This window comes from Doryrhamphus excisus, chromosome 1, assembly GCF_030265055.1.
Source record: "Doryrhamphus excisus isolate RoL2022-K1 chromosome 1, RoL_Dexc_1.0, whole genome shotgun sequence".
NCBI classification, from domain to species: Eukaryota; Metazoa; Chordata; class Actinopteri; order Syngnathiformes; family Syngnathidae; genus Doryrhamphus; species Doryrhamphus excisus.
The window spans coordinates 6,608,617-6,896,974 of record NC_080466.1 but is presented as its reverse complement, the minus strand read 5'-3'; the positions used below and the strand labels follow the sequence as shown (position 1 = coordinate 6,896,974).

Genomic DNA, 288,358 nt, shown 5'->3' with positions numbered 1-288,358 from the left:
ACTGCTTCTTAGCAGGCTTGGCAGCAATGTCAGAAGCTGCTAAACCCTGATTTAGGCTGCTGATCCCATCGAACCTGACCTGAATGTCTTTACAGGTGAATTTGAGCACACATGTCAGTTGTTTGTATGAGAGATAGCACTGAAATATTACTTTGTCTTGCACCCATGGTATATCTTACATTCCAGGCCTATACATCTGGTAGCCCCAAAACTTTTCATTTGGTTTGCCAAATATAACCCTAGACACTGAAAAGTGGACTTGGACTTCATTGCAGCTCTGCAATAACATTGTTGGTTTGTGTCATGAGTTCAGCATTGGTAATCTTACAATAATGTAATAGAACACATCAAAACACAACCCAACAACTCAACAATTTATGCCTAAAACACATATGATAATACATAATTTCTATATTCTATATTACATATTGTCCATGCAATAGAAAGAAACCGGTTCTTTTCTGTGGGAGCTGAAGCCTGACTTCTCAACTTCAATCCACCTGTAAACACATTCTGGTCATGTTCAACGGGATCAACAGTGTAAATCAGGATTTATCACTTCTGACATTGCCGGCAGCCCGCTAACAGTAGGGTCGCCGACTTTTCCCAGCCAGTGATTTACGTGATTCTGTGATAACAGCTGAAGGCCAAGGAGGGTTCTTCAGCCACACTGGGGAATAAAGAAATGTGTGCATGTTGTAATCTGCAAGTTCCCCCCTAGATGTCACTAAATTGGGCGCTGTGGTACTGCAAGAAGAAATGTTGCAGGGAGGCGTTAAGGGAGGTGAGATAATAAAAATAAAAAAGATCATCATAACAAAAACTGTTATAAAACAACAATACTACTACTACAACTAATAATAATAATAATAATAATAATAACAAAAAATATTATTAGGGCGAGTGATTAGCATGTAGGCTACACAGTCAGGAAATTGGGAAGACCTGGGTCGAATCGCCACATGGACATCTCTGTATGGAGTTTGCATGTTCTTCCCGTGTGTGAATCACACGGTTTTCTCCGGGTACGCCGGTTTCTCCCTTAATTGGGGACTCCAAATTGTCCATAGGTATGAATGTGAGTGTGAATGGTTGTTTGTCTATGTGCCCTGTGATTGGCTGGCGACCAGTCCACCCAAAGACAGCTGGGATAGGCTCCAGCATAACCGCTACCCAAGTGAGGATAAGCAGCATAGAAAATGGATGGATGGATGGATGATTAGTGCCCGGGCACTCTTGTAATTATTGTTATTATTACATTCTCAAAATTTTGCTATGATTATCCCTGTGAAATAGTACTTCAAATATTATTAATACAGAAGGAGGCTTTGTTTTAGGTTTTCTATCAACCAGGTGTGGATTTATACAATACACACTGTATAAATAAGGCAGAGGTTGCATGCTTAATCATGTGACTATACATATGGACTCCAGTCAGAAGGCAGCCCAGGGGGTGGGGTGGGGATGGAGTGGGGGGGCTGAGCTGTTGTTTCACCTATTGAAAAGTAGGTAAGCCCTTTGAGCTGTGGGAATTTGAAGAAGTCAGGGGGGAGAGGCAGGACAAAGACAAGTAGATGCACCAGGGGAGAGGGGGCTCAGTGAGCGATGAGAAGGAAAAGAAAGACAATAAATAGACATGAAACCCAGATGGACTTAAGGAGGAGGGAGGGGCAGGGGCAGAAAAGACTGTTGCTGGGAAGATGGACAGTGATGTATAGGCCTGCTGGGCAGGCCCGTGCAAAGACGCCACACTGGGTTACCCTCTCGTGCGCCGTGGATAGAATTAGAGAGAACAATGCGGTGTCGAACATCACAGGAGATTCTCGGGGAAGAAACACCTTTATACCCAGTCAATTCAATGCAGTCCAGCAAGTAAAAATGCAGTTTCCCCTCCCATTGCATTAGGGGTGTATGCCACCCTCCCAAGAAGGTCAAATTAGTAGAATTGTATTTTATTTTAACGTTTAAAGAACAAGCCACACGGTGAAGAGTAGATATGGTGTGCCCACCGTGCCCCAAAGCTGTCAATAGGGGAAACCATCCATCCATCTATCTTCTTTACCACTTGTCTACACTTGGGTCGCAGGCATGTAACCTGTCCTATCTTCGGCAGTCAGGCGGAGTACACCCTGGACTAGTTGACAGCCAATCACAGCCTAGGTAAACACAATAATGCTATTGATAATCAAGGGATACATGTAGTAGCTTTGTATTTTGGTCATTCATCTATCTTCTACTGATCCAAGGTCAGGTCGCGAGGGCAGTACCCTCAGCAGAGAAACCCAGACTTCCCTCTCCCCGACTGCTTCTTCCTGCTCTTCCTCAGGTACATGTAGAGTACATAACATGATGCAGTGCAGTTCTACAACCAAAATAACGGACATATTGGTGAATTAATTGACAATTAATCTCTTTTAGATTACAAATATCGTACCAAATGAAATGCAGGGAAGTGTGGTGTTTCTTTTCAATATGCTTTTAAATGTGCATTTTAAGTGTGTGTGGAAAAAAAATGAAGCCTTGAGTGTTTAATCACACCCATCTGAGTGTTGTATGGGGACTGTGAGAAGCTTTCATGTAGTCTCTCTCTCTCACACACACACACACACACATATACACATACATACACATATATATAATATATATATTTATATACACGCACAAAGCATCCCCTCATGCCTTCAGTTCTAAATTTACACCAATTTACACCACAAGAACAGTAAAATGGGGGAGGAGGCAAGACAGAAGAAGAGAGGCGAGGTAAGGAAACAAGGAAGGACCAGTAAAAAAGGGCAAAAAAAGGCAGAAGCGAAGGACAGAAGATGGTCGGTGGAGGTGTCAGGGGACGAGTGGGGGTGGGGGGGTAGTACATCAGGCAGAAGCAAGCAAGATGGGGCAAGAAGTGCGAATGGGAAGTCCAATTTATGAAGAGAGGAGCCAAATTTGATTTGGGCAGACCTATATGGTGAGGGAGAGTTGTTTTGGGGGAGGAGGGAGGATGACAGCGGTATATTAGTCAAGGTGTCCAGTCTATGTATTGCCTGCTGTGCAATACTACGCCTCTGATTTACTCTGCCGAGTGACTGATGAGTGCGAGGACGAAAAGGAGGGATGCAGAGATGAAGAGAGGAGGGAGGTCTAGCAACAAGCGTTTAAGCCAAATTAACAGCGCCTCATAAATTAAACTAACAGCCGAAGTGGCGGGGTTGTAAAAATGGGTGTATATACCCCGCTAGTGAAGATGTGTACACATGTGCATGTATGTGAATGATTACACGTCAAGAGGCGAGCCATTTGGGCCAGCGTCAACAGTTTACTGTCTGATAAAGTAGCGATATCCTACCGCTCGGATGGACAAACACAATCTCGACTTGATTGTCGCATGCGTACGAGCCGTTTTCGGCCTGCAGTGTAAGTGGAAGCAGCGGGGACACCCCATGCTTCGAAGATGTTGTATGTCAGCTGTCGTGTTTTTTTTTTCTCTATTTGTGATTTTTCATTTTGCCCACTGGTAGGAAAAGTATATTTTCACTGTCAAAGCTGTCAGCATAAACAATGATAATGTTTACCATGACCAAGGAGGCTTTCAGGTATGTTGCATTCCTGAGGAATCAGGAGTGATCCAGTAAGTGGAACCTTTGCTACAGAAGCACTTTATTGTATTAATTGGAGTACAAAGCAGTGTTTCTGACCGTTTAGACAGTGACATGAATGTGTATCCTCAACTCTGAACACATAAATACAAAGCATTATTCCAGTAAAAAAATAATTGTGATTTTAGGCTCCACTTGAAGTTTAATTACAAGTCAGTACGTCCATACATTTATGTTTGTGAAGGCTTCCCATGCATTCACATGTACTTAATGAACGTCAATCGAAGCACACCTTACACTTACACCTTAAAGTTTGTTTAATTACTGAGACCCAAGAATAACCATGCAAGAGGTTGCTAGAAAAGGTCATGTATGAGACATTTAGAAAAAAAGTACAGTTCTCCCTTGCACATTGTGGATCGAATTTTGCAGCTTCACTAGCTCATGGTTTATCAAAAATAGACTCAAAATTTTAAGACTAGTTGAAAAATTGCACTTTAAGCGCAAACAGTGCAAAGTGTAAAGGAAAACTGGAATTTTGCTCATCATCATGTGGAACATGAAGACATATTTGTTTCCCTTTTTTGTGCATTCTAAAGACGACAAGTTAGCATGAGGGAACAATGCACGCAATGGGACCTATTTACACAATAAAGCCCCCCACCAAAAAAAAATGGCAACAATGTTCCATTTACATAAATGATCTACAGTATATATTAAGCAAGCTACAGCAATAGTTTTTTTTCTGGAAGGCACAGTACAAGCAAACTTTGGTATTGAAAAAGCTCCATCAGGGTTTGAACTAGGCCCCGTCTACTATTTAATCAAGTTTTTGAGCTTCCAAAGGCACTTTAATGTTGCTGTTAACAACTGCGGCTGGAGACAACCTCCTGATATGTATTATTTATTCACTCCATAAGATGGTAGTACTAACATTCTAAGTGCCATGAGTCTGCAAAAGATTTGTCTACCTCTGCATGCGCTTTGCAATGTGGGTTGCGCTACTCAGCTGGTGCTCAGGTCAGGTGTGTTACTTGTCGTACTGTGCTGCTGTGTTTTGTACTAGACTGATACGGATGCCACAACACTCTTGGCTCCTGAGACAAGACCACACTATTAAATTAATGAGAACAAGATGAAACATGACATTTTAAGAAAACTACAATGAGAATTGAAATGCAGGTACATTTTTAAATATCTTACAAGTTTGCATGCATGACCCAAGTACGTTGGATTGCAAGGTTTATAGTATGCATAAAGCATTTCATATGTGATTCCATTTCTGCCAAGCGCACTACCAGTTGTATTTCATGCCATGGTCCAGGTGGCTTCAAACTGTAAGGAGATCGAACCTGAGATGTTTTCTACCTGGCACAGTGGAGGGGGGTCCATCCTGATCTGGGGTGCTTTTTCATACAGTGGAACACTGATACTTCTGGTGGTGCAAGGTCATCAAACGGTGGCCGGTTATGTGCAGATGTTGCAACGGGTATCCCCCATGACCGAGGGCCCTCTTCTGTGGGGTAACTGCTGGGTTTTTCAACAGAACGCCGCTCCAGTTCACAATGCTCGCTTGACCAAGGACTTCTTCTGGTGGAATAACATCACTCTTTTGGACCATCCCGCCTGTTCCCCTAATTTAAATCCCATAGAGAACATTCGGGGATGGACGGCAAGGGAAGTTTATAAAAATGGCCATCAGTTCCAGAAAGTTGATGCCCCTCGTGAAGTCATCTTCAGCACTTTGCATTATTTTTCAAATGGTCTTATGATTTTGATCAGGTCTGTATAAAGGTGTAAATCATATTGCATGTGTGTGTAGTGACAAATTTTCAGAAAAAAAACAGCCTCTCTCCAGTTATCACCTGCTTCCAATTAACGCCCTCTTTGTTTAGCTATGGTAAATAAACTTCTTGTAGATGACTACATATCAGAATACTTTGACCCTTCCTTCTGCACAATACTTATGGTAGGTATTTAATGGACAGAAAAGTCAACTCAAAAGTAAAATGTGTGTGCACTTCCTGTTCACATCACTCAGCTGACTGAGCGAGATACTGTAAAGAAACACGCACGCACGCACGCACGAATCTCGACAGTATAGAGTTGATGCTTAGAGTGATTAAAATGGGCTCGCTTGGAAGTGTGTCACCTGGGTACTGCTGTATCTTAAATCAGGACAGTGGGGCTCAGATTGGGTATTGAGTAGCCCGCAGAAGTCTCCATCCATCATGCTGAGAAATGATTGTAGGGACGCCGCTCTGAGGTAGCCGCCATATATATACTCTGACATATATATCCTCCTTGGCTGTTTGAGGTGGCTTAAGGTTGGATTATGTCATGAAGCACTATGTAAATTGCAAGGGAGAGGGTGGTGGCGTTGCAGGTTTTGGTGGGATGTTTGTTATCAAATGACAAAGTTGAGAAGACAACACAAAGACAACAGTTCCATATGCTTGAGTTCGCAGTGTTTAGTGTATCAGAAAACAACACACTTGCGTTTCTGTTATTGTTCTGTTGCGTCTCACTTGAAGAGATGCATTCTTGTCTTGAGGGGCTGAGCAGCATCTTTTGACTGTGTGCCTAATGATAATAAATGAGCCATCATGGGTGGGAAGGGAGGCACTAAGTCATCCTCTTCATCGACAGGATGAAGACAGGGAGCCCCAAGGTCACCCCACTGTCAGCATCACTCTCCCTAACGACTCCTCTTGCTCCCTCACATGCATATATGTACGCATACATACGCACGAAAAACAACACAAAAAAGCACCATGGCCCAGGCAGTGACCACCAGGGGGATGAACGCCTGAACGCACCACGCTAGATTTACCTTTAGGCATGAAAATCTGACACTTTCCTGGTGTCTTGAAGCCACGCGGCGAAAGACTTCATTTCCTTGCATTTTGCCTTTGAAAGCCTCTCTATAAAACAAAGTGCTGTCTACTTGTTTCCCCTTGCCGCGGGCTGCATGCTTCCATGAGTTTTGCACACTTCCCTTCCTCAAGATTCTGAGACTTTTTAGAGGTCTGGAGACTTGCAACTATCCACTGTTTCACAGGCAGAAATAAAGAAATAATTTTTAAAAATAAGGGAAAAGATGAGACAAGAGTCAACAAACTGAATGCGTGCTGTGCACAAGCCCTTAGGGTGTCTCCACGCTCAGATTTAGAAACCATGTTCTACTTTCACTGTCATTTTTAAGTTCCATAAAAGAAGACATGATTCACTTTAAACCATCGATTGGCTATGATATGCTTGTTTTACCATAAATGGGAAGTTAATTAATATGTCAAAGGCGTTGTGTCTGTTTCAGCTCTGTTGTCACACCAATTAGTTTGTATTCTTTTGGAGGCAACATTACCTCCTGCAGGGAGGTTTTCATCAGGGATTGCTTTTATTGGCTACAACTTCTCATGTACAGTTTATGATATACCAACAGTTTAGCATTTTTTTGCCGTTTCTGCGGTTCCATCCAACAACATGCATGCTCGGTTAATTGGCGACTTCAAATTGTCCATAGGTATGAAGTGAGTGAGTGTGAATGTTTTTTTGTCTATATGTGCCCTGTGATTGCCTGGCGACCAGTCCAGGGTGTCCCCACACAGCTGGGATAGGCTCCCTAGGATAAGCGGCATAGAAAAGGGATGGATGGAAGTTCACACATTTGGCAGCAATTCAAATTTAACACAACAAAATGAAATTGAAAAAATGAACCATAACTTATAAACTTATTTGAAAAGTAAATATGGATCTGCATTCAAATGTACTTGTTTGTGTGTGAAATAATTTTTACTGTATTTCATGACGAGAAGGATAAATAATGGGGCAGGATTGTCTATATCTGTATGCATTTACAGCTCCAAATGAACGATTCCAATGAAAGATGCCACAAAATCCAAAAATGTCTTTTGTCTAACACTAGTCTACTAGTAGTAGAGCATTTAAATCACACTTGAAAGCGTGTTACTATGACCAATTTTTTGACATTCCCGCTAACACACCATAGCGTTGATTCGACCACCTGTGCTATACGCACCATACATTGTCTTTTAGGAAAAAGAACAGGAATCCTCTGGCATGTCACCCTCCTGCGACCTCGAAGATGGTAACAACTTTACGCTCAAAGATTTTAGCAACCGTGAGCTTCCATGAAGCGGCAACTCAAACTCACTAAACTCCTTAAAAGTTAGGCAGTGAGTGATAAGAATATCCAATGCATGTTTATCTTCATGTATATTTATACAAACACACACGCATTAGGACATTTTTGCGATGTTCGGATTGTGTGAGGACACACCTGAGGCATGCTTGCTCCGGTGTGCATGCTTTAATTACACTAAAACACTTAACATAATTAAGTTTTTGACAGCGCTAACTAACATACATATATGATGCATTCAAAGAATTAATGTAGGATTCTACACTGGTCATGAGGTGTCAGTAATGTTACACTGTATACACCGTAAATGCATCATGGCAAGATACGCCTCTCTGTTATGACAGAAGACGGAGGCACAGTATTATATTAATATAGCAGTGCAATTCTAATCACTTTCTAACTCTAATCACTCACTTGCTCCAATCTTTCTGTTTATAAAAATCAGTAAAAATTGCAGAAATAAATGCAAATTGGTAGTAATCATGATTGATTAATTTCAAAACTGAAAAATCTCATGAGAAATTGTAATCATTTGACAGTTTTTGTGATGCTAATACAAAAATGTATCAGTAATGGCGTGGAAGAATATAATATATAAAAATGTGACAATGACATACGTATTGTGAGGTATGAAAAACACACCATTTTGGTTGCTCAGTACAATACAGCTGAAGTGACAATAATAAAACAAGAACAATATAAACAATAGAGATGTCGATGTGAAGACATTTACCTTACCATCTCCCTCTGCACATTTGTCATCAAAGGAGTGAGTACACAATTTATTGTATTTACAGTACATGTCAATACTTACTACATCTGTTTACATTTGTATGACAGGTAATAAAGTTGTTATTGTCATTGTCAGTTAGACAACAACTTCATTTTACTTCATTTTATATGGGAATTGTAACAAAATCCAAACAACTCAGGCTGACCATCTTCTGAAAAAGATTATGTTCACAGGGTTCAACTTTAGACGTATCCCTGTAATTTCCTACCCTTCACTTTCCTAATAAGCTGCCCGACCGTATGTTTTCATATCTTTCATAAGCTTAAATGGAAGGTGAGATGACACAATTGGATTATTTCTGCAAGCAAATGCCCTCAAAACCAGCAAGTGTTGTAAATGTGGAACTAAAAATACACTGTTGTGGGACAGGAGACACACTGGAGATGTAAACAGCTAAGGTAGTGCATTCACTTTCAACTGTGGGAATTCTTTTTCACAAATGTGTATATTACACACACACGCACACATGCAGGTTGAGACTAGAGCTGTAGAAAGCTAATTTGCACCACATTGGAATGCATCTCAATTAAAAGAGAAACACGTTGAGGTGCCAGGGGAGGTGAGAAGAGAAAGATGTGAGAGAACAGGGGGAGGAACAGGGTGTGAAACAGATAGTGTGCCAGAGAGTATGAGAGCAATAGAAGAAGGTGGTTAGAGCTTAACTGTATTTGGCAAGAGACGGAGAAGGAGCAGGAGAGGGAGAGAAAAGGGACTGTGTGTTTTCAGCCCCCTCTTTTGGAAGCCATCACTTTTTGGGATAAATCAGAATGTGGAAAAAAAAAGGGGGGGGGGGTGTTAGGAGCTTGACGAGCGAGCTAAAATCATCTCTAACTTCAACCTCATTATCACCAACTCTTTGGTTAAGTGCCAGCGCACCAGGGCTGTCCTAGCGTAAATTGTGTGATGCGTGTGTGTGCTTTACCTAAGTGTGTAGGCAGATGTGAGTACACGTCTGCATCGATGTGTTTACACAGATTGTTTATGGGACAAAAGTATGTGGACAGACCTCTTAATTGATTGATTAATTAATTGAAGGATGGATCATTTAATCATCAATTAAATAAACCGGGTGTCCTGTGATTGCCTGGAATCCAGGAATCCAGGGTGTACCTCTTGCCTGAAGACAGCTGTGATAGGCTCCAGCATGCCCGTGTGAGGATACGGTACAGAAAATGGATGGATGGATGGATAAATGACCCTAAACCTTAATTCTTTATCATACCAAGACATTTTAACCTCATTTTCCAAGTGCGTGGGAACGGTTTGTAGAATCTGTCTTTATGTTTTCAGCTATGGAAGAACATGGAAGCCGTGACCTTAACCTCATCAAACTCAAACAAGAATGGCAATGGGAACCCTTATTTTCTAACAGGCTTAACAAAGAAAGAAACATGTTTACACTTGAAAAAAAATAAGCAGTTTTAATATTAGCCTTTTCTTCACTTCCTGGGTTATACAATTTCAAAAGTCGGTGAAGAGGTGAAAGAGGTGAAACTGTTATACTCAAATAGAGAAATTTCTTGTAGATGTAATGCCCAAGCGTCCCAAAACTGCTAGGCTATATAGAATGCTGCTAAGTGAGAATGGGTGTGATGGAGTACGTATGCATCGTACAGAACAAACAGCAACTGGAGGAAAGCGGGAACACACACGCACACAATCTGTCACATGAAAAAAAAAAAACATTTAGCTTTGTATGCCAAGCATTCTGCATGGACTGTCATGTTCTTCAGGCTGTGATGATTCTGCCAGCCCGCCATCTTCACAGCAACACCAAAAACAAGCGGACCATTCTTTCTTTCTTTCATGCTGCCATTTGCACAATTTGGCACTTGCCGCGTTAACCCCATGTTGGCCTCCGCCGCTCGGAAATAACGTCACTCGGATATTATTCATGACATTTCCACAGTTCTCATCATGATGTAATGAACACGCCTGACGGTATCGATGCTAATCAGATCATCAACACATTGGCGACACTGCGTCAGCGCATCAGCGTAAAATACATCATCTCATTTTCACCTGACAAATCAAAAAAAAGGATGAGGGTGTCATTTCGGTTCAGTTCACAAAAAAAATAGATCATCAGTGTGAATTTTAGCCAGAAACACAAGGTGAGCTGATATAGTACTGTATATAGATTTACACTGCATGTAGACATACAGTAGAATGGGAGCACACACCGGGGAAAGACCTCCACTAGTGAACAAGGTCACTGTCAATATAAATGTTGTTCCACTGAACCCACACATTCATTCATTTTCTATGGCTTTTTCCTCACGAGGGTCGCGGGAGTGCTGGAGCCTATCCCAGCTGTCTTCGGGCGAGAGGCGGGGTACAACCTGGACTGGTCGCCAGCCAATCACAGGGCACTTATAGACATACAACCACTCACACTCACATTCATACCTATGGACAATTTGGAGTCGCCAATTAACCTAGCATGTTTTTGGAATGTGGGAGGAAACAGGAGTACCCGGAGAAAACCCACGCCTGCACGGGGAGAACATGCAAACTCCACACAGAGATGGCCGAGGGTGGAATTGAACCCTGGTCTGTGCGCTAACCACACGACCGCCGTGCCGCCTGAACCCACACATTCAAAGACAAATCCACAAAAGTATTGGAACATGTGGGCGTTACACCTATACATCCATCCATTCATCCATCATTTATCTTGGATATCCTGACTACAAGGCAGATTTTCTAAACTACACAGAAGAACTGTGGAACCCCCAATAAGAATCTTGAACTTGTGCTCAATGCTTATTCGCCTACCAGGTCAGGATATCTGAGTCGGATGGGCGCCCCCCACAGACGGGACACTGGCGCCGCCATATTACTCACATGAAGTGGCTAAAACCAAACAGAGTTGAGACGGTGGTTTGTTTATGCCTGGGCCTCAGCAAAGAACATAAGAAAGTACTGCAGAAATTGCTTAAAAATATGTAATATTGTTAAAAAAATATTATTAAAAACATGATCTAACTTAATTAATGGATTAGGGCTGCACGGCGGACGAGTGGTTAGCGCGCAGACCTAGGAGACCCGAGTTCAATCCCACCCCCTCGGTGATGTCATACATGACAGTGGTTTGACCTCTGAAATTTTTAATTTTTAATTAACCCTTTTAATTTTATCTACTGTTTAGGGGACCTATTATGCTTTTTCCAATATTCTTACCTATAAATATAGTTTGAATGTTGTATTCTCCTCCTCCTCCAGTTTCAGATAATGAGGTTTGCACATTTGGAAGTGAGCCCTGAAAGAAGTTTGGGATGTCTCAAAATGCTCTGTTTTAAAAGGCGTGGTAAAACTGCCCCTTCGTGATGTCACAGAGGGGCGGACATCCCGATATGGTTCATAGTGTGGGCGTGTGACCAATCACAGCGGAGTGGGCATGCATGGAGGCGGTCAGTGAGTGGAATAAATGAAAAGAGACCGCTTTGGCAGGAAGCACAAATCAAAGGAAATATAGCTGGATTAGGTGCAGATTCAACAAAATCTAAAAGGTTTTCTGTGCGGGTTATTGTGTCGAACTGCTCTATCGGAGACCACAACTCAATACAAAGGGTAAAAAAAATGAGTATAATAGGTCCCCTTCAAGTTTACCCACATTTTCTACACGATTTTGGTAAAATCCCAAATATACAAACTCAGGGGCATTTGGCTTTTGGGTTTCAACTGTATGTGGTTACTCCCCCTGCCTCCCACTCCTAGTTTCATTGGCTTTGACTTTGACTTTAAGGAACACGGTTGAGAATGTCTGTGGGGATATTTTTGTTCTTTCATGGAAAATAACATTTTGGAGGTCAAGGGTCACTGAAACTAGACCTAACTCAACCAATCAGAGTTCATCCCAAAGATGTTTAACAGGGTTGAAGTCATAGCTAAGAAGATCTTCTCCACTAAATTGTATTACAGACTACAATAATTATAGATTATGGATCTTGCTTTGACAACACTACAGCTGGAAGCACATTGATTCTGGCAGGTCGAGACAACAGTGTCATTTGCAAAGTAAAACATTTTTGAGGTAGCCTTCGTATAAACACTTGCAGAATTATTGTCTGAGTAAGGTGAATATTCTCAGTATGTGTGTCAATACTTAAGTCCATGCCGTATTTCTGCCTGTTCCAGGCTAAAATAACTCGTTGCCCTTCTTACACGCAAAGCTCAAGCTGGTGACAATGTTCCAGACCGAGGATCCCAACACGCTAAGGCCCTGACAGCTAAATAAAAATATTAAGGAAAAACTGCTTACATGGGTATTCCACTTCCTGCCATACTTTTGAGTTTGCATAATCTCTTTCTTTTTGGGCTCTACTTTTTCCTGCCTTGCATATACACATGAGTGAGCAAGATCCTTCACACACACACACACATAGACACATTTCTCAAGTACATGCTTCAATGATGGCCCTCACACTGTACATGCACCATAAAATGCATCAGCAAACTACTTAGACCATCTCGTTTGCCATGCCCTCTGTGTCTTTATGACCTCCATCTTCACTTGATGACTCCGCTCATGAGCCTTTATGCCCACCCCGCCGGCATGACAAGAACCAAAAGTCACCATTAAAGTTAAGCAGGACCCCCCATCCTCCTTATTAGTGCAAATGGTGGCACATCACCAACTAATCGGCTGTGGACAGCAAGTGTGGCTGTGTGGGAGGTGCGATGCTAGCGGATGGTGTGTGGGTAGAGGAATGTTTTAGCTTGGAGGAAGTGTGAGATCTACATAATAGACAAGCTTAATTGATAAACAGCAGATGAGTGACCCCCCTCCATCCAAATCCTACAATGTTACACTACACATACAAACAAGGAGTGTTTTAGAGTGTAGCCTTTCCAACAATATCATCATTGTGGAGCCAATTAAAATGGGCACTGTCCCTGAGGGATCCCTAAAATGTTTCCTCATATCCCTCTCCCACTCTCATAACCATGTCCTCCATCTTTTGTACGATAAACGACCACTTTAATTCAGCTACATTATTTCATTTTTACTGTTTTCTGCAACTCAATAAATCACCTGATTTGTGATGATGTATTGACAGATTTAAATCCAACATGTCCAATGTATGCGCAAAAGAATCACAAAGCACATGTATAACTTTTGCATTAAAATAAATCCATCACCTCAATTACTAATATATATGTATTTTTTGAAGTGAGCTCACCAGAGAGTGTGAATGCCTGCTCGATGCACGGAGAATCCCGAGGAGTTTTCCTTCGTCTTTTTTCGCCCTCAAGTTGAAGACAAGCATCCAGACTCGGACGCGCTCCCACAGTTCCGAAGCAACTGCAAAAAAGAGAGAAAGACGGGATGGTGGTGGGTGTGTGGGGGGGAAGGTGAGCAGAAAAAATATATCGCATCCTGGGCGGCAAGTACAAAACATTTTTTTTAAACAGAGTAAGAAATGCATCCATAATTACACACGTTTAGCTTCTTGACTGATATCCGGTGGGGGGGTGGATGATACGCGGCAGCGGAGAAGGCGGCAAGTGGACCCGGCCAGGCGGCAGCTGTCAGGATTGACTTCAGACTGGAGCTGACGATGTGCACCGAGATAAGAGCGGCGAGGGGAGAGAAAGTGAGAGAGCGACAGAGAAGGAGGGAGAGAGGATGAACAGTGAGGTGCATCAAGCGTATACAACGTATAATAGGTGATAAGTTGATAAAATATAGGAAAAAATAAGCACTTGTATGTAAATGATCTAGTCTGGTCTATTCACTCCCGGGCCAAATCATTAGGTGCACCTGCATCCCTGAATGTAGTCGGGGTGGATATTAAAAGTATTTACTTTCGAATTTCTAATTCTATGTGTCGTTAAATCCAGTTTATGAGCAGCAAAATGTGATGAAAACTCCCTCATTTGTTCGCTCCACTTTTGAGAGAAGAAGGGCTCAGGGTGGTTGTTAAAGTTCCGGGTTTTCATGACGTAATGGCAGATGACACACACACATTCACCACTTTGTAAAAAAAAAAAAAAAAAAAAAAACAGTTTCACAGCACATGTCGTTTAGTTTTGTGTAACTGGCGTTCATTGTAGAAAGCATCGATCTTATAGTTCAGTCAGCTACCGAGTTGTCAATTTGCTCATTTAGTTTTTTAGAATGCAATGTCGTTCACACAGCTAGCATTGCTAACATTTGTGTCCTCTTGTCCCACTGCTTGACGGAATGTCAATGTTTAAATGTTTAAATCGTTTCACACAGACATATTTCACACATATTTAAATTTCATTCTTTCTTTAATTTCATTCTTGTTTAGGTACTAAGTTCTGTCATGCAATGGCACTCATGCCACTCGTTTTCAATAAGAAAAATAGCTATTGGCTGTCCTATAAGTCACTATAACTCGATGGGTGACGTCAACATTTGCATATCATTTGCATATAATGTAAAATGCTGGAGGAAAAAAAAGCATAGGAGAGACTCCACACAGAGACCATTAGACCACCATGCGGCCCTAACTCATAATCTATCAGCTAAATGAGGCTCCTCACATTCGTGGAACATAACTGATGATGTATAGACTAATTTGTTTCTGACTGATTGAATCATTTATTAATACATTAACACAAAATGTTAAAAGAAAAATATTTTCATTTGTGGTCCTGAATGTTCTAAATGATCATATTAAATGATTCAGGTATCAAACTGTGGCCATCCTATTAAGTGTACAGACAATGTTTTAAGTGACATAAATAGAAGTTAACCAACCATTAATTATAATTTAAATAATTTCTTCCTGGGTCAAACCGTGACCATCCTAAAGGCTTTTTTTTTTAGTTTAAAATGTTTTAAGTCATTGTTCCCCGTCATGCAAGTGTAAAAAGAAAGTGTATGAAGATAACAAGCAGTGTTATTTATGGTATTTGAACTAAGTTGTGTGACATTCCTATCAGCAGAGTAGTGCATCAACACTGACTTTTCCCCCACTGTGAACCGAGTTCTGGTCGGTTTTTGGTGTTGAGGAAAGTAGCTCTGGTTTGTCATTTCAGTAAAGCTTTTTGCTTCTCAAAACAATATGCGTTCAAAAGAGTAATACTGTATGTTTGCAACCGTTTTCGCTAAAGTCAGACCTCACAAATGTTCACTGTTGTTTTGTTGGGAACATTTTCTCAACGCTTTCACAATGTTTACTACTGACATACAGTTAACATATATACTGTGACTAAGAATAGAAACAGTCATATAATGTTATGTTACATAGTGGCTTCACTGGTCAGATGACATTTGGTGATTTGTTTCACAACATTACTAACCGATTCTTGATAGCCTGTTCCGAGTGTAATGCTGTTTGTAAACGCACCATCTGATTAGCTAGTAGCTAGTTCCTGCTTTTCTACGTACTGTATGTGACTGTAATGTGAATAATCTGCAACACACATTCAGAACGTGCCCTGTATAAAAAAAAAGTGAAGGAGAAGATAAAAATCGCTAGGTTGGACAAGAGGCTTGAGGTGGGAAGATGACTGCTACGAGTAACAAAAGGTCAAAGTTCAGGGTGAGATCCAGCTGTAACTCTGTTGTCCATAGATAGAAGGAGTAGGAGGAGGAATCCAAGCAAGCTCTTTCCAAGCATGGGATATTTTCATATCTCTATCCTGAGTCACTGAATGTTCTGTCCACCTTTCCTGCCTCTGCTTCTCTCTCTCTGTCTTCATTCACTAGGTTGCTCACCCTTTCAGGTTTAGGACTCCTTGATGGCTTTCTGTGCGTCGCTCTCTCTCTCTCTCTCTCATTCTTGGAGAATCTCATTTGTTCAAGCACACAAATGTCCACAACATCCTGCTCTCTATTTACAGAGCATGTGGGATGTGTGTGTGTTGGTATGTGTGCATCCCCTTTTGCACTTTGTGTTGGATGTACCCTCACTGGCCACATTATTAGGTACATCTGCACAATCTAATGATATCCAAAACAAAGATCAGAGAGATATTCTTTGAGCAATAGTTATTTATTGTGGATAGGACTATATTGCATCATACTAAGAGCTACCTGTATACACGTATAAGTTCTACCCACTGCACAACATAGTTAAATAAATCCATCTCAGACCACGTCAAGTAAATCTGTACATTGTTTACCTCCGATCACAATGTAACCATAAGACACTCCACTTAGGTAGCCATGTCACCTTGGAGGTCTGTGCTCCACTCAGTGTTATTCTCGCAGTGTTAGCAGAGTGCCTGCCTGGTTTGTTTGTTGTGGTTAGCACAGTGTTTTGCACAAACGTGCAGTTCTCACATAATAAATCGAGGACTTAGGATGCCATGTGACATTTCCTGTGGTGCCCGCCATGTGGGGCGCATTTTCTGACTTTGCATTTGTATGTGATGCCATGAAATCTGGATTCAAGTCCCTATCAGAATTAACAGTAATCTTGCTTGGGTTTACAGTAATACAGACATCTGGGCAACGCGTCCAGCACTAAACAAAGCACCAGGCGCTTCTCTATTCAGGAGCAGGATTCAGAGCTACACAGAGCCTTTATAGCACGGCTCATTAAATTATGTCTATATGGAAAAAGACATACAATGATTGAGAGCAATGTTAAAAAGACACGTCCTTGTACATGAATCAATGAGTCAACTGGTCAGTTACACAGCTTTTTAACTCAATCAGATCATTCTTACTTCTGCAAGCAGCAAGGGCAGACAGAGGGACTGTCAGTACTTCTTAAACACTATATTGTGTTAACATTTTTTCTTATTATGAAAATTTTATTCCGTTTATTCGGTCAGTTTCGGTTAGAGTCAGAGCTTCTGGAACAAATCAATGACACCAAGGTTCCACTGCATTAGTCAAATTGTGATGTGATACAGTAGAGTGTTTTTTTCCTCATTTTTCTGCTTTTACATACATTAGACAAAATACAGTGGAGGTGCTAAAGTTGAGCACACTGAAGCTGTACAATTCTGGTTTCAGCCAACAATTTGGTGGAAAATATTCTCCTGAAGTTGCTAAAAAGACATCTTACAAAACCGTGGCTCAAAGAGTGTGACTCACACATATTTTCCTATGATATGACATAATAAAAAGAGCAAAGAAAGAAGATGCACGCAACAAAAATCACGTGTGACATATCAAGATGATAATAAGATACACCACAGGCATGCCTTAGGCTAGCCACAATAAAAGGCCAATGTGTATTGGGGAGGGGGTCAGCATATGGTATGGTCAATGTTTGCCACGGTTGTGTGAAGATGAAGTGAAGATGCTGGATATTGGTAGGAACCGGAATATCCAGAGCATCCCAAACATGCTCAATGGGTGACATGTCCAGTAGGTATGCTGATCATGCATGCATTGGGTTTTCACCTTCCAGGAATTCTGCACAGATCCTTGTAACATTGTTGCCCATACCATAACCCCACTGCCACCATGAGCCAACTGCTCACCCACACAACGCCATATATGCTGTCTGCCACCTGCCCTGAACAGTGAAAACAGTTATTCATTCGTGAAGGGAACACCTCTCCAAAAGTGCCAGATGCCATCAAATGTGCCATGAGCATTTGCCCACTCAACTTGGTTAAGCCGACAAACTGCAGTCAGGTTGAGAGCCCAATGAGGATGCAGATGAGCTTCTGGTTTTGGTTTGTGACAGTTTGTATCTGTTAGATGTGGTTTGTGGGTATGAGGCATGTTGGATGTGTTGCCAAATTCCCTGAAACACCTTTGGAGATGGCTTATAATCGAGGAAAAAACAAACATTCCAGCAGTCAGCATACCTATTGCACCTATCCTCGACATCTGTGGCATTGTGCTATGTGATAAAACTGCACATTTTGGTGTGGCTTTTATTGTGGCCAGCCTATGGCACACTTGTGCAATAATCATGCTATCTCATCATAGACAGAGTTTCTTTATTGTCATTGCACAATAACACAGCAGTGAAATTGCCAACAAAATGTCGTCTGGCTCCTGTGTAATAATAAATAATAAATATGAACAATGTACAGCGTAAACAGTAATTTGTACAAATAATTTAAATAATTTAGAATAAATAATAATTTAAAGTTTTGTTTGGTCAGCATCTTGTTAAAGGGGAATTAATTGCCAATTGCTAAATTACTCGCACATTTAGAAAGACGTTTGAAAGAAATTGCCTTTTTTTTTTTATACATCGAAAAAGTTATTGAGTTCAACTCAAGAGCTCAGCCACGGTGATGGAACTGTCCCCTCAAAGTATTCCTTCCACCGTCCAACTGTATCCACAGTGGCGGTCAGCAGGCATTCGTCCCCACTGTAAATAATGTGGACCTGTATTAAAATAAGTTTTCAAGTTGTGGCAGCTTTTATTTTACTGCAGCGGTGCGCCACGATCAGTTATATGTAACACAAACCCTGACATTACAACGTTCATTGGAAATCAAAAAGGGAAAGGAGCAAATTGGAAAGCAGTGTTTGTATGTTTATCAGCTGGACACCGCCTAATAAACGTTTGATTTATAAATAAAGTACATTAAATACAGGAATTATTTCACTTTTCAGACTGGAATTTACTGCTATACCTTCAAAGGTGATTGGCTGCTGAGCTCAGCAAAGCATCCATATTGCAGTCACCAGTAAATAACACAGCCATTGGAAAACAATTAATGTTGTAGTGAGGCTGGTTCCTCTTCCCTTTGTCTTAATTATCCATCCCTTGGGCTGTCATCATTAAGGCTCGCCAGTGGAACATGTTTGGCGCTATATTTTAACGCTGCAACAAGCCAGCTCAGCAGAAAAGCAGTGAATATTATTCACAGTGTGTCTTGGCTCCCTGCCATACACTGTGACATATTATCCTTTAGGGCCTCCATTTTTTTTTAAACAATCTTTCTTGTCTCCAGTTTTCATCATTCCCCTTTTCCCTTCCGTCATCCTTACTTTGCCTATTTTTTGTACTCAATAAGATGTGATGGGAGGAAAGTCTCCATTCACTTTTGCTGTGCTTACAGGGTTGGCATTCTATGTATTTTTGTGCTTGTGTGTGTTTGTGTGAGTTGGGCTGACGGTGCATTGTGCATGTGTTGCTTGTTTGTGTGCAGCAGGAAATAAAAAACTAGGCCATATCGACCACCCAGGGGTTTCAAGGCTCAGGGGGTACAGCAACAACATAGTTTAAATAAGGGATAAAAGGTGCTAGAACCGCATTTAGCTTGAAAATAGACAACAAACAAGCACAAAAATATGTATCACATCTGACCCCCCCCCCAAAAAAAACAATTTTATCACACACACATAATACATACTTTCCATCCACATTTAATGTACATGATGCTGTCCCAGCTTGTGCTGGTGCTCATTTTCTTCTGGCTCACGGATCGCCTCACTGACGGGCCCAGAGCGATGAGTCCCACACCTTCTGGCCATTGATCCATTTCAAAGCATAATGGATACGAATGGGATCGGCTCGGGTTGCCGTTAATTTGATCACAGAGAGGACAGTTGCACTCACACTGTCAAACGGGAGTTCAAACTTATTTAATCAGTTTTGGTGCCGACTGAACATCGTAGATGAATGATGTGCCTATAAATTTGAAATAAAATGCTTGTCTCTTCTTTCAATACAAATATACAGTCCATACATACAAATTGTGGTGTGAAAATACAGTTCTAAACTTGGAGAGTAGGCCTCTACGCCTCTCAAGGATTAAATTACCATGTGTTTTGCTTTTTTTTGTATATGACATCCATAGAACCACAAATGGACACAGGTCTCTATCCTGGCTGCTCAGTCAACAACGTCCCTAACGCGGAAGGACCCTGATAAGCGGAGTTAAATGGATAAATAGATGGAATAACCATCAATAGTGACCTACGTTTAGTCATCACATGTTTGCACACCCTACACAGAAGCGGAGCTCTACATGAAAATAAACACAAATTTCTGTATGATTTATATTTTTATGTTTTATTTGATCATTTAATCAACCAATTAACTATTTTTTGTACAACTTGTCCTCACTAGGGTAACGCCTCCTCCAGAGCCTATCCCAGCTGTCTTTGGGTGAGAGAGGTGGGGTACGCCCTGGACTGGTCGCCTGCCAATCACAGGGCACATATAGACAAACAACCATACACACTCACATTCATACCTATGGACAATTTTGAGTCTATTTAAATCGTTAAACACAAATCTTTTATCCTGTATGAAAAATTAACTGAAAACCAACGCACGTACTGAACCTTGATTACAGCGTACAGTTAGACCCCTAGTTATAGTGCATTTTAGGTTCATTCTGAAATTACACCCAATAAAATTGTGCAATTAAATTGTTGAGTGGATAAGCTGGATTTCATTAGCTTGAGCTGGTGCACCTAATGATGGGTCACACGAGGGTTTCTTTGCTGAATATTTTCTTAGAGTTTAACATGCAATGTATTAGAGCACAAGGTTGGCAGACCACGGTCCAAGTCAGAACCCAGACGGCGTCCTATACAGACCCGGACCTTTTGTCAAGAAATTATTTGCAGGGCCTGCTTGCAACCGGCTCAGGATTACATTGTTTTCCAACCATTCCATTACATTGTGGTAGCATGTTACCAATGGTGCTTTAAAAGAACAGTCAACAAAACAATGTCAAAAATTTCATGACCACTTTAATTTGCGCTGAATAAGATGACTGGTATTCATGGCTGTCACAGCTGCCTAGTAGACACGTACATGTCTGCAGCACGTGCACACACAAAAGCAATCTCACAGAAGCAACCAGCAATTTGCAGTCATTCAATTGTTATGACAGACTGTACGTTTAATGATAGCTCATGAGCTGACACAACATAACTCATGCTCGTGCATGTTTTACATAAAGGGGGGGTGCCTTATGTGCTTGGAAAATGAAGACAGCACCATATCATGCTTGAAGCACGTTCGAAAATTAGTGCCTCTAACGGTTGCAAATACTCAATTTTAGGGACTAATTGGGATTTAAAGGGGCAGTTTTATTTTGACCAACAACTTTTTAAAACTTAATACTGGTTTCTACTGACCAATTGCATACGAGTTAAGCCATCCCATATCATGCTACCAATCAAATCTGTGCATTCTAAGTATCAGTAAAAAGTTAGTTATTAGCTTTTTATCCTCTACTACGCCTCATCTCCGCCCTCCCCAAACATTTTTCTATTCTCACATTGATTGTATATATTTTTTTTCCTGTTGACCTCAGGACCTTAGGGCCCGACGCAGCAGAAAATAGAAACATAACGTAACCTCACACAATGAGGTCAGGCCACCCTGTTGGATATTGTTGATGTAAGAGAATATTTTGTCGTCAATCAAGGAAGAGAGGGCAGGAAGTCAATGAGCTGAGTCACATATATTGTTTTTGTATACGACACCTCACAGCCCACATATCCACTTTTACTGCTTTTGTTTTTCATGATGACAAACAATTCACAACGTTTTAAACATTCACTGTTTATTTGTGCACCTCAAAACTTTGAGGACAATGTGGCTGTGATTGAAATGAACACCACTGTGAAGTGTTGCTATAGCATTGACTGACTTGCTCTTTCTTACCGACGACTCTGCATTTCAAAGATAAGACCATTTTTCTTTTCTCGCTAAACATTTAGGAAGCAAAATGCCTCTGGCGTCATTTTGAAAACGATCATTTCACTGAAAATAAATCAACAGTGTTTTGTACCTAACTAATTGTTTTTGTGGTACTAAAATTTTGCGCTTTACTTTTTAGTCATTCTGCACCTGCATGAGCATCACAACAAATAGACATTTATCATACTTTATGACATTAAATTGTCTTGCGAGAGTGCTTTTTGTATAAAATCCAAATTTATTTTGTATGAACTTTTGTGATATGGCACATACAGTAAATTCATTCATAAAAGGATGAATTTCACTGCAATGCAGTTTAATCAGTTGAAGCATTCTGCATCCCCATCCATTTTCTATATTGCCTGTACGTATTAGGGACACTGGTGAGCTGAAACTTATCCCAGCAGATTTAAAACTACATATGTAAAGTTCAAATCAATGCATTTACCTTCACACCTCGCCACTGGCTACATATTTATATTATTTGGTAGTTAATAATTTGTGTCAGTGCAAGAATTCTCTCCTAATGACTTCTAGTATGGTCAAAGATCCGAAATAATGTGCTTTGGCAGGCCCAAATTCAGCCACAACTTCAATGGTCATCTGCCACGCTTTCACTTTAATTATATGAGACACAATAAAGTCAAAAGGTCTAATCAATGTTATCTCTTACATCTCTACTGACCACAAGGTTCAAACTTGTGGATTTTTTATCTGCGTCATACTGAAAATGACGCATAAATGTTATTATCTGAGGTAAGATTGCCAAGGTAACCAAGGTCAAAGGTTAAACAAGGACTCCTGGCCATTCTTTCAAGAAATTATTCTTTAAAAAAATACTGTATGTCAAAGTAAGACATCTGGTTGGATGATATAAAACTTATTGCACATTTGGTTGTCAAAAAGTCAACATTATTTTGTGTTGAGTGCAGTTATGGCCCGAGGACAGAAACTATGTTTTCGTCTGTTTGTTTTGATTTCCAGTAGCTTGTATCGTCTGCCTGAAGGCAGAAGTTTAAAGATGGTATGTCCTGGGTGTGATAGGTCCTTGAGAATGCTCTGTGCTTTATTGAAGCACCGTGATTTGAACACTAGAGAGGGCAGCCGACAATTTTCTGGGCGGTGATGATGACCCTCTGGAGCGTACCTCCTCTTGGCAGTGTGTCTTTCAACGACCTGAGTCCTACTAACAAGTTGTTTTGCTACCGGAAAGGCCAATGACCTATTGTAATGCAGGACAGTTGTTCAGACCACAATAACAACAACCCTATTGTAACCACCCCTTGGGGACACACCCACCAGAGACACAGACAAGGGAAACTCCACACCTAAAATTTAATGAAGAAGCCTTTTGGAAGAAAACAAGAAGAGTCCAATTGCATCGAAAAAAATCTTTGCAGATTACCATGACCAGTACGGCTGACAGTCTACATAGATCGACGATGACAGCGACTTATTAAAGATTTGGGTGAAAACACCAGACATCTGCTCTGCGCCCTGTTAGAAAGCCCACATTTGCGAAAGCCTCTGTTTTTTTCCACTTCAGTAGCTCCACCAGTGTTCCAGTGGTAGTATATAAATGTTTATAGCAGCCATGGTCAAAGATCACATCAAGTAATTGCTCCTGCTTGATGGGCTTAATTAGAGCAAGAGAAAAGGAATTCCTTTATTTATAATCACAGAAAAATTTGACTGGTTCTTTGCCTCCACAGATTTCATGAACCTTGCTGACTCTCAAGAGAACACTCACGTTTCAGCCACAATTCAGCATTCCTGCCCCGCAAATTACCTGAGTTTTGGTTAAAAAAAAAAAAGGCAGGTTTTTTTTTATTTATTTGTTATTAATTCATTCACAATCCTTATATGAAACATGAAGACATATTTCCCTTTTGTCTGCGTTCTAGCGAGAGAAAGTTATTTTGAGCTAGCCAACAACAGACGTCATGGGTACCTATTTTGACGTGAAAGCCCTACAAAAAAATGGAAAACACCCACAGTGGACGAGCATGTTGGCCACACAGTCAGGAGAAATTCTGTGCTTGGATATTCTCCCCGTGCGTGTGTGGGTTTTCTTTGGGTACCTCGGTTCCCTCCCACATTCCAAAAACATGTTACGTTAAATGGAGACTCCAAATTTTCCATAGGTATGAATGTGAGTGTGAATGGTTGTTTGTCTATATGTGCCCTATGATTGGCTGGCTGTCTAGGGTGTACCCTGCCTCTCGCCCAAAGTCAGCTGGGATAGGCTCTAATGAGGACCCTAATGAGGATAAGCGGCATAAAAATTGGATGGACTTGTATATTAACCAAATTACAGCAATATTTTTATTGTAGCTAACATTAAAAAACATATCTGGTAAATTAACACGTCGTCTTGTTATCCACTCGATTCAGAGTCACTCACAGATGGAACAGACAGGAGAGTGGATACCCAACGCTTAAATTTCGTGATGAAGACTCAACAAGATGCTCATTTGCTGTCAGCATTTTTTACTGGAAGACTGGAGCAAAAGTCTTGTGCTGGAAGACACAGCCAACCCAATGAGAGTGGACACAGTAAGTGCTTTTTGACGTTTCTATGCTGCTGCTGTTGGAAGTCGAGTGAGTTCCTGGGCTAAATCAATGCACCCAGGAAAGAAGTTTATGTAATGTTTTGAATCATCAAAATACTGCAAGATACAATAATACTGCAGTATTGCATGTTATCATCAATGTACTTGTTAATCACAGTATGTATATTAAAACGTTAAAGATTTTTGTAGAGGGCTTCGTAGTCAAAGTAGGTTGGTCCAATTGTTAGCCAGCTCATATTAACTACTTTTCTCTCCATAGAATACACAGAAAAGGAAAATAAATGTGTGTTCATGTTTCATCTAAGGATTGTGGATGATAGGCAAAATTTCAAAATAAGTGCAATTTGCCTTTAAAAAAATTGTGTCAATAAAACAAGCCTAAAAGTAGACGCTGATTTTTTCAAATTTCAACCGAGGAAAATGGTTTCCAACTCCGAACAGAAAATTGTGTTCCACAGTAGACGTTCTCCTGTATTTACTTATATCAGCACACAGTTTTGACCCATTTTTACTTGGAGTCTTCTGGGGTCAAAAGCCATTTCAACACTTGTCACTGTACTTGTCAATGCTCTGCTTTTTGCAATTTAAATTGACATTGTCCTCACTGCTAACCTGTAATGCTGCACATTACAGACCGTCATCTGCTATTCATTTTTTCTTGGTTCATGTTTGTTTGTTTTTCATACAGCGATGCCCAGCACAAATCTCTGGGTCATTACCACAGTCAAATCTCTGTGGCTGCCATGCTGCCAAGAGACCACATAGTGGAATATGTGTACAGTGGCTCGCCAACCCCTGCCAAATTATAGAAAAAAAAACCACACTCTCTGCTCCTGCATAAATAGCAAGTGGCGCAAACACAAGAGGTTTCACCGACAATGAATCATTCCACCCGATGCTGAGGCACAACACCGTCTAAGAAAACTGGGAGCAATTGTGGCTTTGGAGGTTGTGCATAAAATTTGTGAAATCTCAAAGGGCTTGGTGATCCTAGTTCCGCCTGTTAATTGATAGCCCAATTAAAAAAGAAAAGTAGACTCCAGGAAGAAAGACTGTGTTGAAGAGCAGAAAAGTTGCTGCAGGTTGTGGTCCTGGAAAAAAAAAAAAAAGGATAAAATGTGGGCCAAAGACTTAAAAAACAGGCTCCAGAGTCGGCCACTGAGGGCTGACATCTTGTTTGAGCCCGAACTTAGGGTATGATTGCATTCATGGAGTAAATAAATTGAGGATTGTGTAACGCACACAACATTACTTTGAGAAGGAAAGTGTGCATGCTCATTGGTCCACAGAGATTCTCTCACCTAGTTGGAGATGAGTCACAGTTCACAGGCGTTAATTAAGCTGATGGCTGAATCAAAACTTGGGAGAATGAGAGCAGCTGTCTGCACATTTACATTTCACACATCTTACATGTGGAGGGAGGGAGAAAGGGCAGAGGAGACGGCAAAGATAGGGAGAAAGTCGACAGCAAAGGATGGAGATAAAGGGGAAATTTCCACAAGAATGAAGATGGGAAGGCGAGGTGGAGATGGAATTGAATGTTTCAAGGGGAAGGAATGGGTGGCGAGAGGAATCAGGTCTTGGCTGTAGCTGAAGAGGTGGTAGAGTGATGCATCAGTTCATCTGCAGCTACAGTTGTTGGATTCCATCATTTTTCATGTCCAAATAAAAAAAAAAATTGAGGGCATGTAAATCCCAGGGAATTGATTTCAGGTGGAAAAACAAAACCATATGGCTTTGCTCAATCAAGTGCACACAAAATGCCAACACAGAAGCCAGAGGGTTAAGCATTAAAGGGGCCAGCTTTGCTAATATTTGTCACTGGGAAACTACAATGGTATACATGGAAAGTAATATTCCAATTTCTGGTGTACATGCGCCGCTATAATATAAACAATAGTCAATGAGGCATGCGCAGTAAACCGTAAACATCACATGATACCAGCTATCGGTTTCTTTCACTTGTTGGAATAACTCCGTATTGCAAATTTATAGCGGCGCATGTAGACCAGAGATTGGAATATTCCTTTCCATGTACACCTTTGTTTTCGGAAAAGTCATTCAGAAAGATTAAAAACTCATGTAAATGTGGCTAATGTGGCAGAGACCAACAAGACCTTGAATTCAATAGCGTTTCTCACCTTGGTAAACCAAAAAGGGCGCTAAAGAAAGTTGCAAGTGCCAGCAATTTCATAAAGAAGGTGAGGAAAAACTACTGAATTCAAGAAATAATTCCTAACAAAACTGGAAAATGATAGCAAAGAGGAAGATGTTGATATTGTCTTTAACGAATGCAAAAGTAACTTTCAGTGGAAAAATAAACTGTGTTAATAACACAACCAAATGTGCGCCATTGGTGTACGCTAAAAGCAAAATGTATGCAAACCAAGGGAAAATTCGATGCTCATTTTCGACAAACCGAAAAAACATGGACACTAATCAAAGATCCACAGTTGGATACTTAAGATGGCCACCAATCAGGAAGTAGTGACAGTGACAAAAAACACAGGTAGAGTAGCACTTATCTGAGTTTCATACACTTCCATGCAGGCAGGTAAGAGCTTCCAAGCAGGTCCAAATAATCAATAAGTTTCAACAAGACATCATTTTGTGTAGCTGACAAGTATGTCACCCTTATCTACTTCCCCGCTTCCGGTTTCTGTCTTTTAATTTCTGGGTTGCCGTCAGCCAAAAAGCCTCCTATTTTTGTCTCTGCTCCCTTCTTATCCCTTTAGCCTTTCACCTGTCTGACACAAGCTAGCTAAGGGAGTGTGGATAACTTAATTAGCAACGGCTTTGCAGAAGTGATAAACAGATGTTTTTCCTCATTCTTTGAGTTTTAGACTGAAACAGTATATTTAGAAACAGGATTGCAAGTCTAAATACAGATTCATGTTTGTGTAATAGAAAGTAATGAACTCCAAAGTTAAATCCAGCTTTCACCGTTAGCATAATGATGTAAACGTCTGTCTCACATCTGCAGTAACCCATGTTTTTGATACAGGTTCATCCATGTACAAACTCTAGATACGTATTTGGAATTTTGCCCATTCTTCGCAAACCTTTTGTCAAACATGCATACATATTTATTTCCTTTTGTGCATTATAACAAGATAAAAGGAGTTAATATGAGCTAGCTAACAATGCACACCATTGGGACACACCTACTTTGTCAATGTTTTGCTCGTTTCTTTTGGCTTTTTCCTGATTTGAAGCCCTCTAAAAAACCCTTCTAACAACGTTGCATCACTTGATATACATGCTGTGATCATGCATTAACGTGTACACCAAAGATAACATAAAATAATTGCAGTATCTTGATGATTTTAAACACTACAGAAGCTTCTTTTCAAGGCACACTGATACACATACTTACCGTCATACTACCCGTCAACAACAACAGCAGCGACAACACTTATGTCCGCTCTCCTTGGGATGGCTGTGTCTTCCAGCACAAGATCGCTCCAGTCCTCAGGTAAAAAATGCTGACGGCAAACGAGTCTTTGCAGTGAAATTGAGAGCTAGGTATCCACTCTTCCATCTGTGAATGATGCTGAGACGAGCACTTAGGAAGCATCGTGTTAGTCCGCCCGAAAATGTTTTCATGTTAGCTGCTACAATAATATGGCTGTAGCTTGGTTACTATACAAGTCAGTTATGTAAATGGACACTGCGGGCGTTTTTTTTTTTCTCCATGATGTCCGTTGTTAGCTGGCTCATATACCAACTCACGCTAGAATGCACAGAAAAGGAAAATAAATATACGTATGTCCATGTTTCACATAAGGATTGTAAATGATGGGTAAATTCCAAAAAGTGCATTTCCCCTTTAAGCCTTCATGAGCATTGAATGTTTTTTTTTTTTAGCTCTGTTGACCCTGTTACTGTACATATGGATCAGACTGTATGTGTGATTGTGACAACTCACTTAGAAGTGAGACAGTAGTCCAATGGAGGGTGGGTGTTCTGATTTCATCTCATTGCACAGATGCTTACGCTATGCTGTGATAGCTTGAGAAAGATTTTTACTGTACCCTTTACCATTTTGACCAAAAAGCCAAGTTTAGATGACAAGATGAGAAAACACCATCAAATTCCAGAATTATATATACACACACACACATATATACATACACACACATACAGCTATGTATCCAAGATTAAACCAGTGTCTGGAAGCACTCTAAAATCAACTTTATGATTTGTTCGCCATCAAATAGACTGGGTCATTGCCTTTTTTTTTTGCCATGGTGGTCGCTGAGCGTGAGAGGAAGGCCGATGAGGTTGTGATGTCAATCACAAAGACGTCATTCATAGCAAGCAGGTGGCTGCGCGGGTGGCGGGATCGGGGGTGTGTGCAGGGTCATAATGAACGGTCTCCTTTAGTTTTGGCCATCACAGAACTTGCTGTCAGCGATGTGAAAAGATACCAGGATATGACCTCATGTTAGGCTGGAATACTCTTTTTACACTACTTGTTCTACTACACTATTAGTAATATTTCCAGGAAGCATTGCAGCCACTTGATGTTAGAACAGAACATAATGGAAGGACTAGTCATTTAACGATCGTTCATCCTCATTTTAAAAAAAAAGGTTTCATTTGTTCGTAACTCGTTTTTCTCTCCCTATTTTGATGTGAGACAAAAAAGTGACATGTACTTTTGTGTATTTAAGATTTTGTATAGCTGCCTTTTACAAATTATTTTGAAATAAATGCCAATGCAACAACCATTGTCTGAGATATGAGATTCATATGCTATTTTGCATGACTCTTAGGGTGACTGAACCTGCAGGGTTTTTGAGTTCTCCAGCATTTTAAAACCATTGTCTACATCCAGTCAAATTGTACAAATGTTATCCTTATTCTCCACCCACAACATACAGATCAGATTTGCACAATATCTGGTAGTTTATATGATAGGTGGTGAAGTTTTAACAAGCGAGGTAGTCTATTTTCTTTATTATTGTTCAGTGAGGTTTTTTCCCCCCTCAAGCAAAAACACATTTTTTTTTAACAAAAAAGAAACATTGGATGGCAACATGAATCCTTTGTTTAGGTATGAATCATCCCACACATCATGCGGTTTTAAGTCAGATTTAGCTTGAGAAGTGTCTCAGCTTGACTTCACACGGTATTGTTTCAGTTTGTTCAAACCTGAGAATGTGTCTAATTTTAAAGCCACCATGTGGCTCCAAAAAGGTTTTCATTCATTGCCTGGGTGTAATTATAGAGACATAATGTTTTCAGTTTGGCCTTTTCAAAGTGTGGTCTTTAGGATTTGCCTATTCAAATGTTGACTTATGAGTTGAAACAACCTCACAGTAGCAATGACAAATGAAATTCCGTCCTTGAGAAAGACAAAGCACACTCGCGGTCGTACACTCATTAAATAGGAAAACGGTCTTATGGTGGAGTTGTGATACTTTGTCAGTTCTATGTATGCTGTAGACCAGGGGTGTTCACAGTGCGGTGTACACTTAAATAAAACAATGTAAAGGAAAAAGCTGAAACTGATGCCTTTTTTTTTAGTCTTTTTATAAAATAGAAATAGCAGACCTCTATGGAAAAAGTATGGACACAAAATACAAACTGGAAAGGTCAATTAACAGGCCACAGTAATTACATATGAGTTGACCTTGGAACTTCTACTAACACTATAATGACATATCAACTAAGACTTCATGGATTTACCCAAGCAACAGCTGAATGAAATAAAATAATGGAGTGCGCATAGACGTGGTATCACTATAAAAAAAAACAACTATTAGCAAGTAACATTCTATAGCATGAGAGTCCTAAAGTCCACTCTTGCTTTCGCTGTACAGTACATTAAAACCAATGAGGAATGATGCAAATGTCTTAGCAAATAATATGCAAATTCACTTTTTTGGTAGCAGAACTCAAATGTAGCTCTTACAGTCATTACATAAGGTACACCTATTTCACTCTTCACTCACGGCAAACAATAGCCACAATCACATAAAACATTTTAATAATATTTGTAATTGCATGATTTCGATATCATATTGCATAATGGATTGCAGTTACACATTACTTTGATTTTTTTGTGCAACAAAGAAAGCAATTCTTAAATGCACCACAACGTATGAGGAACATCATTGCCTGTACAAACCCTGACATGGCAGTCGCGGTGTAGAATACACTGAAAAGGTGAACATAATAATCATATTTGATGGCATTCTCAAAAGTGACAATAGTAGCCAACGGGATATAGACCAGCAGGACTGATAGAGTGGTGACCAGTATTATTTTAAATGCTTTAAGCTTCATGCTGTCCATCTCTTCTTTTTGCCCAAGCTTGTCCCCCAACACTGGTTGTTTCAACACCAGGAGAGTGGAAACACACAAATAAAGCTGCACCCAAGAACACATGCAGATCTGAATGACAAAGAAGAAGTCTAACCTGCTGTAAAGTACAACTACCAAACAGGTGAAAAGTGAGCACAGCCAAAAAAGTCCGGACAAGGCCAGTTTGATCTTCACTGACTTCAACCTCATGTACAGCAATGGTCTCACAACTGCAATATAGCGTTCTGTACAATTTAAGAGCAGAAAAGATGGCTGAATGAGACTGAAAGCCTGTAAAAACTGTGTGCATTTCAGCAAAATGCAGACTGGAAAGAAGAAAACCAGTATGGCTAAAACATCGTAGAGGCAGGTGAGGATCTCGCAGATTGTCTCGTTCAGTTGGAACATTTTAGATGTGACCCATTGTCTCCATATGAGCACAAGCAGGACATAGCTATGGATGGGCAGCCTCAAGATCAGACTGATAATATTGGGGCTTAGCATGGAGGACATTTGGTCATAGATGGATGTCAAAATGCAGTCTTCCAAAATGGTGGTGTTCATCCTGAGAGGAAAAACTGGATGTCGTCATTTACTTTCGTCATAATGTTGCATATCTGAACTAATTCTACAACTCCCTCTCATAAAACCAAGAAACCACAAGATCAAAACTAACACTTTCTAGCATTGTTAACTAGGAAATAGGAACGAAAGACAAACCTGTTGTTGTGGGGCACACCTCACTGTAGTTGATTACCAACATTTGACACTGTGATACTCCTTACACCCTCCCTGAAAGCCACATTGCTAAAGCTATGCAAATACCAAAGTGTATTCAGTAATGCAACAGCATGGCAATGGATGAACCAGGAGTGGTAATAGCTTCAACAATTTCATAGGTCATCTTTCACCGCAGCAACAATGGACATAACGTGGAGCCAATCATCACTGATCTCAACAAACATTGACAGACACCAGCCATATGCATTGTAAATTGTTATCAAATGTGTTCTAATAAGGGGAAAGTGAAAATGACAAGCAGAAGACAAACTTTTTTTCAATTTTTTTAAAAATGGAAACCTCTGGTTTCATCAATGGTAAGGTTAAACATTTTGAACAACATCATTTTTAATGAATGAATATAACCTTTAAGGATGTTGACTTTTAGAGGCGCCATTCTTCACAATGATAAAAATCTCCAAATGTTTGTTGAAGAGCCGCAAAAGAATGTATGTCTTGTCTGATGATGAAGCGGCTTTGCAGATGCACTTTTAACAGCGCGTATCCAAATGCCAGGAAAATGACTGGTATGGGTAAGCTGGACTTTGAATAAGAGATGAGGTACATCATACAAACATAAAATGTAATAATAATAAAGGATAACATTTTTTAATAGTGCTTTTCCCATTATTCATTCACTCCTCAAATACACAGGTGGTACGGAACATGATGTAAACATGGCTGTCAGTTCACACCTACAGCCTCTCCGACCACCACCAAACATTCATATACCAGCGTGGGCAGCACTGGAGGCAAGTGTGAAGAACCGTGACTGGGCAGAGGAAACGTCAAGTTTCTGGACAACCTGCTCTACCTCCTGAGCCACTGCCTCCCAATCTATGCCCATTCTAATATTCGGCAAATCCCAGAGTCATGGTTCAAACTGTGACATGAGGTCTGGAGAGGCAGTGGTCATAATGGGGGGACAACAACAGGGATTCATTTCTTTCAGTCAAAACTAGTGTTTTGTGTTAACATTTTGGGATGTCCATAACAGATTAATTGTATTTATATTATTTATGGGAAACAATGATTGGTTTGGGGCTGCGCGGTATTCAAGTGGTTTGCGTGCAGGCCACAAAGCTAGGAGACAACTTTGATTGCACCCAGTGGAGTTTGCATGTGCGTGGGTTCCAAAAACATGCTAGACTCCAAATTGTCCATAGGTATGAATGTGAGTGTGAATAGTTGTTTGTCTATATGTGCCCTGTGATTGGTGTACCCCGCCTCTCACCTGAAGTCAGCTGGGATAAGCTCTAATGAGGACCCTAATGAGGATAAGCGGTAGAAAATGAATGAATGATACGTTTCTGTGTGAGTGACATTATGGAATGGATTAATGATGCTTCATTTTGAAACCAAAAAAGTATATTAACTTTGATCATTAGGATAACAAAACAATCAGTATTTCACTGCTTTCAACATTACTGAGTTACTCCAACTGCATTGACTCTCCCCCGGAATAGGAAAGTATGTGAAAAGTGCATTCAGCATGTCATGAGTCAACTGAAACATTTATTGATAACAAACAGTGCTTTTTGTGTATTCCATGAATTGTATAGAACACAAAAAAAAAAACATATCAGCAAATTTGATGTGTGCATGAAACTTTTGTAGGTTGATCCTCTCACCACACAGCATTGGCCCAGAACTGTCTCATCTGTGTGCCCGACTGTTTTTACAAAGGGAGACCAAAAACACATCCATTAGATTAGTGTTCCTGTTATGAGTTTGTAAAGAGTACGATGTAGATCCAACAATCAGTAAACCAATAGTGACACACACCTCATTTCAGTCGAAAGGCACTATTGCAGAAAAACGTAAAAGGGGTGAAATGTTACTGCATGCGTCATCCATCCATCCATTTTCTAGACCACTTATCCTCACAAGGGTCGCGGGCATGCTGGAGCCTATCCCAGCTGTCTTGGAGTGAGAGGCGGGATACACCCTAGACTGGTCGCCAGCCAATCACAGGCCACATACAGACGAACAACCATTCACACAATTTTACAGAAATAATGATAAACGTACGATATAAAATGTAATTTTCCAATGGGACATGTCATGAGAAACAAGTCTTATTTTGTGTAGCTTTTGTGTTCACCTATACACTATGTCACCTCTTTCGATGCAGCCGAATTGGCTTGAAATTTTGAAAAAGGCGTTTATCGCTTGAAGGTTAAATGCTTCCCAATATATGACATTCGATAGAAAGTGATTAAAATAAGCAACACCATGTAATGTGTGTAACAAGTAAACAAGACAATGCAACGTTGTGTGGGAAGACCGAGGAACCGTATCTTGCGTGGGTAGCAATTTTCACAGTTATTATGAACATTGTTTACATGAGCATCATTCTGTTCTGATCTGTAATTTTGCAGCGATAATACCATTTACCTCTTTCACATATGACAATATGCTGTCACTGGTATTTAGCAAACATTGTTAAAAGGTGCCATCCCTCCTTGGCTCTGAATTACACTTTTTTCACCCAAAAAAACACCACCACCGACTAGCATATGTTACAGTAGTTTCAGGGACCCGATTGTACAAAAAACTTTTTATTCTTCACAGTTATGAGTTAAACTGACTGACAATCCAGCCCTGAAAGAAAGTGTGCTCGCGACTCATGTACATCCACGTATACTCAGAAGCTCACATCATATTTGTTTATGTTATATAGGGGTGTGGCTTGCATGCTCCCAGCAGGAAGAGAACGGAATGGAGCGCTTTTTTTCCATTGCAGTACTTAACTATGACAGACAACTTTAAGCATCATCTCAGAAAGGACCCAAAATAAGGTATTGACATCTCACTTTGTGGTATAGAGTAGCTCAAAAAGAGACCAATAGTTGTTCCAATGATGTGATGAACTCGCTTGGATGTAGTATGTAGCGCTCCAGGACAGTTTCAAAGTGGGAGAAATCACAGCCATTTTGCCTGAAGAAAAGCTAGTTTCGGTAACAATTAAAATCTTTCTACGGTTCTCCAATTGTTAGATCTACGGGGCTTCTTGAGGCAAGATAGAACGTTAGAACTCAATACTCCAGGCAAGACAACAAGCTGAAAGTGGTGCAATTAAGATGAATCCCATTATATTTGAATGTGTTGCACTGATTGGGTGGGATGTTGGGATTACTAGCATGTTTCTTCTTTTGTGACAGTGAAGTATTCGACATTCATTGATTCATTTATTTTCATTGAAGATTAATCCTCACTAGCAGGCGTATGAAGGAGCTTAACCCAGCTCACTGGTCACCATTCCATTGCAGGTTTCATATAGCAAACAACCAGTGTGAATGGTTGTTTGTCTATATGTGCCCTGTGATTGGCTGGCGACCAGTCCAGGGTGTACCCCGCCTCTCGCCTAAAGACAGCTGGGATAGGCTCCAGCAAGCATTTTAACTTTCCCAGCATTCGCTGACCAAAACAACCCCAAAAACGTTAGTGACTAATTATTATTCCGTTTCCTTTGTCAAATAAACCTATTGTTCCTTGTTTGCATCAGTGCTCATGCTAAACAACATTTCTTCCAAACATGTATTTGTATGTTTACAAAGAAATGATGTGCCTTTGATACACTGAAGCTGTCACCTGCCGATGACTGCAGATCAACTGGTTTTTCTACTTCTTATATTTAGATATAAAGAACGAAAGTCAAACACACAGTTTCAGTGACAGCGAGACACAGCCAATCACGCGTGAACACACTGGTGTCAGTGTTCCATAAGGATGAATGCCAAAGCTGAATGTAAACTGACTGACTGCTTAATTTCTTCAGAGGAATGTTAGCGGGAGAGCAAGCGGGAGGCGAGAAAGATGTCATCCCTCTGCTGGCGATGGGTTATAAATAGGAAATAGGTTCTCTTAAAAGTGGAGATGAAACACGCTTTGTTTTCGCCCGTTGCTGCTCTAATGCAGCCTTGAAAGCCGCAGCGAGCACAAGAAGTTCCTTCACGCCTCCCTCAGCCCTCAAATAAGGAACAACATGGAGCCTCCTCTGAAAAGTCTGAACTAATATTTGACAGCAAATCAAGACATGCAGGACCAAAGCACAGATTTATGGCAAATATGATTTCATTTATAAATTTGTGGGTTTTCTAAGAGACTGGGTTTCCTTTCTTCATATCATCTGTGTGAAGGAAATTCAACTTAATATTGCCACAAGGCTACACAAGATCCGACTACCAAGGTTTCTTGTACACAGGTTGCTATGGTGGTCAAAAGGGACAAAGGGCAAAGGGCAAAAACAGTACTGGATATTGCTTTCCACCAAACAGTGCCAGCTTGGCTCAGCTTTGAAGGATTTGGTTTGGTACAATTTAAAAGAGTACCAAGGAAACCGCATTGAACGCATGAGTCAGAAGAAGACAGGCTAACATGTCCAGAACCAAAAGAGCCAAACTGAGACCATCTGAGGGATCCATATCAGCCCACCTGCCAGCAAACTCCAGGTCTGAGTGAGGCAAGTGTGAACACAGATTGTCAAAGCATCACTGAGCTCTGCCTCACAAATTCATACCATGCTGCTTAGCAGGCTAGCTCTAATGCCTTTCCTGCTGTTGAAGAGCCTCCACTATCCTTCACATCTGGTGTTAGGGACCACTTTTGATTTCATGTGAAGTGTGACATGAAAAAAAAAATACTATGTTGTGTGTCTGGAAAAAGAACAAACATGACAATGCATTTACGTAGACATCACCGCCATGTGCAAACAAGTGGAAATAGACAAAAAAAAAAAGGAGCACACATGCTGCAAACTTTACCCGCGTCTTTACCCGGGACAGCCATCAGCACATGATAAATATGAGCATATATGTTTTACCTGTATATCAGGGGTTCACACTTTTTCAGCATACAATTACAAGTCAGCATAATCCACCTCTTTCTATAAAACATATCAAATCTAACCAAAAAACTTTTACTATACTAAATTAATAATCTGGATTTCACATTCACAGTTTAAAGTTTCCAGGTAATCTAAGTAGCTGATGTAAACACTTATATTCAACATGGCAATAAAGACAATTACACATAATTCCTACATAACATGAGTAATATGTCAGTCAAAATAGCTATGTAGCGTTCATTGGGACATTGTGTATTATGTCCATTTAGCATTACTATCAGAAAAATGGAAAATGATTATGCAAAAGACAATACAACAGAAGTCAAGGCAAGGGAGCTTCATATCATGAAGATGACTGATGTCATGACATCTACAAAGTGACATTTGTGCGATCGAAACTAATTTAGTAATCCATCGGTAGCCCGCAATCAACATATTTTATATTTCAGCTTCATGCTATTATGACTTTATTCTTCTAAAATTACTGTTTTTTTTTACTGTTTCTATTTTGTACGATACAATTAATTTTTACAATGTGGCAAGGGGCTGAGGTCATGTGTTTATGTGACCACTTCATGTTGAACTCATCTGTAAGCAGTGAAGACAACAGTTATGTTCTGTATTTGTGAATAATTGCATCACTTTAGATGAAAATGCCAAAACATCCTTGCCTTGTGATGCTTTATAACATGACATAATTTAATAATTGTTCCAAATATGCATCATGACTGCGACAAACCGTTTCCTCATTTGTTCAAAGTAGCTTGCATGATTGACACTTGCCAAGGAACACTTTGTGATGTATACGATGTGCTCTAAATAGAGGAAGCCCCCTTTGAAAAGAGGGAGTTACGCGACATAATGAGGCATTATATTCATGAGCTCCATAAGGGTTTTCTTATCATCTTGTGCATAGCGGGCTAATAAACATCATCCAGTGTACACAGTCTTTGTTCTCTGCCTAATGCATTCTGATGGGTTCAAAGGCCTGGGAAACATGGAATGAGAACGTGAGATGAGCGGGGGAATGCATGCATGTGTGTGTGTGTGTGTGTCTTTGAGCGACTGCATGTGTCAGGAGACCAATTACATCTCCAAGTTTCTCTTCAAATGAGGCACAGCGAATCAGTGCCCTTCCCTGATTTAGCATCTGCAAGAATGAAAACAAACCTTGGCCATGTGTGCGTGCAAGCACAGCACATACGTTTACAAGGCAGTTTTTTTTTCTTGCACAATAAGTCAGGGGCTCATTTGGGCGGGTTCCGTTGTATAAGCTGTTTTTTTTTTCTTCCTGCAACCGCAGCTGTTTTGCTTAACAGGTGAGGATGTAACAAAAATATTGATTTTGGACAAACAAATAGCTGCCAACTCACTGGCTGGACGGATGGTGCTGGTAAACAGAATAAAAATATCAATATTGATCGGACAAAACAAATAGCCACCAACTGACTGACATTGGCGCAACTTGTGTGTAAACAACGCGGCCTGCATGTAAAGCAGAGGCAAGTGTAGTGTAACATTTCACGTGTCTTTATACAGTGGTGTATCTTTATCTTTGGGCTTCAGGGGTCGCCACAACAAACCAATCTCCTCCATCCAACCCTGTCTCACACCAACTACCCTCCTTTTACTACATCCATAAACCTCCTCTTTGGTCTTCCTCTACGCCTCCTACCTGGCAGCTCTAAACGCAGCCAATATATTCACTATCTCTCCCCTGGACATGTCCGAACCATCTCAGTCTGGCCTCTCTGACTTTATCGCCAAGGTCTCTAACATGTAATGTCCCTCTGATGTATTCTTTCCTGATCCTATCCATCCTGGTCACTCCCAATGAGAACCTCAGCATCCTGTCTTCTCCTCAATGGCATGGTTTCTAGACCAAACAACATGGCTGGTCTCACCACAGTTTTGTATACATTTCCTTTCATTTTGAGTATTTGATTATTTGAGTATTTAATTTAGATGCACCACGGTCTTTATACAGTGGTGCATCTAAATTCAAGTTGTATGAAATTAACCAAAATATTGGGGAAAACTACAGACACTATTATGCAATTTCACCCCATGGATCAGTTTCTAGGCGTCTTAACACATCTGTGACATGATTTGGTCAAAATATCCCAAAGATCAAACAGTACAGCACACACTCTCACAGCCTCTCCAAACAATGTTTAATAATAAAATGAATACACCTTACCATGGTGTCCTTCTTGTCCGAAAAGTGACGTGGGACAATCTGCATCCAATAACACTGCAGCTCTACAAAGCTTTTGGCCTAGTGAGGACAAGCAGTACAGAAAATGGATGTATTAAAAGTCAGTCAAAAAAGGTTTAAAAAACAATTCAGAGGTCACCCAATGCCCGAAGGTGAGGTTTCACTGTATTTAAAGTTGCTCATCTTCATCCAGTCAATTTCCATATGTTGGAACAGTAAGTTGAGCGTGAGTAATCTTTAAGAGGATTGCTTTGTAAAGCATATATAACTCTATAAATATACATGCTCCAGTAACATAATCCAACATTTCATGCATCCATTAATCCTTGGTAGTGTGTTTATCTCCTTCTCCTTCGCTAAGGGACTCAGGACGATGCTCCCACTCGCAGGTAATCTTCATTCCCACACCTCGGCCGTGGCCGCTAATCCCGCATCCCAATACAGATTAGCAATGAAGTAGGAATTGGAGAGAGCGAAAGAGGTTGGAAGGTTTTTTTTTTTATTTTGTTTGGGCCTGGTGTTTATATGACGCCTCCATAAAACACTGAGTAAATTCAGAGCCTTCAGTCAGGAGGGCATAATTCTGGTGGTGATAACTCAAGTCTAAACACACTTGTGGTTGCTTGTCCTGTCTAAAAGGTAAATCACATGTTTAGGAACATGACCAAAAGAGAACTACATTACAAAAAATTAAAGTTTGCCTTTGAGTCCTGCTAGTTCTGTTAATTCTGTTAATTATGCATCCTCTCTATGTGCTCTCATGGGACGACATTATCCATAGGTGTGAATTCAAATTGTTTTGTCTAAAGGCGATTGACAGGTAACCAGTCCAGATGCACCAGGCTCATGCCCAAATGTCAGCCCAAATGTCGGGACAGATTCCAGCAGTGGAAGAAAATTAATGAATAAGCATCAGTTTGTGTACCCATCCTACTCAAGGCTCTGCCATCATTTTTTGGGGCAAAACTAGTCAGGGTAGCTCCCCCCATATCCATTTCTAAATCTGGGAAGAGCGCCCAGGGTTTCATAGCCATGGCAGCAAGCGTAAAAGAGAGCTGCACATTGTTTATTTGTCCTGCCAACACTTGTTCTGCACTCTGCTGTAATGGAGCAGAGAGTCCACCTGCTCCCGCGGTGCCAATGATGTGTGCTTGCATCGGCTGCTTTGGAAAACAATATGGAGGAAATCCCCCTTTTCTATATCCCTGTGGTGTCATTGTGAAGACCTACAGTGCCATATTTATCATGCACCTTACTGCCAGATTGTCTGCTCTCATGGCAAATGAACAAGATCCACTGATTTGCGGTGTATAGATTCAGCAGGACAATGGCTCCGACTCCCTCTTTCTCATTGTACATCGGAGCTTTATGAAATAAAACCACAGGAGGTTTGTAAATGAGGCTGCAAGCTAGAAGGTTTTCGTGCACCTGCACCCGGTGTCTGGTAGGCTTTATCGCTGTTCTTTAGCGGCAGACATATGGCAGGCTGATATGCAGGAGGAGGAGAAAGGAGAAGACAAAGGACGCACAAATGGTACACCCCAATAAGAAAGGCATATGCACCTGGAACTTGAAAGGTTTTTTTGCCTTATAAACATGACTAAAAGGCCAGAAGAAGAACATCTATCCCTCCATTTACAAGCCCATTTGCACAAAAATGAATACACCCCTTGTTTTTATTGCATAAGCATGATTAAAAACATATTTCCGCTTCTGTAGCTTTAGATTGTTCATTATTGGTATTTCTATACAAAATCTATGTTCTCTATGAAAACACAGTTTGTTATGTTTTGCTATTATCTGTTGTAGCGCCACGCCACACGCCAAAAAGGTGTTTAATGTCCAGAAACTGAGCTCCCCAAGAGTGAAAAGGCCCACCAAGACTGACACAACAAAATCTAAAAACACAAAAGTCCAAAAGCAAAGTACAAGTCAAAGTCGGCTTAAACTCACCATTGAAATCACCTGTAACAACATAATGGCAAAGCAATGTGCCATTGACAATGCTGTGCTTAAGAAACCTGCTAATTACTAACAAGGAGCAGCTGCGCTGCCTCAGAACAAGGTCAAGAGAACGTAAAACTATGCAAAACAGGAAATGGATATAACAAAATAAGAGCACAAGTGGAACATGACAGAGATAACCAAACTGTGTGGCCAACATGCTAACCACAAGTGCACCGTGCAGGTCATTTTAATAGACATTGTAAAAACAACAATGAAAATAAAGTACAAATTACATTACATAAAATATACATTATCTTTTTTTATATTTATAAAATAAAAAATATTTATATATTATATTTATTATTTATTTTATATTTTATATTTAAGTCATACTCAGTCATACTACTGAGAAACTTTTTTTTTAATTTGGTTGGGCAAAAAGTTATAATATTATGGGAATTAAAATATAAGAATAACATCATAATATTACGAAAGGGACATTTAAGGATATTATTTAAGAAGAAAGTTGAAATATTTAGAAAATATAAAAAAAAAAATAACAGCAAAAATGGGTGAAAAAACTGCTGAGACCCATGTTTGTCACATACAGTATATCACAAAATTGAGATGCAGTTATTTTCTTGTAATGTATATAGCATAGCTTCACAGCATAGCTACATGTCAAAGTGGTCCTGGTCCCACACTACTGGTGAAAACAACGCCCCTCCCACTGGCTTTGTCTTTTCTGCGGTGAATTTAATGTTGTTAGGAGCGCACTTAATTTGTCACATGCCAAGGAGGAATACCATAATTAATTCAACATTGGGGGGCTGGCTATACCATCACATTATTTACAGAGTTAATGCATGTGTCATCATTCTGCTTGCAAACCATGCAGAACGGGGGTTTAAACGAACGTGACGTTATAGATTGTGCAGGTGTTCTCAAAAGAAGTGACCGCTGAGTGTACATAACACAATTTTGTAGCAATGCTACATATTTGCATACCAAAAGCAAAAACAAAGCAGAGGACCAGCTGACTCCATGGAGACTCTGAGGCTCTCTGACCCAATTTTGGCCGGGAGTTGCTGCTTCATCACAGACACCACCCACTACACCTGGATGATGCATGAGTATGTACACTAGTATGTACGGGGGGGGGGGCTTTGTGCATGCTCACGCTTTTTGTTGTGTACACACACTTAGTCCTCATCCTTCTGCACATTTCCACTCTCATGTCCATTGTTGCTGCATGTGCGTTCACAGCATGCCGTGCACACATGCGTACCATCGCACAAACCCACACACAGGCCCACACAGATCCTGTTCCACTAAATGTGTTCACAGCAGGCTCAACCTGATTCAAAGAGCAAGGGAGAAAAGTCTAATGATTGATGATGAGGCCGTGATATTCGCAGCTGCAGCAGAAATGGCCCAAACAGGTTATCTGGGACCTGCAGGCACTGAGCTACTTTTCATGTAGTGGAGAAAGAGTGCTCGGGACCATTAAGGCCCACACACACACACATATATATATATATCGGCCTGAGCTGAATATTCACAATTTCCCATGAGCAACCCCCCCCCCAAAAAAAATAAAAACCTCTTGTGCACTGCTTCCTTCTCTTGTGTACTTTCTGACAAGTTTGTGCTGAGGAGGCAGGCAGGTAAGTAGACACATCAGCATCAGAGGGGCAGAGGTGCTGTTAGCGTGATGAGCAGTAAAGCAGTACAGTAGGTATGAGGAGCATTGCGTCTCTCAGCATTTATGCTTGACACAAGCGTGAACCGGGATGTAATGTGGTCCAAGTCTGATTGTAGCCAAATAATGTGTTATACATCTTGCACTGAGGCTCAACGGTGCAGGACTGTGTTTGTTGATGCACGAAGTCTTGCTTCTCTCACTTGGAGTCTCTTCTACTGACGTAAGCCCTATAAGGAGGATTCTACCAAGAGAGGGTGATGTAATGGTTTGTGAAGGTACAAGTCAGGCTCTTTATTTGTGTTCCTTCCTCCTCCCTTTTTTTTTCCTCCCTTGTTGCTGTTTCACTCTGGCTTCCTCCTTTGTCATCCCTGTTTCTCTTTTTGTCTTTGGCAGTCTCCCTCCCTCAAGTCCTTTGGGAGTACTGGAATGAAACGCAACAACGCCCTCGCATGGCCAAACCGGAGAGCTACATACTGTGGGGGAAAAAAAAGGAACACTTAAATTATTCATCTTAGATCTGGATTTCCAGTTGAATATTTCTTGTGCTTACAGAGCAAAATTCAGGTCAAAATTACTTCAGGTTGATCTACGGCTACCCAAATCATAACCACATTCAAATCAATGTGGGAAAAAAATATTAAGGCACATTGAGGCCAAGCTACTGAGCCACATATTGTATGGCCTCCAACTTTCCTGATGACACAATGAATAGTCTAGTCTGGGATTTCTTCCCAGAATAAGAGCAGGTCATCGATGTCCCCTATTATGCAAAATCAACTTTCTAATGGGGTGGCACGGTGGTCTAGTGGTTAGTGCGCAGACCTCACAGCAAGGAGACCAGGGTTCAATTCCACCCGCGGCCATCTCTGTGTGGAGTTTGCATGTTCTCCCGGGGAAACTTGGGTTTTCTCCAGGTACTCCTTTTTCCTCCCACATTCCAAAAGCCAACTCCAAATTGTCCATAGGTATGAATGTGAGTGTGAATGGTTGTTTGTCTATAAGTGCCCTGTGATTGTCTGGCGACCAGTCCAGGGTGTACCCCGCCTCTCGCCTGAAGACAACTTGGATAGGCTCCAGCAACCCTCGTGAGGAAAAGCAGTAGAAAATGAATGAATGAATGAACTTTATAATGATGTTCTAACATCTTTTGATTGTCCTGAGCCCCAAAAGAGAGACTTCAACAGCCGCCATTGAAGTCCAGAGTTTTTATGACGTCATGATAGAAAAACCTCCTTCCTTATGGAGAGTCCACTCCACATTCCCCTGGTGCACTGGCCTGTCTCATGGTATCCCCCTCAAGGTTCTTTGCACTGCTTGGTAGAGCATGAGAAGGGTGATGATCATGTGTTCACGCTGCTCTGTAGAATCCCATCAGTCAGGTTTTTGTCAAGTTACTTTGGAGACAGTTGTTTTGTCACAACAACCAGACACGTGAAACATTTATTAGGCTTCTCGCTTAGGGTTTCCCCACTAAGGAGTTCCAAAGCAGTGTTACTCCTTCTTCCTTTCTTCCTTGGTTCTCCAGCTTCATCAAAGCACCATCAGTTCCACACGCCCCTGGGAAACAACACAACTAGACAGACCTTCAAACTCTCTCCTTACGTATCTGACATCCACATGGCGTCCTCGACAAACAAAGTCCTCCAAATTGCAAATGGAGACATTGTATGCGTGAATGCATCCTGACACATGCTAAAAATATAAAATGAGCCGTACATCCTGGACATAGGCTACATGCCCAACTCGTTGAATGAAGACAGGAAGCCCACAACATAAATATCCAATTAGAGACACATCAAATGCACAGAGGATGAAATATTGATAACTTCGAGACATTTATGTAATCCGCAGTGGTGCCTTTATATAAGTGTTCCATTTACAAGGAGAGGCAAGGAGGTATTGTTGCCTTTTTTCTGAGTTCACATTACAAGAGCATTTTTTTTGTATGTTGGCAAATCATAGCATGAAAACACAAGAGTCTGTGTTGAACAAATGCGCTCCTCCTGTTATCCCCCCCCCCCCCCCCCCATTTGTTTCCTGCACAAAATACACTACAAGCTGTGCACATACAGACTAATAATATAAAACAAATAATAAAAAATATAATGACATGACAGGGGAAGTATTTAATTCCGTGTTTAAGCTTCTATCCTTGCAGCTCTGCTTTGAGCTACTGATCAGAGCTTTTCCAGAAGCATAATCATGCCTGAAAATTGGAATTCTTCCTAATTAATTGTAAATTGTCAAGACGTGATGCGCTGGTGTATGAATTCATGTTTTCTTCCACAAGAGAAAATGAGGAGAAGACTGAATAATTCGACCTAACTTCCACGCCTTACCAACACGCCACTTTTCCTTTGAAAAGCCTGTTCCCCCACTAAGGCCGCATAAATTAGATGTCTAAATAGGAATAATAATGAGAGCATACATTATTTCTGCTGTTTGCTACTGGTTGATGTTGTTGTTGTTTGTGTCAACAGAAAGTCTCAGATCTCCATGTAGGAAAATAAATAGGTAACTTCACTACAAGTTTTAACTGTGACCTAAAAAGATGGCCCAGATATTTTGGGAACATCCTATTTGAATATACTTGAAACTACAGATGCAAAAATGTGACACACAAAAGGAAAGTGAATAAGATCAGGATTTTCTAATCTAATTGTTAATTCAATTGCTTTGTGTTTTTTAAATATTGCTGCACTTTGTCTCATGATAAGATGTTTTTTATATTTATATTAGCAACTGCAGGGTGATTAGGTCACACCATTCTAATAGTGATTGGATCATTATATCAATGGCTGATCCCATGACCAGGATGATGGCCTATACATCAACACTAATAGCGATTTAGAGGGGATAGCCCCCTCTGGTGGTGTGTCTTCATGACCTTGTGTGTCTTAACAACCTTTAAGCCACTTAGCTTCAGTGGTTTCCAACATTAAGCCACAGCTGAATTCCAATCAGTTTTCCCCCTCTGGAGAAATCCCTGTTCTATTATTCCGAAAACCCAGGTGGCCTTTTGTATGATTGACCCCTGACTGTTTGAGTGAGTGAATAAACAGTGACTGATTTGTCTCGAGAGGCGGTCATCATCCCGAGAATGTACAGTGACTTTAATATATGCACAGTGTGGCGGATGCTTTCATAGTAGGCGTGTTAGTGCACCACTACAGGGATGCTCCAATCAGGGTTTTATGCTGCTGATTCCCATTCCAATCACCCGGGATTAAAATGGGTGAATACCGATACTGATCACATGGATTAGTTATACATTTTTCAATATTCAATATGTGCCGTACAAAGGGAAAATGATAATGATGATTCCAAGGTCCCTTTGTGGCTGCCCAACATGACTTCTTCATGGGACCCAGAATTCCTAGCTGCACCCCTGCTATAGGCTATATAATATGAAAAAAGGAACCATAAAATCACAGCAATTTAGACAAAAAACATATTTGACTTATTTACGAGTCATGAAACTTACAGAGAATGAGGCACCTTATTTAAGTAGACTTTGGATGTGGGACTACATTGATGGAACTCAATGAACTCAAAACTCAATTCTGACTATCACGCACGTATGAAGAAGTCTTGTTCACATGGTTGGTTTAGCTGTCGTTTGACTGATGATTAGCATTATTCAAACTCCTGGCAGGGATCACTGCAGACTGCAATAGTACCAGCCACAGGCGATCGGCGTTGAAAGGTATTTATTGGCCGATCCCAATCCTGTGATTTTTTGGCCGATACTTATAGATGGCTGATTGATCGGCGCATCCCCAGTTACCACATGAACCCCACCGCCCTCTGTTCACTGAGCACACATCTGAAATTCCAACATTGAGGTGTGACATACAGGCAGCAACTCCTATGGACTTTACTGTTATGTTATACTACATAGGCAATTACGTCTGTTCACTCCAAACACTGCGCAAAACTTACTTTGCCTTTTTAAAATAATAACTATGGTGATTCAATTCAAGGAAACCCACATTTCAAAGAAGAAAACCAATAAAAAATAAAACCATGCAGTGGTTTTATGCAGAAGCTCGTGGTGCCAACCACTTACAGTAAGTAGGCTACATACTGTAATAGGAAAACCACATTATGTCACAATCTGTTGTGGTTTATTATGCTTTTTTCCCCCACGAAGACAATGTTGTGAATTGCACCAACAACACAAATAATCATTATTAATCACAGTATATTACGAAAATGCGGCTGCATGGCGGGGAGTGGTTAGCACACTGGCCTCGCAGCTAGGAGACCTAAGCTCAATTCCACCCTCTGCAGTCTCTGTGTGGAGTTTGCATGTCCTGCCCGTGCATGCGTGGGTTTTCTCAGAGGACTCCGCTTTCCTCCCACATTCCAAAAACATGCTAGGTTAATTGACGACTCTAAATTGTTCATAGGTATGAATGTGAGTGTGAATGGTTGTTTGTCTATATGTGCCCTGTGATTGGCTGGCGACCAGTCCAGGGTGTACACCGCGTCTTGCCCGAAGACACATGGGATAGGCTCTAGCACCCCCGCAACCCTGGTGAGGATAAGCGGTAGAAAATGAATGAATGAATGATGAAAATGCATTTTTTTAAATACTGAGTCTACTTTCTACTGAGGTACAAATGTATGTAGGAGGGTTGTAATTATACTTTGTTGAGTTAGTGTTCGGGTAGTTGAAATAATGATGAGTGGTCATGTCGTCACTGTTTGTTACCCATGCAGGGCTCGGCAATAACGTTGTACCGATGGCCCGGGGCAAGTTAAAACAAAATTCGGGCAAGTAAATCCAATCATTAATATTCCCGTCGGGCAAGTGCACTTTGGCATGCCGTACTGCCAAGAGTTTTTTTTAAAGCGGTTCTTGTTGGGTGTTGGTAAAACACGGACTGCGTAATTCCGATGGTAATTTGCAAACCAATCCTTGCAAATCTTGAAATGTACCAATCAGAATCGTTTATTTAGACCGCGGTCCGTAATCCACAATCCGCGTTTTACCCACACCCGTTTTTGTTCGCGATCAACCAATCAGCGATCGTTTTACTAGGAAAACATCTATCACGGCGTCCCTGCCAACATCGTCTAATTCTTCAACAACTTCTGAAGGAAAACAGCAAAAAGTGATGAAACAGTGCCTCCTAAACAAGTATTTTATTAGCGGCAGCAAATCAAATGATGGCAAAGGTGAGTGAATCACTTTGCTGTGACAATTTGAAGTGGTCACAATGAAACACCACCCATTAGATCCAATACCAAGTGCTGATTTTGCACAAGCTACAAAATCTAGCGGTTCAATTTCTCTGTGTATTTTTCTCACCTTTGCTTCACAAATTATTGTTTGACCATTGAGCTTTTTTCTGGATTAAAAACACTTTAGTAGTACACAAATGTGTCTATTCAATAATGTTTAATTGTGGTGCACAACTTATAAATATCACTGCTTACTACGACTACGATGTGTAAGGTAGCATGTCTGAAAATTTGTGGAGATGTATGTTAAATACATCTCCACAAATTTTCAGACATTCCTCCAAATACAATGCATCAGTACTATTATCTGATGATTTATCAGCATATATTGATGTATGATATCATTATGGCACTTTTCATTTTACATGGGGCAAGTTCGGGCAAGTAGTTCTCACCTTAAGGATTCCCCATGGGCAAGTCATTTTTGTTTTTAACGTAGAGCCCTGCCCATGGGTCGGTCCCTGCAAAAGTGGACCAAATACACATTGCGCAATACTGTGGACTGTTCCCAGCCTACAATCAGAAACCTGCATGAACGCAACAACACGACAAGCTTTGTTGATGATAGGCCGTGTCCAGGTTGCAATCATCTGGTTGCAAAAACTGTTTGGATTTTAAATTATTCTAGAAACGTGAGATTGTTGTTTTTGTAAGACAATATCCTAAACAAGTGATTCATTTGAGGAGCCCTGGATTAGGGCTTCAAAATAAAAATGATGTCAAACCTAAAAATGCAATTAGGTACATTTAGTTTTAAATCCACACTATATAATCTCAGTGCATATCCAGATATGTGTGAGGTATGTGGCTGTGCACAATAAGCTTCATTGTGATAATCCTGCGTGCCAACCTAGTCACAAGCTTTGTATGAAGTGCTACTGCCTGGTAGCACAAAGCGCAATGTGAAGCTCATGTGACTGTATTAGCCTTTCGGACCTAATCCTCAGCAGTCACGAATGAGAGCGAGCGAGAAGGATCAGTCGTCATCAAACACATTTGCAAACATGAATTCTCAAGACAAGAGCGGATAAAAAAACATGTTTCAGTTGTATTTTGTTAATGGCCTCATTGATATTTGGGGTGGAATTATGAAGGATCCAAGTGAAAAGCTGGGTTCATTGTTCAGCAGCCATGATTAAACAAGCTAAAACAACTTAGGACAATGTCCTCTCTTTGTCTGTTAACCATTGAACTGCAAGAAGTTAGTCAGCATTCCTACCAGCAAACCTGCTGTTAAGGCAAGAAGCTGCCTAGTTGTGCAAAACACTGTACTTGTATTGTTTTATCACTCTGGTCTCCTGACATGGGAATAAATGGAGCCTTTGCTTATAAACAGCTGCTTTTTTAGTAAAAAGCCCCCCACCCCCGGAAAAGTCGATCACAGGGCAATGATGACAGCAGTTAAATGCCAACAATCTCAAAGGAAAAAAAATCCAATTTTTGGTAAAGATGGACCATTGTGATTTGGCTAAATGCTAATATGTTTATGCTAGCTCATTCATGCCAGCATTGAATAACCTCTTGTTGTGTCTCTGTGTCTCAAGTTGCTATTAACCTAATTCATACTGTAAATTGATGGTATTTTCTAAATGTATGAAATAGAACAGATTGGAATAAGACCCTGAAACGTGACCTGGACTTACCTGTGAGAGGGAGTAGTGTGCCACAGGGCATCCAGACTGTCTTAAAATAAAAAGAAGACGCTATTTGCTAACAACACTGCCCTTTGCTAACAAGTTAGCCCTGTCTTGCTAACTTTACTATGGTAGGATTGGTATTAACAAAACAGCTCAACTATTTGGACTTACCTCTCTGCCGCCATGTTTGTTATACTTCTGCCTACTTTAACATTTACACTTTACTCTTACCACAACTACGCCACGGAATATGTGGCCTTTGCCGTGTTTGGTTGGAAGAAGTAAATTTTGCTCAATGCCTGTATTCACAATCACCCTGTGACTGGCTGGCAACCAGTACACGGTGTAGTCCCCTGTGATTTCATTAAAGCTATCATTTCAAAATCACAAGTTTTCTACTGTCGCACATTTATCTACCTATGAATTGGCAAGGCCATTGGAATAGTTTCTCTTGAGATAAATCCAAAACATCCTTTATTATTATGTACACTCAGAGCAGTCTCTGTGATGCTAACCTGGATCGGAATATAAATAAACAGCTCTACTTCAGTAAAACTCAGCTGGGGATTTTTGGGAGCCTCTGGCAATACACGTACTGGAGTGGACACTGGATTTCCAAAAACATCCTAATGTTTTCACATGTGTTTCCACGGTAAACACAACATGAAAAGACGCTCATCTTTGCAAAATGAGCATCTTCTGCAATACATAACACAGACAACAGTGGATTAAAGATACATGTTTGAGTTTTAATAATTATAAATTATAAAATCACCCAATTAAATAGAAAATCATTCTAAAACCATTAAAAACAAATTTCTGTACCGCTTATTCTCACGAGGGTCAGCGCATGCTGGATTCTATCCCATCTATCTTTGGGCAAGGGGCGGGGTACACCCTGAACTGGTCGCCAGCCAATCACAGGGCACATATAGACAAACAACCATTCACACTCACATTCATATCTATGGACAATTTGGAGTTGCCAATTACCCTAACATGCATGTTTTTTGGAATGTGGGAGGAAACTGGAGTACCTGGAGAAAACCCACACTCCTAGCTGTGTGGCCTGTGCGCTAACCACTTGATCACCGTGCAGCCAATTCCATAAATCATTCAATAAAAAAAATAAAAATAAATTTTAATGAAGAGAAAACTAAAATCATTTAAAGGGGACCTATTATGTTCATTTTTCGACCCTATGTATTGAGTTATAGAGCTGTAGAGCAGCTACACAAAACAACCCACACTTTCTAGATTTCCAGAATCTGCACCTATTCCAGCTGTATTTCTTTAAATTTGAAAAGTGTTTAGGAGGTACTGACAGCTCGTGATCTACTGGCTGGAGACCCCTGACTTACCGTCAGGGTACTGTGACAACCTTGCTTGCCCGAGGAGGAACACTAATTGTCAGAGACACTTTGTCAGAGGCACCGTTAGTGCAGTGGAGGGCGTCGCATGGACGCATAGTATTAATATATATATATATATAGTATTAATGCACCTTTCCTGGCGAGAGTTTCTCAGAACCAAAGACTGTTCATGAGATGCCAAAGATGTACTGTACTTTGGCGGAAGAACATGAAAAAACTTTTAACAGCAGAACTGTTTTAAAGTATACACTTTGAGCAATAAGAGGCCAGTGCAGAGACCTGAGTACTGGACTTAAATGGTCACATTTCCTGGTTCTAGTCAAGACTATGACATATTCTAAACACCCCTGCTCAAATCCTAAATAACACTTTAGTCTAAATCTCAGCACGTATGGTAATACATAGTGTTTTTTTTCTGTATTACACCCAGACCTACTTTACTTTACTTAGCTCTACGTCAAGCCATGGCAGCATCACTCCCAATTCAAACTCACAGCCCACCTATAATTGCTTCTGCAGAGTTCACTGTGCGTGCGACATGCCGCCAGGGCCTCACCACAGCCCTTGTAAGGGTCCCAAATACACTTAACAATGAGGTGCAACTTTACTCTACCCCGTCCTGCCAAACCTCGTCTCTGATGGAAACACCTGCGAGCGCGAGGGCAGCCAGAGGTGGCAATATTTAACATGGCGCTGCTTGTTTCTTCACCTACCCTCCTTTCAGTATTACCTGCTAACATTGCCCTCCCTGCAAACAATTTGCTATCCAACCATCGAGAGCTAACACACTTGGTGCATGTCTTGCGGTGGGTGCACACACTTGACATTTGGCCGGAACCATAGGGAGTCAACAGGGTTTTCCTGGAAGATTGGGATTGTATTTTATGCCTCGAAGATTGTTTTCCTGAAACCATGGAGTACATATTTTTAAAAGGATTTCTCGTGCTTTTCTTGATACACTACTGCACATCTGATGGTAGGGTAACATTATTCTGCCTCGCAGCTCCATCACAAGATGAGCTATATTACATGTAGACCATACAGTTGCTGCGTTATGTGCAGCTAGCATGGGTTTGGTTCCTGGCCGGCGCCCCAACACCCATCTACTGGACAGCAGGGATAAATGAGTCAAGTCCAAAGGATAGAAGATAAATTAATGCATTAACATCATCAATAATTACTGTATATTGATTTAAGGCCTTACCAAAGTGTTTCATTATGTTCGTAGATTTGCCTACCTCAATCCAGCCCACAGCTCCTCTTGAAGATGCATTCACCTCTCCTCCAGAACCAGAGCAGCTTCCAGATGAGGTAGTGCCCGTGGTTGCGCCACCAAGCCTGGAAGAGGTGCATCAAGCAGTACAGGAAGCCTCCGAGAAGGCAGAGGGCGGTGCGGCTGAGGAACTCCTGAAGGAGCTTCTGGAAAGGGTGGTGGAAGCAGCTCTGGGACAAGTGGAAGGGAAACGAGGTGATCCTGCAGACAATGCAGCAGATGCTGAAGAAGGAGGCGAGACTGACGCTGAGTTGTCAGAGCAGGTTGTGGTCGGGATGGATGTTGGTGGGGAAGAAGAAAGTGAAACCAAGGAGGAAGATTGGGAAAAGGTGGCTGATATTAAGGAGAAGATGCCAGCATCTGTAGAAACTACAGGGACAGAGGCAGGTGTATCCATAGGTGCCCAAGTTGGTCAGGGACATTTCACAGAAGCATTAAAAGAGACAGGAGCAGATTTAGCATTTGATGGAAAGACAGATGACAGCAACAAGCAGGTTGTAATATTAGAAGGCAAAGTACAAACAGAAACAACTCCATCTATCCAAGAGATAGAAGAAGGTGTTGAACCAAAGCACATTTCAGCTTCTGACCTGAGCCTGGGGGCTGACACCAAGCAGATAGAGACTGTATGGGAGGGAGAAGATTCACTGGAGGAAGAAGCTCAGGTAGATGGCTTGGAAAGTGAAGTGAGAACACTCACATCTGATAATCATCATACGGAGGCAACACAAACCGCGATGGAAGAGTCATTTATGGCGGAAGAGAATAAGACAGTGAACGAGTCAGACAATGATCATGTGGAGGAAGAAGCTATAGATGATATTGGGATTGTGGGTGCAGAAACCAATTTCGAGCGAGGAGAGATTGAAGAAGACACTATCATGGAGACGGAATCAGAACTGTTGCTGAACGGTGGGGCTGACCAACAGGCTGCAGAAGAAGATAACACATCACAGACCTCAAATTATAGTCAAACAGAAGATTTAGGTAAGACATAAAATATAGTAGAGTGAATGATGGCATGAATGCTGCAATATGACAACTATAAATGTGCTGGTCTTATCTCAAGGTACAAGGTACAAATACTCTCCAATTGTTAGTATTGTCATCTTAATTGGTACCTTGCTCAAGCTGACATTGATGAATAACCTACACATCGAGTGATCCTAGTCATACCAAGAGCAGTATGTGCACCGCAGACTTGTCTTTAAGGCCTGCAAACCACAATCTAACAACCTCCTACTCATCTCTACATTCCGTATGTCAACTCGACAAACCCTACACCTTGGCCTCTGGTTTCATTTTCATTTGTGTGTCACATACCAACCCCCCACTTCTAGAAACGCTGCTGATGTCTACCCCAGAAGCTGAACACGATGCTGAAGCCGCCATAGAGCAAAGCTCAGAGAACCAAACTGCAAACCTGAGCCCATTCATCAGTGAAGATGGCGAAAACGTCTTTACAGTGGAGGAATCGGACCACATCAATGAGATCCTCACACCGACTAATGACCTTCTGGCACAGGACTCCAACGTGGCTCATCCGACACTGGATTATTTTGTAAGGGATGATCTGGTGATCCACCCTCAAGCAAGAGGAGAAGAATCTGGAGAGGCTAATGATCTTGAAGAAGATAGCGCTGGAAAGAAGGGTAAATATAGAACGGTCATTGGGCTCATTTTGTCTATGATCCTTGTACATACAGATGATGAATAATAAGTTTCAAGCATCAAATTTGATTTCTGCTTCCTAAAAATAATAGGTTTGCATCGGTAGACCCAACCAAGGAATCCAAAGGTCCACTGGTCATATCAGTCACTCTCTCTAGAACATTAAAATTAAAATGCTTCTTATATTCTTTGTATATGCCAATGCTTATCCAAAGGTATTTGCAAGGTAGACCATGTATGTTAAAAAAAATCACTGACCCTGTCATTTTTTCTTTTTTGTCTTTCACTGTATGTGACAACACACAAGAGATGGGCCTGGAAGCATGGAAGATCTGTGCCATTATCACTGCAGTCTTCCTGGTTTTGGAAACAGCCATTATCGCCATCTATATTCTTAAATGTCGGAACAAAAACAGGTAGCACGTATCTTCTTTGCACTACTGGAGACAGTCTGACTGATGTGTATGTTTGGTAATAATAATAAATAACGATAAAGGCTTTACATTCACATTAACACCAAATACATCAAAGTACTTTGTATGCTTGTAACAGTTGTAGCAATGTAACACAAGTGTGCCTCAGTTGTGTGCAGCAGTGCTATGTGACTGCATCTGTAGCTGAATATCACAATTACACATTGTGTAAAGATGACATAAACAAAGGATTAAAAATGCACAGTAACATTATGCAGGATTAAGTAAGTGCAGGGTATGTGCTAAAGAATACCTTAATTAAATAAAACAAATGAAAAAAATAATAACAGGAGTACAACTGACAAATATTGTATAATGAATAGATAAGTATATTGGAATGGAATGGCCTTTATTGTCATTATACAAGATGTATAAAAAAAAGTACATAAAAGTAGAGTAAAAAAGACAATTTAACAAGATATATACAAGATATCCAAAATATACACATAGTATTGCACAGGAGCATATGCAGGAGCAGACATATTGCAGATATATGAATTTTAGTGCAATGGTAAATGGGTCGTATAGTGCAAAATAAAAATATTGAGGGTATATTGTTGATAAAACTAACAGAAAGATTGATATACTACAATATTTTGCTGTTACTTTATTGTGTTAACAATATTTTGTGAATGTATTTGCATGTAGCAGCCTGGCTCGACAACGCTCATGTGAGGAAGGCTCTGTGGAACCAGAGGCCACAACTGCCGGCGACTGCAGCGATGATACACTTCCTGCTGTCAATGGGGGCACCCAGCAGTATGTTCAAATATAAACATTACATAATTGTGCATTGAAGAAATTTATATTGTAGTAGATTTGTGTGTGCTTTTGTGGATAAATATATATATGTGTGTATGTGTATACAGTATATATGGAGGGAGCAATTTCTTCAAGGCTGGCAGGTCTGCCTCTATCATGCTGTTGGTAAATCCTAATTAATCATGTAAATTGGCCATTACATTCATTACAGTGCAGTGATGCGGATACCAGGTTAGGTTACTTTGTTGTGTTTCGACCCCCCCCCCCCCCTCCCCCTTGAGTGCACTGAGCTGTGCACATATGGTTCACAGAAAAAGCAGTTACCTCTCAGCTGATTCCCGTGTAACTGTTTTATAAGCTCACATACACTCCAGGGGCAACCCACTGCTGTTCCACACGAGAGTCACATGTGATGCCTTCAGGCCTTGCATGAATAGGTTAAAGATATGAGCGCTTGGAAAAAAAACAAAGGAAAAACACATTTTCCACAGGAAGTTGGGTGGACAGCATAAATGTAGGACTTAGCTTCGTGCAAGGTATGAAAAAAAATTGGGCAAAAATTGGGTCTCAAACTCAATTTACTTGGGGGCCACTAGAGCTCGGGTCTGGGTGAGACTGGGCCGCATCAGGTTTTCCAATTTTCTACAAGAAAAGCTCTGATAAAACATTCCACTGTTCTCAAATATCTTACTTTTTATTTTTCTACACAAAATAAGATGAAAAATAAATAAACAAATCAAGAATAAAGAAAATCAATCAATCAGTAATAAATAAATAAATATAATAATAATAATAAAAACTTAAGAAATCACATATAGTTGGTGGGTAGACAAATTATTTTTTGCAGATTAAAATGAACAAAGCATTATTAGAGCCCTGTAGACATGACAAAACACGACTATAGTCACATTTATACTCTTTTTATTTACAACATATTGCGCAACTGCAGGTTCTTGAGACACATGCTAACTCGCAAACTAGAGAGCTAGCGACCTAAACGGTAGCCTTCAAGTTATTTCCTTTAAACTTAAATAGCCAAAAACTTACCACTTCCACACGGATAGGGAGGATAATTTAACAGTTATTTAACCTTTAACATGAACATTAATCAAACGTAATAATTTTTTCTGGGTACATGATACCATACAGCATCCATATCAAACTTGTGCGGGCCGCACTAACATTAAACTTTCATATCAAGGCGGGGGCCTCAAACTAGTGTCCTGCGGGTCACATTTGGCCCGCGGGCCGCGTGTTTGAGACCCCTGCTCTAGGGTGTTCCACTCTAATGCGTTTTTCCTCTTCTGCTGTGTTATGTACACGCCATAAAACCTTTTGCTTTTTTCCTTGACAGGATTTTGGCAATAAACCAATGTGATGTGGCAACGACCGTGGCACAAAACACTGAATTGCACAAAGGGGAGCATGTGATGAACATGTCAAACCTCCCAGACAGCTCCACGGAGGAATCAGCCAATATTGGACCAGGACCAGATTCCTTACTTAGGACTTCCATGCTCTAAGATGGTCTTATTGTTTTTGCATTGTTTTGTAGCATGAAACCCCCCAAATAGCCACTTTGCCCCCAGACACCCAATTAATTGTCTTCGAAAATTGTCTAGAATGACTCCAGTTTGTGTGTGATGTGTAAGAGTGATGGTTGTGTGTGTATGAGTGCACATTGACACGTTTTGCACGTGTGATTGTGTTGTGAATCTGACACTTTCACCTTTGTTTCAACTATTCATTTATTGTGTGCAAACCAAAACCAAAAACAAAAAAAAAATAGTTTTAAAGTTTCAAACTTGGAATTTGTATCTCTTGGCTTTTGCTTCAACTTGACTTGTAAGATTTGCCCAGTATAGATTTTAAAGAACAACGCTGTCTGTGTCTTCATTCACTGACCACTTAAAATCCAAATGTTTCTTTGTCATACTGTTTATATGACAATCATTACATTTTTTGGAAAAGCAAATCTTTCAACACTAGATTAGTGATGCATGTGGTTTAAGTTATTCATTCATTCATTCATTTTCTACTGCTTATCCTCACAAGCGTCGCAGGGGGTGCTGGAGCCTATCCCAACTGTCTTCGGGCGAGAGGCGGGGTACACCCTGGACTGGTCGTCAATCACAGCGCACATATAGACAAACAACCATTCACACTCACATTCATACCTATGGACAATTTGGAGTCGCCAATTAACCTAGCATGCATGTTTTTAGATGAACTCTTAAAATGAAAAAGCTCACATTAATTGAAATGTAAAGCAATTTTATATTACTACAAATGATAACAAATACGTTTCCCACTGCCATTTTTTTGTAGATAGTTTTGCATCGAGTTGTATCTAGGTATTTCACATAGCATTCGTATATACTGTAGTTATTTCGTTTTTATATATAGTTATTGCATAGTGTAAATGGAGCTTTTATACAGTTATTGCATGCAAACTGTGTGGCTACCTTATGGTGTTGTAGTATTTATTCACTTCAATCGGATATGTATTTTGTGATGATGTTATTTATATTGTAGTACATATTTTTATTTATTTATTTGTAATTTGTTAACCATGTCTATAGGGTAACTTGGTATCGTAGAAATTAACAAAAGTAAAACTATTTTTTTTGTATGTGGGAGGAAACCGGAGTACCCGGAGAAAACCCACGCATGCACGGGGAGAACATGCAAACTCCACACAGAGATGGCCGAGGGTGGAATTGAACCCGGGTCTCCTAGCTGTGAGGTCTGCGCTGGACTGGTCGCCAGCCAATCACAGGGCACATATAGACAAACAACCATTCACACTCACAAGCATACCTATGTCATCAATCATGGGTTGACTATGTGAGAGGCTGGCCTCAGTCATAGCTGTAAAATACATGTATTCTATTGTATGAGTGAAAAGACAACAGTATCATAGAGAACAAAGTCGTATATTGTTACAAGAGCAGGACACTGCAGCTGTGACTATAGTTTTGGAAAAAACAACACCATTAGAATCCGAGAGATTTCAAATGAAACCAACATTGATGCGGTGTGTCTTTCAACAATACATCATATCCTCCAAAGGAATCCAAATAACATATTTCCTCAAATAGTGGCCCAAAACATGATGGGAGTCACAAAAACACATTTTAAAAAATAATTCTTATTATTTGAATCATGTATCATTATTAATTGGTGACTCCAAATTGTCCATTGGTATGAATGTGAGTGTGAATGGTTGTTTGTCTATATGTGCCCTGTGATTGGCTGGCCACCAGTCCAGGGTGTACCCCGCCTCTCGCCCGAAGACAGCTGGGATAGGCTACAGCACCCCCGCGACCCTCGTGAGGAAAAGCGGTAGAAAATGAATGAATGCAATTGTCCATTGGTATGAATGTGAGTGTGAATGGTTGTTTGTCTATATGTGCCCTGTGATTGGCTGCCGACCAGTCCAGGGTGTACCCCGCCTCTCGCCCGAAGACAGCTGGGATTGGCTCCAGCACCCCCGCGACCCTCGTGAGGAAAAGCGGTAGAAAATGAATGAATGAATGAATTCTGGCGATATATTATTTGAATCATGTATCATTATTAAACCAACATTGATGCGGTGTGTCTTTCAACAATACATCATATCCTCCAAAGGAATCGGGTCTGAATGAAGCAACTGTACAAGGTCCTATTAGAGATGAACTGTGACAGAGTCAAGAACCTATGACATGGATATGTAGAAAAAGGAAGACAGATTAAGATTGAGAAAAACCGATAGAGCTTTGCGATTATGTGTAAGCAATTGAAAAAAAAATCTGTATTATTAATGTGCAGTCAGGCACTGCAATGGCCCACTGATTTATTTATCAGATGCATTTGTGTTTAAGTTGTCATTGCGTCCCACTTTTGCTGTGTGTGCGGTAATTTTGAATACAAAATTCAAATTTAGTCACATGTCTGCCTGTGCATTGTATCCAAATGAAAATAGGATGAATAAACTCCACAGTTATGATAGTTTTGATCACAAGGTGCGGGCCCTCCAAACTTTCTGATAGTCCATCAGTACTGTGTGTGTGTGCAGTGTGTGTGTGTGTGTGTGTGTGAGTAGGGGTGTGTGCAAATACATGCGCCAAGAAGGTCTTGGTCATGCGCTCCGTGGCTATTTAAGCCAGACGAGCTGGATGAACTGACTCTTGGGGCTCTACAGTTGGCATACCAAAAGGAGCGAGATGCACACTAACAGGTAGGGAAAAATGTAGTTATGTTATTGGAAAATATTTTTTAGAATAATCTATAAATCTGACTTCATTCATTTTCCTCAATGTTTTTACATCTCTTATATACTGATTTTGACAAATCCAAAATTCTCCAAAAAAATATCTAAAAGTACATCTGATCTTGTGATCACTTCCAAAGTATGCAAAAAAAAAAAAAAATCGGAATAATTACGACAATAAACCATCACAGGAGAACATATGGAGTAGAATTTGTTGCATCCTTCAGTAGGTTTCAGCATCCCTGACTTTCTGAAATTTTTAATGTGGCATACTGTAAATAACTAAAGAAAGATTAAATATTGCTATGCTAGAGTTTTTTGGAATTTTGTGCAGTAATATTTTTCTTAGCTTCTTGCCACAAGTAACCATTGTTGTGGAAGTCTATTCTCGTTTTACATTCACTTTTCCCATCAAAGTCATATAATTTCTTCCTCACCTTTTTCCCACGACAGCCTTTGGAGAGCGGGTCTCCTGGTGGCGACGCTTTGTGTCACCCTAACACTGGCCCAGTTCCCTCGGGAGTGCGTCACCCCTGAGGGCCTGCGTAGTGGCCAGTGCTGCCCCTCTCTGTCAGGCCAAGCTGGGGATGAATGCGGCTCCAGCACGGGACGGGGGCAGTGTGTGTCCATTGCTGCAGATAATCGGCGCCATGGACCCCAGTACCCATACGCTGGGAGGGATGACCGGGAGAGGTGGCCCTTGCGATTCTTCAACCGTACTTGTCAGTGTAACGGGAACTTCAGTGGCTACAATTGTGGGCGGTGTAGACATGGGCTGACTGGGCCCAACTGTGACCAGAGGATATCTGTTGGTAAGAGAGAAGATATCGCCTTAAATAACATATTTCCTCAAATAGTGGACAAAAACATGATGGGAGTCACAAAAATACATAAAAAAAATAATTCTGGCTATATATTATTTGAATCATGTATCATTATTAATTGGTGACTCCAAATTGTCCATAGGTATGAATGTGAGTGTGAATGGTTGTTTGTCTATATGTGCTCTGTGATTGGCTGGCGACCAGTCCAGGGTGTACCCCGCCTCTCGCCCGAAGACTGCTGGGATAGGCTCCAGCACCCCTGCGACCCTCGTGAGGAAAAGCGGTAGAAAATGAATGAATGAATGAATTCTGGCGATATATTATTTGAATCATGTATCATTATTAATTGGTGAATCAATGCCTGATAGCATATTAACACCCCCCAATATTTTAATTTGTCACTTCTGCCTTCATTGTCATTGCTCCAGTGAGGAGGAATTTAATGCAAATGAGTACAGCTGACAAGCAAGCGTTCATCAGTGCTTTGGACCAAGCAAAAAGGACAATCCACCCCGACCTTGTCATCTGTACACGAAGGTAATTATGTACATGTTTAACATAGTCGGAGTCATTGTGTGAAGCATTCGTTATACATGAAGTCATCATTGGACGTGATTGTTTTGAAAGGATGTGTCTGTGCTAGGTGGAAGTAGGTGAAAAATAATTCGGGGAGTAACAGTGCATGAATGTTTTAAGCTATTCTCAACTGCAGCCCCACTGACTTCTCTGTGTAGTGAATTTCTGCTGCACACCCAGACATCCCAGTCCCGGTCCCAGTCCCAAATGTACCATTGGCAGCTACATTGGAGGTTAAATGTGTTGCTAAAAATCACATAACCAAACCAAGATGCACAGGGGTAACAATAACGGAGGGCACTATTGCAGAGACAAAATTCATTTTCTTTTGCATCCTGCTGGTTTTTAGGTACCAGGAGATATTGGGACCAGATGGCAACACACCTCAATTTGAGAACATTACCATTTACAACTACTTTGTTTGGAGCCATTACTACTCTGTCAGTAAGACCTTCCTGGGGCCCGGCCAGGCCAGCTTTGGAGGAGTTGACTTTTCCCACGAGGGCCCCGGTTTTGTTACCTGGCACCGCTTTCACCTGCTGCAACTGGAAAGAGACATGCAAGTGAGTGAAATGCATGAGAATGGGGAATATTTGATGAGGAAATGGATGAAGAAGACCACATTAGGTGCTGCTGCAAAATCTAATAAGAATACATGGAATGCATGGTCATAGACCTATAATTTCTTTTTATACAGTTCTTATATTGGATGTAGTGTACCTTAAATCTACATAAAAAATTCATATTACACTAATTATACTTAGGACATGCTGGGCGACGCCTCCTTTGCACTGCCCTATTGGAACTTTGCCATCGGAGGCAGCGAATGCGACATTTGCACAGACGACCTCTTGGGAGCCAGGAGCTCTTTCGACCTGAATTCCATCAGTGCCAACTCGGTGTTCTCCCAGTGGAGAGTGGTCTGTGAGAGTGTGGAAGACTACGACACTCTGGGCACCGTCTGCAACAGTAAGGACCATCCCATGCTCACTTTGCTTTACCACAGCATGTTCGGGAGTTGTGTTGATGCTAGCAAAAAAAGAGGGCATCCAACTCATAAATAGAGCATGTAGAACATAAGTTGCTATAAATATTACCCCCTTGCTGCTGCGCTGGATTGGAAATTGCTCCACTGTTGCTACAGTCTGTCAGAAACTCCATTTGTTCAAGTTTAAGACTTATTCCACACCCGGGGTTCCCAAACTTTTTCAGTTAGAAAGTTAGAAATGTGGTTCCTTCCCCGGCAGCCAAATACATCATTAGTTTCCTGCTACGGGTCCAGGTCTGAGAAGGACTGCCCATACTCCCCTAGTTACACTGATCCCAGTTCCACTGGGAGAGTTGTGAGACTTAGTCTTTCCAGGTTCAGTCCAACGATTTTCCACCTGGTTGGATGTACTGCATGTGGAACACCTTTCTAGGGAGGCGTCCAGATCAGCTCTACTAGCATGACCGTATCTCTTAGGGTTATCCTACACACCCTGCAAAGGAAACTCATCTCAATTTAGTAATGAGGTGGCTCTGGGTTCGAATCTCAGCTTAGGCCTCTCCTTGTAAAATTAGCATGTTCTCCCTGTACTTGTGTTCATGCATGTTCGGTGAATTGGAGACTCTTAATTGTCCATTGGTGTGAATATGCATGTCAATGGTTGTGCTCTGTGATGGTCCAAGATGTACTCTGCCTCCCCCCCAAAGTCAGCTAGGATAGGCTCCATCTGATTGTAATTCTAAGTGGTAAAAATGAATCAGAATCAGAAATCAGAATCAGAATCAGAATCAGAAAAGGGTTTATTGCACACATACTAGGAATTTGTTTTGGTGTAGTAGGTGCAGACACATCTATTAAAAAAGAATGAAAAATACAAAATATACAGAATAACAGTATAAATATATGTACACAGTCTGTTTTTTGGTTGTTATTCCGGAAGTGCAGTCAGATGAATGAAAGTTTTTAGCCTACTATTAGGTTTAGTAGAACCACCCTTGTCACAATATACAAACATTGAGTAAAAGTCAAAATATTTAGACTTATTTTTGGCATTAATTTCAGTGTAGAAAACAGCATTTTACCATACCAAGGTTTTTTTTTCTTCTGTTCAGTTTGTTCAATTAAAGCTTAATTTGAGTGTACTTGTGCACAAAGTACTGAACCGAGGTGTACCCCAATGACAACTGGGATACATCCAAAGCTGATTGGATCAAAGGTGAAGCCTTGATTTGATTTTCACATTTTATATGACATGATGGACATTGTATTGTGCTTGCAAGAGGCCATTGCAAATAGTTTCCAGATTTAAGACGAGAATAAAGGGAATTGTGTGACCCACTGTAATGAGTCAGATTTAGTTGATCAGATTTTCAGGGATTGGTGCTCGCGTGACACTGGTACCAGATTTCCAACCCCCTCCAAATCACTGCCAAGCCACTTTTAACATATTCTCTTTTCAAGTTGTATTGTAGGACAATCCCGAATATCAATCCTCTTTGAATGTAACAATAATTGGGTCTTTTGGAACAATTGCCAACATGCAAGAAAACCCAAAGGATTTGCAAGCAGGTCAAACATGTGGGACGTGAGCGGCCAAGGTGTGACTGATGTGTCTGGTTAATCCCCCTCGGAGAACCACGACAGGCTCGGTATTTCCTGCGTCAACAAGCAACATCTCCTTAACTGGGTTACAAGGGGTTGTCTCGTTTGCGCATACACTTGTCAGAGACAGGAATCTGGCATTCTTTGATCTGAATCATCATCAGACCAAAAACTTTGCGTCGGAGCTGACTGATTGCACCCGTGTGAGTGTGTGTGTGATGGAGGGGAAGAACAGGGGCAAAAAGGAAACAAGAAGGAGGTCATACTTGCAGCGAGACTTCACAGAGCTCCCACTCAATGTTGTTGAGATTTAGTGAACAATTACCATGCTGTCATGTTAAAGGCTGATCAAACTAGTCTAGTCTCCCACATAGAATTAGAAAGTTGTTGAATAATACAACATAACTCATCTCATCCCATTTCGGTCCAATTCCAAGGGGACCACTGGCCTGGATCTGAACTGCAGCTTGAGTGTCTCTCTTTCGAAAAATCCTTGAACACAACCGTTGCTTCCAGCGAGATGGTTTTCTTTTGTGTAGTGCTTGTTAGAAAACACTGACCTTGTACTTTCAACTTCCAGACACAGAGACCAGTCCCATCAGGAGGAACCCGGCGGGCAATGTGGCACGGCCCATGGTGCAGAGGCTGCCCGAGCCGCAAGACGTGTTGGATTGTCTGCAACTCAATACCTTTGACACGCCCCCTTACTACTCCACCTCCTCGGAGAGCTTCAGAAACTCCATTGAAGGTGAGCATTGATACATGATGATTCCTTCTCATCAAAGCACGGTGACAGGCTGCTTGCATAAAGTCAGGAGCAGGACGGAGTGAACTTCATTTGCATTGCACCTTTCACATAAATAAAACATCATCCACAAAAGTAATATTAAAAGGCAAAAGTCGTATATTTATTGAGAGTAAAGGTCAAAAGTATAATACTAAGCATAGATAAAAAGGTCTTCTGTCTGGACCTTAGAAATCTCTAAAAGGAGCAAGCTGAGTTGGCGTCACTAGGCGAAATGTTATGTGGCACCCTGCCTCCATCAGCAGTTTACAAAAGAAATAGTATTACTGTTGTTAATTTCTACGATACCAAGTCACCCTATAGGCATGGTTAACAAATTATGAATAAATATGTACTACAATATAAATAACATCATCACAAAATACATATCCTATTGAAGTGAATAAATACTACAACACCATAAGGTAGCCACACAGTTTGCATGCAATAACTGTATAAAAGCTACATTTACACTATGCAATAACTATGTATAAAAATGAAATAACTACAGTATATACGAATGCTATGTGCTATGCAAAACTATCTACAAAAAAATGGCCGTTAGAAACGTATTTGTAGTAATATAAATTGCTTTACATTTGAATTAATGTGAGCTTTTTCATTTTAAGAGTTCATCTAAAAACATGAATGTTAGGTTAATTGGCGACTCTAAATTGTCCATAGTTAAGAATGTGAGTGTGAATGGTTGTTTGTCTATATGTGCCCTGTGATTGGCTGGCGACCAGTCCAGCGTGTACCTCGCCCAAAGACAGCTGGGTTAGGCTCCAGCACCCCCACAACCCTAGTGAGGATAAGCGGTAGAAAATGAATGAATGAATGAATAGTAATAACTACTTTTACAATAATATTGAAGGTGACTCTTTTCCTGATTTTTGGTGCCACCTGGACGCCACTGCACCCTTACCATCTTCCTATTTGCCTAATGGACCAGCTGGCTCTGGGAGCAAGGGTAGAAAATAATATTGCTTGAAGAATTGTATGCATGTCTGCATAATGAAAAATTACAAATATGTGCTTTTTTCATAATGAGTGAAGACAGATGTCTAGATGTTTTGGGTGATGCAGGAAACTGTTCACCAGCAGCCTCCGAGTCAGGGGTGTCAAACTCATGCAAAAAAGAGCCAAGACACTAAAGCAGGTGACTGGACTTATCAACACCTCCTTCAATTTGAGGGAAGGAACTCATGAATTAAATCACCCGCAGGAGAAACTGATTGGAGAGAAAACGTGGAGTGTTTCCATGAATGTGACCCAAGTACAAAATTAAAATCAGCAATTGTTGTTTCGGTAAATAAGGTGTGCTTGTGCTCTGCAATTGAGAAAACAGTGGGCAAAGTACTGAACCAAGGGATACACCACTGTGCACAATGACTGTCCAGAAGGTGTGTAAAACTAATAAGTCTAAATTATATTTATTTTCAAAGTGTACTACCTTACAATATACACTTTTATTTGGTTCTGTTGTCCAGTGTACTGTAAAACGGGGTGGCAGGGTAATAAGGGACAATTTTCGGGAAAATGTTTTTTGAACAATTTGTTCAGGAATATATTGTTCTTTGAAAAAAACAACACAAAGCAGCTTCCTGTTTAACATGAAAAGGCAGAATTACATTGAAAACATTTTCCCAAAAATTGTCCCTTATTACCCCACCGTCTTTTATAACCCCGTTTTAACATATAGCAAGATGAGATGTGTAGCTGAATAAGTTTTTGTACAAAAACAATAAATATGACCAACATCAACTATTGTTTTTGCAGATTAGACATCATTTGGCAGAGAGTAAACAGTGGGCAAAGTACTGAACCGAGGGGTACACCACTGAACACAGAAGCCAGTAACAAAACTAAGGCTTGTATTAGGTTTATATTGTCCAAGCAAAAGCAGAAAATGATAATGGTGCATTTAGGTTCACCCATTTAGTCCTGTTTCAATATCACTTTTGTTCATTGGATTGAACATCAAAGCTCCAAAGTTCCAAGCCTACTGGGCACCAGTGGCGGGTTACATGTCATGTGACTAACTCCCAAAACAACAATGCAAAGAGTCTAATATTCTTATTCCATTTTTAAGGTTACAGTGCTCCTCAGGGGATGTACGATCCAGTCATCCGCAGCCTCCACAACCTAGCCCACCTCTTCCTAAACGGCACAGGCGGACAGACTCACCTCTCTCCGAATGATCCCATTTTCGTCCTGCTGCACACCTTCACTGACGCCATTTTCGACGAATGGCTGAGCAGACACCAGCCGGGTAAGATTAAAATCTCAAGAGTCATCCCAGAAACAAAAGCAGTCAGATGAATAAACATAAACTTCATTTTTTCCAGGGGAGATAGTCTACCCTGAGGAGAACGCTCCTATTGGACACAACCGCCTGTTCAACATGGTTCCTTTTTGGCCTCCTGTCACTAATGCAGAGATGTTTGTCCCTGCTCCTCAAAACTTGGGCTACTCCTATGAGGTCCAATGGCCAGGTGAGAAACATACAGTACAGGTGATCCTCAGGTTCTGTTCCAACACTGAGACCACCACACTTAGTTGCTACTGTCACTTTCATAGGAGTAGATGCTTTAACATTCTGAAGGATACGATCTTGATCCTTAAAGATGGTCAGTGACACACTTGGGAGACATGAAGTGCAAAAAGTTAATGACTAGTAACTAGTTCCATAGTTTTAATGAATTTATGGCAACGAGTACATAACCACAAGGACCACCTGTATAGTACATACTGTACATAAAACAAAGACCCCTTTACTGACCTCTTCCTCCTACTCAGTTCGTGCCTACACCGTATCTGAGATCATCACTATCGCCGTCGTAGCGGCTGTCCTGGTCGTGGCTATGGTGGGTGGAGTCATCGCCTGTGCCGTACGCGCCCGGTCATACCGCTCCGCTGAGGCCTTGGAGCCTCTGTTGGGGGAAACCTTCCGGCGATACTCAGAGGATGACCGGAGGTTGGATAAATCACAGTCTGTTGTTTAAATCAATGCCTTGCTAAAAGAGGCCTTCACATCTTCATGCATTTTTTAAGAAAGCTCCACATCATCTTTTAATAAAGAGTCACTGGTTTAAAACCAACATTCTGACCTGCATCTCTTTTCTCTTATTTTCAGTTGTGTTCAAAATGTATCTTTCATTTACTGTGCAAGACAACCATATCTAAATAATAACAAACACTTGATTAATGTGCTGTATTATATATGACAGGACAGGCCTTATGGATTAAGAAGTACACTAATGCTGCTTTAATAGATCATATGTGCAAAAGAGTACACACACTGCCATCATGTGGCCAAAGGTTATTATTGCCCTTAATGAATGATACTGTATGTACTTGACTTGATAAACAGTACATGCCAAAGGTGTGGACACACGCAACCACGCCATTCATGAGGCAAGAAATTCCACTACGTAATCCTGACAAGACTTCCATGCATCCATCCATCTTTTCTATACCTCTTATCCACACTAGTGTCGCGGGTGTGCTGGAGCCTATCCCAGCTGTCTTCGGGTGAGAGGCAGGGTACACCCTGGACTGGTCGCCAGCCAATCACAGGGCACATATAGACAAACAACCATTCACACTCACATTCATACATTCATATTGGAATGTGGGAGGAAACCCACACATGCACAGGGAGAACATGCAAACTCCACACAGAGATACCCGGGGGTGGAATCGAACTCGGGTCTCCTCCTCACGCTAACCACTTGACCACTGTGCAGCCCAGAGATGAAGCATTCATTCATTCATTCATTCATTTTCTATCGCTTTTTCCTCACGAGGGTCGTGGGGGTGCTGAAGCCTATCCCAGCTGTCTTCGGGCTAGAGTACACCTTGGACTGGTCGCCAGCCAATCACAGGGCACATATAGACAAACAACCATTCACACTCACATTCATACATTCATATTGGAATGTGGGAGGAAACCCACACATGCACGGGGAGAACATGCAAACTCCACACAGAGATGTCCGGGGGTGGAATCGAACTTGGGTCTGCTAACCACTCGACCACTGTGCAGCCCAGAGATGAAACATATCAGTTTTATTTATACAACTATATAACAACATTTCATTGTATTTGAAAAGTAGATCCCTGCTAAAATAGTACGACCATTCTGATTTTGTACTATTTTGTGGTAATTTGTCATGAAAAAAGAGGCATCTTGTATTTATTCAACACCTCTAAAAACACAGTTTGTGCACATATCCTATCACACTTTGGTGATCTAGTCAAAATCAGCTCTCTATTGACTCCTGTAATAGGCCCTGTTTACTTTTCTCTTCTTAAGGAACTATTTTATTAGGATGCTTAATAATAATAATACTATAAATCTGGCATTATAGTGCCCTTTAATAAAGACGATACATACACACATTGGGGAAGAATGTACTTTATATACTGAATGAATTGACACAACTCATTGCTATCAGCACTGGGGAATAAAGGAATAATCCCACCAGATTCTATTTTGAATGGCATCATGTGTAGATTGTATTGCTGTAACCACATGACTTTGTCTAAATGTCACTGGCTTCAGGTTATTACTCCAACAATTTTTCATGGCACATGACAAGCATGCTTCTCTGAGGATCCATTTTCCCACAACACACCCAACAGAACCTTAAAATGAGCATCCAGAAGTCATAACTTTAAGTGTGTAACACTATATTATATATAATATACGTATTATTATAGTGATTGTAGTTTGCACTTCTGACGCATGATGCACAATTCGTGTCAATAGCTGGACGTGAAGCTATTTTCTCTTTTGATCAGATGGTGGCTGCAGTTTGTGCACGAGCATATTTTGCACACGCAGCTACAAACACTTCTGATGTTTTATTTTATTATTTACATCCCGGGATGTGACAGATGTGACAGTCGCATCCGGTGACAGTCAATCGTCCGACGCCTGGCACCCTCCTGAGCGAGGATCATTACTGCCTTCTATGTCAAATGAGTTCTTATGATGGGAAGAAAAATAGCTGCAGCTGTGACAGCAGGATGGCAGACATTTTTTTCAAGACAAAAGAAGAGGCGTTGAATCATAAGGGATTGTGTGATAAGTGAGTGTCCCGCCTCAATTTTTTCCCCCCCTAAATTTGTTGCCTAATGATTGAGTAGAAAGACTTCTAGAGTTGGATGGACGTGATAGCACTAAATCAAAAGTGCACGCATTGCTTCCAACACACACACACACACGGCATTCTTTTCCAATTTTGACTTCAGAAAAGTGATTCAAATGCAGAAAACACCACATTTAAATGCATAAAGCATGTTGGCATTTATCCATGTTAAAAGGCTCTCCACAGTTGATTGTTCATCTGGAGAGGGATGAAGCAGACTGTCATGGCTGCCTCTCAATAAAGCTTGCCATGCGAACAGATGGCATTGATTAAATGCAGGGAGCTCTTAAAGGAGACCATTTGTGTGCAAATGTACTGTATTGCACCGCGTCATCTTGTCACCAGAAACTCTACTAATTAATCACACACACAAAGTTCACTGTTTATCTGTGCCTTTCTCTGACATTCAGTCATTCATTCATTTTCTACACCCCTTATCCTTGGGCGCTGTACAGGTGCCAGCCAATCACAGGGCACATATAGACAAACAACCATTCACACTCACATTCATACCTATGGACAATTTGGAGTCATTTTAATTAACTAATTAATTCAATTAACCTAGCATGTTTTTGGAATGTGGGAGGAAACCGGAGTACCCGGAGAAAACCCACACACGCACGGGGAGAACATGCAAACTCCACACAGAGATGCCCGAGCAGGGAATCGAACCTTGGTCTCCTGTGCTCTCACCACTCACCTCCCATGCAGCCCCTTTCATTCATTTTCTACCACTTATCCTCACAAGGGTCACAGGGTTGACTCTCCACAGAGAAGGCCAAGGGTGGAATTGAACCCGGGTCTCCTAGCTGTGAGGTCTGTGCGCTAACCACTCGACTGCCAGGCAGCCCTTTCTCTAACATTCATTCATTTTCTACCGCTTTTTCCTCACGAGGGTCGCGGGGGTGCTGGAGCCTATCCCAGCTTTCTTTGGCGAGAGGCAGGGTACACCCTGGACTGGTCGCCAGCCAATCACAGGGCACATATAGACAAACAACCATTCACACTCACATTCATACCTATGGACAATTTGGAGTCACCAATTAACCTAGCATGTTTTTGGAATGTGGGAGGAAACCGGGGGAGAACATGCAAACTCTACACAGAGATGCCCGAGCAGGGAATCGAACCTTGGTCTCCTGTGCTCTAACCACTCACCTCCCATGCGGCCCCTTTCTCTAACATTCATTCATTTTCTACCACTTATCCTCACTTGACTCTCCACACAGATGGCCGAGGGTGGAATTGAACCCGGGTCTCCTAACTGTGAGGTCTGCGCGCTAACCACTCGACCGCCATGCAGCCCTTTCTCTAACATATTGTTGTGAAATTTAAACTTGAGGCGAACTTCAGCTTCAGTAAATTATCAGATATTATTGTGTCAGTCAAAGAAAAAAAAGAAGCGAAATTCATCCAGTGATATAATCCAATTGTCACCACAACAATTTCATCCACATTTTTACACGCAAAAATTGTGCAAATGAATACCATTTACAAACAAATGTTCATTTTAATAAGAACACTTACAGAAACTTTTGTTGTAACATGAATCCAACCTGTGTGTATGACATACATTAAATGCAATACAATACAGAAAAGAATATATAAATAATTAGAAAACACGCTCCCAATAGTATACTTCCTAAGCAATGCCTGCACATGACACAATAACCGCATGGATCAACACTAGCAACACAATACTATCCACACACTGTAGCTGCACAACGTTGGAGTTGTCATCAAACACGACACAACAACACACTTCCTGTCCTTCCACCTTAATGCCATATAAAAGATTGGCAGTAACACTTGGCATGTTGCAGCTTTAAGGAACACACACCTTTTCATTAACATGGCATCAGTGGCAACTTAAAGCCAAGCGGTTTTCCATATCACACATTGATTTGGAAAAAATGACAGCAATCATCTAGTGTTGCAACATATGCAACACTGAGAAAAAAGCAATGAGCACAGCTACCACAGACATCTTCAACTGGAGTAATCCTGCATTTATTACAGTTAATTCATTCTAGACTTGACCGTCAAGCAGGATTCCTTGTCTATAAATGTCATATTTTTGTAGTTAGAGCAATGAAAACTTGTTTACGACCTTCTAAATGTGGTTTTAACATTACTACCCTCTAGACATGAAACAACACCCTTATATCCGCCTCTACACTCAGTTACCAAACATAATAAGCCAAAATAAGCCATTTAAGGCATAAATAACACTAGTGATGGTGTTTGTTGCTTTAAATGTGTTCCGGTGCCAGGAGAGCAGAGTGCTCGTCAGACAGGAAGTGACATCAGGGTTCAGAGTTGAGTTTTAGCTTGGTGTGGGCTACGGCCGCAAAAGTCTTCTGAATGCCTTATATTATTTTAGGTAATTTAGCCATTTTCATGTTTGAAAATGCTTAATTTAGGCAAAAAAATATATGAATGTATATATATATAATAATATATAATATGAAATGTTCTAGACCAGCTGTCTCAAACACGCAGCCTGTGGGCCAAATGTGGCCCGCAGGACACTAGTTTGAGGCCCCCGCCTTGATATGAAAGTTTAATGTTAGTGCGTCCCGCGCAAGTTTGATATGGATGCTGTATGGTATCATGTACCCAGAAAAAATTATTACGTTTGATTAATGTTCATATTAAAGGTTAAATAACTGTTAATAGTTATCCTCCCTATCCGTGTGGAAGTGGTAAGTTTTTGGCTATTTAAGTTTAAAGGAAATAACTTGAAGGCTACCGTTTAGGTCGCTAGCTCTCTAGTTTGCGAGTTAGCATGTGTCTCAAGACCCTGCAGTTGCGCAATATGTTGTAAATAAAAAAGAGTATAAATGTGACTATAGTCGTGTTTTGTCATGTCTACAGGGCTCTAATAATGCTTTGTTAATTTTAATCTGAAAAAATAATTTGTCTAACCACCAACTATATGTGGTTTCTTAAGTTTTTATTATTTGCCATTTTATTATTATTATAATATTTATGTATTTATTACTGATTGATTGGTTTTCTTTATTCTTGATTTGTTTATTTATTTTTCATCTTATTTTGTGTAAAAAAATAAAAAGTAAGATATTTGACAACAGTGGAATGTTTTATCAGAGCTTTTCTTGTAGAAAATCGAAACCAAAGCAAAGTTCATTAATTTTTCTGTTTTTAATAAATGCGTTTTTTGTTTTTTGGAAAACCTGATGCGGCCCAGTCTCACCCAGACCCTAGCTCCAGTGGCCCCTAAGTACATTGAGTTTGCGACCCCTGTTCTAGACCCTATTTAACCATGAAAGAGCATGACTTATGAATATATTCTTGAAAAACCATGATGTAAGTGTGGATGAGTGTACATGTAAAAACCTATAAAAGGTACTAGATCTGTAGAATCAAATCCTGGAATTATGCAAAAAAAAAAACATGCACCAACCCACCCGAACTTTGACCTTTGCTCCTTCAGCCACATTGGCATCAGACATCATCATCTGCCTTGAACAGTAACTCCTAGAAATTTCAAGAAGATAGTTTGAGTACAAACAAGAAATATGTACCATACATACCATAGGTAGGCCATCTTGTGTTGGATATCATTCAAAACCAGAAAGATTTGTTCTTAGCCATTTAAGCATTGTCGTTACGGAGTGCTACTCGATGTAACAGTGATAATTTGGAGAACATGTACTGGATATGTATCCATGCTATATTAGCAGTTAGAGGTAGCTGACACATTAAATTAAAACAGTACAAAAGTTCTCTCTACAAGATTGTATTCCAAAGTATTTTGGTCCGTGTGAGGCAGTTCTGCTATGAATTTTGTGCTAAAATGGTAGAAAATCTCATGAGAGAACAGTAAGGACCACAGTCCCTTTGGTCTTCTTAAGGATGTCCACAGCTTCAGCGTGTGTAACCCCCTCCAGACAATGGCCGTTCACAGCAATGATCTGATCGCCTCGTTTCAGTCGACCATCCTCAATGGCTGCCCCCTGCATATGATAACGTAAAGTTACATTCAGGTCATACATTATAAACTGTGTCCATGACTATGATGGCGCAGTGGACTATGGTTCCTTGTGTTATGTTGTTGTTTATGTTCTAGTTTTTGCTATCTGTGTTCAATGTGGCCTTGTCTGCTCCAGGATAGTTCCTATTTTCTGTTTCGGACGTCCCGGCTGAATTACACTTGGGGTCCACCACACCTTACCCCCATATCTCAACCATCATACTTTGTGAGGTGTATATCTGTAGATAAGAAATAATCCTTTTAGATATCTAACTTTAACATTGAGCCCAGCCACCCTGGTGAGGACAAGTCACATAAAAAAATGGATGGATGGACTTTAGGTGGTTTTATAGGCATAATGCACAAAACAATCCACTCACCCGCCACCCCCATCCCAAACACACACACACACACCAGATGGCTTAAAAAGGAGCAACAGCAGCTTCAAACATTTCTGAAACTGCTAAGTTAACATATGTTAAGTGAAAGGCAAAATTGGTCAATTTAAATGTTCTGCACTGAAAAGGAGAATGCTGACACTGTGCCATGACAGGTGAGGCACTGACACTAAAGACATTGGACCAGCCAGGACAGCTTTCATGTTGTTCATTCATTCATTCATTTTTTACCGCTTTTTCCTCACGAGGGTCACGGGGGGTGCTGGAGCCTATCCCAGCTGTCATTGGGCGAGAGGCGGGGTACCAGCCAATCACAGGGCACATATAGACAAACAACCATTCACACTCACATTCATACCTATGGACAATTTGGAGTCACCAATTAACCTAGCATGTTTTTGGAATGTGGGAGGAAACCCGGAGAAAAACCATGCATGCACGGGGAGAACATGCAAACTCAACACAGAGATGGCCGAGGGTGGAATTGAACCCTGGTCTCCTAGCTGTGAGGTCTGCGTGCTAACCACTAGACCACCATGCCGCCCCTTTCATGTTGTATTAGTGCTAATCTTAAAATCGGTGCATATTGCATTTGAAAAATGTCCAAAGTCTGGACCTTCTTTAAAGTGCAAAACAATCTAAAAAGAAAATAATGAAAACTAATAACTAATTCCCACAAGCATTATTTCTGACCTTGTCGAAAATAGTTTTGATATAGATGGGCAGGTCTCCATGAGGGCTCCCGTAACCTCCCACGATGCTGAAGCCCAGGCCTGAGGAGCTTCTCTCTAGACTCACTGTCTTGTACATTCGAGCGCTGTCGGCATACAATGTCACTTCATATTCTGTAGGTGTACCCAATCTCCGCACACGAACTCAAGGAACAAAAACGTGAGGCCACCACAAGGCTAAATGACTCCTACCAGAGGTTATTGTGAAAGCATGGCAGACTGCTGGGCTGGCCTGATGATCGCTCATGTACACCTCTGGGATCATGAGGGCTGCGTCCTGATGACACCTATGCACACATAAAATAAATAGAAAATATAAATAGAGTTTTTAACATTATTAGAGCCTTGTAGACATGAAAAAAACACCCCATATTCATCTTTAGGCTTCTATTGTTCTTTGTTTACACCACATTGCACTAATACACAGGCTACGGGGTAACAGTAGGGACATAAGACGCTATTTTCATATAGCAGGCGACTGAGGTAATTATTTAGATGGACAATTTGGAGTCGCCAAATTAACCTAGCATGCATGTGTTTTTGGAGTGAGGGAGTTAATCGGAGTACCTGGAGAAAACCCACGCATGCACAGGGAGAACATGCAAACTCCACACAGAGATGCCTGAGGTGGGAATCAAACCCAGGTCTCCTAGCTGTGTGGCCTGTGCGCTAACCACTCAGTTTATGAGTTGTTTCATTCATTCATTTATTCATTTTGGACCGCTTTTCCTCACGAGGGTCGCGGGGGTGCTGGAGCCTATCCCAGCTGTCTTGGGGCGAGAGGCGGGGTACACCCTGGACTGGTCGCCAGCCAATCACAGGGCACATATAGACAAACAACCATTCACACTCACATTCATACCTATGGACAATTTGGAGTCGCCAATTAACCTAGCATGTTTTTGGAATGAGGGAGTTAATCGGAGTACCCAGAGAAAACCCACGCATGCACGGGGAGAACATGCAAACTCCACACAGAGATGGCCGAGGGTGGAATTGAACACTCGGTTCATGAGTTGTCTAAAAAATGTAAAAAAACCTCTTAGCTTGTTCTGAATTATAGCTTCTGTAGGCTACGTTAAGACGTTATGTGTGTACACTAACAGCGTGTACCTGCAAGGTGACAGAACCGATGGCGTTCTTGAGCAAGGCCGTGGCCTGGATGTGAGACATTCCCTCCATGGATACGTCGTTTATACTCAGGATCCGGTCTCCTGGCTGATGGGAAAACAGCATACAAACATGTAATGTATTGAATTACAACAATGGCGTAGAAATAGTTTTCATCTCCAAACTCTGTCATGAATATAATAAATATGCATGTGCGGCACCTCCTTGTGTGAAATCAAAAGTGTGAGTCACTACAATTTGACATCAATAAACAGATGTCTGTCCCTACTAGATCATTTACACACCGACGCACACACACACACACACACCTTTAATTGCTGTGTTTTGGCAGCTGATCCACTGGTATCCATGGTAGCAATAAAAAGAGGTACGTTGCCATGGGGACTGCCCACTCCTCCTGCTAAACTGATGCCGAGGGAGTCATGTGGACCCTGTGATGATGCCACACAAAGAATATGGTCATTATGCTGAATGTTTCAACACATTATCCTCCCACTAAAGTCAGAAAATCCAAAATATGATATAAGAATTAAGCATAAATGCAGCACCTTAAAAATATGAATTAATTAGTTATGTCGCTCACCTTTTTTATGACTACTTTTCTGTAGTCAGGGTAGTCTTCGTAAGCTGTGGGAACACACAGAGCTAAGTTAACCTAACCCAGTGGTTCTCAATTATTTCTGTCATGCCCCCACCAGGGGACAGAAATGTATTAGAAATGTAGTAGAAATGTATCTATTTGTTTCATTTATTCATCTGAACTATACAGACTGAGCTTGAAAATGAAACAAGAAAAATGTCACAAAATGGAGAGATGAAACACTGAAACACAGAAAGTACTCCATGCCTCTCACGACCCCCCCAGGTATGTAAATTATGTAATTTTTATGATGCACAGCAAATCTAAACACAAGTAAAACTCACTGTGACCGCCTTTTTTGTTCTCTGTCTTCCTCTGCTGGTTGACAGAAGTATTGCATCCACTTGAAGGTGTCAGTGTGGAGGAGTCAGAGTCTTCGCTCTGAATAAAACACAACTTAAAGTACTCCTACATTCACAAAGTACCATTGTTAAAAGAGTACATGATGGTAATAGTTCAACAATAGACATATTGTTATTCGTAAATTATCCTATTATTTTAGAAGTTTGTCTTTTAAAAGAGGCAAGTTGGCAAGGCAAACAGTTTACCTGATTCCGGTCTGGGTACTGCAGTCCAGCTTTAAAACGAGCCATTTCCAGGTGGAAAACTCCACTGCAATTCTGTCATATACAGTACAGTAAATGACAATTGGTTATTTCCACTAAAAGTAGGTTTACTGACGGTGCACAGAATACAACATGTGTGCAAGTTAAAAGACCTGCAGAAGCCGCTCTGCATGTTCTTGTGATTCTCCACGGACGTCCTCCCCGTTGATGGACAGAATCTGGTCACCCAGCAACAACCTGCCATCCGAATCCGCTACGCCTCCTTTGATGATATCTGACACAAAGATGCCGGTGTCATTACTGTTGGAGGAAAACAGAGGTCAAAGCTGTGTCAGTTCCACGCACAGATAATAAATCATGGGCTGTTTTGCATAACGTGCAAATATGTGAAACACTGTAGAAAATCTGCACTAAAACAATTTGCCCCATGCCACCGCGGCAGTGTGTCATGTATTGCCTCCTTTAGTGTTACGGTTATTACAGGACGCTGAAACTGTATGTGATTAAATTATATCTTTGTGCATATATTATGTACATAACCTAGTAATACATTTACCAGTTGTAACATTACGGTGAATTGCAGTCTCCAGATCCAATTCAAGATACAGATAAAAATTCAGGTTTGACTGATACTATCAAAGAAGTATTAGTGTAACAATAATTTAAAAAAATGTTGTAATTATTGTAATAATAGTTATACTTGTCGTCATAGTTTTCAGTGTGTTCAGCACAAGGAATTTCCAAGTCATTGATGTGTGTGAGTGAAAGGAAGAAAAACTCTGAATCACTTTAGGAGTACGGTTGTGGTTGGGTGCTACCTATTTGTTTATATGTACTAATTTCGAGACAACTATAAGACAATTAATCCTTTTCAGAATTTACTTTAGTAAAAAAAAAATTATCATGTTCATTCACTGCTCAGGGTCATGTACAAGCTACTCCCTGCTAACTTTGGGCAAGACATTTCAATCAAAAGGCAGATCTCAAATATATTGGGCCATAGCCCAACTAAATAAAATGATTAGAAATAGAAGTATTGAAGCCTGCTGTTAGAAAGAAGGGTAAAGGAAGGTGTTGGCTCCATGTTGAATGAATCTGAAACCTGAATCTGTTCCTTATGAAGACACCTTCATTAATAATGTTCTATTGAGTTTTTGGGTCAGAGCCATTATTCATCAGATCACAGATGACACAGCTGGGAAACCCATAAATACAAGAAAAACAATCCATCACCCAGCCACATGAGGACATCCTACCACCTGTCTGCGTGGATCCATAAATTCACTGTCAAATGCGAAGACACAAGATAAGACAAATATTCTATTGTATAAGAGTAATATAATTTCATCAACAAAAAATCAGGTTATGAGGAACCATAAATGCTCCAATTGGCCGCCGCCTCCTATGATTGCTGGGTGCATGGGCTACAAAAACAAACAAACCAAAATCTCCAGATTGTAAGCAACCTTCTTATGTAGTTGTTATTAAATCCACAAGATGGCAGTAGTGTGAAGCATCATGAGTGGGCAGCATCAAGCTGCTTTATCTAGCTCTGCGTGCACTTTAAAATGTTGGTTGCCCTTGGAAATTTTATTCATGTATGTCTACTGACATAAAATTTAGTATCAGAAATATAATTAAAAACAATGCTAACTCAGCTGTTGTTGTATTATTGTAGTTTCCAATGACAACATTGGTTCTGTTGCTGCTGTGTTGTGCAATATACTTGTTAATAAATGGCCATGTGGTCACAAGTACATTTTCCTTTTCACGTTTTGCATTATTAATAGGTAAAGAATAAAAAAGTTGCTTTATATACTATGGACGACCCATCCACTTTGCAGTTTAGGTAAATAAACGTCCCAGCTATAATTACAGCATTTATGGTAGTTTCTAGAATAGGTCTCTATTTACTGAGGGAGCATATTACTGATATCCATACCTTTTCCCCACAGTGGTGAAGCCAAGGCCCTTGACGGGATGAGGTCTCAGCACCAGACTGAAGACGTCCCACAGATCTTCCTCCCTGTAGGCCTCCTGGTGCCTGAATACACGCAGGTCAACGCATTGGGTGGTCAGTCGCAGTACTGCAATCGCCTCATCGTGAGTGGCCTGTCTCAGGTCGATACCGTTGACCTAGACCAAAGAGACATATTTCCTTGAGCCATGCCCCCACAAAAAATGAAAATTATGATATTTCGTTAAAGAAAGGGGTCTGTTTTGGAGTTATGTTATCCTTATTTCAGCCCCTTAGCGGTATACATATACTGTACTTCTATAGGATGTGTAAATTAAATTTAATATTGAGAAGGTCTGCACTTTTCAGCTAAAAGAGTTTTTCCACTCAATTCTTTCACTACCAAAGATATATTTATGCATTTTTTTTTCAATCCGAATGCCCAATCCCAAATTTATTATGTTGTCTATGTTGTGGCATAGTGGTTTAGATATAGACACATTATCTACATGGATTATGCTATGATTATGATAAAATGTCAAAGCAAACTAAATATCACTATTAAAAAACATACAATAAGGATCATCACAAATTAGTTTAACTTTAGTTTATTTACTATTGTTTTTAATATATTTTGTACCTGTAATATCTGGTCTCCAGCCTGCAGCCTGCCATCTCTCTGTGCTGCTCCTCCATCATTCACCTCGTGGATAATTATTGCCCCCTAGTGGAAAATATTAGGAATACATTTAAGCCTGTAGTGCAATTCTTTGTGTCCTGATGACGTTATTTAAATGGCAGTTTTAAAGGGGAGAAGGGCAAGGGAAGGGAATGCCTGAACAGCTAACAACATTTCAACACTTTCTGAGGAAAAATCCAACAAATAATTTTAAAATGTGACAAATCATGGCTAAAATGTCTCTTATCGCTCTCACCAACAGAGTGTCACATCCTCCAACAATGCTGAGACCGAGTCCCACATTTCCTTTACAAATCTCGATGGTGGTTTCCCTGCCGGGTACAACAGGGCAGTTGAGAGGGTCAGATGCTGAAGTGGATGCCAGCCAATCAGAACACTCCTTGGCAGACGCCTGCTTCGCACTGAGGGGTGAGTCAGAGGAGCAGCAAGAGTCAGGGCAGGGTAAAGTTGTGTTGTGAGGCTTTGATGTGAAGGATGAGGAGGCAGCCTCGGGGTGGATGATAGACAGCTTGACAGAGATCTGGTGTTTGAGAGAAAGAGTGAGCTGTCAATAATCAAATAAACTTGATGAAATTCTCCAGTGGCAAGAGTCTTTGCACCTTCTCCGCAGACAGTCGGGTCACAGGCTCGTCAAGAACTGCTTTTAATCTTTCTCCAACCTTCATTCTGTCATCCTGCAACAGAATAAGCAATTAAAGACACAATATGAATGAACATGTGACACACTACAGCATTTGACAAAGGGCCGGAATTTGCCCTGGCAAACACTGTGAGGGCCAGATGGTATCCAATGAATGGTTTCATTATTTGGTTGTTGTTTGGAGGGGCAAATGAAAGTCTTTGGTGGGCTGAATGTGGTCCGCATGCTGCCGGTTGAGGACCACTGCACTAGACTGAGATTAAAATTCAAACACCCTCTGGTTAAAAACAGTCGCCTGGGGCTCAATATGAAAGCTTATTAGTGCATGATGACATCATGAGTAGTGCAAGGCAACCGCAACTTCAAGGTCAATCTGGTGGAATTACTGCAGGAAATAACAAGGGAGTGGGCTCATCATTTCAACCTTTACAGCTGCATGCATTATACTGTAACATGGCCTTCATTTGCACTATAAACAAAAGTACTTAGACCCCACATACATTTTCCACAACAGATTTTTGTTAAGAACTATTATGATTCAGGTGGGTGGATAAGCGGCATAGAAAACTGATGCATAGATGGGAGATTCAGGTGCAACGAAGGGTTCTATCAATCCCAATGTGCAATTATGCTTTTCCACTTTTCTGACTTGTAAATGTATTTCAAATGTTGCATTCTCTTGTTAAACTATGCCAAAGCATCAGATAATGACTTTTGCACATTTGGAAGTGAGCCCTGAAGGTTTTAGATGGTTCTCCACACTCTACAGTTCTGAAGATCTGAAAACAATCTTCCTTATATGGGATGCAGATTGCCTGCACTCAGTAAACACAGATGGACGTATCCGTAAGTCCTCTGGAGCACTTGGGAGTGTGACCAATCACGGTGGCACTAAGGCACTGTTTGGGTGGGAAGTAGGAAATACATAGAAATGACACTGAAAGAGATGCAGAATCTGGAAGCTCTAGAAGACTGGGAGTCCACAAATCAACACAAAGGGTCGACAATGAGCATAATAGGTCCCCTTTAATTGATTGATATGTTTGTCTCATTACTTTTATCCATATTAGGTCATTAAGGAGAGGCGGAGTGCACCCTGGACTGGTCGCCAGCCAATCACAGGGCACATATAGACAAACAACCATTCACACTCACATTCATACCTATGGACAATTTGGAGTCACCAATTAACCTAGCATGTTTTTAGAATGTGGGACAAAAACGGAGTACCTGGAGAAAATCTGAACCTGACCAGTCACTCAAAAAGATGTTTTTTTTATGCGACAAGCACATAGAGGTAATGATGCAACTCCACAATAGAACACAGCACGTTTGATGCGGTTTTAATATGAAAAAACAAAGTTGCAGAAGAGCATTTTATAAGACCGTGGCCTACATCTTTCCCATTGAATCCTCTGCAGCAACCAGGAAGTGAAAAGCATCAAAAAGAAACACGTGCACACACACACAGTTCAGTTTCAAATGTGAAAATTGTAAATAGTTTATAGTGTTATAAAAAAATAATAATTTCTTATCACTGTACCACTGTTCCCAAAGTGGGGTACATCAATTACCATAGTGTGTATGAGAATAAAAATGAAAAACAATTAGCGCCAAACACTCAAAATTACAAGTAGACATGAATGCCTCACAGTGCGACCACAGCAGGAAGGAGACAGGGTGGCAAGTTGTCCCTTACTCTGCGTGCATCATATCAACAAATAAGTAACTTTGAATGATTACTACGTGCATTAAGAGTGTTGTTAAGCCCTTTGAGGCTCTTTTGTGATTAATGGCTAAATAAATAAACGTGACTTGACTGTCACTGTCAGTGGATATTTCCAAATGATTCTTTTTTGTTGGTTGCATGTATTTTTGTATTTCAGATACTATTAAGAATGGTGTAGTTGTTCTAGTAGACAGTGGCTGCTAATACTTACTGTACATAAATGCACCCTAAACCAAGTAATTTTTGTTTCATTTCTGCTTTCATGTCCGTTATTTTTTTCAGCACACACATCAATTAGTTTCCAGTACACAGGGAGGCAGCTCCACTGAAGGATGGCCATTTATGGCTTTTTAAACATTTTAGGTGAGTTGAGTAAATTGGCTGTTAACAACATGGAGTCCTAATGTGGCAATACCTGTAGTGAGATGACATTCTGGTCTCTGTAGAATTCTCTCCAATCTCCAAAGTCTGTCTTGCTGCTGACAGTGTTATTAACCTCTGTTTCGCCTAGAGCCACATTATTTCTGTGGAAACAATGATCTATGATCACACCTGGTCATAAAGATCAATATGTGACTGTGAAAATGCCTGTGGAGGTGTGTCACCTGATGAGAATGATCTTGACTTTGGACGGAGCGTTGTCGATGATGGTGGAAGCATTCTCATGACTGCGGCCATACAAGATCTGACCGTTGATCTATGAATGAAAACAATCATTTATTTGACTCCTAGTCTGATATGTCATCCAGTTTTCTTGTCAATTCCTTGTCATCGATTTTCCTCGACTGCTCACCCGGTACCAACCATACTAGTACCGCCATGTTTTCAACATTTTTATATGCTGTATAGTGAACCTTTAAAGTGGAATGGCCGTGTGTTTGTATAAATGGGAGTTTGAACTCAAAATGTCAGCATATTGTGCATAAATTTTGCACAAACTCAGTTGACAGGGACTCTTTTGTGTTTACGTTTGACTGTGGAAAGCGACTCTTCTGACACCGCAGTCATTCCTGAGTGTTTTATTGCTTTCACATCTTAATATTAACAGTGGTGGTCTTTAAAATGGCCTGTTCTGTAGGTTAATAAAGTTTTATGATGGTGACAGTTTGACCCCGGACCGGATTATTTCTATATCCCTTATTTCCTAAGTGAATAGCAACGGTTTGTTCTCTACCCACTTTAATTTTACCCCCTTTTTTATTTGTTCTTCTTACCTCTAGTAGCTCATCCCCCACTCGTATCCTCCCATCTAAACCAGCAGGTCCTTGAGGGTCTACATCTGCCACGTACACACTCATGCGGGCCCTGGAGCCGTCCTTATTGCTTGCCAGGCGTATCCCCAAACCATGTTCTGCAGGGTGCTTCTCCAGCTCAATCATATGAAGCTTCCCTGACAGGCTGCCATAACGCTGAAGCATCTTTTCTGAAAGGTTGGAGAGACAGCGTTACCAAAAAAAAGAGATTGTTAGGAGAAAGGGTAGATGATGGTTAAGCTTAAAAACGCATGGCATGCTGGAGGTAATGAGTGACACTTCATGTGGAGAGGAAGCAAGCAGCACTCCAGAGGTACTTGCGTGGGTGTGTGTTGCAGCAATTTGTCTGGAGGGGATGATGTCAGATGAGCTGTCGGAATGCTAAAGGATGACTGTGTTCGATGCAGAATGCACATATAAAGGATGACAAATGTCGGCGTGTCCTGGTGCGTGTATGCACTTCATCATTGTAATCAAACTGGACCGTGTGAGAGTGTACAGTCATTTATCTGTGGATATATTGTGGCGCTACGATGTTTTCATGAATAAAATTTACAAATTCATTGCTACATATAATGCAAGTGATGGCATGATTTGCTGCTTGGGAAAAATAAGTTGGAATTATTCAAAAGGAGATCTATTTGAATTCATGATAGTGCTTAAAAACACACAACAAAAGTCACAATACTTGGTCAACAATTTTTACATATATTACTGGACCAATGTATGAGGCATATTTAAATATGTTTTTATGATGGAACAATGACAGTATAGGAGTAAATTGCCTAACAACAGGCAAAAGTACAAAAGTAAACAAACAAACAAAAAAACTAGTTGTTATTTATTCAGGGGTGTCCAGAGCCGATATTGATATTGGATATCAGATATCGGACGTAATCTAAAATCTCCGATATCAGCACTCCGATACGAGCAGTCTATTCTAGACTATGCTCCAGAACGGCTCAACTGGCATTAATATCTATGATGAGTTCATTGTAAACAGCACATTCATAGGTTTTACAAAATGGGGTATGCTGGAGCCTATCCCAGCTGTCTTCAGGTGAGAGGGCAGTGTACACCCTGGACTGGTCGCCAGCCAATCACAGGGCACATATAGACAAACAACCATTCACACTCACATTCATACCTATGGACAATTTGGAGTCGCCAATTAACCTAGCATGTGTTTGCAATGTATGCATGGGGAGAACATGCAAACTCCATACAGAGATGCCCAGGCGGAGATTTGAACCCAGGTCTTCCTGATCTCCTGACTGTGTGGCCTACATGCTAACCACTCGGCCACCGAAAATGGCTGAATCACACAATCAATATTTTATAAGAAACTCGGTGGTTAATCAAACACGGGTGTTAATTGGAGCATTTACTAAGTAGCATTTACTACTCGTGTATGTTGATGGTTTTAGCAATGCTTGCTTACTTCTGCCAGTGTCGTTCTCGTCATCAATGGCCGCCAAGTTTAGTGCCTTGACAGTCACGCGGCTTCGTTGAGTCTGCTGAGGTACCTTGGGAGATGTTTTTGCATTATAGAACAGTCTGTTGGAGAAGCCTCAGGGGGTCCTTGAGGCTCGAGTTGGACTACCCCTGAGGCCCGTTCAGTTTTCTTGTGGGAGTAAAACTGACGCCCAGGATGAATTAATGCATGCTATTTTAACATGGGTTATAAATAACATGAAAGATGACCAGAATCATGCATCACTTTTTGAACAGCATTTACAAATGCATGCAAACTTACTTCAAAAGAGCGCACTGTTTATTTTAGCGAGTTATGCATCTCCATCAAAGAGCAAAAACAAAAGGTTCCAGCAAACAAGGTGTATGAGGTACTTTGAACAGCAAGGGCTCGATCCACAAATATGTGCATGAATTAAATTTTGGGGGGAATTAGCTTGGTGCAAATGCTAATGCATGACTGCTTTTATTTAGTATCCATGATGATGCACACACACACAAACACAACTAGGTACCAACCTTAAAAGGAGTAGGAATGAAGTGGTTTGTAGGGGAAATACTAAGGAGGATACCATTGAGAGGCTGTGCCGCCTAGGACCATAAGGGGAGACACATAGACACCACCTCTAAAAATGCATCATCACCAGCAACGGGGAAAAAAAAGCCTCCACAGCATCTTCATTTGTCAGGAATACCATGTAGGAGTGAATGACTCATCACGATATTGACAGCAGTGCTTTGGTACACCACAGTCCAACACAAACGTGGGTGGGAGAAACATTACATCACTACCTGTCTTCTAAAGGAATGAACTTTAAAATATTTAAAAATATTTTACAATAAAAGAAAATATCAGAGCACTGGTATTTACCTGGATGATGTCTGAGTTGGCCTGCGGGGTTGGGGTAAGTCTCTCGTGGTTAGTAAGCAAAAAAGACTTTGGGAAAAGTGGAATTATGATACAATTATGACAAAATATGGGTGAATATGGGCCAAATATGTTAATGCACTTTCAAACCTGGGCTCCGTGCTGTCTGGACTGAACCAACAGGTCCACTGAGTCTCCTGCTCTGCGGATGGCCTCCACCGCCTGCTCGTGGCTGGCATCACTCAGGTCCATACCACACACCTTTGAGCCATGACACATTACAAAGACATCAGTTTTACCTACAATCCTTAGTAGGATGATATGCAATCAATAGATTAGAATCTTGAGGAGGATAATCATGGATTAGTTTTTGTTAAATATGTCCTTTGTGTGAGCTAACTGTTCTCTGCTGCATACAGGAGCATTTAGCAAATACTGTGTTGTGTGTGGACCCATGTTCGATTCCCCCCCAGGCATGTATGTGTGGAGTTTCCATGTTTCCTCCCACATTCCAAAAACATGCTAGGTTAATTGGCGACTCCAAATTGTCCATAGGTATGAATGTGAGTGTGAATGGTTGTTTGTCTATATGTGCCCTCTGATTGGCTGGTGACGAGTACAGGATGTACCCAACCTCTCGCTCAAAGACATCTAGGATAGGCTCCAGCATGGCCGCAACCCTCGTGAGGATAATCGGTCCAGAAAATGGATGGATGGATGGATGCGTTGTGTGTGTTATTTTTTTGACTATTTTACCACATGGTGGCGCTGTTATTAAACCTCAAATTGAAGTGTTTAGGCCAGTGGTGTACAAATTGCGGACCACTGGCCATTTGTGGTCCACAGCTTGTTGGCACATTGTAGAAAAAAACAAAACAAAAAATACAGCAAAGGAAAAATGTAAAGAGATGAAGATGAAATGTTGATACTAATAACAAATGATAAAACTAAACTTTGTCTTTAAATAATAAATATATATATTTACCAACTTAAAAAAAATACATTAAAATATCAAAGTGGCCCCCAGCATCCTTTGATTTTTAGTATGCAGCTCTACCAGATTTGGTACACACTGTCATGGGACTGACAAGCCCATGGCTGGAAAAATTAGCAAGAATTAGCAAAACATCAGCATACATATCCTTCTTTATTATTTCTGCTACTTTATACTAGTATTGGTGCAGATTTATCTCGGTCATGTTGAATAACAGGAAATAAACCTTGTACTTTGAACAAACTAAAATACCTTTTTCTTTGCAGACTGCCTTTGTCATATTCATTATTGGTATATCATATTATTACCATTGTAATATTTCCTTGTGAAAGTTCAGATATGACCTAAGAACCAACATAATGGCCTGGTAAATTCCATTTACTGGTAAAAGAAAGTGGCCTTGTGAAGATAAAAGAAAAAGACGACCAACCATAAAAAGTACCATAGGAATAATATGTGTCAACATAGTATATGTGCACATACTGTCTATAGAATGTGTCTCATTCTCTGTCACTGTGACACACACCCACAGGCACCTACCTCCAGTATCCTGTCTCCGACCTGGAGGGTGTCGTTATGTGCTCCCGGGCTATCAGAGCTGATGTGCTTGATGAAGATGCCCCTCATCATCTCGCCACCACTCAGCCTCTGGCCCATGCCTTTGCCTCCCATGATGCTAATACCAAGAGACTGGCCTGGAGCTCGAGTGAGACGCACTCTACAACACAGCAGTAAACACATAGATATTGCATTGTGGATAACAAATCCAGCAGGAGTTGTAGTGCAATGAAGATGATGAATGCAGCATCTACAGTAGGGGTCTCAAACACGCGGCCCGCGGGCCAAATGTGGCCCGCAGGACACTAGTTTGAGGCCTCCGTCTTGATATGAAAGTTTAATGTTAGTGCGGCCTGCGCAAGTTTGATATGGATGCTGTATGGTATCATGTACCCAGAAAAAATTATTACGTTTGATTAATGTTCATGTTAAAGGTTAAATAACTGTTAATAGTTATCCTCCCTATCCGTGTGGAAGTGGTAAGTTTTTGGCTTTTTAAGTTTAAAGGAAATAACTTGGAGGCTCCCGTTTAGGTCGCTAGCTCTCGAGTTTGCGAGTTAGCATGTGTCTCGAGACCCTGCAGTTGCGCAATATGTTGTAGATAAAAAGAGTATAAATGTGACTATAGTCGTGTTTTGTCATGTCTACAGGGCTCTAATAATGCTTTGTTCATTTTAATCTAAAAAAATAATTTGTCTACCCACCAACTATATGTGGTTTCTTAAGTTTTTATTATTTGCCGTTTTATTATTATTATATTTATTTATTTATTACTGATTGATTGAGTTTCTTAATTCTCGATTTGTTTATTTATTTTTCATCTTATTTTGTGTAGAAAAATAAAAAGTAAGATATTTGAGAACAGTGGAATGTTTCATCAGAGCTTTTATTGTAGAAAATTGGAACCAAAGCGAAGTTTTTTTTTACATTTTTTTGTTTTTAATAAATGCATTATTTTTTTTTTTTTGAAAACCTGATGCGGCCCAGTCTCACCCACACCCGAGCTCCAGTGGCCCCCAAGTAAATTGAGTTTGAAACCCCTGATCTACATTATATACACCTTTTCTGAGGTCAAATTCAAGCACTTTAAACCCTTCACAATCCACTTTTTCACCTTTTCCTGCACTGTGCAACTGTGGTAAATTACATGTACAGACTTTTTATTTGTTTGAATGTACAGTTTTTGTATATGCATTTTATTTGTATTCATATTCAACTGATTTACATTATGGCAAAGATAGTTTCAAAATTCATGAAAATCACGATTCGACTGGCATTACTAGTATCTTTACATATAAACCCTCTTTCACACAGAAATACTGCAAAATTGGTGCAATTGGCAAAGCCCATGCCAATGTCTAGTGTGACCACAAGAATTGCCTGTCTGACATGCTGTCAGGCAGGTATTTTACAAAGCAATTCCTGCCATTAGTCACAGCAACAATTACTTTCAACATCAGCAGGGAGGAAGAAATGAGTCTCTGGCCTTGGCATTTCGGGTGAATACGCTTTCAGACGCCTAGGCTATGCCTGAGATACCACTATACATCAGTGGCCCGCTTCAAAAAACAGAAAGAAAAGCAGCTTTTAAGGCCAATGTGAAAGAAGCCATATTATAACCATATGTTCTATTTTATTACCTAATCTAAAAAGAGCATTAAAAGAGCATAAAATTGCATTAGACAGCTAATTACTGTGAAATGAATGGTTAGCATATCATCGTCAGCACTTTTCAAACCTTGAAACGACAACAATGAAATTGAATAATTCAAGAATTGTGAATGCATTTCTCTTGTCTGCCTGATGGAGGCCCACGAGGCCTGAAACTTTAACAGCAAGGAGCATTTTTTTTCTTCCCCTTCTTTCAGTCTCCCCTTGAATTCGTTGCCTTGGGCTGAGGATGGAGTCTGAGAGATTAAGTCAAAAACAATAGCATATCATACGTACCGAGGAGAGATGCACAAAAGGAGTGCTTTGAACACAGTGCAGCTTATGTGATTTATCCAAGTGGGATGCAGTCATAAATACCATAAGAACAGCTTGGTGTGGGTGTTATGAATGTGTTTAGTTTGTGCTGTGCTGCGAACATATAACCTCAACACAGTGGGAGTGTGCGGGATATACAGACGACACCATCATGGGAAAATGTAAAGGAATGTGAGAAAAAAGGGAGAAAAATGAATAAATATTAATGAAAGAGGACATTAAGCAGCATCACAGATTCACTGACCTTCTAGGGTGATCCCAAGACAACGGGGGGTGAGGACGGAGATCTCCTTCTCCCTCTTCATTTCCATCCACCCTTTTCACCACTTTACCATCCAAACAGTTCTCCTTTTTCTTCTCCTGCACCATCCTTCCATCTTCCTTTTTCTCCTTCTTGTGAGGTAAGCATTTTGGATTCCGACCACTGAGGAGAACAATACTTGATTAGTTGAAAAAACAATAACATGCATGTTGGCAAACGTAACGTTGACCCTTCTTTGTCAGAGATTCTGTAACTTTAACTTTCGATGTAATAGGAATTCCAAACACAAAGCAAAATAGTATGAGACACATTTTTGATGGTAAATTAATGTGTCCTTTTTTCTGTCCAGTAAAATACTGAATACAACTCCCTTGATTTTGGAAAACTATGCTTTACACCAACATGGATTACCATTATCTCAGAAGTAGCACCTCAGTTATTTATCATGACTGCATCTCTACAGGTTACCTGTATGTGTGAGTGACAGGAAGAAATGCACTGACTCGGCTGTTGATTGGCATGTACTGTACAGTCGTTCCTTGCCATTTTGCGGTACAAATTTCACAGCTTCAGTCTATCAGGGTTTAAATTAAACAGTTTCAAGCATAAAATGGCTAAATGAACTAAAATACAAATATTAGGCATTCTGAAATCGCATTAAAAGACACTGAATGATATGTAGTATTCTACACTTGTCACTAGGTGACTTTAAATGTGTAACTTTACTATAATGTATGTATAATATAAGCCATTAAACTTTGGTGTGGATTTACTCTCGTTTTGGTCATAATTATGAGATTTTTCAAACTATTTAGAAAAATAATCGAAGGCTGCAAGGTGCATGAGTGGTTAGCATGTTGGTCACACAATCATGAGATGGAAAGACCTGGGTTCAAGTCTCCACTCGGGCACCTCTGTGTGGAGTTTGCATGTTCTCCCTGTGCATGCATGTGTTTTCTCCGAGTACTCCGGTTTCCTCCCACATTCCAAAAACATGTTAGGTTAATTGGCGACTGTGAGTGTCAATGATGGTTTGTCTATGCGATTGGCTGGCGACCAGTCTTGCTCAAAGTCTGCTGGGATAGGCTCCAGCATACCCCCACGACCCTCGTGAGGATAAGCGATATAGAAAATGGATGGACAAATCATTGACGCTTATAGGCACAGTTGTGAGTTGGTAATCTACATATTTAATTTAGTTTTGAACCTTGTCAGAAATGTAAAACAGAAGCTCTAAATCTGTGCAATCCTCTAAGACTAGCATTGGAGGATACTGTGCATTCTGTTGCAAACAGCCAAAAAACATGTAATTTTCAACCAGTGAGGTCACTGCGAGTAGTTTCTTTGTGTGCGTGAGACAGAATAAGCCAGCAAGTGTATTTTTTCATGAATATATTTAACAGTGGAGGGCTGTATTAAGCCTGTGGAGGTGAGTGATAGTGTTGCTATCTGCACATAGTGAGCCTATAGCTAGCTAACGTATACAGATGAAGGAAGAACAAATAGTTCCAAAGGGAGGGAGGCATTTCGAAGAGAGAGAGAGAGAGAGAGAGAGAGCAGAGAAGGCAAGAAGCAGAGACGACAGGGAGAGACAATGTATTGAAAGACAGGAGTGAAGAAAAGGCTGCTGAGAAAAATGGGATCTAGGCGGGGGAGGATGTTGGATGGAGAGAAAGAGGACGGGAGGCAGGGAGACGGAGTGAAAGCAGGGACAGACAGAAGCGAAACAATTCATTTTCGCTGACAGTCAGCAATGAGATCCATAAGCGAACAGCTAAATATAACTCAAGAGATTCAACATGCAGGAGTGAGAGAGAGAGAGAGAGAGAGAGAGAGAGAGAGAGGGCGAGGATGCTTTGCACAAAGGATGGAAAGGAGAAAATATGGACTCGAGACTCACAGTGAGCATACTCATGGATAGGGCTAATTAAAGTGTCAGATAATAACTCAGAGCATTAGCACAAGTGAAAGTGAAGCTCCAAGATGTGTTACACTCATAAATTCCTAAGGTGAACACATTAAAGAATTTACATTGGCCGTAATGTATTGCCGCACATTTCATAGTCTCTCTGCAGCAAACATATCAATATGTGATACAACAGCAGCCTTGCAGTCCAATAAAGTAATAAAGCCGAGACAGGTTTATCTTGCGCTAGGCTGGGATTATGTGACCATGAATAATAGGCTGCGAGGTCTGGGAGCTTACATTACCTCGAGTCTGGAGCTGCGGGGCTCACTCCAGGGACTACGGCTGTGTCTTCTAATGGGACTTTTAAGAAGGTTTTGTCTGGGACTGGACCTGAACCCACGGTTTTGCACTGGACTGAAGTGGAGGAGGGTTTGACTGGACTGGGGGATCTGGCCAACAATGGTTCTGGGGATGGAGGAAACGGGATGGGGGAGGAAGGCTCGTCTTCTGGGATGGAGGCCAGCGGGGGCAAACACAGGCGGCTACGATGGTCATCCACACGATGTGCTGGTACATAGGTTATACTAAGGGTTGGGGGGGGGGGAATGAAAACATTGAAAACATTGTACTCACAAAAACACATGCATTACTCACATTGGAATAGAAATTGGATATGCTTTAGATTAGTCACTGCACAGCTTGTATAGCAGTATAGATTTACTATTTGACATAAATAAGTCAACACAGCCAACTAAAATACGAGTAGTCATAAACCAGTAGTTCTTAACCTATTTTTAAATGACATTTTAAGTATGAGCACTTTAAGTTGGAAATTCAAATACATCAAACAACATTGGCACTACCTACCATGGAGATGTCCGTGTGGCTTGAAGAGACGCAATGTATTAATGACAACATGTGTTAAGCAAGAACTTATTAAATTGTGGTGTTTAAATTGTGGTGATTAATTTTGCCTATTGATTACAATGGAAGCTTCCCCCATCCCAGAATACAAGCGGTAGAGACAATTCCCGAAAATGTGACACATCATTAATTGAAAATTCATTTTCTCTTTTGGCGATTTCAGGCCATATCAAACTCTAAAAATCACCTTACGATGTGTACCACATGTTATTATTGTGACTCATGTTGACTTATTTTGTTTTTGCACTAATCAATGTTATGTTGCAAACCAAGCAGGGCAGATATTCAAGCCTTTTGTGTCTGGCTTTACAAAAAAAAAAAAACATTCATTGAGATCTCATCCCTCTTACTATGTACAACAAACACACTAAATTGCAAAAAGCAACGCACAAAACGACTAGGAAATGCTTTACATGTCTTATTTTGAAACCCTGCAGCCATCCAAGTGTCCTTTCATTTAACATGAGTGTGAAGGACATCATTAAAAACGCCCTCTCACTTTCCTTCCTGTTGCCAGTGGACATGCTGTTTGAATCGGCTGAACGGGCCAATTTCCCGGTTCCACTTCATGACAGCAGATTGAATGTGTGGCTACTAAACTGTTGTGGCTGAGCCATGTGGACCGTCTGGCTTGTCTCAGCAGAGGCACTTTTTATAGTGACATGCCCTCACCTCTTCAAGTCTGTCTTCTATCGAGATGCTTTTGTCTGCAGTTCAGTCAGCAGGAGGCAGTGTGAGCATTTGTATGCAGGCATATGTGTGTTAAACTTGCGTGCATCTATGGGCAACTCTTTAAAACGTTCCTTTAGTCAGAAGCGTAGTTTTCCAAGGTGAGATGAGGAATGAATTATTCAGAGATATTTCCCATAGCTGGAAAAAAAGGTGTTTTGGGAGGTTAGACCATTGAAAGGCTGTGCATGGGTGAGTGTGTGTACAAGCAAGTATGAGCAGGTAAAAGTGAATGAGTGGGTGTTTTGCAGAGCAGCAGTGTGACGGAGGTGAGGGCCATCTTCAATCAGCATAATGACAACTGCCAGTGCTAGAAATAATTAGTAAGTGCTCTTGAAAATGTCCAGCAAACTCAATTTGATTGTTGTGGCAGGCTTGAAAAGAAATACGTAACATGGACCTTTTTTTTAGTTACATTATATGGGCGATATATCAATGTCTACATATAGTAGCATACTATAATAGCTATGAACATATTTAAATCAACTTTCAGTATGAAGCAGTTCTGCACCAATGTAAAGGTGCAGGTAGGATTTTTAATGGTTTAATGGTTTTGTTAAACCATTATCATGCCAATGAGAATTCAGCTCAGTGAAAAGCTCAAATATTAATGCAACTTTTTCGTGATATCACTACAGAAGGACACCAGTGATGGCACAGAGCAAAAATTCTGACAATAACTATAGAATCGGAACTTTAATTTGGGTGAAGAGTTTTGCTTTATTCTATATGCATTTAATTTTGCTATGGACTAGTTCTATTTTACAACAGTTAGTGAGAACTGAGCATAAAGCTTATTATTTTCACCTTGTTAAAACCCATGTAATCAAACTCTTAATTGACCAGTATATACAGTATATGGCCATTTTATTGTGACCAAACATACTGTATTTCGCAGCAATTCAACATACCTACTGTATAGGTTTATCAACCCTACCATAGCTGAATAAGATGGCCAAGTCTTGTATAGTACTTAATATTATTGGATTGTAAAGTCAACCAATCAACACACTTCACAGTGTCCTGCTCCACCCTGATGGGGGTGTACCACTAGGGTTGGTACATTAAAAGAAAGGTGCCAGAATATGGTGCAAAAAAAGATTTTGGACCTTTTGGAAACATTTGATTCATGGAAATGTGGAAAATTGTTTGAAATATACTGAAATATAATGTCATGTCAGACAGTGACTGGCGCCTCACCTGACCTCTGGCCCAATGACAGACTGTCTACGTAGCATTGACCTGGCCATGGTGTTGGTCAGATTGGACGTAGACTCATTGTTGATTGCCAAGATAGCATCACCCACCCCAAGTCTGCCATCCTGACTGACAGAGCCCCCAGGGGCCACGCTGCGCACCAGCATGCCTGAGCCGTCCTTGATAGCGCTCACCGACATCCCTGCCAATATGCATGCACACACACACAGCCACACACACACACATACAAACACCCAGGTGAGTGGAGGGTTGGCTAAGGCTGCTTTGAAAACATGCCAAACAAACAGACAGACAGTTGCCCAAACAGACACCTGACAGTGGCATAATCAGCATAATCGAGAAAGACACTAGGCAGATTAGCACACAAACATGGGGACACATGCTTGACATTCACACAGCATCACCCCTCACACTGGTACACACACACACGGGGTTCATAGGTCACAGGTGAGCAGAGGGGTAACACATGCTCGTTTCCACAAACACTTGTGTGCTATAGGCTGATTACAGAAGTGGGTAAATCTCTCTCTCTCTCTCTCACACACACACACGGACACACAAACACAGCTGTCTAATGTAAGACACATCCACCACACTATGGTCGTACATAATTTGAAGCTGGTCAAAGAAATGGACCAAATATTTATTTTTGATCAAATAAATATTTTATTATATATATTTTTTAATATTGCATTCAAATTACAATACAATCATAGTGCATGGAAATTACAATCAACAACCAGTAAAGCGGACAGAACAAAACAGATTGCAAACATGAAAAATGAAAGACTCAGTGATAAATGAGTTGAAATGCTACGACACAAATTGTATAATTCTGCAAATAAATACCGTTGTTACTATTGCTAAAAAAAAGAACGCTTATAGACTTATTTTTTAAAGAGCAAGGCAAAACAAAGCAAATTAAAATCCACCAAAGCATTAATTTTAACCATCTGCTCAAAGCAACCATATAATAACCAAACATAAATGTCTCATCTCCAACATTCAAACACAGACATTGCTAAATAATTTCAATGGCACCACATACATCACAAAAAAGTACTATATTGTAGTATTATAGGAGCCACCATACTGAAGCCATGCAATTTTATAAAGATTACATTTACATGTATTATTTATAAAGACACATTGAGCTTTACATACGTACATAGTATGTATAGTGGAACCACTAAAGCTGGTTGCCCTGGTAGTCATTTTGCATACAGAAAAAAGTACTGGGTGGACAAGATCTCCAAATATCGCATGAGACAACAAGCAGTGGCGCTCAAATGATTTGGCTGATTCCACCACAGAAGGGTACCAGTGATGAAATATGATGATGACCATAGAACAGAAAATGGTGTTTATAATGACATTTGAAAGCGCTAAATGCTGTCCAGGCTGCTCAGTACAAGTGCAGTTTTGGAAAAGACTCCCCCTGCGCCATGCATTTTAAAGCGTGAGTACACAATTTTACTCTTAACATGGTTAACTTGTTTTTTACATGCATATGATTGACATGCATATTAATTTGTTACAGGATTACTTATGATATTGACTTTTTGATGATGACAGTTTGACAACAGACTAGATTAATTCTATTTCCATTATTTGACAAATTTGACACAATCAGAGGACAACTAGCCTTCTGCATTCAGATTGTCTATGACATTAGAGATTCCACTAAAACGCCAAACTTGCAGTAACATAATATCTGTGACCAGAACATTCTATGGTGCCGTTATTTTGGTGGGGAGTTTATCTGCGCCATGACAATACTAAAAATATACTGAACTTGCTTGTGCATCAGGACAACATCCTCTCAACCATGCAAAAACAGATATATTAACATTAAAACTAATATTGCTCTCTTCCATCTGTGGTTTAATATTGCTTCTTCATATCGTGTAATATTACTTTGAATGCGCTGGTCTCGTGCGAATATATACAAACACAAACACGAGCACAGTGCAGTGGATAATGTCCTCTCTGATATGACAACTGAATAATTTCACCATTCCTCTTCAGGGTGGTCATCATCACCACCACCACCTATTATGGCCATTATTGCCATGCCTGCGATGTACACACACCAAGACACCATCACCATGAGTAAGACAGAGGACATACCAAGGCTACGGTTGCCCCGGACAACAGTGATTGTCTTCTCAAAGTTTGTGCGAGGGGGTAGGGGAGGGGCTGGCTGCGTGTCGTTGTCATCCATGGTGCCAAAACGCTGATGCGGCTGGATTTCCTGAATGGGTCGAACACAAAGAGCGTATAAATGAATCACCAAACTGATTAAAAATAAACAAAAAAGTCTGTGCCAAGACATCACCGACTTGCAGTGAAGTACTGTAATTGTAACTGTCCCGCTCATGGGCTAAAAATAATTGTTGGATTAATTATTAGATTTGCATTATTTTTTATGTGAAAAATGTATTCGGTTAGCATCCATTTTGGTCGGACCTTCTAGAACAAATTAACAACGCTAACCAAGGTTCCACTGTATTTGTTCTTTTAACTATTGGTAACATAGGCTAGCTGGTGGTGGTGTTCTTACATCTTTTGGTTGGAAAAATGTAACTTTTATCCAGTCCCTTTAATCCCCGTATGAGAATTGCACCCTAGAGAGGGCTTACAAGGGATGTCGAAGGATTCTTTCTCTAGCTTTCCTGCCTGGTCAGGAATTATCAAGGTCTAAAGAGAACCAACGGCATAGAAAATAGAGCAAGCATTGAGCTGTTCCTATGGATAAACATTCTAGCTTTTAGAGCTCCACTCCTACAATACCAGCATCAGAAGCACTGGAAACCTGGCATGACACCAAAAAAATAATTTAGAAAGTAATAACTTTACTGGGCGCAGACCTAGGGAGCGCTTCCAGGATGCAGCACACCAACAAAGGTAGACTACTCAGGTCCCGGTGGAGACTTCCATCAAGAGAAAGGTTCAGTGAGGAGAAGTTTTTGAACCTTCACAGAGAGCAGAGGCAGCACTAAAGTTCTGATACTACCTTTGCAACATCTTTGATGAGAAACCTCACTGCTCACTGCGTGTGCAGTGAGCTACATGTGAGACAAGGGTAGATCATGTTCTCGTGCTGCACCAGGTGCCATCAGCGTGTACACTATTACAGCAAGAGACAATTGCGGGCAATTAAGTAAAGTCCTGCATAAAAGGCTGCTACAACAGAGACACAAGTCTTTCACATGGAGCACTTTCTCCACACCTGACCCAATGATAGCGACACAGCTCCTCTGAGCTTGCTCTATAGAACAGACCTTACGATCTGATTACTGTAAAGAAGGTGTGCATGGTAATTTGGACTGCTCATGGATCACACACCCTTAACGGTCACAGCAATAGGTACAGAGAGCAACATTTAGTTTTAAGGTTAATGTGCTTGTAGTTTGTAGTACCTGTAACGTGCAATTCTTCATCAGTATACTGGGAGACAAGAGACAAGACAATACACAAGATTGGGTCCACGAGATGGACCTTTACTCTTAAGAAAAATATCAAACAATATTTGATGATATTTTGTCATAATTTAATTTCTACTGCGTTACACTCTTCAGCACTATATGTGTATGCTACCGGCCCCTGACTCACAAAGTGACTTTATGACTGACAAAAGGGCTCACTCAAATTCATACACCAAGGTGCTGAAACCAATGCACAGAGTGAACTCTCATCCTGCCTGTTTGTAGGTGGAAGACTAGGAAAACAGTCTGCCACATGGCAATAAATTGAGGACTGTGATTGGCTGGCGACCAGTCCAGGGTGTAACCCGCCTCTCGCCCCGAAAATAGCTGGGATAGGCTCCAGCACGCCCGGACCCTTGTGAGGATAAGCGGTAGAAAATGAATGAATGAATGAATGAATAAATTAAGATCTCTCTTAGTGGCATACTATTATATGCCACTGCTACTAATTATCCCGAAGGACATTTTTTGATACAAGTCTTGCATTACTTCTCATTGCACAGTGCAGTGACTGCAGCATTTATAAAATATATAGCATTGCATATAAGGTGTTTTGCATGTATAATATAAGCATATTAGGCGCTATTTTTACTGAGCAGTCAGTGTCTTAGAACATACCGTGTTGTTGTAATATGGCCGGATGATGTTGTTGTCGCCCAAGTTGCAAGGGCCAGCCTCGGCTGCCTCAGCTAGCAGGCTGACCTGAGTGTGGCTCTCGTTGTCATCGCAGGACGCTCGCGTGCTCCTCTCTGAGATGGGAGTCAAGCCACCGCAAAGTTCCAGCTGACAACACACAAAATCCCAATGTAGAATTCACAATCTTGTTAAAAAATCTATAAATTCCTCAGGCTAAAAGTGACAGAATTATACAGCAAGAGGCAAGTAGGGTGAAGAAGGTGGCAGTAAATTAGACACCCATCGCTCCTCCTCCTCTTTTTTGCCTCTCCATTTCTAGTGTGTGGCCTATGAGCGGCATTAAATATTCAGATGGCCTGTAACTGGACCCCGCACTCCTTGTTTCTAGGCCACAGTCCACAACAAAAGAGTATTCTCGAGAGTGCACTTATTAAAGTAATTGGTTTACCTCTGATAATTAAAAATAATAAGAAGAATTTGAATGTACAGTAACAAGTATGTTATTCATGATATCCCGAAGCTGACTGTGATGTGATGTGATGTGAAGACATCACTGAATTTCCATGTCACTTACACTTTTTCACTGCACCATAACACTGCATATAGACACTGTGAGAGTGTCACAAAACGTGACAAAAAGGTTTGTATTACAGTGAATACGTTGATAGTCTGGTAGCCTTGAGACTAAGCATTGTTAGCATCTGGCCTATATCCTCTTTAAATATACATAAAATAGATCTTTCTCAACATACCGGCAGTGGTTTGGCAACACCAATGTGCACAGGGCCGTAACCAGTTGACTTCAGCACATGCACAGCGTAATCCAGACTGGAGCCTTCCAAATCGGTCTCATTGACAAACATGAGTCTATCTCCAGGGAGCAGGCGGCCATCTCGGTCAGCAACACCTCCTGGTACCAAGGAGCGAATGACCAGAACTGTTTTGGTGGCATCCTCCGGATCCTGCAAGACATAGAATAGAATAAAATAGGCTTCATTGTCATTGCACAGTTGTGCAGTTTACTGTACTGTATATGTATATGCATATGTATATGGATGACACACTCACATACAAGCTACAGTATGCATGAAGGATTTACAAACAGGAGGCCTAGGTTTTTATTTACAATTTAAGGCACCTGATCTCCGGGATTTCTTCGACTTTGGCTTTTTTTTCCAAGAAGAATTTAAATTTATTTGTAATTATCTGTGAGAGCTGGGTTGTTTTGATTATGACATTTTTAAATTCTTAACTGTGCAACTGTGGTTTCATTAAAAAGTTTTAGCCCATTTTTGCAGATGAGCTCTCTTTTGGAGTTTCACATACACGAGCTTGCCTTTTCTTATTACCTTCACAGAAGCCACCGTGATGTTCTAAGACTACAGCTTATTCGTGTCTGATCTATTTTTAGAAAGGCTCAGGGGCATGTCTATTACCTGGTAGTCCAGGATACTGAAGCCCAATCCCGTCTCGCCTTTCTCCAGCTCTACCACCTGCGCCTCTCTCTCCCACATGGCCAAAGGAGGCGACATAGGGGGCACACCACGCTTTGTGATGTCCTCCGCTGTAGGACAGGGAATAACACAGCCCTGGTCCAACTGGGACAACACAAGGAGAACATACACATTATCCCGCAGTCGTAAAAAGGATGAAAAGCAAAGCCCTTCATTGTCATCCTTCCCTACCACACATCTACCCGTTCAGATATTTCACCTTGTCATTGAACTCAGCCAGCAGCTCTTTTAGGGTGAGCTGGGCTTCATCCTCCTCTTCCTCGTCACTGTCAGGAATGGCAGGGGGTAGAATACGAGAGCACACCAGGTAAACAAACATAGGCAGCTCCTTTAGGATGTTGACCACTTCTTTGTGTGTCTCTCCAATGAGTGGGATCCCATTCACCTGAAAAAGAAGATATACTCAGTGTGTCATATTAAGGACACATTTAAAAAAAACAAGCAGTAGAAAATGGATGGATGGACTCCCATTTCGTTATTTCATTATTTCATGATTAATTGGAAAACTTACCTATTGCTGAAACCTTTTTAATACGTTGTTTCACCTGATCTTTTGCATAATCTTTCTGGAAATACTAGCTGGACGTAATAGATGAACTGTGTGTCACAGACTACAGTGTCTCCTTTCAGAAAGCAAGTACACAGGCACATTGTGGGCCTGATTTTAGAAATGGAGAGGAGAATCAGCTTTGCCATGGTGAAATTGTGAGGCACAGATCAAAGTGTTGCACTGTGACACAGATTTGGACTAAAGGAGGACAGTAGAGTTCCGCGCCAATCTCTTACAGCTTTGGATACAAGGAATTGTTCATGGAACACTTTTTGCAGCGATCGATAGGCATGGGTTGATGAACTTACACAATGCAGCAGTGCAAACTCTACCCTCTTAAAGGAAAAATGCACTTTTTAAAATCTTGCCCATCCTGCAGCACAGTGCTATAGTGGTTAGCATGTTGGCCATACAGTCAGGAGTTTAGAAAGATCTGGGTTAGAATCTCCGCTTGGCCATCTCTGTGTGGCGTGTTGAATGTTCTCCCTGTGTGTGGGTTTTCTCTGGTTACTCCGGTTTCCTCCCACATTCCAAAAATACGTTAAGTTAATTGGCAACTCCAAATTGTCCATAGGTATGAATGTGAGTGTGAATGGTTGTTTGTCTATATGCGCCCTGGCGACCAGTCCAGGATGTACCCCACCTCTCGCCCAAAGTCAGCTGGGATAGGCTTCAGCATATCCCCGTGACTCTAGTGAGGATAAGCGGTATAGGAAATGGATGGAGTTTAGAGAAGTTAAAGCGAGGAGTAGCATTCGTTTCTATGTTGCTATGTGAAATCACTGTGCGGAGGAAGGAAGCACTGGTCATGCTTATAAGGACAAAAATGCAGAAATATACTGTAATCACTACGTTATCATGAATGTCAAACTCAAACCATGGAGGGTCGAGACCCTGTAGGTTTTCTTTCTATCCAGTCAGCATAGCAGGTCATTTTAATGATCAACACCACCTTCGATTTGAGGGAAAGAGCTCATCAATTAAACCACCTGCTAGAGAAAGTGGTTTGGAGAGAAAACCTGCAGTGCTTCGGCCCTCCATTGACACATGTGCACTAAGGCAATAAAGTCAACTACTACCAGTCACGCTACTTTGGTCAAACACACCATCAAAAGAAACCGAAAAGTTAAGCATTACTGATATTTATGTGTGCGTTTCTTACCTCTAGTATTTGATCTCCAGTTATGATTTTGCCACTTTGCCCAACAGGACCCTCAGGTAAAACGGAGCACAGGTAATGATGACCGGCCCGAGCCTCTAGACTGATGCCCAGACCACTTGTCTCACTGAAACGCTCCAGTTGACAAACCTAATGTATGCATAGTGGAGATGTAAACATTCCCACATTCAAACTGTGCATGTTTGTAACATTACTTGGCATCTGAACATGGGCAGAAATTGTATCTCACTATTCAGTTTTGATGGTTATGACATTTCGACATGTTTTACTTTTTTGAGGCTCATTGTTGTTGCTTTTCAGTATACTGCTTGAGGTGATGAAACAATAGTCCCACAGTAGGTAATCAAATGTTTTGCAGATTAAATTCTATTGTAGTAGCAAGGAGCAAGTATAAACACCCAAATACGCAACATCATAAAATATGACTTAGTGTAGTATGGCAAAAACAAACTTGGGTGGGATAATATTTGCACAAATCACCTGCATTTACTCATATAGTACTGATCAAATGAAAACAACACCGATGCACACCATAACAATATTAACATCTTTACATAAGGACATACTATAACTTCATATCTTGGTCCAACTGCATGCTGCCACCTCATCCTTAGGTCTTTTTCCTCTGCTGGTGTCAGTTTCACTCCTGTGATCACAAGACACATTTAGCACAATTAATTAACTAAAGGACACACATCATAATCAGGTTTTCAGAACAGACACTATAACTGTCTTTGTGGCAATGCAAGATGTCCACAGACATGAAAGACCCTCAAGTGCTGTATCACACCCACCATCCGATTTCTTGGCAAGCAAATATTTTATCTTTAATGCATGACAGCAATCAAGGCTTATTTAACAGAGCTCCCCAATCAAGCCAAAAGATCAGTGTCTAAATAAAACCATGTATGCAGGCAGGCTGGCTGAGAGGCAAAATCATCTGGAAGGAGCTGAATGAGTTGGATAAACACATGATTGCACAACACTATAAATAGACTTTCATCAAAGAGCACGCTTCGCCGCTACATTGCTTTTCCCTGAGCCTACTTAAGAGTATCAGAGCGAGTCTCATCATCCACTTCCAGACTGCAGTGTAGCAGAGCTAAAGAGGAGTTTACCGTTTCTGGAATCATGGCGGGGTCTTCTGTTGGCGTATGCTGCACGACGAGAAATTTCACGCAGCGAACATATTCCTGAGAGGAGAGGAGGCATGAAATACATAACGGTGCACACTAAATATACAGTTGAGGTCCAGTAGAATTGTTTGAAAATATTTGTCTGATGGTGTGTGCCAAAACAGAGCATTATTATCTTGGTAAAGGTTCTATGTATAGTGTTTGTTCATCAGCTAAAAAAGAAGCCCCAGATACTTTTCTACCTGTCTCATGGATCTTGTTCAGGCCCACTCTGTAGGGATTGCCCTCGTGGAAGCTATGCGAGTGTCGGAGGGGATGTAGGGGAGGTACTGGGGGCAAGATATGACTCAGACGGACGGCCTTCCTCAGGAGTCTCAGTCTGACCACAGGGCCTGTCCTCCTCAGCACCTCCATTGCACGCTGCTCACTGCAGCCCTGCAGGCTCACCCCATCCACCTGGGTGAAGGATGACCACACAAGTGACAAAACAGATGAAGCACTGAAATGCTACAAAATGTTGCACTAAAAAGTTCAAAGAGGCAACAAAGTAACCTTAGTTTTATTTTCACACCAAGGTAGTTTGTTAAGTGGTATGAGACTGTAAAAAGTTTGGGAACCACAACTCTAAGCCCTATAGCAATTTAAGCCTCACAAGACTGAGACACACAGATGTCAAAACATCATGTGGTGAAGCACTCCTCTCAAGCTGGCTTACAGTATGTACTGCAATGAACCGCCAGCAGATCTCTTTAAGGCTTTAGCTTAACCATACTGCTGCTACCCCAGTTGTAATAAAGACCAACCTGATTTTGTGACATTGTGCGAACCGAGCTACGGCTCTACCAGGACGTCAAACTAAACAAGCTGACTTGGTCTTGGATGCTAGTCAAATGTGGGACCAAATGCCAGGAGAACTATTTGTTTGCGTTTGAATATTTATTTTTGTTCTTTGTTCCCAGTCCTTTCCTGTCTCTTCTCTGTGTATGCAAAAAGCACTTTAGGGTAGCTTGCGGTACAAAATGTGCTCGACAAATAGATCTCGAGAAGCAACATGCAAGAAGATGTAGGCTAACAATGCTATGCTATAGTCCGTCTTTTTAAAAATTATACTAATTATTATATTAATTAGCAATTTGAAAGTGGGTGAGTGTAATAAGGGTTAATTCCTTATTACACTTGGATTGTATGAAAACCATTCCTTTATTCCTTAGGAAAAAATTGTTAACTTTAGAAGGTTCGAGTGCAGATGAAATTATTTGATTTTGTTTTACTACTTACAGATAATATGACATCGCCAATATGGATTTGTCCATCTTGGTCAACACTACTGCCTTTCACAATGCTCTTCACTGTCACACCAGCACTGTATACTGAAGAGGAAAGGAACAAGCTCAACACAACACCTCATATTTTTAGCTGTGCTCATTTTCTCGAGTAGCTATTAATATTACCTGAGTTTAGGTCGCCTATGTAGCTGGAGATAGTGAATCCAAGCCCCCTGCTGTTTTTAGTGAACTGCACACTGTACTCATAGTCATCAATCGAGTTACTGGGCTGCACAGAAAGAGAAAGACAATATTGTTTACATTGATGTGTAAGTGTATTAGTAACAATTTGCTAATTTTCAAAGTGATTTGACAATATGTTGAAATGAATTCAACTATTTAGGTTGGCGTTGTTAACACACATTGCCATCAAGTGACTCCTGGTTGAGGACAGGAGACGACAGGTTGTCCTTGGTGATATCCCTGGCAATGAGTAGTTTCACCTTGCTACCAGCGTTCCGCAGCACCTAGTCCAAGTGCAAAGACAAGAAATAAATACTTTCTAGATAAATAATGAGAAAACAATAATTTGGCTTTGTAATGAGTAAAGTATCTATCTAATCTAATTTACGAGAAAAAAAAAACATATCTTAACAAAAGTAGAACTCACCTGCGCCACCTGCTCGCTGTTCATACCAGCCAAATCTGTGTCACCAATGCGTAAGATTTGATCTCCACTGCGCAGACGTTTATCCTGGGGTGACAACATTTAATCAGAACACATTTTTCTGTAATGAATTCATTAAAGGTGAGACATTGAACTTGGTTTCTCATGAACATTAAACAGGAAAACATCTGTATTCAAAGAGAAGCAGGAGGCAGCAAATGTGAGCTTAAATTAGAAACAAACATCATACCAAACTCCATTTAAACCTGAAATTAACATTTGTCAGGTGTTCATTGATGAGTGTTAGAGGGTTTTTCATTTTTTCAACGGGCTGAGTGGAACATTTGTTCGCGCTTGAATGTAAAAGTCACCATTTATCTGCCTTTTTCAGGGTGGATGCTCTCTATAAACAGCACCAGCAGGGCATGGGTGGAATGAAGTTGATCCTGCAATTTTCAGATATGCAACTTTGAGGTAGTATCAGAAGCTGGAAAATGTCTCTTTAACCTTGGTTGTTATCATTAAACCATTCCAAAAAGTCAGAGAAAAAAAAACGAAACATCCAAAACCACAATACATTTTTCTCATAAGAAATTATGTAAATACAATTCATCCATTCCAGACACCCAAAAATATTAACACAAAACAATAACAAAAAGAACCACCATCCATTCTTCCTAGGCACTGACTCACCAATGCTTGTATGCTATGTTTGGGCACAGTTTGGTCATACGATAAGATAATTAGCAGGATTCCCTATTTATAATGCAAATATTTTCAAAGTCACATAAAAAACCTAAATTTGTTTTTGTTTTTTTTAAACATTATTAGAGCCCTCTAGACGTCAACTAACATCCCTATAGTCATCTTTACACTTGCATGACCCAACATAGTAGACATAATACCAGGAACAAAACCGTTTACGACAAAAATAAGACTTGTGTATGTTGCTATAAATATGTTCCCTGGGGGAGCAGAGTGAGTGGCGGACAGAACGGGGCTCAGAGTTGAGTTTTTTGTGAATTGAAACCTACAATAAAAGCCTGTTGTTCTGACCATGAAGTTTGTCGTTTGTGTGTCTCACCAAACATTACAGCAGTGGTTCCCATATTCAACCAGAAAACAGTGATACAGTGAACTGCGATACAGTGGTGAGGGACGATTGTATACACTATCTACAGACAGATTCACCATGAAAGTAGCACCTGATACAGGAAGAATTACCTGTCCAGCTGCTCCTCCAGGCAAAATGGTCTTCACCATGACCCCTGTGCTCCGACCTCCTATGATACCAAAGCCAAGTCCCTTCCCATCATTGGTCAGTTCTATAATCTCCAAGTGACGCCTCTACAAGAATAACAAGATGAATGCTGTTTTACACATCAAACTACATTATTTTGAACATTATTTTTTTTGTTTACCTCATGAGCAATTGCAGACAAATTTCTCCCCATTGACATGGTCCGGGATATTCGAGGGGGTGTGCAGTACTAACAAACAAACAGACAAACCTGAAGTGACATCAAGGAAGCCGAGCAGAATCACACACACAATTTAATACCCAGCAGAGCTGATGCCGTTTCAAGTAATATTCTCTAACAAATTGACATTTTGAAAAGCGATGTGTTGCATCATCTCATGGAGTGAGCACCATGGGAGAAGATTGCTTCCCATTACTATGAATAAGTGTGTGCTCATGACTCATATTTGAAGTACCTGTGATTCCATGTGAATGCAGTTGTCTGGGTAGATGTCTGAAAAGGACAGATCCTGCGAGTCCAGAGAGGAGACGCTTCCGTCCCTGTGGAGCGACCTGCTGGGCCTTCGGTTCTCCATGGCCCACGTGTAGGAGTCGCTGTGACTGAGCTTCGTGTCCATCCACATGCCCTGGCACTTGCCACAGTTCATGGACACTGACTTGGAAAGGCCCTTCCCCTGGTAGTAAGAAAACCATGGAGGATTGAAAAACAGATGAGTGTGCCATGGTGATGATTCAGGTAGGAAAGACAGATTGGGTGTGATAGGAAAAGCACAGATAAACGAGAAAGGGATTGATCGATGCAATGGTGGGGTGGGAAGATCGAGAGTGGAATGGATGGGGGTGATAAGGAGATAGTGGAGGTGGAGACATTAATTGTAGAGGGGATATATGGAGACAGAGAGAAATAAGATGAGTGTGACATGTAATTGAAGGATGGAAATAGTAAAGCTAAAGCATCAGAAGAGACATTTCCGACATGAGAGAGTGCTTATGTGTGAACTAAAAGAAAGCAAAAAGGAAGGTCACTCTGCACTTGCAGTAATAGTAATTCCATTGTAAGTTGGAAACACACTGGATGGTTTGTTTTGCAAAAGATCACATAGACTGTTGGGTGAAAAGCACGAACGTTCTGTCTACCATCAGTATTAAGTTAAAGCCAGTTGCCAGCCAATAGTAAAACTAGGGATGTGCATGAGAAGAAATGTAAGAATTCGATATTCTCCAGGCCTACTGACCTAAAGCATGGTGAAAACTGAAAAGAAAATCATTCACTACCATTATTTACTCTCTTATATGTCATGGAACACCTATAGTCAGCCAATTTATCACTGCGCAGGGTGCGCTTCGCCTGCACCGAGAATAGACCAGGTTGGAGCTGGCGGTCTTTTTCACTGCGCCAAGATGAAAATGTGGACAACTCCCCTGGAGAACAGCCATGCCCATCTCGGCGCAGCCCAGTCTACCAAATTGGCTGCACAAAGTGGTACGCTCCCTGCGCTGCGCCATGAAATTAGAGACAATATCTTCTTGCTTTGAGGTTAAAAAATATATTAGTAGTATACCATCGTATTGACTTGAATGTAAGACAACAACTAAATATAAGATGAGCTCTCTTTTCAAAGACATGACAAAACCACAAAATTAATCATTGTTTTAAAATTATGTTTTGAATATCAGAAAATGAACTAAAATTGTTAGACTGTCATTTAAAAAAAGACCATATTTCATACTTCATTCTGGAGAGTCATTTAACAACTCTGCTCACCGTTATCCTCAAATGAGCATCAACTCTATTGTTTGCTGACTTGCCCAATGTTTGGAACACTTATCCAGTCGGTATCTGTGTTGAAACTGTATCTCTCCAAATCAATCGTTTGACCACCTTCTGGTTTGCAAGGTCCTCAATATGAGACAACTGGTCTTTTTCAGACTTTTTTGTAGGGAAAAACTACTTGTTATTATGATCTCATATTTGTGTCAATGCAATAATTGGGGCAGAGTAGATCAATCAGTAACAACTGGGATTAGGAAAGAACAGTGCAAAGGTGAGACCAAAGACCATATGAGATGTTCAAGTCTCCAAAGCAGTAAACAGCTAACAGAATCATGCTCCCTTTCAAACGTAGTAATGCCTGTGTTTGTCTCACAGTGTTAACCTATTAAGGGTTAATCACACTTACTAAGCCAATGGTGAGCTGCCAAGCAACATAAGTTAAAGACCTTCACTGCATCCTGATCGATTCCATGCAAAAGGACACTGTATACGGTACAATGCTAATGACTGTCAATAATTATTTGTAAGCACACCCACCAGGACCAAATCCCACACACAAAAACTTGTTTGTAAAATGTTACGTATGTCTCTTGAAAACTCCTTGACATGACATACACTATAGCCACTTCTTCCTTCACCCCTCCTTCTCACTCCTTCTCTATGTCTTCAGGCTTTAGTGGTAAGCCAAGGTAAGCTGATTACTCATCCGGTTTGCTTCCTGCATTCAGTATTTTGGGAGTGATTCCAGCACCTTCTACACTATTCAATGTTCAGCAAACATTCACCCCACACACACAGTACACTTCCGCTCATGTCGTACCTTGGCTGGGGGCTTCCGTTGGGCCTTCTGTAAGCTGAGTATATGAAGGAAGAGGGGGCTCCGCAGAACGGTCTTCAGCAGGCTGAGTTTCTCCTGCGCGGGGGCTTCACCACGCTCCTTTAGTTTGGCTTGAAGTCGCTCCACAGCCTCCAAGGCACGCTGAGTATCTGCACAGAAATTGTGTTGAAATGTTTTTTGTATGCATATTATTTAGCAACATGGCTTCTCCTGAATGACTTTGCATTCATCCCTAGAGTTGGCTGTGTGTCCTTAATACCCATGTGTAGCATGGTCTGGTATTATAAATGAAAACATGATCAGTCAAGTGGCAAAATTTGCAACATGTATTGTCTCACAGGCCATTTGTACTATCTGTCAAATGTTTGCAGCATTTCTTCAAATGCTGGCTTTTCAATAGTGGTGTAGTTGAACAATTCCAGCTCACTATTTTGTCTTATCTACTTGTCTTTGTCTATTTAGTATATCAGGGCTGTCCAGTTGTCCTCTGATATGTATTTCTAATTATGAAAATATATATATTTAAAAACATGTCTTTGTGGTTTTCTTGGTTACTCGTATCTACATTTTAGCTTTTTCTAGTTACTTTATGCCTTTTTATTCTTTTGGTGGGTTTTTATTTCTCCAATGACAGCCAAAGTGCTGCCAGGTGGGCAATGGAGGAGTGTGCCTTCTTGGCTCTGTTGTTGGTCACGGACTGAGTTGCATTGTGGAGAGATTTATGCAGCTTTCAGACCTACACTGCACATTGGTATTTCTCCTACTCGCCTCTACTTCACACTTGTTGACTGCTTGACCAAATAAATGCATAACACAATAAACACTTCCTATCTTTCACTTTTGATGTATATATACTCTCTAAGTATAGCGACCATGCCGCTAAACTGTCAAACAGATCTCTTCTATGCATGAGGTATGTTATGAAGAGAGGTGGTCGCCACAGTAGCAACAGAAGCAAGACACTCACTTAATCCTTTATCTTAGAATGCATTGTCATAGACAAGATCTCACAACACCGATGTATACATACTACTTGTATGGTCATTAAGACTGTTACGTTACTTAAAACATTGCCTCTGCAGTTAACAAAGGACAACAGTTTGACTGGAACAGGTTCTACTGTATTTGTGAACGTCAACATTAAACAACAGCTGGGGAGGAGACACGCTGACCTGAAATGTTATATCGGGTCACGCTGCCCTGGTGTATTTAGTGGTGCCGCAGCTAATGAGCATGTGTCACAACTGCAGTAATTGCATGTGGCAGAGGGATAAGATGCTCTTCACCAGAAAGTTGTGAGCGTCGCGACACGGAGACACCTGCGTAGTCTTTACTATGGCAACCATGCCTGACACCTTTAATATCCATCCATTCTCTATACTGCTTATCCTCACTAGAGTTGCAGGAGTATGCTGGATGTTGTTACACCCTGGACTGGTCACCAGCCAATCTCAGAGCACATATTGACAAACAACCATTCACACTCACATTCACACCTATGAATAATTCCAAGTCACCAATTAATCTAACATGCATATTTTTGGAATGTGGAAGGAAGCCGAAACACCCACGCATGCAAGGAGAGAACATGCAAACTCCACACTGCCTAAACCTAACCAGGATATTCCGATCTCCTGACTGTGTGGTCCACATGCTTAGCACCAGCCATTCATTGTGCGGCCACACACACCTCTAATAGAAAATTCTAAACATGGCAGCGTCATATCATACAGGGAACTCTACAGTCTACTTACCCATGATCTCCATCACAGATTTGCTCAGATGACCTCTTCCTTTATGACTTTATGTCTCAGTTAAATGTCATCGTCTGTCTGGCACCGACATCATGAACACCTCAAAAAAGAAAATAAAATAATAATTTTGTCATTTATTGTGTGGAAGTTAACAGCATCCTTGTAATCATCTATCTTATAAGCAACTATTGCCACTGCACACAAGAATAATCTTCTCCTGATAATTAAACAAATACAGTATATTCAATCCAAATGGATTTCACATCTTTTCTGCAAGACGCTTCATTATCTTGACATCATTATTTTTTCCATTCTTTCAGAGGCAAATGGATTGTCAACTAATGCTCTTTAGCAGGATTTAAATCACCAAAAGGCTTTACCAGGCCCTGATGGTAATTAATGTTGACACACTGACTCCAAATCACTCCTGTATAGAATAATACACTCACTCAACTGGCCACAGCATTAGGTACACCTGCACATTGTAGCAATAAATCTAACAATAAAGCTCTGTTTTGATTGAACAATATGGTTATATGGTGGTTGCTGTTTGCAGTGGTGTTGACCTGTACTGAATCTGTTGTCATATATTGAAAATTATTTACAAAGAGAAACAAGGTCATTTGTTGTCATATATTGAAAATTATTTACAAAGAGAAACAAGGTCATGAGAAACAAGAATAAAAAAAACAATACAAACAAAACAATACCATATATTAGATCTAATGATAACTAGTAAACATAGTATTTTCTCTCTATCAGCATGTAATTAGCCAAATTAAAATTCATGATATTATATGCACCAGCTTGTATGGGATACCATGAGCAACATATCCATAATCCCACATTATTGCTTAAATAAGCTCTGCTTCTTCTTGCTCCTTTTCGGGCATGATGATTTGTACAAGTGAAATGAAAACATACAACTTTGTTGTGAATGTTCGAATTAAACTACACTGTTACCATAAATGGTGACAGGGGTGGGGGGGTCATAATAATGTTTAGTTTCGATTGACACTGTCATAATGTATTAATTTAACGATGTCTATCTCTAATATGGATATAGTCTGCAGTCATGTACAACTGATACTGATATCTGTTTGTGATATTATGGTAATTTTCTAAAAGCAGTTACCTCAAACAATATAAATAACTGTGTTGAAAAAAACGTCAAGTTGTCCATCGAAAACGTGCAATATTCTCAGTACCAGTTTATACTGGGACGTCATGATATGGCACAGGTGTACCTAATGAAGTGTCCAAGGACAACGACTCATTGAAAAGCTAATTAAGGACCACAGATAGGTGAGTAAAGCCCTACATGTCCTTCATGCCTTATATTTTACTTATTTTCTGACGGGACGACATCAATATGAACATGATTAAAATCAATTAAACAGGCGCGGTAGCTATTTAATTTGGCATGCAGCGTCTACAGCTATAGCATCTTGTTGCGTCCATTACCGTGACGAACAGACGGTCATCGTTGGATGGTCCATCAGTAGACTTAAGCAACAGGTCCACGACGCGACATATTGGACGGTCGCACTCCCCCCTAGTTTATCGCTAGATGCAGGAAAAAACACACCAAAACAGAGAGTTTCTAGGGGTAACAAGTCATTAGAAGGCATTGTCTGGCATTTGAGAGAGCAGTTGAGAGGTTGCCAGTGCGACTGCGCATGTCCACCTCTGATCCTCTCTGCCCTGACTGGACACAACATTAGGCACAGCCGTTTTTCAGAGCGAATACTTTACTTGTTGGGCAATTGCAGACATAATAATTCTAGGTTTTCACTCTGTCAGTGATAAATTCGTCTAATAATTATATTTGGGGTTTTGTTGTGGTTTCTTTTCTCTTCTATCTATAATCTGGCTATAAATTGACCAAAAAAACAAACAAAAAAATCTTTACCGCTTGTTCACAAAATGCATGGGTGGGCAAACTATATCCTGCGGGCCATATAGAATAATCCGAATGATTATTTGAAGACCTTTAACACTGAAGCCGTAACCACCAATAGGATTTGCAATGCAATTTCAAATGACTATAAATCTAATTTAAATTTTAATTGGTTTTCTGGCAAGGTTTTGCAGAAAAATGATATTTTATTGACATTTACTTATTTTTTTACCCTTTGCTTTGATACTTGCCGTGTTTGTTGCATTTTTGCTGCGCTTTGCTTGATTGCAAAACATGCCATGCATGCATATTCATGACTGCCAAAAAATGAGCGTGTTAACGATACACTTTCATGCAAAGTGTGTTAATTACACTTAGCAAACTAACACGAATGCAAAGAAATGAAAACTTTTAAACAAAGTTATTTTTTCTTCCAAAGTTTCAGAACCCCCCTCCTTCCTTGTGTGCGTTTGTTTGCGTGCACACGGTAGGTGGAGCCCTAACTCCAGACATCTCGGAGTGTAATCCAGTTCCACGTTTTCCACCAGATACCCTACTTGCTCAAGCCCTTCTCCTCTCTCTTTTTTTTCCCAGTGCATCCCCTTGGCAGGCAGAAATCATCACCACCACCTCCCAGCCCCTCCAAAACAGCCACCCACCCATCGTCAAGCTCACCCCGCCCGCCTGTGCCAACCTTCCTTGCAACAGTGCGCTCTCATCAAGCGAACGTCCACTTAGTGTCTGCGTAAAAAAATGGTTTGTCATCGCTGACCCTTCACAGGAGAGTTCTCTCATTCGCGGCTTGTGGAGTCAGAAAGAAGAGAGAAAAGCAGGGGAGGAAGATAACGATATAAAGAGAGAGAGAGAGAGAGAGAGGACGGGAGGAGACAGGCGGAAAGAAATACGCCTCTATCCTCCTCCTTCTTCTCCTGCACACTCCAGTGGACTTCCATCCCTCCATCCCCTTGCGTGGATCGGGATACCAAACACGCTGAAGATTACCGATCGTTTTCTTCTTTTTGCCAAAGAAAACCAGGACTCAGTGCAATCATTTCTCACCTATTCGCTCCAAGGACTGTATGAGAGACTTTATTCTCCGAGTGTGCTTCGGAAGTGACTGCACGGTAAGGCTTTTATTTAATCAATTGGCTATAACGATGCTGCTGTTCTTATCAACCTGTGTGCAATGCGAGAGGCATGGTAACCCTGACTTTCTCATGGGAATGTGGCCTGTAAGGCAACACTTGACTGGCCCCCATGGACGCAGAGGAGGAGGAGGAGGAGAAGAAGGGGGGTTTGGGATGTAATGTGATGTAAAGGAGCATTGGTATATGTGGGATACAGTGGTTTGTGGCTGCATGGGCGTCACACGGATGATGCGAGATGCTGATAAAAAAAAAGAAGCAGTGTAATCACATTATTCCAGGTTGAGGATGGAGCCTGCACATTATTATTCTGTTCTGCATGTGTCTGCCTCACTGCAGGGTGCACTGCTCTGTGGCGTAGTGATGGATGACAGGCAGTCTTCATCTTCTTCAACGTTTCTCCCATGTTAGCGAGCTGTCATTTGAACATACTGTATTGGGATGCAATATGTCTTGCCTTTTTGGTGGAGCGAGAAAGTCTTAAATTCCAGAGCAAATCCAGTCACTCTGTAATCAAAGCGGCATCCAGCAGGCCAGCGCACCCCGGGATATGTCAATCATGCGGATTCATGAGTGAAAGCTATGAGTCTTATTTACTGAGGAGGCGCCCTAGGTTGTAAATGACCTTGATGTGTTGCTGAAAACTACTAAAGGTGGCAGCATCTTTGGAGGTGCAGCACAGCAAGAAACATGAACAAGCTTTAAGCTGCATTGTTGATGCTTTATTCAGAACACTTCTTGACTGAAAAAATGTGGATTGGAGAGCAAAAACGTCCATGCTTATTTCACCCTCACTTGGAAATTGTCGTTGGTATCTTCATCATGTTTTTGTGTTTTTTTTTCTTCTTTTCGCACTGACACGAGTGAATCACTGGCGATCTGCACTCAGCATCCAAATGGCTCTCATCTTGGATGTAGTGTGCACATTCTTTGTGTGTGTTACAAAGGCGGCATGGATGCAGGCGCTAAGGCTGGAGTGGGTGACAATGTGTTGACTCATCTGTCAATGCTGCAGCTAAAAAGGAAGAAAAGTGTCAGGTGTGGAAAGCCAACGGGGAAATGGTCAGTGTAGGCACTTGTCTGGATGTCTTTGCCAGAGTTTTGCCTTTTTTTATCGCCAAAGATTCGCTTGACTGCCATTTTGGCGGCATCTGTTGAAGCGCATACCCGTCTCTGAGGATATCATTATGTTTGCGGATGAGATAAATATCGCTAAAACATCTGTCATCAGCACATCTGGTAACGCAAAAGCAATCCTACAGTTCAGGGGCTTAATTTGTCAATTTTTTTAGTAATTGCAGTGAACTCATTTTTTCTATGAAATCCTACTAAATTGGCAAAGTTCGGTCTACATAACCACTCAGGCAAACACACCATTGCACAAGCTCACATCTGCTGAGGTCAATCGCCTGGTCCATTTTCTACTAATTGCAGTCAACTAATTTTTGTATGAAATCTTACTAAATTTACAGAAGAAAAGGCGCACCATGCCAACAAGATACCATGCCTCAGCTAAGTCTAATTTTATATAAATCAACTCAAATAAACACATCTTTGGGTCCTTCCAAACCAAATATAATACACATACAAAATCAGAGTAACATCACTAAATTGCATTGCTGTCATTGCATAATGACAATTACTATAATAATGCACTTAATATATATGGCACATAATGCCAACATGTCATGTCGGTCATGAAACCTTAATTAATTCTTTTGAGAGGCGGCTGTTACTAACTAATTTCGAAGAATCAGAAAAAAATAGCACTAAAACATGTCGCCTGCCTCGTGATTAGCATCTCAGCCTCATCGATGGAGGGCTCAAATCTCCGTTGGAGCATCTCTGTGTGTAGTTTGCATGTTGTGCTCATGTATGGGTATTCTGGCTTCCTCTCACATGCCAAAACATACATGATAGGATAACTGGAGACTCTAAAGTGGCCATTGTTGCCCTGTGATTGACTGGCAATCAGTTCAGGTTGCACCCCACCTCTCAACTGAAGTCAGATGGGAGAAGGCATAGATCATAGATGGATGGATTCAAAGATGCTCACCTTGTGTATGTGGCTTTAATAGGCATGCATTATTCATTCAGAAATTAAATACAATTATGAACAATAATGAAGTGGGTGAAGGTAACTTTAACATATGAGTGAATGTTGGATTTGTACTTGCATGTACAATGACGGTGGATGTCCTTTACAATCGCATTTAAATAATTAGGTGACCCATTGCCCTAATGTTGTAAAAAAAATCTTATCACAATCACAAACCCGACTCCTTGAAGCGGCTGCCTTACGCACCCACAAAAGTTTATGAAAACCCTTGGAAACTCCTCTCTTGCAAAGTGTGAATGAAAGCTTGCGGGATAGTTTAGTTTAGCAAAGCATGCTAGGGCGGCTGTGTGTGTGTGACTCAGAGTGGATGAGTCTTGACACCGTGTTGTTTTACCGCTTTAATGTAAAGGAGCATTTTATTGAGATCGCTGACGTCGTGCAGGTTTATTCTCATGCCTAGCTCTTCTTAACCGTCAACAGACATTCTCAACACACACAAAAGCACTGGTTGCAAATTCTATAAAAATATTATCCATTAATAATGCCATTGGAATCGCATTGGTGACTACATCTTCCTAAACCTTCAACTTGAATAGTTCTGTGGTGAATTACTGTACGTATGTACGAACCCCCTAGCACTACACAGTCTACAAAAAAAAAAAAAATGGCAACGGAAGCAAAACAGTGAATTTAGTTGAACTTTATTCTACTATTTAACAATACACTCACCATATTTTTTAATAATTCAACTCTATCCCCGGTCTCCCATATTGCATCAATGCATCAATTAATGGACATTTTATTCACAAAACCATAAAACACACACTATATGCTGGTAAAATATATAGTATAAAAGGTAATAAATGGAATAAAAAAAAATTATGGAAAAAAAAATTGAATAGAATTTGGAAAAAATGAAATGGAAGGCCCTACGTTTGAAAGGAATCGCGGAATTGGCCAATAAAAACGGTAATGAAATGCTGTCCTTTTGAGAAGGAACGTTTTTGTCAGGAAATATTTCCCTAGCGGACTGCTCATTCAGAAGCTGCAGAAACTCTTTGCTGCTCTTACTCTGGGTAGCTAGCTGGGTTAGCATAGTTTAGCAGACCATGCATGTGCAACTCAGGAAGTTTACACCGTGTTGTGTTTTACCACTCATAAAGCAATTGGAATTGCATCAGCGACTATGCATTCTCTAACCACAAGCCTGGGCATTACAGTTTGTTGAGAATTTTCACAATGTGTGCAGAGGCTGACACCCCATTAGAAAAGTCGGCGAAGCTTCACCGGTTTATGAAACACTGAGCCAAATTGTCCAATAATGTGTTGCATCAATAAATGTCAGGATTTTTGCATTTAATTCATGGACATTTTATTCACTGACATAAAAATCACACACTATATGGTGGTAAAATAAGCATATAAGGTAAAAAAAAAAAGGAATTTCCAAAAAATGATAACTAAAAAGGGCCCTACAAACAAAACTATGGCTATGACATATTTGACACAATTCTTAACAGTCAGTTTGTTATTCCATTAAAAGAGATCCTTTCATTTGTCTACCTATTATAGTGGATGTTTTGTTAAATACAAAATCCAACACAATTTTACTTTGTAACTATCCATACATCTCTATTATCCCATACAATCCATTCTCTGTAGAACCTCTTCAAGCAAAAACATCTTTGAGCCTTAAAAATTCATCTGATTGAATAAATGTCACTAAAGCCTTGTATTCTTTTGTTCACACACTTATTTTGCATTTCCATTTCCATTCTTTGTTACAGATCTTCGAGAGGCTACTTTAATCTTTTTACTGTTTTGTTCGTATTTGTGGTTGCCATGCCCACTATCCTTGCAGGAGTTTAACATTGCTGACAGCCCTGACAAGCCTCTGTGCGGCACCACACCTTGCAGGTGTTGTCAGCCAGCATCTTGGGGGTCACAGTCCACAGCAACAAGCATTACATTATAGCGGATGTATAGGAAGCACTTTCAGTATAATGCAGTGTACTGTAGAGGAATGTGTGTGAGCAAAGCACTCTTCCTCCTGTTTTTCTGTCCATGCTTCTTTAATTAGGTCACTGATTCATTTCACTTGTAATGATTCACAGCGCAGACGGAGCTGCTTGTTGGGGGAAACAGGGTGCAAATTATGATGGTTGTGCACATTCGCATTGTTCTGCTTCATTGACTAATAGCTTTGTTTGTTTCCGAGCTGTTAATGCGGCACAATATTTGGTTGACATTGTGGTGAGTGATCTAACAATATTAACCCTGTACTGAAAGCATCCTGTGATTTGAATAAGAGATCCACCGTCATTTGTTGTCTTGTGGTCTGAATGAAACCTCCAGATAATGAAAGTAAAAATTTGACAACTTTAACACACAAATACACACACGATTGGATATCATGGCAAGCTGCTGGCATGCATTCAGCTTGTGTGTGGCAATGTCGGACTGTTCAACAGACAAGGAAAATGTGGAACCTGTGCAAAATTTGTGGAAATGGACATCATTAGCATGTTCATTGCAGATGATAGCTAAATCGTGCACAAATTTTCCATAATGATGTGGATAGTAGCGAGTAGCAAGTCTAAACATTAGGGGATGTTTTTTGCACAGATCGGTCCTTGGGACAAATGATAAAACCTTGCTTGAATTTTGTAGTACTTGTAGTACACAATTCCACGAACATAGAAGACATGCTGTTTTGAATTTGTAGTAAGGTTTGTATTGTCATAGTTTTAATTAATTAATTAATTCATTCATTTTCTACCTTTCGTATCCTCACCAGGGTCGTGGGGTGTGCTTGAGCTTATCCCAGCTGTCTTCGGGCGAGAGGCGGGGTACACCCTGGACTGGTCACCAGCCAATCACAGGGCACAAACAACCATTCACACTCACATTCATACTTATGGACAATTTGGAGCTAACCACTTGTCCGCCGTGCAGCCGCATAGTTTTAATGTTAAAATATTTGTATTCATTATAGTCACAGAAACTAATGGGAATGTAGGATAGACTCAAGGCAGCTTAGAGGCATCCTTTTCTGGAGGATTTTGGTTGAATTGTGAATTGTGTGCAGAGGATCCACTCGACATAAGGTGTGGGCATAATAATTGATTAATTGAGTAAGTGCTCGTTAGTTACTTTGCTCTGTTATGTAGAATTGATTAGTCATTGATTAATGGTGTCTTGAAGCAACTGAGGGAAAATGGAGCACACTACTTGCTTGCAACAAGCAAAGGTGCTGCTGATTCAGTATGATGGCTGCTGTTGGAAATGTTACGTTTGTGGAGAACTCCGCTATTGCATCTGTCTATATGGCACTGGTACAGACACAGTAGCCCTTTAAAATACATTTGAATTTAGGGCATGTCATTATTGAGTTTTTTAAAATAAGCATGAGTTCACTTCTGTGAATGTGAGCGTGAATGGTTCTTTGTTTTCATGTGTCCTGCAATTGTCCGCTGACCAGACCAGCCTCTTTCCCTAAAATCAACTACTGTAGGCTACATCTTCACACAACCTTCACCAGGATAGACAATAGATGGATGGTCCGGATGTCATGATTAAAAAACATCTTAAACAAACTCTATAGGGATGTTGATATGCATTGAACAACAATGCATTCATTTCTACACAAACCTCCATTTGTCTTTCTTGGGTTGTCTTGTGTCTAAAAAACACTGTTGGGTGGAGCCTGACCCTGAAACACAATCTCTCACATGACGCAATGATCTTTGCGACAGCTTTCAACCTCGACTCACATTGTGAAGACGTCATAGCAGCAACTCAATATTAACTTGGTGGGAAGTGAGAGCGTTGCTGCAGTGCAGTTTGTCACGCTCCATTTTCCTCTTCTCCTTCTGCTTCTCTTCTTCGCTCTACATTGTTGTCACATTACTGAGCTTGGAATTTAGGACGTACTCGATGCTGTTGCTAACATCACAGCAGCGGTGTGGGATTTGTGTACATTATGGAAGCAGAAATACTGTGCTGATTAGAGAGGACTCCTTGCAAACATTTACATCACCTGGCAAGCTCTCGAGTTTGTCTCTAGATGGTAGATGGTGACAAAAAGCGGAAGTGACAAGAGCGCTGAGCGATTGTGTGGAGTGGAAACTCAAAATGAGCTAATGGCATCAGAGAATGGGAATAAGATTGTGACGGAAGACATAAACTGGGTATTGGCAATGATGAAGGGGTCTAAAGATCAGACAGTGTGGATGGGCTTTCATTTTGAGAATTTACTGGGAAATTGTACAAAAAACTTGTGCAGTGTCACTGTGCCTGTGCAAGATTCAAGTGCAACAAATGGCAAATCCTGTCAGAAAAGAAATATCACAAAGCCGGCAGACGTGCTGTTATACTGCAATATTATCCAATGCATTTGAGGGTTGTCAAGATTTGTCCTACAAGTTCCGAAGTTGCCCAAAACCTTGGTTTTCAAACCGAATATTTTGAGGAATAAGCAACATATTGCAGTGAGCAACATTCATTCCGAACAGAAGCACCAACAAGAGGAGGTGTCAGGAGGAGAATAAATTTACATTTACATTAAAGATTTGAATTACGTAAACAAAGCAGTAAGTCCATGCATCCCCTCGTTGTTAAAATAAAGGTGTGTTTTACTATTGAGAGAAAAAGTAATTGATCATAAACTTATTTTTACTCAGAAACTGCACACCGTCATCGGACATTGTAAAACATTTATGTTAAAGCTGTTAAACACAACAGGGTGAAAATATACTTGAGTTGCACATAGAGTGGGCAAAACTAAGCGAACCCTTGCTCGCTTCCATTCACACTCTTTTAGAGGAGACTGTGCCAACTTTCGCCAGCATTTGACAGCATTTGATTCGCCACAGTGCCCAGTCATCAACTTGGCTTGTTTACGTTTATCATTTATACCGGAATGAGTCATTTTCTTATTGGAAGAATCTATCGTCCCTCCTTAGAACAAACTACAACTTGATCAGCATTATTTTGTGTTTACTCTTAGAAGTATTTTGACAGTAATTCAATGACGACGGGATGCAAAGCAATGGGATGGTTTGGGTTATGGCATATTATTCTTATTAAACTCAGCAAGTTAAAAAAAGAAACACAAGGGATTGGCCGCTTTGAAAGACAGTTGCAAAAGGAAGAAAAAAAAAAAAAAACCTTAGCCCTATCTCAACTTCTGCCAAGCGTTATTTTATTAGCCAAGGGTTACTGGAGATGCTAAGTCCAAAGAACCTTAAGGGCTGATTTCCACAAAAAAACACTTTTATCAAGAATCTCTTTAAAGATTTCTGTACTTTGCTGGCTCCTGTGCTTTTTTCATGTAAATTGCGCACGTCAAGATAAATGTTTGAGCCTTGGAGATAAACAGAGGCTCATGGAGACAACAAACCTTTCCTGTATGAATAAATAGTCACCCTTGGCTTAAGCCGTGAAACAAAACTGCCTTGCTGTGATTATAGTAGACTGTCAATGAGAAAAAAGCGAGGCCGGGTTTCAGCGCTTTACCTCGTAATGTGATGATGGTTCACATTCACAGTCTCAGCAGCCTCACTTTAACCTAATTCAAAAGCTGCCTTTTCAAGAGCTAGGACGACATCTTTATGCTGTATTGAATTAATGAGGCCAAATCCTTGACGGTCTTCTTCACCCAGCGAAAGCACTCGGTCATGTGTTAACACATCCTTCCTTCGAGCATCTATTACCCCTCAAAGAATAACTGCGTCTCCCTGCATTTCAACTCACTTCACTTCTCCGATGGTGTGAAGCTCGCCACGTCTATAATTCAACCCTATTAGAGGTTCACTCAGCGTGAGAGGACAACGTCATTACTTTGTAACCTGATTAGACGTTTGCTTGGCTAAAAGCGGTTGAGGGTGAAGCTTGGACTCTCTCCCCGGACTCCGTGGCTGGCTTTCCAATCTCAGGGCTCGGAATGACTCATTGCACCGTTGGCCTCGACAAGAACGACCCCTCAGTGAAAACTATCTTAGTCAGCTCAAACTGTTGGGGAGCCTGGAAAAGCACTTCACCTTTCTGTCTCAGCTTTGGTACGTTTAGAGGGAACGTTAACTGTTGGCCAGACTCTTGCTGTCTCCTGTGTGTGTATACAAGTGTGTGTGTGTTTGTGTTTGTGCACTACAGCGAGTGATACACGCCGTAATCCTGCTCAATGATTGTATTGTTCAGCAGGAAACTGTAATCACACTGTTAAACAACATCTGCAGGGATGCATTGCCCAATCAACGGTTTGTCTTTTGTTTGGCCATCAAAACATTATTACCGTCTTTGACTTTAATTATGCCAAATAATTGAGGCGTGTATTACTCTGTCATTGAATAAAATAGACAAATTAAAGAATAAATGTGTAAAGGTCTAATTTTCATTAACTCATTCAAACCCAGACATTTTTTTCAAAAGACAACCCCTTCAGTACTGACCATTTTAGACCATTATGACTGATGGCACACAGAATTAAAAAATGAAATTTGTTTCTACCTTTTCATGTTCCTTAATAGTCAACAGTAGAACATCGGTAAGTTTCAGGAAAATATCACTTCCTGACTGTATATCGGTTTTCCAACTCCAAGGCGCTCATAGCGCTTTGACACAGTTAGCACATTTACCCACTGATGACGCAGCATCAACACATAAAGGGTTGTTTTGCATCAAAATAACTATTTATTTACAAATATACATTAATTCATTCATTTTCTACTGCTTATCCTCAAGAGGGTCGCGGGGGTGCTGGAGTCCCAGCTGACTTCGGGCGAGACTGGTCGCCAGTCAATCACAAGCCACATTTAGACAAACAACCATTCACACTCACATTCATACTTATGGACAATTTGGAGTCAACAATTAACCTAACACCTTTTTGGAATGTGGGAGGAAACCGGAGCATTTTTTGCTGAGTTGTGTTGTCATTGACTGATATTTAAATGTGTTTGATGATCTGAAACGTACAAATAAGAAATCAGTGAGGGGGCTAACACTTTTTCACACCACTGTAAGCATCTGCGTATGCAAAACTGCAAGTATTACTCTCCCATAGTATATGGCACTGCGGTACAACAATTAATTGATCCCTCTTCTGAAGTTAATGCATATAGAAACATATTTTAAAGCCCCTCAGTATGTTATATACTGTATATATAAATGTGTGTGTACAGTTCTGTAGTGTCATTTGAATCAATTAACCTGGTATTCTATTTGTTCCTTACTGAGCCCTGAATTGATTTAATGTCTAGCTTTTACAGTGACAGCATTGATTCCCATTCATAGGTGAGTAAACATATAACAATGGTGCCCCATACAGTGAAAAAAAGCTGGACTAGTCTTTCGCCACTTCAAGTTTCGAACTTCACAGTTTTAGTCGTTTACATTTTTTCAGAAATACATGTTTTTGTGTTTGAATACAGCCTAGTATGAGTAAAAAACTATGCATATTTAACCAAATGTTACTTATTTTTCAAGCATAAAAATGTCTAAATGAACTAAAATACAAATAGAAGATATTTAAAAGGTTCAAAGATGTGATGCTATGTAGTATTCTACACTGGTCACTCGGTGTCAGTAGTATGAATGTAATATTCACTGAGACACACAAGGATTAGACTCGATCGCTGGTAGAACAGGCTTTTAATGGTTGCAAGAGAAAGACTGGCCAGTGCTACAATAGTCAGCCCGCAGCTTAAAGATAATTTTAGGGGTGCACGTCAATGGAATTGAAATTATATTTCATATTAATATATTATATTAATTGGAATTATATCTGTGCCTTAATTTTGAGGTAGCAAATGCAGATATTAATGAGCTATATTAATGTGCAAAAACTACTCGTGTGTGCTCAGGCGTGACCCGGTGTTTTTGGGCGGGTTTTGGAAACTTATGGGCTTGTTCAGTGGTCAAAATGCGTGCACTGATGTAATATTTATTTTTTTCTACTATTTTTGCGACCGACTGGCAAAGTCACAAAGATCGACTAGTAGCTTGCGATCGACTGGTTGGTGACCCCTGCTCTAACACACATAATTTCTGACAACCCTATGTAGAAGTGGCGACCAGCTGTTAATACAGTATAGTACAGTGATGCACGCGCACACACACACACACACATACAGTACATATGTGCTATGTGGCAGCTGACTGCAGGATGAGTGTCGGCCATGAGTGTCCAAGAAGCTCACCTGATTATTTTGGTCTCTGCAGGAAATCATTTAAAAGAGCACTTACCCTCTCCTCCCCGCTTCCCAGTTCAGTCAATTTAAACTGAATGTGTGTGTTTTGCACCCATGCATGTCTTGTCTAGTCCTTGGCCACATTATTGATGGGGGGGATTCCGGTTGCCTATCGCATGCTTAGGAGGCCTCCCTTGTTTAGCTTGGAAATGAGTCATCCACAATGTGATGCAACACAGCAGAGCAGATTTGAATTATGGGGAAATGAACAATGAGGTCACGGCAGGGCTGGGGGCATAAATCTCTTGATGCCGTGTTATAAAACAGCGTCTCCCATCAATGGAGGAAACAAGAGTCGGAAAATGCTGCATTGTTTGGCTGTGCTGCTGCTGCATATAAACTTATGCTGTTTGACTTCAGACAATAGATGTTGAATGATCACGTCTTTTTGCACAGATTGCATTATGTTGGAACGGCGAACAAAATATTGATTATTGATTTTCAGATCAAGTAATTGTACCACCAGTTAGATTACTTTATGGGTTAATACTACACTGTTCCTCAAGGTTGTATTATGATATAGCACCCCCCAACTATAAGTAAGTAAGTCATTATGTATACATTTTTTTTATAATATTTACTGTTTAAACTCAATGTTTCACTTTTGTGTCTCAAAGCAACTATGGTTCATTGAAAGAGGCCGAACAAAGTTTGACAAATCAACATAAACAAAGTGTGCTTGGATACCTAAATACTGTATAAATACATACAGTTATATACATTACTTATTTATATACATTACTGTGTGGAGTTTGCATGTTCTCCCCGTGCATGCTTGGGTTTTTCTTAGCTGTTACACAACTGTTTGATGACTGTTTTCATTAATCACGGTTATGTTAGAATTCTTTGTGTCATAACTGCATGTCTCCGGGTCGCTGGTTTGTGTGTGGGTGACAGAAAGAAAAGCTCTGACTTAGGGCTTGGCGATATGGACCAAATGAAAGTCAAAGCCAATATGAAAGTCAAAGTATGTGTGCAAAGTTTTATTAAAATGTAAACAATCTTGTAGAAAAATAACGACTGAAATAAAATTGTGTATTCTGTTTTTTAAATAAACATAGAAAAAGTTGAATATACTCACGATAGTCTCCTTAGCCGGGTTAACGCCATTAGAGCTTCCATCTCACGTTACCCATGACAACAGGTAAACATAGTTGATGGCGTTTATATACAGCAACCTTTATACCGTCTTTTCCGATATTCACTCCCGCCATCCACCTCCATATCCGAGGGATCGCCGATCCCTCTGTGTAGCGAAGGGATGCTTAAAGCTAACAGTGACTTCCGAGTGTCAACAATGGCGCAGGCGGCAAGCTACAAACGTAATAAGATGAACACGCATAGCTGCAAACTTGCCTAAGGAGTCGGTATGGCACAAAAACAATCAGGAAGTAATAAATAAAGCACTTTTAAACACTAAAAACAAAGCAGGTGGCATTCGGGTGGTGCCATTTTGAAACATGAGCCCTCCGTATCAAATCCAGTCTATATAGATATCAATGATATTCTTAATTTTGATATCATGATTAAAAGAAATACAGATTGAGTGTATTTTGAACAAGGAAGACTCCTTCCATTTAGATAGGTATTGATTGATGCCAATCAACTTCATCAGCTCATGTCATGTTATGCTTTACAGCAAACTCTTTAAGATTAATCAGCAGCGCCTCTGCTGGTTGCAGCCAAATAGTGCATCCAATTTGACTTCATTTTCTTTAACACCCTGTTCAATTTAAATTATTAATGATTAATTGATATTAGAAACTGTTGTAGCGCTTCAACTTCCTCCTATTCCATGCGTTTTCTTGCCTTTTGGGTATCCATTCAACTGCAACCTCGGACATTTTCCACATCTTTTTCCTTCTTCAGCAAAGAGTCCACAATCAGCGTCTGATGTAATACCATCATCCCCAGGCTCCTCTTAAATTTCCTGCTTACTGGGCTTTTATTTTAACTGCATTACATACATCTTCCTCACTCTGTACATCTGTTTTTTTTCAGTGAAAACAAGCTGATATGTCAAACTTATGTTGATGTAATTTGAAGATGAATTGAAAAGAAAAAAAAAACCTAATTTATTTGTTGGTGGATGGTGGCACCGCTGAGATAGTGATAGAAATCGACGGGGTGGTGTTTTCATTCCCAGCCTTTTTGAGAAAGAATATGTGCCAGGGAGTATTGATCTGAAGCTTAGTGGATGGCGTAGTGTTATTGGTTGAGGTGGATGAGAATGAGGAGGAGCAGGCGGTCATGCTTGATGGCGCAAAATATAATATCAGACCAGTGATCAATGCTTTGATGATCATTTGTGTTGTTTTGGCCCCTTCGGGCTACCGTGCTTATGTGGAGTGTAAATATAGCACCTTGTTGGGCCTAAGGTTAAATCTCCCTTGACTATCTGGTGAATAATTGTGTGCAGAGATCTGTGTTTAAATCTGCCAGGTTACTTTTAGCAGGTGACTTTAAAATAAGCACAGTGGTCGGTCGTCCGTTGAGGACAGCACAAGTCATTTGAGATAAAAATCAGAGCACGGCCCTCTACATGGGATGCACCAGAGCCCGTCACGTTGTTTCAGACGTATCTTCTTTTTCGTAAAAGGAGCCTGATAGTGTCACACCAAGACAGATGAGCACCACTGTGGCCTGCGGGCCTGTGGCAGTACCTCGCAAGGACCATGTGTTTTCTAACCATGTGAGAAATTGCATGCGTGTTTATCCAGGAGAGCGCTCGCACTGTGAGCCTCCTGACTGGCTCGTTGCTCAGTGTGCATATGCATGATAGATGACACGGCATCCATTGCATGTATCAAGAGGGAAGTGGACCAGGACCTTTCCTGTAGAGCAAATGAAGCTAGTCTTTGACAAATTACATTTGGTATTTTAAAACCAACCTTTGGGTATGGAAAGGTAAAATACAATATATATTGTATAATGTTGGTGGTACATTTTGGAATTCATTTCTTTATTCATTTAAAAGAACATTTATAATGTTGAAAGCCACATATGTATGTTGGAGCTGAGAAAGGGTCTGATTTCCTTAATAGGTTTTGGCATGATAATTAATTCAAGAGGAGCTATTATGCTAATTGTTTGACCTTTTGTATTGAATTGTGACCTTTTGTATTGAATAGAGCAGCTACACACAATAACCTGCTCAGAAAACTTTCTAGATCTTCCAGAATCTGCACCTATTCCAGCTATATTTCATAGCGGCCTGTTTTAATTTGTTATACCCATGGCCCGCATCCAGACACCCCCACCGATGTGATTGGTCACACGCCCAAAATTCTTCCTAACTACGAACGGACCGATCTTTTAATATTGCGGATATATAGGCGTTGATAATGAATGAATAAAGTCTTTGGAGAGCTAATTGTGGTACTGACTGGAAACCTCCTGACTTATCGTGTATGAACTCGAAGAATAGGCACCGCAGATGCTCCTCCAACATTTTTTCCATTTTTCTCCATTTTTCTCTTGCTCCAATAAGTTCTGAGAAGCAGTGAGAAGCAGAGCCCTCTGTGACATCACAACGCCCTCTGACACCAAGCGTTCAGAGCCATCCGAAACTTCTTTCTTGGCTCACTTCCAAATGCGCAAACCTCATTATGTGAAACTTTGACATTTAACATGATAATACAACATTCTAATTGCATTATTAGGACAGAAAAGTGGAAAATGCATAATAAGTCCCCTTCAAAAATATAGTATTTAGACATTTTATTGTGCTGTAATACTTTGTCGCTTGGTTTCAGCTCCTTTGTGATCTGAAGAACAACAGGACGTCAGCTATGGGAAGTTGAGACACCACACTATGGCATCCGTGCAGCCTCATTCTGCTTAATAAAACATTGGCATGAAAACTGAAGGACACTCAGATTGTCACATCACATTAAAAATAACACAGAACTTTATCCAAGCTTGGGGTCATAGTCATGCTAGACTAACTCTCCAAATAGCCCCCAAATTTACCTCCCGTTATAGAGGTCATTTGTCCCCAACCATGTCTAGCAAGTATCAATGTTCAAAGAAAACTGCAAATATAGTTAAAGACATTGAAGATGAATAAAGCTGATCATTCTGCTTTTTTAAAATCATTATCCCACAGACATACTGTTAGCACAATAAAAAATGGGTCTTTAAGTAATATATTATCATTATGAAATATAAAATGTAAAATAAAATTCACCACTGCTATTGAATGTCAGAAATATTGCACCCGAGAGAGGACCTTCACTTATAGTGCATCCTGAACAGGGATTATAGCATAATAGTCCATTAAAAATATTGTTAGTGTTTGGTTGCATCTTATCGGAAAAGAGTGAAAATGGAGGGCACTACTTGACTGCAACCAGCAGAGGCACTGCTGCTTCAGTTTCAACATATTTTTAGTCCAAAGCAGTGATTCTCCACTGGTGGTCTTAATCTTGTATTTTTATTCAGATTTTTTTTATGCAGCAGGGTATCATCTATTAATACTTCTAGGTGTCAGTAGTGTGATATGAAACCTGCTGCCATTGAAGAAGACCAACAGCAATTTATGTCTGCATGTTGAATGTATCGGTACAGTCTCTTGTTGAGCTTTAGTCTCTAAGTATTTTATGGCTATTGCATATCAGCAGTTGAATGTGCACCTCCGGCTACACTCACACTGCAGGGTATGATGGCCAGTTCTGATTTTTTTTTAACATCAGATTTTTATGTGGTCGTTCACATTACCAAAAATTGTGACCTGGTAATGTGAACGCAAAGCATGCAGGAAGTGACTTGCTTGTGCAACAGCACGCCAAACACATTTTTGTGTGTTTATCAAAGTAAAGAGTACTGCAGTGTGTGTGCAATTTCGAGGATTTTGTGCGATGGGAGTCAATATTAGATTCTGCGTAGGAGACTAAGAAGAAAGAGACATTTTTGGTTATGACAGTTTGCGAGGAACTTTCTGCGACATATGTTCCCAAGGAGAGTGTGGGTGGCAGGAGTAGTAGGACATTGCCTTCAGTGACACTTTTTAAAAATCATTTTTGAATGACAAGAAAATTTGCCTACATCGGCGAGTACCTTTATCCAAGTCTTGCATGGAAAGATGTGTTCAGAACATTCCAAGATACATTTTTCACCAAAGTCATCCAAGCATGCCTTAATGGAGCTTTCTTTGTTCACTGGGCCATAGTCATGTTGGAACAGACCAACTCCCCAAAGAGGCCCCAAATGTAATTCTCTGGTCAGATGGCACATTGTGGCATCTGACTGTGTCGAGTGAGCATCCGGTTTGACAAACTGTTCCCACTCAGTTGGAAGCATAGATTATTCCAAAATGTCTATAAGATACATAATTAGGGTTTAGGTCTAGCCTGACCACGAAATGATTCAGTAATTGATTTTAGAGGTGTGTCTCAATACTGTTGTCTATATAGTTTATAGCCAGAGTGGGATTGATTTGATTGTGTGTGGGCGTTTATTGAAAAGTCTCATTGTACTGATGCCTGAGTGCTGTTGATTACAGTTCACTGACTCACAATCGCTGGACAAATTTTGTTTAATCACTGTCTACCTCGCTCTTTGTCTCTTTCACAGATTTATGTGGAACACAGGGACAAGAGTCTTTAATTTTACGCTCGGCTAGGCCATATATACACACACACACACACAGTTTGTCCATTTTGCTTATCCTTAGTGCATATTGAATCTTTCCAAGTGTAGGGGTAAAAGTTGTGGCTTTACAATGAACCGGGACCACACCCTATAAAGGAACGCGCCGCATAAATCTGCTAATCGGCATCCAGGCCATTTCGGGTGTCTTGTGGTGCAATCTGTTGTGTAAGGCATAATTACAAAGGGTGTTGTGCATAGAACAGCGTCATGAAAGCATGCTGTAGCATCATCCTAATTACACACAGACAGCTTGCGAGAAATGGGGGTGACATGCAGGACATCAATGCAACCACTAGCTCTAGTAATGGAGAAGAAAATTCTTTTACTAAAAGAAAAGAGTCATGTAAGAAGAACACACTGAGACGCCAATGCGATGGAAGCTAAGTTTCCCATTGATGAGCTGTCATCGCCATTAAATGTTTTCCATACATTCTAGCATTCTTAACTCTCCTCCGAATGTAAAAGTTAACCACCACTTTGAATAGGGTGTAAAAAACAAGACTTCTTCATGTCAACATGTATGTCATTTTCATTCTTGTCATGCATTTTGGCCCTTGAATATACTTAAGAAGACGCTTTGTTGTTAAGTTTCAAGTTCAGTCTTCTGTGTTGAGACACCAGCTTAGATTCTTCCCTCTAAAAAAATCTCTTGCATAGTGCAATACAAGAGCCTTCTCTGATTTCAGATCAACATTTGCGAGTGACTGTTGAAGAGCATCAATTATTTCCAGCTGAAATAACACTCCCTCCTCTCTTTAATCACCATTGTTGGCTCATGATACGGGAAGCTAAAAAGCTAAATCGTCGACAAGAGTTGTGGTTGCTCACAAAGTTGACATCACATCCCACAGCGCTAACCCTTATAAAGAGCTATAAAAGCAGGTGTGTCTAAAGTGTGGCCCAGGGGTCATTTTTGGCCTGTGGCTTGTATTTTATTGGCTCATGCAGCACTTTGTAGAAATAAAACAAAGGAAAAAAAACAAAAAAAAACAAACAAACAAACATTGTGCTGTTATTAAACCTCAAAGTCTGGCGCCACAGGTCAGATTGTCAGATTTCTCACACGGCTTCTGTAAGTTTAAACAAGATTGGTTGGTTGAAAAAAATGGTTTGATATCAAGGAAAACATTTGCAGGGGCATTGTCGGATCTTGGTAATGGATCCATAAATATTTGACCATCTAATGATTATAAAACCTGGAGGATATTGGTACATGTCTTCCACAACCTGTAGTGACACCTCAAATTTATTTTAATTATTTTCACATGCATGACTATGTTTTTCATTGTCTGTACTCCAAAAACTTTTTCGGGCCAAATGCTGAAGAATTTACCCCCCTTGTCACAATTTATTTGGGATTTCTGCTGATAAAAAAAAAAAAAGTTCTTGCTTCAAAGAGGTGGTGTTGCCTGTTTAAGATGAAGTTATTTATATTTTTAGACACTTTGTTGTCTTTCTTTTCCAACTAGCCAACTGGCCAGTAATCGAATAACATGTTCAACCCTGTGATTTCTTGTTTACCATTTCTGGGCTGCAAGACTTTGACCTTTGGGAAGGCAAATGGGACAAATGGGAAAATTGAGACGATGTATCATCCTCACATTGGTTTGATTAAAGAAAACTGACCTTTAGATTTATTATTGAAAAACCCTGGAAAGTCAGTGGAGACATATATTTTTTTCGACAGTAACTGTGCATGCAGGTTAAGGTTAGGGCAAGGTGGTGGTTATGGAAAAATAAATTGTTTTTAAAGTTGTGGTATATTGAGTGCGGGCGGGCAGTGCAACAAATAGACAGACTACAAGCCCATCTGCCATGTGTTGGCCGCATAGAGGACACACTCACAGTGCATTGGCCTTAAACATCGGCGGTGTATGTGGCTGCAACATGAGAGACCACAAGACCGCTATTGACCTATGCCTTCTGTCTGCAGAAAGTGTCCAAATTCTGTTTATGTTTTGAAGCAAGCAATAGTACACAATTATTGTATGCATGAACATTTGCAATGCCTGCAGCTTTAATTTACTCTTTTAGCTTTTTCACTCCTTCACGGAAACAAATCCTAATAAAAAATCTTATTCTGTAACGTGTACCAACCTGCTCCTTTCACACCTACGCATTTAGATCAGTTTCCACCTCTGTTCCTCCATTTGTCTTTCATTGATCTCCCACCATTGTTGACCAGCTCAGTGTGAATAATGTATTCTATGTTCTGAGAGAGGCCAGACACAAATTAAGGTGCCGTATGGGCAGTGACGGGAGGGGTTTGTGTGTGTGTATGTGCTTCACGCCTTCTTTAGTTCTTTTGCTGATCTGTTGCTTCTGGCACTCTCTCCTTGTCAAAGTGCATGCATACACTCATGGGGCATACATAAGCACATTCACATGCATACTCACACGACATGCATGTGCACAAACACAGTACACAGCCAAGGCATCCTTTGTTGTAGTCTCTGGCCACCCAACCATAAAGGTATTGCTCATGGCCTCTTGTACTGCCTAATAGAACCAATTACTGCATAGCCCTGCTGGAAAGCTCCATGGAGGTCGTGGCACTGACACGGGTCCACCGCGCGGATATGCACATGTGCACTATAGCGTGTGAATACTGAAAGACAAGCATTCACAAAATATTTGTCGTTTTTGATAAAATATGATAATGATATAATGTTTAGTGTTGTTTCTCACATACAGTTTGAATTTAGAGTCAATACACTTTAATATTTCAACATCAGATATTGAAACTGAAACACAATTAACATAAAGTCGACCCTCAGTTGTTGTGAATTTGTAAAATATTCATAAAAAACACATTTAGAGAATATGTATAGATAAACAATAAATGAACATTGGGCATCATTTGTACTTTGGACTTGTTGCCAGCAAGGGAGCAGCGGTAAGGAGTGCAGAGGGAGGAAGAGAAAAGATGCCCAAACTTAACTTAACTTGACTTGAAACATAACAACAACTTCTCATTGTCAATTGGCCAATAACGGAATCAACTGTTAGCAGAGAAAGCTAGTGTGACTCTGGCTGTATGAGTGTGTTTACAACTTTTTTTGCCGCTTGTTAAAAGGTGATTGGAATTACATATTTATTATGTCTTCCTTAATCACAAACACAGGCATTACAATTTGTTCAGGATATTGTAGGGCATCCCAAATTCATCCCAAGTTAGCCAAACTGCATCTGTTTCTGAATTACTGGGGAAAATTGTCCAGTGATGTATTGCATCAATAAATGTAAGGATATGTAAATTTTCTTCACTCACACAAAAAGCACACTCCCTGTGGTAATATACCTGTATATTTCATATGCATGGAGATGCTTCTTTGAGGCCGGATCAGTGGGCAGAATTACTCCCCTTCCACCAGGCAAACGCTCAAGCGTAGTGTGCCGAGTCCGGGCACAAGCTGGTAGGTACCATTACATTGTTAGCCTGGCTTCCAGCTAATTAGCTGAGCTAATGTTTTGCATCATAGTTGTTGCTTTAGTAGTACAGTAAACCTCGGATATATCGGAAATTCACTCACAACGGACAAATAAAAAAGAACCGATTTTTCTGTAATGCATTTCCAATAAAAATTCATTGCATATATCGGATTTTTTATAACGGATTTCGCCTATTTCGGACAAAATCTCCAGTCCCGTTCCAATGCATTTCCATTAAATTTCCCTTGCATATATCGGATGGCCGCATCGTTATGCTAATCTTGTTGATGTCACTGGCTATTGTCTTTCTCCTGGCTCCAGATTTAGGACAAATATAAAAGTGAGTGACGTCAATAATACTAGCACAGCAGTGAATGAGATCTTAACCTCACTATTGGAAATAACGTAGGCCTGACGGGCGTAACAGGGCCTAGCTTAATTAACAATTTGTTATGCTCAGAGTCCAATAAAGTTAAATTCTCATTACCTTACGTCTCTTTTCATTGCCCAGTCCAGGTACATTGGAAAAAATAGTCAAGGAAGTGCCTTTTTATAACGGCTAAAATCCGATTTACGCATATACCGGATATAAATCCGATATATGCGTAAAACGGACATTTTCCGGTATACGCATATAACGGATTTCGCTCATATCGGACAAAACCAGTGGGAACAATTGAATCCGATATATCCGAGGTTTACTGTAGTAGCAGTGACACTGGCAGTGCAGAACATTGACAAGTAGGGCTGGAAATCTCAGGGTACTTTACGATTTAACACAATTTGTGATACATGGCTCGATATCACCATAACTTGATATGACCAAAAACAATGAATTTCATAGTTTATATTTTGCAGCCTTGAGCGAATACAACTGTGTGTTTTTTCTCCAATGTTCTCAAATGTACCGTGACATATATCTAGGTGACGTGCTCATCTAGAAAATTCGTAAGAAAGTCACTATTGAGTATTGGGTTTGCTATGTTATGCTGTGATGCACCAACCTGGATCAACCTGTCCCGAATTAATTTCTTCCCTCCATTCATGATCGGCAACAGAATTTCTGAAAGAGTTCCAATTCCTAGACTTTTGCACATTTGTCAAAATCTGGAATAGAACGTTGGCAAAGGTTGTTAAGCGTGTGAGTCCAAGGCTAAAGACATTTTTCTGCTGTCGTGGTAAACAACGCTATACAACTGCCAACGCGAGTGCACACTGTGTCATTCCCATTAAGACACATTCACTTCCAGGCTGACCTTGTAGAAATGAGTTTACATAGCTTTAGCTCAAGACAAGTAAGCTGGGGAACAGGGTTCCACTGTCATTTAGAAACCAATAAAAGATGGACATAGTGATCGACAACAGAGCAATATGGCGCAGAGTACAAGGCATAAATAGAAAAGATAAAATAGACCAACTCAATAAATGCTACACTGTACAGCAGGACTAGAGCCGACAAGTGGACTCTGGCGTTTGTCAGTGAAATGGCGCCCTTTTAAACCTGGCATGAGATAAAGACTCAGCATGGTGATAGACCATTATGTCATTATGGACTTTGATACCATGCCACTTAAGGAGTCATTACATGGCAGAGAACACACAGCTGTACAAGTTCGTGCACACACATCCCTGCAAACACTAAAACAAGCAATCAGGAGCCAAAATGGCCTCATGGTTCTTGTCTGTGAGTGGGTTATGGGTATTCAAACAATCTGGAGGGTGCCATTATTCTCGCAGTGCACCCCATATTCACTTCACATTATGGCTTTCTGTCTCTGGTGTGAAAAATGCCTTGAGCTTAAGTTCAGTGAGCTCCAACAACCTCCCACTATTTCCTTACTTTATCTTCTTTTTCTTGCTCTATCTTCAGGACTTGGATGTCCAGGTGCCAGTGAGATGTGATTCCCTGGGGTTTCATTTCACTTTGACAAAGCAAAGTGCGCTGTAACAGGTAAGAATGTGACTCTGTGCATTCTCTCAAGGTTTGTGCAGCACACAGCCTTCTTTTGCAGCAAAATGATTTTCAGATGCTCTCTAAAAAAGGGCCAGAATCTACCACAGCACTCACTAGGAATTTGTCAGAAATGCCGCACTGAAAAGACAAAACATTGTTACAAAACTATGGGCACCCTGGACTGGTGGCCAGCCAATCACAGGGCACATATAGACAAACGACCATTCACACTCACATTCAAACCTATGGAAAATTTGGCGTCGCCATTTAACCTAGCACGCATGTTTTTGGAATGTGGGAGGAATGGGGAGAACATGCAAACTCCACACAGAGATGCCCGAGCGGGGAATCGAACCCGGCTCTCTTGGCTGTGTGCCGCGCTAACCACTGGCTGTACATATAAAAAAACACTGTACATATATGGTGTTGGAATTGCACTGTTGTTGATGTTTTCAGGTCAAATTGATGTTATAAAAGAGCCTTAGACTCTCTGCACTGTGCTTCAGTCTGCCATCATAACACAGAGGATGCCATCATGTGCATGCATTAATTAAGGCAAAAATGTTAACATAAAAAATTAAATAAATTGCTGCAAATGCATTATTTTTGACAGCCCTACTAATTACAATGCATTACATTGTGTAAAATCTTCCAAATTTTTGTGAAAGCTCTGCACTTACTGTATCATCTCAACCGAGATGATAAGCCACAATGCTCTCCCATGTACAGCGTAGGCCCGAGGCATAGTCACGAGAATATACCCACGCACCTGGTGTACTTATTTTTTGCAAAACCCACTGTATGCATGATGATGATTTTTTTAAGGACCTAAATTTGACCCATTGTTCTCTCTGGGGATTTCTGGGTTCCATCTGTGCCGGAAAGTGCCCTAATTGGCACGACAAATGTGTCCTCTCAGACTGGTAATGCAATCAGATGTGACGGTGTGACACAAAATAGCGTGCGATGTACAGTGGTTGTTCCTGACTTACGTACATACAATAGAAGCATCTAAATAAGCAGATGATGGAAAAATGATAGCATGTTAGGGCTCGTTTACTGTAGGTGAATCAACCAAAGTTATTTTATTCTAATATAAGAATACAGGTTAGGTTCAATAAAGGCAATGTCTGACACACAGAAGCTACACCATGTGGAGCTCAGACAGCCAGGCAATAAATGTTCATTAGTTGTTAACTCTTGGAAGTAACTCAACCTATTTGATAATTGGTCACAGATGTTTTAGGCGCCTGCTTGCAGATGTTGAAATGACCATGTTCATCATGTAAGGGCTGCATTCTAAATATGACCTGGAGGCGGGTAATGGGGCAACATCAGGATGTAAACATGTCAAGTCAGGTCCAGGACCAACATTACATGCATAACACACAAACAACAATATTGGTTTCATTTCAGTCAGTCACTGATGTGGCTTGAAGGCATCAAAAGGAGTTATAGTACGAACACAGACCTTCATCTGCCCATGAAGCCACTCAGTGCAACTTATTTACACTGTATTTACCAGCTGAGCGAGGCCTGTAAAGTGTCAAATTTACGAGGGCCTTTTTAATTAGAAATACCGTCTTCGGGAGTTGGGCCTGATGAACTGCACAGTCAATTTATTGACGACGGAGGAAGATACAGTTCTTTGAATATATGGTCAGACGGCCTTCAAATCCTTGTTGACATGATTTTTTTTAATACATACATGCATTTGTGTATATATCTTTTGTATTTGTTGGTGAAGGTCATTAATGCATGTAAATGTGTACATCTTCTTGTTGAAATGTCTTATTTAGACTGCACGGTGGACGAGTGGTTAGCGCGCAGGCCACACATTTGCAAACATGCAGTACATGAATGCTTGTTTCCTCATGTGGACTTGATGCAACCTTTACCCAGCCGTAGATAGATGAGCCCGCCCTATGCATATGGCCACTACTTCCTGGAGGCCAGCTATGACAAAAAGCAGGCTTCACTACATATCTTAAAATACAGTCTGTCAGCGATAGATTGGGCAGCTGTTAGTTAGATCATTTTGCTTTTAATAAAATGATGTCATGTTTGCATTGCATGTTACATGCAAATGCTATGCTTGTGTTGATAATATTTGTGTCCGGTAATGTTTCTGTAAGTATTGCATATAATGGTACATGGATGTACCTGTTAGTGCATGATCACATCATGTATATAATATGGTAAAACAAGATTTCTATTTCAATTTCAATTTTTTTCACACAAGGATTATGGATGATCGGTAAATTTCCCAAAATGTGCATTTTTCCTTTAATACATTTCCTGTTCGCCCTGTCACTCCTCCCGTTTCCCTTTCTAGCTCTCACATGAGTCGGAATGGCTCTCTTTTGAAATCTAATCCAGTGATATCAAGGTTTCATTTCACCAAGACAATGAGGCAAAGAAAGAACAACAGGAAGGGGGACATATCAGTCGTCGTGTGGGGATATGTGGCAGGCAGGTGTTTCCCGCTCTGTGTACACAATTACACAAACGTCTTTTTGGCACATTACCAGCGAGAGAGCACACTTAAATGCTATCCGTTTCTTTGGTGAAAGGAATCATTGCATCTTATCAGATCTTTTTCTGAATCTAAATGTGACCTTGCGGAGAAGAAATGTAAGTTACTAATGAGGCCCAGTACAAGAGTAGCATTAAAAGGTCAGCCTTCACTTTGATTGACACATTCCCATGTATTCATTTAGCAATGTGTTTTATTATTGTGGTTTACAATGGCGTTAACTGCTTCATGCTGAGAGCACTTTCTAATTAACCAAATGTGGTGGCCAGTGAGTGTATATTAGCATTGGCATGATATTATTATAATTCAAAATGCCAGCTCTTGCAGTCTTTACACATATTTTATTGGATATCTCTCTCTCACACACATGCGTTACATGCTGGTTTGCTCCCCTGCCAGCAGCCCCTAATAACACAAGCTTATTGTTCAGTAATGTGACCTTTGCCATGAGTAGAGAGGCCTTTGTCCTAAAACAATAGGGTCCATATTGCAAATCCTGCCAGTCAATGCCGTCCCTCCAGCTGCTGGAGGAAGGGGTACAGATTGTGCAGGGTCTAAGTTGAAGGCTTTGAGGCAAGAACTTGTGGTGTGTGTGTGTGCGTGCGTGCGTGAGTGTGTGTATGTATTGTCTGCATTCTTTGTTTCTGTATGATGCAAGCCTGTTCTCAAGAATTAGCAGATGGGCCAGTGCAATTAAAAACAGCCATTCCCCGAGTGTGCACATATGCACACACATGCACACACACTCAGGATTCTCATACAGAAATATGCACAGAAACACTTAGAGCAGGACGCATAGCAGATGTTACTGAAAAATGACACCTGACAGATACTGTGATGGGGGTGGAAACTTGGGAGTGAGTTACAGTTAAGTAAGCGTTTGAGTAAGTCAATCAATCAATCAAGTTTGTCTGGCTATGCATGTGTCTACAAATAGGAACACGTGGATATCTAGTCTATACTCACTACAAGGCTCACAGGGTTGCTTTTTGAATAACGTTTTTAGAGTAGGTCTGAATAATAACCGCGCTGCAGTCATGTTATACAGATGATCTTTGGCCAGCATTTTTGTAGAAGACCCTTAAAAAGATGAGTGGGCTGCCGGATATTTGACTAGCATTTTTTTTCCCAGTTTATTCTTTAAAAATAGCACAGATATCCTCTTATATAGATTATATTTCACTAGTGTTTTTGCAGTTGAAAACTAGCTTTAGGCTGTATCCACCAGAGGGAGGCATATTTGGCTACAATATAGCATTTTATGACATGGACATGTAGAGCTTTAGTCTGGTGTGGCACATATATGTCCAAAAGGTAGGTGCATCTTAGATTATTGATGTTTTTTTTCTTCATGCTATTACCGTGTTAGTCTAATATGTGTGTTTAAAACTCAAAAAATTAAAATGTGTAATCTTTGATGACTGTTTTGACTGATCCCCCATCCAATCTCATGCAATGGACTATTCAATATTACTGTGCATTCCGAAAAATAGGAGGGTCAGAAGACATTGAGAGAAAAAAGGGATTTAAAGGACTTGATTTAGTTCAGGAAATATGACATTTTTTCATATTCACACTTGTTAGTAGACAATCAACAATCACATTTTGTGAGGGGGTGGGGTAAGATAACATGGCAATTTATTTAGCCTGACATATATCTTTAATAGATTTCAAAAGCAGGAGGAAATGGCTTAAAAAAACAACAAAAACAAACTTTTGCCATTCCATTACATGGACAATAACTAGGTTTGCTTTGGCCCCCAAATGACTAAATGCACCCTTGCAGCTAGGACATCTACAGTAAGTCCTCTATCTCCACATTAGCTCTCACTGGGCTTGTATTGACCTGCAGTAACAGATAGGCTCGCAGGAAATGAGCTTGGAACCGAAAGGTCATGCTTTGGAATCCTCCTTGTACGGGCGGCTGTGAAAATCTTGGCACTTGAAATCCCTCAACAGCTACAATCAGGGCTTCGACCTCACCGCACTTAACCTTTCGTCGTTCCAGCGGAACATCTCGGTGGCCAATAGCGTGGGGGAGCGGCAGCTTTTCCTGAGCAGTTCCCACGTGCAACTGTGGTAAAAAAAAATGTGTGAGCGCCAGCCAACCTTTTCATTCCTCTCAAAACCTACTCCCCCTCAGACATTCATGCAACAAATCTTGGTCAATAAGCTGGCTTCAATGAGGTTCATGACTTAGGAGCTTATAATCATGCGTTGTTTTGGCTTTTAAGTCCAACAGTGTGAAATGAAGTGAAAACAGAAGGTGGTACACAGAAATCTCATTTGGGATACTGGACAATTCAAAACATTCATTCATTCATTTTCTACCGCTTTTCCTCACGAGGGTCGCTGGAGGGGTGCTGGAGCCTATCCCAGTTGTCTTCGGGCGAGAGGCGCAGTACACCCTGGACTGGTCGCCAGCCAATCACAGGGAACATATAGACAAACAACCATTCACACTCACATTCATACCTATGGACAATTTGGAGTCGCCCATTAACCTAGCATGTTTTTGGAATGTGGGAGGAAACCGGAGTACCCAGAGAAAACCCACGCATGCACGGGGAGAACATGCAAACTCCACACAGAGATGGCCGAGGGTGGGATTGAACCCAATTCTCCAAGCTGTGAGGTCTGCGCGCTAACCACTTGACCGCTTTGCAGCCCTAATTCGAAACAATACAGTATTTATTAGGGATTCTCCCATCGATCGGCCTTTGTGGTCGATATCAGTGAAAAAGCAGAGCCCCTCCGCCGATCATTGCAGCATTCAGAACAACCATGTCTGCCATGTGTTCAACTTCCTGTCTTTGATATATATTTTTTTTGCACCCTGCAAAACGTGCCTCAAAAATGTCTCACCATGGTGGCGCTTTAAAAAGCTTTAGATTGGTGTGGCATTTGGGGGTGAGCACTTGGCAGGGTGTGGTGAGTTTGAGTCTCATAATGTGATCATCCATCAGGCAGTGGCTAAAGCCCCGGTCTTAACCTGCAAGGCAAAATCCAGGGATGAGTACTGCCTCAGTATGGTTTTGGGAGCATGCAGACACTATATAACACTTTTAGTGATTTTTAGCAACCACTTCTGACTCCATAAGCATGCATGTGGTGGGCGCATGGCAGTCGCGGCTCTTCCCCAGTTCGACTCTCCAATGAGCACGCACAGCTTGCGTGGACATTGACGTGCTCACTGATTTCAGCAGTGGTGCCAAGCTGACGGATGAGTGCCGGCATTTTGTCTCCTCTCCGGGATGCTAAGGCGAGGGAGTCGGCTGCATCTGCGGTTCACAAGGCAGCGGATGCTGCTTTTTATTCGAGTTTTCAATTAATGATGTTATAAATGAAATACAAAACCTGAGTTGTGGATACCATTATTTTGATAATGTTGTGGTAAAACAAACATATTCACTTTGTTTGGCTTGAAATAAGCTATGAAAATAAATGGTCCTAAAAGGAGTAGCTCTTGGCCATTTTCATTTTGTAAAAGTAGCTCTCACAAGAAAAAACCTTGGTGACCCCCTAATATAGCCAGTAGTACATACACTGCATACATGTGATTGGTATTGTTATTCACGGATTTCATGTGATAACAGTAATAGTACTGTAAAAATAAGTAATATACTGTACTGTAAAGCACTGTAAAAAATGTACACACACACACACACTCACAATCGTTCTGACTTTTTGGGTTTCAAGAAATTACAGTCAAACGTTGGACCTCACACATAATGGCAATTCCAGCAACTTTAAAATGTGGTCCTACTCCACACTACCTCAGGTAAAAGTTCTGCTGTTGTCAATACTTGAGTCATGGCAGGAAGACCGACTAGTGTTGATCCTATTTGCTTTGTTCATTGTTGTTCAATGTGATGATCCCCTCAATGTGTCTGAGTATCCTGTTGACTGTGCCAAAGATACCAGCCTGTCCCCCATGGAGCCTTAATTTCCCTCTAAGGATCGTGACAATGCACCAGCGGAGCAAACACACATCAATGCCTTATTGAACATGAATACACTGCCACCTGGGTGAGGCACACAGTGCTCCATCACACACACACACACACTCACACACATGCAAACATACACTTGACAATAGGGAAATGGCCTTCAGAGAGGCCTTTTGTCAACAACTTGGAAGAGAGCATCTATTTAGCGCTCACTGTATTCCTTGAAGGATGCGCCATCTTATTTGTGAAGTGCCTGTGAGAAACAAAACAAGCGAGTTCAGTTTCACTCACTCCTCCCCGCTGTTTGTCCTCCTTTTGTGTTTCACCGCTTTCACATCTGATGCTCTTTAATGACGATGATTTCAGTCCCTGCATGATCGGTATCAGAATTGCCAGCATAAAACCCTGATCGGAGCATCCCTTGTTTAAAAAGTAGGATTGAGTGATATGGGCCTTACATTTATCACAATATTTTTGGGATGTATGACAATATAATTTCATTCGGCGGAGTCTTGTATAAAAAGCTACAACCCTTAACCCGAATCATTATAATAATGAATTAGAATTATATAATTATAATAGTAATCATAATTATAATTATGCCATAAGTGCCATTCATGGAGAAACTCCTTCAACTCACTTGCAGTGTGTTCCTCCGAAAAAACTTATGTTCTCCACATACCTGTACTACCTGTACTACCTGTACTACCGAAACCAAACCACTTCCATATTACATTGATACCTACACGTTTACCAATAATTTCTTTGCCTTCACAAATGTTCATTTTCTCTTTATCTCTTTTGGTTGATTTGTTGTTTGCTCTGCTTTCTCCGCCATCGTTGGACCATACTAGTGGTAGATACAAAGCACCAATGCGTCAATACACTGTGCTGTGTTGTGCAGTCGCAGGAAAAACACGTCATCAATTGGTTCTTTCTGTTTATCATTTCTATCAGTATACACAATTTTCTTATCACAATGTGTTTTTTGATCAGATCAAGTCAGTATGCACTCAATTCACTGTCTAGAATTACTCCCGACTGGGAATGAACATCGAAGACCTCAAGCCGCTCACGGCATAGATGATGTGAGGAGCACAGCTATTAAATTTTGATCACATATTTCTTGCACAATTAAACATTGATAAACATGCAGTGTACATACTATTACACAGCAATTCTCTTTCATTGTGGGTTCAACACAATGAAAAGATTTTTTCATGATATGTACTCCTGGTGAAATATTAAAACACTCAATAAATGAAGTAGCTACATTCTGCTTTATTTTTGTGATTATTTTCTTATTTTCTAGTGCATGTCGGTTGAACATATCAGACTGTTTTCCATAAAAAGGCAAGGGCAACATAATGATGCCAGAAGGGACGTATTTGCATTGTGTATGGGGATTTCGATAGCAGTTTGTGATTTAGAATCATGACAAAGTGCAGTGAAAAAATTAGGACAATAATACCCTTATGTGTTCACATAACTGTGTGTTGTGATGCATTAACTGTGTTATAGTCATCAAGTCGACTCTTACTTCTGTATTACAAGAGAACACAAATGCACAATTTTTGATAAGGAATGATCTTTGATGATATAAGGAAATACTAACGTACTGTGTATGTAAAGTATTATGTACTACGCATATAGCCTAATATAAAGCAGACAATATACATGATATAGATGATATGGGTAGGATATAGGCGGTCCGAACAGTTGCTCTCAATCCGCTGCCTCTTTGAATTACTGTAATTTCAATGCCGCCTCTCTTTTCCTGATTGGAATATATCAGCACACCAGGGATATGGGACTGCAATAGGATCCAGACCTCTTTTCAGCGTGATTTGAATATGAAATGATTCAATTATTGATTTCGGTTATTTGGGTCCCGTGCCCTGAGGTGATATTGTAGCAGTGCAATCTCCGCGGCTGACATTTAGCGTCCGTGTTTACCTTTACTGTCTCCGTTGATTGCTTCCAAATGGCTCGCCGTATGTCCTGCCGGAGCTCATTGTACCATCGGTTTTGTGCTATTTGAGGAAAAGTGATGGATGCAGCTTATCAAAAATGCAACAGTTTGTGCGGTCGGTGCTCATGCAGACAATAATAACATGGTCCTGCAATCATGAAAGGGTGATTGGTACAGGCATGCATTTGAAGAATATTGAATAATATTATCTAAAAATAAAATCTTTTAACATCTTTCCGCTCTCGCCTTAACGGTTATGAAGATCTGAACTTCAATTTGAGAATATGTCTGCAAGTTGCACACACAACAGCTTAGACTCAGCTCTGTGGGGACAAAAGGCGATTTTTATCTGATAATATTCCAGGTACACTTCTGAATAACCACCGCTGCGTCGCTCCACTCCCAGTATACTTTGAAGAAAGTCTATTCTCCGATTTCCATTTGTTTGCGCAAATAGAAGTGAAAATGTAATATCTGATGACCGCGTTTGCTGACAAATATTCCCAATATCACCGCAGATATCTGTCATGAGGCATTTTTTGCACACCGTTGCAACACAACTGTCAAAATGACTCCAAAATATGTTTTAATGCGATTCCACCAAATAGAATGTTTTTTTTTTGCACCCACTGGTGAATTTCTTACTTCTGAGTCAAGTCAACAATGTTCAAAATGAATGCACTCTTCTCTTCTCGGAGCTGGATTCTTCCATATTTCTGATGCAGTTTTTTTTGCAGTTAGACTTTCCAGCGATAAGTGGATGTTTTATGCCAGCGTTGGTGTTCATGCATTATTGAATTATGAACAGGGCCCAGTCTGGAAAGAGCCTTCTGGAATAAATATTTCAACACCCTGATATACACAGTTCCTACCTGCTCTGTAACGCAAGGAGCAAGGGACGGGGCTGTAACATCTCATCCAAAAACACATTTTCACAATTGAATCAGAGGAATTTCCATCCACACCACTTTAATTTAAAATCTTTGACAGTATTCGTGGGAAAATAAAAACACAGTTATTTTATTGAGGCCATCTGAATCTTCAGATGTTTCAATTTATCAGGAAAGGGAAACCAATAGATGAAAGGAGCCTGCGGATGGCTAACATTTTTAATCTTGTTTTGTGGCGTTCCAAGGGTGAGGTGCATGGATTGTAAAACGGTGTATACAAAGGATGGGATTAAAAAAAAGGCTGAAAGTCAGGATTGAGATTAATGTGACGTTTGCAAAGCAAAGCCTTTTTTTTAGTTGTTGCTTTAGATGACCATATTTGGGATGTGAACACGTTGCATAACTCACTTAGTATGAAAGTTTGCAATAATAGACTGATAAGCTATGGAAAACAAATTTGATAAGAATGATCTTACAGGGGGCGGCACGGCGGTCTGGTGGTTAGTGCGCAGACCTCACAGCTAGGAGACCAGGGTTCAATTCCCACCCTCGGCCATCTCTGTGTGGAGTTTGCATGTTCTCCCCGTGCATGCGTGGGTTTTCTCCGGGTACTCCGGTTTCCTCCCACATTCCAAAAACATGCTAGGTTAATTGGCCACTCCAAATTGTCCATAGGTATGAATGTGAGTGTGAATGGTTGTTTGTCTATATGTGCCCTGTGATTGGCTGGCGACCAGTCCAGGGTGTACCCCGCCTCTCGCCCGAAGACAGCTGGGATAGGCTCCAGCACCCCCCGCGACCCTTGTGAGGAAAAGCGGTAGAAAATGAATGAATGAATGAATGATCTTACAGGGGCTTGTTGCATGAAAACAAGACACACCATTCATCCATCTGTTTCCTATACCGCTTATCCTCACTAGGGTTGCAGGCATGCTGGAGCCTATCCCAGCTGTCTTTGGGCGAGAGGCAGGGACTGGTTGCCAGCCAATCACAGGGCACATATAGACAAACAACCATTCACACTCACGTTCATACCTATGGACAATTTGGAGTCGCAAATTAACCTAGCATGTTTTTGGAATGTGGGAGGAAACCGGAGTACCCGGAGAAAACCCACGCATGCACGGGGAGAACATGCAAACTCCGAGGGTGGAATTGAACCCTTTATCCTTTATTATATTATATTATGCACAAGTAGTAATGGATCAAACGTGATATAACACAATGATCTTTGAATGATAATCTTAATTATAATAGTTTGTGATCAGATATCGTTAGATTATTAATAGCACAATTGTCGACCAGCAAAATGTGTTATCGTGACAGGCCTAGATGAGGTAGCTGTCTGGATCCCTGCATATGAAAAGCTACCTAAACCATCAAAAAGCTGACTACTTGTAAGTCATGTTACCAGCTGGTATGTTAAAAGTTTAAATTAAATACTGTACTTTTGAAGCAACTGGTGGGCCGGATTCAAACGCTTGGCGGGCCTTAAATTTATATTGTAATTCTCCAAAGACTCCAAGAATGCCATCTCCTGATAAGCGACATAGAAGGAAAGGAAGCTAACAGAAATGCTTGATAATGTGGACAAAGCACGAGTCCATTCACTCGCTTCCCAAGGCCTAGGCCTTTCCTGAGGGTGTAAATCTAGGCCACGAGTGCCTGGTTTTGGTCTCCCTCCACTTCAGTGCGGCATCAGTCATTGCTGAGGTGGCTGTTCTCTACTGTACAGGACAACTTTCATCCACAAACACCCACACACACACACACACACACACACACAAAAGTTCGCCTCTGCCCGCCGCTGGCTTTAAGGCAGGGCTTTGATGGATCCACTGTGACAGTACTGGGTTTGGAGCGCAGTGACAGAGGAAAGGAGGAAGATGGCGATGTTGTGGGGGTGAGCAAGCGAGTGTGATTCAGAATGCAGATGGATCAAAGGGAGGAAAACTATGGCAGTGGCATTGGGATCACGATTGCTGCGTTTCTAGTTGACATAATTGATTGTATCAGAAGCAATTTTGTCAACCATTAACTCTCGGCTCACGGCAGCCAAAGATTACGCCGTAGATGACTGGGTGCTCCTGTATGCAAACAATAGTGGATTCAATTTACCGCCTTCTCGAAGGAATTACTTACTTACATGCATTTTTCTTGTATCATAGTCCCAAAACACTCAATATTTTAGAGTACATTCTGACAAGACAATAGTTAATCAAAATATATTCTACAGCGTAATCCCGAATTAAAATAGCATTACCTGTAAATGTTTATGTTCAGTAAAATGTTCATAAATACATAATGATACAGATTTGTAGTCACTGTTAACATGTTCCAACTTAGAACATTTTTTTCACTTGTAAATAAAAAAAAAAAGTATACCAAATTTAGACTTTTTGGTAAAATGTCCACTTCTGAATATAAAACTGAACATAATCTATATACCGGCGGTCTCTGTTACAACGCACTCCCACAAATTATTGATACTGTACAAAAACAGAACTAATTACGTACGTGCGGGGGATAAATACGTAGGCGAAGTAATATGTACAATATGTATGTTAGTTGCACTTGGCAACACTGAAGAAGCATAACATCACTTTTCTTCTTTTTAGCTAACTTTTAAACTTTAATCTCCATTATGACTCCTCTCTGTGAGGTAGACTCTTATGGGGAAGCACATCAAAGAAAAGGACAGTGAAAGTGAAAAGCAAAGCAAACCGTTCAAATGCTGAGACTATAATCAATGATAAAGATGGTAAAGATGGTCTTGGACATGTTAAATGATCTTATAATATAAAATGGACAGTAATAACTAAGACGCGTACAATAAGGCTCGTTATTGACACTTCTTCTCTACCTCCTTCCATTAAGTTTGTCTCTCCCTTTTTTGCAACACCCCTTACAGAATAAAAGTAAAGAGTTTATCAATGTTTAGGACATTCAGCACAATATTTTACTATGCCTAAATAATTATTTTGCATTTGATGAATAGCCATTATTTGATCATTGATAAACAGGTTTATTTTCCATCCTCATTATCTTCATTCAGCTTTTGCATTGGACCTCGTCATTTGTTTGTGCTGGTGCACCTAATGTTGTGGCCAGCAAGGTTTTAAGGTGTTACCCTACATATCAGTGTCCGGATATGTGAGAGTACAGAAGTATAGCGATGCAAAGGTTTAGCTTTAAGATTCTATGTTGATTCTGATCGCGTCTGGCACCCCCCTCTCCGACTGACTCCCTTTTTCCTATCAGCCTCCATCCCTCTGTCACTCCTTCTTTATCCCGCACTTCCATCTCAATTTTCCTCAGCCTATTTCCTTCCTAACCTCTTTATCTCCTTCATTTCTCTCCCACTCCCATATATGTTATCTTCTTCTTTTATCCTCCTTGTCCCCTTCTCCCATGACCATCTGGTCAAGAGGGATGGGGTAGAGTTGATTAGGTGGGATCATTAGAAAGTTCGCATTGGAGCAGAACATTGTGTGTCGCTGCAGAGCGATCCAAATGCACAGTGCCTTACAGATAAGGTCGACAGTGGATTTACAGGGTGGTTTTGGGTCCATCGGATTTCTGGGGAGCATCCTCGGGAGCAGTCACAGGCAGCCATGCAGAAACCGCAATGGTCCGGTCAATGCCGAAACCCTCCCAGATGCAATTTTCTGACGGCAATAGAATGTTTAACAAGGAATGAGAGGAGGAGGAGGGTGTGCTGAGGCCATAGCTTTGAACTATTTCAGAGGTGGAAATGAGTTTTATAGGGACAGATCTACTTTTTTTTGCAAGATGTTACAGTTGCCCTAGAAAACGCATGCTGAGAGGTTCTGTCATCAGGCAAAAATTCCACACAGAAATGAATTGAGAACAAATGTACTGGTTAATCTGCACTAGTGGATATCATGGGATGTTATAGGCGCCGACTGAGAAAATACGCTGAGAAAATGCTTTGAGGTGATGGAATCGCAGGACAAGGAAATGGATGGATGGATGATGGAATCAAACCGTTCCTTTTTGCCTCATGAGCTTGACTGTGTAGTCTTGACTACGTGACCCACATTTTCACATCAGACTTTTAATTTTGAAATAAACATTTCAACATTTCACATATAGTATCTGTATACAAAGAGTAAGATACCTATCAGAAACCTTCTTAGACATAAATATACATATAGCAATTGCTTTCCAATTTGGATCACATGCTAATGAGCATGATAACTGCATGTATAAAAACAGTTGAGAAATGAACACTGTATTTTTCTTAGGACAAGTTGTTACATATCCCTAAGTGTATCTCAGCACATTGTGTCACTCAATATACTGTAACAGTCTGACTCAGTGTTACTAACAACACTAAACTCATGACACAGCAGCTTAACATTCAACATTTGTATCTAAGAAATATACAAACAAGTACCAACACAATTTTAAAGTGGAAAAAAATACAACTATTTAAAAACTTTGCCATAATGCATTGCATCTGGGCAATGATGTCGCCTCCCTCTGTGCTCTGGGCTTTTCTGGCTCCCTCTGTTGGACACCTTTACTCGTATTGGTACTTGTATGTATATTTCTTAGGTACACCTTTTGAGTGTTAGGTTGGACTGTTACATTGAGTAACGACCTCCTGCTACCTGGTCGTCACAGACTCGTGTGCACCACAGTTTGTTCCTCTCGGCTTTTTCCCGATTTTTCGGAGTTGCCACAGTGGATCTTTTGATCCGCATACTGATTTTGGCTCGAGCACTTTATATCCCTGATGCCCTTCCTGACGAATACCAATAATATGCCATTTTATGATGTAGACATATAGGGCGTATAGCCTGCTTGGGCTTCTGTACAATCTGTTTTTCCTCTAAATTTATTGGGTCCAGATTATACACCGGTGTTGATGATACACTGGAATTTACATTACTTACAAAAGTCTTTATTCACATGTAACATGTATGATACAAAGGCTAAGGCAGGATGATGATTAGTGTGCATGCAGGTACAAGCAATTACTGGCCGGGCATGCATATTGTTCAGTTGCAGAAATGGAGACACATTGCCAAAAAAATATTGAAATGTACCCAAATATTTCTGCAAACACAGAGGATTCATAATGAAGTTTCACTTTACTTTAGCATTTAACAATTTATTGCTACAGAATTTAATTAGTATGACTGCTCATGCTTTCCAAGCTGTAATATCCTTTGCACTGTGTGTTTTTGCGAAAATTAAATGCAAAATAGCAAATATGTAAATGTTTAGTAAAAACGTAGTAACAGTAACATTAGTATAATGTTAGTATAAGTGCTTGTCTGCACTCAGATGAGGCATCAAAAATATACATCAAAAAGACATGGGCATATTTAGGACATGGGATTACACTGTGGCACTACCACAGAGGACTTTAAACTGACCAAAGCATGTCAGACAGACTGATGTAGGGGTGACCTATTGCTGTAAGGCTACAAAGTCCTGCACTTCTTTGCTGGACAGCCGCACAAAGGATTTACAAGCAGCACTGTATGTTATAAATTGCCAGCTCGGTTAGTTGTCTTCAGGGCACGATGACAATTGTGTGCATTCCTACAGTGAAACAGCCCCCTCACCCACCTACTCGTATGTGTGTGTGCGTGCGCGTGTGTGTGTGTATGTGCATGAGTGCGGGCCTTTATGCTTTAGGGTGCAGACATACTGCAGCAGGCTGCATCCCGCCAATGTGCGGAGTGGAACACAATCCTTTTTAAATGCTGGTCGACCTCTGCTATGTTTTTTTTCCATAAGATATAACACAAATATAAATACCTTAGTTTGTTCCAGGAATGTCTAATCACATTAGAAATAATTAATTTGTGTTTTTTCTCACAAAACAGATGCTTAATTAAGCAATGATGATTTGAATGTTGACTATAGCTTGTGCAATACATTTGTGGCATTAAGCGTAATTTCATATGATATTATAACATCAGCTGCATTCAGACCAAAGTGAACATTGTCTAGAACAGGGGTGTCCAAAGTGCATTTGTTGCACTTGGCTTGTTTATCATTGGCCACAGGAACAATGTATAAGTAAAATGAAACACAAAAAGACCCAACAGAAATCGAAAAATGTGGCAAAAGATCAGAATGTGAAGACAAAAACTGAAATGTTGATAATAATAACTAATAATCACACAAATCTTTGCTCTGAAATATGTGGAGACAACATTTTTCCTTTTTTACAAAATTAAAATGTGGTCCACTGTGTATTTTTATTTATTTTTTTGATCGGCCTTCAGTGAAAAACGTTTGGAAACCCCTGGTCTGGTAATACATTGTCATACGCATACATGTGTAAAATACCCTAATTTCCAGTGTATAAGACACACCAATGTGTAAGCCGCACCCACTGATTTTGGAGAGAACTACACATTTGTACACATATAAGCCGTATCAGACTATAAGATGCACATGTCCCCATCATTAAATGACTTATTGTGGCGTGCACAAGTCTGTGAGGACCAGGCAGCTCTATATTTGACAGGAGACAATCATGAGCTAATCATGAACCTCCTGCCTCCACCTCCTCTGGCCCTTCCTGGTGGAAGAATCATCTTTGAAATACTTTGTATGGAAGGCTATATTTAAATCGTATTGGTACTCATATTTCCTTTTGAGTGTTAAGTTGCTGTGTTATGAATATAACATTATCACTGTGAATCAGATGGTTATACTGAGTAATGACCTCCTGTGATTTCCAATGGGTTGACAATCTCGTTGTGAGTTCACTTATAGCGTGAAATAGCTCTTGCAACAGAAAAAGCTACCGTTTCCTCACTGTCTCGTGAGCAGCACCGTATTTAAACGATTAGTAGTCATTCTGAAGTAACCACTGTATAAAGGCTAAAATATTAACTATTAAAAAAATAACTGCATTCAATGCATTGAATGCATTCAGAATTGTTTTCGCTCAAGTGATCATGTGATCCAAATTATACAACGTTACGGTTATCAGGCTGCATATTCAAAAATGAACCTCCCTGCTGACGTGCCTTGTTTGTCACTTTGAGTAAAGTGACAGGATGAAAAACATATAACCTAATTAATTGTGATTTTAATTTGTCATGAGGGTGTACTACACCCAGACACATGCAACAGTATGGATACATGTTGTGTCCGTCACGTCAAGACATTCATGTCACCAGGAGCTGACAGTTTGCGCTCTCCGTCTTTCAGAGCCTCCAGTCCCTCTCAGGGGCTCCTCACTGTTAATCATTATCTCTGGCTTCATCATCACAAAGCCGTTACAATGGATGGGGAGTCGGGGTCTCCATTCTACATCACTCATGGTGGTTCAAATGTGCACAAGGTGTATTTACACAGTGTCCATCTGTGCTGTGTGTGCCAGCGCCTCATCTCCCTCATTACAGGCCATTATAGGCCAGGTGACGCCCACCCACCCGTCCTGATGATTCCTTTCAGCTACCTGTGTGAGTGTGTGAGTCACTCTAATCAAATGTCTGCTGTTCTACCTGTCTGGCGCTCAGGATAATGTGCATCACTGCCCTCTCACTTTGTGTTATTCGCATTACCTCATTACGATCCTTTTCTGTCACACACACACACACACACACAGTAATAGTCCATAGTGATTTAACCCACCCTAGCAAGGCAACTGGAGGTAATTTACCATAGCTTGGCAGACACATGCCATTTTACTGAACACAGCGCACGGCCCCCTGAGCTTTGGCCCGCATAGACTTTTCTCTCCATCGGAGCACAAATGAGCGACAGTCTAAAGGAAGACAGGAAGTGGCGATAGAAGAGGGAAGGAGGGGGAAATAAAATATGCGTTTCTTGTCAAATGTCACTTTACAGAGTTAGAAGGCATTACGGTATGGAAGTAAACACACACCCTCAACAATTCATGTAATCTGAATCCAATACACTTCCCTCTTTAGAAAGATAATAATGCTCAGTTTTGATTAATGATCGTTGTTTTGTGTTTGACTATGGCCTATAATTCATCATGTAATGTTACATTGTTACAGTGATGTTAAATTGATGAGATATGATGTTATATTACATTACCTTCACACTGCATCAAATAAGTCAATTAAAAACAGGGGCCCTCAAAATCAGGATGCATCAAATCAAAGGAAGACAATACATGAATGGATATTGGATATTGGATGGATATTGACACAGTGGAAGAACATGGGCGGTCCATCCATAACAGTTTCCACCACAATTTTATCATAGTGTTATGTGGATTCTCTAATTGTGTTCTGAATATATTGCATAAGTCAATCTGTATTGGTATTGTATTTTTTTTTTAATCTGAATAATTAATGACGCTAACCAAGGTTCCACTGTATTGATAAATGAATGCGTCTCTGACATACTGAGCATAAGGCGGGTCTCATAGATCGTGCAGGTTTACGTACTGCTGTGGCCATGCTGCTCTTACAGTTTTTCTGTTATAGGCTTTAATTATATGCAGTGTGACTAAGTATTTTTGGCATTCATTTCAGAAACTTGTTCATTGCTAATTATACACCCCCCCAACACACATGCACCCCAACATCGCTGCCCGCTCCCCCCTTTGCATCTGTCACGACTCACTTCCGCCTTGTTTGATTTAATTCTCATTAAAAACTTGCAAATACAGTTACAGATGAGCAACTAAATAATGGAATTTGTTTTAGCTTTTGATCATTTTATATTATGAGACATTGACACACACTGGGACATACACACACACGAACACAGATGCTATTATTTCATGGTTCATGGCTGCAGGGTATGCTGCAAAACAGCATGAGCACATATGAGAATCTCTGCCTTAAGGCTGATTGGGGAGGTAGGGTATCTGATCTCCTATTGATAAGCATGTGTGTAAAAACTTGTATGTGTGTATGCATGCACATGACTTACAGTATGTTGACAAGATAGCCTAGTCTGGTCAACGCTCATTAGTAGAAGAGAGAATCCCCTAATGAGGAGTGCTGCGACAGACAGGACTCTCTCGTTAGGGGATAGGATGCACACGCGCAGCCACTCGCACACACATACACACACACACATGCGCGCATACATGTGCTCCTGGGGTCAGACTGCTTTGGTGCAGGAAATAAGCACAACATCAATTAGTTCATATATGCTTGCAATCTATGCTGTCAGTGTTGTGGCCTTGGCAACAGCCTGCAAGTTATTATTCAGGGCCAGAACATGTACGGGACATACCATAAATACTAATTCTCTAAGGCATGCAATTTATCGGGGATCAGATTATGTAGTGTCAGCTCAGAGCGTGAATTGTTTTTTTTTTTCTTATGCATCCAGCAGATGTGTGTTACACAGGCAGGACCTCCAAAGTTGAACACCATAATTTCTGTGATATTGAATCGTTATCGTTAAGCTATTATCTATGTTTCATATTTCCTACAACAAACTCGACTATTACTCTCATCGAGTTCTGGAACATACTCACTCAGGGTTGAAATGTTACTCATTGCAAATATACACCTCATTTATTTCATCAATTTAACACGAGGTATAGCTTCAGATGAGGCATACCATGTTTGTTAAAGCGTACGTGTACGTGCACCATAAACCTAGGGTGTAAACACATTACATATTTTGTGCATGATTAGGACCATTACTGTCTGTGTTCATCGTAACATACTGACCAATCAACGCATTAGGATGATGAAATTATGAAAAAAAAATGCTTTGGGCCATCTAGAATGCAACATGGACAATGTACCTTTAATATAATTAGCCAAGCATATGGAAGAATGTGAGTATTTATGAATTATAAACTTGAATGATTTAAAGTCAGATTAGCTCCAGGCTGTCACGCAACTGTTTCTGTCTGCAAAGTCAAGCGTGAGCATGGTGGAAATGTAGAGGGTTAATTAACCGATGGGGGGGAGTGATTGTTGGTGGCGCGGCATACGGAGTGATAGAATAGCTTTTGAATTATGGAACAGTGGAATGCTGTGGCTGGTGGCGTCCGGCCATATGTCAGTGTATACCGCCTGTGTCTAACTGGGGGACAGCTGGTCAGATTGCTCATGTTCAAGCCAGTTAGGGAGCAATCAATCAAAATGGGGCAGCTTGTTGAGTTGTTTAAATGAGCCTGGAATAAAGCGCGCTTGTCTATTGTTGGTGCCATTAGGGATTTGTCAGGTACTGAAGATATGAAATGAGCCGACAATGAAAACATCACCTTTAATAAGTCATAGAGTCGACAGAGCCTTTGAGGTCATGTCTAAGATAATTTAACATAAGCCCAAGCTGATTAGACATGAATAACTCCAATATTACATGAAGGTTACAGAATTTTGAAAAATAATAACAATTTTGAAGCACCATCGCCATTCAACCGATAGATGTTTAAGGCATGAAAAGAAGTGCTTGCCGTACTTTCCCTTCCTCTCTTTTAGGTTCTGTTGGCAAGCCTTTAAGAAGTTGTAGAATGGACCTTGATAGATTTGCATCAATATTTAAGAGACTCTATTTTCAGCATCTCTTCAGTGTGTTCCAATGCCTCTTTCAATAACTTAATTTGATGTTTGAATGAAATGAAAATAAAGACAATATCTCTCACTACTGTGTAATGTTTCATGACTGCAATGAGTATTCAAAAACCGCCTAGTTCTTCCAAAACCTGTTTTTCCCAAGACCACATATATTAAGATGTATTTCCGTGAGAACCATATTAATAACATTATACTGAAGCTAATCAATAATGAATTAAAATACTTCTGAGTATTAATTTGCATGACTTTGCCATCGTGATGATGCGATTGCGGCTGCACGGGTACTGAGTGGTTAGCGCACAGGCCATACAGCTAGGAGACCTCAGTTTGATTCTCTACTCGGGCATCTCTGTATGGAGTTGGCATGTTTTCCCCTTGCGTGGGTTTTCTCTGGGTACTCCGGTTTCCTCCCACATTCCAAAAACATGCTAGGTTAATTGTCCACTCCAAATTGTCCATAGGTATGAATGTGAGTGTGAATGGTTGTTTGTCTATATGTGCCTTGTGATTGGCTGGCGACCAGTCCAGGGTGTACCCCACCTCCCAGCTGTCTTCGAGCTGGGATAGGCTCCAGCATATCCGTGACCCTAATGAGGATAAGCAGGATATAAAATGTATGCATGGATGGATGATGCAATTGCTGACAGACATATCATAGTCTATGTTCACACTGCAGGTACATACTCATTTGTATGTAGATATAAATCGAATATGTATGCGATACGACTGCAGTATGAACAGGCAGGTTGCATATATTTGCCTATACATCATTGAAAGGCGTGTATTGTCATGCTTACCAAGATTTTAAAGATAATCACCGATGTAGGCAAAATACTTTTTAAAAGTGTTTTAAAAAGTGTCAGTGAAGTGGTTCACGGTTACCGCCAACTGCATGCTTTTCGGAACAGACGTCACAGTCTCTCCAAAATTCTTGCCCTTTTTCTTCTTTATCTGCTTTGCAGGATCATTTGGTTAAGTAAATATTGTGCTTTTGCTTGACTTTCCAATTTTTTTTATGTATTTGGACCTTCTTGAAAGAACAATGTCAGTGCCATCAATGCCAGATGACCGTCCTGGTTGTGTCTTATGTGTGCTGTCACTGATCCACAACCTCTAGTGTGCACATGTGTCCCTGATATGTCTCCAGCGTGACGCTTTTTGTCATTGTAGATTCTCAGAGGATGCATTATGCATATGCAAAATGTTCCTTGTTTTTACAGGTCAGTGTGTAACCCTGACAGTTTAAATATATAAAATGAAAATGTGGTATCCATAAGATACCAGCAGATGTAATGCAGCTATTTGGCTGCACTGCATGACATGATGGAGATGCACTCACAGTCTCTTCGTCTCTGCTGGGATCCAAACTGTATGGTCACTATGATCAATAGTCTCTGTTACACATGATACATTTCCCATGGCTCTGGCTCGCCGCTTTGCTCTATTGGTCCCACCCGCCTGGCTGTACTTATCTCAGCCTCATTTGGCCTCCCTTACGAGAGCTTTGAGGCATGTTAGCACAAACATTTTAGCCACTGTTACTGTTAAATGACTCCCATAAATGGTAGTATTGATGGACACAACTTGGAAACTCTCTGGAATGAGGGAGCAATTACGGTATGTTGAATTTATTGATGCAGAGACAACTTGGTGGAATTATATTAGTTAGAAAGTTGGCATTCAGAAGTGCAGGAAGGAAAATGTTGCATTGATGGTTTGCAGAGTTTCCTGAACAAATCCAAGCAATTTAACCACTTTAGAAAATGATGCTATACAGTCCGCTTTAACACATTTTTGCAACCATTCTCTTATAAATTTTGTATTGTTGTTAGACCATGAAATGGACAATGAGATGCAGCATCAATACATTTCACGCATTAAGGCTAACTAGGACCACCGATTGAAATGCATCCCAGTGGATATTTTAACTGAAATCAGCACTTCCGAAGACAGATTTTTTTGTTTTTTGCCTCTTGGTGTGTGTGCATTCTCATTAGTGTTTCAGCAAATGTTTTCCAGCCAGATTTTAGCTGCAAATGCAACAATGTCAGAGTATTTCTCCGTGCAAAGACAGAATGAGTTTATTTGCCATCAATGATAGATAAGCTATTACACCCCCTAGCAGTAACCGATGAGTCAATCGGATTATCTTTTCATAGATTTGTATCCCTTGAAACACCCTCTGCTGCCCAGGTACTGTAGATATTCAACATATTGCACACTATTATTAGGTTATAAAACAGCAAATTCCTTTAGGAGAGGGAGGCAGCTGTAAGCAAACACACTAAGCGGAACAGGCTGTTAAGTGTTTCTGTGTTTGTACAGTTCAGTGCAGAAATATTAATAAGTATTTGCTTTTTTCTCTTTACCGATGCATTAAAAAATCCTAAATGCGTTCTGTGGATTAGAAGTGCATGGAAGGTAATGTTTTACTAGCAAGCAAAAATAATTAGAAATCCTCAAAGCTTGCAATTGCTTGGATCAAACTTTTATTTTTCCTGGAGAGGTACATCAACATAATTATAAATACTCATGCCATTGGACACCATTGCCAATAATGATAAACATATGACCTCATCCAACAGTTGTAATTGATTGTACTCTTATTAGATTTTTAGATTTGCAATGTTTTAAGCAATATGTTTCTTTTTATTTCAATTTCCAGGCCTGTGTGCTGATAAGTCGTGAGAAGCAGGAAGTACATTACCCGCTACTTCCGGGTCAACTGAACGTCATGTGGACCAGATGCCTTCTCTTCCTGTCAACCTTGTTTGCTCCCATTGCCATCGGTAAGACACATCATCAACATCAGTGGTCTTCATGATCAATCATATTCATTCTGATTCAACACCAATGGTCTTATAGTTTTGTTGAAAATTGTGGTAGAACTCTTAACTGTGTGACTTTAGCTATTGCACTATGAAGTGTTCTTGAGGGAGCTATGGCCTGCTTGGACCTAATCCTATTAATGGTTTCTGTCAATCACACAGTCGTGAGGAAACGCTACCGTGCACGTGCACACATGCACATATCTCTCCAGGTGCTGACAGTAAAGACGCTGATGTTCTTGAAATGATGAAAAGTGCTCCACCAAAAGAGACTTATAGGTCCTTTACAAACACTGAATGTGCACAGACAGGTACTCAGGCGTTTTGGGGTTTTCTTTTTAGATTTAACACCAAGAGATGAGGTTCAGTCAAAGGTATTTGCATCAATGTCTGAAAGAATACAGTATGTGGAGTTATGCAAATGCTGGTGTTTGTACTTGGGCGGGATTCGTTGAAACAAAGACTGTTCAGCTTGAGGAGACATGCATCCGCGCTTCCTTCACTGAGTGCATGGCGTGTCATCGGCCTTAGGATGCATACATATTGTACATACTTATGGCACATGCCAACTCCTGTAATACTCCAACTATTGACTAGTTCCATCCATGCATCCATTTTCTGTACCGCATATCCTCACGAGGGTTCCGGGCATGCTGGAGCCTATCCCAGCTGTCTTCGGGTGAGAGGCGGGGCATACTCTGAACTAAAGGGGAAGCAGATAAACATTGTGATTGGCATTTCCGGCAAGGGAAGTAATCATTTTGGGACAGCACTACTGCATTAAAATTGACAACATCAATGCACTATACATAGTATACATATTGAAGATGAAGTATCAGCAAAGAGTGAGTCATCCTGTGTCTATAAGGCTTCCATTTGGAATCACATTTCTCCACAGTGAACTCCCTTAACAAAAGGTCATTATTCCCTTAACTCCAACAACAGGTTTATTACTGCAAACATGACACTGAAGGTTGTACAACTTTAACAACCTTCACAAAAGTGTTGTTTATTTTACTTAAACCTTGACCTTCCTCTGTGTTTTAACTACTGCTTTGACATGTCATAAATCATTGTGTGTGTGTGTTTTTTTTTTAAGTGAGCAGTTTGAGTCAAACCATGTTTTATCATTATGATGAGAGCACAATGTGCAATTTTTGGCCAAAGCTAAGAACTTGACAGGGGTGATTTGCTAAATTAGCATGAGGATGGAGCGTGCATCAGTAGTGTCGCTGCTGTGACCACCAAATGACACTGTGGGTGTTTCTGGGGGGGTAGCTGATTTATGTGATTTTAGCAGTTTTTTGACAATGTAAGGAAAAGCATCTGTACTTTCCTGCCTTGGACCAAGGCAATGTTTCAGTCACTTGGGACTACTGAAGAGAAATGTCTCGCCTCTATAAAAGTGCACATACAGAGAATGCAGGAATGGTTTTTCTATAATATGTTGAACCACAGCTCCAAACTATTCTTCTTTTATAGCTGTATAGTTTGCAGCACACATAAATTGTCTGGTCCATGACATAGACGAACAGACTAGCTCTTGTTAGACAGTTCACTCCCTACCGTTTTTTTTTTCTCCCCCGTCCCTTGACAATAAAATGAAACTAGAACTAGAAAATGCAATTCCATCAGAAAATGAGTGCAAATGTTGTGATGTGAAGAATTTGACTAGCCTCTGCCAGATAGCAAGGACATTCAACTCAGACCTCTGTGTGTGGAGTTTGCACGGTTATTTTGGGATAAAACGTAGTTTGCGTGTGACCCTGAACAAGATAAGCAGAAGACAATGGATGCTGGGAAGCTGCCAATTCACTTGAATGCATAACATATAAACCTTCAGGTACCATTCAAGTATCCCCACAAGGGTCTCTGAGGATAACAGATCAATCTGATTGGATGTTAAGTAGGCTTCCGATTCGATTATTTTTATAGTCTTGCCGATCCCATCCGATCAAGTACTAATCTTTAAAAAATAATAATTTTATAATTATGATATAATTATACATATAATTTATATTGTTTGTGGAATTGAACATGGTTATTGCTGAATTGACTTCTTTATTACACACAGCATGACAAATAATATTGTTTGGCTTTTGTAACAAACCTCTGTGTCAGGTCTCTAATCCAATAAAAGATCCAATAAATGTCCATCCATTAATTTGTGGTATGATGTACAATATATAGACATTGTGTGTAGACATATTTGTTTTTAACAAACTCACTTCAAAGCAATAGTCATTTATTGACAGTCCCGATTACTGATGGGGAACTACCTCTGTAGCTACGGAGCCGATCAGCCAATGTCCAAAGTGAAACTAACTTCACCATGGTACACAATGTACGTACATGTCTGCATGGTGGTGTTTTTTTTCTTCTTGAGAGTGTCATGAATCAAGTAGCAACCATCTTTGAGGCGCATTACCTCACCTATGACGTTGCAGCCTGAACCAGAGTTGCGAACATTACAAGGCAACCAAATGAGCCAATTTTTTTTTTGAGCCCAAAAAATATTATCCGACCTTCAAAGTACAGCGGATAGGAAGGTCGGGCAATGAGCTTTCTTTGATGATGTGACATACTTGATTTCTCTTCATAATTTTACCTTGAAGTAGACATTTTACAAAAGGTGATGATATGTTAATATTGGATTGGATTGAGGCAGAATTTGAGATACAGAGTAAATTTTGCATAAAACTCAAGAATGAGACATTTTTTGTAAATCATTCTTGAATCATGCCCTAAGCTTCTTGCAAGAACAGGAAAAAAAAGTCAAATGAAAAGCAAAACAAGTCAGTCCTTTGAGTTTCGCTGAACTGGAGTTTTCTAATCAGATTTTTAAAGGCATATTTTTACCTAACTAACTTAAATGCGGCTCTGTATTAATTATACAAAAATATCCACCCATCCATTTTCAATGCCGCTTATCCTCTCTACGGTCGTAGGGGTATGCTGGAGGCTATCACAGCTGATTTAGGGTGAGAGGTGCGGTACACCGTGGACTGGTCGCCAGCCAATCACAGGGTACATATAGACAAACAACCATTCACACTCACATTCATACCTATGGACAATTTGGAGTCACCAATTAACCTAGCATGTTTTTGGAATGTGGGAGGAAACCGGAGTACCTGGAGAAAATCCACACACACACTGGGAGAGCATATGAACTTCACACAGAAATTATAGTAAAATATAATAAAATACATACTATAATGATTGAACAGCCCCCTATGTGAATAACCACTGAGAATAACATCCACGCAATTGCTTCACTCCTTCAGTATTCACACACTATCACCTCATTTATCCTCTAAAATATCTTTCACAGTGTTTGCATCTATTGTTCAGACACTAACACCGGCCAAAACACTTTGGCAGTTGAAGCAAGCGAATCACCTTTTCAGTCTATCTCCTCCTCTCTCTCACCTTCGCCTTCTCCCTTCCATCTCTTCACCCCTTCCGCCACTCTCTTGTTCTTGGCCCAAATGTTTAAATCGATATCCTTTTGTTTCAGTCCCCCGAGGCGACGGGAGCGTCCGAATAAGATTGTCTGTGCCGTCTGTGGCTGCCAAGTTTGTGTCACCACTTACACTGGTGCAGACACATTAACATGCACTCACACCTTGCTGCATGTGTGCTTCCACACACACAGATAAATATTGGCTAGAAGTGTGATGTGTTTTCAATCTCTGACAAAAATATGCAACCACCGAATCCTTGAGAGGCAGGTTAAACACCAAGTACTTTTATAGGCTAGACTGCTAATAAAAAAAATGTGTCTAATAGACAGTGTTTACTGCTTCAAGATTAATTGCAAGACCTCGTATTTGAAATGTGTGCGTAAGTTTTGTGTGTTTGTGTTATAATGTGGCCTTTGTGCCCTGTGGAGACCCTGCAAGGCAACACTGTAAGACATCTGAGGCAGAGCCAGTCTAGACAGCAGCCTCACAATACATAGTATTGATCCCTGCACGCTTCAATTAACCCCTCCCTTGAAAATTGACATTCATTCTCACAAAGACATGATAGAGCCATTGAAGGAAACGCACATTAACGCGGTAATGACCCACTGGCCCACTATGTCGCTCTCACACACAAACACAATGCTTCCGACACCGTTAAAATACACATCTTTTCAGGGTTTTTACTTAAGGTTGCTTTAGAGCCTGTGGCTTTATATGGATGTGTGTGCACAAGCGTGTTCATTAGAAGAGGACCTTTTCAGTAAATGTCATTTATATATCAGTCATATCTCTAAGCCATCGAATGCCATTATCACTGCAGTGCCCTCAAGAACTATGCAGATAACAGTGCAATGGGGGGGAATGAATTTACGTCTATATATGCCAGCACTGAAATGTGTGCGTATGTACGTACATTATGTGTGTATGAAGGGCAGCATTAACCAGAGCCGGGGCAGCGTGTCATTGAGCTCATTCAGATTCGTCGCTGCATCCGTGTAACCATGACACTCGTCCACCCATTGGCAGAGCCGAGAGAGGGAGGGACGACAGGGTTGCTATGGTTACAAGAGTAGGGAGAGCAAAAAAGTTGCCTCTGTGTCTTGCTTTTTAGGGATGCTGTTGTCAGCCTCTTTTTTTTAATGCAAAGCCTTAATTGCTGATCACTATACATGCATATTTGTATATGTATAAGCAATGCATACGTACATAGGTACATGTATGAGATGCATTTGATGGTGGCAAAAAGGAAGTGTGACGATCAGCAATATAAGTTATGACACTGGGAAAGATCTCAGTAGAATGTGAGCAATACAATAAATTAATGTCAGTGAAAAGCAGCTATAAAAAGAGGATCTGGGGCAGATCAGTCATTTTCAATCTCACTGGGATTGATTACATTTTTCCTGTTGGGTAAATGCTTGCATTGCATCCACAGCCACACAGAATAATTTGGCATCAGAACTGTAAAACTGACAACAATATGTATGTCTACGATTATTTTTTTTTCTTCTATTTCCAATACAAGAGTGCGTATGTAGCCAAATATAAAATGTACTGCTATAAATGTGTGTTGCAGCCTCCAGCCGCGCTCCCATCCCCATGGCAGTGGTGCGCCGGGAGCTCTCGTGTGAGTCCTACCCCATCGAACTCCGCTGCCCTGGAACTGACGTCATCATGATTGAGAGCGCCAACTACGGCCGCACCGACGACAAGATCTGTGACTCGGACCCTGCCCAAATGGAGAACACTCGGTGCTATTTGCCCGATGCCTACAAGATTATGTCGCTCAGGTCAGTGGGAGTCTGTCTGATGAATGCTTGGATGTGGATCATTGGCCCCGTTTGTTGTCTTACATTTCTGCTCTTTCACATTAACAGTCATCATAACGGCTCACTGTGTTGAAGTTTCCTCCTATGACAATCCGATCATAACAGATGCTGTTTATGAGCTTTGCTATGACTTCCTTCTTCTTCGCTTGTTCTTTATCTAAGCTCTATTACTGTTCTGTTACTAGGATTTTGCAGCTGCATTCAATTAAAAAAACACACACAGATTGATCTAACACTCAGTGCTCCTGAACGCGTCACCACTGTATACGGTATACACGTAATGAAAATGATCAAATGATTATTATCTATATAGAGTCCCAGCTCTAAAGGAACCACATTCCATTCTTCTGACTCAGTCACAAACATGTGGATGCTTTGTTTAGGCCCTAGATTTCACAGACTAGTTTGTCAGGCACAATGTTTGGCCATAGGATAATCGACATTGTAGGAAAACATACAAAAGCATCCCCTATAGGAAATTAAAGGTTCCCCTCTATAGTACATAAAAGTAACAATACATGGTGATACTCTTCCATCCTTAGCCTCCAGTGAAGAAAGCCTCCACAAAGGCTTATTTTTACTGGCATAAAAATGGCTGAAATTTGTAGAAATTATTTTCATATACAGAATTCCGGTGTTCATGCAGAAAAGGACTGAACTTTTAATTTAATCTCTTTGGCGTTAAAGTCCTTGAAATTTAAGTGTTCACAGTGTTAAAAAATATATATTTCTTGAATTAAATTTCAATTGCCTGAAAAGCAAAAGGTTTGTCCCTGGGCCACATTGCGTCTTTACGAAAGGGTTCATTTGGATTGGTCCAGCAAAAAAAAAAAAAAAAAAAACTCTACATGTGATAAAAACATAGCATCCTTGGTGAAAGTGAATGTGCAAAGTGCTCTGCAGAAATCAAATATTCTGTATCAAACGACGAGCCACAACATTAGGTAAGACCTGCATAATGTTCACAATATGTCAATAGAAAAGCATTTTTATTTACTTCTTGTGTTAGATCATTAGATTATGCAGGTGCAATTTATGTTGTGGCTGGTGAGTGCAAGTATATGTCATTTTATTCTGTTTAGACATGTTTAAATGATATGTTTTCATGATCAGAGATGCATGGCCGCACGGTGGACTAGTGGTTAGCATGTTGGCCACACAGTTGGCGGGACCTTGGAACCTCACTAGCATGGTTCGCTTGGTTTAGAATACTAGTGTTACTCAGGATGGGATGAGTATATCTTCACCGCTTTAATGTAAGATGCGTTTTCAATGGCCGAGGATGACTTGCAGGTTCTGTTTGAAGACGGGAAGAGAGTGTCAAGTGTCATTTGCCATTTAACTGTTTTTTCCAAGAGTCATAACAATATTGACGTATGCAGTTGGAATTGCATGGGTGACTACATCTTCCCTAATCACAAGTACATAAACATGACAGTTTGTGGAAGATTTTGTAGCAGTGTTTGCTGATTATATCGTTACCAATACATGTGTTTTACAATTTGAGATATTATATGGCTTAAGTTTTTTAACTTTTTATGTTCGATTTTGAATTTTAATTGTATATTGTTTTATATCATCCCACAGCTCAAAAATATTGAGATATATTTCAAGGAAAACTACAGTATACTTAGGTTGTATGTGTTCTCTAACATAACGGGGTGTAACTAATTAATTGGTAGTAATATCATAAAATGTAATTTTGCAATTTGATTTTCCCATCACATCTTTCTATATCTTGGAAGTTTGACCTACTGAATATTGTACTGGATCCACATCACATATAATGTTAGCATGTTGTGTTCTCATTTGAAGGGTTCATGTTTTTTTATGTAGAGGTTTGAAATCGTTTTGTTACCTGATCTGGGTCCAGGCCGCACAGTGGAGTAGTGGTTAGCATGTTGGCCACACAGTCAGGAGATCTGGAACATCTGGGTTCAAATCTCTGTTGTTCTCTGTGCGGAGTTTGTGCAGAGTTTCTCCATGTGCTGCCAACCAGTCCAGGATGTACCCCGCCTTTCGCTTCAAGTCAGCTGGGATAGGCTCCAGCATACCCACGACCCTAGTGAGGATAAGCAGCATATAAGATGGACGGATGGATTTGAGCGCCCATGTTTTGCTGCTCATTTCTCATCTCAGTCAGTCAGATTTTATGTTTCTGTCAATAAATACCAACTTATGTTACAAAATCCAAACTATGTCTGTTAGTGTGCAAAGTATTGGTCTGTTGATTTCTCCAAGGATGCGCTCTTCATACCCTCCGTCTTGCTGGCACAGCCTGGTTGCATAACATGCGCATTAACAGAGCAGCAGTCTTCACTTTTTCAGAGGAAGATGAGCAGTTAAATTAACCATGTCAAAATCAAATGCAAAAATAAAAACACTCATGAAATAGATGACTTGCTGAACAGTATCATTTTTTTAGTTGCATTCTTCTGGAGTATAAATAAAGATAAGTTTTGTTAATAGCAGGGGTTCTTGTTTGTATGTAGCAACACATCAGGAAAACGTTTCTTCAGGAGTTTGTCACTGTTAATATATATATTATTGTATTTTACTGTAATTCATCACATTAACATACTCTTGAAAGCCTGTGCTGTGTTGCTTCACATTGACCGGCCCACAATGCATTGCAAACAACAGTACAAAACCGTATTGCATTAATACAGTATATTACTGTTGGAAATTGGCCATAAATTAATAGCAATTGCTTACAGTGTAGGCTGACAACTTATTGTATGTTACTGTCTGTGGGTATACAAGCTTACTTAAATGTTTTTTATTTTGACAAAACAGGGGGAGTTTAAATGTCTTTTCTGATATGTACGCCATAAAAAAACAGACAAATGTGTCTCATTGAGAGAGAGAGAGTGGTGAGTGCGTTGTCAACTGCTCATTTTGTATTCATCCTCTTCAAGTCTCAGTGTCAAATACTGCACTTCCCACATGCTAACTAACTGTTCTGAAGGTGACGGCAAACAAACAGCATAAAAAAATGTCACAACACGGTAATAGTCCTGTCACCCCTGCCGAAATGGCATGCAAGGAAAAAAAAAAAAGGCAAATCTGATTTGGAAACGAATGTAAATCGTGCCTTAGAGCGCCCTTATCTATTTGTGATGTTTGAAAAATAATAGCCACTTTTCTTGCAAGCAGATCTCTGCATTGCTTTTTGGCACTTCACACTGTTTTGGTTGTCCATCAGTGAGTCAGTGGTGGATAAGAGTGCATGGGGGAGCATAAACAGCAGCGCTCATCTGAACCCATTATCATCTTTCCCCCTGAACTAAGGCAAGTGTTTACACTCAAAACAATTGTGACTGCATGATAAATGCAACAAAAAACACATCCTTGAGGACACTGGAACTTTCACTTAACGCTTTCTGCAATCAAACTACTCAAGTGGTCGAACATTCAGCTATTATGTTCCGCCAAGGAGCTGATTTTTATTGGAGGCAATTTTAGTGCTGAAAACTGAAAACAACTGACCATGTTTGTCTTTCTTCAATTCATTAGATGCTTGAAAATGTCTATTACTGCCACCTATTGGTTTGGAGTAAAACATCATTGCACTGAATGTTTTTTGTGTTAGCAATGTGGTGTAAACAAGAATAATACAAGTGTAAAGATGACTATTGGGGTGTTATTTCATGTCTACAGGGCTCTAATAATGGTGCAAAATATATTTATAAAATCACAAACTGGATTTATATGCTCTAACTATGAAAGTATTCAATTTATTAATATTGAATCCTACTTTGAGGAAATTCACTTATTGCGGCGGGGTCTGAAACCAACAAGGGACGGCTGTAATACAATAAAAACATTGTTGGTCGGCCAATCAATAACAAAATTAGCAGGTTATAATTAATAAGTGATGATACTGCAAATACTGCTATACTTTCAATAACAACAACATTAATTTGAATAATAAGGGCAGCCAAAAGATTAATTGCTATTGATATTAATCACAGTTTTCTAATTATTTAATCATGATTAATCACATTTGCCACTATGCCATTTTCATGAAATTTTATTAACAGAAAGATAAATGAAAAGAACTGAACTTATTATAACTATGTTCTTATGAGTGATGAGGGGCTGTGTTCAAAGACATCACATCATGTAAGTAGACGTCACATGTTTTGAGTGTATTTTGGGGGATTTTTGAGTACACTTAAATGCTGATAACAATATCCTTCCTGTTTATTGAGACCACACATACAGGCATAATAAAGATGTTGCTGTGATGTTCACTGTTCCGAGTGTCCATAAATGCACAGTGAAAAAGTGGAAGTGTTGTTAACAGAGAGACGGAATTGCACTACTGTTATTAATACGTTCAAAGTCATATAAAAGAGTGTCAGAGTCCGTGTGACTCTGGGGGGCACACTAGACTGTGCCTCTTTCTGACATCATAACATTTTAACACGATTAATGGAGTTAATTAGTTACCGCCATTAACGCCGTAGCCCTTCGTATCGTATGTGGATGAACATCTGATCTAAAATCTGACTGCAATGTAAGCTGACAGAAAGGAAACGCTCTGTCCTTGCGAGCTGGACGCCCTTGAAATTGAGTAGTGCAATGCTGAGGTTAACTGGTGGGAAGAGTCAGTGTTGACGCTGCATAATGCCACTTCCACTTATCTACATACATAAAATGTAAGCAAAGTGATATTGAATCCGAGTCACTTGAAAGCAGATGTAAATAGGCAGTCAAAAACAAATTGGATCGTGGCACTGAATCATAATTGGGAATTAAAACCCGCAGTGTAAATCCATCACAAGAGTCCTGATGTGAAGTAACTGCAACATTATAGCCGAAACAAAAAGCAATGCCGTGTGTAATGAGGATGTCCAAACAGAACTAATTCATTATGGCACCATGAATAACTTCATTTCCTCACATCACATCCCGCCCTCCTATTATTTTTTTCACTTGTGCTACTTTCCAATCCTCGCCCCACCCCTGCATGATATCTCTATCTAGCCACCTGTCTTTGTCACGTGACGCCACCCTGATTGGGGTTGCTTCCTCTCAGCGCGCGCTCTCGCAGCTGCAGCTTGTGTGGCCACTTTTCCTACAGCACTTGCCATCCATAATTTATATACATGCTCGCATACACACACATTCATGTTGTGTCACACACAGCTTTCACTGCCCAGGGGCTACGCCAGACTTTAAGCTCCAATTAGCAGAGCCAGAGGCCAAACATAATCTTGAGGGAACCTCTGTTAGGAGGTGACTCAGACCAGAAACAGTTCTTGCTTCCTGTGTGTGTGTATTTATCATGAATATGTTGTCACAATCAATGATATAATTTCCGGGGTGGAAACTGCTACTTTTTTTCCCCTAAACTTTGAACCCTGTGGTTTATACAGAAATGCATCTAATTTATGACTAATTTACAATCTTTTGACATCTGTAATATTTCAGAACTACTATTAATTGTTTAGTGCTGCACGGTGATTAGCGCACAGGCCACACAGCTAGGAGACCTAGGTTTGATTCCCCCTCGGGCATCTTTGTGTGGAGTTTGCATGTTCTCCCCGTGTGTGCGTGGGTTTTCTCCGGGGACTCCGGTTTCCTCCCACATTCCAAAAACATGCTAGGTTAATTGGTGACTCCAAATTGTCCATAGGTATGAATGTGAGTGTGAATGGTTGTAAAAACTAAATGTAACTTTTTGATTTTTTTTTTTTTTTATTTCTATTTTCCAAAATATCCCTGGTTGAGTTCCATTTGGTCCATTTTTTTTTCTTCTCTCGTTCTACATCTGTATCGTCTTTGGCTTTCAACTCAACCGCCTGATAAAATCTGAGCATGTTCTGCCTGCCCAGTGCTTCCTCGCTATCACATCCTCGCTTTGTTTCCTCCTCCATGGCTGGCCAAGGCCAAATAGCCTCTTTGTGTGTGTGCGTGTGTGTGTGTGTGTGTGTGTGTGTGTGTGAGAGCATGTGTTGTATTTGTGTGTGTGTGTGCGCCCATACCACATAATTGGTCTTGATATCAAAGCCTCATATCGCCAGAGGGTCTCACAAGGCTTCTCAGGCAACCCAGGGAGGACCTGATATCGCTGCATTTCCCAGATGATCTCCCCTTTGGGATACGCTGGGTTGAAGGTTGAAACAAAACGGCAGTCATGAAAGTTATCTTCTTAAAGGCAGGATATAGGCGTCACTTGAGTGAGTCACTGACAACTCTTTCAAAATGCCTATTGAGGTTTTTATGTTGTTTTTTTTTTTTTTTTGGTTCCCTCCACGACACACTCATTTCCTGTAATTCAAGATCCTAGTGTGTTTCAAGGAAGCCCTGATGGCGTAAATTGGTTTGGTGCACATTAAATCGTCCCTGGGGGCAGTTGTATGGAGGTGGCAGAGATGTGTGGCGCTTGCTGCAGTTCAGCGGCAAACTATAGCAGGAATGCTCCAAGCAGAAATGGTGCAATGCCTTCAAGTGATGCTCTTGTGTTGACATAAAACTAGCTTGATGGCTTCTAAGGATACGCTTCACAATGCACGACTTGTCCCTTACCAATTCTTGAGTGCTACATGGCCACCTTTCAGCATGCTCCCTCTCTCAAGATGGACCACTTGAGGCGCAAATTGTGGACATGATGGTGAATGTGAAGTCATACTCACATACACACACACTCAAAACACCACTTGGCTGCCTCCCTCACAGCTAGTAGGTTTTAGGAAATTACTTGCAGACTTCAAACAGACTTTTCCTCTCGACAGCCCCGTGTTGCCTCTCCCACCTTCTGTCACCTTCAGGTCTCCTCCTCGCGCTCTTCCTCCCTTCCCTGTCCTTTCACACTTGTCTGCTTGCTCCCTCTGCAAACAATTCCTGAAAATGCTGCAAACTACAAAAAAGACACTTTTTAATAAGCTGTCAAATAGTCCAGTTCAGGTTTTTAGCAGGGTACCAGTCACAAAATTAGATGAAAGGAATGCCATGGCCACGTTTGCCCCATTTGATCGATTAATTAAAACATATCAGCCATACTCAAACGAATGCTTGACTGACAGGTATCATTTGTAAATGGTAATACTTCTACCAAATCATTCATTCATTCATTTTCTACAGCTTTTCCTCACGAGGGTCGCGGGGTGCTGGAGCCTTCGGGCGAGAGGCGGGGTACACCCTGGACTGGTCGCCAGCCAATCACAGGGCACATATAGACAAACAACCATTCACACTCACATTCATACCTATGGACAATTTGGAGTCACCAATTAACCTAGCATGTTTTTGGAATGTGGGAGTACCCGGAGAAAACCCATGCATGCACGGGGAGAACATGCAAACATGCACACAGAGATGGCCGAGGGTGGAATTGAACCCTGGTCTCCTAGCTGTGAGGTCTGTGTGCTAACCACTAGGCCACCGTGGTGGCCACTAGGCCATCAAATCATCTGTATTAAATATATATTGGATTGAAAACCACCCTGTCCTCAATGCTATTAAATAAAGCAATTAACATTTTTAGTAAATAGGGAATAGTTTAGATATTAAATTGAGTTGAACTTTTCACAGACATAGTGGAAGTTTTTGATTGGGAAAAAAAGCAATTTTCATTTTCAAGTTGTTTAATCCTCCTGAATGGTCATAATAGGATCTCTGGTTACTTTATGTTTGTCATGTTCCACATGACAGTTTGGTGTTTCAGACGTGTTATCACTTTTTCTGTGACAATATCCTGTGTGTTGCTTTTTATTTGTCTTACCTCTATTTCCAATTGGACTGAATGCAGTACATTTACTCAGGTGAGAAGGAATTGAGGGGTACAATTGTCTTGGATTTGTAATTAGGGTTCTGTTCAGTTCAGTAGGGGCTTCGGCTATTTGCCGGTTCATTAGTTTTCCATGGCCTATTGTTACCTGTGTGTTGGATGCATTCAGTTGCATATCTTTTAGCTGTGTTTTCCATTTACTCGTAGAGTTCATTTTTGGGGGGTTGCATTCATGTGTCCAGGTCCCATGGTGAGTTTTATGCTGGCTGTGGCGGTGCTTCCTAGCGCTCTTTGTTATTTTGGTACGTTGCCTTTTTGTGTGCCATGCCGCTCTTTGTGAGCTGACCTTTTTTGTTAATTCAAGAATTTATTGAAAGCAGCCTGCCATCATGTCCTTGCATCCTGACGATTAATTAGACACATTTTCTTATTTAAAGCAATAAATTCTGACAATGGGTAAGCAAAATTTGCCTTTTTTATTTCCTTGAAATTTGTATTTGTCAATTTTTTAAAATTATTTTCTATGTCAACTATTCTTAGAATTTCCAGTTGTTCATGCTCTTTTCCCCGTCTGCTTAGAGGTAACGTGAGGCTGATGTTGAAGTGTATTGCCTTATTATGGGGTGTTTCACATGGAATATATCTTATATACAAAATGTAAAAGTCACACATGACCCCACACCAAATAGGGCGCTTCAAAACCACATAACTTGTGTGTGTGTACACACACCAGTGAGCAAGTACATGCATGCATGGACATGCCTGCTTTTTTTAACACATGCATGCACACACACATTATTTCTCTAACATAAAAGCACATACACACTGAATATGGAATATGAAGAGGTGTGCATCATTTCCAGAACCTGGTCATCTTGATGTACTGTATTTTGCACCCTTGCTCTATGCACATTTGAAACAGATCACTATTTATACACATAAACTCAAGAATAGCGGACGATCCAACACTTCATTTTTACATAGAATGTATGATTTTTAATCTAATATTGGTTTAACATCTTACACTTGAGTATATCTTTTGGATGTCTTCGACCTTGGGATTCATATTTGAGTAGAACACCTCTCCAAAGTACAAAATGCAATTGAATAGGAATATTTTTCCACTCAAATCGGTGACATCCAGGAACTGCAGTCATACCTCAACACTTGAGGACATCTGAGGCATTGTTATCTCAGCAAAAGTGCTCGCTAACACAGATTGAGGCAGATCTGTGAACAATATTTGACAGAAATAGGCCTATTATATACGCGGAAAAAGTGTTAGATTGTTCAGTTCAACTCATGAAAGATCGGAGCAAAAACAAAAGTATTGCATGTGTATTTTTCGTGTTCTTCGTAGTCTCCTCTCTCCATTAACCGTCATGCCGAACACAGAATATGTTCTGTATTTCAAATAGTCTTTTATGTGTGTGTGTATTGCCACCACCCTCACAGCAAATGACCTGGAGCATCCTAGGGGGTCCCACTGTCACCATTGCTCACTGTGGTAATTAGAGACCATATATACAATACAGACACACACGCCTGTGTATTTTCACTTGTCAGTGTGTGTGCGTGTGACCACTTCCTCCCCTCACGGTGTAATGTCAGCTTCACCTATTATGTTGTTGAACTATATTTAATCATTTTCTCCTTTTTTCTTCCTGAAATGCCTTTCAATAATTTTTTTTTTAAATTCATACCAGTTCACGACACACGGCAGAAAACAGGCTATGGAGTTAACATCCCGATGTTGCTTTAAAAGCTCTTAAGAACAAGTCAGGAATATGGAATAGTGCTGTCTGCATATTTTTTTATACTCAAACATGCATGCTTTTTTGAGTTAAAAAGTGCTCGGCAGGATGCAAAACTTATATCACTCTCACAAAGACAAGGCTGTCTGCCGTGTGACTGGCGTTTTAAAGCAAGAATCAGCTGATACCAATTCTGTGCTTTTTCACTTATAGCGGCCGATACCGATTGGTGGCTGAATTGATCAGAGCACCTCTAATATCCAGTATATACTTGTACATCAATATGTCATTGTGTTAAGTAGATAGCATTCATCCTTTTCATCAACGTGTACGAACATCCATCCATCCATTTTCAATGCCGATTATCCGAATTAGGATTGCGGGTATGCTGGAGCCTATCCCAGCTGTTTTTGAACGAGAGGCGGGGTACACCCTGGACTGGTCGCCAGCCAATCACAGGGCACATATAGACAAACAACCATTCACACTCACATTCATACCTATGGACAATTTGGAGTCGCCAATTAACATGTTTTTGGAATGTGGGAGGAACGGGGAGAACATGCAAACTCCACATGGTTAATGCCCGATGGAGATTCAAACCCAAGTTTTCCCGATTTCCTGACTGTGTGGACAACATACTAACCACTCAGCCGCCATGCGGCATGTACGAAGAGCATCTAACAATAAATTATTTTAAAGGGCGTTCTCAATATGAATGAAAGTTAGTATGCCTGTGGTGCATCTCCTACTTGACCACTTGAACATCTTCACCTTCAGTTTCCTTGTCATCTTAGTGATGTGTTTGGGCTTGTTATCAAACTGCAAAATGGCCATGTGTGTGCCATTAATATCTCACTTGTTGCTGTGAGCCATTTTCAGTGGATAGTGAATTCACTGCTTATGCTGTACACTGACTACTCTAAATGATATCCAAGATTCAGCCCTTGAGAAGATATTCTGTATATACTGTAAATGTAAATCTAAGGGGTATTCTAACTTTATGACAATGTTTGTATGAAGAAATATACCTTTTAATTGACTAATACACAGTCTGCAAAAAGTAAATTTATATATTGGATCATGTGGCTGTAGGTGTAGTCTGACACATCCAGTCAGAGAAGCTGGCGTGCAGACGGCGATGGACTTGACACCTTTGACGCTGACATGACCTGAACAATTAGGCCACGGCGTAAAATTGGGAAGACGCAGCCATGTATCAGGTTGACAAAAATTCCTAAAGACACTGTTATATAACTCACACTGGTTTTCTACTCGCCTCCCAGTCTGACATGTTAGCGGTATTTGAGCATTGGGAGTGGGTTTAGAGTTTGTGCAAGCAGGTGGTCTCTGATCCAACTGTGGAGAAGGAGGGTGAAATATGCACAGACACACCGTTATAAGGAGAAGACACCGTGATGTCAACTGAGTTGTTGGAAGGAGAAGGAAAACTATCTATGCCCTGATTCAGACTAGGTGGAGGTTGCCATGGTTACCAGTGGAGGAGGAGAAATGGTGGAGCTCAAAAACTATACTTGGCTATAAGCCCACTTGTTAATCATTTTGCATCCCTGTATTAGTTACTGCATTGGAAAAACAATCTGTTGGAGATTGCCTACAAATGATCTTAATTAGAGTGCATCTCTTACAAATTGAATTAGATGCTGACACCCTTATTGATATACGTTTGGCATATTTTTTCGCATTCACAAGCTTTATGCATGGCTGCAAAAAGGTCATGTATTTTGCACTAGCACCACATGGGATACAACAACATACCCGCTTTACTAAATCTATAATGCATTGCATGTTGTATGTCAAAAACAACATGCTCAGAAATAAGTTAGGTACAACTTGTGAGAGTGACATTCTCCAGCCAAATATTAATAATGGAACACATTTCAAAGCTGTTTCCCAGTGTGGAAAACAACATTATTTTACCTGTGGCTTGTCTGACAGGCTGTTCTAAAGCTGACAGAAATACATTCTGGGACCACACAGTTGTGTGTGTGTGTGTGTTTCTGAATGTGTGAGAGATCTGTCATTTCTTTATAAGTAGAGCTCGGTGGTGCTGGCACAGGATGTGACGTTAGCCCCTGCCAGACAGGCACCAACAACACATACTTTCCTTTTCTTACACCTGACAATCACAATACCCGTACCTCTTGCTCCGCTGTGTATTCCACCTGTTTGGCATGCATTACTCTATTTGTCGATCTTCAAATGACATGACATCAGGACGTTAATAAAGCAGACACCAGGGTAATAGCATTGCAGGTGTGTGTGAGTGTGTGTGTAACAGAGAGAACAAGTGTATGGTCATCCTAACTGCACTGTTATTCCGAAGCTGGATACAGTAAATATCTACTGTCTGCTGTCAAATGGCTTTCCTGGAGTCCCAAAGGGCCCGGAGATCTCGAGGATAATCACACTGTTCCCTTCCATTTGTTATTTTTCACCAACTGCACTGTGCTTTATGTTTTTTCCAACAGCTCTGTCCTTCCACTTTAATGTTTCCCAGTGTGAAGATTGTGGCTTAATTTGTTTCCCGAATGTGCTACACTATGGGCTTGATTTTAACCTTGGGAAATGTTTGAAGGCTTCACAAAAGAGTGATTTGTCAATAGTGCGTTTGTTGCATTTTATGGACATTGAGAACTATCTGTGTAACATTATGTTCTCGCAACTGAAAAGAAAAAAAAAACAAAGTAAATATGCGGTAGAATGTGGCAGCTAAATGCTAAAGATCGGACATGACTGCAGCTACAATAAACAACAAACAGCATTTTTAACATTGAAGTTGGAAACAATTTCAAGGAGGGCCAAAACCATATGACAGACAACAGCATCAGTGCATAGTGACAAGTCTATAAAATAGAAGCATATGAAGCTCTGAGTAATTTCACCAGTGGATGGAAGTAATGGGTGTCTTCTTGTATTACACACCCCCCGCCTAACAATCTTATACATAATGTGATGCATCTCATATTGTCACCCAAGTCATTAAAAACACTATTGAACACCCAGGATCAGTCAGCAGGCGATTGTATGTGTGTTCTTGTTTTTCTGTATTGGTATGCATGGATGTAGCTCAACTTCCCATGTTTTTATTTAAATTGTTTATGAACAGTGTGCACTGAATTATTCATATAGAATCAATGGGTGCATCGCATTTTGCATTTCTGTCTTTTGGACACATGCTAGTTGGGTGGCTCTACTGGTTGCAGCAAAGTAAAGCAGGCTTTGCTGCACATGTAAAAAATATATATATTGGTTTAACTGTACTTTGTGCACACTTAGAGGTAAGACAACGACTCAGACAAAGTTGAATTTGTCAATTTTCAAGTACAAACTGAGCTGCTATCTTCAATTTCAAACTCCACTGCAATAGGAACTCGTAGCGATGCTGTCGTTTCAGGTAGTTGACGAAAGACATCGCAGAACATTTGCAGAGCATTTGTGGAAATGTCTACTTCTGGAAGTCCCATGTGATCAATGTCATGTTTGTTTGCACATGAGCTCAGGGGAAGTTACAACAGGTTGAAATAAAAGAAGCGATTCATTTGCTCATGCAAACCCACCCACCCATTTTTATGTGTTATCTGAGCTATTTTTTTTTAATGTTGTCAAAATTTTTGGCACAACCAGCGCCACACACTCTGTTGGAGACGTGCAAAGAGAACTCTAATATACATACATACATATATGTATATATACATACATGATGTTTGTTGCTATTCTATTGGTCCTGTCCTTGACTGTCTGATTTTTCTTTGTTTCTGTGTTTCCTTCATTTTCTGAATTATTTTCTTTTTTTTTTTTTTTGATTGGACTGACTGACACAGTGTGCTGCTCCACTTCTGCATGGCATGAGTACGCACAGGCGGAAGGAAAAATAGTTCCCACCAATCATTTACTTCATCAACAAGGTCTCAATAATAATTGAGACCTTGAATAATAATTCAGTTAGTTTCCAGTGTATTTCTGTTAATGATATACATTACATCAAAGCACACAAGTAGAGAAAATGTCAATATTTTTATTAGAGCACGAATGGCCAGTTTCAGAAGTATCGATATTGCAGTATGGATTCGCACATCACTAGTCACAACACTATAGCAACTTTGCCTTCATCCACATCTTGAAAGTATGTTCTCCTCAACCTTCCGTAGTAGTTATGAAATCACTCTTTTAATCTGCAGTTTCAGAAAAAGCCCAGTGCTTGTTTTGAAAATGTCTTCCAACACTACGTTTTCTGTTATTTGCTAATTTCTGTTCTTTGTTAATTACCACATGTCAAGTAATATGGACATATTACTCTCTCAGATGTCTTTTTTCGTGTCTCACTGAGTTGCCTCCCCCTTCCCTCGTCAGCATGTAGATGCATTAACCGACATGCAGTGAGTCAGATATTTTTAACTCTTTATAAAAATGTACATTTTCTCCACTTAGGTGTTAAAAAAAAACACAGAGATCGGCAACAAGAAGTGCTGAAGAGTCACATTCACTAACCCCTGGTGTAGACAAACTCATTTAGCTCATTAGCCCTAAAGCTATAGATACACAGAACATGTTCCCAGTGGCACTTTTAAAGTGTATATTTTAACATACTTCCAATCATCTATTGTGGTAGTTAATGAAAGTTATACGTATTCATACTTCCCTCTGTCTCCCCTTGAATCAAATTTGGAATATCGAGGCCAGTAGAGTCGAGTAGAGCTGAGTAGAATTGCGGCACAAAGTAGTAATACAAGAACCGTCGGTATGTTATCAAGTTCTTGCTCTGTTCTATTTAAATGTTGATTCCGGAGACTTTGTGGCTCACTCACTCTCAGACGCCTCTCCCAACACATGAGGATTAGGAATCTCACTTACTCTGTAATTACATAGTTCTTCAGCACATCTGCACACAAGCACGCGCACACACTTGCAGGCAGATACCAATGCATGCGCACACAAATATTTATTCCATTTTGCATCTGCTCCCACACACACACACACACACACACACACACACACTAGAACGTGCGTCAAACATGGGCACGCACGCTCCATCAGCCTCATCAAATCATTAGTCAGTCATGTTTATGTGAGGAAGCGAGGCAGAGAAGGAGTGAAGGGAGGCCTGCCAAACAATGTGGAAAACATCACAGATGATAACAGCAGCACCCACTGCAGCAGCAGCAGCGCGGCTCTGTCTTCGCCTGTCTGCCACAGCTCAGCTTTGTTGCTAGTTTGTTTGTGTGTGTGTGTGTGTGTGTGTGTGTGTGTGTGTGTTGCAGGGAAGAAAGCCAGCAGGCAAGGCTGTATCCAGGTCACTGCCTTGTTTTGATGTGGTCATGCTAATTAAAAAAAAAAACGGAGGCGGGCTTTTCTGCCAACACCAGGCAAAACACTGGAGACATAGGAAATTGAGCCATCGCTGCGATTGGAAGAATGTTGAAAAAGATGGGTGCATATGCGCGCACCTCAATTCATCAAAGGCTGAAATGCGACTCGTGAATTTTTGCTGGATGAACACATTAGGAGAGATGGAGTGGGGGGGGGATGTGCTGGAGACATAAGGGAGTCATTTTTGGATGTGATTCAGACTGCTGGCTCAGACTGAACTGTGACGTCAGTATGAGCTCGACTGTGGAGGAGGGAGGAGGTGGAAGGACGACGACGCTCCGATGTACTGTAGGAAGGGAAGACATAACAAGCGAAGTGGGCAATAGGATTCTAGTACTGAAGCTGCGGCAAAGTTTGTTTGAGACTGATGAACAGACAGACAGACGGAGTGACAGACACAGATGAGAAGAGTGTGAAGGAAGGATAAAAGCAATGGCAGAAAGAGAAATTGGTTTATGATCTTGGCTTAGAGAGCGTGTGGAGAACAGAGAGATGAGGAAGATGGTGCAGACAAAAATAGACAGAGAAGGAAGGGCTGATAGCGGAGAGAGATGGATCACGCAGGGAAGATTATGTCAAATCTTTGCTCAAAACCCTCTAATTAAAATACTAGTCAATAACCTTCAGTGCTTTATGACTCAGTCGGGAAAAGTTCGGGGACCTAAGCTGTCAAGAATCTGAAATAAACACACTCATGTGCACTCTAATTGTTCTCCATTTTTGCCCTCTTCAAAGATATTTGCATCTTTATTTTTTTTTTCTGCATTGTTGCTTGTTTAATATGGTGCACTTGTTTATGCATTCTTTTGACTTTGGTGTCAGAAGAGCTTCTTCTCATTCACTTTCTTTTTGGATTTCTCAGTACATGTTTTGTACTAGACTTGTTAGCAAAAAAAAGTCAGACTCCTGAGTAAATTTAATTATATTAAATAAAATAGATATTTTCTTTAAATGAATAAAGTGTTTCACAAATGTATTATGTATTATTAGGGTTATGCCACAACAACCCCAATAGTAATAATTAAAAATCATTTTTCTTTATTGATTATAATGCAACATGTAATTATTTACTTGTATTCCTGTCAAAAAAAATACATTTCTGACTTCTCAGAAAAGTCCAGTTCACTGGTTCAAGGAGCTAATACATTTCTGAAACACTGTATATACATATATGACATAATGACCATAAGTATAGTATAATCAAACATGAAAATAATGTGAATTCCTTCCTAGGCCCTCTAGCAAGTTCATAATTATTTTTGGTCATTATGTTGAAGTAAATATTAAAATCTTTAGCGGGTGCATACTACAGGCATATTATCTTTATACTCCGCAATAATTAACTGCAGCTTTACAGATGCCATATCCGCTCCCCAGATGAGATGTGTTGAGATAAAACACAGGGGACAATCCGTCATAGTAAAGGCTATTACAGCCAACTAGGGACACAACATGTTATAAAGAAGAGGTTGAGGTTCTTTAGTGGAAAATAATTGTAGAATGGCAATAAAGCCAACAATTTGAGAGGCATATAAGTTGAGATATTGTTTTTTCTTGTCCATTAATAACAATAAAATACTTTTTTCACACGTAATCAAAAACTATATTGTTCTACTAATTGCAGTGTGGTACATTATGTGCAAATGTGATTAATTTCTGTTGAGAAGAGGCTCAACAGGTTGCTGCTATCTCTGCCATCATAACTATGGGAGCATTTGTTCAGCTAGCGGGACGTTAAACAAGACCCTTTTTCACTGATGTGGGCCAATCACTCGAGTCTCAGCCAACTTTTCATGGCATGTGTCACCCCAATGCCACGATACACACACACACATATACACACACAGGCGACGACTTGCACTAGTGACAGGTGACCGATGATGAAGGCACCGGGGCAAGAAATTAAAAAGCAGAGATGCGAAACAAAAGAAGGGAGGCTGAGAAGCATGAGGACTGGAGGATATTGTTATTAGAATATGACAGACATTGCAACAAACAGACTTTTAGTCCTGTTAGAGTGCAATAACACCGGCATAGATGCACCAGTCAGCAACAGACACACACCCGACTCCAAGATTCCTGATGCCTACATTAGTTCTGTGTGTTCTTCGTGAATATTGAGGTGAAAATTAAATTAACTTTCATGCATATTTCATTTTACAGTATGCAAATAGCACAATGGCACTGTAGCAAAAGAGACTTGAGGCGGGTTTGACATGCTCATTAAAAATATCTCAATGGGAGAGATGGGAATGTTTTTAATGTAAATGTCGCCTGTTTGACAGGTGCACAGGGAGGGAAAGACAGAGAAGTCGAACAGTTGTACTAATTGAAAGAAAATATTCACTAGAGGAAAGAATACCTCCTCAGCTGCCGTAAAAATAGGCTTTTATGTCTCCCAATGTGTGCATATTTTTCACTAAAATAGTTTGACTAATTATTTTTTAAGACCAGGAGTTGCCACTGAGGTATATGCTTGTGTTATCGCATGCATCAATGATGAAAATCCAACTGCCCTACAAATCTTTATTGGTTGTGATGAATGACTATGGAAAACATTGTAATGCAAACATTTGCATTTAAAAGGTCATGCATGCCATTGGAAATGTTTTTTTTTTTCTTTTTTCCTAACCACACAGATGCACGCAAGGGAGCGCTGTTCCACAGACATAGTGTAAATATGTGTGCTGCCGTTTGGAACCTGTGTTAACAAGAGAGATAAATACTTCCTTGTGTCAGAGGAGAGAGCCCCCCCGATAATTGGAATTCATTATCTGGAGTGTGTGTCAAAACACTCTTAAAGCATAGGTTATTGTCCCTGCATGCACACATAGAGTCTACCATTTTTTCTTGTGTGGACCAGACAGTGAAAGTGGAATAACAAAGGATGTGCCACACAAAGATAAAAAAGACAAGAGCATACACACACAACACAGAAGTGTCCTTGTGCAACAGCTCTTCAGAGCCATTGTGGGCCACCTTGCATATGACTTTTCCCAGTGGATGATTCCATTAGCGGAACGCTCACTCCGACTACCACCAAGGCCATTCTGTCTGCACTCTTGCCAATCTAAAGGGCCCTTTGATGCATTGCTGCCTATGTGTTGGATTGTTTTGAGTGCTTGCAATGCATCTGAGTTTACACCAGGACACATCAAGGTCTGTTTATATTGTTTATATTGTTTGTTTACATCCCAATTGTTGTTTTTTTTCTGTAGATGTAACAACCGGACTCAGTGTGCAGTGGTAGCCGGCCCTGATGTTTTTCCTGACCCTTGTCCTGGAACATACAAGTACCTGGAAGTCCAGTATGAATGTGTTCCTTACAGTAAGTATATTTCTATATTTGCTGCTCTTGTACAGGAGTATTTCACAAACATGAAGAGAGGCATTATCTTTCAGCATATTTTCTCAAGGCATATATATTGAGAAATATTGAGACAGTGTACAGCGGTATAGCTTTATTATACTCTGAAAATGAGTCAACACACAGCTATTATTGTTGAAATACAGCAGCTGGCAACACAAACGATGATGTCATGAGACAGCTATGGGATGCATTCATGGACACTCCCAAGAGTGTCCCAAGATAATCCCAAGATTGTTTTAATTCAACAGAAAGACAAACAATAAGTCACTCTCTAAAACTTAATGCACAAGTACAATTCGATGCATTTAAGTCTGCTCAGAATTACCAGAAAATACCTCTACACTCAAAGCATGAATTCAACTTAACTTGCTTGCAGCTCTTCAAGTGCAATTCAAATGTTTGTGACACGTGTTATCTTTTCGCTTGAGTTAAATTTGCAGTTCATTTGGAGCTGTTAATCATACAAACATAATATATGTAATTGTATCCTGTCACAATGACTACTCCTGGTTTCAAAAGAACTACACACACACGGCAACACGATAGGTGGATAAAAATAAACAATACAGTACCCATGTGTAATGCAGAATATTAACCAACGACTACGTGACCTCTAATTATGTGCTTTCCAGCCTTTTTTTTTTTTTTTTTTTACAAAAACTGTACATCAAAGCACTATTGGAAACAGGAAGTACACCCAGCAACATTATATAGACCGTTTTAGATTTAAATAAAACCTTCAAACACAAACAATTATGTAGTGTAAAAATGCTTACTTGAACTATGGCCTTTGTGCCGTCATTCATTTTCATCTGCTTGCTCACTGCTAGCACTCGTGTAGCCCGCCTACTGGCACAAAGAGGCTTAATATCTGAGAAGATGCTCACTCGCTTCCGTGTTCATTTCATTCAGAGCCAATGCACACATGCAGTGTGAACCCTGTTGTCATCCAACCTGTGTAGCACAGACGGTTGGCGCAGACACACATACACTTATATGTCAATTTATCGTGGGCTCATAATTACCGACCATTATCATGACAGGGCCTACTTGTCATTTAGCTTTGTGATCATGTGTCTTTCTGTTCATAAAATTCAGCAAAATTTTGCATATTTCATACACAACATAACCAGTGGTTTGTATGTGTTTTGACATCACCTTTAATCAAAAGTGATCAGTATTTTTATTATTATTAAAGTTTTCCTCTATTGGGAATGGGTGAGTGTACATTTGGTTTCTCCCAAGTAAGCTAAAATGTAAATGCCAGTGAAATGTGCATCATAAGTACCCATGGCAAATGCCTTCATCATCCCTTATTTATTCATAAAAATGTAGATTTGCCCCTGAATAACCCGGCATGTTCGTGCCAGAGTGTGCTGATGGGGAAATAAAGACGGTCTGGTGCTCACTGGGAAAAGTCTGAGGGAGGAAGTATGAGAGCTCAATGATGACAGATGGCCACGTGACCTTTGACCCACCGATAACAGTCTGGGAGGTTGTATCCACTGGAGTGAAACCTTCATAGGGCATATTTGAAACTTTCTTTCTCTTTTCTTTTCTGTCCTTTTTGTTTAATCTTTCAACCCACCTCCAAAATCCAAATGTTTTAGAGTTCAAAGTGAAAAAAAGCCTCTTTGGATTTACAGACATCTATTTGTCCTTGATGTTTCTTGTCACACTCAAGCTTTGAGGGTTTGTCCAATGGCACAGTTCTCACCGCAACTTCTGTTTTTGTTTTATGAAGCAATTATGAATGGATTCCATCCGTGCTTTACTTTTCAAACAATATTTTTTAAAAGTACCGCTGCACACCCGCCAGATGGATTTGATTTTTTTGCCATATGTCAGAAAGCAGACAATAGTGTTACATGGTAGGAAGCGGCGGTTGCCTAAGGAACAAAAGCTATCCACTAAAGAAATGAAAGAGTACATTGAATCTGCTGAAGAGTACATTGAAAAAGTTCTTCATTTTACTGCACATAATGTTTTGTTGTAATGTTCCAGTATGTACATTATTTTCTTATTATTTCTTGTGTCCAACTCAAAGCAATCCCTACACATATGGATCTATTATTTCTCCTATCCTCAATTAAAGCAATAGTCGGATCATAAATTATGATTTTTGCAGTACTAGCATGATTTGAGTATAATTTTCAAAATGCTTGGGTAAAACAATACATTTTCAAGAGAATTTGGTAGAATTTTAAACACATATTTTTCACCACTGTAAATTATTTCTGTGGCACCGCCGATAGGTTGTTCTCAAAATGCTATAAAGATATCTTCGTGTGTTTATTATCATTAAACACATGGTTAATGGCGTATAGACAAAAAAGAGGTTTTGCTTGACGGTGGCCATGTTTCACAACCATTCATCCATTTTCTACCGCTTATCCTCACGAGGGTCCCGGGGGGTGCTGGAGCCTAGTCTTCCGGTGAGAGGCAGGGTACACCCTCCTATGGACAATTTGGTGTCACCAATTAACCTAGCATGTTTTTGGAAAATGGGAGGAAACCGGAGTACCCGGGAGAACATGCAAACTCCACACAGAGATGACCGAGGGTGGAATTGAACCCGGGTCTCCTAGCTGTGTGGCCTGCGCGCTAATGCTTTGAAATGACAGCAATGTCTAGTCACTTTTGTATAGTGAGTGAAATTGATAATAAGATAAAATCAAATAGAATAAACTAGGAACATTTATGGAACAAATGTATATTTTGTGCATATGCGATATGATGTGTTATTGCATATAGTGAAAATTTCCAGAAAATGGAACACATTGTTAAATGGCTGCTAGGGTGGGTTCAGACTGTGGGTGGGTTTGGGGTTAGAATTAGGTAATGCTTGGTTGTGGTCATAATACATTATGTCACCAATATTGTACCACAAATGTACGTGTGTGATTTGAACGTTTCCCAAAGTGCTCCGGATACCCGATACTTATTTGGAGTTTTTTTTTTTTTTTTTTTTCTGAGCGAGCCCAGGCTCCAAAGTCCAGCCAAACGGTCAAGGTGATCGCCCGCTCTGAAACATTCAATTTTGTCTGACTAAACGGGTCTTGCGCTCTTGGCGTCTAGAATGACCAGCAGATTAAATAATAGGACTATCAGAGCCCTCTCTGGAGCAGATGGAAACACAACCTGATACCCACTTACTGCACCACTAAGCTTGGGCGTGCTGCAACACACATGCCAGGCATCAAAAGTGCGTGTGTGTTTAATTTTTTTAATGCCTTTCCCTTTAAAACTTGTCAGCTATTCTCGTGAATGAATGCCCACTTAAGAACAGAACATTTGGAAGACACTTAAAGCAACAAAACACTCAAACTTTTCACTCCAGTGTAAAAAAGAAGTCTTTATCCTTGCCAACTACTTGTTAAAAATGATCTCCGTCTAAATAGAAATTCATCCACAGCCTGTCAAGTGGACGTCAAAGCACAAAACCTGTAACAACACACCGGTATAGAAAGAGTTACACTGGGGAATCAAGGACAAAACTACCGTAATTTCCGCTGCAAGCCCCGACTTTTATCTTAAAGGGGACCTATTATGCTTTTTCCACTTTTCTGACCTATAAATGCAGTTAGAATGTTGCCAAAGGTTCAGATAATGAGGTTGGCGCATTTCAAAGTGAGCCCTGAAACACATTTGGGATCCTTGTGGGCGTGGCTGTCGGCGAGATACGCCCTCTGTCCTCCTCTAAGCTCTGCTTCTCTGTTTACGAAACAAGCTCAGGCAGATGTTGCTGTCGTTGACACCAGTAGGTGATATCGGTGATTCCCAGTAAAAGAAAAATATTTTCATCGTCAATGGCATTTCACACAGAACATGAACGTGACATTTCCGCCAAAATGTGCTCTCGTCGGGAAAGGTGCATTAATGTTGCACACGCTGTGCGTCCATGGAGGTTGAGAGAACCAAAGTGCTAACCGATGTCTGGTCGTCCCTCAAAAAAACATTTAATGACCACCGATGTTAGTAAACGTGGCGCCCTCTGAGCTCCACGGCACCAACAGCGCCCCCAACAAAGTGTGTCGTTCGGAAGCACTTTGGGCATGTGACCAATCACAGCGGAGTGAGAGATAGATGAAATACAGCTGGAATAGATGCAGATTCTGGAAGATCTAGAAGGTTTTCTGTGTGGGTTATTGTGTTTAGCTGCTCTATAGGAGCACAAATAATTCCTAACGAATTATCAAGTCATCCACAATTGTCTTGGAATTGCGTTAACTTGCAGAACTGGCTGAAAAACACAGTTTGAAAAACACACACTGCTGAGTTTTGAGTCGCTCTTCAAACCCATTTTCAAAAATGCACTTTTGTGTGGACTTAAGGTCAAGCAAATAGAAAAATACGTGTTTTATGAATGATTCAATTAGGACGTTTTATATATTAAGGACGTGGCCTCTGCGTTGAAGAGGTGGGTTGCTGATAAAGAATGGTGTGCTTTCAAGATGAGTACCTCTTGTAAAACAACTGGAACCCTATTCCCTGCAGGGTCAGGGAGTTCAAGGAAAGGAAAGCAAAAGGGAAAAGAACACTGCAGTTTGTAAAAGAGAGAGCACTTGATGTTTCATTACAGCTTACGTGAAGCAACTAAGTGGTTGGCTGTATCAGGTAGCCGTGTGATACATATCCTGGCTGTGGCAGCAATGTTCAGCCGTGAGAAGTGCTGTTGCACAAAACGACTATACACACACACACACACACACACACACACACAGTTCTTATGCCCGAGAAAACCTTCGGCTTGAGTCACTGTCACAAACCCTACAACGCCTGTTATTGTATCCTTCAAATATTTATGAAATCAATTTCTTGTGAAAGGCGCAATAATATGTGGCGCTTTGAATAAGATACTCCTGTCTAGAGATCCAGCCGTCTTTGATCAAACCGCTGCGCTTGACGTAGCAAATCAATGCTGTCAGTGGCATTGTTGGCCAGATAAATTTTACGAGACATTAAGCAGTGAAATATCTCCAAATTGTTGCTGTAAATCAAGGCAGATCAATGAAAGAGGTCCCTTTTGTGAAATATGTGCGAGTGGACTCACACCGCCACACTCGCAAGCCATGTTTACATCAAAAGAAAAATCGCTTTGTCAAACTGCACCATCTAACGAGGTCCAATACACAAATTTAGTACAAAAAAAAAATGCTTTTACAAATATAGTCGTCCCCCCACCACCACACAGTTTGAATTTTGCAGCTTTACTTTATCAAGGTTTGCATACTAACACATGTTATGCCTTAATTGCCTTATGCATTTTCAAGCATAACAATTGCACAAGTGAATACACCTCACAGTGTACGTATACAAATTGGGTCTTAATATTTAATTTAATATTTAATCCTCTCACTCACCCATGACGACGTCACTGGTGGAAATGGTGGATGTTAGACACTTTGTGCTCCTCCACCTTCCTTCTGCTTGGGGATGCCCTACAGGTGCTTAATTAGGTTCGGGTGTGGCTACATACTGGTCCACTCCATCACCTTCACATTCAGCTTCCTCAGCAGATACTCAGCATCTTGGTGGTGTGTTCGGGGCTTGTCATGTTGAAAACTGTTTGCCAAAGCAGGGGATTGGGATATGCTTAACAACATCAAAGTACATGTTAGAATTTGCAGTTTCGCAGTCCCAGAACCTGGACACTGGTACTACTAAGACCACAGGAAAGGTAAAACAACATTAATCAACTTTATAGAGTCCCATTATAATTTTAAAATCCCAAAACAATGCAAAATAACATGACTGTTGCATTTATTGGAAGCTCTTGTTGGTAAAGAGGAGGGGAGCGATAGGAAGGGATGCACACCAACAACAATTCCTCGACATCTTCATCTGTGACCTCGATTTATCACTTCAACATCACCTTCCTTGACCCCCGCTTTCTTATTGTTGATGTGGCAAAAGGACTAGTTTGTGTAACATTCTCATTTGACTTTGCCAAATGAATGTGTCTTACAGTACCGTAATATCGTGTAAAGTACATGTTGAGTGGGTCATCCAAGATGGCTTAATAAACAATGCTGGCCATCCACATATTTATTAATACCACAGAAATTAATGTTCCAAAAGGTAAACTACAACTACAACGGAGGTAAAATTTTACCATTGAAAACCAAGGTTTGATTATATATCCAAGACCCGACTGCTTGCTCTTCATACATCTTATATGTTTTTTTTTTTACATCAGAGTTAGAAGGAAGGTCATGATGCAACTCTATAAAAGAGGAGAGCTTGTTTGATGCTGTTTTAAGATGAATAAAATGACCACAAGGTGGCAGAAGTGCAACTTGTTCTGCGTATCTTCCATTGAAATACACAGCAAAATACACAGCAACCAGGACGTGAAAAGGCAAGTAGTACCCAACGAAGAGAAATTTAAAGCACGTGCACGTGTGCACACAAAGAGTTTAATTGCAAATTTGAAAATTGTAACTATGTTATTCATTCATTCATTCATTTTCTATACCGCTTGTCCTTGTGAGGTTCGCGGGGGTATGCTGGAGCCTATCCCAGCTGTCTTTGGGCGAGAGGCGGGGTACATCTTGGACTGGTCGCCAGTCAATCACAGGGCACATATAGACAAACAACCATAATAATGTTATATTTGCAAAAAATATATATATTTTTAAATGTAAAACAACAATGTGTGCGTTGTTTATGTTGTGGCATCATTGTTTAGACATGTTGGCTAAATATATATGGCTAAGGTTATGCTTTAAATGCATCTTTTTACAAAAATACATTTTTTCCCTTTTTTCCCTTTTTTCCCTTTTTACTTCCCTATTTCTATTGCTGATTACTAAAGAACGGAAAAAGGAAGCAACAAACCTTTTTTTTTCTGGTATAAGATTTTTTATTTTTATTTTTATTTTTATTTTTATTTTTATTTTTATTTTTATTTTTATTTTTATTTTTATTTTTATTTTTATTTTTATTTTTATTTTTATTTTTATTTTTATTTTTATTTTTATTTTTATTTTTATTTTTATTTTTATTTTTATTTTTGGTAAAAGATGAGAGTCTGGTTTGGTATATACTACAATGTATATAAAGCTAGCCCCAGAACACAATATGCCACCTGCCTTGAAAAATCAGTCAATATCATGCAAAATGGCCGATGCCAAGAGTAGTATTGTGCCATTAGAATACCGTAGATACTGTCATTAAAATGGTTGCTGAAATGTGACTTGTTTTCTCACTTTGTAAACTACTGTATGGATGAGCATAATGAGAGACAATTTTCTAAAACAGCTCTTTGTAGCAGTTCGTCACCACTGCAAATCCTAATTACTAAAATTACGAAGATTATAAGTAAGATTAAGAGCCTTCCCAAATGGAACCATTCTGCTATATAGAAAAGGAAACAAAGTTACCATTGTGCCGAGGGGGTGCACACTGTACCTCCCCCCCGCATGAGACGCATTGAAAGTGTTCAGTTTTGTGGCTTGCGAACACTTGACCCCTGGTGATCACCTTTTGAAGCCATCTGGTGTTAATCAGAGCTTGGTTATGAGCAGCGCTCCAATGAGACGCCCCTTCATGCTGCTGTGCACGTTCCCCGGGCTCGTGGGTTAGAGTAGCAGCAGGTATGCTCGCCTCCTTGCGGTTACCGTAAGCAAATCTCTAAGAGGGTTGTAAAACAGGTAATTACATTATGTACGGTTGAGTTTTCAGGGAAATTTGCCCCATCATCCCATCATCCTCAGTCTTTACTCTTGTCTTTTTTTTTTTTTTTGGCTTGAAGTACATCCTGCAACTCCTCATCCCTCCTCACTGCTCTGCTGGATTTCTGGCCTTTTTCCAAAACTAAAATCAAGTGCTCTCCCTCTCTTTTTGCTCTTTCTCTTGCCGGCTCTCTGCAACATGAGTGTTTGACATCCGTGTGCCAAGCTAGCCAGTGAGCTTTGGCCGCGATTAGCAACTGTGTATACTGACTGGAGGTGCCGGTGCTGCTGCAGGCCCAGTATAAATATCTGCACATCAACGCACCACTGGAGAATGCTTCTCCTTTGCAGCACTGATATGTGACCATGCTTCACTTCTACGGCTCCAGCACAGGAAACCATAATGATATGCATCATTATTGGTATGTTCAAAAATAGGAACAATTGGCATAATGTCTATCCATTGTCTCATCTTAATCACGCAGTGGCTCTCCAAGTGCAGTTATGAAGCAATTAGCCTACTACCACATTTAGTGTATTAATCAGAAAAATCTAGTGATATGTTATGCAATACCCACACTGTCTATTTCAGACAATAGAGCTTGGCGCAAAAGGAAAGCTAATTAAAAGATAAAATCACCTTCTTGTCTGTCCAATTAAAGACTTCTGTCAAATTGGACCCTTGGAAGAACTCCATCATGATGACATGAGAAGGGCTATTTGTGTTTATATGTGTGTGTTTGTGTGTGTTTTCTTTCTAGACCAAAAGAACAGAAGGAGAGTGAAAGAGGCAGAGTGACAGCCGAAACAGAGATAGGGAGAAATAGGTTAGACGAGGCCAGCAGACAAAGAGCAGAAATAGCGAATTAACTGATAAAAGACGTGAGGAGAGGTGGACAGGGAGGCAAATAGTAGAAAAGCAGAGAATGAAATGGCAGAATGTCAGGTGAGGAAGAAAAAGATAATAATGAAGCAAGAAAGACGAAAAAAATGTCCATAATTGACCTTGGGCTATTGTAGTATGATTGGAGATTAGAGATAATCGTGCTGAGGCTGCTGTTGCCACTCGGCTGCAGAAATGCACACACACACACACACACACACACACATGTGCCTCATGTGTAACACAACACCTTACATTTACACACATACACGTTTCTCCATCTAGTCTGATACACCCTTAATAAACCATACATTTTCAATAAAAATGCTAATTATCTTTACACTGCGTCAAAGGGAAAATCATTGCAGCAGGGGGTAAGCAGACATCATGTTTTATTCTCACAAAAAATGAATTTATATCCTGGCAATATTAACAAAAAATACTACAAATGAATACCAAAGCACAGTGGAAGTGGTTGAGAAGTCGGTTAGTCAAGGATGGCGAAATGACATCATTCAGTCATTACCAAATCGTTAGGCGCATTTAAAAATATAATAGTACTGTTTTTATTGAGAGGTATTAATTGAAGTATATATTTTATTGTTTTCTTGTATCATATTTGTAAAGGCACGGCTGCACGGTGGATGAGTGGTTAGCGCGCATACCTCCCAACTAGGAGACCCGAGTTCAATTCCCCCCGCTCTGTGTGGAGTTTGCATGTTCTCCAGCACGCTCGCGACCCTCGTGAGGATAAGCGGTAGAAAATGAATGAACGGCAGATTGTATGATTGAATTGTTCCATTGGATTCCATTAGACTATGAACAGCTGTACTATGGATGAGCTGTACCCATCCCAAATGTATACTTAATTGAGTCCATCCTCTGTCTTTGTACAGCACCACAAAAGAGCTCAATTTTACATTTAACCTTGAAAAAACCTTGAGGTCTCATCTCAGTATGTGTGGTCAATCCGCTTCGCTCTGACATAAAAAAAAAAAAGCCTCTGATTCATGTGAGACTTTTTGCACCCTTTCAGAAGAAATTACATGTGAGCGATTCCTTAGAAAAGAAAACAAAATGTCCTCCACTGAGCTCACTGACGTAGGCGTCCACTAATGTAGCAAAACAAGCAATAACAATTCAATTGAATAGCATTTGTATGACATTTTATGCACTATTTGCTACACTTGTTATCGCAGCGACTGTAGGTATGTCTATTTGTGGCCTGCAACCAGGCTCACACATTTTTTTTCCTTTTATGGAGGCTGTCATAGGATGTGCTCATGCAACCACAAAGTATTATATGTGCATGAGGAATGTGTTGGCATTCGTCCATGTGCAATGTCCAAAGTATCGTCTTTGATAAATGCAACATTACACATAAAGGAAATGTTTTTTGAGGTGATGTACAGTATTATACCAGACAATGTTGTATTGTGTTTTTCAAACCGACCATTGACGATTATGGCATGATTACATAGCTGTTATTTTTCACACCTTACATTCCATGGCTACTGTGTTACAGTAAAGAATGTTACATTGTTGCCTGGTTAATATACATTTCATGATAGTCACAGTTTGACTTATCTTGATTTCCATTATTTCCGATCAAGAAGTGTTTTCATTATATCACATGTGTCAATGGAGAGCAGAAGCATTTAAATAATGAGCTCCTTCCCACAAATTGAAGGTGGTGTTGATCATTAACATCAGCTGCTTTGGAGACCGACTTGAAAGAAAACCTTCAGTTTCTCGGCCCTCCATAGCATGACTTTGACATCGCTGCATTATATGAACAAATCACAGATCGACCAGCATTGTGGAGAAGATTATGTCAGACCTATTTTAAATCCAAGCAGCACACACACACACATACACGCACACAATCAAATAGACACTTGTTTTAAGTTTAACACCATCTTCTTCCTGAGATTGCTTATTTATCAGGACTTGCGTTAAGCCGCACCAGTTACCATGCATTTTTCATGAGCTAAGGATTTAATGGCGTGCATGTGTGTGTGTGTTTATCCATGTGTTGGTTGTGTGTGTTGCACGTGTTTGAGGGCGGTGATGAGTTTGCCTTTAATGTGTTAAAGAATTTATGGTCACACAGTGAGATGTGTAGAGCTTTTTCTGCTATATATAAATACAAGTCCAAACTCCTTCCAAATGTTTTACCTTTTAAGGCACCCTCCTCTTCTGCTCTCCTCCCTAGGGACCAGTTTCATTCAGCAAGTATCTAACAGTCTTGAAAGACACTAGGGAAACTGCCTGCAGGATTAGGTTTCTGCCATGTTCACAAACCACTCAGGCCCCCTAGAGACTGAGGTGGAATGGAATTCATATGTTTTAAAGGCTCTGAGCAAGTGTGTGCATTTTCACTGAGGGGGTGACGTGAATAACCCTCAACCAAATAGAGCTTTGACTATAATAGAGAGGGAATTGGGTGCAGGGATTGGAGCAAGGAAGTAGCACAATAAGTGCATCACAATGATATAGTCATGCAGTAGAGGTGATGTCCACAAAGCATTAGTTCACCCACAGTGAGTGTTTTTCATGCTGCAATCTCAGCTGGTCTGCTGAAATGTAATCCCTTTAATCACATCAGTTTTGTGGTTCAGTTGCGATTAATGTACATTAAAAGCTTGCAATTGTAGTGCAGGTTCATATTGCTGCATGGGCTATGAAGTTATCCATTGGAACTTTTCTTTTTATTTTATTCTGATATAATGGCCTCCCACTCGGGCATCTCTGTGTGGATTTTGCATGTTTTCCGGGTACTCCGGTTTCCTCCCACATTCCAAAAACATGTTAGGTTAATTGCCGACTCCAAATTGTCCATAGGTATGACTGTGAGTGTGAATGGTTGTTTGTCTATATGTGCCCTGTGATTGGCTGGTGACCAGTCCAGAGTGTACCCCTTCGTGAGGATAAGCGTTATAGACAGATGCATCAATCACTCGGATTGATACAAACCTCAATGCAAATTGACATCTTGTGCAAAGAGTGCGAATTTAAATAGACATATCACAGTTTTCTCACTTTCATCTTTTTGCTGTCAGGGGGTTGCCGCAGCGAGTCAGTCGCACGAATGGGTTTTGGTTTTCTGATGCAAACCTGGCTGGCAATCAAACTCATGGCCTATGAAATGAAATGCAAAAGTACATCCAACTACACCAGCAGATTCAGTAGACATATCACAGTACAGGTCACATCATCGTAATTAAAATGCCTCAACCACATCTTGTTGGTTGCTTATTATGCTAACTGTGGAGAGCCCATCTTGACTGATTGCTGTAACTTGACCGCAGGGCTTGTCAAGGAACAGCTAATATAAACCACTATTGCTCGTTTGCATGTGACGTCACATCTGGTTTCAGTCATCACCAACTCAAGCAGATGAGAGTCAAATAAGCATATTCGTACCTAGACGTCAAATGAAATCTGAGCGAAAATGCCACATACATGTGTGAAATTGTTTAAATAGGGATTTTGTCAAAAAAGTTATTTACTAAAATACTTATTAAGAAGATAATTAAGGGGAAAAATTTCAAGAAACCAAAACATGCAGATTTTAAGCATGCTCCAGTTTGCTGTGAGCTACAACAAGCAATATTTATAAAAAATATATATATTGCTGAAATTTGAAAATGTTACTTGCTATGTCGGACAGCTCATTTGTGTCTTCATAAACCAATAACACAAAGTATGTTTCTCAGTGAAATTACACATTTCAGTCGAAGTCCATTTGTGCAAAAAACATCCATTTTCTATACCGCTCATCCTCACAAGGGTCTTGGGCATGCTGGAGCCTATCCCAGCTGTCCTCGGGCGAGAGGCGGGGTACACCCTGGACTGGTCGCCAGCCAATCACAGGGCACATATAGACAAACAACCATTCACACTCACATTCATACTTATGGACAATTTGGAGTCACCAATTAACCAATTAACCAATTAACCAACCGAATGGGGAATCGAACCCTGGCTGTGCGGCCTGCACGCGAAACAGCCACAAAAAAAAATCCCGATACCAAATTGAAGCCTCCTTCAAATTCCAATATATTGAAAGATGGGATGTGTATGCGTACATTTGGTCTGGTGCTTTTAGGCAAAATCTCAAATGTGTATGAGCATAACATGTAAAATCCAGTGCCGTCAGATTCAACTTCCAACTGTAGTGCAGTCTCCTTCTTATGTAATCTCATTAGCCATCGTACATGAAGAGCATCCTGGCACTCTCATAAGGTTAGGATGAAATACGAGCACAATTATGGAGATCAGATATTTTATTGTGGTGATTCCCTTATTATTGCATCATTAATCCATTTTTGTCTCTCTCTCTTTCTTACTTTCTCTTTTTTTGGTCTGTTTTTTTTTCTTCTTCAACTTTCACCAATGGCCCTGGCAGAGGTTGAACAAAAAGGTAAGTGCATGTTTTTTTAAGCATATTCTTGGCCCAAGCCCATCAGTGTCATTGCGATTATATTAAAACAGCCGGATTCCAGCATGTCCAGGCAATTTAGAAACACTGGTTCTCATTAGTTGCACTTAACATTATTCCATGATATCGGTTGGAACGTCACTTAACAAACCCTCCAAGGGTCAAGCACATTTTTATGATGAGCCAATGAACAAAGGATGGTTATGACATTTAATATTTCATATTCTTTCCTGTGATATGATGGCACCAGTGCTTTGAATATCCGGCCATAGTTCAATTAATAGTCCCGAGACTGTTATGTGAGAGAGAAGAGAGGAATTGCAAAACCGCAATGATCATATGGCCTGTCTTTTTTTCTGTACATTCCACTTAAATTACTTAAATTGCTATTGCTATAACTGTAGTCACACTGGCCTCTCTCAATTTACTGCTTTTCTCACATGTCTCATAAAACATGACCTCTGTATTCCGTGATGGGAATACCAAACAGAGAGTGGCAAATGAATTGTTGTAACAATTGCAGAAACAGCAGGGGAAGGCGAAAAGAAAGAAGCTAAGAGACTAATGAGGAGCTGTGGTAGGAGGGAGAAGTGGGAATAGGTGAAAGGGAGGTTTTGTCTTTGCTGCATTATAGGATTATCTGTTGCTGAGCTCTGCAATCTCGGCGCCTGCTTCACAACTCAAGTCTAAGACCCGAGTTGAAACATAATGTAAAATTGATGAAAATGTGTCAGGAAATAGTCAGGCTAGTTGGCATTTTACAGCGTTCCCATAAAAAAAGTCCCTAATGTGAAAACGGTGTTATTCATCCCTCAGTGTTTCTGTGTCCCGGAATTCTACGTGGTGTCTACCAAAGTGAGCATCTCTTCGAGTCCGACCACCAGTCTGGAGCTTGGTGCAAAGACCCGCTGCAGGCCTCAGACAAAATCTACTACATGCCGTGGACCCCGTACCGCACAGACACCCTGACTGAGTACTCATCTAAGGAGGACTTTATTGCAGGTCGTCCCACCACAACGTACAAACTGCCGCATCGGGTGGACGGAACTGGCTTTGTCGTGTACGACGGTGCGCTTTTCTTCAACAAAGAGCGCACTCGCAATATTGTCAAATTTGACCTCCGCACACGCATCAAGAGCGGCGAGGCTATCATCGCCAACGCCAACTATCATGACACATCACCTTACCGCTGGGGGGGCAAGTCGGACATCGACTTAGCGGTGGATGAGAACGGACTTTGGGTGATCTATGCGACGGAGCAAAACAATGGCCGCATTGTGGTGAGCCAGCTGAACCCTTACACTTTACGCATCGAAGGCTCCTGGGACACCAGCTACGACAAACGCTCCGCCTCCAACGCCTTCATGATCTGCGGGGTCCTGTATGTCGTAAAAACCGTCTATGAAGATGACGACAATGAAGGTACAGGGAACAAGATCGACTACATGTACAACACGGATAAGAGCAAGGAAGTGAACATCAACATACCGTTCCCCAACTCGTACCAGTACATCGCCGCAGTGGATTACAACCCGAGGGACAACCTCCTCTACGTGTGGAATAACTACCATGTGGTCAAGTACTCCCTCGACTTCGGCAACAATGGTGAGTTCCAAATCCCACTGCTTCACCCTGCTGTCAATCTGTTCCCTTTGTAGCTTTCGGCTTTGTGCCACCTGTGATAAGAGGAATAAGTCTTCAGGAAGGCTGTTTTTATATTGTATTACTAATACATTTCTCTTTTTGTTGAGTCATAAGGGATACGTTACTAATCTTGTGCCAATAATTAATTTTACAAAAATACCCTAAAGATGATAAAGAAAAAAAAAAATGCCATCTGTGCCGACACGGTACGCAATTATGACCCCCCTCCACACCCCCAAACATGGCATCAGCATTTTTAGTGATTAAAGAAAAACCTGTGATTACTTTTAAAGTTGGATTGCACTGCCTTCTCTGATGCTAATCAAAAGCAAGTTGAAAGAAAATATGCAGGTTATTCTGATCTTTACATCCTAAACATGCCTTTTGAAACAACTCTTTTAATGCCGCATTCCACTTGCTACTTGCCCTAAATATGTAATTACAGCTAAAGCAGTCAAAAGATGAGATGAGTCTTGGTTCTTTCTTTCGGATGATGGCATATGGCACTTTTTTATAATGTTTGTCAGTGTAACATTGACCTTAGACTCGTAATTAAGGCCTGAAGTGCAATAACTACAAAAGTAATAAGATAGACTATTTAGATATACATATTTATTCACAGATTAAAACAGTTCACGGGTGTTTTAATTACTGTGACATGCTTCGTTTCGGAGCAGCTGGTTTTGGAGGCTGTCCTGTCTCACACTACTGCTCCACCCACCCCGTGGCTGGAGACAGAAATCAAACACCTTTTCCATAAGCAATCAGTTTCCCATAATGTGGAACATACTCTGTATTCCAGCATAAATGTCTTTTTTAATCCACTTCATCCACCAAAATGTATGTATATACCAAAGCATACAGTACCAAGAGTCATGTTATTGTTATGTGCACTTGCCTCCTCTAAGTCGTGTTTTGAGTGTGACACAGCAACTGTTTGGTAATTTTATTTATTATTTATTTGTATATATATATATATTTTTTTTTCTCACTAGCAGACAGAATTGAAAATGAGCCACCCACACAACACATTGTTTCACCCCCAGTGTGGGCAGAGGTTCTGTCTCGATTGGTTCAAAGTTTAGTTGAAGACAACAAAGAAAGAAAGAAGCAATAATAAGCTGGTATCTGGTTGTAAATATGCATGCATACTTGTGTAATCAGAGGCACTTTAAACTCCGATGGGCGGCTGAGACCAGGGATTAAAGAGGTCCAATACAAAAACTTGATAATTCATATAATCAAACTACTGTATATTGTATTGCATTGTTGATTTGAACTGGAAAATTAGTTGAACTTCAAAACACTGAACTAGAAGATGAAAAAAAAGAGTTAATTTATTTTAAATAAAGATAACCGATGGACCCCCTGGCCTAGACGAATGAACTGATGTTGTTGCATGAGTAGGCAGGGTCAAAATGTATCACCTAACTCAAAGAGGCTGACTTTAAACTCTAATTTGATGGTTGAGCCCACACTTGTCTCTTCTGGATGTATAAATGTGTAGGCCTAAGGTCATAAGATCGATTTTGTGGGTGTAATTGTCTGTCATCACCTTTCAATGGAGTGTTCAAGACTGTCTGGATGCCTGTCTTATTAAATGATGTCTGAATTAGCACATGCTCTTACATGCAGTTAGGAGGCGCAGTTCAACAAATTCAACGAGAGAGGCAGCATCAAACCTGGTTTGTACCGATCCGCACTGTAAAAATGTGCGATTGCGTGCAACGAGTAATGTGCTTAAGGTACGCCGTCCAAGTTGTGCACGCACGTTTATCAGTGTACACTTGAGTGTGATCACTGTCATAATGGAGCCCTGAGTATGTCAGGAGGCTCTAAAGATGAGATCAATGGGGATTCAGTGAGGAGAATGACCTCCAGTGCACATCAACACGGCAGACTGCTGACCAGCGAGAGATAAATACTTACAATCAATGCAGCCCCGCTGCTTTACGCTCTGACTCCCTTGGCTCCATCGTTCAATGAAGACAAGGAATAAATTAGGTACCTCAACTGCATCATTTACTTATTCTGCCGAGAATGGGTGACAAGTAGATTCATTGAAATTTGATTGTACCTATAATAAAGATGCTGTCTAGGCCGCATGCAGCTCTTCAGCCCCCCCTTGTTGCGACTCCCACGCTGGGCTCAACAAAGTGGAGGAAACCTGCCTTTTTAAAAAAACAGTATGAAATATCCAACTCACTGCAAGTCCGTGAATGCATCGACACTCTGTTCTGACTGGTGATTGGATGAGCAAGGGGAAGTGGGGGAGGGCCAGTGTGGTAATCAGAATCAGCTTTATTGGCTTTACGTATGTGTTTTACCACACTACGAATTTGACTCTGGTCAAAATTCCGAGTAACACATGAAAAAGACGTCTTGAGCTGGTCCATCTTACTGGTATTTGAACGGTACTTTGGTTTGGTTGCTTGGAGATTTGTTTCTTAAACTGCTCAAACAAACAAATAAACAAAAGTTCTCAACTAAAACAGTACTCAGCTGATCACGTACCTCCACCAAGTATTAACTATAACGTGGGGGGGAAGTGTACATTATTGTGTTTGTGTCTGATTGTCTGACTATAGTGTGGTGAGCGCCATTATCTGCAATTGTCATCATGCACCCTTATGATAACAAAAGACGGCCAGCTAACTCCAGGTACAACATTAATTTGCGTCTTTAAAAGACAATGAAATCGTCCCTGACCAAATTGCGGTTCGATTTTTTTGCTGTTTCACTTAATGTCTTCACTTTTGTCAAAAATATATGAATTAATAAATCATGATGGTTGAATAGAACAAATGCATATTTAAGAAAATTTGATTTTTTCTACTTATATAAGGCATTGAAAAGACACATTCAAAGATGTTGATGCAATATTCATGATGTGTCAATAATGTTATTGTTAATGTTCGGTGAGGCACACAATCACCAGACTTGATCGCCGGAACAACAGGCTTTTATTGCAGATCTCACAATTGGCTCAATAATATTTGATAAGAATCTGTAATAAAATCACAGGGTACTTTTACAGCCGTAACCCATGCAAAGTTTAAACCTCTGAATCCCATCATCACTCCCTTCCCACCTCTCGTTCAGCTCCCATAGGGAATACATTTACAGTAACACGTACAGCGCAAGTCTTATTTTGGTCTTAAATGGATTATTTACTTTTATGTTGTCAACTATATTGGGCATTACGACTTTAAAGGTGACTGTAGCTGTTAGATCATGTCTAGAAGGCTCTAATGACATTTATATATATATATATATATATATATATATATATATATATATATATATATATATATATATATATATATATATATATATATATATATATATATAGAGAGAGAGAGAGAGAGAGAGAGAGAGAGAGAGAGAGATTTTTTTTTCTTTTACTTAGTCCTGTCCAGCCATTGGGGCAGATAGTATTATTGATCCAAATGCCCTTACATGCTAAACAGATTTGGTCTGTCAGTGAAAAGTGTAAGCTACACATCCTTTGTTATATGGAGTATTATTTGCCTTTATTTTATGTTTTTTTTTGTTATGCAAATTTGGAGCGCCCAGACCGGAGCAAGAGGAGATAGAAAAGAAGACAAAAATATTATCAAATATTTTGGCGGATGTAAGCAGGTTTCCTATGCGCTAACTGAAAAATATTCCATTTATAAATATGGAATCCTAAATTTACTTATCACAGTTGGGTGTGGAATCAAATAACTGTGATAAACGAGGGATTACTGTGTACTATAAGCAGTTTTTGCATTCACATTGCTACGAATCAACTAAACAAGCGAATTACAATCATAATCTTGATTCCCCACTGTTACAATTTGGATTATTTCAAATACCCCACTTCAAAAAATGTTTACCTCAGTTAGCTTTGCAGGTAATGCAGAATATATGTTTTTTTATTTTTTATGTTGGTACCTCCAGGGAAAACCTAAGCCTTTTCCTGCTATGTTAAATAAATTACAAAAATAGATTGCTAAATCTATATTATATACCATTTCCAGCTTGATCTATATATAAGACTTTTTTAATATATTTGTACTAAAGGTTTGGGTTGGAAAAAGAACAAAAACATTCCCCAGCTCGTCGCCAAGAATTAAAAAAAATGCAAATGCACCATCGCTGTTGCAGAACTCACAAGGTTTCCCTTAACAATCAGACTTTAAATATCACAGGGAAGAAATTTCTTCAGGTTAAGCAAAGGGTGGCATAAATATAAATGTTTACCCACATGGATTGTGTCAGACTGCCAATGCAGAAAGAAATTTGGATTTTTCTGAATGCATATTTTCTCCTCTCTCTTGGCACTTAGAAGGGAAGTGAACTGCCTCGTTTTATTTAGTCCCACGCCAGTTTGTGTTTAGTCTTTGTCTGTTCAATGCCCCATTCTCTCACTTGTCATCTCACACACAAACACCCACAATGGCAGGAATCTGAAAATTTCCTCTTTCCTTTCTCATATATCTTTCTCTTTAAGTCAGCAATGTTGTTCTCCCTCTTTTCCGCCCTTATCCCCCTCTTAATCTGCAGCCTCTTTGTCTGTTGCAGACTTTTTTGCCAGATCACATCAGTCTATCTCATGAAGCGTCGTCAGATGTATACGCTTTAGAAGTCGACACATGAATGTCTAAAGTCAAAGTCACTTCTCTCTGCATCACCCTTTTCTCCCACCGTGCTCTCCAAACATCCTCGATGCACACTCCCAACTGTTTATGGAGGTGTTTCATCACGTTTTCTTACATGCATATTATAGAGGTCTGGCCTACGCAAGCAGCATGGCGTAGATGAAACATTTGAATAATTTAACACTTCCAGTATGCTTTGCCTTGGCTTCCTTTGCTCTTTCCAAAGTTTTTTTTTTTTTCCTTCACCAACAAAGTCGCAAAAATTATTCAGGCTGCATCCTTTCTTAGTTTTATCTGGCTCCTTTTGCAACATTCTGTTTTTGTACAAGTTGACCGTACTCTCTCGCTTTTTCTATGGTGATAATTTCTATTCAGGATCAGGTGAAAAAAGTTGTTTGTGCATTCTGACGCGTGAATGTAACCTGAGTGAATTGTTTGTTTATTGCTCTACGATTGGCTGGCGACCAGTCCAGGGATGTACACTGCGTCTCATCCAAAGTCAACTTGGATCGGCTCCAGCATACCAGAAAATGCACAGAAAATGCACAGAAAATGAATGAACAAACCTGCCTTTTTTTTTCATACAGAGCCGTTGAGTTGTTTACCTGCAGGGCCTAAAATACTTTTGGTATGGGCTTGTGTTTTATTATTTTTCTTTATTTTATTATATTTTGATGTATAAGTCAACTTCTTGAATGCCTTGATCTTTTCAATAACAAATATTTTCTTAAACGCGGACTGCATGGTGAGGCGCAGGCCACATAGCCTGGAAACCCGGGTTCGATTCCCCCTCTGGAATCTGTGTGTAGTTGGCATGTTCTCCCCATGCGTGTGTGGGTTTCCTCCCACATTCCAAAAACATACTGGATTAATAGGTATGAAGGGGAGTGTGAATGGTTGTTTGTCTATATGTGCTCTGTGTTGGCTGGCGACCAGTCCAGGGTGTACCTGCCTCTCGCTCGAAGACAGCTGGGATAGGCTCCAGCATGCCTGCGACCCTTGTGATGATAAGCGGCATAGAAAACGGATGGATGGATATTTTTTAACCAAATTCTTACCACTAATGTACAGCCCCTTGTGACTGACACTACATTATTTTCATTATTTTCCCGCTCAGCACCCTCCCGACGTACTAAATAGGCTGAAATAGTGATCAACACAGATGAAAGTTGGCATTGAATGCAAGCAAGGGGGGCTAGCTTAGTTTAGCACACTCATGTGGTTGTGTGCGTGCGACTCGGGCTCGAAGAGTTATGTTTTATGTCTTTAATCTAAGGTTCCGAGTGAAAAAATACAAGATGCACATTTATTTTTGAACACACATCTTAGCCAGAAACACATATTCTTCCACATTACGTCTTACTTGCTGACATCCCATTAGAAAAGTTAGACAGGCACATCCATTTAACATCCAATTAACAGACATGGTGGTAAGATCAGAGGTATCATGTCCATAAGGAAGGTGTTTGTTTCTTTGTGACCTTGTGAAATCTTCCAAATCAAGTGTTTGACTACCTCTTTTCTGCGAGAGATGATAGAGATAATAGACTTTTATTAGGTTTGGTGCTCATAAACAGGGTCTGGAGATGCATGATACTGCGCGTACATCATTAAAAAGTACATTTTGCACAATGGGAAACTTTTGACACATAGTTGCTTCGTCAACACAAAAGGTGAAGGTTCTGAAAATGTCCTTTACATACATCAATGTATATGTATGTAGCCCTTCGTGGGAAAAAAGTACAACCTGTTTCATCCAGAAGCCATACAATTATACTTTATAATGCGTTGTGCATGAGGAAGAGAAAAAGGCCCTCCCTTAAACGTCCCCTCTGTTCCCACAAATTTGAATTGTGGTGTTTAATTTCAAATATTGATGCGTTCAAATGTTTTTCTTTGCCACTTTACCGAATCCTGCAAAGTATTTTTTTAATGTCGGGTCTTTAAAGGAAAGTACACAAAAACTCAATTAGCACCACCCCGATAGAAGTAATGTCCTCAATCATAATTAATGATAATCAAACTTCAGCTTCCTTTAAGTCTGTTTAATAAAGATGGCAAGACAGGGCTGACCTCCTCTTGGCCCTTGTCGTCACTCTTGTCAGTTAGCGGAAATTTAGAGTTGACCTCTCAACCCTTTAATGGCTGGAATTACAGTGTTTCATTTCCTTGGGAAGTCAAGCATGGAGTAGCTATTGTCCTAACCCCATGGCCATTTATTTACTCCCTTATGCCCTCCCGTCCTCACCTACTCCCTTTTTCCCAGCTGTACTGTTGCCGCTTGTCCTTTTATCACCTCCTCTTCTCTGACCCTCTCCTCCTCCTCCAAGCTCCCACCCCTCCTCTGCTTCCTGATTGCAATCAGCCGGCAGGGATAAGCATAGCAGGAAATGTTGGGAACAAGCTTAAGTGGAGAGTAGCACTGCTTATGGCTGGACTGGAGACCCCCTTTCAACATATCACTGATTAGACTGGGCTTCAGCACAGCTCTTGTCACACAAAATTGTGTGTGTGTGTGTGTGGGTGTGTGTGGGCACGTGTGTCCTTGAGCTGCTATTGACGACTTCTCTCCCTGTCGAAAATGTCAGTTCATGAAAGAAAAACTATTTTGCATCTGAATTCTACCAACTCACAAAGTGTGATATAGCACCTTATTATAGCAACTCTTCCTTCTCTTTTCTCTTCTACGGGACTTGATGGTGTTCTCACTTCTTCTCTTCGTCTTCTCAATTTCCATGTACGTTCAGTCTTTTGCTATATTGCAGCTTTTTCAATTTCTTTTCACTCCCAGCCTCATCTTCTCCTCTGCTAAACAGATTACGACACGCAGCCTTCTCACCAGAGACTCGGCTTTAGTGAGTCTGGAACACCTGTTCTTTGCCTGCAGTGTGTCCTTATCGATTGTATGGCCCCTGCCAGGCCTTCTGCATGCATTTGGCTTTCACACCACTTCCCCATCTCGTGAGCGGTCGGTGCCAAATTAAACTGGCATATCCAGAACACCAGGGTGGAGAGGGAAACCCACAGCTTTGCCGGATGCGAATAAACAAGGAAGTATTGCAAGCTTATAAACAGTCGACGGTGTAGAAGCAATAGTAGTAAGTTATATGATGCATCCTCAGCCTTCGACCTGATCGCAGGACTTCATTGATTTTTTATGGTCAAGAAAATTGGAAACCTCAGCCTCAAACTTACTGCAGCAGTTGTGTGAAATATATATTAGAATTACAGCTGCAACTGCGTTAATTGACGAGTATTTGAGTGTTTGTTGTTTTGTTTCAACATGTAAAAGCTTATCAAATGTGAGTAGTTTTTAAATTCCCTTAGTCATCCAGAACACTCAAAACAATGAAAACAATGACCGTAAATGTTGCTTCTTTTCTGATAAATGTTTGTATTTGGCTCATCATGATTTGGCCTGTCTACTTGGTTAAACGGAACAACAATCTGCAGATTATTCGACTAAGAAAACAGTTGTTGGTTGCAGCTACAATTAGAACATTGCATCAAGTGTTGTTGGGCTATTTTGGTACATACCAAAAAGAAGATTACTTGTTTCTTTCATCAGAAAAAAAAGTTAGTTTCTACCTTTTGCCATTCTTAGTTGTGTTCTTAGTAATCAGCAGTAGTAAGTTTCAGCAAAATATCTCAACAAAAAATGGCGAAGATTTGGGGAGAAGATACATTTCAAGTGTAACCGCCTTCGCACAACACAGTGAGATGACATTTGACTTCCCGGTTGCTGCAGCTCATGTATTTCAATGGGAAAGGTGCAGGCTGTGTTTCTACAAAATGCACTTCTGCCACCCTGTGGCTGTTTTTTCAACTTAAAATTGCATAAAATTGCTTTCTTCTATTTTGGAGTTGCACATCACCTCTTTGTGCCTCTCACGCAAAAAAGTATACAACTCTAAAAAATGAGTTAGACAGTGTACGCGCTATATAAAGACAACAGAACACACGCTACATTCTTAATTATCTTCATTATCATTTAAGTGTAAAAATACCTTAACCCTTATTAAGTATACCTTATGTGAGTGTTTTTCAACCTTTTTTGAGCCACGGCACTTTTTTTACGTTGGAAAAATTTTGCGGCACACCAATAACCAACATTATTTGTTTCTTTCAGCTTTTTCCTGATTACGGACTCGCCACAGCAGATCCTTTTGATCTGTATACTAATTTAACCAACAATGTTACAAAATGTCAATACTACCTCTCACGTGAATCACTAAGTCTGCTACGTGTTGCCACACGGACGAATATTACATTGCTCTGCCAGTCTTTACACCAGTGACACGCGACAATGACATAATATTTGCAGAAAATTATTAATACATGTTAATTAAAAAAGTGATATTGAATAATTCCTCATGGCACACCTGACAATTTCAGTTGTTGAAAATCACTGCCTTATGTAACTTCTTGTGTACGATCTTATTAGGGCTCGAGCACTGACCAGTGCGAAAGCCCTATTGTAATCGTAATGTTTATTATTATTAGGGCTCGAGCACTGACCAGTGCGAAAGCCCTATTGTAATCGTAATGTTTATTATTATTATTATTATTAGGGCTCGAGCACTGACCAGTGCGAAAGCCCTATTGTAATTGTAATGTTTATTATTATTATTATTATTATTCTGACGAAATGACGGCCTTTTTGAGGGCCTGAACATGCCCGAAAACTCACCAAATTTGGCGAGCGCATCAGGTCTGGCGAAAAATTTGATATTTTATGGCTTTCAAATATAATGTCCCAAAATTGGCTCTCTAGCGCCACCTTGAATTTTAAAAAAAATTAGCCCCCGCCACCACTTTCACCGATCGTCACGAAACTTGGTGGAGACGTCTATCGTGACAGGACGGACCAAAAAGTCTCAAGAACCCATATTGGAAAACGAACAGGAAGTCGGCCATTTTGGATGGCGCCGGCCTTTTTCGGGCCAGAAGTTGGGGTCGTATCTCGACGAACTCCTCCTAGGGGGTTTGACCGAATGAGTCCGTTGTTGCATCAACGGACACTAGACGGATGGCCGACGTTAAATTGCGAAGGATTTTGGGATATTCCATACGATGTGGGCGTGGCACGCCCCCAAATTTTGCCCTTTTTCATCTGTCCGGGCCTTGCACGCTGAGCGTAACTGTAGACGTGAATAACTTGGCTCCACGTGGTCAGATCTTCATCATACTTGGTACATGTGATCATGTTCCCGCCCCAAAGGTCCCCGTAGGTCACTTCCTGATTTCGTCGCAGCGCCACCTATTGGCGACAGGCTAAAGACGTGTCATCTACATGAGGCCTTTTCTGGCAGGAGATTCATCAGATGAACACCGAGGTCACAAGGTCACTGCCTGACAGCCTGGTGAAGCCTGTTGATGGAGCATGATGCAGGAAAAGCGCATGTGGTGGGCGTGGCCTGGCGGCGAATGCTCAGGCCTCGCCGTTTACAAAGAAAGGGTCATCATTCGCCCGCAGAAGGTCGCATGTGCTTGAAAACTCATAAGGGGGGGCAGATTCCAGGCCTGAGGGCCCTGGTGGGGCCCCCATTTGAAACCAAGCCAAATTGACTCACTAGCGCCACCTACGAGTTTTAAAATAATTATCCCTCGCCTCCCGTTGCACGTATGGGCATGATTTTCGGAGGAGACATCACTCGTGACAGGACGCACAAAAAAGTCTCAAGAACCCATGTTCAAAAACCAACAGGAAGTCCGCCATTTTAGGTGGCGGCGGCCATTTGGGGGAGGATGTAGGGGTCGTATCTCGACGAACTCCTCCTAGGCGGTTTGACCGAATGAGTCCGTTGTAGCATCAACGGACACTAGACGGATGGCCCACGTTAAATTGCGAAGGATTTTGGGCTGCTACTTAGGATGTGGGCGTGGCACGCCACCAAACTTTTACTTTAACCTTAACTTTTACCTTATCTGGCCCTGCCTGGTGTCTGGCCTTGCCTTGAAGCAATGTACATCAAAGTCAATACACAGTTTGACTGACAGACTGATGATGTCAGTTGATGGACTGTGATGTGTATAAAGCACATGTGGTGGGCGTGGCCACGGCGAATGGTCAGCCTTCGCCATTGACCATCGAAGGCTCATATTTTGCCCGCAGAAGGTCACAGGCTGCTGAAATCTTACACGTAAGGTCATAATCCAGGCCTGAGCGCCCTGGTGGTGCTCCCATGTGACACCAATCTAAATTGACACACTAGCGCCACCTAGAAGTTTCAATTCATTATCCCTCGCCACCCGTGGCACGTATCACTATGATTTTCGGTGGAGACGTCTATCATGACAGGACGCACCTAACGCTCCAGAACCCATGTTCAAAACACAGCGCCACCAACTGGTGGAAATGTATATCACCTGTAACTTCCTTCCACATGGTCGGATCGTCTCCAATTTTCTTTGGGTGGGTTCGGTCACCCTCCAGTCTGTGACTGTGTGTGTACATCGACTCTATAGCGCCACAACTGGTGGAAATGTATATCAGCTGTAACTTCCTTCCACATGGTCGGATCTGCCCCCAATTTTTTCTGGTGGTTTGGGGTACCCTCTTGTCTATGACTGTGTGTGTACATAGACTCTATAGCGCCACCAACTGGTGGAAATGTATATAGCTGTAACTTCCTTCCACATGGTCCGATCGTCTCTAAAGTTTTTTTTTGGTCAGTCGGGTCACCCTCCACTCTTTGAATCTGCGTGTCCATAGACTCTATAGCGCCACCAACTGGCGGAAATGTATATCTGCCGTAACTTCCTCCCACATGGTCGGATCTGCCCGAATTTTTTTCCAGTGGTTCGGGGTACCCTCTGGTCTATGACAGTGTGTGTACATAGACTCTATAGCGCCACCAACTGGTGAAAATGTATATCTGCCGTAACTTCCTTCCACATGGTCGGATCGGTCCCAAATTTTTTCTGGTGGTTTGGGGTACCCTCTAGTCTATGACTCTTTGTGTACATAGACTCTATAGCGCCACCAACTGGTGGAAATGTATATAGCCGTAACTTCCTTCCACATGGTCGGATCGTCTCTAAAATTTTTTTGGGTCGGTCGGGTCACCCTCCACTCTTTGAATCTGCGTCTCCATAGCCTCTATAGCGCCACCAACTGGTGGAAATGTATATCAGCTGTAACTTCCTTCCACATGGTCGTATCGGTCCCAAAATTTTTTGCTGGGTTAGGTCACCCTCCACTCTGTGACTGGGTGTGTACATAGACTCTATTGCGCCACCAACTGGTGAAAATGTATATCTTCCGTGACTTCCTTCCACATAGTCGGATCGGTCCCAAATTTTTTCTGGTGGTTTGGGGTACCCTCTGGTCTATGACTGTGTGTGTACATAGACTCTATAGCGCCACCAACTGGTGAAAATGTATATAGCCGTAACTTCCTTCCACATGGTCGGATAGTCTCTAAATTTTTTTTGGTCGGTCGGGTCACCCTCCACTCTTTGAATCTGCGTGTCCATAGACGCTATAGCGCCACCAACTGGTGGAAATGTATATCTGCCGTAACTTCCTCCCACATGGTCGGATCTGCCCGAATTTTTTTCCGGTGGTTCGGGGTACCCTCTGGTCTATGACAGTGTGTGTACATACGCTATAGCGCCACCAACTGGTGGAAATGTATATCAGCCGTAACTTCCTTCCGCACGGTCGGATCGGCACCTAATTTTTTCTGGTGGTTCGGGGTACCCTCCGGTCCGTTACCGTGTGGGCGCATAGACTGTATAGCGCCACCCACAGGCGGAAACGTATATCCGCCGCAAGTATCTACCGCACGGTCCGATTGTCGCGAATTTTTTTATGGCGGTTCGGGGTGTCGGACGGGACGTGACCGCGCACCTTGCCGCCGGCGTCGCCCCCTCCTGGCGGAAAATTGCAAGTGCCGTAACTCCCTTACCGCTTATCCCATCGCCGCAGTTTTTCGAACGGCGTGTCCGCGCGCCCGTCCGGACACGCGCGCGCCCCCGACCTGCGCGTACCCCCGACCCGCGCGTACCCCCGACCCGCGCGTACCCCCGACCCGCGCGTACCCCCGACCGCGTCGGGGTGCTCGAGCCCGCTCATCACTGCTTGCAGTTTTAATTAGGGCTCGAGCACTGACCAGTGCGAAAGCCCTATTGTAATCGTAATGTTTATTATTAGGGCTCGAGCACTGACCAGTGCGAAAGCCCTATTGTAATCGTAATGTTTATTATTATTATTATTATTATTATTATTATTATTATTATTATTCTGCCGATTCGACGGCCATTTTGAGGGCCTGAACATGCCCGAAAACTCACCAAATTTTGCAAGCGCGTCAGGTCTGCCGAAAATTTCGATCTGGTGGGGGTCCCGAAAACAATGTTCCAAAATTGACTCTCTAGCGCCACCTTTTATTTTTGAAAAAATTGGCCCCCGACACCAGTTTCACCTATCGTCACGAAACTTTGTGGAGACGTCTATCGTGACAGGACGGACCAAAAAGTCTCAAGAACCCATATTGTAAAACGAACAGGAAGTCGGCCATTTTGGATGGCGCCGGCCTTTTTCGGGCCAGAAGTTGGGGTCGTATCTCGACGAACTCCTCCTAGGGGGTTTGACCGAATGAGTCCGTTGTTGCATCAACGGACACTAGACGGCTGGCCGACGTTAAATTGCGAAGGATTTTGGGATATTCCATACGATGTGGGCGTGGCACGCCCCCAAATTTTGCCCTTTTTCATCTGCCCGGGCCTTGCACGCTGAGCGTAACTGTAGACGTGAATAACTTGCCTCCACATGGTCAGATCTTCATCATACTTGGTACATGTGATCATGGCCCCGCCCCGAAGGTCCCCGTAGGTCACTTCCTGATTTCGTCGCAGCGCCACCTATTGGCGACAGGCTAAAGGCGTGTCATCTACATGAGGCCTTTTCTGGCAGGAGATTCATCAGATGAACACCGAGGTCACAAGGTCACTGCCTGACAGCCTGGTGAAGCCTGTTGATGGACCATGATGCAGGAAAAGCGCACGTGGTGGGCGTGGCCTGGCGGCGAATGCTCAGGCCTCGCCGTTTACAAAGAAAGGGTCATCATTCGCCCGCAGAAGGTCGCATGTGCTTGAAAACTCATAAGGGGGGGCAGATTCCAGGCCTGAGGGCCCTGGTGGGGCCCCCATTTGAAACCAAGCCAAATTGACTCACTAGCGCCACCTACAAGTTTTAAAATAATTATCCCTCGCCTCCCGTTGCACGTATGGGCATGATTTTCGGAGGAGACATCACTCGTGACAGGACGCACAAAAAAGTCTCAAGAACCCATGTTCAAAAACCAACAGGAAGTCGGCCATTTTAGGTGGCGGCGGCCATTTGGGGGAGGATGTAGGGGTCGTATCTCGACGAACTCCTCCTAGGGGGTTTGACCGAATGAGTCCGTTGTAGCATCAACGGACACTAGACGGATGGCCCACGTTAAATTGCGAAGGATTTTGGGCTGCTACTTATGATGTGGGCGTGGCACGCCACCAAACTTTTACTTTAACCTTAACTTTTACCTTATCTGGCCCTGCCTGGTGTCTGGCCTTGCCTTGAAGCAATGTACATCAAAGTCAATACACAGTTTGACTGACAGACTGATGATGTCAGTTGATGGACTGTGATGTGTGTAAAGCACATGTGGTGGGCGTGGCCACGGCGAATGGTCAGCCTTCGCCATTGACCATCGAAGGCTCATATTTCGCCCGCAGAAGGTCACAGGCTGCTGAAATCTTACACGTAAGGTCAGAATCCAGGCCTGAGCGCCCTGGTGGTGCTCCCATGTGACACCAATCTAAATTGACACACTAGCGCCACCTAGAAGTTTCAAATCATTATCCCTCGCCACCCGTTGCACGTATCACTATGATTTTCGGTGGAGAAGTCTATCATGACAGGACGCACCTAACGCTCCAGAACCCATGTTCAAAACACAGCGCCACCAACTGGTGGAAATGTATATCTGCTGTAACTTCCTCACGCATGGTCGGATCGTCTCCTAATTTTTTGGGTGGGTTCGGTCACCCTCCAGTCTGTGACTGTGTGTGTATATGGACTCTATAGTGCCACCAACTGGTGGAAATGTATATCTGCCATAACTTCCTGATTCATGGTCAGATTGTCTTGAAATTTTTTTGGTGTGTTGGGTCAATCTCTGGTCTGTTATACTGTGTGTACATAGACTCTATAGCGCCACCAACTGGTGAAAATGTATATCTGCCGTCACTTCCTCCCACTTGGTCCGATCTGCCCAAATTTTTTTCTGGTGGTTTGGGGTACCCTTTGGTCTATGACTGTGTGTGTACATACACTATAGCGCCACCAACTGGTGGAAATGTATATCAGCTGTAACTTCCTTCCACATGGTCGCATCGGCCCCAAATTTTTTCTGGTGGTTTGGGGTACCCTCTGGTCTATGACTGTGTGTGTACATAGACTGTATAGCACCACCAACTGGTGGAAATTTATATCTGCCGTAACGTTCTCCCAGATGGTCGGATCTGCCCGAATTTTTTTCTGGTGGTTCGGGGTACCCTCTGGTCTATGACAGTGTGTGTACATACGCTATAGCGCCTCCAACTGGTGGATATGTATATCAGCTGTAACTTCCTTCCACATGGTCGGATCGGTCCCAAATTTTTTCTGGTGGTTCGGGGTACCCTCTGGTCGATGACTGTGTGTATACATAGACTCTATAGCGCCACCAACTGGTGGAAATGTATATAGCCGTAACTTCCTTCCACATGGTCGGATCGTCTCTAAATTTTTTTTGGTCGGTCGGGTCACCCTCCACTCTTTGAATCTGCGTGTCCATAGACTCTATAGCGCCACCAACCGGTGGAAATGCATATCTGCCGTAACTTCCTCCCACATGGTCGGATCTGCCCGAATTTTTTTCTGGTGGTTCGGGGTACCCTTTAGTCTATGACAGTGTGTGTACATACGCTATAGCGCCACCAACTGGTGGAAATGTATATCAGCCGTAACTTCCTTCCGCAGGGTCGGATCGGCACCTAATTTTTTCTGGTGGTTCGGGGTACCCTCCGGTCCGTTACCGTGTGGGCGCATAGACTGTATAGCGCCACCGACAGGCGGAAACGTATATCCGCCGCAAGTACCTACCGCACGGTCCGATCGTCGCAAATTTTTTTATGGCGGTTCGGGGCGCCGGACCGGACGTGACCGCGCACCAGCCTCGCCGCCGGCGTCGCCCCCTCCGGGCGGAAAATTGCAAGTGCCGTAACTCCCTTACCGCTTATCCCATCGTTGCGGTTTTTCGTACGGTGTGTCCGCGCGCCCGTCCGAACACGCGCGCGCCCCCGACCCGCGTGTACCCCCGACCCGCGCGTACCCCCGACCGCGTCGGGGTGCTCGAGCCCGCTCATCACTGCTTGCAGTTTTAATTATTATTATTATTATTATTCTGACGAAATGACGGCCTTTTTGAGGGCCTGAACATGCCCGAAAACTCACCAAATTTGGCGAGCGCATCAGGTCTGGCGAAAAATTTGATAATTTATGGGTTTCAAATATAATGTCCCAAAATTGGCTCTCTAGCGCCACCTTGAATTTTAAAAAAAATTAGCCCCCGCCACCACTTTCACCGATCGTCACGAAACTTGGTGGAGACGTCTACCGTGACAGGACGGACCAAAAAGTCTCAAGAACCCATATTGGAAAACGAACAGGAAGTCGGCCATTTTGGATGGCGCCGGCCTTTTTCGGGCCAGAAGTTGGGGTCGTATCTCGACGAACTCCTCCTAGGGGGTTTGACCGAATGAGTCCGTTGTTGCATCAACGGACACTAGACGGCTGGCCGACGTTAAATTGCGAAGGATTTTGGGATATTCCATACGATGTGGGCGTGGCACGCCCCCAAATTTTGCCCTTTTTCATCTGTCCGGGCCTTGCACGCTGAGCGTAACTGTAGACGTGAATAACTTGGCTCCACGTGGTCAGATCTTCATCATACTTGGTACATGTGATCATGGCCCCGCCCCGAAGGTCCCCGTAGGTCACTTCCTGATTTCGTCGCAGCGCCACCTATTGGCGACAGGCTAAAGGCGTGTCATCTACATGAGGCCTTTTCTGACAGGAGATTCATCAGATGAACACCGAGGTCACAAGGTCACTGCCTGACAGCCTGGTGAAGCCTGTTGATGGACCATGATGCAGGAAAAGCGCACGTGGTGGGCGTGGCCTGGCGGTGAATGCTCAGGCCTCGCCGTTTACAAAGAAAGGGTCATCATTCGCCCGCAGAAGGTCGCATGTGCTTGAAAACTCATAAGGGGGGGCAGATTCCAGGCCTGAGGGCCCTGGTGGGGCCCCCATTTGAAACCAAGCCAAATTGACTCACTAGCGCCACCTACAAGTTTTAAAATAATTATCCCTCGCCTCCCGTTGCACGTATGGGCATGATTTTCGGAGGAGACATCACTCGTGACAGGACGCACAAAAAAGTCTCAAGAACCCATGTTCAAAAACCAACAGGAAGTCGGCCATTTTAGGTGGCGGCGGCCATTTGGGGGAGGATGTAGGGGTCGTATCTCGACGAACTCCTCCTAGGGGGTTTGACCGAATGAGTCCGTTGTAGCATCAACGGACACTGGACGGATGGCCCACGTTAAATTGCGAAGGATTTTGGGCTGCTACTTAGGATGTGGGCGTGGCACGCCACCAAACTTTTACTTTAACCTTAACTTTTACCTTATCTGGCCCTGCCTGGTGTCTGGCCTTGCCTTGAAGCAATGTACATCAAAGTCAATACACAGTTTGACTGACAGACTGATGATGTCAGTTGATGGACTGTGATGTGTGTAAAGCACATGTGGTGGGCGTGGCCACGGCGAATGGTCAGCCTTCGCCATTGACCATCGAAGGCTCATATTTTGCCCGCAGAAGGTCACAGGCTGCTAAAATCTTACACGTAAGGTCAGAATCCAGGCCTGAGCGCCCTGGTGGTGCTCCCATGTGACACCAATCTAAATTGACACACTAGCGCCACCTAGAAGTTTCAATTCATTATCCCTCGCCACCCGTTGCACGTATCACTCTGATTTTCGGTGGAGAAGTCTATCATGACAGGACGCACCTAACGCTCCAGAACCCATGTTCAAAACACAGCGCCACCAACTGGTGGAAATGTATATCTGCTGTAACTTCCTCACGCATGGTCGCATCGTCTCCTAATTTTTTGGGTGGGTTCGGTCACCCTCCAGTCTGTGACTGTGTGTGTATATGGACTCTATAGCGCCACCAACTGGTGGAAATGTATATCTGCCATAACTTCCTGATTCATGGTCAGATTGTCTTGAAATTTTTTTTGGTGTGTTGGGTCAATCTCTGGTCTGTTATACTGTGTGTACATAGACTGTATAGTACCACCTATTGGTGGCAATGTATATCAGCTGTAACTTCCTTCCACATGGTCGGATCTGCCCCAAATTTTTTCTGGTGGTTTGGGATACCCTCCAGTCTATGACTGGGTGTGTACATAGACTCTATAGCGCCACCAACTGGTGAAAATGTATATCTGCCGTAACTTTCTCCCACATGGTCGGATCTGCCCGAATTTTTTTCTGGTGGTTCGGGGTACCCTCTGGTCTATGACAGTGTGTGTACATACGCTATAGCGCCTCCAACTGGTGGATATGTATATCAGCTGTAACTTCCTCCCACTTGGTCTGATCTGCCCAAATTTTTTTCTGGTGGTTTGGGGTACCCTCTGGTCTATGACTGTGTGTGTACATACACTATAGCGCCACCAACTGGTGGAAATGTATATCAGCTGTAACTTCCTTCCACATGGTCGCATCGGCCCCAAATTTTTTCTGGTGGTTTGGGGTACCCTCTGGTCTATGACTGTGTGTGTACATAGACTGTATAGCACCACCAACTGGTGGAAATTTATATCTGCCGTAACTTTCTCCCACATGGTCGGATCTGCCCGAATTTTTTTCTGGTGGTTCGGGGTACCCTCTGGTCTATGACAGTGTGTGTACATACGCTATAGCGCCTCCAACTGGTGGATATGTATATCAGCTGTAACTTCCTTCCACATGGTCGGATCGGTCCCAAATTTTTTCTGGTGGTTCGGGGTACCCTCTGGTCTATGACTGTGTGTATACATAGACTCTATAGCGCCACCAACTGGTGGAAATGTATATAGCCGTAACTTCCTTCCACATGGTCGGATCGTCTCTAAATTTTTTTTGGTCGGTCGGGTCACCCTCCACTCTTTGAATCTGCGTGTCCATAGACTCTATAGCGCCACCAACTGGTGGAAATGTATATCTGCCGTAACTTTCTCCCACATGGTCGGATCTGCCCGAATTTTTTTCTGGTGGTTCGGGTTACCCTTTGGTCTATGACAGTGTGTGTACATACGCTAGAGCGCCACCAACTGGTGGAAATGTATATCAGCCGTAACTTCCTTCCGCACGGTCGGATCGGCACCTAATTTTTTCTGGTGGTTCGGGGTACCCTCCGGTCCGTTACCGTGTGGGCGCATAGACTGTATAGCGCCACCCACAGGCGGAAACGTATATCCGCCGCAAGTACCTACCGCACGGTCCGATCGTCGCAAATTTTTTTATGGCGGTTCGGGGCGCCGGACGGGACGTGACCGCGCACCAGCCTCGCCGCCGGCGTCGCCCCCTCCGGGCGGAAAATTGCAAGTGCCGTAACTCCCTTACCGCTTATCCCATCGTTGCGGTTTTTCGTACGGTGCATCCGCGCGCCCGTCCGACACGCGCGCGCCCCCGACCCGCGTGTACCCCCGACCCGCGCGTACCCCCGACCGCGTCGGGGTGCTCGAGCCCGCTCATCACTGCTTGCAGTTTTAATTAGGGCTCGAGCACTGACCAGTGCGAAAGCCCTATTGTAATCGTAATGTTTATTATTATTATTATTATTATTCTCCCGAAATGATCGCCTTTTTGGGGGCCTTAACATGCCCCAAAACTCACCAATTTTTGCAGGCGCGTCAGGTCTGGCGAAAAATTTGATATTTTAGGGGTCCCAAATATCATGTTCCAAATTTGGCTCTCTAGCGCCACCTTTTAATTTGGAAAAAATTGGCCCCCGCCACCAGTTTAACCTATCGTCACGAAACTTGGTGGAGACGTCTATCGTGACAGGACGGACCAAAAAGTCTCAAGAACCCATATTGGAAAACGAACAGGAAGTCGGCCATTTTGGATGGCGGCGGCCTTTTTCGGGCCAGAAGTTGGGGTCGTATCTCGACGAACTCCTCCTAGGGGGTTTGACCGAATGAGTCCGTTGTTGCGTCAACGGACACTAGACGGATGGCCGACGTTAAATTGCGAAGGATTTTGGGATATTCCGTACGATGTGGGCGTGGCACGCCCCCAAATTTTGCCCTTTTTCATCTGTCCGGGCCTTGCACGCTGAGCGTAACTGTAGACGTGAATAACTTGGCTCCACGTGGTCAGATCTTCATCATACTTGGTACATGTGATCATGGCCCCGCCCCGAAGGTCCCCGTAGGTCACTTCCTGATTTTGTCGCAGCGCCACCTATTGGCGACAGGCTAAAGGCGTGTCATCTACATGAGGCCTTTTCTGGCAGGAGATTCATCAGATGAACACCGAGGTCACAAGGTCACTGCCTGACAGCCTGGTGAAGCCTGTTGATGGACCATGATGCAGGAAAAGCGCATGTGGTGGGCGTGGCCTGGCGGCGAATGCTCAGGCCTCGCCGTTTACAAAGAAAGGGTCATCATTCGCCCGCAGAAGGTCGCATGTGCTTGAAAACTCATAAGGGGGGTCAGATTCCAGGCCTGAGGGCCCTGGTGGGGCCCCCATTTGAAACCAAGCCAAATTGACTCACTAGCGCCACCTACAAGTTTTAAAATAATTATCCCTCGCCTCCCGTTGCACGTATAGGCATGATTTTCGGAGGAGACATCACTCGTGACAGGACGCACAAAAAAGTCTCAAGAACCCATGTTCAAAAACCAACAGGAAGTCGGCCATTTTAGGTGGCGGCGGCCATTTGGGGGAGGATGTAGGGGTCGTATCTCGACGAACTCCTCCTAGAGGGTTTGACCGAATGAGTCCGTTGTAGCATCAACGGACACTAGACGGATGGCCCACGTTAAATTGCGAAGGATTTTGGGCTGCTACTTAGGATGTGGGCGTGGCACGCCACCAAACTTTTACTTTAACCTTAACTTTTACCTTATCTGGCCCTGCCTGGTGTCTGGCCTTGCCTTGAAGCAATGTACATCAAAGTCAATACACAGTTTGACTGACAGACTGATGATGTCAGTCGATGGACTATGATGTGTGTAAAGCACATGTGGTGGGCGTGGCCACGGCGAATGGTCAGCCTTCGCCATTGACCATCGAAGGCTCATATTTTGCCCGCAGAAGGTCACAGGCTGCTGAAATCTTACACGTAAGGTCAGAATCCAGGCCTGAGCGCCCTGGTGGTGCTCCCATGTGACACCAATCTAAATTGACACACTAGCGCCACCTAGAAGTTTCAATTCCTTATCCCTCGCCACCCGTGGCACGTATCACTATGATTTTCGGTGGAGACGTCTATCATGACAGGACGCACCTAACGCTCCAGAACCCATGTTCAAAACACAGCGCCACCAACTGGTGGAAATGTATATCTGCCTTAACTTCCTTCCACATGGTCGGATCGTCTCCAAATTTTTTTGGGTGGGTTCGGTCACCCTCCAGTCTGTGACTGTGTGTGTATATAGACTCAATAGCGCCACAACTGGTGGGAATGTATATCAACTGTAACTTCCTTCCACATGGTCGGATCTGCCCCAAATTTTTTCTGGTGGTTTGGGGTACCCTCCGGTCTATGACTGTGTGTGTACATAGACTCTATAGCGCCACCAACTGGTGAAAATGTATATCTGCCGTAACTTCCTCCCACTTGGTCCGATCTGCCCAAATTTTTTTCTGGTGGTTTGGGGTACCCTCTGGTCTATGACTGTGTGTGTACATACACTATAGCGCCACCAACTGGTGGAAATGTATATCAGCTGTAACTTCCTTCCACATGGTCGCATCGGCCCCAAATTTTTTCTGGTGGTTTGGGGTACCCTCTGGTCTATGACTGTGTGTGTACATAGACTGTATAGCGCCACCAACTGGTGGAAATGTATATCTGCCGTAACTTTCTCCCACATGGTCGGATCTGCCCGAATTTTTTTCTGGTGGTTCGGGGTACCCTCTGGTCTATGACAGTGTGTGTACATACGCTATAGCGCCTCCAACTGGTGGAAATGTATATCAGCTGTAACTTCCTTCCACATGGTCGGATCGGTCCCAAATTTTTTCTGGTGGTTCGGGGTACCCTCTGGTCTATGACTGTGTGTATACATAGACTCTATAGCGCCACCAACTGGTGGAAATGTATATAGCCGTAACTTCCTTCCACATGGTCGGATCGTCTCTAAATTTTTTTTGGTCGGTCGGGTCACCCTCCACTCTTTGAATCTGCGTGTCCATAGACTCTATAGCGCCACCAACTGGTGGAAATGTATATCTGCCGTAACTTCCTCCCACATGGTCGGATCTGCCCGAATTTTTTTCTGGCGGTTCGGGGTACCCTTTGGTCTATGACAGTGTGTGTACATACGCTATAGCGCCACCAACTGGTGGAAATGTATATCAGCCGTAACTTCCTTCCGCACGGTCGGATCGGCACCTAATTTTTTCTGGTGGTTCGGGCTACCCTCCGGTCCATTACCATGTGGGCGCATAGACTGTATAGCGCCACCAACAGGCGGAAACGTATATCCGCCACAAGTACCTACCGCACGGTCCGATCGTTGCGAATTTTTTTATGGCGGTTCGGGACGTCGGACGGGACTTGACCGCGCACCCGCCTCGCCGCCGGCGTCGCCCCCTCCTGGCGGAAATTTGTAAATGCCGTAAATCCTTTACCGCTTATCCGATCGCCGCGGTTTTTCGTACGGCGCGTCCGCACGCCCGTCCGGTCGCACGCGCGCCCCCGACCCGCGCGCACCCCCGACCCGCGCGTACCCCCGACCGCGTCGGGGTGCTCGAGCCCGCTCATCACTGCTTGCAGTTTTAATTATTATTATTATTATTATTATTATTATTATTCTGCCGATTCGACGGCCATTTTGAGGGCCTGAACATGCCCGAAAACTCACCAAATTTTGCAAGCGCGTCAGGTCTGCCGAAAATTTCGATCTGGTGGGGGTCCCGAAAACAATGTTCCAAAATTGACTCTCTAGCGCCACCTTTTATTTTTGAAAAAATTGGCCCCCGACACCAGTTTCACCTATCGTCACGAAACTTTGTGGAGACGTCTATCGTGACAGGACGGACCAAAAAGTCTCAAGAACCCATATTGTAAAACGAACAGGAAGTCGGCCATTTTGGATGGCGCCGGCCTTTTTCGGGCCAGAAGTTGGGGTCGTATCTCGACGAACTCCTCCTAGGGGGTTTGACCGAATGAGTCCGTTGTTGCATCAACGGACACTAGACGGCTGGCCGACGTTAAATTGCGAAGGATTTTGGGATATTCCATACGATGTGGGCGTGGCACGCCCCCAAATTTTGCCCTTTTTCATCTGCCCGGGCCTTGCACGCTGAGCGTAACTGTAGACGTGAATAACTTGCCTCCACATGGTCAGATCTTCATCATACTTGGTACATGTGATCATGGCCCCGCCCCGAAGGTCCCCGTAGGTCACTTCCTGATTTCGTCGCAGCGCCACCTATTGGAGACAGGCTAAAGGCGTGTCATCTACATGAGGCCTTTTCTGGCAGGAGATTCATCAGATGAACACCGAGGTCACAAGGTCACTGCCTGACAGCCTGGTGAAGCCTGTTGATGGACCATGATGCAGGAAAAGCGCACGTGGTGGGCGTGGCCTGGCGGCGAATGCTCAGGCCTCGCAGTTTACAAAGAAAGGGTCATCATTCGCCCGCAGAAGGTCGCATGTGCTTGAAAACTCATAAGGGGGGGCAGATTCCAGGCCTGAGGGCCCTGGTGGGGCCCCCATTTGAAACCAAGCTAAATTGACTCACTAGCGCCACCTACAAGTTTTAAAATAATTATCCCTCGCCTCCCGTTGCACGTATGGGCATGATTTTCGGAGGAGACATCACTCGTGACAGGACGCACAAAAAAGTCTCAAGAACCCATGTTCAAAAACCAACAGGAAGTCGGCCATTTTAGGTGGCGGCGGCCATTTGGGGGAGGATGTAGGGGTCGTATCTCGACGAACTCCTCCTAGGGGGTTTGACCGAATGAGTCCGTTGTAGCATCAACGGACACTAGACGGATGGCCCACGTTAAATTGCGAAGGATTTTGGGCTGCTACTTAGGATGTGGGCGTGGCACGCCACCAAACTTTTACTTTAACCTTAACTTTTACCTTATCTGGCCCTGCCTGGTGTCTGGCCTTGCCTTGAAGCAATGTACATCAAAGTCAATACACAGTTTGACTGACAGACTGATGATGTCAGTTGATGGACTGTGATGTGTGTAAAGCACATGTGGTGGGCGTGGCCACGGCGAATGGTCAGCCTTCGCCATTGACCATCGAAGGCTCATATTTCGCCCGCAGAAGGTCACAGGCTGCTGAAATCTTACACGTAAGGTCAGAATCCAGGCCTGAGCGCCCTGGTGGTGCTCCCTTGTGACACCAATCTAAATTGACACACTAGCGCCACCTAGAAGTTTCAAATCATTATCCCTCGCCACCCGTTGCACGTATCACTATGATTTTCGGTGGAGACGTCTATCATGACAGGACGCACCTAACGCTCCAGAACCCATGTTCAAAACACAGCGCCACCAACTGGTGGAAATGTATATCTGCTGTAACTTCCTCACGCATGGTCGGATCGTCTCCTAATTTTTTGGGTGGGTTCGGTCACCCTCCAGTCTGTGACTGTGTGTGTATATGGACTCTATAGCGCCACCAACTGGTGGAAATGTATATCTGCCATAACTTCCTGATTCATGGTCAGATTGTCTTGAAATTTTTTTTGGTGTGTTGGGTCAATCTCTGGTCTGTTATACTGTGTGTACATAGACTGTATAGCACCACCTATTGGTGGCAATGTATATCAGCTGTAACTTCCTTCCACATGGTCGGATCTGCCCCAAATTTTTTCTGGTGGTTTGGGATACCCTCCAGTCTATGACTGGGTGTGTACATAGACTCTATAGCGCCACCAACTGGTGAAAATGTATATCTGCCGTCACTTCCTCCCACTTGGTTCGATCTGCCCAAATTTTTTTCTGGTGGTTTGGGGTACCCTCTGGTCTATGACTGTGTGTGTACATACACTATAGCGCCACCAACTGGTGGAAATGTATATCAGCTGTAACTTCCTTCCACATGGTCGCATCGGCCCCAAATTTTTTCTGGTGGTTTGGGGTACCCTCTGGTCTATGACTGTGTGTGTACATAGACTGTATAGCACCACCAACTGGTGGAAATTTATATCTGCCGTAACTTTCTCCCACATGGTCGGATCTGCCCGAATTTTTTTCTGGTGGTTCGGGGTACCCTCTGGTCTATGACAGTGTGTGTACATACGCTATAGCGCCTCCAACTGGTGGATATGTATATCAGCTGTAACTTCCTTCCACATGGTCGGATCGGTCCCAAATTTTTTCTGGTGGTTCGGGGTACCCTCTGGTCTATGACTGTGTGTATACATAGACTCTATAGCGCCACCAACTGGTGGAAATGTATATAGCCGTAACTTCCTTCCACATGGTCGGATCGTCTCTAAATTTTTTTTGGTCGGTCGGGTCACCCTCCACTCTTTGAATCTGTGTGTCCATAGACTCTATAGCGCCACCAACTGGTGGAAATGTATATCAGCCGTAACTTCCTTCTGCACGGTCGGATCGGCACCTAATTTTTTCTGGTGGTTCGGGGTACCTTCCGGTCCGTTACCGTGTGGGCGCATAGACTGTATAGCGCCACCCACAGGCGGAAACGTATATCCGCCGCAAGTACCTACCGCATGGTCCAATCGTCGCAAATTTTTTATGGCGGTTCGGGGCGCCGGACGGGACGTGACCGCGCACCAGCCTCGCCGCCGGCGTCGCCCCCTCCGGGCGGAAAATTGCAAGTGCCGTAACTCCCTTACCGCTTATCCCATCGTTGCGGTTTTTCGTACGGTGCGTCCGCGTGCCCGTCCGAACACGCGCGCGCCCTCGACCCGCGTGTACCCCCGAGCCGCGCGTACCCCCGACCGCGTCGGGGTGCTCGAGCCCGCTCATCACTGCTTGCAGTTTTAATGTTTCTCATGTTATTCTCAGCACTCTCATTGAGAGTAGTCCTTTTAGAATAACTTTATTTTTAAAAAACAAAGAAAAACAAAACATCAATTGATACCCACATGTTTGTTACATGTTATTATATTTCTACGTTTATATTCTAAACATTTTGAAAGAGGTAAAGACAATACATTTTAGCGATTTTGAGTCACATTTACCTGTTTAAACGTCAGATTGTATGTATATTTTGTATACATGTTACTAAATACATTTGATATCACGACTCAATGTCTATGCTGACTGTTAGTAAGCTTACGAAACTACACCAAAGTCATGGTTCTTTGGTAAATAAAAGAACAAAACATAGTTGGTCCCATTCACCTTTTGCTTTGAGCAAGGGGTGGCCCTCAAACCACATCTGACTCCGAGATGACATGCTTATGCAACCAAAAAAAATAAAAATCCAGTAAATGTGTCTGCAAAACTGAAATAAATAAATCATTTGCATCCAAAATTAGCAGTCGAACTTGTCAGGACCTGCCAGCCATTTGGAAGGAGGCTTTATTAGCTGAGGTGGCTTTCTATCTCCAGAGTATCGCTGCTTTGAAGTGCTCCATTCTGTCTTATCAGCAAACTCGAGCCACTTGCCACAAGCTGTCCGCGCATGCGTATGTGTGTGCGTGTGTGCGTGTGCCAGCCATAGGGACATTGTGTTATCGCAGTATGCAGCCCTGTCCAATGTTTGTGTTACCAAGCAGCCTCGAATGCTTTGTGTCCTCCAGTTAGATTATCGTTTTGCCTTGGAAGCATCACTCCCTACTCTTCAAGAAATGTATGTCCTTGTGTGTGTGTGTTGTGATAGAGAGAATGAAGCCAGTATTCAGGATACTGCAAATTGTGAAGACCACCACTATAACAACTCAGGTTTTCATACTAATTCACCCCTTTTTTTATTCACTCTGTGTCTTTCTGTCAATGTGAGAAACTTGCCAGGCTTGTTTGTCTTTCTTCCATCACTTTCTCACCCCCAATAGCCACCGCCTTCAGCCTTTTGGTGTTGTTGATTTGCAGGCACTCTGTTTATTGAGTGAGAAGTCGGCAAGAGCACTGCAGGCTACAGAGTGCATGCAGGCAGATATATTCCATCTTATAGCCGCACGGAGAAACCTCGCTCGCACACATCCACAAGAACACTGTCTACATTTCGGGTGATTGGGTGTTTGCCTCTCAGGATGACTGACGGCAACTGTGTGGCCCTTTCACTGAGGTGACAGATACACAACTCCAGGAACTAGTTTACTGCCAGTCTACCATTGTCTTGTCTTCCCTTCTTCCCTATATAGGTCAGCACAAAAACAATGGGAAATAATAAGGCATTTTAAATGAGAGACAGACACCATATTTGGTCATATATTACCATATTGACCAGAACGTAAGACAACCCTGAACTCATTACTCAACCCATGTTTGAAAGAAAAGAAAAATCATTCATTCATTCATTTTCTACCGCTTTTCCTCACGAGGGTCGCGGGGGTGCTGGAGCCTATCCCAGCTGTCTTTGGGCGAGAGGCGGGGTACACCTTAGACTGGTCGCCAGACAATCACAGGGCACATATAGACAAACAACCATTCACACTCACATTCATACCTATGGACAATTTGGAGTCACCAATTAACCTAGCATGTTTTTGAAATGTGGGAGGAAACCGGAGTACCCAGAGAAAACCCACACATGCACGGGGAGAACATGCAAACTGCCCGAGCAGGGAATCGAACCTTGGTCTCCTGTGCTCTAACCACTCACCTCCCATGCAGCCCCTTTCTCTAACATTTATTTATTCATTTTCTCCCATTTATCCTCACGAGGGTCACAGGGTTGACCCTCCACAGAGATGGCCAAGGGTGGAATTGAACCCAGGTCTCCAAGCTGTGAGGTCTGTGCGCTAACCACTCGACTGCCTTTCTCTTACATTCATTCATTCATTCATTCATTTTCTACCGCTTTTCCTCACGAGGAGCCTATCCCAGCTGTCTTCGGGCGTAAGGCGGGGTACACCCTGGACTGGTCGCCAGCCAATCACAGGGCACATATAGACAAACAACCATTCACACTCACATTCATACCTATGGACAATTTGGAGTCACCAATTAACCTAGCATGTTTTTGGAATGTGGGAGGAAACCGGAGTACCCGGAGAAAACCCACGCATGCACGGGGAGAACATGCAACCTCCACACAGAGGGTGGAATTGAACCCTGGTCTCCTAGCTGTGAGGTCTGCGCGCTAAACACTCGTCCGCCGTGCCGCCCCGAAAAGAAAAATCAAACACAAAAAAAATCATATTTTCAGTCGTTGTGAAATCACTGGTAGCTCTTCAGCAGTTGACAGATGCCTGCTTCATTGATCACCAAATGTGTGAGTGAATGAAGAAGGAAGAAGAGCTATAGCTCGTTTGAGGAGAAACCTGTGCAAGACATATCAAAGTGGATGTCGATCGGCAAACTTACCTAAAGCTTGCAGTTCATGCAAGATGCAGTTTTATTGACAGATCATCCACAAAATAGGCACGGAAAGTTGTGTGCGGCTGTGAAATGCATCCAAGCTGAAACTACGATTAGGCTCAAATAATGTTCTACACCACAGTTTGTTTACGTTTGTCAAAATTGTTCCCCAGTCCTGGGGGTGGCCACTGGAGGTGGCCAGAGAGTGACCGAGGATGGCCACGACCACCCTTGTTTACCCTGTAGCTCCGCCACTATGTAGGTGTCTCTTTGGATTTAATAAAGCTATTTGTAGACTATGCAGAGCAGCTCTGAAATGGAATTGAAATGTCATTATATGGGTTAAGGTTTGCAGCTTTTTATACAATACTCTGCTGAACTTGAGAGCCTGGAATAAATCCCCCAAGGTGATATCAACTTTTCAACACGCTTTCAACTTTCCTTTAAAACATTGTGCTGCAATATTATAGTTGATGAAACAATCTCATCAAAAATAATTAGCCGCCCATCTGAAGGTTCTAATCTTATCAAATCATCTTACTCAGCAGTTAGAGTCTGTTCAGTTGAATGAATTTCCTTTCTTTTTGCCAGGCGTGTGAAGAATGCCCCATCTATGTGATATTAAGAAATGAGCTTGAAGGTTCAGCTTTAAAAGTAAGACTGAATGGAATATATGTATAGATTTTTGGCTTTCTGGTTCGAGGGCTCCACCTATACTGTAGTTGTTAAGTGTAAGCTAAAGCAAAAAGGGCTATTTTTTGCCTGCATGCCTCCACTCATTCTGCTTGAATTGTGCTGAATGTATACATTTAAACAATGCAATGTATGCACTTAAAGTACACACTGTACATGCACATATCCTGTGTTCTGTTGCTGGCCTGGTTTTGTTGTGATAATTATCACAATATATTGTGAATACAGTATATGTACCAAGTTTTTAAATTACCAAGATGTTGGTTTTATACAATAGTTGTATGTTGTTTTTTTTTTTGAGTACAGATTTGGGCACAATTTCAAATGTACAGTTGTCACTGGTAACGGATGATATATAAACAATACAAAGTCCCAGTTGTGATTTCTTAATGCCAATGTGCAACGAGCAGCATAGTGCAAAGTTAATAGCTTGTTAAGAGTTCTTGACACTCTTTGGGCTCTAATTTCATGGCGCAGCGCAAGGTGACGGAGTGTGGCGCAGCCCATGCAGTGGTAATTTGGTCCAAGTGCACCACTGTGCGCAGGCAATTTGGTAATTTGGTAGACTGCACTGCGCCGACATGGGCGTGGTCGCGCACCGGGGGAGATGTCCACATTTTCAGTTTGGTGCAGGTGAAGCGCAGATTGCTCAGTGGTAAATTGACTGACAGGCGCACAATACACAAACGTCACCAAAACCTCACAGGCAGTTTTTTCATAGTGCCGTGCACATTTCAGTAGAAAAAAACAATGACAGCAAGGACTATTTAATGTAACCATTTGAACCAAATCAACATTTTAGTGAAAAATCTGCTTGAAAAAAAGCGCCACTCATCGCTCATCTCCATGGAAACAGAGAAAGTGACCCATTAGACAACTAATAATTAACAACAACTAAAAACAACGATTAATATAAAGTTGTTTGTTAAAATATGGCTGTAGGATATTTTTTTTTTCAGTTTTTTTACTGAGGAGGAGATACCATGAATATACCATCAACGGTTCTCCTATTTGGGGATGTAGAGCAGGAATGCTTGTGGAAAAGATGCCTGGATTAGCCTGCTGCTGTGTTTATTGTGACTTTCAGGAACATATGACGTGTCCTACGAAGTGGCATACGTGGTGCATGACGTGCATTGATGTCTTGTAGCTGTTCCCTTATTTCCCTGTAGCGTCTATTAACAGCATCTTGAATCACGCTAATGATTAATTCATGGCATTACAAAGTATTTTATCACCCAAAATGACAGACCTGGAAAGGGGAGCAAATGCAACCAAAAGAGTGTCGGGTTTTGAGGAGGAGAAATGGGAACGGTGAGAAGAACAAGTATGGGTTAGAAAGTTGCGAGTGAGCAATCAACTCTGAAAATGTCAGGTGGAAAATGTCAAGAGAGCAGCAGAGGAGAAGAAAAGACTCAGATGCGATGGCCCCTTGCCTATGATGCTCGCAGGCTTTTGTGTTGCCTCACCCCAAGCTGCCAGCCCTGTGTTTTCAGCCTTGTACTCAAATGACAGCAGACATCACCCTCAGCAGACACACACATAAACACACACTCACACTATTACTGTTGTGGCAAGCCTCCTAATCGTGCATCCCACACACAGACTCTTTTTTTTTTTTTCGACACACACACACATATACACACACGCAAAAAGATTGACAGCTCGTCCCTAGGCCACCGCTGACACTCATGATTGATGGCAATGTTCTGTGGAGAATGCATACGGCAGGGGAAGCAATGATTCAGGAACAGGCAGCAGCACAGTTTAGGTAGACTGACTTGCGGAGGGAGCCAGTGTACAGAATGTACAGCAGGATGTTTCACGGCTGTCAGTCGGGTGAGGAGAGCAGCAGAGAAGGAAGGTGGATTTCATTAAAGTCCAAAAAAAGGGGTCAACTTATGGTCACTATAAATAATGTAATATAAAGACCAACAAAGATCTACTCCTTATTTTGTGTGCTCTTATTCACAGCAAAGGAATGCGCTAATATCACTAAATCAATGGTAACAAGCACTCCAGTCAAAAGGAAGAGACTGGATGACCTTGCATAGATTTCTTTGAACAAAGCTTATTGAGTTGATGGCCATTGTAGTTGTTTCCCAAAAGTACATTTTCACAGAATCACACTATGGATATTCTGAACTCCTGTTTCCATGCTCAGTGATACAGTATATTGAATGGAATAATCCTGCCTGGAGGACTATTGCCATTGTGTGGGTCGATTAAATTAACCGCGCCTCTTCTAGCTGCAACCCAATATTTCCTCAAGACACGATAAATCAACAGTTCCACAGAATTGTTATCAATTCATCAATTCCTATACACATCTCTTGTGAAAACAGCACTAAAGATGACATACACAAAGGGACAGTACAAGTCCTCCCTGTTAAGGTTTTGTCTAAGAGCACGTTTAATTAAACATGTGAGTCCTCTCCGTGCCGAGGCCTCTATGAGGGAATTGTGTAAATATTCCCCTTTATCCAAAGCTCCATAATGCAATATTGATTTGCACCACACAGAGCTGCAGCAGCAGGTTATAGGAGATACGATGGGACACGCTGCGATAGTATGTGCACTTGAAGAGGCGGTCCTTCCTCCTTTGACACGGAAAATATCTCACATAATCTCCCATGATGTCACCCTAGTATGAATCATGCATGACACAGCAAGAATGAGTATTGTATATGAATACAGTATAGTGTACAGTAATGTAAAATATGAGAATATTTGGTGCAACACAGTTTATACTATACAGTATATACTATATACAGTATGAGCTGCCCAGAGGAGTTGTGCTATAGTGGATGTAGCTCTTCCACTATAATGCAATGTAATGCTATTTATTTATTATGTACTGTATTGCGTATAAACCCAATGTAACCCTTCTGATCCATCTCTGCGCACCCCCAGGGACTCAAACAGGGCCAACGGTGTGAAAGTCCAGAATACTTATCCATCAACCTAAAAGCTAGAGCTGTCAACTTGATGTCTAACGTGACTTTTGAGACGTCAGTGCGGTTTACAACCAACTGTCACACACAAACAAGCACAACATCACATTAAAAGCTCAAAACGAAGGCAGAGTCTGGAGTTTGTTTTTTCGGTGAGATTATAACATTGTTTGCTGTGTGGGTGAATGCAGCAGTCTAGCATTAATTAACTTGAGGTTGTGCACTGAACAAACACACATTAGTGCTCAAAACAGGCATAATAGCATCAAACCTTACCTGTATGCATTCACACACAGCATCAGCTTTTGGGAACAAGGATAAGGTGACAGAAGGGAAAAAAAAAAAACATAAATCGATCTGTGCAACGTCGAAAAAGTCAACACATACACGCAACTATGGTGCTTTCAAGGATAGACAAACAAAGTGGGAAGGGTTGCTTTTTATTATTGCTCCAGAAAGTTTTTTGCAGCTCTGTTGTCGAGCACAACTATCCATCATGTATATTTCATATGCAAACATGTTATTTTGCCATTCCATAATTTGGTTACTTTGTGCCAGTAAAACCAATCCATCCATTTTCTATACTGCTTATCCTCACAAGGGCCACGGGGGTGCAGGAGCCTATCCCAGCTGTCTTAAGTCATGAGGCGGGATGAGCCAATCACAGAGCACATATAGACAAACAACCATTCACACTCACATTCATACCTATGGACAATTTGGAGTCGCCAATTAACCTAGCATGTTTTTGGAATGTGTTGGGTTTTTGGAATGTGGAATGCATGTGGGAGGAAACCGGAGTACCCGGAGAAAACCCACGCATGCACGGGGAGAACATGCAAACTCCACACAGAGATGGCCAAGGGTGGAATTGAACTCAGGTCTCCTTGCTGTGTGGCCTGCGCGTTAACCACTCAGTCTACCAATAAAACTGTAAATTTGATGTCATCGCTGTACTGAAATCTGTGTTTGTTGTGCTTACTTTTGTCTTTCTGTTTCCTCCATAGACTTCCGCCCACCTATGATCCCCCCCAACAGAGGCGCAGTGGGTGGGGGCTCCACCTCCTCTTCCTCTTCCACCACAACTCGCTCACCCCCTTACTTCACCACCCTGCGGCCTCTCCTCACGACTTCACCCGGCCAGCGTTACCGAACCACTACAACAGTCCGCCAGCCTGTCATAAATCCTGCCGGCGGTTCACCGTCTGACAGCAATCAGATTCCAGACACAAGCCGCAAAGCTGGCGGACGCTACCCTCCAGTGCAGTTGCCCCCGGCGGCCCCTCAGCCCCCAGCGTTGCCTCCCCAAGACTTTTGTAGTCCAAGAGTAACAGCCGATATTTCATGGCCTCGGACACAGCAGGGCCAACTCGCCAAGCAGCCGTGCCCTGTCGGGACACTTGGTAAGAAACGTTGTCGGATGATGACACTGTTTGAAATCTTTATGTTCAAAGTGTGCGCTACTAATTAGGATTTTGCCACTTATTAGTTTCTTTTTAAATGTACATGTTCCAACCAAGGTTGTAACATTGTAAATCCTCTTGGAGGCAAGGCAAGGATTATTTTTTTAAATAATCTGTAAACTAATCCCTAAAGTGATGACCCGGTGTTTTATATAGAATATTCCTCACAGCACACACGTACTGTACCTTCATGGGATACATTCTTCATGTTAATTTGCTTACATGACAAAGGCCCCCATTCACTCTCCCCTGTGGGCACCACATGAAGTGTTTGTGTCTTTGGGTGAATGTCAGCACTGTCTTACCCTATTAGTTTTGCTGGTCTTGCAGGCGTGGCCACGTACATGTGCATGGCTCATGTGGGTTATTGGGATCCTCAAGGCCCTGACCTCAGCAACTGCACGTCACCTTGGGTCAACCACATCATGCAGAAAGTAAGTCTGGATGTTTCTGCCAGCCCTTGTGAGTTTGAGTTGAAGGCATGCCTGGAATGGTGGTTTCCTGGAGTGTCATTTCTCACGCATAGAGACGCGGTGACCACAGGGAGTGATGTATTCCACATGTATCCATCTCCATTTGTCAAGCTAACTAGTGCTTTAAATGGACAATGTTGAATATAGTTGTCACTGTTGACCATACTTAAACTGTGCTTTGAATTATGTTTATTTAGTTGCCTATACTTGTGGTCTAAAAATCTAGATATTTTAAATCTACATAAAACAGCCAAGATCAACCTTCATAAGCCCGTAACAGTTTGGAATCTCACCATATTTTTTCCCCATAAAATAATTAGTTAGGTTAGGTAACTAATTAGTTAGGTAGTTGGTAATGGTAATGGTCAAAATGAATAAATGTCACATAACATAACTTTATTATTGTGTTATCAACAGCGGTTACCTTCCTTTTAGCCTTGTATCAATCTATAATGAAATATACATTTATCATTCAATATTAGTAATAGTTGTATTTATATGCAGTATATAATTATGGCATTAACTGTGATTAATTTGAGGATTTAGTGAAACACTATACTAGAAAGTCAAAAAATGACAACATTAATTTTGTTTAAATCATACTTTCAATGCAGATTTCAGTAGCTAATATTTTTTTATAACTTGCTTGAATGCATCTCAGGTCACTGGTGTATGCGTGAGTGACAGAGAGAAAAGCTCTGATTCGTGTGGAGAAAAGGCTTTGCACCTTCTGTTGGTTTGCATGTATAAATCTGTAGAGCAGTAGGTCTCTATAGAATAGAAAATAAATATAAAAATAGAAGTCATTTTCACATGTTTTCTAGGGAACACACCGTCTTATTATTACCGTCTTATTGAATATTTTAATTGTAATAATTTTGGTATTGTAATAATAAAGGTATGTGATTGAGGCTTCTATTTCCATAACTTCGAAATCTGAACAAATCAGACCTGCAACAGATTTTATTTATTTGTTTATTCTAACATATTTTTTTGCCATTCTAATATATTATAGCCCATGTGTTTTGTGAGCAAAACATCATATTTGTATTCACCATCCTCCTCAACTTTCCCTGTAACTTTTTCTCCTTGCTACAACTCCATCCATCATTCCCTATCACTCCCCTCTGTGTCGCTCCATGTTTGCATCCAGCTCCGGTCAGGTGAGACGGCAGCCATTGTGGCAAGAGAACTGGCAGAGCAGACTAAAGGGCTCCTGCGTCCAGGGGATGTGCCTTCCACGGTGCGGGCCATGGCCCAACTAGTGGAGCTGCTCGATGTTCAGCTCAGGAACCTGACACCGGGGGGAAAGGACAGCGCTGCCCGCAGTCTCACCAAGGTACAGTAGGTCAATATGTTCGGATTGATATGTGGGGATGCAAACCAAAAGACAAAAAATGCTAAAAAATGTGACTGTGTAATAGTCAGTGTGTATCAAATACACTCTTTAATGCTGAGGTTTGCATGTTCTCCCGGTTTCCTCCCACATTCCAAAAACATGTTAGGTTAATTGGCCAAATAATCCATAGGTATGAATGTGAATGTGAATGGTTGTTTGTCTATATGTGCCCTGTGATTGGCTGGCGACCAGTCCAGGGTGTACCCCGCCTCTCGCCTGAAGTCAACTGGGATAGGCTCCAGCATACCCCTCCGACTCTAGTGAGGATAAGCTGCAATGAAGAAGGATGGATGGATGAATCCACAATATTAGAAATACATCTCAGTATGATGCAAAGCAGTTTGACACGAGTACAAACAACAACATTAACATTGCCGAGCATTATTGTAACCAGTGAAATTCTCCCAAAGCTGGGTTTCACAAAGCCTGTACTTTAAAATGACATAATTGGAAAAGTCCATGCATGCAGAGGTTCTGTTTTATCGTCAGCGAACAAGGAAGAATTTAGTTGTGTAGTTTGTTCATGTAGGCATTCATTAAAGTCAGCCAAGTCATTCGGGACTCGCTGACTGGCTTCCTCGGTTGCCTAATTGACTCGCTGACTCGTTTAATGGGAGACTGTTCGTTGATTGTCTTTGCTGAGGTCAACAGTGAGAGGCCGACTTGGGGAGCGAGACTGGCAGATGCTGCCAACTCTTGTACACTCACGCACACACACACTTCTTTTTTTAAACTTTTCTTTCTGAGTGGTGTAGTCTGCACCTCATTTACTTTTCCATTTTTTTTCTTGCTACCGGCCGTGCTTTTTCGTTATTTAGAATGAAAACACATGCGAGTAGATTCTATTCAACTGTGATTTAATGTTGGCCAAATGGCTACTTATTATTATTAAAGGCTGAATTTTTCACAAAAGTAGTACTCACTACAAGAGGAGAAAAGCCGCGCTCCTGATCTCATTAATGATGCAATTACCTGACAATATCACTCCATTTTAGCTAGATGACCTATCGTGTTTGAGTGGGCGAGATTAAAAGCCAAAATGCACTTTACTGTAGACGCAGACATTGAATGAAATACATGGTGACATCATGACAACGAGACAAGTCATTCATCCAGTATTGTTGCTGTATGATGGAAATGTCAATGTTTTGTCTGATGTTAGATGATGTGTGGATGATTGAGATTACAGTAATGCGTTGTTTGTTGTGGCCAATCAAATCCAGACTGTGATAAGTGAATTTCCATGATGTAGGAGTCCTCTACTCTGAATGTAATATTTTGTAAAAAAAAAAAAATCTACATGTGAAATAACACCCCATAATCTATGTTATAAATACTATACCAGAAAAGAAGCCATTTAAAACATAAATAAAACTTGTGCCCAAGTGTGTTGATAGGTGAGATGAGTGGGCGGGGATCAGGAAGTGATGTCAGGGGTTCAGAGTTGATGTTTACCTTTTTTGCTTTGCTGTCCCTAGGTTATACCTCACGACCAGTAGAGAATACTACATACCACAGTTTTATATTTAGATTAGTATTATAGTTCATTTAGACATTTTTATGCTTGAAAATGTTTAATTTAAGAACAAAATATGATACATTTGCTTAAATGTGTATATTTTTAACTAATAATAGGACGTCCTCAACTACGATACAGTATGATTTATTAATTAATTACTTCTTTTAAAAAATGTGTACTACCGTAATATTGTTAGGCCAACAAGGCAGAAGAAGGTTAAAGGCCAGCAAGGCAGCAACGGGGCTGAGTGGAGCCAGGAGAGTAAAAGAGCTAAAGGAGAGCTACATCAAAATGCTAGTAACCCTATAACTTACATAAGTCCAAGAGGTTATAAGATGTCATCAAGCATAAACAGTAATGTGAGATGTGAGATGATGCTCCACGGAGAAGTTCAAACAGAGCCTAAGAACTGCAGTGATTAGCAAGTGGGATCTGGTTTGTCTCGTGGCTCAACCCGGGACTGGGAACGGAAGTGTCTGGAATAATAGGAAAGGGTAGTGGGCAGCACGATAAAGGAGACATAAAGGAGTGTGGAAAGTGACAGAAAATCTCATGCTCATGGTGATGTTCTCATGAATTTTGTAGCCAGGCAAGTCCTATGAATACAGTATGCTGTTTATGTGTACTGTACATTAAAATACACCAATCTAGGTTATGTACTAAACCCATTTATTTTTTTTACCAGTCCAATTGTAAATTATATCTATACAACTCCAACGTTTATTCATTGAAAAACTTAAATAGTCAAGCACTCTACATTAAATAGTAAAAGGTGTGTCATTCTAGTGGGCAAATATAAAATTTAAAGTGGACCTATTATGCTTTTTCCACTTTTCTGACCTATAAATGTAGTTTATGCCAAAGTTTCAGATTATGACGTTCGCATATGAAAGAAGTTTGGGATGGCTATGTATCTACGGTGTTTTCTAACGCTGGCTCACTGTCACAGTGACTCACTTATATGGGCATGCCCGGGTACAAGCTGTGCAAGCTGAGTGGGACCAGTCACAGCAGTGTGGGCATGTCCGGAGGCAGGCCGTCGGTTCAATAACTAAAAAAAACAGACCATTTTGGAAATCCAAGGAAATACAGCTGGAATAGGTGCAGATTCTGGAAGATCTAGAAAGCTTTCTGTGTGGGATGTTGTTTGTAGCTGCTCTATAAGAGTCAATACAAAAGGGCTGAAAATGAGCATAATAATTCCCCTTAACATTAATATATGCTAATTTTATTTAAACTTGATTTTTAACTTTATTTTAAGATGGACATTTCTGTTTATTTGCCACTTGAGGCTGATTTAAGGACAAAAGATGACACGATATTTTTCAAAATGAATACCCTCGGGCAAAGTTGACCTTGAGTATATTCATTCATCACAGCCAACATGGCTTGCAAATAAAACAAAAACAATGACACTAAAGGCCCCATGTATCTCCTAATGTTTAAGTGTAGCTATAAGTAACTTAGAGGTCTCAAATAAATGGTACAAAAAGTAAGCGAGGCAAACAGGTCTTGGAATGTAAAATGAAAATAAGAGAGTGAGAAACAATAATGAATCATTTCAACTTCTCAAAGTCTATATTTGTGGCATTATAGGTGTGTGTGTGTGTGTTCCTGCTCTCCGTGTGTGTGTGACTGAGAGGTGTTACATTGCTAACAGCTGAATTGTTTGAATTTACAGCTTCAGAAGAGGGAGAGGTCCTGCAGGTTTTTCACACAGGTATTTCCGCTTTCTGGTATCCGTTGATTACTTTGCCACCCCCCTACTTTTTTTTTTTTTTTTTTTTAAGAGTGTGTGTTTGTTTCACACTCAGCATGTGCAGCTTGTGTGTGTGTGAGATCACACATTTCTAATGTGCAATGTTGGATTCTAATTGTACTCTGCAGCTGATGTCTTTCAATTTGTATTGAAACCCTTTGAGGAGGAAGGTAATTTGTCTCCATTCTGGTCCAGAAGTATAATAAATCATCAGAATCAAGCATCCACAGGTGACAATAGTTTCATCTCCTCGAAGGGTTTGCTTCCTTTGTTTTCATTTTCCATTTTTTTTCTTCTTTTGCATTTGCAATCAGTGGTTCAGATAAGAGACCATGATCAATATCAATAGTAGCTCATCTATTTTGCAGGACCATGTGCTGGGTTGTAAACGGGCCTGCCTGGAAGCAAATGACTTGCTATCCATCTCCATTCATTGAAATGTCGTCTCTGTTGCCGCTGCTGCATCAGAGAGAGTGAAGTGATGGATAGTTTGTTGCAAACTAGTTCCTGATCATGGTCTCGCGGCTTTAAAATCATACTAACTTGTGTGTAGTTTGCTCAGTGTTCATGTCTTTTGTGTCTTGTCGATTGTGGCATGCTTTGGTTTGGGTTAAGGAACATTGATTTTAATGTACTGTAGAAAAGAAAAGATTTGTACAATCAGTATATAGGTCGCATCGATCTATAACCTCATGAAATGCCATAATTAGTACACAGAAAGATTTTTTTTTACTTTTATTAAATACTTTTATTAAATACTGCTCATTGCTGTATGAGGCAATATATTGTGGTGTTTGTTGCATGTTTATAGCTTCATTTGTTGTCTTCTTATGATGAACATTCCAAAGGTGCCCTATCTTCTGGATCATAGTATCCAGCATTAGTACATTATCTGGATCTTTTGTAGAACCTGTTGGAAACGTGTCCTGTATTTTTTTCCAAGTGATCTGACCATTTTTGTAAGTTATATGGACAAATGTTGAACATGGTCTTATCTTGCAATGTAAAAAAATAATTCCTGGATCCAAAAAAATGATCCAAATCACCCCCAAAATGTAATCAGTTCTTCTAAATCCCATTTCTGACAATTCCTTCAAATTTCATCCAAATCAATTCTAAACTTTTCAAGTGATTTTGAACACAAAAGTACAGATAAACCTCCACGCCAATAATAAACGCAGAAACATCGGCAACATAATCACAGCAATGTGAGCTTCAGTACATAACAACATTACAGTCACATTTTAACAGCAACATAATGCCAGATTAGCCTATTCACTGAAAAAAAAACAAAAGATGCGGAGGGAAAGCTTTTTGGATTGCCAGAGGAAAAAACATTTTACTGTGTCACATCAAAATTTTATGTATGCTTCATTGGCCCTTGTTCCACCCTACTAAAAAGTTTAGTGGAAGTTGAAACGAACAAAGAAAGTACAATAGCACTCGAGAATGTGGATTCTGAACTGAATATTGTTAAGCTATCCATGCAGAAACATTTTCAGGTCAAAACGGCCAAGTATTGTATTGTTTTAGCCTCTCATCCACACGCAAGCAGCATTCAGAGTGTTTTGAAACTGTATTTTTTAGGCTTCCACAGTGGGAAAGTCTGAAAAGACCAGATTTTAATTTTCTTATGGACTAGCGATCCACTCATTATTTTTTTTTTAAACCATGACGTCACCGACCTGTCCAATTGCAGTTTAGATGACAAGCCATCATAATATTTTAATATATGAGTGTGATGACTCACTACAGTTGACATTCTCCCTGTATTATGTGGTCTCCCAATATGATGCATTTGCAATTCCACTTTGTCATAAGTCCAGATGAGCCTTGGAAAGCGGAAGATGGTTTGGTGTGTCACATGGTTCCGTCCGTATGTCTGTTTGCAGCACCACATGTAGGTGTGCCTTGTGAATTACATCGTTTTTGCACCAAAAGTGAATGAGTTAGTTTTTGACAAATCTCACACCCCTTATTAAAAACGGCCATAAAAATCAGGAAGGCTGTTTTTACATATTCCTGTTAACAAACCGTCTTGGCGGAGGTAATAACACAAGAATAAGGCACCGCTACACCTGCCTCATCTGTGTATCTGCCCACAGCATCTCATTTTTGCTCCCCTACACACGCACACCCTAGCTCTTTTTCTCCTTATGCAGGCTTTTTTTTTTTTAACCCAGCCTACCCCCCACCCCTTACAAAAGTCTCCACGTCAGCACTAGTCAGCAATGTCACATCATAGAATATGGCTGAGAACTGTATGTGAGCTGACAAACACACGGCACACACGTCGCCAATGTATAAATATAACTTCCCTGATGATCTTACACTGTCACATCACAGCTGCGTGCAGTTTTTGATGCCTTCCTTCGATCTATCGACTCCATACCCTCAGACGGCTCCTTCCAGGTTCAAAACATTACATCACACACGTTCAGGGTAGGGCGGGGTGTGGAAGTGATCGATTATATAATTAGCCTCTGTAATGAAAACAAAATTATACCAGTGGTCCTTTAGTCTGCCAGATAGAAATGTGCGTGATTAGGGATGTGGTGTGTTGCTGCCCTCTCCTCGTTAATTATCCGCAGCACTAATTGTCAAGTGAGGAGAGCATGCAGGAGGTTTGGGTTCTTAATAGAGATGAAAAATAATTGAATTCTCTCACTACTTTCTCTCTCACTTTCTCAGACACACACACTCACACACATTTTGTCCGGGGAACTGGGGACTCGTTTCATGTATACTAAATTGGCAATTTATTCATGATGAAGTTGGTTATTTGGGGAGGTTTTGATGCTGCGGGCTGCTTGATGGAGGGAGGTTGAGTGTGCAAGGTGCATTGAAGGAAGGAAAGAGTATAGGGTATGGGACACAATTTTCTTGATTGACAAAGGAGAAAATTAAAGATCAATTATTTGGTTGATTGTATGATACAGATCTGAGTGGGTGTTGAATTAAATTAAAATCCAAATAAAATGTGAATGATGATATTGTGTGACAATAACTTGCAATGCAGTACAGTACAAAGAGAGAGATAGCCCGTCTGATGCATAGTCTGTAATTTTAATACTGGTCTGTGTCATGTTCACACACAACTACAGAGACCCATCTCTGAATGCTATATGCCTTCCTCAAACTGCTTGCAACAGCGCCTCTACTGGTTGCAGCGGAGTAGTGCACTCTTAATTATGCATACACAACAATCTATTTGGAAATTATGAATGCAAACATCTAAATGGATGTGATTTTTACAAAAGAAACAATAAAATGGGCAGTGAGGAGACATAGTGATGCTCAGTGACAATGTCTAATGTGCCCTCTATTTACGGATGGTGGGTCAAAACATGGCATGCTGTGAATTTAAAGCCTGATTTAGCGCCACATTCATTCCTTAAGGAAAAACAGAACAGAACGTCAACAACAAATGACAGAAATGCGTGCTTCTCTGATAAAAGCACAGTCAAGTGAAGATTTTTTTCCCCTTCCTTCTGAATGCTGTCAGTTGAAAAAGTCCGCCTCACAGTGCACTACACACTCGTCGTCCACGCATGCACATACACCCCTCGCCTCGCTGCGAGAAGTAGAACAGGCCGTCTCTCGTCTGTCTTACCGCTCTTGTTTACGCTGGATTACCCCGACGCTTCAAAGCATTTCACTTCTGCCCCATTTACTAGTGTATGTATGTGTGTGTGTGTGTGTGGACATACACAAATGCACATTATGCACATACACACATGCAGAAATGCACACCCTTATCCCATCCTGCGGAGTGAGAGAGGAGCCCCTTCAAAAAGGTCACCATTTTAGCCCTTAAGTTATTGTAAATGTGCATACGGCGATGTCACCAAAGCCATAACACTATAACACTATAAATCCACGATTTATATTGTGTGTCAGCACCTGTAAGAAATCACACCCCTTTTTGTTCCACCTTACCATCTCTGTAGCGGAGAATGATATTCAATCAAAAAAAAAAAAAAAGGTGAAATTGAAAATGCAAGATTATCAAAAGTTCAATAAAAAGCTGTGAGAAGTTTAATGAGAGAAGGCGGGAGGGTGGGTGGGTGGATGGTTCGGTTGGTGGTTATCTGAAACACATCAAAGTGCAGCATGAGGGAATGGAAAACAGTAGTGCTGCTCTCGCATGAGCCTGCACTGAGAATAGTCTCAGCAAGTGGAGCAGAATGATGCACTGCAAAGCCTCTCCGTTATATCCCCCTCAACATGAACACACACACACACATATACAATTGTAAAACCTGCATATTAAACAAAAAGGCGGCCACACACTGTTTCTCAGATGTTTCCTATGTCCCAGTATGAAAAAGAAACCACAATACAGGAGTCCACAATAATCACCCGTATGGCATTGGCCATTGCGTAACCAGAAGTGTACTCCGTGATAGACCTTGTCATTCCAACGCAAAACTAAATTAATTAATTAATCCTGAAAATTGAAAATGAGATCATGTTGAGATCTCGATTTGGGTTTTAAGCATAGAAAATATGACTTCTGAAGACCAATCTAATTCTAATGCAGCTTTACAACTGTAAATAAAGTAAATTGTTTTGTTTTTATTACATGAAACCTAAACAGGATTGGTAAATTTAAAACTAAATTCCATTTTAATACAGAACCTTAAATAACTAACACTGAATCTTGATTGTACAATTAAAAAATGATGTAGTTTTACGTTTACGTTTGGCAGGCCTTTTTTTTAATGCCGCTTCATACCCATTTGGGTCGCTGGGCTGGAGCCTATCCCAGCTGACCTACAGTGAGAGGCAGGGTACACCCTAGACTGGCCGCCAGCCAATCACAGGGCACATCAGACATCACATTCATGGCAATCAATACCTATCACAATCATACCTATGGACATTTTAGAGCCGCTAATTAACCCAACATGCATGTTAAATAACTGTTGAAAAAAAACCAAACATTGTCGGCATGCAGGGAGTACTTTCAGTGTTACTGTACACCTGCCAACATGTACAAATGTATCATATACAACATGCAATTTGACTCTTAATACAGTCTGTACAGTACAGAAAAAGAAATGGATATTATCAGTTCATTAATAGTATTTCAATTTGGAAAGACATAACATGTCCGGCCCCTAGGGTGGGCATGACAGAAAATAATTGTTAATTTAACAAATTAGAATTCCATTCCACAAGCTTCACAAACTGATTATAGATCTAGAAAGTTCCCATCTTTATGGGCTTTAATATAAGGTATGAGTCACCTATGAGTTTGTGTTATCTTCCTAAACTGAAGCTACATTGATGGCAGGAAAAATCAATCGCTTGATTGTGTTTACACATGCAGTATGCATGCATCATAACACGTCCAAGTTCTACTTTTACTACAGAATCATTTGAATAACTAGTTTTGTTTACAAGTCGCCATCCTTCAACACACAGCTAATTATGATATAATTTTAGCATCTCCACTTTGCATTTGTTTCATGTGTGTGGTATGGCATATCAATGTGTGGTTCATTTCCCCGTCATAAATAAACAGGAGGGTTTGAATTTAGAAGTCATGTTTTTTTTTTTGTTTTTTTTATAGCACATGCCCTCAATATATGCATTATGTGACAGACTGGGAAATGGAGTAACCTGTTCCACTTTGGTGGGGTTCCTCGTGTTCACTTTTTTAAGATTGTCCGACAGTAATGCACATCAAGAGCACACACCCGTTTGAGATGGCCGCAACGTTGGTTTACAAGGAGTGCGACAGACAGAACGGGAGGGTGTGACGTATGCGTCTCATAGCACCTGCATTCGCTCCCAGAGGAAGCCTGTCACCAAGGACGCATTGGACTGTTTTATCGCTCTCCCATGACTCCCTTCCTGTTTCTTCCCTCCTCCATCACCTCTTATTCTTTCTCAGTTTCTTCATTCCTCCCTTGGTCTTTTCAAAATGTGTCTGCGGTGTTTGGAAAATGATAAGGTGAATTCTTAAGCGCATGAAGGAATGTGGGCTGGAGACAAAATAACTATTGTTTCTAAAAGGCGGGAGCCAACTATCTTTCTGTTTACTCTGCTAATATTTTTGGACTCCAGGCTGTTCAGCGTGGCTTGAAGTGACCCAGCAGACGATATCTCATATCACTTCTTCTTGAAACTATCCAGCACAACAAACGCCAACTCAAAAATGAAAATGTTTGTTTGGGGAAAAAAAACAGACAGACGTTTACAAACCTATTAATTGATTTGTGTGAAAGTCACACAAGTAATGTGTATTTGCTTTTTGTTGATGGCCATTGTTTTGTTTATTTTGCAGTGTCTGCATGGGAATGCTGCATTTGCATCTTAACATATTTTTTTTTCGAAGCATAATTTATCAACATGATAAATGAGAGGGCAACACATTCCCCATCGTCCATGTTATTGACGGCTCTTGTCACGGAACACTAATGTTACATGCACTATTAATGGATTGGCATTAACTGGCCATGCTAGAATCATTTATTAAGAGTGACCAAAGTGCTTCCATCAATGTTTTTTTGCCACCTCGCTCCAGGCCATGGTGGAGACGGTGAATAATTTGCTGCAGCCGCGAGCCCAGACCGCGTGGCGAGAGCTGTCCACCAGGGAGCAGCTGCATTCGGCCACGCTACTACTCGACACGGTGGAGACCGGCGCTTTCATGTTGGCTGACAACCTCCTCAAGACGGACACTGTGCAGGAAACCACTGACAATATTCGTGAGTAGTATTTCTATTGTGCAAGAAAATCAAACCAAGGATGCAAAACACAATGGATAGATTTGACTTCCATGTCTGACATACTTAAGCTCCAGTTTTACATACAGACAGTGATTGACATTGTTTGGGTGTATGTATCAGACAAGAGGATTCCATGTCAAATTGTAATTAGTCATGATTGATTATCAATCATGCATTTGACTGATGCTTTACCCTTTCTCACACTACATGAATTAGCCACTGACTAGAGCTTGTGTCATCCATCCATTCATTTGTCGGTCTAGCTCGGCAACATCTGTCACCCCAACCACCCACTGATTCAACGACCCCCCCCAAAAAAAAAAATCTACTCAGCCACTTGTATGATCAATGTATCTACCCCATCCATCAATCAACCCATACATCGACCCATCTTTATTTTCAACATCTGTCCATTCACTCACATCATCCAACCGTCCATTAATCCATGGCGTCAAACTCGTTTTCACCATGGGCCCTTTTGGAGTTACGCTTACCCTCAGAGGGCCGCCTGCAACTATGAAAACATATTTTATTTTCTACCGCTTTTTCCTCACAAGGGTCGCGGGGGTGCTGGAGCCTATCCCAGCTATCTTTGGGCGGGAGGCGGGGTACACCCTGGACTGGTCGCCAGCCAATCACAGGGCACATATAGACAAACAACCATTCACACTCACATTTATACCTATGGACAATTTGGAGTCGCCATGTTTTTGGAATGTGGGAGGAAACCGGAGTACTGGGAGAAAACCCACACATGCATGGGGAGAACATGCAAACTCCACACAGCCGAGGGTGGAATCGAACCCTGGTCTCCTAGCTGTGAGGTCTGCGTGCTAACCACTCCACCGCCGTGCCGCCCCGGCATATTTTATTCACACATTTTATTCATATTATATTATTATATATTTATGCTGTCTCAATGAGCTTCATAATGCAATCACCTTAAATGGTTCTCACTTTACAGGTGTGCCTTGTTAGTGGAATTATTGGAATTTATTGCCTTATTAATGGGGTTGGGACCTTGGCGTTGTATTGTGTGTCCAAACTTTTGGTCTCTACAGTATCCCTCGTTTATCACAGGGGATAGGTGACCAAAATACCCCACAAAGTAGCCAACTTGTTTGTTTGTTTGTTTTTTAAATCAATATAGTATACGGCCATATACTTCGCAGACAGGCATGGATTTCTTAGATTTCGCTCTTGTTTAAACACTCTTTGTTCAAAAACCGTTGTTTGAATTTTAACGATTAACCTACAAGGTTGGGCACAAGAAATTATTAGGTGACTAATGCTTATTTCACTCCTCTGTCCTGGCACCATTCCGATGTACTGTAGCATTTTTGTATACTTGTTAATATATATTCCTGTAGTAGTGCAGTAGTAGCATGTCCAGATGTCCAACCTTTCGTGCAATAGTTAGCATCTTTCTCTGTCTTCTGGGTGCAGAACATCAACATTTTATGTTTATGTTTTATCAACATTGTGGGTGTTGTCGGACAATCAAGCGATGACACAGGAGACATGGCAGCACAAAGGAGATTGATTGACCATGGTCTTCTTAAAAAAAAAGAGCAGTAAAACTGCACAACACAAATCTGCGAAACAGCGAGTCTGTGAAAGGTGAACCACAATAGTGAGGCAACACTGTCCATCCACCTATAAACTCTTCTCCAATCCATCCACTTGCATTATTCATTATTAATGCATCCACGATGTACTTGGTGCTGAAATCTGTCAGTTTGTATCAGTATCATTTTCCATCCATCAATACAATCAAACGCCTTACTGGTCAACATTCATTTTATCTGTGGTATGTTACGTTCTCTCATGTTTAGGCTGCTTCAGCTCATAATTAAAATAAGTCATGAACTGAAAATGTAATACAAAATCATTTTTTTTAAAAGCACCCCAAACAATTGTGAAGTGATTAATGTTGATAATTTTAGGTCGTGAAATGTTTTAACAAAATCAGAGCATTAATGAAAAAGAAAGCTACTCATCTCTTTGATATACAGTCCCTGAACTGCCGAAATAAAAGTAAATCATCAATAAAGACAGTTAATTGCTTTTTCTCAGAGATCATCTTACGCTGTCAAGAATAATTCTGCGACGGCACGTGTAAAGCTGATAGAGGCGTCATGTGAACACAACATGTACATGCACATGCTCCACAGAGCAGGCGTGTACGCTGTCAGGCTTTTGACACCACTGAGACTCATCCTGAGTGAACACAAAAATATGACCTTGAGGCTTCTAAGGCAAAAGGAATGAATGTGTCAAATACACTTGCTTTTTCTCCATACATAAAACACACTCATACACATTTCTAGGCAAGAAAATGACAAACCAGAACAAAGCTTGTTATTATAGTGTTGTCCACACCGCTTTCTCTTTTTCACCTCCCACCCCACCGTTTCCTTTGTCCTGAGCAGTTGGTGGAAATACAGCAGGGTGAAAACCCTCCAAGCTTCCATGCTCACATCCTAAAGTAATGTAATGGGACTTTATGGGGTTTGAACCTCGCACCCCAACATAAACAAAACGATTGTTGTCACAATTGTCCACCAACCTTCAGATACGTTTTCATTTACTCTTTTTTGACATTCAAAGTAGAACATTTTTTAAGGTGCAATAGTCGGATAAGGATACGTAAGTATATCCTATATCGTAGGATAAGGTAAGTAGTACAGAAAAGGTTTTAAATACTATGTAGACACATTTGTAATGGTAATGATTTAATTTCATTTGAACATGCATCAGGTTACAATTGAGTGCATCACATAATCAGTTCGGTCGAATGGTTAGCGTGCAGAACTCACAGCTAGGAGACCAGGGTTCAATTCCACCCTCAGCCATCTCTGTGTGGAGTTTGCATATTCTCTCCAGGCATGCGTGGGTTTTCTCCTGGTACGGTTTCCTCCCACATTCCAAAAACATGCTAGGTTAATTGGCGACCCTAACCCTAATGGTTGTTTGTCTACGTATATGTGCCCTGTGATTGGCTGGCGACCAGTCGAGGGTGTACCCCGCCTCTCACCCAAAGACAGCTGGGATAGGCTCCAGCACCCCCGCGACCCTCGTGAGGAAAAAAACTGTAAAAAATGAATGAATGAACATAATCAGTTCATTTGGATTATACATATTTAAATACACTTATTTCTGTGGAGTGCATGTCACCCATTTAGTGGACAAAGGTCAGAAAACTAAGACAAACAAAAAATGAATACATTTTTGAATACCTAAAAATATTAAGACAAAACATCCATACATCCATTTTCTGTACTGCTTATCCTCACGAGGGTTACAGGCATGCTGGAGCCTATCCCAACTTTCTACAGATGCATAGGCGGGGTACACTCTGGACTGGTCGCGAGCCAATCACAGGGCACATATAGACAAACAACCATTCACACTCACATTCATACCTATGGACAATTTGGAGTTGCCAATTAACCTAGCATGTTTTTGGAATGTGGGAGTACCCGGAGAAGTGTAATCTGTCTATAGTGTCCCAACTCTTAAAAAAAAAAAACTACTATCCATTTTTTTACAGAGACTACTTTCTTTGGCATCATTTTCCTTGTGTACAAAAACCCAGATATATCATTCATTCATTCATTCATTTTCTACCGCTTATTCTCATGAGGGTTGCGGCGGGTGCTGGAGACTATCCCAGCTACCCAGACATATCATATTTGCAAAAAAAATCAAAACCATTAAGAGTGGATACTGCATGCAGGTATTTTAAAGGAAACCATACACACCATATGAATTTTGAATGGCAGAAACACCTGAGGTCAGATGTGGGTTGTCACCACTTATTGGACCCTTGTAGCCCTCGTTTAGCGTTAGTGTTAGAGGAATCAAAGGTAATGTTGGTGACTTTGCTCACTGCTAATCAGCAGTAGCTTCAGAGAAAGTACACACCGTTTTCTAGTTTGTGTGTTCGTTTCATCTGCGCCCACAGCATCCAGTGTCGCTCTTATGTTTCCCCTCCTCATCCTGTTTACCCCGCTTCTGGTTTGATCTTACAAAATTTTCCGACACAAATCAAATCACTAACTCGCCCCCCCTCCATCCCCGCCCCCCTGCTCAGCTTGTATGTGACACTATCAGAGGTGAAAAGCAGGAGCACAGGAAGGGAAACGAAGCTGAAGCAATGAAGACTATATGAGTCTGTGCTTGAGGCTGATGGCGGCGCATGGTGGAATGCCACATGATGCTCTGAGGGTTTTTCTTTCACATCACTAAGCAATGAAATCACAGCTATTCACATAATGTGCTTCTCACATAACAGTTAAAGTCACTCCTTAACCACTTCACGTTAAATATGTTTCATTTTCATCAACACCCATCACTCGCAGTATCATTTTGCGTCATTTGGGGATTTTTTTTTCAGCGCTGCTTGCTGCACATACACCCCAAAATGGAGTCTAGCTCATCTTCAAAGAACTTAAAACAGGAAATAATCTTGTTGTGTGCTCATTTCTTTTTTTTTTTTTTTGTGCCGTTAATCTTCCCTCCCAGCTAATCCAGTGGGCAGATCTGCTGCGATTATCTCTTCCTTTTATTCATAACTGGCCTGATAGCACCTCTCATCGAGCTCCCCTTCCCACTGTCTCCCTTTCATGGGTGCGAGCAACAGGAATGGGAATGACACATTGTGAAAAAGCCACACAAACGTGGTTTTATGGAATGTGCAGTGCTACATGATTCCGTAAGAAGCATAATTAATTATTAAAGGCAATACAGTGATTGGTGTGGATAACACAGCGGTATCAGCGTGCACACGTGTGATAACGATAATTAACAAGTGTGGTTCTTAAGAAGAGCATTGTCATGACAAGAAGAATGCTTTGATTAGCTTCGACTCAGCTTGTTTTGATATCCCGCTGCTGCTTGTGTGGATGTACCCTATGTAGGTTTTGTTCTTAAAGCCACAGTAAAAAAGGAACTAGAAAGAACTCAATTGTAAAATGTAATTGACTTTTAAATCATAAAATACACAATAATAATAACGATAACACAACTTTCATTGGTATTAAACATGGTATGTGTGTATGTTTTTTAGACTGTTAGTAAGTTTGACGTTGCAGATGATGTTTGCAGATGAAGGAGGAGGTGCTAGAAGATTGGCTGTGAATGAGAAGGACCCAAGTGAAAGAGTGAGGTTACAGGGAGAAGAGATACAGAAGGTGGAGAATTTTAAGTACCTAGGGTTAACAGTCCAGAACAATGGAGATTTTGAAAAGAAGGCAGGATGGACAAAAGTGTCAGGCGTGATGTGTGATAGAAGAGTTTCAGCTAAAATGAAAGGAAAGATATACAACTGAACAACAAACTGTGGCGAGACCAGCCATGTTGTTTGGTCTAGAAACAGTGCCACTGAGGAAAAGACAGGAAGCAGAACTGGAAGTAGCAGAGATGAGGATGCTGAGGTTCTCATTGGGAGTGACCAGGATGGATAGGATCAGAGGGACATTACATGTTTTCAAATCTCAACTCAAAACCCATCTGTTCAAACTTGCCTATTCCCTCTAACAGTTTCACATGGTCCCCCCTATCCCGATTTCTTGTATGCTTTTATTTATTGTTTGTTGTCTTTTATCTTGTATTTTATATTGGTGTTCTTATCTTCTGTACAGCGACCTTGGGTGTCCTGAAAGGCGCTTTTAAATAAAATGTATTATTATTATTATTATTATGTTAGAGGCCTTGGAGATAGTCATAGAGGCCAGACTGAGATGGTTAGGACATGTCCAGAGGAGAGATAGTGAATATATTGGTAGAAGGATGCTGCCTTTAGAGCTACCAGGTAGGAGACGTAGAGGAAGACCAAAGAGGAGGTTTATGGATGTAGTTAAGGAAAACATGAGGATAGTTGGTGTGAGAGAGCCAGATGCAGAAGACAGGGTTGGATGGAGGAGAAGAAGAAGAAGCAAAAGACCAAAAGACAGCAAAATAAAAGACCAGTGAGCGGCTATCACTCCTTATTTAGCCCTGGTATGAAACCCCATACTATTATTCTAAGATACCTAGAATAGATTGAGTCAAAAATATGGATTTACTTACTGAAATTGACAGATGGACTCTGTAAGATAAGCGACAAAGGCAAGTGACATCACGCCATGTTTTACAAGCAATTCACGCCTAGAACACGCCAAGAAGAAAATGACATATTCCAACAGATACCACATTGGCTAGCTAGTCTAGCTAGCATGTCAGTTAGGAATCCACACTACATAAGCCACCAGCACAGGGCTGGACACTATGGAGCATATTAGTTGAAGAAATATGAATTGACTTACACACTTTTCCACAGCCGAATGTCTTTTTGGGGTTTTTGACTTTTTATTTCCATCTGTGGGAAAGTGTTGAAACATCTGACGAGGCGAATGTTGTCTTTTAGAAAAGTGAACAGGCTTACTTTGTCTCCTTGAGTGTTCCAGCAAAAGCCTCCCTCCCACACATGGAACAGGCATAATATAAAAAAAGTATATCACAAATGACAGAAATTCACAAAGAACGAGAGCATTAAAACAGGAAATACATTGTCTAGTGAATAATGGTGGTAATTATTTCAATATTCAAATACACAGAAATAATAATACAGAAAATATGCCTTGCGGTTATTTTTCACGGCAGATGGACAAGTGGTTAGCACGCAGACACAGCTAGGAGACCAGAGTTTGATTCCACCCTCGGGCATCTCTGTGCAGAGTTTGTTAATTGGCGACTCTAAATTGTAGTGTGAGTGTGAATGGTTGTTTGACTGTTTGACCAGTCCAGGCTGTACCCCGCCTTTTGCCCGAAGACAGCTGGGATAGGCTCCAGCACGCCAGTGACCCTCGTGAGGATAAGTGGTATGTGAACTCCTGCATTGGACAAGTGCAGAGTTTAAATTGAAAAGTATTTTTTGTAATATAGGAGCATTAATTTTAATGTGTATGCAAATGACGGACCAGTGTATTTTATACGCGTACCTCAGGGGTGTCCAAAGTTCGCCCTGGGTGCCATTTGCGGCTCACAGCTTGCTTTTTATTGGTCTGCTGCACACTGTAAAAAAAAAACAACAGCAACAATGGAAAAAGGAGCATCAAGGTGCAAGGAAAAGCTTAAATGGTAATACCAATAATTAATAATACACTTTATCACCAATAACACTTTGTCTTTAAATATATGTACTTTTTAGCTCATTACAAAAATTACGAATATCAAAGTCGTCCGCAAATCCTTAGATTTCTCCATATTTTGCCCTCCCTGGAAAAAGACCGGAGACCCCGACCTATGACTTACATTCATTTCTTCTCTCCTATCTATCTGTGCCTTGTCCACCTAGCTCGTTTCCCATCACTTCTCCATTCCATTTCCACTAAGTAACCTATCTCCTTTCCAGCGCTTCACTTTGACCCCCCCGCTACGCCTTCGTTTCATCTAAGTGTGTCCCTGTGTGCTTTTATTTGATATGGGAAGCTTTTTTTCCACCATGAAAGCAATGTCTAAATCATCAAATCGCTTTGAAACACAAGGTGGTTTAATTAGATGTTAATTAGAAAGTTGATCTAATACGATACACAGCCCCTAATCAGGAATGTGCTAACAAACCCAGAAGGCCAAATTAGATTCCCACAATGTAAGGATTATCTACCTGGAGACATTGTTTAGTTTTTAAATCTACTTTATTCTATTTTAATCACTGTCGTTTTTTGGTTATTGTTTGGAGTGAGTGGGAATTGTTTGAGGAATGAAATCTGTGCAGCACTTAGTTAAAAAACAATTTGTAGACCAGGTTATAAAACAACTAATGCATGTATGTGTGTGTGTGTGTGTGTGTGTGTGTGTGTGTGTGTTCCAGAGCTGGAAGTGGCCAGGCTTAGCACGGATGGGAGCCTTACTGACTTGACATTCCCTCAGTCAGAGCTACACGGAAACTCCATCCAGCTGTCAGCCAGCACTCTCAAACAGCACGGAAGAAACGGTAGCGGGGAAATCTCCATCTTTCTTTCTCTCTCTCTCTCCTACAAATCTCTCACGCTACCTCCCACTCACGTGTGTGTTGTTTCCCAACAGGTGAGATCAGGATGGCCTTCGTCCTGTACAGGAATTTGGGTTCCTATCTCTCCACGGAGAACGCTAGCGTTAGACTGAGCAGTGAGGCCGTCTATCCCAACTACTCGGTTATTGTCAACTCGCCCGTTATCACGGCATCCATCAACAAGGAGAGCAATAAAGTTTACCTCTCCGAGCCTGTCATCTTCACGGTTAAACACCTACAGGTGAGTCGGGAGGGCACAACGTCACTGGGTCACACTGCATCATTATAACAACTATAATAGCTTCTACACTGCTGGGAAGACCTTTGATGTGTGTCTGTGGGAATTAGTGTGAGGTCAGGACTGATGTTGAACCTGTTTTAATTTAATCCAGTCACATTCTTACAGACCAAATGCCTCAAAGCACTTATTTATGTACTTTGTTTTGTGCACTGGGAACAGAAACAGGAAAAGCTTTCCTCAAACTGCTCTTACAAAGTTTGAGGCGTATTTGGTAACCTGATTTGAAGTGGATGCCACAGCCAATCAGCAAGGAAAGTTAATGATAATCAGTAAAAGGTTAAATAAAAAGAAAATGCATGAATAATTTTATTTTTAAAACAGGAACAAATGAATGTAAGTATTTGTAGTGCACTGCTACATTTCTGGGGTTCAACATTAAACAAATATTCAACTCCTGATTGAATATTGATTTATCATAGTTTTATTTACCAGCAAATGCCATATTAATAACCTCATTATTTGTGATTAAACACCAAAACATCAATCATTGAGCCACTGTATTTAATCATTAATCCATTTTCTATACCACTTATCCTCACGAGGGTCATGGGCATGCTGGAGCCTATCCCAGCTGTCTTCTTGCAAGAGGCAGAGTACACCCTGGGCTGGTTGCCAGCCAATCACAGGGCACATATAGACAAACAACCATTCACACTCCCATTCATACCTATGGACAATTTGGAGTCAGCAATTAACCTAGCATGTTTTTGGAATGTGGGAGGAAACCGGAGTACCCGGTGAAAACCCACGCATGCACGGGGAGATCATGCAAACTCCGCACAGAGATGCCGGGAATCGAACCTGGGTTTCCTAGCTGTGTGCTCTGCACACTTCCCGCTAACCACTCCTGTATTGTGCGGAACTGTACATCATATTCTATTCATTTTATGTCACTTCCCGTTTGTAGTCCCTTACAACCAGTTGCACTATAAAGGATAACCATTGCTGTCAATTTAAATACACAAAGCAAAAGACAGATTTTTTGCCAATTATTGTTAAAATTTGACATTATTGAACTTTTTGGTTGTAACCCACAAGATCCATGGGAGTCATGGTACATGCGTACAATTATCAGTACACTAATAATTATTTATAGGAAATGATAGTATAATGCAATGAAAAACCAAGAAACTGTTGTTTTTTTAATGATTCCAACTGATTTATTATCCTGGCAAATAGGAGGAGGATTTCTAAAACTTTATTTAGGTTGCAAAGTTCACATTGGATACGATTGGAAATCCTATTTAAAGCCTATCTTTTTGGAATTGACTCGGTTCTTGCTGCTTATCCAGCAAGTAAATGCCAGTGCAGTTTGTTGGCAGTAAAAGAATCATCAGGTGCTCATTTGGAGAGGAGTGTGACAAAGCAAACACACACACAGATTCCTCAGTTTACACAACACCAACAGCACTGACACAGCGAGCACAGCCTTAGCTCTGTCACCTTTCGACATGACATTTGTTGCTGTACTCGCACATTCTGTCCCATCTGTTTGTTTCGCTGGTTCCTCTTTGACGGCCTCTAATTCTTCCTCTCTATTGTTTGTTTTTACCCATTTCTCCAAATGTTTTCTCACAATTTTTGGACTCCACACCGCGATTTCCCCCGCTCCATCCCCTCCTCCTGCTTTCTGTCACCTCTTTAAATATAATCTTCCTTCTTTCTTCCCTCTCTGCCCCAGCATTCCGAAGAGAACTTCAATCCAAACTGTTCCTTTTGGAGCTACTCCAAGCGCACCATGACTGGCTTCTGGTCCACGCAGGACTGTCGTCTGCTGGCCACCAATCGCACCCACACCAGCTGCTCCTGCACACACCTCACCAGCTTTGCCGTGCTCATGGCCCACGTGGAGGTGAAGGTAGGTATTGATTCGGGTTCGCACTCAGCCGGCGGGGTTCTGTGGTGAATCACAACATAATCTAATTTGCTGGAAAAGCTGCAGTAACACATCTTTCAAAAAATGAGGGAAACAGGAACCAAAGTGAAGGAACTACAACATCTGGCAAATGGATTTATACTCTCCAGGCCACACTGCTTAGATGTCATACTTAGGGAAGTTTGCAGCTGATTTGCCAAACGGTATTAAGTCATCCTGATCACCTTATCAGATGTGTAAAGATGTGCAAAGTAACCCAATATTGAGATAATATATAGGTATCAGATGGATACCAGCATTACGAGATCAATATTTTTCACTTATTATATGTTTATGTTCACACATGTGCTTTTCTTAAATATCCATCCATCCATCTTCTATGCCTCAGTGTATCCTCACTAGGTTCACGGGAGTCTGCTGGAGCCTATCCCAGCTGACTCTGTGCGAGAGGCGGGGTACACCCTGTACTGTTCATCAGCCAATCACAGGGCACATATAGACAAAGAACCATTCACATGTTGTTCAAATACGTATATTGTATTGTTTATGAATATGTTTTTAGGCAATAGTCGTTTTTGCTTTTGTTTAGTTATTTTATACCTATATTTTTCTCAACCAATCCCTATTTACATTATATTTGGTAACATTCTGTGTTGAGCGTGTCGATGTAACACGCTCTGTGATTTAGCCCAAGTGACAGTTTTAGTTCCCTTTTTGATGCTCTTATTCTGGTAGTTCTTTTGATTTTTTGCCTGGTTTGCTTTTATCGCTTGCTAATTTTAGTTATTCTTCTATTTAGTTCAGGTGCACATCTTCCTGTGTCGTATCACTGCATTTGTTACTGCTCATTGCGACTGCACAGCTTCTATTAAAAAAAATAGTACCTATTATTAAAGCTATTATTAAAATTAAAAAAAAAAACATTTGACCTGAAATCGGGTCTCATCTCTCTGCATCCTGCGGTCGCTCCACAACAACTATGACCAAATTTAAAAACGACCACTTGGTTATGAACCCACCATTCAGGCCATTCCATGCATGCAACCTGCAAGGATACAACATCAAACGAAATAGCATATCAATAGTGTATTTAGTGTTGTTAACAGGTTGGAACCATTGAACTGTTCTTAGTTCCATAGTGCCGAGCATGACGCTACCACCAGGATAATCTATTATTTTGATACAATTGTGGCTGGGTTATGTGTCATTTTCAGTGGATAGTAACTCTATACTGCTATACAAGCTGAATGAATAATATATCCCAACTATATCTAAACTATATCCCAATTTTTATTTGGTATTGTCCCATGAGAACACATACTGTAGTTAAAAGGGTTGCTTGGATGTGAGGGGTATACACACTTGTGTGAGCTAGTGTAGATAGATAGATGCCCTCTCAACTAGAGGACAACTGTTATTTCAAAAAGAGGTCATTGTCAAGGCTCGCTAGGTTGGCAGCCGTACGTGAATGCAGCACGTGGGGTTAGAGCAGTATATCGATCATGCCGCTGCTGTGTTGAGCACTGCTCGGCCTGCCAGCTTTCAAGACACTGATAGATAGAACTGGAACACCTGTGCAACGCTGTGTAACACCCTGAACACCCAATGACACACAGGCAGACTCCCCATCATTCACAGCAGGGAGTGGGAACCATGTGTCAGACTGTATGCTTATAAAATATCTGTTATTTTTTTCATTGTTTTGCTTCCAGAAAGCAGACAGCATCCACGACCTCCTCCTGGATGTGATCACCTGGGTTGGGATCCTGCTGTCGTTGGTCTGCCTGCTCATCTGCATCTTCACCTTCTGCTTCTTCCGCGGGCTGCAGAGCGACCGTAACACCATCCATAAGAATCTCTGCATCAGCCTCTTCATTGCTGAGTCGCTCTTCCTGGTTGGAATCAACCGAGCAGATCAGCCGGTAAGCGAGTCAATATTACCGGACTAAGCGCTATTGTATTGTATTGAAATATGGCTGCAAAGGAGTTAAATAACACAAGTCACTTTGTAGTAACTTAGGTCAAATTCAAAGCTCCAGATTTTCATATATAACACATAGCAAACTGGCTCATACATTAAGTATTAGCTTAGCCTCTAATAATATGTTGTCCCAGTCCTGCTTCAGTTGCTTCGTTTAGCTTTCCACCCTCAGGCTAGTAGGAATATATTTTATTTCATTTTTAATCCCAAAATCCATTTGGTTCTGCCAAGGAGCTTTGATATACGTATGCATTTCAATTCAGCCTAGATTTTACTACCTACTGTGTACACATACTTTATATTCACAGATATATGTATTTGGGCATTGTCATTTTATTGTGTAAGTATGTTTGAGATGTGAAAGGGATGAATGCGTAATATGTAAATTATGCAAACACCAAGTCATTTGTGGTCATATTAAACCAGAGAATCGGACTTCGGATCAAATAATACAAAAGTCATTTTGCATGTATTTAATCTGTCACTGTGTCGATGTGAACTGGAACCTTTTCATGCACGGATTCTTCAGGCTCACTCATGCAGTGCATGCTATCAGTTGATTAGTAATGGTTGAGGCTGTCCACACTTTTAGCTGATCTCAATTGACTGGGCTGAAGTCTAATAATATATGGTTGAAAACAATCCTTCATTATGATTAGTAATGAATGATAGTCGGCTAATTTCAAATGTCAAACCCGTTCTATGTAGTTCTTCATTCTCACTGTATTTATGTATTTAATGTTCTTATTGCCATACGGAAAATCAATTTATCAATCTTAATTACTTACATTGATTTCCTAATACGACTGCACCGGCTCTCACAGCTAGGAGACCCCTGTTCGATTCCCCGCTCAGGCAACTCCTTGTGGAGTTTGCATGTTCTCCCGATGCATGCGTGGGTTTTCTCCGGGTACTCCGGTTTCCTCCCACATTCCAAAAACATGCTAGGTTAATTGGCCACTCCAAATTGTCCATAGGTATGAATGTGGGTGTGGCGTGAATGGCAGGTGATTGGCCCGCCTCTTGCCCGAAGACAGCTGGGATAGGCTCCAGCTTGCCCTCTACCCTCGTGAGGATAAGCGGTATGGAAAATGAATGAATAAATTATTTCCTATTAAAGTAATCATAGGCTGAATAATCATGTGAGCCCTGTCTTACTGATTATGTGACATGAGGGGAATAGCCAGAATGTAAAAAAAAACATAGATTGATTGGACCTGAGAATAAGAATATAATGACCTGGATGAATGATAATATTCACAGGCATAATAGATATATATTTACTCTATATCTATCTATGTAGTAATAGAATGTATAATAGCTGTAGAGATAACAATGCTGTTCAAGAAGTGACAATGATGATGGCTGGGTGTGCTCGAGAGATGAGGATGAGTATCACAAGTGAATCAGACATTTTGATGAGATGGTATCGTGGAGACAGAGATAAATTCTGAGCCCGCTGATGTCATAATATGCACACGAGATGAGTAAATGTACTCCCCTCACAAACGTCATACTGATGAGTTTTCTAATTGAAAGTATGCCTTTATCTCTAACCGTGACTTAGTAAGGTCAAAACTGAAAAAGACTAAAGGGTTAAGTTTGAAGTCGAATCATGCAAGGCACTGATCGTTGGAATTCCAATTTAACAATGTAACAATTTAATACATTTGACAAACCCAATCAATGCATTCTGAATTGTTGAATTTATTTTATCTATAAGTGCTGACCTAACATTCGGCATTTAACAACAACACAAACAACAAAACTGAACTATATTCATTTTAGCTGATTAACTTTTGTGTGTCTGCATACATAACGTCCAACAGTCCGGCGCTCACAGAAATGTAAGCTCCAACCTCATTTGTTCTTAAACCTTATTGGACGTTAATAGATGCATTCAATGTGGTGGATTCTGTGGGAAAATTTGTTGTCTTTCTGCAAATTATATAACAATGAAATTTTACTCAACACAATCACATTTTGTCCTTAATGTCTTGCACATTTTGGGTCAGTATTAATGACAATTTTGAAAAAAGTAAGACACTGTGACAGTCTGACTTATTAAATTATGATATGGTACGTATATTTCTTTTCATCTCAAAAGATTTCATGTTTTTTTAATATTATAATCATTATAATCAACAGTGTTTTTACATATTTTCTAAATCAGGATATCTGCTATTCAAACATAAAATAGAAAAAGAATAGAAAATAGCTTTGTCAATCCATTGTAGGGGTGATTCATGTTTAATTGCAAGATGGAAGACATCACCAGGAAAAACTGCAGAAAAAGAGAAACATATTCATGCATTATACACCCAAATGTAAGACAGGATGTTTCCATGTGAAAAAAGACTGGCCATCACATATTCAGGATCTAGAGATTCATACATGCAAACCAAAAGGTGGTGCCAAACAACGTCTCCTCAAAACAGTCCAAGCTTTTCTTCCTGTCACTCACACACCCCAGTGACCTTGGGGATGAAACCACAAGGAAAAATAGTTTGAAACAAAAACATGATTTTAAACCAAATCATTTTAAACATGTTTTAGTCTTTGCTAAAAACAGGCTTTGGAAAGTTTGTCTTATATTCGGTGTCAATAAAGTACCAGTAGTTATTTCTTTTGAATTTCATTTGAATGGCAGATAGCCTGATGAGGACACTATGTGTAAACTATCATGATGAGACAAAATAAATGAAGCTTCATTGAGCGTGCAGGATGATTTCATCTTGCTGTCAAGTACCAGCACCTCATTACGTTAATTATATTACTTTCAATAACATGTCACTATGTGGTCTGTCAATCACACTCTTCACATGAACAGATGTGTGGCAGTAAATTATAACAAAAGAATAGACACACTTTATTCTTTAGCCTTTTCAATTTGTCGTAACCGTGTACAATTTTGTAGTGGTGTAAAGCTCTTCGACAATGCCAAAGTAATATAGTTTAAAAACAAAACGATTCAATAGCGTGTACAAACTATACCAACAATTTGATTTTATGGTTCATGTTTGTTGATGTAGACATTAATCTGACATTATGAAATGAAGATGCCAATTACATGAAAGTGGTATACTTACAGTATTTTCATATGTGTGAAAGAGCACATCATATCTCCGAGTATACTGTAAGGCACTAACAAAAATACCTGCTGAATGAACATAGAAACATAAAATATATAAATGAAAAAACAACAGCCTGCAGTCCAATCAATAATATGAAATAAATAAATCGTGCAAAACCCCTCAAAATAAAGGTACGAAAGGAACAACATTTCAAAGTAAATGTATAAATATATGTGTGAATGAAAGGGACCCAAGTGGAAGAGTGAGGTTACAGGGAGAAGAGATACAGAAGGTGGATAATTTCAAGTACTTGGGGTCAACAGTTCAGGAAGCAGAACTGGAGGTAGCAAAGATGAGAATGCTGAGGTTCTCATTGGGAGTGACCAGGATGGATAAGATCAGGAAGAAGTACATCAGAGGGACATTACAAAGATAAAGTCATAGAGGCCAGACTAAGATGGTTCGGACAAGCCCAGAGGAGAAATAGTGAATATATTGGTAGAAGAATACTGCGTTTATCGTTCATGACCCTAATATTTTGTTAGACTTCTGCAAATGTGTCAGTGATTGAGACTTTAAGCACAAAAATCAGGCACACTGGCAACTCCTCCGAGCAAGGTCACCCGAATGTGGAACTTTAGTCAGTTTGCTGCAGCACTGTGTATCCAACATGGTTTTAAGCTTTTGAGACATTTATTAAGTTTTGCCTGTGATGCCATGTCAGTCTGAGGAAGATAAAAAACCACCGTGGGCAGCATCCTCTTTCTTCTCCTTGAAATGGCTTTGCATCTCAGTAGTATCCATTAGGAAAAGCTTCTAATTATCAACGGGAGAGACGTAAACAACGTGTTTCTTTTGAATTGTGTGCTTCTCTGTGGCTTTGTGAAAAGGATCATGTGTCTTGGTATGTACGCGCACTGCTGCGCGTGTGTAGGCCTCTCTCCTGTTAATTACCGGTGACTACTTGTGACCCCCATTAACATCTTCAGCGTCACTTAGCTTGTAGCCAGTTAAGCCAGTAAATCCATCAGGAAAACCAAATGACTTTGCATAAGCAGCATGCACTTTTTCTTTCTTTGTACCTGTGTGCGCATGTGCATGTGTACGCGTGTGTACGCGTGTGTGTGTGTGTGCATAAGCCACAACGTGCCGTCATTAGAAATGGAAATGAGTGACTCCCCGGCTCCCTAAACTCATTGTCTGGCAGACATTAGGTAATTGTCTCTTTTTGCAAACGCTTCCATTATAAAAAGTCACACTTTGAGTGCTTTCATTCAACGACTCTTTAGATGGCCGTGGAAATGATGGTACAAATCTCACAGATCATTCTTTCCTCCACTGCTTTTCTTAAGCACCACTCTTTTCCCCTTGCACTATGATCTAAATTGTTAATGCTGTTTTAGGCTGGATGCTTCTCTTACTCATCCTTTGCTGCTATTATATTCAGGGCTTAAAGTATTCCAGTATGACCAACGAAAAAAAAAAAATATATATATATATATATATATATATATATCACAATGATATTTTAGTAGTTCAGACCAAAAATAAAATGCACACACACACACACACACACACACACACACACATATATATATATATATATATATATATATATATATATATATATATATATATATATATATATATATATATACACGTATATATATACACGTATATATATACACGTATATATGACACATTTGTAGGTTAAATAAGGTATTTTTATTTTTGAAAAATACATATAATGCCATTCTGTTTCATTATGTTTTAAAAATTAAATTAGTTCTGGTGGTGCGAGGTCGATCCAGTAGCTCTGAAGTTGGTCACCCATGGTATGGGATCATGTCTACCAAGATTGAAGTGCAAAGGAACTCTCATTGTGTTGCAGGTACAGATTTGTTTGTTTTGATAAACGTTTCCACAATGAAAGCACGATGCTCACCTGTCCAATTCATGGCAGCAACTGAAAAAGAAACGAAAAACAATGGCATTATATGAAAAAAAATGGCATGATATGGACTTTTCGTTTCTTTACTTTATTTGCCTTTTATTTAACCTACAAATGTGTCAGATCATTTTGCCTGACCCTGAATATATTTATACTGTATGCATACTTACATCTGATATATATATATTTATATACTGATAAAAAGTTGTAAGACAATTTGAAAAAGGGTGTAGAAATATCAAGCGCCCCATCTATGTTGCTCTACGTCAGACTTTGTCTAAGCAGTCAGGATTAGGGAAGTCAAACAATAAATAACATCTGTCCCATGCCAGTGTAAGGGTTTCAGAGTGGGTTTTAGTATGCTCACTGAAGTCGTGGAACTTGTGTAAATAAAGGACAGGAGGTCAGTGAGGCAGCAAACACAAAAATAAACAGTGTAGTGAAAGTATGAAAAGAAACTTCATACCATTTGTATTCAAGTTGAGTGGTTTGATGTTGGGCTGCACGGTGGATGAGTGGCTATCGCTATGAGTCCCAGGTTGGATTCCAGCCTCGGGCATCTCTGTGTGGAGTTTGCATGTTCTCCCCGTGCATGTGTGGGTTTTCTCCGGGTACTCCGGTTTCCTTCCACATTCCAAAAACATGCTAAGTTAATTGGTGACTCCAAATTGTCCATAGGTACATATGAATGTGAGTGTGAATGGTTGTTTGTCTATATGTACCCTGTGATTGGCTGGCAATCAGTCCAGGGTGTACCTCGCCTCTCGCTCCAAAGACAACTGGGATAGGCTCCAGCATACCTGCAACCCTTGTGAGGATAAGCGGTATAGAAAATGGATGGATGGATGGCTCGATATTTATATGGTTGAAATTAGCCATGTGAGAAATGAATAGTAAAGTTGACCATATCATTAAAAAGAACATCTTATACTGGAGACAATACAGGAGTTGTCTATGTGATTCGGTGTCATCTGCAATTGTCGTTATAATACACATTGTTGTCAGCGTGTTTTTTTTTCTTTAGCCTGCCTTCAACAATCCATTTCCAAACCCCCACAGTTGTTGTTTTGTTTTTGAATATGATAAATGAGTGTTTTTGGAATGTGACTCATGGCCTCATTGCTTGCATAGAACTTTATAAAGCATTCAAAATCTCGATTGTTATGTAAGTGTTTTGTTTTGTATTTTAAAAAAAAATCTAAATCCACTCCTCTTTTTCCTCACCAGATTGCCTGTGCCGTCTTTGCCGCCCTTCTCCATTTCTTCTTCTTGGCAGCCTTCACCTGGATGTTCCTGGAAGGGGTGCAGCTGTACATCATGCTGGTGGAGGTGTTTGAGAGCGAACACTCCAGGACCAAGTACTTCTACCTGGCAGGATACGGCGTGCCGGCTGTCATAGTGGCCGTCTCGGCCGCTGTGGACTACAGGAGCTACGGCACAGATCGAGTGTAAGCGATATAGAGAAGGATAGCGGGGTGTGAAAAGAAGGGAGGATGGGATGGAGGGAGCTCGAAAACGCCTGCTGTCGTTTTGGCTGTAGCACTGGACTCTATGAGCACTTGTGAAGAGTCACTGTAGAGAACTTGAGATGGGAGGAGAGGGAGTGAAGGATTGAAGAATGGGGAGAGCCAGCACAACAGGATCACAACACGTGTGAATGTGGAAGGCTTTAAGGGGTGTGGATGGAAAAGCTTGGCCTCTTTGTGTGCAGCAGATTGATTCCCCGGAGGGAGTGCGCACTTGCAGTCTTCAACGTACATGACGACATAATCATGCATGCTCGACTGAGTCACAGGGAGAGTCCAAGAGAGAAGGCAGCCAACACCTCATTCAGATGAAACATATGCATGCGCCACATGCACGAGTGAAGCTCATGAAAGTTGCAATATGTGTGACCTATGACTTGGAAAAGAGGTTTTCACATTACTAATCTGGGCCGCAACATTACATAAATCTGCACAATAGAACGGAAAAGAATAAGCTTTTATTGAGCCCACAATTGGGACATTGCTTGTTTCTTTGGCTGCGAAAATAGCAGCAGCATACAAGAACAAGAACATTTGAAAAATAGAAAATAGAATTGTTTTCGAATGTGTGAACACGTCACACAATCTTTACTAAATCGCTATCTAGAATGACAGACCTCTGCCACGGTAGAACTCTGTTTTCTTTGTCCTTCTCTGTGTTAACATATCACTTCCTAGTTCAATTTATCTTAGATCATCAGACAATACCATATGTGAGCAGAGGGGTGCTTGAGTCATATGCAAAGGAGCCCTTGATTAATACACTAGGTTCCTGCACTTGTTTGGTAATTTTGCCCACCATCCACAATTCCTATGTGAGACAGGAACACATGCCGTTGTAGATGAGTATGTCAATAACCATGCATATAATTGATTCACCTATTCCGCCTATAAAACCTCCAGAAATCACCAGCAACGCTCCATTTAAGATAAGATAAGATATGCCTTTATTTTTCCCTCAGTGGGGAAATTTGCATTGCACAGTAGCAAGAGTACAGAATCAGTTAAGCAGTACAAAAATACACAATATAGAAAAATAAACAATATAAACAACCCAAGTATTAATTAAAATCAACAGTTTTACCCAGAGTTATATACAAATACAGTATGCAGATAATATGAAACGAGATGAGATATATGACCAGTCTATACACTGAGATCTATCCATCCATCCATCCATCCATCACTGAGATTTACATACCATGACCTCCATATTAAACAAGGTATAGCAACATTGCTATTGTAGGCGCTAACACTGAGGAACTACTTTTCTGTTGCATTGACACCGCAAGATCTATTATGTATACGTCTGTGAAATCAAGCACTATGGTGACTTCGTCTCTTTGGTCCAGCTGGTCTGGAGCATCTTTTCTGTTTGGTTTTTGGGTAGTTGCACTGCAGTGCTATGTACTATTCTTTGTTTTTCTGTATTGTAGTCTCTTAGAGCAGTGTCCTCCTCGCCAGATACACTAAGCCTTTTCCCATTGATGGCAACAATATGTGCCGCTCATTTCTGTCGACATGTCTTGGCAAGCTCCACATTTACGCCACCGAGTCATGCTGGTCCCGTCTGCCCGGACGTTTCACCCTCTCTTCTTGCCCGCTGAGCATCTAAAACCTGTAGCTCATTCTCCCATATATATATAGACTAAAAAGACCAGATTCTGCTTTCCTCATTTGTCCCAAAGTAGTCAGTGAAGGGGGCTTCCACACAGTCTGCCAGAGCAAACACATAACGCACTACTATTTACTATTTGGTGCTGCTTTAAATGACTAAAATACTATGTTTTAGCGAAAGTAACATGTTATCATAAATCTGCTTGTTTACATGCTTACTACATGGTTACAGCATCCTAAGGTTGAGGGTTTTTTAGAGGACTTTATAGGACGAATAGGTGAACCGCAAGTACGTACATGCTATCTAGAACACACAGAAAAGGAAAAGACATGTGTTTTTGTCCTACAAAGGGATCGTAGATGATGGTCAAAATGACAAAAAAGGGCAGTTTTCCTTAAGGTATGGTGGTATTGTTATAAGTTATGCTAATATAATATGATTATTCTCATTAGACAGTGATCATATGCATTTTCAATACATAAAATGCATGTGACATTAGAAAATAATATGGTGCATGATTGCTTCATTTTGAATGCAAACTTTACACATTTACGTTAAACATTTACAATCTCTGACACGGGTGTCTCATAATTGAATGGCCCCTACGGACGGTGAACAATGACAGCACATTATAAAGCTGTTAAATCATTCACATTTTCACTCTGCTGCTCCGGAGACCGTTTGTATAAAAGTTCAGTTTCCCACCAGGCGCACATCACTCTGTGGAAGTTGGGCAAGTGGAAAAGGGTTGGATCTGATGATGCCACTTAGTTCAATATTTCATCTCAGGATGATCATTAAAATATGAATCTAGATGAATGTTCAAACAGTGTACTATTATTGGCTAGCCGCAAGGAGCTTTTTTTAGCCGGTTGTTTTGCGAGTGTGTTTAAAAATGTAAATAGAAAAAATTTTGTCTTACTATGCAAGACTTTGCGTCAGTATTTTAAAGTTTACTAATAGCTAATTCAAACATAGAAAAAATAAAATTAATCCTGAACTTAAAAATAAATGTGAAGAACACATACCAAAATTTGTGCAAATTAATGAAAAATAAAATATTCACTATAGTACGCCCTACATTTGAATAAGACAATACGATCCAATATAGTACCGGTACTAATAATAAATAATGAAATTCAAATTTTTCAGTTAAATTTCTGAACATGTCTCAGTGTGATTCAGTTAATTCTTGTACCATTATAAACATCATTTTTTTTTATTTAATATTTTGTCGCATTTGTTGTTACTCCGAGTGAGGCATCATCACTTTTGTACTGTACAGAAAATTATTAATTTAGAAATACTTTACTAATTTAACACTTGGGCAAGAACTGTCAGTCACAACTGAACATGGTCCAATTTGTAAGGCCAGAATATTTGCTGCAGCTGTTGTACTGGATCCCATTAGATGTGGTGTACCAGTGAGTGTAATATTTCACCCAAACAGCCAGTGTTCCCGCATGTAAACCAGATTGATTGTATAATAAATCCAATTATTGTCATGGTATAGTATCTCATATTGGAGCAAAAGGTGAGTTATATGACTCATTTATCAACCACTACCTTGAAAACGAACCCGCTTTTTTGCCGGTTTGACCACAAAATATAATGAACCGCCTCTGCTGCGTCACCTTGGTCCCCGTATTCGAAGCTTGAGTCCCGTAATGAAGGCGGGGGTAACGACTCAGAGAAGGAGGCTACTGTGTCACCGCACACACACCCCCAATGGAGGAGGTCTCTAATGTGGTGGAAATGGAAAGATTAATAATTCAAAAGCAGCTGGCCGTGAATCAGTCGGCTATTTTGCTTCAGAGGAACTTTTTTTGTGGGAGGTGACCCCCACGGACACCCATAGTGGAGGGTACACTTTCTCATCCTTAACCTGCTACAAAAGAAGAGGCTTTGGGAGAGCATGATTTGCATACAGTGGGGCTGTGTGTGACATCCCACCTTCTGTGGGGACAGAAAAAATGCTAGGATGAGCCTTTCACCCTTCCCCTTGCACATTTCTCCATAAATAGTCATATAAGCCATAACTCAGTATCCAAATGAACATCGTTTGTGTGGTCGTGTGTCATATATCCGCACCCTTCGTGGGGGGGGGGATTAACGGTTTATTTATCGCAGGTGATCATCATCATCTCTCACCATCTCACCCTCAGTGTGTTGATGTATGTTTGAGCCATGTGCATCGTCTATTTCGCTCCATCATTTGCACATCTCTCCTGATTCCTTTTGTCCTATACGTCTACTATCGTGATGCATTCGAGTGTCATGTAAATAACTCTTTCTCCTTCCTGCCTGTGTGTGTGTGATGCATACGCTATCATCTGCTGGTAAATCTTTGCTAGCCAGCATTCCTCTGAGACACATTTTAATCCTCCTGCATCTCTCCTCTTTCTTAAGGTGTTGGCTGCGACTGGATACATACTTTATCTGGAGCTTTATAGGCCCTGCTACACTCATCATAATGGTGAGACACACACACACACACACGCATGAATGTTCACTGTCAGTGCAGCAGCTCACGTTAAAAGTCAACTTGGCTGCCATATTATTAGTGCAGGTTTACGTGAAGGTGTTGCTGAATATCCTCTTCCTCCTCCTTTGCCGCAGCTTCTGAAAAGTGTAAAAATGTGTCATTTTAAAAGTCCTCCCCACTCATGGATTAACTCAAGATGGAACACATTCCAACCAGTTGAAAATCTTTGAAGTCATCAACGACGACAAACCATACAGAGTCTAGAAAGAAAGAAAAAGCTCGCCGACACAGCATCCGCAAATATAATTGAAGTGGAAATAATCTTAATCTTCAAACACTTCTTCTGATTTTTGGGATTGGATTTCTATGTCAAAGCAAGGGCACTACCTTATTGATGTATGGAATATAAAACACCCCCTCTCTATTGAGAAATATGTTTTTAAGACAGTGATCTTTTTAAATAACAGCTGGTGGATTGTTTGATCACAATTATCTTCCTCAATCTCTGAGACACTTTTTTTCCCAGTGGGTCCAATTTTTCAAGTCATTGTTGCATGTGAGGTACAGGAAGAAAAGCTCCAACTTGCTTCAGGAAATGTTTTTTGGTCCCATCTCCATGTATACGTATATTTCTAGACCTCGATCATACTACGTCTTTGATGACTGCTTTATGTTTGAGTCACTACAATATTTAGTATTCGATGCCCAAACATACTCAAGCGTACAATCTTGATCACATGACATTTTCATACGATTCAACTGCAAAGTTGGTAATTGCATCACACTCTTCCGAAACCAACAGTCGACTATTTGCTTCTAGATAGTGTTCATTGTAGGCATGCATGAGATATTGTTTATGTTCTTTACCAGCGTCCAAAACAGTTGCAATACTTAATGACAAACAGGAAATCAAGAAGTTAATATGCATGGTTTTTTTTTTTACTGACATTGCCAACTCCTGGCCTGGAATGTCCATTACAGAGCACATTTGCTGGTCCTTTGAAGACAACTCTGTCTTATGTATGTCAAACTTATTTTTAAAAAAATGCTTTTAGTTTAACTGAGTTTCCACACTAGAGGGCTAAGGTGGCTAATCTGTGAAATGTAAACGTTTTCTGGACCATCCTCCGACAATCATCTGCTAATTTTTGACTGTTATTCGGCATCAGGGCAAGAATCATACAGGGTTTGAACAATTTAGCACATTAGGATGGAATGGAGAACCAAAAGCCAAATGCATTCTTTGAGAAAGTACACCTCTGCTTTTGTAATAACATCAACTAGTTCTCATACTTTAGGCACTTTAATAATCCAGTACATTAACACTTGAGCACTCGAGCACTTTGTGTCTCCCCAAATCTGTGGTTCTGTGAAGTGCACACAGTTTTATGCCTTGTTTGACTGTTATTATTTATTCTTCGGCTCTTCTTTTCGATCAAATGTCATTGGTACTATACTTAACGTCAACCTGCCCTCAGGGACGAACCATGGAAATTAGCCACTGGCTGTTGATTAATATGAAATGTTGATTAATATGCATAATATGCACTTTTCCTTAAATAAAGAAAACTATAAATGTAAAGATGTCAAATGTCAAAGAAATATTTCACAATCAGATTTCAACCAGGCTGCCTCAAAATGGCATTAACTTTTGCTCCATATCAAATGAAGAACCCTCTTAAACAAGATCCATGCACTATGTGGAGGTTAAAGACAAAGAAAACATTCATCTAGTACCTTGAAAATAGAGTTGTCCCTGTTGCCAGATGTGGATAAAACACCACAATTTAAGACATGATAGCGCCGGGTGCATGTTTCCAATTAGACGACTGTGGGAATGCATGCTGCTGTGCATAGGGATCGTTTTAAGTACCAGCCAGTGAGGCTATCACTGATCTGACCGAGCGGTAGCACATACAGCCTCAGAGACACTGCAAACCCGCGTCTTTATTAAACCATCAACAGATGGGACTGCAGCTCCGATATGTGCTCCAATAGTGATCTTGAATGGATTTAAGACTGTTAGAATTTTTTAGACTCATTGACTGGACCGATGTTGTGTTTTCAAACCAGTTGCTGTTGGCTTGTGCATTACCTGGGAGCCACATACTATTAACATGTATCTATTTACTGTATCTGTGTGTTTCAGCTCAATGTAATCTTCCTTGGTATCGCACTATATAAGATGTTCCACCACACCGCCATCCTCAAACCCGATTCTGGATGTCTGGACAACATCAAGTAAGTTTCTGTCCTGATAAACGGACACCTTGACATTTACTGTCTTTTTAGAGTGTGAGGTACAGCATATTGCAAGATCCGACAGGCAGCTTTTAACCTCATAAAGGAACTAAGAACAGCTGGCACTGCTCCTTCCCCTGACCAGCACCTTTAGAGGCTATTAACACATTATGCATTGTCTGTTGAAGCCATAAAAATAGACATATTGTCCTTCACTACACTGCAAGTATACTGTATTCAATGTATACTTAGTTCCTTAAACAGTAAATTCTTCTTCTTCTGGTCTCCTGTTTATAGTGAATTAGAACAACTCAAGTCTTGACAATATTTGCAATTATTTTCCCTGGTCTCCATTTTACAGTAATTAAAACTAGAATAAAACATATACAGCTTACATTTTTGCTGCCACTATTCCAAATGAATCCCTGCCATTTCTGCTACATAGCCAAGATGGTGACTATCGAGAGTGGTAAGTGTCCAGCACTGCACACTCACTATTTTTACAGCTTTGAGTGCAACATTATACACTCAAAAGGCTAAGCGTAAGTATGGTAGTGTGCGAATTTTGAAACAGCAATAGACTTGTTGCCCAGCAACACAGTGGAAGAAAGAAACGACTGCTTTGAAAGAAAATGCAGACGCATAGTAAGATTTTTAATTTAAGGTACACCCTAAGGAAGCACCAGCACATTAAGTACACATGGAGATCTAATGGGATCCAGTACAGTATGGAGTATTTACCAAACATAATAACGGTGAGGTCATTGAAGTGCAAATTAAACTCCTATTTTTAAATCGAATCATACCTTAAATTAAGGTTACTAGGGTAATCTAATGTTATTTAGTGTTCACGTCTAAAAAAGAAACTAAAAAGTACACGCCCAGACTGTCCATGCCCCACATTTGAGTTTATTTGCTCTGAGTATATTCGACTCAGCAGCGTCGATTCCGGCTGCACAAAGCACAAGCCCAAAGGAAAATAATGCCTGAATGTGATCTAGTCATCCATTGTCCTTTTTTATTTTGTATGTTTGCATGAGACACGTCTTATTTTTGTCTGACATCATCTCAAGATGCCTCTCATTGAGCAGCACATCATTATTATCTGCATATGACCCTCTGAGGATGTTACTTGAAAATATGACTTCATTTCCACCGAGCGCCGTGTCTCCGTCTGCCTGACTAACTAATCACGACTGTGTTATTCTCTCATTCCGGCAGCGCCCGAGACAAAAGGCTTGAGTCTTAATTTGAACAATATGTGGCGGATCAGCGCCGGGTGCCCCGCCGACGTGCGGCACACAAAGTCAGTGAAGAGATGGTTTTTGTTATTTCTTCTAAACACTGCGGCCACCGTCTCTGTTAGGCGAGGGCGCTGGGAAATATTTCAAAAATGAAGGCGAAACCACACGATCATTGCTCCAGTGCCTTTCAGGGGATGTAATCAAAAGGCTTGATTAAAGATAAAATCAAAGAGCAGTTTAAAGAATAAACGCTTTGGGATTTTTTCCCCCCAGTTTGTTTTTAAATGACTTTTTCTCTCTATGAGCATGCTGAAGGTTGAATAGATTTTAATCAGTAGGCTTTATTAGTCATGTCTCATTTCTTTGTGAGTCATAATTGTGCCCTTTTTTTTGTCTCATTTATGTTCGTCCTTGTTGTTTTCTTTGTCTCTTGAATTCCAAGCGATTATACATTGTCTCTGTTGCTGATTGGCTCTGGTAAGGCCATTCTCCAATCAAGATGCCCCGACATCTCCCCCTGAGACATTTTGATTGGTTTGCTGTTGTCTTATTTGTCTGTAGAAACCGCCCCCTCTCTCCTTTAACCACACGTGCCTCCTCATCTCTACGGAATATGAATTACTTGAACGTTTGTGACATTTGTGAGCTGTTTCTTTGACCTATATAACTCGCCCCGATGTGCTGTTGAAATGTTACAATGGTGAAATGTGAGTGAGGGGAAGCAGCTGAGAGCCTGACTTAAGGGAGCACCGGGAGGGAGGGGGAGTGTGGTTGGGGGGGGCGGCGGAGGGAAGGAAAAGAGGGATGAGATGCTCCTTTATTGGAGAGGGTCAGCAGACGGGCTTTATTGGCGGTTATGTCTCGCCTGAATGGTGCCACAGAGGGCAACATCAAATCAATCATCGCAGTCTCACTCACTTACCCTCCTATTTTCTTTCTCCTCCTTCCTCCTGACTCTTCTAATATCTCACTAATATCCTTGCCTTGTCCCCCGCCCCATGTGTATTTATCTCTATTTTGAGTTTTGATGAATGCTCAGTCTGCCAATCATATTAGTGACCATTGTGAGGACAGAGACAGTGGTATATACTTGCAGTATATTTTACAAAGCAAAAATCAGCAGTAGACACAATTAGTACTTCAAGACTCTCTGTTTTGATCGCTAAACAGGTGGCTGAGAAAAATCAGAGTAGCAACACTAAGAAAGGAAAACAGGAAAAATTCCACAGAAAAAGTGAATAGAGTGAGGTTCCCCAGGATAGTGAAGTATGCACATCAGGGTTTGTGTGGGTGAAAAGATAAATAGAAATACATAATATTAGAGACAAATATAAATCTAAAAAGAAAAAACAATTATAATCCAAACGAGAACTGGGTGGCACGGCGGTCGAGTGGTTAGGACCCCAGTGGGACACTATAGTAAGTTCATTCATTCATTCATTTTCTACCGCTTTTCCTCACGAGGGTCGCGAGGGGTGCTGGAGCCTATCCCAGCTGTCTTTGGGCGAGAGGCGGGGTACACCCTGGACTGGTCGCCAGCCAATCACAGGGCACATATAGACAAACAACCATTCACAGTCACATTCATACCTATGGACAATTTGGAGTCACCAATTAACCTAGCATGTTTTTGGAATGAGGGAGGAAACCGGAGTACCCGGAGAAAACCCACGCATGCACGGGGAGAACATGCAAACTCCACACAGCGATGCCCGAGGGTGGAATTGAACCCTGGTCACCTAGCTGTGAGGTCTACGCGCTAACCACTCAACCGCTGTGCCGCCCCCACTATAGTAAGTTGTGTTAATAAAATAGACTTCCATAGAGGTCCATCAGATCTTGTGGAACTCTTATGAAGTTCTCATGATATGGCACCTCCACATCGTGTAGAACAACAGTTCAACATTTTAAACATGTACAAAAGTGTGTCACTGTTTAACACATTTCTGTACTGTGCAGAAAATGAATCAAGCGAGGTTCCTCGGTCTGCAGGAATGTATATCTGCAAAAAGGAACATCTAAATGGGAGGATGTAAAGAAAAATAGAACAAAATATGGAGTGGGACCATTGCTCAGTGAGTTTGTGAAAATGTGAAACACACTTTTAACACTCAGGAAAAAAAAATTCTTCTCGTGACTGACATCAGCTCGCTTATCACCTCTCCTACCTTCGTCTGTGTATTTGGTGTTTGATGCCCCCTGAGTGTGTACTTTTAAGGAATACCTACCTTGGTTTTCTCCATCCCACTCCCACTGTGTCATGGATTTGGGTGAACCCTTCCTCACCCCTTTCTCCTCCTTTATGATACCACATGCATCACCGTAGGCTGAAGAGCATTTTCTGATTGAGGGCAAGAGATAAGGTTAGCGTAGCACAAGCTGAAACGTACCCTGTCCACATGCCGTCCATTATCACGGCCACTACTGACCTTTATGTCGGACACATTAAGAGAATAATCATTCTTTTCAAAGAGTTGGTTGAGCGCAACATGAGGGGAAAAAATGTGTTTTTCTCACGGATCTTCTCCTTTCCTGCAGGTCTTGGGTGATTGGGGCCATAGCCCTGCTGTGTCTGCTGGGTCTCACCTGGGCTTTTGGCCTGATGTACATCAACGAAAGCACCGTGATCATGGCCTATCTTTTCACAATCTTCAACTCACTGCAGGGAATGTTCATCTTTATTTTCCACTGCATTCTGCAGAAGAAGGTGAGCGAGATGTAGACCAGATAGACATGGTCTTAAGCATAGTGAACATTGTAGCCGGGACTTTGAAAAAGTTAGTCAACAAGAGGCAGGTGACGTAAACAACATTTTAAAGCACATGCAGAGGTAAACAAAGCTTCTAGATGTTGACTACTCATTACAGTAGACTTCAAATGAAGCGTCTTCATACTGCAAACTTGTGGAGTTAATTTAAAAAAACACACACACATCAACAGGTTGCCAACAGCCAGAGAAATAAATGCGAGATATTATCTGTGCAATATTGGAGACCCTATTATTTTCTTTTATAAGTGACACACCTGGGCACTGTAAGAGAATTAAACAGATTTCATAGGGGAAGACATGGGAACATTAGTGTTCCCAGTTGCTTTTATCTTTGTATAGTTACTTCTTAGTTGGCCTGAACATGCTTTCCTCGTATTAACTTGGTGTGCATGCCGTTCTTTTTTTTTTTAATCTATGAACTGTTGCCATATTGTACTTAGCAGCCAGGCTAGGGTTGTTGTTTGATTTCCCACTCTTACCATTACTCGTTATCATCACACTTTTTCCTATGTGTGATTTTAGGGTAATTTTTAAGGTCTTTTTTTTTGTGGGCCAGCGAAGTGAATCTTAAATCTGATTGGTTCAAGAAACAGCCCAAGAGACATGGGCCATCACTGCTGATCCTGAAGACCCTGGACAGATTCAATTGGCAAGGCAACACATAGACACCGAAATCTGATTGGATAAATAATAGATTGTTGGGAATAAATATAATTTCATGAAACAAATATTAGGATTTAAGTTGATCGTATTTAGGCCAGCAGAAAAGGATTCGCTGGGCGTTATAGCACACCACTGATACACACACACACACACATTTTTGGGGGGTTATCTGACCTTCTGGATTAGATGAACACATAGATTAGAGCACATATATTTCCAAGTTGAAGTTATACTGTCGGGGGTTTCCTGAAGAAAACCTACACATCCTGTCGTATTTCCACAGTCTCACACTTTCAGTACCTTGGAGAATAGATAGAGGCAAGAAGATTAATCAAATGCTCAATAGTAATGTGGCGTCAGACCCATTGTGAGCCTTCAGTTTTAAATGCACAGCAAGTAAACTCCAGCAAGGGAGTGTATGTATGTGTGTGTGTGTGTGTGTCCACAGTCTACTTAAGGTATGTGTTAGGCCATCAGATCAGGTGTCCAGAGAGATGTCCTCAGAACCGTGCTGAGGTTTTCTTTGGCTGCAGCCCAACGTGGTTTCTCCCAAGATGCACGGCACGGCTCACCACACAGCTGTTCAAACAGAGCATGTGGCAAAACAGGCCTGCCAGTCCAACAAGCTTGTTAAAAAGCAATTACTGCGCTATTTGTTCTAACTTGATTGGGATCTAAATGCAGATGTTCTGTGTGTACAAGTGCATCATGTGACTCCTGGAGGAATACCGCCATTACAAATCCGAGTAATAAAGTCGGGTCATGTTAATGGGAAGGAAGTTATAAAGTTAATCCTTTAACGTGGACATTTTGATGGAGTCGATGTTTGTTCAAGAAACCTCAGCAAGAAAAGTCAGCCCAGAGGGTAATATATCAAATTAAGACCGACATTGTTTTGGTCCCATGGAAGCAGCAAGACTACGCAGGATCTGGCCTCGGTCCACCTGTTAAGGTTTTTTGTCAGTGCTGCACATTTGTCAACCAATTCTCAGTTTTCGGTGTATATCAAGGGGCGGGGGGCATGCTTTAGAGTTATAGAAGAGCGAGCTGCCAGTGGTAGTTGTGGTAAAATGTCAAATCATTCAAGCTTTCATACGTATTGTACATAAAGGTCAGATTTTCCTCACTGCTAATCACTGGATGTGTTTACTTGGACCACAATATTCCGATATTACCCTGGAACTTCCAAGGTCAAAATTAATTTGCTTCACTGTACTATGAAAAACGTTCTTGAATAACTTGACCGGAGTATAGGACAGCCTTGAATATCATTTTTTTTCAGAAAGTTTCTTTCTGTTTTAGACAAGCTCAAAGATATCGATCTTTTTAAAAGTGTGGTTTCATTTTTCAGTGAAATAACAACTGGGTATCATATGGCAACAGCTCTGCTTTGTTGATCGCCATTATTCTAAAAACGCATCACGACTCTTTCTCTGTTGTTTGCTCACTTGCTAACAACATTCGTTTTTTCTGCGGTGGAGGTGGCATGACAGAATCAGAATCAAAATGTCCTTTATTGTCATTATACAGGATGTAAAATGAGATTGGAGAGCTTCTCCTTTCAGTGCAATAGTTTAAAAGTATACAAAAGTAGTATAAGTAAAAAAGAAAGTTTAACGAGTTGCAGGGAGGCTTTAAATATATACAAGATGACAAATAATCCAAAGAAAAAGCAAAACCCAGATGTTCACTGAACTGAAGTCAAGCAAAATATGTTGATGTATGTGTGATTATATGATAATAGTTTAGAAAACCTTAAACTGTATTATGGAAAGCAGGAAGTGAACAAATGTAACAGTTACTGATTATAAAAGTACCAGATGGAGGGGTTAGGATTCAATAAGCTTTGCTTCTTCCTACTCCTTTTGGACATGTGGAACTGGGAACTGATTATGTGATGCACTCAATTGTAATCTGATGCATGTTCAAATGAAATAAAACCATTACTGTTACCATTACCATTACCATTACCATTACCATTACCATTATGGGTTCAACTCCAAATTTCCAGAAAATTCTCCCCATTTTGCGTCTTTATTGCTTAATATGCAATACTTTAGTAACAACCTCCACCTAACACCTCCCATGTAGGTGCGTAAAGAGTACGGCAAGTGTCTGCGCACTCACTGCTGTAGCGGCAAGAGCGTAGAGACCTCCATCTCCTCCTCCAAGACCACCACCTCCCGTACGCCCGGCCGCTACTCTACAGGCTCACAGGTGAGCTTACCTGCCTGCACACCTGGACGCTACAGCACAGCAGACTCTCAGGTGAGGCCAGTGCACGCCATGAGGGTTTGAGGTTACTGTCCTTCGCTTTCAACTGCAAATGAAATGACATCATTGATTTCTGAGATGTTGTATAGGTTCATTTGGAGTTGAAAGTGGACCTAGCCCAAACCTTGACTCACATCTGTGCACATGGATGCTGGCATTCTGGTCTTTAAAGTGTCAATGGAATTGACGGGTGGTTATGTTTTCCCCATATCCCCTTTGCTGGTTGTTGATTTGCCCTTTTTTTTTGTGCACCACACCCTTTTATGTTTATACTTTGCTTCTCCTCTTTTGTTTTCATGTGATCACGCCTCCCTTCCCTCACCACGGCTGCTCCATTTCCTCCTCTTTTCCCTTCCGCTTCCTCTCCCGTAGAGTCGAATCAGGCGGATGTGGAACGACACTGTGAGGAAACAGGAGTCCTCCTTCATCACGGGAGACATCAACAGCTCTGCCACGCTTAACAGAGGTAACCGCGGGATACCACACATTTGCATTCCCGTCTCTGTCAATGTATCATATATATTAGCAGCAGAGAGCGTGTCAAGCATGAGTTGTCATTTAGTAGTGGTTGGGTTCCTGCAGCGTAATGTTCCACTCGAGAGTATGGTGTATATACAATTCAGTAGGAAGGATGCTTGGAGGATGGATTGATAATAGTAATCGTGTTTCATAGAATGGAATCATTTGTTATCTCCAAATACTATCATTAATATAAAATGTAATAAACATATGTGGGTTGGTGATAGTGTAGTGTAGTGCGCCAAATGATGGACCTCTATCCAGATCCGGACCCAGTGATGGCTCTTGCTGGACTCGTGACTAATTACGTGACTGGGAAATAACATATATATATTAAAAGGCGTGGGTCGATCATAGTGGCAGCTTATCTTATCTATTAATTCAGTCACTACAGTTAACATGACAGCAAACATGGTGACATCACTCGTTTTGAGCCAGGGACATTGTTTGGTTACTGCCGGGAACCATCCATCCATCCATTTTTTTGTGCCACTTATTTTCGAATAGAACCATGGCTTGCTCAAAAGTAAGACGTTGATTGAAAAAGTGATAGGAAGGACCAAATGTGTTCATTTTTCCAGAATCCGGTGCCAAAGCGCCATGTCTCATATCCTCTGAAACTGTAGTGTCCGGTATGAAAAATCTACGAGCGTCGTACCACATAAATTTACAGCACAGCATCATGCAAATGATGAAGAATCTTTACCAAGGATTGTTTGAATACTGGAGCAGAACAACATTTTCCGCTAATGGGAGAGTTGTGGCGCTATTCAAAGGTAAACAATGTCCTGTTGCAGGTTTTCTGTTAAAGAGAAATTAATATTAAATTATTATTTCAGTTTTATTTAACTTCAAACTAATACTCTTGTGCTCATTCATGGTTTGTACAGTCAAACCTTTTATTATCATGTCTCCCATTGGGGGACAAATATTTTCACCCTTCCCCACCCCGACGTGGTGACATGTGTGCACAGCCAAATTTACTACCGCGCCGGGTTTGTTTCACCTGCGGCAAGAATAGACCAGGTCAAAGCTTACAAGTGTTCAGCGCACCTTCGGCACACTGTTTTGTCATGAAATTCAAGCTAAAAATGTGGACATCTCCCCCTGATGTGCTCCCACGGCCATCTCGGCACAGCCCTGTTTACCAGTTTACCAAATTGGCTGCGCAAATTATGAGCCGGATGAAATTTGCACTGCACAGGGTGCGCCACCCTGCGCCACCTTGCACTGCGCCATGGAAATAGAGGCCGTAATCTTAACTTTACTGCTATGTGAGTCCACTTCATCACTTTACTTGTTTGTATTATGCTCTTTTTCTCTCCATTCTGTAAAAACAAATTCACAAGCCAAAGAAAGGGCTGTGCTATTCTGAGTTCATATGCCAAGGTTGTGTGTAACTAAAGCTGCACCGTATATTATTTGAAAAAAAAATCGAAATTGCACGACCTCTATGCAGAGGTTTCACCGTATCTTCTTTTATTAAAAGATGTCAAATGGTGTGTGTCTCTTCCCAAGAATACATTCAACATGGCTTGGATATCTCAGCTTCCTGAGGTACTGTTTTAAAGCAGAAAGCGACTGTAGTTGGTGGTGTTTAAAAGATATCTATTACCGCCCCCTCCTCATAAGGCCACAGTAAAACTGTTAAGGAAGTGTGTGTCCTTCTGAGTACATCCAAATGGTGAAATATACTCCCGTAGTCCAATTTTTAAAAGTCTCTCAAGTCGAGGTGTGGCCCTGTCTTCCTTTTGGCCACTAATATGCTGTTACATGACAGATTGATGCTCAAGCAGACAGTGTGTCAGCATCGGAATTATCACACACATTCTGAGGGAAGGCTTAACACACACACACACACACAACCTCCGCCTACTATTACTTTACACAAATAAGGTGCGAAGAGCTGCTTAGCTGCCACATCCCAACTTTCTGAAAAGTGTGCATTAGTGAACAAAGGCAGAATGAGATATTTTGATAGAAGTTGGAATTGTAGATGTTTGGCAATTGGGGAAAAAAAGGAAGAAATACTTTCATTTTTTATGTTAAAGTTGGGCTGCTAAGAAATTTCTATAGTAGGGACTGTATATATACTCCATTTTGTCCATCGTTAACTCATAATTGATCCTAAATAGATGTTTGCCGTGATCATCATGTAGTATTGTTATATACAGTAATATCATGTAATATTGGAATATAATATAGAGTCGTGAAAAACGTATTAGTATAACCCATGGTGGCATATGTGGCACCCCCTATGGGTTATACTCAAAATGCATTGGAAGACATACTAGCTTTACACACATAAGTATATGCTTGTCAGTCCCACAAGCACAATGTTGTGATGATTGTGCTAAAAATCCTAAAGTTACAGTGGGTGGTTTGTAGCCGGCATTGAACTGTGTGAGAAATTTCAAGTCCATCCAACTGATGTGTATTTGTCAGAAAAATAATTGCACCGGCAATACAGTTTTAACACATTTTTACACTTTTGCATGTAGCAAACCCCTCATTTTAATTATTTCAATCAAATATATACTCTAAATAAGGCATAGTGGTGAGTGTGTTGGCCACACAGTCAGGAGATCTGGAACATCTGGGTTCCAGTGGAGTTTGGATGTAGTCCCTGTGTGTTTTCTGTAGGTTCCTCCCACATTCCAAAAATATGCATCTTAGGTTACAAGACTCTAAATTTCCATAGGTGTGAATAGTTGTTTGTCTATATGTGCCCTGCCATTGACTGGCAACCAGTCCAGGGTGCACCCGCCACTCGCCTGAAGTCAGCTAGGATAGGCTCCAGCATACCCTCGTGAAGACACACGATATATAGCAAATGGATGGATGGATGGATACTCTAAATATTGCTCTGTTGTTTGAATCCAACCACTGTATCTTCTTCTATATCATTACAAACAATCCAAGCGTATTAAAATGCAGCAACAAGTTGTCCCAAGCAATGCTCTACTCCCATTGTGTTTGTGCGCCCCCTACCCCCGACCCCCATCATGACTGGTGGCGGCTGCAAGAATGACTTGTTAAGCTTTGCTGAGGCTTTTACCTCAGAACTGTGTTGGCTTGTTTGATTCACTTGTCCTCTTCTCTCCTTCTTTCTTCCACACACTCACTTTCCATCTCTTTCTCGCTGTACTTACTCCCACTGAGCCACATCTACATGCTCCCTCTCTTCCCCCCCCTCTTCAATCACCAAATATCCTCCTGTTTTTTTTCCTCTCTCTTGACTCGGCTGTTGCTTTTCCCTCCTTCCTTTCTCTATCTGCCTGTACCAGGAACCATGGCTAATCATCTTATAACTAATGCTCTCCTTCGTCCCCATGGTACTAACAACCCTTATAACACTCTCCTGGGGGACTCTGCAGTCTATAACAACCCTGCTGCGGGCATGTACAACACCCAAGGTGTGCCTGATGTTCCTATTCTAAATGTACAGCATGCAGATTGTTATGAAAGTACATTTCTTTTAATTTGCATGACGATTGTATTGTGATGCAGGCTTCTTGGTGATGTGGTGAAGACTCCCAAGTGATACCATTGACAGATCACTCTGCGTTACGGATGGGCGTAGTAATTGATGAATCGATCATTATGAATTCTGTATGGAACTGATCGATGATAATCGTGTCTTAAAGCAATTGAGGCTAATGTACTGCACTATTTAGTCTGCCATGGGAAGTTAAATCCTCTATTGTGTTCAATACAACAGTGGCATGAAAACAGGCGTGCAGAACATTCCGATCAATGGTGTGTGTGAGTGACAGGAAGAAAAGCTGTGACTCACTTGGGGAAAGGTTGTTTTGTGCCATCTGTTGGCTAGCATATACGAACATCTATCAAACCAGTAAAAAAAAATGCACTTAATTAATAATCCTGTTAATAATTCCAGTCACTCCAACATTTGAACACAAAAAACTTTTGTATAATTTTACAATTGTAGTTTTACATATGTAAAACAATTTCAAATGCATGCAAAGGGATTTCTCACCTCCTTGCATTTTTTTTGGCTCCATGGTGAGTTATTTTGTAATAAGAAAAGCAGAGATTTATGGATTAACTGTGTTATTTTGCAAAGAACTACAGAGTGAAGCGCTGATGACAGCATCGACATTGTGACAGAAGCTTGGGGATTTCTGGTTCCCATTCCCGTGCTAATATGATGCTAACAGGGATATTTTTAATTTAATAGCTCATATTATCAAATGTAATAGATTTAATAACACAACAAGAGTTGCACAAGCCACATTGTATGTGAACCGAGGCAAAATCTGTTTTTTTGCTTTTTTTACGTTAACCACCAAATACACTAACTGGATTGTGCACTAATTGAGATTTCACTGTAACACGGAACTCCGTAAACTAAGGTATTCACCGGTATTCTGGTAAATACAGTAATAGATAATTAATTTTTCACTGCAGTACTTTGCTGTCTAAAGAAGTACACGGCAGCGGCTACGGGAAGTTGACTTTTCTCCAGCCTTTTTAAAATAATATTTTTAAAACATAATAAAGCTGTCACTTTATTGCCCCCGGATATAAGACAACAAAATACGATCAGTATGGTAATCTGTTTGTTTTTTTTCCCATAGCTGGTCATAAATGGTCGGGGAAATGCCCATCCCTAAAATGCGATAATTACATACAGAAAACATTTCCTAATTTGTTTCTAAGTCATGTGTTGATTTGTTTGGCACATCCTTGGGAGTCTGCACACTGAAATGTTTGTGCCCACTTTGCATTGGTGCATGTCTTGTATAATGTCCATGTGTCTAATATCAATGTGAAATAACACAAACAAGCATAATAATCAACTGTCCAAATGCAGATAATGAGATACGCCTCCAATTACTGTCTATCTATTGTTTCTGATGTGCAAACTGACATCTTTGTCTCTTTCTGTCTTCTTCCTCATGCCGTCCATTAGCATCTTACCGAGACACAAGTATGGGTTCAGTTCCTACATCAATAACTTAGACTTTCTTCTCTGGCTTCTGCATAACTTTTTTTATTCTCTCCAGCCAAAGAAAAGTTTTGTTTGGCTGTCAGCCTTTTCAAAGCAACTTTTCATTGGTTTATTTAATTTTGTATAAAATCTATATCCTATTGTCTTTCTGTGAAGATTCTTTAAGCCCGTTTTCTAAGTGCAACTTGTGTGAAATGTTGTAGATACGATTTAAAGACATTTCAGTTGCTAGGATTAAAATGCAATCGTTCGTTTTGTCCCAAATTGATTCAATTTAAGAACCTTAAGTGTGACTTTTACAATTTCTTTTGCTCTTAAAGTCACAGCCTTGTTTTTTGTCACTGCACTAATTAGCACATTGAATTATGGATGCTTCCAGCCTGCTTTAATGCTAAATCCTCAGCAAACTCACCTAATAAAAAAATAATTTTCCCCACTGCAAGACTTGAATCAATTTTTCATCTCTCACTGTACTTCAGAGGGCATCCTGAACAACGCAAGAGACTCCAGTGTTATGGACACGCTGCCGCTTAATGGTAACCACGGCAACAACTACAGCATGGCCAGCAGCGAATACTTGAGTGACTGTGTGCAAATTCTAGACCGGAGCGGCGGCTACGGCACCCATAGCAACCACAAAGAGACCACTTTGGAAAAGAAGATATTGAAAGAGCTTACCTCCAATTATATCCCGTCTTATCTCAACAACCATGAGAGGGCCACTAGCGAGCGTAGTCACAACCTGATGAACAAGCTCGTCAACAGCAGCATGGCCAATGGAGGTGAGCTCTTACTTTTCATTGTTGCATGTGGTCACTTCTATCTAGACGGGGTATGCATGGCAAAAAAACACGAATTCTGCCTCCTAGAAACTAAGCCATCCTCACCTCCTACATGTTTGAAACTCAGTGGTGGTGATGGTTACGTGCTAAGTTACAGTATGTCAGCACCCACCCAGTTAACAATTCATCATCATGGGTGGCATTAGCTGTCAGACTGCTCAAAATATCTTCACTTGTATTCTGGACTTGAATTGGAGGCAATAAGCAGCAAATAAGTCGGTACCAGGATGATGTGGTTGCTAGTTTTCCATAAGAAGTCATGTAAATAATCTCATCTGGGGGAAATTGTCATAAAGTCATAAAACCTTATAAACTGTTTAAATACAAGTGGAGAAAAAAAGTTAGCTACTATTAACATTAAACTATTCAAACAAAGTCTAAAGGGACAGTAAGCAGCCGATTCCTCCAGCTGCCTGGAGGGCTCCAACGTTCAAATGTACCTATAGAATTATCATCCTGTAAGAGACGGTGATGTAACACACACACACACACACTAGTTAGATTTATTTTCAGTTAATATTTAGAAATGTTAGCTGTCATTGAATTTTGAAGGGAAATCTACTGCTTGCTCCAAAATAGATCAGCGGTACAATTTAGAAAACATAGATGCAAAACAAATCAACAAATCCAAAAGTGGCTTCTATAGAATCTAAGAGTCTGACTATTCATTTGTTAAAATAGGAAACAACATATGCAAGGGACAGTGAAGACGGATTCACATGCCTAGACATTAAGGACTATTTGAATCAGGTGGTGCACATATGGAGGACATTGTATGACAGGACACTAGAAAGGCTATTAATAATTGCATTTAAACTTCCATTTCTTAAAAAAAAAAAAAAAGTCAAAGCCATGCTTCTCCAAGTGGATCATTTACATTTAGTTAGGGTATGACTTCTTAAAGCAGGTGGTCTCAAACTCAATTTACCTGGGGGCCACTGGAGCTAGGGTCTGGGCGAGGCTGGGCCGCATCAGGTTTTCAAAAAAAAAAAAAAAAACGCATTTATTAAAAACAGAAAAATGAATAAACTTTGCTTTGGTTCCGATTTTCTACAAGAAAAGCTCTGATAAAACATTCCACTGTTCTCAAATATCTTACTTTTTATTTTTCTACACAAAATAAAATCAAGAATAAAGAAAATCAATCAGTAATAAATAAATATAATAATAATAAAACAGCAAATAATTAAAACTTAAGAAACCACATATAGTTGGTGGGTAGACAAATTATTTTTTTCAGATTAAAATGAACAAAGCATTATTAGAGCCCTGTAGACATGACAAAACACGACTATAGTCACATTTATACTTTTTTTTATTTACAACATATTGCGCAACTGCAGGGTCTTGAGACACATGCTAACTTGCAAACTAGAGAGCTAGCGACCTAAACGGTAGCCTCCAAGTTATTTCCTTTAAACTTAAAAAGCCAAAAACTTACCACTTCCACACAGACAGGGAGGATAACTATTAACAGTTATTTAACCTTTAACATGAACATTAATCAAACGTAATAATTTTTTCTGGGTACATGATACCATACAGCATCCATATCAAACTTGTGCGGGCCGCACTAACATTAAACTTTCATATCAAGGCGGGGGCCTCAAACTAGTTTCATGCGGGCCACATTTGGTCTGCGGGCCGCGTGTTTGAGACCACTGTTTTAAAGTGTTTTAACCCCCTGTAAAATCCTTATATGCTAATTAGTTAGCATATACAGAATTTTTTTATCTCCTTCTGTGTGTTAGTTTGATAAACCAAATTTGCCCCTTGAGCCCTAAAATGTGTGCACCTCTGTCCTAGATAAATGTAGATAGTCTGATAATTCCCGTGGACTTCCTCTGTAATGTTTCAAATGTCGAATGCAGCTGCAAACGTTTGTCCAGGGAAAAGGAAGCCAAAAGATGTTTTTCATTATAAAGAGTGAAGAATGTGAAAGTCCTAAGCACACATGTTTTCTTTCAGGGAGCCTGGCAGGAGGTAGCAGTAGCTCCAGCAGCAGTGGAGTCGGAGGCTGTGTGGGCAACGGTAAAGAGGACGGAGGCCCCATGGTGCTGGACAACCCTGCGGCCTTCCCCCACGAGGAGAACCTCGGTCTGGAAATCATCCGTGAGGAATCCAATGCGCCGCTCCTACCGCCGCGGCCTCCTCCTCCAGATAGCCACCCGCCGCCGCCTCCCCCACACAGCTACTCCAGACCACGCCGTATCCCGCAGGAAACCAGCGAGAGCTTTTTCCCCCTGCTGACCAATGAGCACACCGACGAGCACACACACTCACCCAACCACAGAGACTCGCTGTACACCAGCATGCCGGTTCTCACCGACCTCCCAGACGCCCAGGTGAATGGATTAACGGACGGCGAAGACGAAAGCTCCGGAGAACTGCAGCCCTGTAAGAGCGCCACCGCGCCAGAGTTAGACGACGTCTACTACAAGAGCATGCCCAACTTGGGCTCCAGGAACCACCTTCACGAGCTGCAGAGCTACTACCACATGGGGCGTGGAGGTAGCGATGGCTACATGGTGTCCGGCAGCAAGGAGGAGTCTGATTCGTCACCTGAGGAGCCCCCTGTGGACCCTTCCCACCTGGTCACCAGTCTATAGAGTCCACCAAGAGACTCCTGTCCCTCCCTGAGCTCACAACCTTCCACTGTTGTTAACTGACAAGCCGAGCGGGTCCGCCCCTGGACTAAGAGCTGCGTGTAACTCTTATCATGGTTCACAACAATAAAGGGGCTGAATGTATTGTCATCAGAGGGCGACGCTGAGAGCCACTTTGTGAATATCAAACCTTGAGTAGAACCTTGGACCTGGAAGGGAGAGAAGCAGGGAGGGATGTGTAATTTTATGTGTCGGACCTGAAAGTTCTCCAATATGGACCTCCAGCAGATCAGAGTCTCCACTATTACCACGACTGAGGTTCTGACCCCCCGACTCTCCTGGTTAACAAGGAATCGTCTGTGTTTCTGTATGTGGATCTCACTCTAAAAGACACATTTTGAAGGCCAATCCAGCCACAACATAGACTGGCTTCAGGCAAAGGCCCCGCCCCCACTACCTGCCAATCAAGTGGAGGATGTATGATAAAAATCTCTCAGCAAGCAAACTGTAACCGTATCTTTTTCTGACGTTCTAAATTCCTGTTCATATCTGCTCAACGGGAGTTGTGTCCAGGCTGGTGTCATATGTTCCTGCAAGTTCTCGTGACTGCGGCTGCTGTTTATTTCGCTAATAACAAAATGGCGGGAGATCCGGTGTACGAAAAGCGGCCGGTGTCGTCTTCTTTCTTCCGTAGAAGTCTTCAGTTATGAAAAGAATTACGACAAAGTGACTAAATCATTTCTATGTATTGTATAGAATACAGATACAGATGTTGCATATGACCAGTTGTTATTTTTCAGTTGTCTGTGGAGCCGTTTGGAACTGTCCGGTCACATTTCGGTGACGGAAGCAGTAAGGAACTTCTTAGCGCACTCTGACTAATATGCATTTAGCCAACGCACAGTTTTGATCCGTTTACAGCCACACCACTCTCACTTACATTTTGCAAATTGTTACTATATATTTTACACTGTGTAGTCGGAAGGGAAAAAGAAAGCGGTGCTTACTATGGAAAACACTTTTTCTGGAAGTTTATTTTTCTTTTAGGCACAAGGGGGGGGGACCTGGGTGGGTAAAACACACCAGGTATTTTGGAGTAACTTATATATAAAGCATATTGTTTTTATTGCCAAATATTCTACCATTTGACATTACTTAACTGTACTCATTGTGCAAAATAAAATATTTAAAAAAAATGGGAATTGAATGTTATTCAAAATTGAAAGAAATACCATTACTTTATTTTATTTTTATTTTATTTTATTTTTTACACCATCAATGTGTACTGAGGATGTGAACTCTGCACACTGCAGCACTGTTTAATGTTAAATCCAATGTTTACTTATTGAGGAGGGACATTTTCAAAAGTTTGTATGAAGTGTAGCTTCCACGTGTATCCCGCGAGCCGCTTCCAAGTTTCCCTAGAGAGAAATTATTTATTTATCTGTTTATCGGTTGAAAGAAGGCAGGAAAAAAAAAAAGAGCTGACTTTTATGCAGGAGTAAATAAAGTGGCACACGGAGTGCTTTCTTTTGATTTGTTTCTTTATTTTTAAATTATTAAGATCATGTTGATTATTCCGATATTATTGCTGATTATTTATTCTTTTTTGTATGGGTTACCAAGTTGAATGATCTCATAACTAATATTTGTTGTAACAGTGAAAGTTGTTTGCCAACAAATAAATTACTGAACTAGCGCTGCGACTTTTTCTTTTGACTTGTTGTTGGAGATGTAATGTAAACATTGTTGCCCCCCCCCCCGAATGGGCTCTGCCATCCCTTCATGAAGATGACATGGATTCTATGGAAGAGTGTGCTTCTTTGTGCTTATAAAGTAACTGCAGTCAGAGTTCAAGTGCATTTATATCGTGCTTTTTTTCCCACAGCACTTTTCCATTGTTGCGTTATATCTCGCCCACTTTGTTGACGTTGATTACCTGTCGATTACAAGGCGACCACTCTCTCCCCCTCAGGAGTCATGCTGCCTCTGGGCTTTCGTTGTAATCTTGTTTCACGTAGCCTGTTGTGGCCTGGAGTATTCACCTTACACTGTGCTGCTTTTAGCCACGCAAGCATTTTACAGGGAAGGGTTGCACTGAGGGAAAATGTTTAATGGAAAAGAGCTGCAAGTATGACTAGCTATTCATTTGTATTGTTCATTCCAGCATGTCTGAAAGAAATTTGCTTGAATATTTTTTACAAATTTCTGCCCTAATTGTTGAAGTCTTAAAACACTGACAAATTATTCTCACCCAGACATACCGTCATCCCTCGTTTATTGTGGTTAATTGGCTGCGATTGGTGAATTTTTGCTAAGTAGAATTCAATATTAATGCATATAAACGGATATAAATATAGTCAATATAATCTAAAAAATAAAAAATAAGCCATTTAAGACTTGAATAAGTGTTTGTGTGTGTTTCAATAAATGTCTTCAGGATGTGTACACAGGAAGTGAGGTTGAGGATTCAGAGGTGAGTTTTAGCTGGACTAACAGTAGCCATGATGACTGTTATTATGATGCTATTGCACCTATCGTGTGATGAATAATTATAAAATAATTAAAGCCTGCTGTTTCCAAATTGTCCATAGGTATGAATGTGAGTGTGAATGGTTGTTTGTCTATATGTGCCCTGTGATTGGCCGCTGACCAGTCCAAGGTGTACCCCGCCTCTCACCCAAAGACAGCTGGGATAGGCTCCAGCATGTGAGGATAAGTCGTACAGAAAATGAATGAATGTTGGCAGTCTTATGTGTGTTACTAGTGACACCTAGTGGCCAATGTAGACTGCGGTTCATAAACGTCTTGTATTGCCTTAAACTCTATTTGTATTTTAGTTCAGTTTCAGTCATGTTCTGTGTTTGTCGCTCTGCTTCTGTCCTTCTATTGCGGTGCAGGCAGTGTGGCCGATGCACACCTGCAATCAATTATTCACCTAGGCTTCTTAAGCATGGCGGCAGATTGTACCTCCAGCTTCACCTGCTCACTTTCTTGCTTTGTGGCGTTTGTCTCTGTGGTACCTTGTAAGTAATATCCCGCTGGGTTCTCCCAGTGGTGTTATGTTGGTTTTTTTGTTTTTTTTTGTTACTATAGTAGTTTATTGTTTGGATTTTTATTGGTATTTTTCCTGTCAGCCCTTCTTAGGAGGACACTTTTTGCATCATTAAATATTTTGTTATTATTTGAACTGAGTCTCTTGATCCTCTTGATCAGCGCACACTAGTTAGCGCCTCTCCTGACAGTTCATTGTTATGCTTGAAAATGTGTTTTAACCACAAAACAGCCATCATTTATTAATTACTGAAAAGATGTATATTAATATTTCTTTTACATTTTTTTTCACGCGTGAGGAAAAAAAGGTGATGACATAACTGCACAATAGAAAAGATAATGTTTGGTGCAGTGAACACCATTCCACATCACTGTTGTCACAAGCCTAGAGCGTCTTCTCACAGCTGTCAACAGTAATGGTCACTCCTTGGTACATGTCAATCAGTATGCCAGTCAGTATGAATATATATATATGCATATATATACTGAATAAGTGGCACCCGACTGAGTCGGAGGACCAGCCAAACTGTGAAAAAGTGCCACTGAAAGTCCATAAGACTCTATAACAGACCTCCTAGAAGAGCCAAATTTCTACTGTGCTATCACTTTGCAAAGATAGTTACAAATCACAACAACACATGTAAACTTTACTTTCTATCTGAATCATATTGCATCATAATTTATGCCCTTTCTGCTGCTTATTTACTAGCCATGGGGCAACAGAGCAGCTGTCCAATGAAAGCTATAGTGATTTGTGCCGCTCGTCTCTCTTCTCCTGGGGAAATAAGCTATGGCCCATCAGTAGCCCCTGGCATCCTCTCTTGATGTACACAGCATATAAAAAAAGAAATGGCTGAGGACCTGGTCTGTCTATTGGTCACAGAAGCCGAGGTTCTCAGGAATAATTAGTATATTGGACAAAATCATCCGGGAACCCCTCGCCGGTACTTCCTGTTACAGGCACAGAGCAAGATATTGCCGCACTTTCCCCACAAGGCTCTAATGTTTTTGGACCTTTCACTCGAAAGTGGGCCTTAAGGTTAGCCAAGGTTCCTCCACAGGAAGTAGTGGAGGCATTCTAAGTAATTGAAAAACACTTTTTCAAATGCTTGAACAGTAAATAAAAATAGAGCAGGGAACATCCATTGTACTATTTTCAAAGCTTGCTGTCGTTCAAAGTACAAAAATAGGAACTTAGCGTACCTGCTGTTTGGTGGCTGCTTTCCGCTTGTCTGGTTTCATCCAGAATGTATGCCCTTCATCTGTCTGAGCACGCTGCCGCAGCTTGCAGCAGGATGTGCTCGCAAAATCTGTCAATCCCATCAGACCGTTGATGGAATTCGTTACCACGCACAACTTCAGAGAATTTAAAACAGGGGTCTCAAACACACGGCCCGCGGGCCATTTGTGGCCCGCAGGACACTAGTTTGAGGCCCCCGCCTTGATATGAAAGTTTAATGTTAGTGCGGCCCGCGCAAGTTTGATATGGATGCTGTATGGTATCATGTACCCAGAAAAAATTATTACGTTTGATTAATGTTCATGTTAAAGGTTAAATAACTGTTAATAGTTATCCTCCCTATCCATGTGGAAGTGGTAAGCTTTTCGTTTTTTAAGTTTTAAGGAAATAACTTGGAGGCGACCATTTAGGTCGCTAGCTCTCTAGTTTGCGAGTTAGCATGTGTCTCAAGACCCTGCAGTTGCGCAATATGTTGTAAATAAAAACAGTATAAATGTGACTATAGTCGTGTTTTGTCATGTCTACAGGGTTCTAATAATGCTCTGTTAATTTTAATCTGGAAAAAATAATTTGTCTACCCACCAACTATATGTGGTTTCTTAATTTTTAATTATTTGCTGTTTTATTATTATTATTATATTTATTTATTACTGATTGATTTTCTTTATTCTTGATCTTATTTTGTGTAGAAAAATAAAAAGTAAGATATTTGAGAACAGTGGGATGTTTTATCAGAGCTTTTCTTGTAGAAAATCGGAACCAAAGCAAATTTTATTCATTTTTCTGTTTTTAATAAATGCGTTTTTTTTTTTTTTTTTTGGAAAACCTGATGCGGCCCAGCCTCGCCCAGACCCGAGCTCCAGTGGCCCTCAGGTAAATTGAGTTTGAGACCCCTGATTTAAAACATGGTGGTGAAAATTATTTGCCAAGATGTATTTGCTTTTATGACTGCTCTCGGTCAATCCAGAATTTTAATAAAGCGCACTTTATTAATGATTAGGAGTGCATGAGAAAGTGGAAAGGAAAACAACGCTCTTTGACCACATGGTCATGTTTTCACAAATGTATTGCACAACACAGCAGTGTTGAACCAATGTTGTAATAATATAATCCATATGCAAATGAGATCATTAAGCTACCACCACCAACACATTGAATATCTCTAGATGCAGTTCTGGCGAGTAACTCTGCCATAAAATAATGAAATTTCAATGATTTTTTTAATGAATGAACGTTTGCTGCCTTTAAAGTCACCAGAGGCCCCTAACAGTTTCCCTGCCTCTGCCACCTCCTTCCTTCTCCGTCTCCTCTCCTGCCAGTCACAGGATGACTAAATGAGCAGTGGTCTATGTGGGTCATATCTCTGCTGGAGCACTCTGATCGTTTAGTGGTGCCTGGCTGTGTTATCTTCCCGGTTACTCTGTTTCCTTCCTTCAAGGGAACGCATTCAGGATGTCTAACAAGGTGACATGTGTCTTAGATTTGCTTCATACGCACAAAACACAGACGACTGCTTGCATTCATTTAAATTAAGTGTGTCCCGCATCGCACTGATAGATATTTCTCCCAAAAAAATTTAACACACAGTGGAACAACATTGCATTAAATTTTTTTTAAAAAATGGCTTTGATTTTGTAGGTGTGCCTACTATTAAAGTGTAAATCCATTAAAGTGTAAATATTTTTTTTTAAACCAAAAAAATATAAGAACGCCAACAGCGGATAACATACAATATATAGTAGTTAAAAAAATAGATTACACAAAAATGGTAATGTTTGTCAATGTCACAATTGTGACTTCAATAAATAATTTTATTGGCCTCAATAAAATTTGGCATTCATGGCTAGAACTCACGGCTGTTGGTATTCGAGGACCTGTCTGTTACCTCACACACACACACACACACACATACACAATAGCAGCTTGCTATAGATTCAATGTCAGCTAACATTTCTAGCTCCTATCAATACCTGACAACAAAAGTACAAGTGTGTGTTACTTCGGTGTACTCAAAGCATGAAGAGATGGGATATAATACTCCCAGTACTATCACATGTTGGCGTCCTCTAGACTTCACCTGAAAGCAGTTGCACAATTCAACCTGTCCGAAAAGAGTAGGAAGAAGCAGAGCATATTCAATCCTACCCCTTCTTCATGCCTCAGCAATTACTAATAGTTTGTTCACTTCTTGTGTTGCAAAAAACTACATCACAATTCAAACTAGAATATATGCATATTTATGCATATAGCTAAGCGTTCATATGCATTCATGGATTAAATGAAGTATAAAAATTACTACATGCTTTGGAGTGTGATCAAGCACGGCAGAGTGGGCGTACCTAGAAGAGGGCCGGGGGTGGGGGGTGGAGTAAATTAAAGGTCGGAAGCAGGAAGTCCATGGAAACACTGCAGAGAGAGGTGCAGAATCTGGAAGATCTAGGAAGCTTTTTGTGCTGGTTATTGTGTGTAGCTGCTCTATAGGAGTCCACAACTCAATACAAAGCGCTGAAAATGAGCATAATAGGTCCCCT

At 41.1% G+C, this 288,358-nt stretch overlaps 3 protein-coding genes across 9 annotated transcripts; 2 read left to right on the top strand and 1 right to left on the bottom strand.

Annotated features, from left to right (window-relative positions):
* Nucleotides 1-59,088: 59,088 nt before the first annotated feature.
* tyrp1b (tyrosinase-related protein 1b) lies at nucleotides 59,089-67,056 on the top strand. The gene is made up of 9 exons (XM_058085689.1): nucleotides 59,089-59,155; nucleotides 59,642-60,000; nucleotides 60,441-60,549; nucleotides 60,938-61,151; nucleotides 61,353-61,557; nucleotides 63,759-63,926; nucleotides 66,055-66,234; nucleotides 66,311-66,457; nucleotides 66,762-67,056. The coding sequence occupies exons 1-9, from the start codon at nucleotides 59,142-59,144 to the stop codon at nucleotides 66,965-66,967; spliced, it is 1,602 nt and encodes a 533-aa protein (XP_057941672.1). The 5' UTR covers nucleotides 59,089-59,141; the 3' UTR covers nucleotides 66,968-67,056.
* Nucleotides 67,057-67,997: 941 nt separating this feature from the next.
* si:dkey-92j12.5 (multiple PDZ domain protein) lies at nucleotides 67,998-111,560 on the bottom strand. Of its 6 annotated transcripts, none has more exons than XM_058085563.1 (42): nucleotides 111,309-111,560; nucleotides 109,845-109,944; nucleotides 108,073-108,239; nucleotides 105,934-106,152; nucleotides 105,639-105,707; nucleotides 105,442-105,564; nucleotides 104,221-104,304; nucleotides 103,973-104,077; nucleotides 103,737-103,839; nucleotides 103,564-103,655; nucleotides 102,528-102,741; nucleotides 102,268-102,342; nucleotides 101,716-101,795; nucleotides 101,132-101,278; nucleotides 99,619-99,804; nucleotides 99,342-99,503; nucleotides 98,658-98,867; nucleotides 97,888-98,052; nucleotides 95,912-96,035; nucleotides 93,764-93,962; nucleotides 91,213-91,494; nucleotides 88,984-89,163; nucleotides 86,736-86,913; nucleotides 85,352-85,462; nucleotides 85,205-85,270; nucleotides 84,302-84,386; nucleotides 82,822-83,030; nucleotides 82,213-82,304; nucleotides 82,023-82,131; nucleotides 79,838-79,912; nucleotides 79,474-79,758; nucleotides 79,179-79,262; nucleotides 78,524-78,717; nucleotides 76,734-76,881; nucleotides 76,564-76,635; nucleotides 76,300-76,423; nucleotides 75,959-76,002; nucleotides 75,684-75,806; nucleotides 75,358-75,462; nucleotides 74,437-74,531; nucleotides 74,207-74,330; nucleotides 67,999-73,098 (listed from the first exon to the last, which is right to left on the bottom strand). In XM_058085563.1, exons 2-42 carry the CDS (start codon nucleotides 109,855-109,857, stop codon nucleotides 72,952-72,954), a joined length of 5,469 nt encoding a protein of 1,822 aa, XP_057941546.1. In that variant the 5' UTR covers nucleotides 109,858-109,944; nucleotides 111,309-111,560; the 3' UTR covers nucleotides 67,999-72,951. The 6 variants fall into 6 exon arrangements, with proteins under 6 accessions (XP_057941584.1, XP_057941546.1, XP_057941556.1 ...); XM_058085573.1 differs by having other exon boundaries at nucleotides 76,300-76,396; XM_058085583.1 differs by having other exon boundaries at nucleotides 85,205-85,225.
* adgrl3.1 (adhesion G protein-coupled receptor L3.1) lies at nucleotides 111,035-283,232 on the top strand. 2 transcript variants are annotated; one of them, XM_058085624.1, is made up of 28 exons: nucleotides 111,035-111,149; nucleotides 112,339-112,868; nucleotides 134,152-134,232; nucleotides 156,766-156,889; nucleotides 161,975-162,188; nucleotides 180,329-180,438; nucleotides 193,451-193,465; nucleotides 194,300-195,088; nucleotides 228,207-228,602; nucleotides 228,993-229,096; nucleotides 230,289-230,474; nucleotides 233,735-233,773; nucleotides 240,348-240,531; nucleotides 248,408-248,530; nucleotides 248,623-248,828; nucleotides 250,570-250,746; nucleotides 252,477-252,686; nucleotides 258,998-259,218; nucleotides 263,324-263,390; nucleotides 265,549-265,640; nucleotides 269,423-269,591; nucleotides 272,409-272,585; nucleotides 272,964-273,057; nucleotides 276,398-276,526; nucleotides 278,047-278,064; nucleotides 278,565-278,621; nucleotides 278,688-278,867; nucleotides 280,896-283,232. In XM_058085624.1, exons 4-28 carry the CDS (start codon nucleotides 156,835-156,837, stop codon nucleotides 281,534-281,536), a joined length of 4,653 nt encoding a protein of 1,550 aa, XP_057941607.1. In that variant the 5' UTR covers nucleotides 111,035-111,149; nucleotides 112,339-112,868; nucleotides 134,152-134,232; nucleotides 156,766-156,834; the 3' UTR covers nucleotides 281,537-283,232. The 2 variants fall into 2 exon arrangements, with proteins under 2 accessions (XP_057941607.1, XP_057941614.1); XM_058085631.1 differs by lacking the exons at nucleotides 276,398-276,526; nucleotides 278,047-278,064 and having other exon boundaries at nucleotides 272,409-272,534; nucleotides 278,565-278,867.
* Nucleotides 283,233-288,358: the final 5,126 nt, after the last annotated feature.

What these genes read in the sequence shown, in the direction of transcription:
- adgrl3.1 (XM_058085624.1), top strand. Translation starts at nt 156,835, where the DNA reads ATGTGGACCAGATGCCTTCTCTTCCTGTCAACCTTGTTTGCTCCCATT. An exon ending in TCAACCACATCATGCAGAAA is followed by an intron (nt 229,097 to 230,288) that starts GTAAGTCTGGAT and finishes GTTTGCATCCAG; the next exon opens with CTCCGGTCAGGTGAGACGGC. An exon ending in ACAGCACAGCAGACTCTCAG is followed by an intron (nt 272,586 to 272,963) that starts GTGAGGCCAGTG and finishes CCTCTCCCGTAG; the next exon opens with AGTCGAATCAGGCGGATGTG.
- si:dkey-92j12.5 (XM_058085563.1), bottom strand. An exon ending in CTGGAGATCAAATACTAGAG is followed by an intron (nt 99,805 to 101,131) that starts GTAAGAAACGCA and finishes CTTCTTTTTCAG; the next exon opens with GTGAATGGGATCCCACTCAT. An exon ending in CCAGACAGCACGGAGCCCAG is followed by an intron (nt 85,271 to 85,351) that starts GTTTGAAAGTGC and finishes CTTTTCCCAAAG; the next exon opens with TCTTTTTTGCTTACTAACCA.
- tyrp1b (XM_058085689.1), top strand. An exon ending in CTTGTCATCTGTACACGAAG is followed by an intron (nt 60,550 to 60,937) that starts GTAATTATGTAC and finishes GCTGGTTTTTAG; the next exon opens with GTACCAGGAGATATTGGGAC. An exon ending in CTATGAGGTCCAATGGCCAG is followed by an intron (nt 66,458 to 66,761) that starts GTGAGAAACATA and finishes CCTCCTACTCAG; the next exon opens with TTCGTGCCTACACCGTATCT.